The following is a 288358-nucleotide window of genomic DNA, read 5'->3' as shown; positions in this document are numbered from 1 at the left end:
CCCAGAGATATTTAACGTCAGTATTATTTTCCGGGATTCTAAGGGTTAAACAACGGAGAGATATATCTTACAGTTTTCTTTAGCAATATTTGGTCACTCGCCAATTTTTTAAACGCCATATTTTCAAAATCTATGGGGCTTAGTTCTGAAGTAGACTTCTAGTGCGAAAACAAAATAAACGTTTAATTAAGTCCCTCTATGAATAAGAATAGAAATTTTTTCTACCAGAATGGACGGCCAGCTCTTTTTTTATTATTATTATTTTTAATACAAACATGGAAACACATTGTGACAATTAAATATACTAAAAAGCTTTCGTTTAGTTATTTGACTGATAAAATCTACATTCATAATGAAATATATATATAAGAAAAATAAATCTAAAGATTGTAACTGTTTATAAACACGTTATCAAATCTGAAAACGATGATATACATCTTTGCCGTCATCAAAAAATGGTTTTGCAGAAACAATATGGTTTAATTCTGTCATCGTTCATACACATACTCTGAGTAAAATATTTATTTTTATTGTTCACTGATGTTGGATATTGAAAGTAATTATTACTAACATTATATATTATTTTGCTTTCAAACAAACCAAATCCAGGTAATACTTGAATTGTTACAGTATATTCAACTACTTCGCCTTTCAGCGTCTCTAGAGAATATAAAGGAGTTAAAATAACTACATCAATAATTTCTTTGAGACTGAGTTCTGCACATTGATTATATGGTTTCACCAAGTTGTTAATGTAATTTAGAACGAGCATAGAAGCATTTTTTACTTTCTTGTCTAGTGTCGTTGCTCCTGGTCTGTAACACAATAACGGCCATAACAACGGCTTGCACATACACCACTGTTGATCTATACTTGCATCTGAACACGTTCGGTTACCGGGTATTGGTTGAAATAAGGAAATTCCACGCCTTTGGTTTCTTGATAAGCCCAATAAGTTCGTAGATCTCTTCAGTAAAACGCTATCTTCAATTCTTCGCAATTCCATGATATCTTTCAAAGTCTCATGTAAATCAAATGGGTTGGTCAACTTACGAGCGTTTAAACGCATATTAGAAATAGCTTTATTATATAAACTATAGAACCAATCTGGAAAGACGAAAAATAATAGTGGTAAACGTTCTTCCGCATAACCTATGAATAATTCATGTATTTCATTACTTCTAGGTCCATGATCACTCATAAATATCAAAATTGTTTCATTCAAAACACCCGAGTACAACAATTCTTCTAATAGTTTCCTATAGTCTTCATCGGTAGTTTTTGGAAAATTTATAAATTGTGGAAACACATTTGGAAACCAAAATAATCCGAAAAATCGTTTTGAAAGAAAAGACATTGTGCATTTTCTAATATAATTAGCCATTAATTCAATTCGTTTCCTGGTACCTATACATAGTCCTAAATTTTTCCTCATGTCTGTTTTTATTATTTCCATGTATGTCCAGGAGTAATAATCAGTTGGTTGTTTACTAAAACCTAATTTCCCACTATAAAACATTCCTTCACCGAGTGAGTCTTCACCAAATATTGTCCTATACCCTTCCTTGCTATATTCCTTCCACAACCAAGGACAATCATCAAGTTTTGTCCAAATGTTAGGCCAACATTTTTCTTTCAACTCGTCTACCGTCATTCCAGAGAGAATAGGAACAATATTGGAAAAAGTATCCTCACCAACTATGTTATAACCAGCTATCTCAATAGCGTTTAATTCATTAGTTAAAAATTTAAGTGTTTGAACCATTTGTCTGTGGAAATTGAATCGAGAAAGTTCATTAATTCCAATAATCAGTACACTAACTTTTCGTCTTTTTTGTTCAGTCCCTTTACTTACAAATGAATTTGTTCGCTTACACCTTTCTTCTACTTCTGGTTTTAAAGGAAAGAACGTATGATAATCTTTGTAGATAATATTTTGATGTGCTTTACATTCAACTTGAACTAGCTCATGTTCAATATTCACTGATTCGTTGAAATGAATACAGGAATCACTTACACTATAATACAGATGTTCCTCGTATAAATCATGGGAGGTATTCCTAACACCATGATCGGTGATCCAATAATTCTTGTAACAACAACTTAACTCATCACGATCTATTATATTGTAGAGTTCCAAAACAGACGAATTAATCCAAAGTGATGTGATGTTTGATTCCACCATCAACGGTAATTCAATGCAGTTTTCGAGCATATTGCCATAATAATACAATTCTACATTATGATAATCGGGAATTCGGCATCCTTCCGTGTCTACTAGGTATGCTGCAGGAGTAAAATTTATTGATTCTGTTATGTCTACTATGATTTCTGGAGGAGTAGAATTTAATGATTGTGGTTTTGTTGTTTTTGGATGTAAGTTGGATTTTTCTAAGTACACTAGGAAGAAGAAAAGGTAGAAAATTGTAATTGAAACTAAAAGCAGTATTCCTAAATGTAGCCTATTTATTATCCCACTTTTTTCCTTTTTATGATTATGAAAACTTCCAAACCGCAAAATACGTTTCATGTTCAACACTAAATAAAATTCAACGTTATTTACTTATTTAGCACATTTCTGTAAAAGACTAGGCGTGAATCTTCTTCTATTCTTCTTCTTCTATAGAATAGAATATTCTTCTTCTTCAACTATTATTCCTTTCTTCAAATCAATTAAAAGTTAACAGTTTTAGGCAGCAACTTCGGACAAGTTCTCTATGACACTAAACTTGTAAGTAGAAATGTAATAATTGACGGATTAAGTATAGCCGTCTCCCCCCAGTGATTTCAAACGAATCATAGTGATTCTACCGATTCATATTAGTTCATAATGAATTGGAATCGCATGTTATAAAGATTTATGTAAATCTTGTCGTTAGGAAGCTTTAGTATAAGTAGTGGTAGTAGTAGTAGCGGTAGTAATAATAGTAGTAGTAGTAACAGTAGCAGTAGTAGTAGTAGTAGCAGTGGTAGTAGTAGTAATAGTAGTAGTAGTAGGAACGGGTTAGAAGCCCCGCAGGGGTTGGTTGGGTTCTGTTCCTGATAGAAGAAGAAGAAGTAGTAGAAGAAGAAGAAGAAGAGATAGAGATTCTGCCAGTTCCAGTATAAAGAACTGGCGGGAGCGGGCTATACACAAGCCCAAGTGACCGTAAAATTCATAATGAATGCCAATATCGTTCCGGTAATGGTAGAAATTGTTTATACAATATAGAAATTGCTTAATGTTACATTGTGCATGTTCAATTAAATAGTGAATGAGAAATTTAGTAACTTTTGAATTTTACAAACTGTTGAACTTGTACCGGATGCTATTTTCGTTTTATTTTAATGAATTCTTTAATTATTTTATACAATATGTATATAATTGATAATGGAATATTTAATGGTATTGGTTTTATATACGAATGAAACGAGCTCGAAACTGTCTTGAATAAATGCTAAGTCGATAAATTTGTAATGCATATATATACAAGTCGCAAGAATTAGGCCACATCGACTATTGCACTATTTGTCAAACTTAAACAATTGAATTAAATTATTTATACTGTATGTTCTTTAGTAACGGCACAAGTTGCGACCAAAATGGCGCGGTGATAAGCGCGAATTCGCTGCTTTAAATAATAAATTGTTAAAACGTAAATAAGTTGAAAGTGAAAAATTCAGTGGCGTCAAGTATGGACCCACGTTATAAAAATTGCATATGAATTAAAGTATATTCAAAATATAACTTGTATTAAATAAAATATTTGGATGAAATAGGAATTCGAGACAATCCGTCGAATCCTGGCATCATGTTGTCTCGAACATCGAAACTGTAAGATATAATGAAATTCTTAAGGATTATATGTTCGTAAATTGCAACTTATTTCATCCGTAACTAACGTTTGTAAAGTAACTCATTTAAAAATTTTAATTTGATTGTTCTCCTATATTAGTTATTTGTCACTTTTCATTGAATTAAAGTAGGTTTGAAAAACAACTATGAAAGTAATGTTAAGTAATCAAAATCCATTCAAACGGCACTAGCTCTCACTCAATCCTTCTTCAAACTCTCGGGGTTTAAAACGTTGATGACGTGTGGACTTCAGTCTTCGTAGGTATCCTTAAGAAAATTTCCCTCGACCGACACACGATTTTTCCATTTGTTAACATATTTTCCTTAGTTTGTTGAGTGTCTAATTCCTATGACAGAAGTCATGTAATAAGATTAATATTTAGCTATATTAAAGGGAGTGATAACCACGTTTGTTTTATTCATTTTTTGTTGCTTTTTTTACTTTTTCTCGACCTTTTTTAAAACAAAAAATACAATTACAATCAGCCAACGATGGGTGATGCTACTTTGAACAGACACGCATACAAACTATTATTATTGTATAGCTTTAGTTTTTGAAGAACAAAGAAAACTTTAAGCATTTATTTTGGTCAATCAATCAATCAGGACGAGAATTTGTCTGGATTTTCAAATTTTATCTAAAAATTCCGTTTTGAGTAAATTTACCTATGAAATTTGTCTACATTGGGGAAATTTCCCTCAAATTACGAACACTGGTGGATTTCAGTCCAAATTTCTCCTGTATTTTTTTTTTAATATTGTTCAAAATATCAGGTGTAAACACATGAATATAGCAGTTGGATTTCTTTATATTATCTCTATGATGAAGTGCACAAAAGTTATTTAAATTAAACAGAAAGGAAAGACAGTTTTATAGTGCTGGCAAAATGTCTTGATTCGTGGCATAAATGCGAACTAAAGCTCTCACCCTCAACACACCCACGCGTTGAGCCAATAACGCTTCAGCTGTTGCTAAGCGAGAGAATCTTGCAGTCGTCTGCGCTATTGCCAGTGGAATTCCTTCAGCCGATAGCAGCGCTTGGAACGGAGGACTGACAAGGATACTTACGGAAGTGTCACCCACCGATTTGAATGAAACTTTGCACACTTGCAGAACATCGAAAAATAATCGACACGTATTTTTTTATTTCGGCAATTTTGCGGGTTTAGGGTAGAAACCACCCTTTGAACGATAGGGTGGTATCCAATCATAGACAGAAAACAATCATTTAATGTAGAAGAATGCATACTGCCAGGTTTTTTTTAAAGAACACCTGATGCAAAATGTGACATCAAAATTCAAAATGGCGGATCCAATATGGTGATTACAATTACAAAAAGTCTTCTGGTTTGAAATGCTCTGTAGTTAGGCAAGAACATTTATAGTTGACAGGAATTATTGCGAGAAGGTTGCTGACTGATTTGAAACCCCTTTGTATACGTATTTTAACGGGATGCTTGATTAAAGTGCGTTTCTGCACCTCTCACTATTAGGGGTGCTTGTTTATAGTGACCCCCTTGTCTCTCATTATTCGAGGTGCTTATTGAAATTGAGTCCCTTCGCCTATCACTATAGTCCAAAAAATCCGCTTTCAATCTGTAAATGTCCTTGTGAAAGCACTAATTTAGGGAAAACTAACAACAAGTCTAATGAGATCATGGTTTCAAAGGGTTTTTCTCACAGCATCTAATGTAAAGTCTATTTTGATATTTGATTCGTGGAGTGAGCACAATTCATCAACTTTTGAACCTATTTTAAGAACAAAAGAGTACCTCAAAATAGAAGCCCTACCTAAGGAACAACTGGTACGATTCAGCCTCTTGATTTGTTCTTCTTTACGTCGTGGAAAATCTTCTTGAGACATTTTTTCTGACATTGTCCTTCTATACAAATTTACATCTCCGTAATAACAAAATAAAGATACAATCATTGATTCATAATCAGTTTTCTTCTCCCAGATTTGCAGATCTTATTAGGTATGTGTGGTGCAAAAGCGGTTATTTGGAAGAAAAACCACTTGCGTTTGAAAATCCCGTAACATTTTGCTTCGAAGATTTTGCAGTATTTTGCGATTTGTTTACAGTTATTTCCATAATAGGTATGCGTGGTGTAAACGATGTTTATACATCACATACTTTGACGCGGAATATCATTACTGTAAAACGTTTTCTCGATAAATTGATAACTATAACAATTGAGGGTATATGAAGTTCTGACGTAGTGAGAGGCGAGGGGACTCTCTTTAAATAAGCGCACAGACTAGTGAGAGACGAAAGGACTCAATTTCAATAAACACCCCGAATAATGAGAGACAAGAGGATCACTATAAATAAGCACCCCTAATAGTGAGAGGTGCAGAGACGCACTTTAATCAAGCATCCCGTTAAAATACGTATACAAAGGGGTTTCAAATCGGTCAGCAACCTTCTCGCAATAACCCCTGTCAACTATGATTGTTCTTGCCTAACTACAGAGCATTTCAAACCAGAAGACTTTTTGTAATTGTAATCACCATATTGGATCCGCCATTTTGAATTTTGTAATTTTGACGTCACATTATGCATCAGCTGTTCTAAAAAAACCTGGCAGTATGTATTCTTTTACATTAAATGGTTGTTTTCTGTCTAAAATTGGATACCACCTCTACCGTTCAAAGGATGGTTTCTACCCTTAAACCCGCAACATTGCCGAAATAAAAAAAAATACGTGTCTATTATTGTTCGATGTTCTACAAGTATGCAAAGTTTCATTCAAATCAGTGAGTGATACTTTCGTAAGTCTCCTTGTGAGTGTCAAATCAACGTGGTACACTTTGCATAAAAAATACTACAGCCAACGCCGTGCAGTTAGGCCACCCAATATACACCTTCTTATCCCATAGTCGTGTCAGGTAAAGAGAACCCATCTCTCCTCCTTTCTTCTCTCCTATACTAAAATTAATTAACAACATGAGCGCAATTCTTATTTCAAACTACACATGTATTAGTTTCGACAAAATGAAATAACAAAACCGAGGCGAAACAAGATTCATAAGTTGATGTAGGGAGAAACTGAAACACACACAATTAAAAGTTGAAGCCAGTGTATGTCTATTACACAGAGATTCAGAAATGAGGCAGAGAGAGAGAAGAGAAGAGAAGAAGAAAGAAAAAGAAAAAAATGAAATGAAATCTTTGAGTTTTACGTCCCACGATTATGCCGGTTAGGCTAAAGGAGACGGTGATGATGAGTAATGAATGAAAATGGTGGAATGAAGAAAGTGGGAGGAAACGGGAGAACCCGAGGAAACCCACGCACATGGTGTTTGTCCACCACAAAGTTCACTTGGCGGGGGCTGGGATCGAACCCGGGACCCCAAGTACCAGAGGTGAACGCTCTACCACTGAGCCACCGCGACCCCAAAAAGAAAAAGAAAAGGGAGAACGGATAAAACTATGGTATTCAAACGTAGTAAGAGAAGAACCTAACATTATAAAGTACCGTTTCCAGAAATCTAACAGTAATATAGAAATCACGTTTGTTTTTACATATTTCTTCAGAACTATTCGAATATATAGGGGATGCTTTAGACATTCATTATGTCACTTTCATAATGGATACCATACTCAACTTCAAGTAGAACTGAAGATCTCCGAGACACATATAGGATAATGTTAAAAGTTTAACACACATACTTTTAACAAAAGAGACACTGACCAAAGCTTAAAATTTTACTTTATTTTAAATTATAATTTGTAACTGTTTCGGATATCTAGCATATCCTTCTTCAGACACGATCGAAATTAATCTCTTTTTCAGTAATTCATGGCTTTGGTCAGTGTCTCTTTTGTTAAAACAATTAATCCAAAGCCATGAATAGTCTTACACATACTTTGTTTCCGCGTGGTTCGATTGCAAATTCGGTAGTGTTCATTGGACGTACTGTTCCAAAATACATTCTAATAAACCCAGTAGATAGCGTTTTTCATATCCTCCATTTCAGAATACTAATGCAAACTGAACAAAAAAGCAAAAAAAAAAAAAAAAAAAAGAAAAAAACCGAAACGAAAAGGAAAGAGATAGAAAGAAAGAGAAAATAGAAGAGTTCTATTTTACAGCCAAACTTCTATCAGAAATACCCTATATTAAAAGTCCAAAGTGTATCGTAATGAAAAGTTACAAATGTTGGAAAGGAAAAGTTTATGCTCCTCATAGATGTCGCATGTTAGAAATTTCAACGTGAAAAAAACACATTGAATTATAGGATGGGAACAAATTTTGTGTCGAACTAGTATAAATAAAAGTTTGTTTTCAAATAACCGAAGAGGTTATCTTTTTCTAGTCTTTTCCGAAGATTTATCTGTTCCGAACATCCAGCATTGATTTCATCTCTTCCGGATATAACGTAATTTGCACAGATAAAATGAACACGTTAAGAGCTCACACGGATCATCGTGTCAGTCGGAGGATGTTGATTAGGTTATAGACCACAATAGGGTCGAGGATTCAAATCCGTAGTGAACCGGTAATTCGACTGAGTCTCGGTAACCCAGAGGATAAACAAGATATTTTACTTATTCCCTTGCGTTTAAACAGTATTTTTGTCAGAGATGACCAGGACTGGAGACGTTATCCCGAGAGCACGATAAACACGACGCCGAAGTTAACTAGGTATATCGGGCTGTTGCTCCGTTTTAACTTTGGAACATGAAGTGCGTGTGTGAGAGAGAGGGAGAGAGGGTGAGAACTGAAAGATGCAAAGACAGGATAGAGAAACGTCAAGAAAGAGAGAAACAGGGACGAATATGAATATGAAACATACTTATCATTACAGTGTATGATATAGAAAGCACACACTGTTTATTCGAACTATCACTAGTGATACCTTGTCAGTTCTCCATCAGAAGACAAATCTCTGCAGCCATTATTTTATGCGAAAAAAACATAATACCTGATGGGGAATCGAGCCAAGATTTTCCAGTTGGAAGTCTGGCACGTTACCACTACACCACTGATTGCTTTAACCAAACTTTGTTTAACAAATGATGTAGTGTTTCTTTCTGAGAACGATAACACCAAAAGTGTATACTGCAGATCAATGATGTCTTTGAAATGTCCTGGTAAATCCCTTTCCCTTTTCCAACCAGCATTCGTAAATCTTTTCTATCATGATACAGGTGTTTGCTTCCACATTCTTATGTATTGCTTGTCCAGTATGATAAGTCGATTCTTCACACTGATTTTGTAAAAATTAACTTTTTCGTGAACAGGATTTGAGCCTACGTTTGACAGCTGTATTATTCATAATCCCATTATGTTACCCCTACAGTATCATGCCATCCGAAATTACAAGCCAAATATTAGTTACTTTAACCTTGATCTTTAGAACGAACCGGCTTCTTTCTGCAACGTTATTTGCTGCACAATGAAATTGATTTATTCGACGGCCTAGAGAGGAAATAGTATTCACTGGTAAAGGAAAAACAAAGAATCGAGGAAAAGATAGAGAAATAAAATATATTTTGCAGTAATTTTGCCATGCAAGTTCAAAAGTACGCAAATAATAATAATAATAATAATAATAATAATAAGAATAATAATAATAATAATAATAATAATAATAATAATAATAACCTATATTATAATATTGAAAGTAACTATGTTTGTGACTCCTAATCTCTTGAACCACCCGACCGATCTCGGTCAAATTTTCAACATTGATAAGGTTCGGACCCTGGATGCTTTTTTTTTTATCATTTCATTTTAACAGTAAAACTTAGGGTCAGGAGGAGGGGAGGATGGTTGATATATAAAAATGAATAAAACGTATTAACTCTTGAACCACTAGAGCGATCTCTATCAAACTTTCAACATAGATAAGATTCGGATCTGGGACGGCATTTATTATTTCAGTTTGACGGTGCAAGGTAGGGTCGGAGAGAGGGAGATATATGTAAAAAAATGAAAATGAAAGTGACTGTCTTTGTGCCTTCATCACTCTTGAACCACCCGACCAATCTCGATTAAATTTTCAACATGGATGAAGTTCGGGCCTAAGATGGTATTTATCTATTTACTTTGACGATATAACTTAGGGTTGAGGGGAGGGAGGGGTTGAAAAGAAGAAATTAAACTTGATAACTTGTGAAACAAAGGGCAATCACGATCAAATTTTTAACATAGGCGAGGTTCGAGCCTGAGCTGATTTTTATCGTTTCACTTTCACGGGAGAATTTGGGGAGGGGAATGGGAAAGGGAGATATATAAAACTAAATAAAACTTAATGACTCTTGAACCACCAAACCAATTTTGATCAAATTTTCAATCTAGATGAAGTTCGAACATGAGGTGGTATCTGTCATATCACTTTGACGGTGTAACTTAAGAGATGAGGGGGGAGCGACATTTATAAAACAACGAAAAATTACCGGTATAAGTGACGAATTTATAATTTTTGGAGTTGCTGAGATTAACAGTGACACATCTGATGCCGTTTAAATCCAAAGTCAGCCCCTCAACTTGGAGAAGGGGGAGACATTAAAATGATCGAAATAACCAATATCAGTGTCGAATTCATAGGTCTCCGGCTCGCGAAGATCAACAGTGACACTGCAGATGCCGTGACCCACAACATAGGGTAGGGAGGGGTTATATAAAACACATCGAAAATGACCGATATCAAAGAGCGCTTTAGTAATCCTAAACAGTAACTGAGTAACGGAACACATTACTATTTTTTTTCTCATTTTAACCCAACGAAGCAAGTCATTGATGTTAATAATAATAATAATAATAATAATAATAATAATAATAATAATAATAATAATAATAAGAAGAAGAAGAAGAAGAAGAAGAAGAATAGAGTACTGTACTGTGAATGTGAACATTTATTATTATTATTATTATTATTATTATTATTATTATTATTATTCACGTACTTTTGAACTCGCACGACAAAATTACTGCAAAATATGTTTTATTTCTGTAATTTTTCCTGGATTGTATGCTTTTCCTTTATTAGTGGTCACTAATTTCTCTCTAGGGCGTCGAGTACGTCAATTTCGTTGTGTTCTTTGGTTCGTTCCAAAGATCAGAGCTAAAGTAATATTTGGCTTTTAAATTCAGATGACATGATAGCAGTTTCGCTCTAGCCTTCAACGAGTGCAGATCGCAGCAGAGCCGGAAGTGACTATTTGCTTTATCCACATCTGTTGTGAACTGTTCATCGACGTTAGTTGAGGCCTATTTAGGCTGATTGGTGTTCTTCTACTACAGTGAAGTTCGTTTAAGTTGTGTTATTATTCTAGTGCGATGCCATATAAGAAGGAATTGCAATACAAGCTTATTTTTCATAAGCGATACCGGAGTTCTCGACCCCATTCGAGCCTTATCTACCAATGGTTCACTGATAATTTTCCAGGTATTTTTGAGAAAATTTGTGCATTACAGCTCCATGAAGAGTCTTATAGTATTTATATCAAATTTAAATCTATTACGGCTTATGATCAGTTTTCCTCGACAGTTCCGGACACAGTGCCATTTAAACATGCTGACGGTAACACAAGCCTTGTGCGCATTGTACCAGCAGAAGACCCAGTGAAAATGGTTCGTGTTTATGATTTTCCACTTGAAGTGCCCCTTACAGTGTTAGAGGACCAGTTTCGGGCCTATGCTACCGTGCGCCGAGTAGAAACGCAATATTGGACCGCCCCATTTCCTACTGGAATCGACAATGGTGTTAGAATGATACACATGGAACTGACGAAACACATCCCTTCCTGTGTCATCGTACAGGGCTATAAAGTGAGCGTCTCGTATGAGGGACAACCTATGACCTGTTCTTTTGCCAGAGTTTTTCCCAGACCGTATCTAGCTGCCCAGTAAAGAAAAAACCGATTGCACCGTTTGTGAAACCTAACGATGTATCAGTTCAGAAGACAGAAATAGGGAAAGTGCTGCGTCCTGCTCCTCCCTCAGGATTTAAGGATCGCTTTACGGGGGCCACCTCGGACCTCCCGTCCGGCCCCGCGCAGGATAACCCTATCCTTGATGATGATACTTTTCCTGAGCTACCTCGCCGATCAGATGATCCTACGTCATACAAATCATTGCAGCCCGAGATGGAAGAGCCTACACTCCTTGCGCCCCGAAGGAACCTACCGATACGCCACTGGAAGTTTCGAAGATGTCAGTGCAATTTTCAAATCAGAATATTACAACAATCTCAGCATAGTCTATGACAAGTGGAAATGAAGCTTTTATTCTTCCTACTTTCTCACAGAGTGCTAATTCCGAGGAGTCTGATTCTCTCTCACAATAAAAACGTCGCAGAGTTTCAAGGTCAGCAAATAAAAAGAATGAGCAACCTGCTTCCTAGTGTGTTCCACCTCGATCCAAACAGTCCAGTTCACGTGACCCGCCCCCGCAATGTCGTTCCACATCTGACTCTGAATTATAGTGTGTGTTGTTAGTGAATTATAGTGAGTGTTGTTAGTTTGCCTTCTTTTCATGCTACGATAACAACGGTGTTTCTGTGTCGATTTATATTCGCATGTTATGCGTATTTTTTCTTTATTTTTCCTCGTTTGTTAATATCAAGTGCGCCAGAATGATAGTTTTGCTGTGGTCTTATCTACCAATATTTCTACGGATTTTTCAAATAAGTACTGTAATGTGTGTTTTCCCCTAGTGTCTCAGAGCATGCCCATGTTAAATGCCTTCACTATTTTAACTCTTAATATTAATAGGGTTAGCTCTGCACCAAATTTAACGTCGTTAAAGCAGTTTATAGAGCGCCGCCGTCCTGATGTATGTTGTCTCACGGAATGGACTTTTCATTCCTTCGATTTTCTCCCCGATTATAACGCTATTATTAATTGTCAAAACACCACAGGAGTCGCGATACTTGTAAGAAAAGGTTTAGTTTATGATCGTGTCATGCTCTCACCTGATGGTAGAGCAATTAGATGTTATATGTCCGGCATATGTATTATCCTGTTGTATGCTTATTCTGGATTTCTTAAAATTAGAGAGAGGGATGAGTTTTTTGCAACGACTATACCATCTATGATTCCTCCTGGTATCGATCAATGTATAATGTTGGGCGACTTATGCGGTGATAGCTCCTAGAGACTCTCTCACCCCCTCACATCCCTGCCCATCACTAGTTGAGCTTGTGCGTGCCATGAAACTACATGATGCTGTTTTTGTTCCTAATTCACCGCATGTGATGACATATCGCTGTTTGTCAACGCAGAGCCGGCTAGATAGGGTTTATGTCACAGATCCTTTATGCAAGGCACTGCTTCACGTTTTAACCCTCTTGCCCCTTTGTCAAATCATGCTGCGGTTGAAGTAGCTTTTAAGCTTCCTTTTTCTCTTCCCGCTGGACGCGGTCCATCGTATTGGAAGATTAAGAATACCCTTGTGTCTCGTGTGGACGTGATAGACGAATTTGCGACGCGCTTTGAGTATTCGTGTAAGATGCAACGATATTTCCCCAATGTTGATACATGGCAGCAAGTATACGGTAAACCTAAAATTCGCAGTTTTTTCCAATGGCGCTGTAAATTGGCTCAACAACAGGACCGTACGCTCTCAGAATTTTTCTATCGCGCTCTCAGCGAGTTATGGACGTCCCCCCAACCTTGGCCAACAGGATCCAAATTCAGGAACTTAAGAGTAGATTGCGTCAACTAGATTCACATGCATCAATACAAGCATATTTGTCGGAGGATTTTTATCATTGTTTCCGGAACGAAACTGCCTCGATATACCAAATTGATCTTCTGTTTCGGAAGCGGAAAGCTACGTACATTGACTCCCTCACAACGGCGGGCGGAATGGTAGTTTCTGACTAGATACAAATACTCCAAGAATTCAAAAGGCATTACACAGCTTTTACGAGTGTGCAGCCTATGGATTTCTCTAACGCCCCGGAATTTTTGTCTGCTCTGCCACACAAGTTTACAGAGACTGACTCTCAAGACTTAATACGTCCTATCACTGCGGATGTAATTTTTTCTGTTATACGAGTAACCAAAGGTCGTAGCTCCCCTGGGATTGACGGTCTGAGCTTTGCTTTTTATAAGCGTTACTGGTCCTTTCTTAGCCGTACACTAGTTTCCCTGTTTAACGCATGGTTATCTGGGGACCCCTTTTCTCACAACACAGCTATTGTGGTTCTCCTACCAAAGTCCTCCACTGCGCGAGTCGTGACCGATTATAGGCCACTGTCCTTATTACCAGTGGATCTTAAATTATTTACAAGTTCTTGCTGCCAGACTCCGTCCTATTATTCGGGAATACATTAGCCCGTATCAAGCTGCGCTACATGACTCGCATAACATCCAATACACGCTTCGCTCCCTGCGAGATCTATTTGCGTATTATCACCTTCGCAATCTTCCTGCTGGCGCACTTGCAGTGGATTTAGCCAAAGCTTATGATTCAGTAGACCATCAGTTTCTCCATCTGACGCTTGAATCTTGGAGTTTTCCCACTGTTTTTTGCCAGGTGATTTGTAATCTATATGCTCAAGCTCAGTTCCGCTTGCAAATAAATGGACATCTATCCCCAAACATCTCTTTAAGACGCGGACTGCGCCAGGGGTGCTGTCTTAGCACCGACTCGCTTCCCCATCGTTTGGCCATATTGTCTCCGACTGGACCCTCCCTGTTCCGCAGTCAAAACATTTTTGGGTATGCTGACGATTTGACCATAACAAGAGTTGATCCTGTCTCATACAGGGCGTGTTTCCAGTTCTGACCCGTTTTTCCCTATGCTCGGGTTTGCAGTATAACGACAACAAAACACAGGTGTTGTCTTTTAATGGTTTTCAGCTCCCAGAGGATCCTTCGGTTTCTCCTACCTTACCGAATGTCACTTCACTCACTATTTTATTCATCCCCTTCACGTCTAACCCAACTCCCCACTACGATGAAGTATGGGCTCCCCTTTTAACGCAAATTCGTAAGTTGTTCTATTCACAGCGCTTCCGTAGGCTCCATTTACTTCACCGTATTCATTTTATCAATGTTTCTGTTGTGTCTAAACTGTGGTACAGAGCGCGTGTGTTTCCTTTCCCAGAAATTTATGCCAAAGGATTTGAATCCTTATTCCTTTGGCATATTTGGCGAGGTTTTTATTTTCGCATTCTCCGTCAAGCCCTTTATCTGCCTCGTTCCGTTGGCGGGTTGGGCTTAGTCAATATTCGTATCAAATGCCAAACGTTGTTTATGGCTGACACTTATGCAGCGCTCTCATCACTCAGTTCTATCACTAATCATTGGGTAAGTTGTTTTTGGAAGGATTATAGTCAACCGCAAAACCCTCCTTATATTCAATTCGTTGATCAGTGTCCGGCTTATATCAAAACGTTTATCGGATATTGGAATTTTTCCGGGATGGTTCTCCAACCTCAACAACACAATGCGCGCTCGTTATATAGGACACTTACCGCGCACTCTTTCTCTAACACTAATTTACGAGTACCTCAGATGTATCCACACGTAGATTGGCCGCAGGTGTGGTCTAATATCTCGAACCCTGTCCTACCTGAGTACATGCAGGTTTTTTTTTGTTTCAGGAAGTACATCAACTTTTCCCGACACGGGCGCGTCTCTATGAGATTCAACGAGCCCCAGATGCCTTGTGCGAACACTGCCAGCAAGAAGACACATTAGCCCATCGATATACACACTGTGTCGGCTCGCAATTAATTTGGCACACCATGCAGGAGGTGTTGGGACGCATTACCCGTCGCCCGCCTTCACACTTCACGGTGCAATTCATGTTATTTCCTGATTTTCATTTTTATCCCCCCACTAAACATCGAGCGGTGCTGTTTCTTGTTGCCAGCACTCTCGTATATTTTTAGCGCTTCACAACCTTGTTAGACGCACGCATGTATTTTGAATTTTTGAAACGTACACGCCGAAAGTTATATACCCCCGACAGGGACCTGCAGTGTTTTAGCCGGTTTTTGGAAGTGGTTTTGCAATAACGCACATCCCTCTCTTTCAGAATACCAAATGTTTTTTGTTTGTTTTTTTGTTTGTTTTTTAATATTATATTATTTTTGTGATGTATAGTATATGTGTTATTATGTAATATAGTAAACAGGCTTCAGCCTTCTTTTGTACTTACTTACGTTCGGCTCCCGTGGTTGTGTTCTCAGCTTGTAATTTATGTAAGCAAATAATAAAACTCATAGTATAGGGGTAACGTAATGGCCTTATGAATAATAGAACAATCGAACTAGGTTCAAATCCTGTTCACGAAAAAGTTAATTTTTCTAGAAAGTCATTGTGAAGAATCGACTTATCATACTGGACAAGCAATACATAAGAATGTGGAAGCAAACACCTGTATCATGATAGAAAAGATTTACGAATGCTGGTTGGGAAAGGGCAAGGGATTTACCAGGACATTCCAAAGACATCATTGATCTGCAGTATACACTTTTGGTGTTATCGTTCTCAGAAAGAAACACTACATCATTTGTTAAACAAAGTTTGGTTAAAGCAATCAGTGGTGTAGTGGTAACGTGCCAGACTTCCAACTGGAAAACCTTGGTTTGATTCCCCATCAGGTAGTATAATTTTTTCGCATAAAATAATGGCTGCAGAGATTTATCTTCTGATGGAGAACTGACAAGGTATCACTGGCGATAGTTCGAATAAACAGTGTGTGCGTTCTACATCATACACTGCTATGATAAGTATGTTTCATATTTATATTCGTCCCTGTTTCTCTCTTTCTTGACGTTTCTCTATCCTGTCTTTGCATCTTTCAGTTCTCACCCTCTCTCCCTCTCTCACACACACGCACTTCATGTTCCAAAGTTAAAACGGAGCAAGAGCCCGATATACCTGGTTAACTTCGGCGTCGTGTTCGTGCTCTGGGGATAACATCTCCAGTGGCGAAAGTCGTAAGAATCTCTGAGGCCCGGCCTACCCATTTACTTTCAGAAATTATAATTAATTCATTTTCCTTGCACAGAATGTATGATAGTTTTCTAAGTTAAAAAAATGATAAAGAAATCGTGGTTAGCACCACTGGTGGGAGGCTCATCGAGCAGTGTCTCAGGTGGCAGTAGAACAACCGCCAAGCTACTCAGAAAATCCCGCGAGAATACGTGTTGGTAATAACCTGTGAAAGAGACCGGCCTCAGCGCTTATCGACTTTCGTTTCTACATAAAGCGTTTCTCTCGAGACCTTCGATTTCGATTCCATATGTCAAACAAATAAAGAGCAAGGGAACATAGGGCTCCATTCCGTACCAACTTAGCTCAATTTTGCGGACTTTAAAGCAATGCAAAAACTGGAGAAAGCAGTTCTAAATGTGCTACGCCCATTATCGCAAACTAATGCCCCTTTATACCGTTACGTTGGCGCAAACCTGCACGAAAGCAGATTCGTTGAGTTCATTAGAATTGAGTAGAGAGTGTATGTTTTTTGAGATATTGTGAGTGACTTTTTTTCTTACATTTGCAAAAGTGAATGAGAGAAAATGTTAGTAAGTGGAGAATATGAACATAATATAATTCCTATTAAAGAATCTTCTATATCAGTGGTCTTTTTAAAATGTTACTAAGGAACGAAGAACAACGCCTGTGTTGAAAATAGGGCAACAGAGTTCCTCATTAATTGGTACAAAAGAAAATATTTGACATATAAATAGCAGCATATGAAAAAGTATTTAAGTATGACTCTGCTTTTAAAGAGGAATTAAATGGCACACAAAATGATTTGATTGAACGCTTGTCATGTGTTTTGAACAATATAATTAAAGAAGAACTTTTACAAAGTTTGAAAAAATGAAATCTTTGAGTTTTACGTCCCACGTTATGCTGGTTAGGCTAAAGGAGACAGTGATTATGAGTAATGAATAAGATGGTTGGAATGAAGAAAGTGGGAGGAAACGGGAGAACTCCGAGGAAACCCACGCACACGGTGTTTGTCCACCACAAAGTTCACTTGGCAGGGGCTCGGATCGAACCCGGGACCCCAAGCACCAGAGGTGAACGATCTACCACTGAGCCACCGCTGCAGAAGATCTGCATTAAGATGTGTCTGTGAAGCCGTTGAACGAGTATACGTTCGAATATTTTGCAGAGACAGCTTGTTAAATGGATCGGGCGATACGACTGGACGTCGGATGGTGGTTTCTTTGGCTTATAGAATAAAAGAGCTTTGGAGTACTTCCAATCGAGCGGAAAGAAGCCAGTACGAAGGATGAACGTGTAAATATGACTGAGAATCAGAATGAAAGGAGGGGGTGCATATTTGATGAGAGAACCAGTGAGTTTGGCCAGTGAGTTGATGGAACTTACGCCAATATTTGCTGGGATAAGTTTCTGTGGTAAGAGTGTTACACGTTTGAATCCACTGACTTTTCTTGTAAGCTATTATGTAGTTATGTTTATTCGGAGATATTGACGATGTAAGCGAAGTGCCTCCAAGTTGCCGCTTGTTCGGTATTCGCGACAAGCTCGACGTGAAGCAGAAATTAATGTAATATACCTTGGCGGCAACATAAGTTTATGTGGATAGAAATGAGTAGAATGAATTGAATGATCCGCTACATCTTTAACTGCGGCAGTAAGGTCTGTGATGACGTGATCAAGACTATGTTGCGAGGTAGGTACAGTGAGTGCGCTAATTGCGTCATCGATGGTGGATGGGTATAAATCCCAAATAGCCTTATGATAGATATATTTAATTAGCTGGTAATAGATTTGTTCACTGCACTGTACATTGCAGTTCCAGTTTAATAGGAACATGATCGCTGCCGATTGAGTCCAGTACAGTAATGTGTACAAGATGAGATAGAGAAGACGAGGTTATTACTACGTCTGGAGTTGTGTTGCTAGCTGATCTCGTAGGCTGTGGCAAGATGTGAAATTCGCCTGTAGTGGAAGTTTGTATAAAATCAAGGAAAAGGTGTTTGTTGCCCTGTGTTCGACTATGGAAATTTAAGTCTGCCATGATGATATAATGCCGAGATTGTATAACAATGAAACGAAAGAAATCATAACTGATAATCTTTCCTGGACGAACATAGGTTGTGGCAAATGTGACTTGCGACCTCGAAAGTAGATAATTGCTATATTGTACTCAGGAAGATTGAAAGCGTGAGGCATTATAACAGTGTGGTATGGTAGACGGACGCTAATGCCGATGGCTCTACCACCATATAGGCGCGGTCCGGATGGAGCATCATGGCGTAGTAAATTATATTTTGGTATGTAACACTGTAGTGCGAGGTAAGTTTCATTGAGCGCAAAGGCTGAAATTTGTTTTTCCTGTAATAATTGCGTGAACAGCACTTGATGTGTCAGCAAAGAGCGGATGTTCATAAATAATAAATTGTAAGTCATAACGAAATAACAGAGAAAATAGCAAATGAAAGCTGCCATATTAAACATAGACTTCGACAGGTTGGATTTGAAAATGAACTGTTGGTCCAGAATAGGTGGCATTGAGCTGAAGATTAAACAAGATTTTAGCTGCATGAATGATTTGGTTGAGAATGTGGGTGCGAAGAAATGGGTGGATGTTCTGTAAACTAATAATAAGAAAGCGGAGCAGATCTTTATCCGTAACAGGATGAAGTAAAGAATTAGCAGGTGGAGTTGGACGATCAGCAGACCTTATGGGTGCAACAAGTTCTGGTTTGGATGGCTCAGGTTGTGGCTTAGCCTTACATCTGTGGCTATAAGTCGGATGTTTCTCAGGATATGTACCGCACTGTGGCAGTGCTTTTTGATTCGGGCAATCCTTGGTAGGATGCTGCAATGAACAATAGCCACATTTAATATCGTTAATACATTCGGATGTGGGATATGCATTATACATTTGACATTTCTCGCATCGTAACGGTAGAGGAGGTGGTGTACGAGAGTGTTCGACCTTATAACGTCATCTATAAATATAAGCTTCTTTAGACAACAATTGGTCTAGACAACTGTGGCTGATCTGTGAGTACCCAAACAAGATATGTTGCACCGTTATTGTTCTTTATCCTGATACATCGTTTTACAGGGAATTCTTCCTGATGTAATCCCTCACAAATTTCCTCATCGGTGAGGTCTGGTTCCACTCCTCGTATCACGACTGATAGCATCGGTGATCGTCTAGGAGAAGGAGGGGGTTTTGCGTGTGCTGGGAGTTAGTCTGTTAATTTAGCCTTTGGCCCAAATATTTCAAAAGTGGCCTTCTTACGCACATGCGATACAAAATTGGAGTTTGTAGATTTTAAGATTATGCCTCTGCGAGTTTTGACGATTTCGTGTATCTCAGGACGAGGCACATATTTAACCAACTGTTGAAAAACTGCGCGAACAGTGTCATACTTCTGGTCATATTCGGTTAAGTGAAAATCATATACAGGCTCTGGTTGGCGGTTTGTGTTCACCATCCATAGACTGTTCACCATCTGAGAGAGACCGAGAGCGAATGTGTTGTCCTCTTGTAAGACTCAGCGTAACTAAGTGAAACAGAGGTGTTGAGTCCTGATCTTGGCGTTCCGGTAAAAATACGAGGCTGAGTTTTCTGACGACCGTCTGGGCCTATATTAAGTGGAGTTTGTTGACCGAGATGCGATGGTCCGGTAGCGTTGCTAAGATCAGTCATGATGAGAAAGAAGCCTAGGACCGAAGCGCAAACGAAGATGGAAGCGAAAAGAAAGATGACTAAACCATGTACAAAAAGCAAACTTGCCCTCCGAAAGTGAGAACTTTCGTCAATCCCCTAAATGCGTAAGTGTGCTATGCTCACAAGTACGTATTGCAATACTTGGTCCTCGCTGGCACAGTAGCTAACACAAGAGAGGCTAGGCTTCTTGGTGAAAGTACAACGCCAGCCACATCGCCTTCTGAGCATATCAGAAATACCTCGTTACTGGCTGTAAGTATTTGCATTGTTTTTTATTGTTTGGTATGTTATGAACAAAGCTTTGCGAAACATATTTCGCATTTATGGCATTTAACTAATAACATTCTATGTTTTCTGTAATCAGTCACAATAATATTGTTGTAAACCTGTGAATCATCTGATAACAGTTACACAGATAGCTGTGCTTCCATCTGTTTTCTTTATTTATTATTCTTGTGCCTTAGCATATATGAACAAAAGATGGCAGAACTGTTGCCTGTGTAACTGTTGTCAGACGATTCACAGGTTACAACAATGTTATTGTGACCGATTACAGAAAACATAGAACATTATTCGTTACTTGGCATAAGTGCCAAATATATTTCACAAAGTTTTGCTCATATTAAACGATAAATACCCATGCAAATTCTCCCAGGTAGTAACTAGTTATTTCTTATATGCTTGGAAGGCGATGTCTTGGTGCTGAATTAACACAAAAGTAACACGCTAAAGTGGTAGTCATTTTGTGTTGTTTCAACACCTCATTTCTACAGTGTAGAATACTTTCAACGAAGTTTACACATAATCATGTTAATCACCATGAAAACCTTGTACTTTTACATATACCATTATATCCATATTTAATGTTAAAGAAGATTACTTATTATGTCCCCCTTGAAACGCGTGTCGGGACCCGGAAGTGCGAATAATTCACTCTGGCGTCACCAAACGTGAAAAAAATGGAAACAGAATATTAATGTATGAAGTAAATCGTCTCTGTTCCAAGACAGCGCAATTTACCAACAACACTGTACTATTAATTTAAACTGGACACACACCCGAAAACTCCAAAACAATTATTTCCCTTCAATTATACAATTCCTGTTTATTCCTTAAAACTGACAATTCAATACTGAGTTTCGAAGTGAGATCTTGTTATAGGCAGCTGACGTAGCATATAACCGAACGACTGAGACGAAAATTCTTTGCGCTTCACAAAATATCACTAGGAAGATTAAGCTTTGGACGTTTGTATCAAAATATCAATGTGGATGAAAGATAAACTTGTATATTAATGAAAACGACGATCATTGTTTACAAAACCTGATCGGATATCACACATTTGTTATGAACTTGCAAGACATTTGGACGCAAAATATTCTTGAGGACAACTGCATTCGTAAAAGAAAAGACCAAGACTCATAACATTACACTTAAAGATACATCTAGACACTAGAGAGAACTTTTAATCTACTAACGTAAATTATTTACCACAACCAGCTGTACTTCACACAGAGAAGGAGAGAGAGACGAGAGTGCGTTAAGGGGGACGATTACGGGTCTCGGCGAAAAGCCGATAACGAAGGCGGGAAATTTCTCCCATTGGAATAGACTTCTTCAGGCATGCTGTAGCATACCTTGCGCAACGTGAAACTGGACATATTTAGAATGAATCTTGATGACATATCGTACTGCGAATATTTAAGTGACTATTTAATTTAACTAGGAAGTCAGATCTACGAATTCTTTCTAAAGTTACTCTTAATAATGTTAATTTTTAATAGTTTGATTATCCGATGATATGGCGACAATGCGAAGACAAGACATGTCCAATCCCGAAATATCTTCACAATATTATCCTTTCAGCCAACCCTCTTAGTCGATGTCCAGTTCAACATCCCAGTGGATAGATTTATGCATACTTAGGAATAATTAGGGTTACCTTAGCTACTGCTACGCTAAATTCCATCTTAAACCACAGGCACCATCAAAACCGCCAGAGATTCCCATGAGATTAGAAGTTTTTGCTGTATCTTGGCATCCTTTACTTACGTTATTCTTACAAACAGTCCAAGTATATTGTAGACCGCATTACAACACTTACATTTCCAATGACTATCACTGTCAGATCTTCATTAGTCCGATGAAAGCTGATTTCTTTAAAATCTCGTGACGAGATTCTGGAATTTCTTGTTTCTACACCATGTTTTCTTTGTTCAGTGCAACAACACAGGCTACTCCAGAAACGACGCAGACATCACAATCGAAACTGTCGATTGTTGCCCTTTCCTATCTAACGGCAATTTATTTCCATAAAGCGTTCAAACACATAAATAAAGGATGAATTATGAAACATACTTATTAATCTAACATGAAATAGGGAAGAAAAAATAACGAAGAAACAAAGATAACACGAGTATAGAGTACTACCACATTCCATACAAGATACGGCCTCATTCCGATCTCTCTCTCCTACGCATTCGAATTCTCTGAGTGTGCAACTTGATTATGATTGACAAAGTGGATAAATGAGAAATGATACTGACAACTTATGAAGAAAAGAACATCGAACAGCGAAACACATCTTGCTAATGTTAATACGCAACCAAGGTGAACCATAATAATAATAATAATAATAATAATAATAATAATAATAATAATAATAATAATAATAATAATAATAATAATAATTGACAAAGGATATATAGAAGACAAAATATATAAGTTACAATAGATCTTAAGTAAATAAGAGAATGAGACAAATATAAAATATGTAAGTTACAATAGATCTTAAGTAAAGAAGAGGTGATAAATATATAATTCGTATCTAAAACATTTCTGAACTAATCTGTAACGAACTAGTTACGTTACACAGTCTTTGCCGTCTTGACCAGAAAGAGTGGTAGGTTAATTTCTCTTTTCCTTCCTGTAATTGCTGCTGCTTTCTGATTTCCTCTTATCATTTGGAGTACTTTAATTTATTTTCCTCTGTTAGTTGCTAAAGTTCAGCTTCAATTCCTGAAGCTTTGAATTCTGCACGCAAGCTGAAGTGGTGTGGTAAAACTCAGTCCTTTTTCTCTGTGAGTTTCAGGACAATGGTTGTAAATGCTTCTTTCGCCTTTAGCTTAACATTAATAACTCGTGCTTTATGTGCGGCTAAAAAATTTCCACCCAAACTATCTCTAAATTTGAGGAATGCCGCGGACCTTGATTGTGATGGGAGGAAAGTGTCTGTATGATAATCTGATTTGGCTGTTCTATTAGACTCATTTAAGTTATCTTCTTCAATTTATCGAGCTCTTCTACTAGATCGACAGATTTTAAACTCAACAAGTCAATGTTCCCAGAGAAAGCAATCTCGTGCTCGACTCTTTTTTTTTTTTTTTTTTTTTGATCTTCAGTGCTCTCATAGTCGAAATTTTTCGCCTCCTTTAGCCTGAAGGTGTGGGTAGATTGCGTTGTGTGCTATCTACCTCTCAATATTTCATGGTGCGTGATAGTGTCTGAGTCATTGCGCTGTACACCATTACTGGAGGTACTGTCCCCGTGGAGGTCATTAATGTAGTTTCAGTGGCGATTGTAATTACTACTCGAGTGGCGGTAGAAGTAATGGGAAAGCTCTGTGGGAACTCTGAACAGCTTGAAACTGATATTTTTCTTTATTTGGCTTTCATAAGGGCCGGTATGCAAGAGCAAGAACTTTTCCCTTTAACCCCTATTCTCCTACTTTAAGGGATGCAATTCTCTAGTCGGCGATTTCCTGACGTACCTTAGTGTGCAAATATCGGCGGAACTTAACAGGATGTCAAAGAACACGGCACAGGGGCGTATGTCTCTGGCATTATCCTTCTTCAATAAGAAAGGGAACAGATGTTCCATCGCTCTTTACTCATTTACTTCCTAAGGGCGCAAAGGCCGTCTGAGAGGAGAAATGTTATATTATTAATAATCTCGCATGCTGCTGATTTAAGTTTGTGCCTTTATCACTCAGAAACAAACAAAGCTATTTTTGGATATTTTCCCGCAAATCCCGCAGCATCCGGTCCTGGAAACAGATCGTTATATATTCCCCAGGGCCTTCGTGCACTCAGTCCTCAAGGAACACGCAAGGTCATAATATGTTAGTTCCTAACGATCCTGACTCACAAGAGGCCATCTACCAGGGCTTTGGAATAAAAGATGAAGAAATGGCAAATAACAGCGGTAGTAAGTTTGGAAGGGTGTAGATGGATAAAACTCAGCAAGTTAATAAAACCATCCCATCTAGAATTTAACATTTAGAAAAACTGTGATGCCCAGCTGAAGACCAAAAAACAAAGGACAGAATCCTAACTGCTGATATTCAGGTTGGTCATGGATTGGTTCCTTTCCAGAAAAGAATAGGAATTTACATGAACAGGAAAGCACTAACAGCAGGTAAGAGCCAGTACCTGTAGTCATGAGATTGTTATCTACTATCAGAGATCAGGTAAATTGTTAGAAGTAGGAGCTACATCGCGCAATGCAAGTTTGTTAATTATACAATTGAGTCTTGTCGTTTAAGCAGCAGACTAGACCTTCGGGGTCTTCTGTTCCTTAACAGGGCCGCATTTTTCTCAATCTGGGGAGAAACCACGGCGCATAACATGAGTGTGCGAATGGTTGTGAGCTAATATTCCCCCGGACCTCCGCCATGATTAGGAACAAGTACGTAGATGCCTAACTAGCTATCAGTCAACACATTTCTACATCAATTCAGCTTCTCTTCTAGCGGCATGCCGACATCAATCACTGGTCGGTCAGCAGTCAACCACCAAGTTGATGCACTCATCGGCAGAAGCAATCACAACATCGATTACTCCTGGTCCTGGAAAAAACCAGAGATGACTTCCGGCGAGGAACTGGGGGCCCATGACACTCGGCAATATGACTGTAAGCTCTGTGAAGTCCCCAAGTAGTATGCATGAAGGCTTCTCATGAATTGTTACCATCTGCTTTAATCACATTTTCACGTCCGGTGATGCTGATTGCCTCGTCCTGAGGTCTGTTTCAGGTTACTTGAATAATTAACCTGTTAGTTGCGAACCATTAACTGAGTAATTTGTTGTCCTTGTTAAATGATTGTACACTTAGCGAATTCTACCTACAGTCCAATTAGAATTTTCCACCGTGTGCTATCGTTGCTGACCTTATTTACCATCAAGAGAGAATTTCCACATATCCTGTCATGAATAAGACCCCAACTTGCACAAAATCAACTCTTTTACACCTCCTTGTTTGCAGGGGCAACCCTCGTCCTACTGGATAATCATTTGGATAATCGACAGAACGTTAAAATTAAACCTAAATAGAAATTCACTATAAATTTTACAAAGGTAGCAATACTACTTGGAAGTGCTTAATTCAGTAACCCCGTTTTCTTTTTAGCATCATGCTACGGTGAATAATGAATACTCTATTCTTTCCAAAGAAAACGTATATTAATAATTTTTCTATCAGTCCAGTTACTTAATAATATGTGTTCTTTCATATGTAATATTAAACACAACACAAACATTTGTGGCTCGTGTAGAAAATTTCGACAGGAAGTTCATTATCCATGGAAATACTTGAAGTTGATATGTTAACAGATATCCGCTATGTGAAATATTTGCTGGGATATATGCTATGTGAAATATTTGTTCAAAAAATACATAAAAGTACAAAACTCCATTTTGAAGATTTTTTTTTAAATCGTCAGAGATGTGTTCTAATAAAGATGTTAATTTCCAATTTAATATCATCATTATCCTGCTAAAAGCAAAAACTTTCCTTTCCTTACATAACTTATGAACCCATACGTTAGGAAGAGTCTTTCAAAGAAGGGGTATTTGCTTTTTTTCTAAATTTCATTTTCAACTAATGCGTATATCGATACACATTATATATAGTGATATACATCGTAAATAATCATTTTTTATGTTGTTCTAACACGGATATTTCATCGGGACGAAGGGGTAAAAGTGAAGGAAACGTGAGGGGACGGCGTCCACGCACTTGCATAAAATATGTATGACCTCCTCCCACTTCCTAAAAAAACTACAAAAGCGTGACGTCATGCATCCCCCTACCTTTTCAGATTCACTTTTACCCCTGTCGGAACGGGTAGTTTCTTTTTCATCTTTGGCGCTTAACAGGACAAAAGATCTTGTTGTAATAACAAATTATAACTTTAAGGCAAAGTATCTTAAACGATGGAACAATATATTGTACACTCTTTTTTTTAGTAACATCTGGTCAACCAGAACCTTTTCAAAGTCCATATTTTGAGAACCTATAGAAAACTGACTCCTGAAATTAAGACTTCAAGTGGGAAACAAAATAAACATTAGATTAATTCCGTCTATGAATAAGAATAGAAAGCTTTTCTACGAGGGATTACCGGCTCTTTATTATTACTATTATTATTGTTAATATGGACATAGCAACTCATTATACCAATATACGGAAGATCTTTCGTTTGGGGACTTCATTGATAAAATATACAAGGATAATGTAATAGAGTGGCCCAAAAGTAGGTATACGCACCTGCATTGATCAAGTATAATATTCTACCTTATGGGTTTATTGGCTTCAGCTGTTCCGGGGTAACAGTATAAGTACGAAGACATTAAGAACAAATAATAAAGAAGTAACTCATATCAATAAAAAAAAAATGAAATACAGTACGCAGATCAGTATGGGACTGTATACCTACTTTTGGACCACCCTTATAAGAAAAATAAGGCAACAGATTGTATGTTTTTATAAACAACTTATCAAATCTGAAATAGATCATATACATTTTTGATGTCTTCAAAGATGTTTTTACAGAAACAATAAGGTTTAATCCTGTCATCCTTCATACACATACTCTGATTGCGATAATCATTTGTTCTGTTTACTGATCTTGGAAATTCAAAGTAATTGTTACTAACATCATATATTATTTTGCTTTCAAACAAGCCAAATCCAGGAAATGCTTGAATTGTTATACTATATTCAACTACTTCGGCTCTCAGCGTCTCTAGAGGATATACAGGAGTTAAAATGATTACATCAATAATTTCATTGAGAATCAGTTCTGCACATTGACTATATGGACTCAACAAGGTGTTAATGTAATTTAAAACGAGCATAGAAGCATTTTTTACTTTCTTTTCTAGTATCTTTGCTCCTGGTCTGTAATTCAAAAACGGCGATAAGGATGGCTTGCACATACACCACTGTTGATCTATACCTGCAACAGAACACGTTCGGTTACCGGGTATTGGTTGAAATAAAGAAATTCCACGTGTTTGGCTTCTTGATAAGCCTAATAACTTCGTAGATCTCTCCAGCAAAACGTTGTCTTCAATTCTTCGCAACTCCATTATATCTTTCAAAGTCTCGTGCAAATCAAATGGGTTTGTCAACTTACGAGCGTTTGAACGCATATTAGAAATAGCTTTATTATATAAACTATAAAACCAATCTGGAAAGACGAAAAATAATGGTGGTAAACGTTCTTCCGCATAACCTATGAATAATTCATGTATTTCATTACTTCTAGGTCCATGGTCACTCATAAATATCAAAACTGTTTCATTCAAAACACCTGAGTTCAATAATTCTTCTAATAGCTTCTTGTAGTTCTCATCTGTAGTTTTTGGAAAATTGATAAATTGTGGAAACACATTTGGAAACCAAAATAATCCGAAAAATCGTTTTGAAAGAAAAGACATTGTACATTTTCTAATATAAGTAGCCATTAATTCAATTCGTTTCCTGGTACCTATACATAGTCCTAAATTATTTATTATGTCTGTTTTTATTATTTCCATGTATGTCCAGGAGTAATAATCAGTTGGTTGTTTACTAAAACCTAATTTCCCACTATAAAACATTCCTTCACCGAGTGAGTCTTCACCAAATATTGTCCTATACCCTTCCTTGCTATATTCCTTCCACAACCAAGGACAATCATCAAGTTTTGTCCAAATGTTAGGCCAACATTTTTCTTTCAACTCGTCTACCGTCATTCCAGAGAGAATAGGAACAATATTGGAAAAAGTATCCTCACCAACTATGTTATAACCAGCTATCTCAATAGCGTTTAATTCATTAGTTAAAAATTTAAGTGTTTGAACCATTTGTCTGTGGAAATTGAATCGAGAAAGTTCATTAATTCCAATAATCAGTACACTAACTTTTCGTCTTTTTTGTTCAGTCCCTTTACTTACAAATGAATTTGTTCGCTTACACCTTTCTTCTACTTCTGGTTTTAAAGGAAGGAACGTATGAAAATCTTTGTATATAATATTTTGATGTGCTTTACATTCAACTTGAACTAGCTCATGTTCAATATTCACTGATTCATTGAAAGGAATACAGGAATCACTTACACTATAATACAGATGTCCCTCGTATAAATCATGGGAGGTATTCCTAACACCATGATCGGTGATCCAATAATTCTTGTAACAGCAACTTAACTCATCACGATTTATTATATTGTAGAGTTCCAAAACTGACCAATTAACCCAAAGTGATGTGATGTTTGATTCTACTATCAACGGTAACTGAATACAGCTTTCTAACAAAATGTCAGAAAAATGCAATTCTAAATTATCATAATCGGGTATTCGACATCCTTCCGTGTTTACCAGGTATTCTCGAGGATTATAATTTATTGATCGTGATTTTGCTATTTGTGGGTTTAATTTGGTTTTTCGTAAGTAAATTAAGTTAAATAAAATATAGATATGATTTATTAAAACCAAAAGAAGTATTCCTAAATATAACCTATATATTATCCCACTTCTTTCTTTGTTGTGATTATGAAAAACCCACAAAACACGCTTCATGCTAACACTAAACGAAAACCGACACTATTTTCTTAAATAACTTACTCATATGGAAGACTACGTCTCAATCGGTACTCAATCTTCGAACAGGACTATCTTCTTGTCACATTTCTTAATTAATTCTCTTTAGCTCTAATGTTTTGTGGCAGCAACTGCGGACTAGTTCTCTACGACACTAATCTTGTAGGTAGATTTAAAAAAAAGTAACGTAATAGTTCATAATGAATGATAATAGCGTCCCGATAATTGTAGAGTTGATTCATACAATATAAAAATCGCTTAATATTTTTTAGAATCTACGAAAAAGATTTATTATATTTTGTTATTGTATATTTTTTTAATTCTAACATTCAAATTTATTTATTTTTTCCTAATCATTGTATTATAAACAATGTGTATTTAATTTTCTAACGGTACATGCTGAACATCTTGTACACGTGTACTATTATGAGCTTCTCATGTATAATTCTTGACAATTCTCAACCAAACTTACAATACGGTAATTTTTTATTTCAAAATATTTTAGGATTTATTTTAAATAAAAAATTTCATCCATTTTGTGTGTGAATGGGAATGAATTTAAAACACTTATTGCGTTGCTTCTTTGAATGGCAAGGCTTACCCTTTGGAACAGGAAATGTTTGCTTCTAGGGTCCCCTGATTAATTAAAGCTGACCCCAAATTTGTCAAAAATTTACTTGTTTCTTTACTAAAAACACCCATGGTTTCAGTAGCAAAAGCAATGAAAAGATGATCTTCTTTTAATTTTGAATATTTCGAATGCTTTCGTTTACTAGCTGCCTCGGCTGCACTTCCTGCTTCCTAGCTGGTTAATGTTATGTATGAGGGTGCAAAAGTGTCTACGCATGTAACATCCCACACTAGACTTTGGCCTCTTTTCCAGGGAATTAAAGTAATTCCGTCTGGTCTTTTGCCATCATCCCGTAACATTCCTGTTGGTTCCAAAATGCTAGGAATGTCTATGCTGGCAAGAGTTCGCTTTACTATTTGGTTTAATTCTCCGTGGGGTGAAAATCTCCCACTGCTTCTAATGCAACTCAATGCATGAAGACCTTTAGCATCCATTGGATTCTGACATGCACACGTGAATTCATGACAAATATTTATGCCAAGGAGTAAGGCTACACTTATTTGAAAGATATTATTTTCCATAAATGTTCCTATGTTTTTTGAGGATGTAGCTTGCAACCATGCTCCGGACTCTTTCTTATGAAGCGCTTTAAGACGGGCAGTATCAATAGGATTTTCTGAAACTATCTCCCGTTCTCTTATCTGATTTAATAATATGTCATCCCATTTCCTTTGTACTCCTTTTGTCTCTGGGATTTCGTTATGTCTTTCCATATCTCTAGTGCGTCGGTCAAATGGGCAATTTTCACTTCATCAACTGTGTTATGTTGGAGACGAGTGAAACTGCTCCATGGCACGAACACAAAAAAGCAGGAAAGCTCAAATCTGATACTTTTCGTATGCTTAAACCACCTAGTCGTATGGGTAAACTTGCTTGCCTCCACTGACTTTCGTTTAATGTATAATTAATAATTGATTCTAAACCCCTTTTCAGTAAGTTGTCTAGCTGAAGGACAACATATGGCCTGGTCCACGTTGGAGTGGTACGTAGAAAATATGTCAGTTTTGGAATGCCTAAACAGTTTTTTAGAAGAAAATAAGCTATATGTGCAGGCAACTGTTTCAATTTGTTCATTATTATTTTCATACTATTTAAACGTTTTTCAAATTTATGACCATAGCCATCCTCGTGGAGTGGCGTCCCTAGTAATGACAACTCATGGGTTTGTATTGTCCGTATTCCAGGCAACAATGTCTGAAACTTGGCTTCAGTGACAGGATCAACTTTTCCCGATATGAAGAATAATTCACACTTGCATGGATTTACTTGTAAACCTATCTTTTCAGATTCACTTATTAAAGTATTTAGGTCCTGTATTACCATTTCTGGTGAACCTTCCAAAGTTCCATCATCTAGGTAAAACAAGTTTAATTCTGAAGAAAAACAGCACTCTATTGGATGGATGGCCAAACTAAAAATCATCGGACCTGTAGGATCCCCCTGTTGACATCCTACCTGCGACGTAATTGTTTTGTCTCCATAAAATAATAGGGATGGATTAGCATAGCTTTCCCACAAATATGGATATAATTCGGGTACAACCAGCTTCACTTCTTTCAATATAGAATCCCTTTCGACCGAGTTAAAAGCGTTTTTGTAATCGATTTTTAAGATCACCTTGTTTGTACTTTCGTTGGTTTTGATATATGTCCTAGTAACATGTATGATTGCCTCATTTCCTTTTTTGGTTGCGAAGCCGAGCTGATGAAATTGTAAATGAATATTGCATTTGCTATAAACTAATGATACAGCTAACTTAGAAGACAATCTTCTGAGAACACATCCTACTGCAATGGGGCTAATTCCACCATCTTTTTTTCTTAGTTCACACAAATTAGCTCCAAAAAGAAATTTGCATACATCCTGATCCACTTTTCCATTTAAAATTAGATTTACCAGTTTCGTGATCGAATTAAGTAAAATATATGCTGAATCACCAGCGGATTTAGAAGTTAAGTCCTTTAGATGTTGTGGTGTCAGTCCATCTATTCCTGACGCAGAACCACTGGGGAAACTACGAATTACCTTTAAATTATTCAAGCTGATTAAGTGACAATGAAATATTTTATAGTAACTTATATATATATATGTATCGAAAAAATCTTTTAATTTTACAGTCGCATCATCTTGGCCAAGTCAACTATTGCATTATTTTTGTTACAAAGTTAAAGAAAAGAATTAAATTATGTTGCACCAAATATTCTTTATTAACGCCACAAATTGCGACAGAAATGACGCCGAACGTCCAAATAATAAAGTATAATGAAATTGTTAAAAATTATACGTTTTACAATTTTCTTTCTTTCATCCGTAACTAATTTTCATGATTTTTGTTAAAGCAACTCATCTAAAAATTTTAATGGATTGTTCGTCTATAAGAGTTAATTGTCACTTTTAACTGAATTAAAGTAGATTTGAAAACAATTAGAAAGGTAATGTTAAGTAATCAAAATCCATTCACACGGCATTAGCCATTTTGGTTACTATCACGCCATATTTCAGTCAATCTTTCTTCAAATTCTTTCCGGTTATAAAACATCGTTGAGGTGCAGATTCCAGTCCAAATTTCACCTATATGTTGTATACAGTTAAAATACCGGTGTACATAAATGAATATAGCAGTTTGATTTCTTTATATTATCACTTAGATAATTGTGCAAAGTTGTTTAAATTAAAGAGCAAGAAGAACAGTTGGATATAGTATACGTAAGACCGTCTGAGTTCCAGAAGAAGCTGGACGCTCATACTTTTAGGGATTATTCATTGAGTATCTACGAACTTAGAAAGGGGGTAACAAACCCACTTTCATTTACTTATCCACTGATACGAAAATAAAAAAGAACGTACCTATTTGCCCTTGTACTTTATATGCTATAGCGCATTACATTATATGCAACAAGGATTTTGGTCTGCATCATGATATAAATTTAAAAATATTTAACATTTTTCGAATCGAAATCAACAAAATTTATTCTAGAAAGTAAAAATAGAATGTTAAGCACATATAATGAAGACAACGCAGTGATTTAATTTGGTAACGTATAAATATATAATATGAAGTATCCTCGCGCACGGAAGACAAGGGATTCTCATGTATACTATTACCGAACAGTTTTAGTTATATGCAGAACGCAGATAACTTTTCCCTGTTTCGGCTCGGCAGAGACAGTAACAAAGACTGAGACTCCTCAACAGAAGACATTTTGTGTTTTGCAGTTTGGTAGTTGTAAATCAGTAATTAGTGTTTAAAGTACGTTTTGTACGGAATTTAGTCGTGATTAACCAAATGCTAACAACTTTCGTCGATGACATAACCAGTTTCAAACGACCACTTATTTGTGCTAGAGTAAAAGTAGGGGACATATCCATATGCGACTCCACCACTTACAAATGTTAAAGGGTATAAATCGTACTGATACACTGTGCACTCCCACTTCACAATTAAAATATTACAGCAGGAAAATGATGACTTTTTGAACGTGTTGGGTTTAGAATGAATCAATATTGCATGTTACTGGCAAGGTCAACAAACACACAATGTCAGAATCTGGGGATCTGATAATCTCCATGAACTCTTAGAATGCAAACGGAATTCTTCAAAAGTAAATGTGTTTTATGTTGTTTCCCGATTGAAAGTTTATGGGCTGTTTTTTTTTTTTTCACTGAAGATACCGTAACTGGAATGATTTACTTGGATATGATCCAAAAATGACTCCCGAACTGCAAAATGACTGAAATAACTTTCGTTGGTAATAAGATTCGGTAATAAGCGCACCTGCACATTGGCATCACTATGTAGGAAATTAGTTAAATGATGCCAATGACCGCAGGATTGGTCGCCTTGGACCCCATGGCAGTGCTTATATCCGGCGGCCTCCAAGATCATTGGGATTATTTCTTTGGTGATTTGTGTTGACCGAGTCTACATGCCTCCACTGCCTCCTAACTTGCATGAGTTGACAGATAGGATTCGAAGTGTTGCTACCTTCGCTCCAGACATGGTGATTGAAGTATGGAGAACTAGCCTAGATGTGTATCGTATGATTAATGGCTTTCATACTTACACTTATAAGGTAAACTGGAGATATTACTTTTTCATTTAACATAAATTTTGTTATTGTTTGAGGTAAAGTGTAATTAAACTCCTTTAAAATTGTTATATCCATTTATGTACACCCTTGTACACCCTATATAGTTAGTGATCTTAGTTATATAACATTCTTGACGTTAGTTGAAGCTGAATTAACCGAGTTTTTCTGTTGTGATAGGTGTATATGTTAGAACTACTGATTTATACATTTTAAAAAAATAGTATTTGATTTAGCACATTCAATTGTAACAAGGGTGAGCGTTCGAACCATCAAACGACGATAGGAGAGAAGAAAATCGAATTCATAATTTCGTTGTATTTACACATTTCATCAGTACTGTGCCGTGAGGGGGGGGGGGGCGAGCGGCCCCAGGCGCTGAAGTAAGAGGGTTGAAAATTCGGGAGAAAAAAATAAAAAGAGGAAAAATTGCTTGGAATATATGTATGGGGGCGCCGTCTTATACTCTCGCCCCGGGCGCTGATTTTCCAAGTCACGGCACTGCATTTCATGACCCTTTTATGCCGAAAAAGTGATTTTTGAATGTGTCTGTCCGTTAGCTCTTATATGGGTACACTCTCCTAGAGGCTATTTCGTTCAACGTATCCGCACAAAATTTTAAGCTTTAAGATTTTATAATATTTTCCAGGTTTGTAATATTTGTCTTCCTACCCCAGAAAAACGTACTTTACTGAAGGGTCAAAATCAAAAACTGCAATTTTTCTCTAAAACTCCTTTAACAATTTTGTTCATTTTTTTTTCAATATTTCATTAATAAACCTAATTTCATTTCTGTTTGAAAAATCCAGGTGCGATAACTAATTCTTCAGGGTGGGTTTCTTTTCTAACCATTTTCTCCAAAATGTCTCAGGCAATTTTGTTTGTGTTTCACAAAAAAAAATGTTATTAATCACCTTATATAGTATGTGCGTATGCAAGGAGGTTGCGAATTTTAATTCCCTCCTTGTGCAAGATATGAAAACATGTATCACTGAAGATATCTGAAGAAATATCTGAAATTATATAAACTTGGCAACTTGAACTTCCTCTGACAAAATTTCTGCGTACCCTACTGCAATATGGTATAACTTATTTATTCTGAAAAAAATCCACAAGTAGTAGTTTTCATTTGGGGGCGCGGGAATTTTTGCAGACGATCTTCTCAAAAACGAGTCGAGTGATTTTATTCATAGGTTATAAATATATATTTTACTAGTAACCTAAAACATGATGTAAATTATTTTGTCGTGAAAGAATGCGCAAGGAATAATTTACTATTGGAGTTAAGTTCTTCTCGGACATTTTTTAAAAGTAAACGACGACTTACGAAACGAGTGATTTTGTTTACACTTCATAAATAAATATTTCATTTATGGCTCGGTAAAGTTCAAGTACCGAGTCAAGATTCAAAGTCAAGATTCAAGTCAAGATTGAAAGTAAATCATTTCTCATGAAAATACTTGCAACGAATAGATTGGATACATTGATAGGCTTTATATATATATATATATAAAGCAATTTTGTTCATGTAGCACGTAAATATCTCATTAACAACACTACAATACAGGATAAGTCACTTCATAAGAAGATATCCTTAAGAGATAGTTTAACTTTGAGAATCTCAGTTTTTGCTGTTTTGCTAATATTTCATCAAATGTTAATTAAATGGCACAAGTCATTTCTGATGGAAATCCCTCAAGAGGTAGTTTACTTTTAGGAGTGAGTATTTTTTTTTTAATGAAGTTTTTCGAAAACGCCTTTACACCAGGGCTGGATTAAACCATTTGGAGACCCGGAGCTAGAAAAAAAATGTGACCCCTGGTGACTTCACCTAATACATTTCTGCGAAAGTACAGTAGGAAAGTTAAGGGAATATGTTTCATATTTTTGGTCATATTTTATTTTGTGATCATGATTATTTCTTCATTATTCTTTTTAGATAGTCAGTTGAAATTTTGATCAGAGTGGAGGCCCCTGTCCACCTGGAGCCCCTGAAAAATAGCCCCCTAAGCTCCTCCCTTAATCCGGCCCTGCTTTACACAAATAAATATTTCATTAATAACTACAGTTTAACATGATTTAGTTTAAGAAATCGGAGCGAAGAAAAATTAATGTGATGGTCCGTACCTTTTATTTCTTTTTAAATTTGGGTAGTACTCTTAGCAATTACGGAATCAGTGAGATGTTTAATAATGTTTCAATTTGATGATGCTAAAATTTGTCCCATGAAAAATGATTTAAATTCCAAATGACTATCCAAAAATTCTTTGCGTTTAAATGTACCAATTTTAGTTTTCTTCCTTTAAATGATTATCTAGGTCATTCTGGATTGTTATTTTCTTGGCATGTACCCAATTAACAGCGTACAGATTAATAATACGCTTGCAAACTGATATGCCATGGAAAAAATTCTTTGCAAAAAGCACACCAATGTTATGTTATGATGGAGTAGGTAAGCAAAAGAGGATAGGTTAGGATAGATTACTAGAGTAGGTTAGATTCGATTAGATTAGTAGAGTAAGTTAGTGGAATGTGTTAGATTAGTTTAGGTTACTAGAATAGGATAGGATAGATTAAGATAGGTTAGTAGGGTGGGTTAGGGTTAGTTAGTGTTTTTATATTGCATTTACAGGTGTTTCAGTGCTGGCTCTCCAGTGATATGAGTTTTTAAGGCACTTGTAATGGTTCACATTAGTAACACTACCCTTGTAAACATTTAATACAGTTTTTGTACCCTGTGAAGAATACTGTGCCCGGCAAAAAGTTGTGTCTAACACAGTCATCTTTCACATGCACTCACTTGTTATAATCATTGTGTCAATCGCAATTATTTCAGACTAGTAACCCTAGATTGTGAACATAAAATACTGCTATGTTACAATTTGCAGAAATACTGTGTCGCGCGAAATTAAGATCGAATACAGTCCTCTTTTATATACACTCATTTTAACGGAAAAATAACTACTGTTATGAAGAAGCAAGGGCGCCGATCCTGGGTGGCCAGGCCCCCCTGTATTTGTATGAATATGTATTTTTCTTGTTATATGTATTTTTTAGGAATGCCCCCCCAAGTTACAGAGTAATCGGCACCCTTGTGAAGAAGTATTGTAAACCTGAACTAGTTTAGGTAATTTGCCTAGATATTTTATATGTAGAGTCGGAATAAATTTGGCTCCCAAAACTTTTTTAAATTGATCATTTTCAAAACATTAGTAAATAATATTGTTCCTAGCTTTATATATTTCATACTTCATTGTCATATGTTTTTTATACATTCATTTTGTGTGGTTTTGACGAAATGTTGAAAGTGGATAATACGGCAGAAGTAATTATTTTATTCATCGAAAACAAAACCTGGCATTAATGGTCGCTTTAGAAAGTTTACTTCTGAAGTTATTAAAAGGTACGAATGTTTGTAGAGATGTAATGGAGCGTATACGGGACTATACAGCGTATAACCACCTTTAACATATGCTGAACTATAAAATCTTTGTAGTTAAGCGTATATTTACCTTAAATTTCCAATATCTTTATAGTTAAGCGTATATTTACCTTAAATTTAGGATATGGTTATAATCAAGCGTATATTCACCTCAAATTTACGATATCTTTATAGTTTAGCATATATTTACTTTAAATTTACAATATCTTTATAGTCTAATACATTTTACCCTAATTTATGATATCTTCATAGTTAAGCGTATTGCCTTACCATACTGTAATATAACTGAAGCGATTTGGTAAAGGGCAAATAATATTTTATTAATTTTGACATTAATATTTTGTAAAGTTTCATATTTTAAATGCAAATAAAACTCAATTCCCAATCTGGTGCTGTTAGGTCGTTTACACGTGTAAAGAAATTAAGGGAGTCTCGTAACAATTCAAAACTATGTCTAGATAAAACATTCTTTTAATAGGAAATATAACTTATGTTATGTAGCAATGTGTCAAGGCAATAACAAACACTTCCTACTTCAATTTATTAGTTAATTCTGAAAATGCAATTGTAAGCGGAAGAAATGTCGCTACCAAAAACTAGGAAGATAAGGTAGGTGGACAAAAAAGAGTAGTGCACTAGAGAGAGTTTTGTAGTGACCATCAATAGAAGAAGTTCAACCACTCAAATCTTCACTAATCAAAATCTGGGTGAGTACATGCTGGTTACAAATTGATAACACACTTCTATTATTCGACTTCGTTACCAAATTCATTCAATTCATAACCTAACTTCTAAATTCAATATGACAGTTATTATTGATTTTGACATAAGGCCACAGCACCAGTTTGGTTAATTACCTGATCTGATATCTCTGTTTTTATTTATGCAATCATAACTATCTATCTTAATATATTAACCGCTCTACCTAAAATTAAATGGTTAAGTTTTGTTATGAGAATGCACTTTATATTGTCCCCATGTTAACATGGTTATTAATACATGAGCTATGTGTGGATATAAACTGTGTATATCGACGCCCGGATTTCGGTCCGATATTGTTGGCATATGTTATGGTGGAATAAGCGCTGGCTTTTGTGGCTAGCGCCCTTGTTAGAAACATGTTATAGGAGTGAGTGTAAAAGAAAATTAATGGCTAACGTCTTTGCACATAAATGATAGAACAGTTTTCCGTTTAAATATAGATATCGATCCCGAAGCCACATATATATGAATAAGGAGTCAAATCATGGAGATAAAAATTACATGGGATATCAGATTTGTTATTATTCAGGATGATGCTGATATATATGTTTGAACATATGCATACCATTTCCTATAGAAAATTCTGTGGTAACTTACAACAAAGAATCTGTTTGCGTTTATGATTGAGTTGCTTTTCACATATCTTCTTTCAGGCATTCTTAGGATATCTTTTTGCAGTGCATTATAACAGGAAATGCTTATGTAGACAGTAAGCGTGTGCGAAGGTTATCTTGAAACACGAAGTTAGTTCAGTATAGTAATCACGTTCAAAAAATTAAATAATTATGTTGTAAAACTTATGAGCAGACGTAGGGTGAAGTTAAGATCAGACATGGCGACCCCTCCATCTCCCTCCGAAGCAAATAATAGCCGTGGTGAAAATGTTAACCAAACGAATGTTCTTCAATCTAATTCTCAGTCAGGGGCACACACCCAAAATTCAAGACATATTGTAAATGTATATAGCAATTCCTTTTCTTTTCCCAATATGACCCGAAAGAAATGACTATTCAGCAGTTCTTTTCTGCGTTTGACGACACTATAAAGCTCAACAAATTATCCCCAGGTGAGGCTAAAGATCTAGTAATAACATGCTTTTCAGGAAAATATAAACAAAGATTACGTGTTTTTATAAATAGGAAGCAGTTACATACTAAGTCATATGAGACATTTAAGGAAGAAGTAAAAATGTGTCTCAAAGCGCCCAAAGAGAATGTAAATATTTTCGCTAAAATTCAAAATAGAGTTCAAAAGAAACATGAATCGGTACAGAGTTACATATACGATGTATTAGGATTGATAGATAAAGGAGCGCCCACATTAACGGAAACCCAGATTATTTCTATTTTGACTAACGGATTGAGGTCATACCTTTTAGAAAGAGTAGGTGTGCAGCAATTTAATTCATTGGATGAGTTTATTCAAGCCTTGAATAATCTCGAAACAAATAGGTATAGGTTGAAAAATAGGAAGAAACATGAGCTTCATACTAGGCTAAATTCATCAATGAAAAAGGAACTGCGTAAATTGCGTAAATATATACCGTCAGATTCTGAAACATCATCAGAATCAAGTGAGGCCGAATTATCCGAGTCAGATGAAGATGAAGATAATATAGTTTTGCGTCAAACTAGCAGATCGCGTAATAATATAAGATCTAGTTCGCAGGTTGCGAAAGTAACCAAACAGGACGATAATAAATTTGAAACTAGTGGGTTGGAACGGAATAACAAAGAACATGACAAAATATCGCAGGCAATGGAGAATGTCCAGAAGCAACTAGAACAATTAACGTTGAAAATGGAAAATTTTGAGGATACACGAAAACAATGTGAGGAAACTAATGTCCAAATAACACAGGAAAATAATTCTGCTAAACAAAATTTTAATCAGAGCAACATAGGTTTCCACAGAAGAAATGTTCGTGGAAATTTCATAGGAATTTCGAGAAATTATAGACAAAATAATTATCAGACACAAAATAGTTTTGGAACAGGTTCATATAGAGGCAGAGCACTTAGAGGTAAAAATCATTTTAAAAGTAGAGGTCGAAATAATTACTACCCACCAGGGGTGCCCACAAGGGGGGTTATGACGCAAACTGCGTCATTGAAATATTTGGGGGGTTAAAAACCTATATAAATATGTTTGAGGGGATGTAAAAATTAATCGAAAAGATTTTTTCATGGAAGAACACCTATGGATAGACAATTGGGGGGCGCATCATGGACATAAGGAGGGTGGGCACCACTGCTACCCACAAACGGTCATTTGTACCCCAGATGTATCAAACTTGGCAATTACCAGTAGTTAATGACCCAAATTGTATGTCATGGGGAAATTTGTGCGATACCATTACAACAAAGTTTTTCCCAATATGTAGTTCCTACTTATCAAAATACGCAGGTCTCAAACGCAAATGCATCTCAAATGTAAGGTTTAAACTGAGTTCATTCGTGCATGACGGCGGTGCATGTTCGGAAAATAACAATGTACAGCGTAATAATCAAAACCGTCAACAGAAAGATAATCTAGTCACATATAACGAATGGTGTAAAAATGTTAGAAAATCGAATAAGGAATTAATTCAAGTACCTTTAAATATAGAAAACGAAATAGCTAAGTTTCCTATAGACGTAAATTCTAAGACAGTCAATGCCATTGCTGATTCGGCTTCTACTATCAGCATCATAGAAATATTGTTGTTGCCTAGAAGTGTAAAACTTATTGAAACACAGACTAACGTGTTGGGTGTATCTCAGAACCCTGTAGTTTTGTTAGATTTTGCATTAATAGAAGGACTTTTCACCACAAATTCCGGAGCATTTTAAGCGTTTTAAACCGAAAGTGTTAATAGGAAACGAGTTCTTAATATTTCACCAAGTTAACTTGTGTCTAGGAATCTTTTAACGTTAACTAGGTTTGGATTACCACCCAAGAATGCAGAAATTGATGTAAACAACGAGCATAATGTATCGAATTTCGTATTTTTTTTAATTGAGGAAGCTTTTGCACCTAAATTTGTTGTAAAGAAGATATCTATGTTACCAGCGTGATCTAAAGTTATCGTTCCATTAACATTAAAACAATCTAGGTCACATAAAGAAATTGCTCTTGAACCGAATCAAGAGTTACCGGAAAGGTTAGGAATTTTAATTCCAAGAGCTCTTGTGTCAGATTAGTCTCCAGTTATTGAAATAATAAATCCATTAGGTATAAGGTAGTATTAAATACTAATCTTGTAGTGGGCAAGGCAGAAGACGTATATATTCAACCCACAGAATGTTATTACAGCATTAGAAGACGACGATTACATAAAGCACGAATTTTTGGAAGGTCAAAGGTTATTTGATGCTTCAAAATTGAAAATAGGAGAAAAAGCTAGTCCGGAATATAAACAAAAAGTAATAGATCTATGTTGGGAATTTGCCGATATTTTTACCTGGAATCCAAATAGATTAGGCTGTGCAAAGGATACCAATACAGGGTGCAACTTAAGTCAGAGTTACCTCTCATAAACACTATCAAATACCGAAAGCCTTACAAGCAGAAGTGCGTGAATACATGAATACTTTAATTCAGCAACGTGTTATGGAAAGGTCTAATTCTCCTTTTAATTCGCCCGTGTTATTTTTTAGAAAACCATCAGCAAAGTTGAGAAAAATAGCTGCTGATATACGACTGTTGAATTCAAAACTAGTCCATCATTCTTTGGCTTTACTACCTATTCATGATATAATTTCTTCCATGACTGGACATGTTTGATATGTAAATTTGGACTTGTCATCGGCATATTTTAATATAGAATTAACACCAGATTCTCGTCCATATTTTGCCTTTTCTCTACCGTCATTCGGGACATTTCAGTATTGCGTTACTCCCCAAGGATTTGTAAATAGTGGAGCTGTGTACAATAGATTCATGTCTATGGTGTTGGCTAACCTCCATCCAGAAAACATAGCTTGTTATATAGATGATTTGTATGTTTTTGCCAACTCACAGGAGCGAATTATTGAGATTTTAAGAGATTTATTTAAACGTCTTAGAAAATCAGGACTTAGAATTTTAGCCCTCGGTGGGTTTTGACTTCCTTCACCAGGTACCTCCATTCTTCTCTATTCTTTACTTTTCCTTTCCAGTTCTTAATATTCAATATTCTCAGATCCTTGTTTACACCTTCGTACCATCTTTGTTTGGTCTTTCTTCTTCTCGTGGAAAATATCTTTTTATGTAATATCTTCTTTGCTAGTCGTCCTTCTTCCATTCTTTCTACGTGTCCCGTCCATCGCAACCGTTGTGCTTTTATTAGAGCTCTCAAGGGTCGGGTCGGTCTTCAACCCGACCCGTGACCCGAATTGACCGACCCGACCCGTGATCCGATCCGATATGCCTGACCCGACAATCCGACCTGAGCTGACCCGATTGACCCGACCCAAGCTGGCCCGATTGACCCGACCCGACCCGAGTAACCTGACCCGACCTGACCCGTTTGAGAACACTATGGTCACGACACTGGGTGAACGCCAAAATGCACTACCATTGGGAATTGAACCCGGACCACGTGTACCGAAGTCTTACACGTTAACCACTAGCTACATCAAGCGGGGGATTAGTATATACATCTTAGGAATATTTGGCACTTTTGAGGTTTGGTTATTTCTTTTTATAACTGATACCAATGTCCGACGAGGGAGAAATTTATTATTATTTCTTGCTTTAGTTCTGTGACGAAATTTTTCTTCAAGGTCAGTGTTCTCACTTACTCGGACGCCAGGGGGTCTTCTCGGAAGGCAGTAGCAAGTCTCTTGGCGGAGACAAAAGGAAATCGTTTAACTACAATGATAAGGGTTGAGGAAACGGGAGAACACCTGTGATTTTTCCAACCCTTCAACTTTCATTCCAAAATAGGTTCTTATGATTCCGGTACCCGCGCCACTTTGATTTTTCTTTCTCGGTAATTAAAAGGTATTTTACAGTATATATAGTTGCAAGTAAGAAGATACATAATATAAATTTTGTAATTTAAAATTTAAAAATACAGTATGATAATTAATTATAAAGTACTAATTTTATTTCATCACTTTCAGCCCAACAAATGAAATTTAAACAATTCGCACCCTGGGTCTTGGTCAGCAATAATGCGTCTTATTCTTTGTCTTGCACAGTCAAGTCTTGGTCCTGCATTTCGTAGTCTTGGTGGTCTTTCATGCTATACAAGAGTCAAGAATGCTCGCCTCATCGGTACAAATGAAGACCAAGTGTGATTTTGATTATGGTCTTTCATACTGTACAGAAAGCAAGCAAATATGCTCATCGCTACTTGGTGATCACCAAAACAAGGCCAAGAGCAAGATTACTATGCATTCAGTTTAAGGTCCCTCGATTTTGCACCGAGACTAAGGGATATGGTGACCATGAGAAATGAATGCAATGGTGGAATGAAGAAAGTGGGAGAAAACAGGAGAGCCCCAAGAAAACCCAGTACAAGGGTTTTTTCCACCACAAAGCCCACTTAGCACAAGCTGGGATCGAACCATGGACACCATGCACCAGAGATGAATTCTCTACAACTGAGCCATCGCGGCCCTGCTTGGACTTGGTCGTCCATATCCAATCTTTCTTTTGGCCTTGCTTAAACAACTTCTAATTTTGTTCTAAATCCAGACTCCATATTGGCGTAGATATTAATATTAAAGTCGATTGGTAAAATCAATCTTCCACATTTAAAAATTAAAGTACACACAAGTACAAAAATAAACATTTACCATAAAAACACTAGCTGCAAGTGTTCAAAATAGATTTATGGTTTCTATAAAATCAATTGAAAATTGCTATTTTTGATTAGGCAGCTAGTGAAAAACAGCAGCTTTCTGCTCCAGCCGAGTTTAAGCTCAACCTAAACTCAGTTGACCAAAGTGAACTGACCCGACCCGATAACCCAACCCGAGTTACCCGACCCGAGCTGACCCGATTGACCCGACCCAACAACCCGACCCGAGTAGCCTGACCCGATAACCCGACCCGAGCTGACCCGACCCGATCCGTAACCCGACTGGAGCCCCGTTTGAGAGCACTAGCTTTTATAAACCGTACAATATCTTCTCCTCTTAAGATGTCTTCTATTTCTTTGTTGATTCTGCTTCTCCATTCGTTATTTTCTCTGGTTGACCCGAAAATCTTTCTAATTATTTTCCTATTCGTAATATTTCTTCGTTTTCTTTAGATAACGTCCATACTTCTGCGCTGTAAGTGACTATCGGTCTAATTGTCGTTTTGTCAATCTTGATCTTGGTTTGCCTGCCAATGCTTTTGTTTTTGAGTATTTGTGCATTAGCATAGCATTTCTAGCATTAGCATTTCTAGCCTTGTTTCCTGCTAGAATTCTTCTTTGATTGTAGTTATCATGTTATTCCTGTTATCTATTGTCATTCCTAAATATCTAAATCTGTCTACTTCTTCAAATGTTTTCTTTCCTATTACAAACCTTCCTTTCTTCTCTTATTTTTACCTGATGTTATGTGCATGTATACTCAATGTTTACTCAATGTTGTTTTCTCAATGTTTACTTGCAGCCCCAATGGATTCGTAAGTTCTTCTCGTCTGCGACAACTATTACTATGTCGTATCTGGGAATCCTGTTACACGTCTCTTCTAGTTTCTCGTAGAAGTCTTCCTTTACTGCTATGTCTTTGTTTTCTGTTGGGGCATGTGCTGCTATGATGGTGATGTTTCTGAATGTTCCTTTCATCCTTATGTTCATGGGCGGCGATTAGGGGGGGCAGTTGCCCCCGCACTTTTTTTAAGTAACCAATTAATGTATATAGTTTCGTTTGGAAATGTAACGATTTTGTATGTGTTACTGATTAATAGGAAAAAATGCTGCCATATAATATTTGCTGTTGCGTGAATACGTATTGGTTGTCTTCCCGTGGAGTAAAGAAAGCTACAGTAATTGCGTTTTAATCGCCACAGAAAATAACCCAAAAAAATAACCTATTGGAAAACAATTTCAGCATACTTTCATTTCTTCTTACAAGGGCTCGATATGTTAGTGAGCCGCTTTGAAGCTAATCGAAAGAACATTATGCAAAAAAGTAGGGCCTATTTCACAAGTTATTCTTTAATTGCACAAAAATTGACAGTTCCTAAAATGTCTTTTCTTCTTTCTAAAGTAAGGAATATCGATTAAAAAGAGCGTGATAAGAAACAACTTCTACCTTTTCCATTGTTTTGTAGTGTAATATACGAGTGAAGTGTTGTGTTTAAGGATGTACGAGTGTATATACAATAAAATTTAGTAAATTGAACATCATTCTAGGTTTTAAGTTTATTTTGTATAACTGAAGTGTGGATTGTAAGTATTGTTGTGTTTTGATGTGTTCCAAGAAAGTAAAATCTGCACCTAATGGCAACGAACATATTTCAAGAAGTTGCAAAAGCAAATATTTCTTTAAATGTCGTAATATATGCTTGTAGTATTTACTGTCTTTCATTTTCTAAGAGTAATAACATACATTTAATATCATGTTTGGAATTAAATATTAAGTTTTTCATTAATCCTCAGTTTCAATATAACTTTTGCAAAACAAGCATCATTATTCATTACTATGATTAATATTATCCTTTCTATTTATTTGTTTTGCAAATTTATTAAATAATCTGATCACACAATTTTCCAGACAGAATTTTAAGATGTTTATGAGCAAGGAATCAAATCTCTTCTTACACTTTCGTTGTTTAAGAGTACAAAGGGCTAGTATCTACTTGCGTTGTTCTTCTCAATTTACTTAATAAACTATTATATACGATATACGGTATTTTAACTGAAAATATAGTATCCTATTAGTTATACAACCTTTCGTCAAACAAAATGTTAGAAACAACCAGGAAAACTAAGATTTATATACAAATATTCAGATCATGTCTTGCCCCCTCACTTTTAACGTCCAACCGCCGCCACTGCTTATGTTAGTTTACTCATTCTCACCTTTATGGGTGTAAATTGCAGTACGTTATTTCTGACATGGTTAGCTATCATAAAGCCTATACCAAACTGTCCGGTTTTTTCTTGTGTTCCGCTGTAGTAGATAGTGTAATTTCCGTTATTAATTTTTCCCGTGTCTGCTCATCTTATCTCTCGAAGCGCTATAACATCTATGTCCTTCATGACTATTTCTCGTGCTATTTCTTCTGCTTTACCTGGTAATAACATTGATTGGACGTTCCATGTCGCTATACTCAGATCCTTCTGCCGTTTCCTAGTCCTATCTATTGAATCCTTCCCATTTTTCCGAGGCTCTGGTCTCTGTTTCTGAACGAATTATATTTTTCTGTGATTGGGTCGTTAGCCCTATGCACAACCCCCAACCTGGAGGGCCAGGAGTTTTCTGTCAGGGTTCTCTTCCCCTAGTCTTTGTAGATCTTTCCACTAACTGCAAGGCAGCAGTGCTGGTTTTGGTCCACTCCGGAAATTTCCGGTACCCACTATATGTGGTGGGTTTGCCGCTATCCGCCATCTGGGGAGGTGCCTGGTGGAAGTCCAGCAACTCCCCCAGGATAGTTAAGCGTATATTTACCTTAAATTTACGGTAGAACAAACGTGTACAGGAGTGGGGGCGAACGCTAGATTTTTGACAATAGCCGAGCAAATACCTACCAAAAATGTTTAGCATTACATCACTGAATGTATGATAAATCTAACACAATTATTAGCTAAAATAATACTGTATTCAGGAATATTATGATGGCCAGGTACACTCTTCTTGTTATACGTGAAATTGGAGAGAACAAATCACACCAGTGGCGGCTTGAGGGGTAATGATACTGTGACATGTTACTTCGTAGAGACAAAAATAAAATATATATTTGTTATTAAATAGCATAAAAATGTTAAATAGGTGAATTCAATATTTTCCTTTGCAATATTTTCCTTTTGTTGCGGGCTTCGGCATCTTCTACCCGCCGGATTTAGCGGGTAGTGGCAACACTACCTGTGTAACTATCACAGCAGCAGTTGCGTGATTTTAGGTTTTGACAGAGGGCGGCAAGACTGTGTTCCAACATAAGTTTCATGTATTTTTTAGTATACAATCTATTAAAAAGCATGTTTAGGAAACTCAAGGGGCCAACTGCCACCGGACCTCCGTCATGGTTACGCATAAGTATGTAGATGCCTAGCTAGCTATCAGTCAGCACATTCCTACGTCAATTCAGAGTCCTCTTCTAACGGCCAGCCCCCACCGGTCACTGGTCAGTCAGTATCACTCAACCATCCAGCTGATGCAGATGCATCCATCACCAGAAGCAATCACAATACCCATTACTCCTGGTCTTGGAAGAACCGGAGGTGGCTCGCGGCGAGGCAGTGGAGCCGCACTACACTAGGCAATATGATTATAAGCGCAGTGAAGCCCCTAAGTTATTTGCACGAAGCCACATGAATTGTGACTTAAATTGCTTCCAATCATATTTTCACTTTCGTGGTCCTTGTTAAATGATAGTAAACTCATGGAATTCTTGCTACACTGCACGTAAAATTTGCCACTGTGTGCTATCCTTGCAGACCTTATTTACCATGAAGAAAGAATTTCCTCATACCCTGTCGTGAATATAACACAACTCACAGAAAATTATCTCTTTTACGACTTCCTGTTCGCAGGGACAACACTCGTCCTATTGGATTATCAAGGGAACATTAAAATGAAACCTAAAGAGAAATTCGCTATAAATTTCACAAAGATAGCAGGATTACTTCTTTTAAGTGTGTAATTCAGTAATTCCGTTTTCTTTTTAGCACTTTGCTAAGGCGATAATAAATACTCTACTCTTTCCAAAGAAAACGTGTATTCATAACTTTAATCCGTTGAGTTACTTAACAACATGTGTAATATAAAACACACCACAAACATTTGTGGCCCGTGTAGAAAATTTGGACAGAAAGTTTAATATTTTATAACTTCTTGGAAATGCATGAAGTTGATATATTAAAGATATCCACTGGTATGGGAAATATTTGCTGGGATATGTGCTATGCGAAATATTAGTTCAAAAATTACATAAAGTACAGAATTCAGTCAGTTTGAAGATTTTTTAAAACCACCAGAGATATGTTTTAATAGTACTGTTAAATTCCGAGTTAACGTCATTATCCTGCTAAAAGCGAAACCTCAACTTTCCTTACTTAAATTGTGTTCCCATACGCTAGGAAGAGAGTTTCTTTTTTGTAAGTTTTATTCCCAAATAACCCATATATTGATACATTTTATACCCAGTCGTAAATATCGTAGATCCTCATTTTTAACATTGTGTTAACACCGATTTTTTTTTATTAGGTGATTTTTTTCGCAATTGACATTCAACAGCACAAAAGATCTTGTCATATTAATAAATAGCAAGTGTAAGACAAATAAACCTTAAACAATCAGCCGGTATACTGTACAGCCTTTCCTGTAGCAATATGTGGTATCCCACTAACTTTTTATAAAGACCATACTCTGAGAAACTATTGCAAACTTACCCCTGCAATGAACACTTCAATTGGGAAAAGAAGAGTTTGATAATTCAATCAGTGGATAAGAAAGGATAAAGATTTTCTACGAAAGATGAGTGACCAGTCTTTTTATTATTATTATTATTATTATTATTATTATTATTATTATTATTATTATTATTATTATTATTATTACTTTTAATACAAACATGGCAGCTCATTAAGTCTGTGCCAAAATAATATACCGGGTAAACTTTCCTTTAATGATTACATTCTTAAAATCTTAATCGACAATAAACTACGTATGAAAAATAGATCTACAACTTTTTGTAAATACTGTATTAAATCTGAGAAAGATCATAATCATTTTTGGTGGTTTCTGAAATGGTTTTACAGAAACAATAAGGTTTAATTCTCTCGTCGTTCATACACATACTCTGATTGCGATAATCATTTGTTCTGTGTACTGATCTTGGATATTGAAAGAAATTCTTACTAACATCATATATTATTTTGCTTTCAAACAAGCCAAATCCAGGAAATGCTTGAATTGTTATACTATATTCAACTACTTCGGCTTTCAGCGTCTTTAGAGGATATAAAGGAGTTAAAATGATTACATCAATAATTTCTTTCAGAGTGAGTTTTGCACATTGATTGTATGGTTTCAACACATTGTTAATATAATTTAGAACGAGCATAGAAGCACTTTTCGTTTTCTTCTCTAGCTTGTCTGCTCCTAGTCTGTAATTCAAAAACGGCGATAAGAATGGCTTGCACATACACCACTGTTGATTTATACCTGCATCTGAACACGTTCGGTCACCGGGTATTGGTTGAAATAAAGAAATTCCACGTGTTTGGCTTCTTGATAAGCCTAATAACTTCGCAGATCTCTCCAGCAAAACGTTGTCTTCAATTCTTTGCAATTCCATGATATCTTTCAAAGTCTCGTGCAAATCAAATGGGTTTGTCAACTTACGAGCGTTTGAACGCATATTAGAAACAGCTTTATTATATAAACTATAGAACCAATCTGGAAAGACGAAAAATAATAGTGGCAAACGTTCTTCCGCATAACCTATGAACAATTCCTGTATTTCATTTCTTCTAGATCCGTGATCACTCATAAATATTAAAATTGTTTCGTTCAAAGCCCCTGAGTTCAACAACTCCTCTAATAGCTTCTTGTAGTCCTCATCCGTAATTTTTGGAAAATTTATAAATTGTGGAAACAAATTTGGAAACCAAAATAATGCAAAAAATCGTTTTGAAAGAAAAGACATTGTGCATTTTCTAATATAATTTGTCATTAAATCAATTCGTTTCCTGGAACCTATACACATTCCGAATTTCTCTCCCAGATTTACTTCTACTATTTTCATGTATGTCCAGGAGTAATAATCGGTTGGTTGTCTACTGAAACCCAATTTCTCAATATAAAACATTCCTTCACCCAATGAATCTTCTCCAAATATTGTCCTATACCCTTTCTTACTGTATTCCTTCCACAACCAAGGACAGTCATCAAGTTTTGACCAAATGTTAGGCCAACATTTTTCTTTCAACTCGTCTAACGTCATTCCAGTAAGAATAGGGACGATATTAGAAAAACTGTCCTCACCAACTATGTTGTAACCAACCATTTCAATAGCATTTAATTCATTAGTTAGGAATTTAAATGTTTGAACCATTTGTCTGTGGAAATTGAATCGAGAAAGTTCATTAATTCCAATAATCATTACACTAACTTTTCGTCTTTGTTGTTCAGCTTCTTGACTTACAATTGAATTTGTTTGCTTGCACCTTTCTTCTACTTCTTTTTTTAAAGGAAAGAACGTATGATAATCTTTGTATATAATATTTTGATGTGCTTTACATTCAACTTCAACCAGCTCATGTTCAATGTCCACTGATTCTTTGAAAGGAATACAGGAATCACTAACATCATAATACTGTTGTTTTTCGTATATATCAATGGAGGTATTTCTATCATCATCATTGGTGATCCAATAATTCTTGTAACAGCAACTCAACTCGTCCCGATTTATTATATTGTAGAGTTCCAAAACAGACGAATTAATCCAAAGTGATGTAATGTTTGATTCTACTATGAACGGTAATTGAATACAGTTTTCGAGCTTAATATCAGGAAAATTCAGTTCTAAATTATCATAATCGGGAATTCGACATCCTTCCGTTTCAACTAGGTATTTTCGAGGAATAAAATATGTTGATTGTGGTTTTGGTGCTTGTGGATCTAAGTTGTGTTTTCGTAAGTGCACTAGCATGAAGAAAATAAAGAAATTTGTGATTAAAACTAAAAGTGTTAGTCCTAAATATAGCCTATATATTACCCCTGTCCTTTGCTTTTTCTTATTATGAAAGCTTCCAAACCACAAAATATCCTTCATGTTTAACACTAAACGAAATTCGATATTATTTACTTAAATAAAATGTTCATATGGAAGATTATACGTCAATCTTCGAATGGAACTATTCTTCTTCATCTTCCAACCAAATACCTATCAATTTTATAATATTTATATTATTTGTGGCAGGAACCTCGGACAAGTTCACTACGACACTAAATATGTTAGAGTAGAATTGTAATAAAGTTAACACGACACTTTTTAATTAATGCCATTAGCATCCTGTTAATGGCAGGGTTGATTTAAACAATATAGCAATCACTTAATGTTAATTGTTCAAGTTGAATTAATTAAGAATTAACAAACTCTAAAATTTGAACTGGAATATCATTTTTATATTTTAATGAATTTTTCAATACTATAGGAGATATATATTAAGTAATAATGAAATATTTAATAATTGTTTTATATATGAATCACACTAGCTGAAAGCTGTCTCGAACAAATGTTTAACTAGTATAAAATTGTAATTTTTCTTAACAAAAAGATTTTTCAGTCGCTGCTAATTGGCAAAGTCGACTATTGCACTATTTAGTCCCAAAAATGTGTTAAATTAAGTGCACCAAATATTCTTTAGTCACGGCACAAGTTGCAACTAGAATGACGTGGACATGAGTGCGAATTCGCTGCACTAAATAATAAACTGTTAAAGTAAACAAGTAAACAAGTTGAAAATGATAAATACATTGGCTTCAGGTATGGGCCAACATATTAAAAAAATTCATATAAAATAAAGTATGTTCAAAACATAAATTGTATTAAATAAAATGTTTGCACATTATTGGAGTTCAAGGTACTCCATCGAATGCTGGCGTCATGTTCCCTTGAACATCCAAATGATAAGATATGAATAAAATTGTTAAGAATTTCTTTGTAGATTTTCATTTGTTTAATCCGTAACTAATGTTCGTGATTTTCGTTAAAGTAACTAATTTTAAAAAATAAATGAGTTTTCTTCTATCAGAGTTATTTATCAGCTTTAATTGAATTAAAATAGGTCTGAAAAGAACTATGAAAGTAATGTTAAGTAATCAAAATCCATTCACACGCCACTAGCTTTTCCGGTTCCTATCACGACATCTTTCACTGAATCCTTATTCACTCTTTCGTGGTATAAATCATTGATGAGGTGCAGACTACAGTCCAAATTTTACCTGCTTTCTTCATATTGTTTAAAATTCAGGGTCTACATACATAAATATAGCAGTTCGATTTCTTTATATTATCATTTATATGAAGTATGCAAAGTTGTTTAACTTAATGAGCAAGAGAGACAGTTTTAGTTATACGCGTGTGCGTAAAAAGCTTTTCTTTGTTTCCACTTGGCAGTGACAGTAAAGTAGATCGCAATTCCTCAACAGAAGGCATTTTATGTTTTGCTGTTTCTAGTTGTGAATCAGTTATTAGTATTCAAAATATATTTTGTAGGGAGTTTGGCCAAGATCAACTAAATGCTAACAACATTCGTCGAAGACATAACCTGTTTGAAACGACCGACTGTTTGTGCAAGAGTAAAAATACGGGACGACGAAGAACATCTGAGGAGAATGTTGAGCACATCTTTGTCGACAAAGTCCTACGAAGTCTGTTAGGAAGGCCAGTTCTGAACTTGCAATGCCAGTGATGAGAGTATCTAAGGTTTTAGCAAGACGCTTACATATTCGTCCCTACCACTTACAAATGTTACAGGCTGTAACTCCTCCAGTTACGCCGTGCACCGTACTTAATAATTAAAATGTTACAGCAGGATAATGATGACTTTAGTAGCATATGCCCCTATTCTTACGATGAGGTGTTGCCAGCTCCTATAATAAATTACTTTTGTACTGATTTTTACGTGTTTTTCCTATTTCTCCTACACTTTATGGTGATATATTGTTTATGCGAATTTTATATTATTTATGGTGACTTTCTCATGTATTCCGTTTCTATAGTGATTTTTAGTTTTGCTAGCTAAATAAAATTGTGAAACATTTTTGTTAATATGCTTTGATATCTAAGAGGTTGACACTCGATGGAAGGGTATGGTTGTCTTTATACACATGACTGATTGAGAATTGAAAGTTTACTTACTGTTGTTCCTATGTCGCTAAGAGGACTTTCTTCCTCACTCATTGCTTTTCTTGTACGAGTCTTTCAACCCTGAAGTTGTATATCGTTGTGAAAAATATCTAAATAAAATTGAGGGGATGTGGAGAGTAGGTTATGTTTACTATATTTCAAAGCGTCTAGCCTGAAATAGAACTGGTTTCTCTGTATTCAAGGACATAATTGGAAATATTGGGATGAAGGAGAGAGGTGTGGGTGAAAGAATGTTAGGGTCCTAAAGCCAGGTAGACAGTGAGGAAAAGGAGCAGGGAGTGGGGTGGGAGTAGCACTTGACTGAATTTCGAAACATATAGTATCCTTATGGGTATTCCAGAGACATTGTTTCCTTTTGTGAAGAATAATAAGGTATCTTAAATCCTATTGTTAATGGACAGATGGTATCCGTTTACAGTATGTAAACAAAATGAATAGTAAAAGATGGTTGGGGTGTGAGGATGAGAACGCGTATAGAGTCCTTTTTCGGGATTATATGTAGAAGAAAGAATGTGATTACATCATTCTTTGGCGCCGATGGTTTTAGGAAATACAAAACAAAGGACGAGGTAAGGGGTAACAATTACATACACGACAATTTGTATGGGATTTGTGACAGGAAACGCTAAATATATGTACAATAATATTTTAAATAGTTGGTGGAGCGAATGTTAATTCCGTACGAGAGAAAAAGGAGATGGGGTAACAATTGTTAGTTGGAAGAACAACATATTTTTGTTGTGTTGTAAAGCTTGTTGGTATGTTTTATTTATTTGAGGTAAGTAATGGAGTAGATAAATTTTGCATTTTATCTCTAGAGAACATATTTATAGAAGATAAGAAGAAAATATAATTAATTATGGTAATTTGTTTTCATTTATGTTTAAATTTGCATGAATTATCAACAATTTTTCGTTCTTAGAATATAGTATTTCATACCATTGTTAGAGGTAGTTACTTCTCTTGTAACTTGTTTCAGCTTTTAGATAGAAGGTCGGACATCTTAACTTTTATTGAAAGAGTGCAGCTAATGAAAAGCGAGGGTTATTGCATGGGACAGAATAACTTAACTACTCAATATTTCGCTCATTAATTTGTATGGACCAATAATAATAGATAGAGAAGTGGCTGGGGTAAGCAGGAGGAACGAATCATTATTTCTTTTCTGTTACTTGAAGGAGGTGCTTGTTTGGTGAAGGAACCATTTTTAGTGCCTTGACCGCTGTCAGCCACCTTGCTTTATGACGCTTTTACCTGAGGGTTGGGTAGAGGATCAGGTAGTAGACCCTTCTTTACCTGAGTTTGGTTTTATTGGTAGGGCAATAAAGTATTTACCTGAGATTCAGTCTTTCTTCTTCCTTTCTCAGATAGTTTTTTAACAAAATGTCTTTAATATATTTTTGAATAGAATATTATTTAAAACTAAAATTAAGGATTAAATATACATGAAAAAGGTTTAATTGGCAATGAACGGGTTAGAAATACTGCTTGTTTCACGTTCATTTTCAAGAAAGAAGGGTGTCTTGTACTCTGCATAGTAGTATATATCGTACAATATATACATACATATATTTGATAATCTGGGAGGAAAAGGATATAACACTAAGGAAAGTATCTTATTCGCTTTATGTGGTGTTTGAGTGAATTACACGGGCTTAGCGTAGAGTACTATCTTCTTATTTATGTTTGGGTATAATCGTGTACGAAACCCAGTTCAATCAAATTACATATGTATATGACTACCTTTATTAATATATGTGTGCTTGCATGTTCTTATTGATATGTGGCCAGGAATATGTCTATCAAGTGGTGACATTTGTGTATGTATATGCATGCATAAGATCTTCCATATGCTTCGTGTGTTGCATAACTTCACCTTTCGTTTGTGATGATGGTCTACATATGTTCACTCTCCACGTATGTGTTTTAACCATGCCTTGATTGTTTTGTTCGATTGCCTACCTTCACTTTCCATGTATGTAAACGTTTAGCCATGTTTTGTATGTACTGATATGTCTCATAACTCAACCTTTTGTTTGTATTGTTGGATTGCATGTCTTCACTCTATGAGCATGTAAGTGTTTTAACCATCTCTTGTTTGAACTGATGCTTTGCATATCTTCACATTTTACGTATGTAGGTGTGTTAACCATGCCTTGTTTGAAATGACGGGTAGTATATCTTCACCCTTTTATTTGTATTTTTGGCTTGTACATCTTCACTTTTCAGGTATGTAACTGTTTTAACCATGTCTTGTTTGTAATGCTGGGTTGTATACCTTCATTCTCTACGTATGAATTGAGTTGATTTTAGGTTTGCGTCCCTTTCAGCAGCGATGCTATATGAGACGTGAACCTACTAATTAACCTGGAATCCTAATCACATGTGCTCCCGCCGGGAATCGAACCCGGGTCTCCCACCCCAAAGCGCGTACGCTAATTGCTTAGCCACGAGGAAGCTCTTTCCCTATGTATGTACTAAAGGGTTGCATATTTTCATTTTCTACGTTTGTAAGTGTTTGTTAGTCATGTCCTAGATATATTATAATCACATATCATATCAATGTAGTGCGATTCATTTGCTTATTTTCATCTTTTAAATTAAAATCATTAAAAAATGGAATTAATTTAGTGAAGCGTATCTTCACATATCTTAATATCGTAATATCAAGTACATTCTAATTAAATTATTCCTTCTAATTAAATTATTAATAGGATTAAATATCTAGGTAAATACATACTTACTGCATACCTATAGAGGATTCATCCTGTAGAAGATATAACGTTATTGATTTCAACATGCTTTGCAACTCTTGTTTGATTTATTGTACTAAGCTATTAAAATTTTGTAACTGTGTCACATAAAGTATTATAAATACGTATAAATAAATTTGTATAACGTTATCGGAACCCAAGGAAATTGGAGGTTTTTCATCACGACGCTGTAAAACATGATACTATCGGTGTCGCAGTAAAAAACAGGATCATGCTGTACAGCTGTTAATAACTCGTAAAGTTTTAGGCGTGACCAAGATATGATGAACGCGGCAAGAACAACATTTGAGAACTTCCATGGTTCGGTTTTGTTCTCAACGTTTTTTACGTTACAATGCCGCTCTCCAATGGGTAATACAGTTTGTACCTCATATTTTGGTGCCCATAGATAACTCAAAATTTTTTCTGGAGTATCGACAATCACAGACTGCGATAAATCCGTTCGCTGTACTCATTCTCCATATAACGAATATTTTGGAAATATACCTCCGACCAGATTTCGATTGAATGTCATCTTCCGTTAACTGTATGCCTTCATGGACATAATAGTATGCAATGTATTTTTGCTTCTCCTTTTCAGTGTTACACAAACCAGGAATCCTGAAGACTTCTGCTTTAATTGAAGAAAGGAATTCTCATAACCTTTGAACAGATTATCCTCCGATCCGGATAATTCGATTTCCCATATTTCGATAAATTGCAATATCTCGTCTCCATGCTTTAGCGCTACATGAAGTTCAGGGGAACAGTACGTACCGATGATGACAAGTTCGGAATCTCAATGCATGCAATTGTCAACACTTCCTTCCATACATTTACCGCATAAACCAAACAAAAGGCAACGGTTGCACCTATATGGTAGGCTTGGAATATATGTCTTTTGGAGGCAAGATGGTACATTGCACCAATCCTTGAATATTTTCCACTTTTGGAAAGTCTGGCACTTTATATATTTTTAGTTTACCTACAGCCAGTGATTTAAGTGACATTACCCAAAGGTATAAGATGTTACATCATAATATGCCACGAACTCTTCGCCGGTCTATTCGTACAAAGCATTAAAACATTCGGTACGTCCAGCATGAAAAATATCCTTAGGTTCCAAATGATCGACAAGGTCATTACACTCAGTTTGAATAAACTCTTGTAATTTTTTTTATCGTTTTTCACCAGTTGGTACTATCGCATTTCCACATCTCAATGATATTGAGATTTAATTTCTTAATCAATGCAATTTTTCTACTGGTTCTTTTCTACCGGTCTTGTAGCGTGGTATCTTGCTTAGAGGTGGAATCCAAGGACTCGCGTCGAAGTACAGGATAACAGTTCAGGCACACATACAAGTAACACCCATGAAATTCGTAAACTGTATTAGTTTTACTTTTATCTGTCAACCATATACCTCCTAAATCGTTTTTCCAATCCATACAATATCTCAGCCTTTGCTGTTCACGGTGGTCGAACCCATAGGGTGGAGTAATTCGAATAATCTCTTTGGGTAAATATAAGGAACGATAGGTCAGTATTGCCAAACTAGCAATAGTAGCGGATGAGATAAAACATTGGATACCATTCATTTTCTCCTCAATTAAGCTTCAAAATTTAATTACAGCCTCTGATAAAATTTGACATCATTTTAACAATATTCCCACCATCTCCTTTTGCAGGTCATACTGCTCATTTGGAGCACGTTCTTGGTCCAGGCGATAAGTTGCTATCGATCTTCAGTGCTCCGTGAGTCAGGGTCAAAGTATTTTAATGAAGGTACCTGACCAACATAATTTTGAATCTCCAAAGTATTAAACAGATATGGGAAATCTTCCTTCTAAAATTTCCACTAACGTCTAATATCTTCGGGAGTTTAGACAGCTTAACTCCAATATACAACCACTTGTCATGGAAATAAATTTTATGTCCTAAACGCGTTTCAACAATTTTTTTCCCCTGACATTATCATTGAAGGTGTAGGATGGTGGGTCATTATCAAAGTTTTAGCACAGTATTACATATCATAGTTACTCCCATTATGGGAAAGTGCAATATTTTTAAGCATTGTTCGACTTATTAATTCATGATTGACAAATCCATCAATGTCTTGGAAATCAAACAAACGGAACCAAGATTTATCTCTGTACAAAAAGCATGTATCATTCAGCTTCGTGTCTTTAACATTATAGCAGGCATTAACACAACTTAGGAAATTCACGTGATATTCTTGTTCTCCCTGTTCATTGTTTTAGAAACAACATCGTTTCTACATCAAAGATGATGTAGAAAAAGGTATCTACATGCTGCACCGTAGCAACATGAACAGAACAACTGTCTTCTTCACAATCGTATAACACGTTTTACAAAATCACTCGACATTCATGTTCAGACCTACATCTGCGCGTGTCAACCATATCACCGCAGTGGACATAGATTCTCTTTGTTTCGCATAAACTCTTTCCGTGTGAAATCACCATTTTATAATTGGCAAAGCATGCATCCGTAGAAAACAATCTATGACAAACATTGCACTCGCGTTTACTATCATCACAAACATCGTGATATTTCTCACACATTGTCTATTTGAAATTACACTTATGCTTTTCTGAATGATGATACTCTTCAAACCAATATTGACAGTAAATTTTTTGTTCAATGAAGTTGTAATATAGGTAATTAATTCATAGTGTCCTGATCGTACAAAATCAAAATTTTCTTTGATAAATGTATTCCCGGATGAATTACACTGTAGTCACGAATTAAACGATTCTTTTCGTAGATTACAATTTGATGAGTAGGAAACGGAAGTTGAAAAATTTTTTACGACTGCCCGAAGACGAGGTTTAATACAGTATGTGTTCATTTTGAGTCATTTTAGGCCAGTAAGTTATGGATTTCATTTGTTCTTTTTCGCTTGTTTGGGCGTTCTTTGTTTATTGGTCTTTTTAGGCTCTTCATAGGACTTAACATGTCTTTTTGCATTTCATCTTTCGACAATAAATTTACTGGTCATTAATTCAAATCACCAGTACTTATTAATCATCTTTTCTTTAGTAAAGACAATTCCAATATTATGACATTCTTCAATGACTAGGCTGACAAGATGAGAACTGCAACAATTAAAAATCAGATTAGGAGACGTAACAATGTCCTCCAGCAAGGGAGGGATGAGGGTTGAAAAGTTTCCTTATTTTAGTTTGTACTTCAGTTTGTGGAAGAAGGTCAGACCCTTAACCTACCAGAAGCTATTATTTCTTGAGCATTATATTTTGGAACTTTTTCACCATTAGCATTCATACCGAAATCCTATGCTTGTTTCAACAAACATTTAGGATTCTTTTTCAATTCACAGACGTAGTATAACGATGATCAGCCCTAGCCATTCCAAGGACAGTACTCTTGGGAAGACAGTACACATCCATTTCTATTGGGACAGTACACTCTTGCACGTGTGTCACAAGATCAGTATATTTCGCTGAGACCCTGGTTCGACCTCTACCTTTACGTGAATCAACAATATTAAGTTTGAAATTTACTTTCTCATCAAATAAGCAATTTTAATTACTATTTAGCACAATTTCAATATTACAAAACAGAACCTCGGAGCTCAATTGAGACTTTTGACACCACGAGATGATTATTGGTTTTTTGACCGCCGAAGGAGAACTTTCTCTTGTCATGCTAACATACATATGATCGTCACCATCTTTTAACGCATGCTCCTTTAAAAATTAAAATAATGAATGAATATATTTTTCTGGGTCTTCAATTCCATTCGGGCGCATGCATTCAAATGTAACTTCCTTGCATGTACGTCCAAAATAAGTATAATGTTTGGTTGTACTATTGACAATACGAAAATATTCTTTCGTTCTAGCACCATACATTATAGTTTCTGATGCAGAACTAGAGTTGGGCTCAGGAAAATTACCTATAAGCTCATGGGACTCATCTTTAGTTAAACCGTTAGTTTTTTTCTATACACAAGTCCCATAAATTTTTCACGGGCTAAATTCCTCATATTATCATGACGAAACAAGCTCATCAGATTCGGATCCCTCGTTAATCAGTAGGTCCACGCCTCATATAGCCTCACTGCTGAACGGGACGTTAAACTTAAATTCAACTCAACTCCATATAACGTTAAAGCTCGGATACAAAATGCTGCAAATTATTGAGATCTTGCAATTCAAACTCGTAGGTTTTGAGGAGGATAATTTGGATAATCTGTTTAAAAGTTATATGAATTCCTTTCTTCAATTGAAACAGGAGTCTTCAGGATTTCTTCCTTGCTGTACGACTAAAGAAGACAAAGTGATATGCAGACTATTATGTCCATGAGGGCTTAAAGTTAACGGAAGATAACATTCAATCGAACCCTGTTCCAATGTATATTTCCAAAATATTCCTCAATTCGTTATACGGTAAATGAGGACAGTCAACAGATTTATTGCAATCTGTGATTGTCGATTCTCCAGAAAAGTTTTTGAGTTATCTATGGGCACCAGAAAATGAGGTACTAACTTTATTACCCATTGGAGAGCGGCATCTCATTGTAACATATAAAACATTGAGAACAAAACCAAACCATGGAAGTTCTCAAATGTCCTTGCCGCGTTCATCACATCATGGGCACGCCTAAAACTTGACGAGTTAGTATCAGCTGTACAGCATGATCGTGTGTTGTACTGCGACATCGACAGTATCATGTTTCTACAGCGGCGTGATGGAAACCTCCACTTTCCTTGGATTCCGACCTGGGTGAACTAACAAATTTCCCGAGGGGTAGGAAATTAATGCTTTTATAGGATTGGCACCAAAACATTGCGCGTATCTTTTAAAGGAGTTTGGGACGTGAAAAGTAGATTGTGTATTTAAAATTAGAGGAATAACTTAAATCATCGCAAGCGACAAGAAATTAATTTTGATCATTTTTATAATCTAGTTTGGGATAAAATTGACAAATTGACAAGTTGACACCGTTGAGGATTGTACGAAAGCCAGAGTTTGTCATCGTGTCCAGGCCCGAGAATAAGACACATGAAAAAATAGTAAATAAAAGACTACTAAATCATGCAAAATAAGACATTTCCATGCGGCTATCAAAATATTAGGTGTGTCGTATGATTGGCATTGCTTGTATAAGTGGGTGAGTGAATATGTTTTATAATTTTTTTCTAAAAAACAAGAGTGTGAAATGAAACATGTGTCCTAACATATTCACATAGTAACGATATTCTTGGATATGTTCACACATTTTCACGACACCCGTCAGTCAGCACCTCTCCTACGTGTATATATTTCTAATATGTAAATAAGGCATTTAAAAATATTGAATATAGGAAATACTATAATTATGAATATATATATATATATACCGTTATGGAAAGTAAAATATTTTAAATATATAATCTACATAAATACAAAAGTGAAAATAATTGTATAATATATACTAGTCAAATATAGAAAATGAAATAATTTCAAAAATATATGTATTTAAATAAAGAACAACTCAATAAATTAGTGTCAATTTCAATAACGTGTTTTATTCCTATATCTATATACAAAGAATTATTGCTTTCATATTAATAAGTATGTGTATTCTATGTAAGATAAAGGAAGAATACTATGTTTCAAATAACATCACATCAAGTATTTAACGAAAATACGTATACCTTTATTTATGTGCCTTAACATTAGCTTAATGGTATAAGTATGTGTATTTTGTTTAAGATAAAGAAATAATACATGTGCTTCATATAACGTTATATAAATTTATTTATACGTATTTATAATACTTTATGTGACACTCTTAAAAATGTTAATCATTTTATACAATAAATCAAACGTAAGTTGTAAAGCATGTTGATCTCAATGACGTCATAAGCTGTTCTAAAGGATGAATCCTCTTCATAAGTATGCGATAAGTATTTATCAATAATTTTATTAGAATGAATAAAAGACAAAAATGTTTCATATTCTATGATACGCACCAATAATTTAATTACAATGATTAAAAATTCCAGTTAAAAAGATGTAAATAAGCAAATGGATCATTCTACGTTGATATGATATGTGATTAAGATACAACTAGTTCATGACTAACAAAAACATACGTACAAAGTGAAAATATGCAACCCTTCAATACATACGTAGAGAGTGAAGATATGAAATCCAACAATACTACCAAGATATGGTTAAAACTCTTACATACGCAGAAAGAGAAGATATGTAACCTACAATACAAGGAAAACGGTGAAGACATGCAACCCGTCGATACAAACAAGTCATGGTTAAGGTACTTACATATATAAAAAGTAAAGATATGCTACTCATCAGTACAAACAAGCCGGGATTAAAACGCATACGCATAGAGCGAAGATATGCAACCCGACAATACAAACAAAAGGTACAGTTATGCAACCCATCAGTAAATACAAGACATGGCTAAACATTTACATACATATAAAATGAAGATATGCAACCCAACAATTCAAAGGAGTGGTAAAAACACTTACAAACGTAGAGAGTGAAGATATGCAATCCATCAGTACAAATTATAGGGGAAGTTATGCAACACGCGAAGCATAAGGAAGATGTTATCCATTCATCTACATAAATACATGTCACCACTTGATACACATACCCTGCCCATCCATACAAACATCCATTGAAAAAGGGAGTCATAATATGTATTTTATGATTGAACTGAGTTTCGTACATGATTATACTCAAATATAAATGAAAACAAAGTACTCTATGCTAAAACACTTATACGCCACTTAAACAACACGTAAAATGAATAAGATTCTTTTGTTAGTTACGTCCCTTTCCTCTTACATTATCCGATATATGTATGTATGTATTATATAGTGGCGGACAGAAGTCAGTGATCAGGTAATAGCGACAGCTCTGATACAAATGGGTAGTATCAGAGTTAAATCAGTTGTATCTGTAGTTTCGTGTGGAGAAGAAACACTTGTGAACAAGATTTAAGAACTCAAGATATTAATATAAACTTTGCCGAAAATTATTCACTTATATCATCATAAAAGAAATGCGAAACAGTTTTGAAACAGAAATATAATATACAACTTGGAAGCGAAGGCAAAGAAAAATAACGTAACGAGACTAAAGACGAATCATTTACCGCATACTGATCGCGGTTCAGTGGTCAAGGTGTTCGACCAGAAATCTGGAGGATCGTGGTTCGAATCCACGTCAGCATTTTTTTACTTTAGGATTTTTAATGGCGATTGATCGGTGATGAAACATGTTTTATTATATTTAGATAGTTGGATACTCGGATGTTTCAATCCTTGAACTATCAAATCTTCGGGAATAATAATAGTAATACTAATTATTATCTAGTAGAAGATTAAAATTTAGGAGCTAATTATTGCTCAGGTCATACCATTACAAAGACAAACGTGGCATTTGGCAAGAATATTTCGATTTTGTTTAATGTTACCCAAGAGAAGAGGAATTTCTCATCTCGTTTCTAAAACAAACAAAATAACACGAGATTTAACATTTTACATTCGAGACGGGACAAGGCTAACTCAAATTATCGTCTCGCTTTGGAGATGACAACGAGACGAGACGGAAAGTATCGTAAACATTTCTCGTCTTGTCTCGATTCCCAAAATAGTGTATGTCTATTCTTTAAGTAACAATTTCTCTGTAGATTTAATCTAATAGGTTTTGTATTTCAGAGTTCATTGAATTATGGTCTGCGTAGGTATTTTTGTAGCAAAGCTTTTACAATTTCCTCTCCATATCCTAAAAATTAGTTTATTATATGCCTTACTGTTGAGTGATATTCGTTTATTTTTATTACAGTTATTTTACTTAAATCATACAGTAGAATAATTTCTACATCAATCTTTAGTGGAACGCTTTCGTTTAGGACGTGGATAGCTGTAGAGGTGTGTCTTAAAGGTACGGAGCCCCTTCCCCGAAATCTCTACTTTTAAGAAAGTTTTCCCTAATTTTATATCAACCTTAAAACTTTTAATACAATTATTAAGATTATGATTACTGAAGTGTTGTGAATTTAATGGTTCACCCTGTTCCACCCAGCTCCTGCCTAGTGGCATTATGCTGGACAAACCCCGCGTGCATAGTTTTCTCCTGGTTCCATTTCCTCCCACTTTCTTTATTCCATTATTTCTTTCATTCTCGTCATCGACGTTCTCTGTAGTTCAGCAGGCATAAACATTACTTAAAAGCAAATTTTCTTCAATAAGTTCAGCAGGTTTACCTTCTACATGAAATTTGCCTCGAAACATTCCATTTAAAATTTAGCTAGTTGTAGGCACATATGCAGAGGGTATGTCCTGTTGGATCTGACACTTCTCTCTAATCCCGACAATTTTGTGACTTTTGCCTAACGCTAGGGGCGATTTTACAGATTTATTTAACGTTTGCCTAACGTAATTTTTGAACGGAATAATCATTCCCCATGTTTTTTCTCTATATTTTTTGTGAAAACATGTAAATGAGCAATAGAAACTTCAATTCTTTTCGGTTCGGATTGGTTTGCGTTAACAACTTGAAAATGAAATCTTTACGTTTAATGTCCCATGATTATGCCTGTTAGGTTGAGGAATACTATGATTAAACCAAGTGAATTATGATGGGCTATTTCGTGGAATGAGAAAGTGGGAGTGTCCGAGAAAACCCACGAGCACAATGTTGTCCGTCTCATGCTTACTTGCCTTGGTAACGAACCACGTATCCAACCCATCACATAGTTTAGTAGGCGGGTTGTCAGTTTCGATTCCGGTTGGGAGAGCCTTTGAAATATAAAATGTTTTTTATGTATCTGTGTTCGTGTCCGTGTCGTTCAAGGTTACTGGTAATAACTGTAAAACGAGCATAACCGAATATAATAGAGATAAGTTACGGAGACACTTCCGGTGAATCAGAAAGAAAGAGTGGTCTGAGGTATCACTTTCCAGTTAAGGATTTGAATTACTCTGAAGACCACTTTCACCATCAAGTTCTTGCGTGTTTGTAAGTCTTTCTTAAATTAAATTTCAATTCTCTGGATTAGAATATTTTATCGTGAACAAAATCAGTGTTTCATCATTCATAAAATATTGGAATCGTAAACGTATATAATTTGCTACATACACGAATTTTTCTTGACTCTTACTTAACAAAGCAGTCGTAGGGTAGTAGCTTGAGCACTCGTTTCGTAATTTAGAGGTCCGCGGTTCGATTCCCTCTCAGAAAATTAAGAAAAAAATTGTCATTCACAATCTTGACATTTCTGGCTTATAATAAAGATGGAAAGTAGTTAATTTCTCTGGTTATTACAAGTTAGAGTTGAAACGACTTCCTTCACAAAGGAAATACTGACAACATGACGACACAATGTACAATCTAGATTCGTACTCTCTGAAAACTTAGCGTATTTAGCAAACAATTCATGAATTCATAATGTATGAGTCATAAATGTGTCTCAAACGTCATTGTTTCTTTTTGGAACTGTTTCTAAGTTCTTCCACTCTTAGTAGAAATAATATCGTTTACTTTCGGCATTTCCAAACACGTTCCATATATCTGCTCAACTGAAATTTGTAAATAGAAACTATTCTTTTTATATTTTTATGTATTGTTAAAATATCAATATAACGCATACATAATCCAAAGTCATTTACCTAAACAAAGTACGTTACTATGTATCGTGATGAGGACAAATCCTACTTAGTTTCTGTTAAGGCAGCCGAAGGTTCGATTTTCATATTGTCCAGGAGCTGACAGCTTTTCCCTTTTTTCCTTTCAAAGTATCTCTTATAAGGCAATTCATCCTTACAGAGCGTCCAAAAATTTCTTTTCATTTTTCTTCAGTATGCTTATTTGCATTTTAACACTTTTCCGGGTAAGATATTTTTGTAACGTAGACGGACAACTGGGCCTTACCAACTCTGTTAGCCTTACCAACTCGATATGATCATGACTTTAACTTCGACTAACGATAGAAGAATTCAGAATTTTATGTTATCGAAATATTTATGGTTATTGAGAAATTCGAAAAAATGAAGCTACTGGGCCTGAAACGCCCCGCTTGCTTGGATAAGGATTAAGAGAACGTAATATTGAGGTCTCAATTATCAGTAATAATAATAATAATAATAATAATATAAAGAAGAAATTCCGTTTGATGACAGATTGTACAAAATTCTGTAAAATCGCCCCTAGCGTTAGGCAAAAGTTACAAAATTGTCGGGATTGGAGAGAAGTGTCAGTCCCATCAGGGCATACCTTCTTCATACGTCCCTACAAATAGCTAAATGTTAAACGAAATGTTTCACGTGGAAAGTAGGGCTAGTGAACTCACAAGAGTTCTAGGAAAATTTGTTTTTAAGTAATGGTTATGTCGGCTGTGCTACAGTAGACTCGATTATGAGAATGAAAGAAATATTGGAATAAAGAAAGTGGAAGGAAGCGGAACCCGGAGAAAACCTACGCAAGCGGTGTTTGTACAGCACAATGCCAATAGGCAGGAGCTGGTGGAACAGGGTGAACCATTAAATTCACAACACTTCAGTAATCATAATCTTAATAATTGTATTAAAAGTTTTAAGGTTGATATAAAATTAGGGAAAACTTTCTTAAAAATAGAGATTTCGGGGAAGGGGTTCCGTACCTTCAAGACACACCTCTGCTGCTATCCACATTCTAAACGAAAGCGTTCCACTAAAGATTGATGTAGAAAGTATTCTACTGTATGATTTAAGTAAAATAACTGTAATAAAAATAAACGAATATCACTCAACAGTATAATAAACTAATTTTTAGGATATGGAGAGGAAATTGTAAAAGCTTTGCTACAAAAATACCTACGCAGACCATAATTCAATGAACTCTGAAATACAAAACCTATTAGATTAAATCTACATAGAAATTGTTACTTAAAGAATAGACATACACTATTTTGGGAATCGAGACAAGACGAGAAATGTTTACGATACTTTCCGTCTCTTCTCGTTGTCATCTCCAAAGCGAGACGATAATTTGAGTTAGCCTTGTCCCGTCTCGAATGTAAAATGTTAAATCTCGTGTTATTTTGTTTGTTTTAGAAATGAGATGAGAAATTCCTTTTCTCTTGGGTAACATTAAACAAAATCGAAATATTCTTGCCAAATGACACGTTTGTCTTTGTAATGGTATGACCTGAGCAATAATTAGCTCCTAAATTTTAATCTTCTACGAGATAAAAATGATTATTATTACTATTATTTTTCCTGAAGATTTGATAGTTCAAGGATTGAAACATCCGAGTATTCAACCAGTTAAATACAATAAAACATGTTTCATCACCGATCAATCGCCATTAAAAATCCTAAAGTAAAAAAATGCCGACGTGGATTCGAAGCACGGACCTCCAGATTTCTGGTCGAACGCCTTGACCACTGAACCGCGATCAGTACGCGGTAAATGATTGGTCTTTAGTCTTGTTACGTTAGTTTCCTTCGCCTCCGCTTCCAAAATTGTATGTTATATTTCTTTGCTTCAAAATGTCTTTCGTATTTCTTTTATGATCATGTAACTGAATAATCTTCGGCAAAGTTTATATTAATATCTTGAGTTGTTCTTAAGCTTGGTTCACAAGTTTGTTTCTTCTCCACACGAAACGAGATATGACAGATTCAACTCTCATACTCTGCATTTGTTTCAAAGCAGTCGCCATTATGTGATCAATTATTTCTTTCCGGCACTATACAATATATACTACTCTACAGTGTACAAGACTCTCTACCTTAGTGAATGTGATCGTGAAACAGGCAAAGTCTTTCTTTCTAATCCCTTCATTACCAATTAAACCTTTTTCATGAATATTTAATTCATTAATTTTATTTTTCAAAAATATTTTATTCAAAGATATATTAAAGAAATTTTGTTAAAAGACTATCTGAGAAAGGAAGAAGGAAAATTGAATCTCAGATAAAGACTTTATTGACCTAGCAAAAAAACCAAACTCAAGTAGAGAAGCGTCTACTACCTGACCCTCTACCCTACCCTCAGGTGAAATCGTCATAATACAAGGTGGCTGACAGCGGTCAAGGCACTAAAAATGGTTACTTCACCAAACAAGCACCTCCTTCAAGTAATAGAAAAGAAATAATGATTCGTTCCTCCTTATCCCAGCAACTTCTCTACCTATTATTATTGGTCCATACAAGTTGCAGAGCGAAATATTTAGTCGTTAAGTTATTCTCTTCCCATGCAATAACCCTCGCTTTTCATTAGCTGCACTCTTTCAATAAAAGTTAAGATGTCCGACCTTCTACCTATAAGCTGAAACAAGTTACAAGAGAAATAACTACCTCTGACAATGGTATGAAATACTATATTCTAAGAACGAAAAACTGTTTGTAATTCATGCAAATTTAAACATAAATGAATACGAATTAACGTAATTAATTATATTCTCTTCTATAAATATGTTCTCTAGAGATAAAATGCAAAATTTATCTACTCCATTACTTATCTCAAATAAATAAAAATATCAACAAGCATTAAAACAACACAACAAAAATATGTTCTTCCAACTAATAATTGTTACCCCATCTCCTTCTTTCTCTCGTATGGAATTAACTTTCGCTCCACCAACTATTTAAAATATTATTCTACATATATTTATCGTTTTCTGTCCCCAATGTCATACAAATAGTCGTGTATGTAATTGTTACACCTTACCTCGTCCTTTGTTTTGTATTTCCTAAAACCATCGGCGCCAAAGAATTGTAATCACATTCTTTCTTCTACATATAATCCCGAAAAAGGACTCTATGCGCGTTCTCATCCTCACACCCCAACCATCTTTTACTATTCATTTTGTTTACATACTGTAAAAGGATACCATCTGTCCATTAACAATAGGATTTAAGATACCTTATTATTCTTCACAAAAGGAAACAATGTCTCTGGAATGCCCATAAGGATACTATATGTTTCGAAATTCAGTCAAGTGCTACTCTCACCCCCACTCCCTGCTCATTTTCCTCACTGTCTACCTAGCTTTAGGACCCTAACATTCTTTCACCCACACCTCTCTCCTTCATCCCAATATTTCCAATTATGTCCTTGAAACCAGTTCTATTTCAGGCTAGACGCTTTGAAATATAGTAAACATAACCCACTCTCCACATCCCCTCAATTTCATTCAGCTATTCTTGACAACGAAATACCACTTCAGGGAGAAAAGACTCGTACAAGAAAAGCAATGAGTGAGGAAGAAAGTCCCCTTAGCGACGTAGGAACAACAGTAAGTAAACTCAATTCTCAACCAGTCATGTGTATAAAGACAACCATACCCCTCCATCGAGTGTCAACCTCTTAGACATCAAAGCATATTAACAAATTTTTTCACAACAATTATATTTAGCTGGCAACACTGAAAATCACTATAAAAATAATAAATGTGAGAAAATCCGCCTAAATAATATAAAATTCGCATAAACCATATAAAATCACAATAAATTGTACGGAGAGAATAAAAAAACTCGCAAAAATTAATAAAACAGTATAAAAACAAATAATTTAATTATGTGAGCTGGCAACACCTCATAGTGACAATAGGGGTCTATACTACTGACATTCTTTATCGTGTTATGTTTAGTGATGAATCAATACTTCAACTGATTGGTAAGGTCAACACGAATCTCTATGAATTCCTACAATGCGAACAAAACTCCCCAAAACTGAATGTGTTCTATGATTTTTCCCGCCGAAAAATTTTTGGACTGTTCCATTTCACTGGAGATACCGTAACTGGAATGACTTATTTGGATTCCCGGCGGGAGATCAGGTGGTTCGGATCCCACGTTAAGCTGTAGATCTACGTCTCATATAGTGTCGCTGCTGGAAGAGACCCAAAATAAAATCACATCACATCCACTATTTTATAACATGGACAACTTTCTGTACTGTTTATCAATTCAATATAAAGAAAGGCAGTGCAATATATGTAAACAGTGGTGGATCCAGAACGGTTTGGGGGGGAATTACAAAGATCCTCAGTTTTTTCTCTTATGGGTTTCGGCAATACTGTTGCCCGTGCCGCTGCGGGGGTGGGTGGGGAGCGAACGACCTTTATTTCGTCTTGATCCGCCTATGTATATAACAGGTATTAATTCGCGTACTAAGTATTATCAATAAGTATCGTATATATTGTATATTCTGCTAAAACTTTCTTTCAATCCCACCTTCACAAATTACTGTGCTCCTGAGTATTTACTTCTTTCAATCAAGACATACTAACTTTTTTTTTAAACTTTAATATCATACCTTCATTCAGTTTAGTGACGATAAAAACTAGTTAAACAAAGACTTATCAAATTCCCATTCAGAGTTTTTTTTTTAAAGAGAATTCAATAAGTATTGAAGGTTATAAGCACGAACAATAAACTAACCAAGAACGAAAAAGAAAAAAAAAACGAATGCGTTCAATTCTAAAGAGAAAAAAAAGAAGTAATGCTACGGAGAATTTTAAACACGTATACAACTGCAATAAAATGTGATTGCAATTTGTAGCCATAGTTCGTTGACCGATATAAAGTTTGCTTCTGAATGTGATACATGCACTGGAACAATATGTGACTTTCTACGTGTATGTAAAGCCTTTGAAATTGGAGGATAAATAATTAAGGAGTCCCAATGCTTGAACGAAATCTTAAAGTAAATAAATAACAACTTTAACAAAAGTGTCAAAACGTAGAGAATAATAAAAATCCTAGAAAGCAAAAAATAATAATGCTTAAAAACAAGAAATAAGTCATAAATATTATCTGCTAGCGTCAAATACCCGCTTCGCTCTGTTAAAATAAGAAAAATTAGTAATATATTCCTTTACTGTCACTTTTTACGATTATTGAAGCGCTATATGATATCGGTCATTTTTTATCATTTTTATTATCTCCCCCTCCCCTCCCCCAAGTTGCGGGGCTGAATTTGGATTTAAACGGCATCGGAACTGTCACTGTTCATCTTATCGACCCTGAAAACTATGGATACGATACTAATATCGGTAATTTTCGATCTTTCTTATGTATATCTCCCTCCTCCAGGTTGTGGGGCAGAATTTGGATTTAAACGGTATCGGAAGTGTCACTGTTCATCTCAGCGACCTCAAAAACTACTGATTCGACACTAATATAGGTCATTTTGGATTATTTTTTTTACATCTACGCCTCCCTGAAGTTGTGGGGCTGAATGTGGATTTAAACAGCATCGGAAGTGTCACTGTTCATCTCAGTCATCCCGAAAACTAGCAATTCGGCACTAATGTCGGCAATTTTTCTATCTCTCACACACACACACACACACACACACACACACACACATATATATATATATATATATATATATATATATATATATATATATATATATATATATATATATATATATATATATATATATATATATATATATATATATATATATATCCCTTCCCAGGCCCGAACTTTATCTATGATGTAAATTTGATCGAAATCGGTCGGGTGGTTCAAGAGTTATTAAGTCACTTTCATTTTAATTTATATATATAGATAGATAAAAATGTTGATCTATGCCAAGTCAAACAAATTAATGCCCAGCATAAAATTAGTTTCGATAAAATTGTATGAGGCATGAGAATAGTTTGTTTGGCATGGCATAGACTTCATTTTTTTTATAGATAATAGTAATGAATAATAATAATAATAATAAAAAAATAAAAATAATAATAATAATAATAACAATATTAATAATAATAATAATAATAATAATAATAATAATAATAATAATAATTATTATTATTATTATTATTATTATTATTATTATTATTATTATTATTATTATTATTATTATTATTATTATTATTATTATTATTATTATTATTAGAGAGCGGATTTTAAGGTGCAGCACCTTTTCTAAAAATGTAGTTGTTAAACAACCACAGTTCAAAATATGTATTTTCGGGCATAAAACGAACTGAAGTGAACACACTTTGTTGCACCTTTTTTTGCTAAATTAATAAAATTTCCTTTTTTAATAAAATTTCTTTTAGCCTTCAGTACCTTTATTGTCCCTGTTTTCTATTTTTTTTTTTAATTCGGACAGAACAATATATTTTATTTTCAATTTGGTTTACACATATTAGATATTCCATAAATTTAGATTCAATTTTACGGATTTGCCAACGTCAGAAACTAACATTCAAAAATATAGAAAAGTTGTGCATAATCAAGTATAACCAGTTTCCTAAAAACCTAGTAGAATGTAACGGTTTCTCAAGCCACAATATTGCTAAATTAATGTTCTTTTAAATCACCGAGTTGGTCTTAACCACAATTTTATTACAAGTATGTTGAATGGTGTACAAATTTGAGATTAAATAAAACAATTTTGCAATTTATGTCAAACGTTTAAAGCCAAGTTTTTAAGATTATTTGCTGGTGTAGTGAATAAAGAATGTTCACATAACTGTATACTATAGCAGTTAATAAGTATATCCTATTAGCACCTTTTTTTGCACCTTTCTGAATGATTTTTCAGCACCTTTCATTCCCTTTTTCCTGCGCCATTTTTGCACCTTAAAATCTGGTTCCTAATTATTATTATTTCTTTTACACCCTTTATTATTATTTTCTGGTTTTTAGTGCGTTTCTGAACTCCGTTATTTTTATTTCAAGTTTATGTAATTTTTTCACATTTTCGTTATCAGACTAATTTACTTAGATACCTAAACTAAAGTAAGGACAGTGGCTAAGCGGTTAGCGTCCGCGCCTTTTGCGTGGGAGATCTGGGTTCGATTTCCGGCGGGAGCTCAGGTGGTTCGGATTCCACGTTAATCAGTATGTCCACGCCTCATATAGCCTTGCTGCTGAACAGGGCGTTAAATTCAAAATGAAGTCAACTAAAGTGAGGATACGAACTCACTATAAAGTAATTCGGCCTATGGAACATGGGTGACCATAATTATATAGGGTGTTAATGAACTATACCAACAAACTGTAAGACGCGGTTCCTTACATCAAAATTAGAGAAAAGGTTCTTACGATCCTGTAGGGAAAAGTGCATAGTTTCAGAGATAGGGCTGTCCAGAATCGTCGAAAAACTAAATTTCAATACTCGCTCTTTCGGATTCGAGAAAGCGTGACCTAGCGATCCATATCAGCGTTAATGAAGTCATACATATTGTATAGCGCACTAAATTCTGGAATCATAAATTGCCGGAGAAGTGTTTACCTCGCTCCACGAAATTATTTAGTTCACGACAATTAGCTCTGCAAATTACGATGTAGAACATTGTTCTTTAAAATCTAAAACAGGAAAATATTTATATAAAGGGCATATTGAATTCAGACATTGTCATCTCAGCTCATATTCAGTAACTTCGTGATGCTTTATTTTTTCTCAGCTGAAAGACTTATTTTATTTTTCTCTGGTTCAACCCTCCCTTTCGAAAGAGGATCTCATCCAAAAAGAACCTCTCATCTCTTCCTATCTGTAGAAGACAATATTTTTGTTTTTAAGGAAAATAACTAATACTCATCTCTGATTATCGTAGATTTTAATAAATAGAAAAGACAAGAATATTTCAATTTAAATTATATTTTGTCCAAAGGTGAAAAGCTTGTATTACTTGACAGTAATATATCCCTATATGACTAAAGAAAAATCCAATTTTCTTGTAAGTGTGCCACAACTGTTCAATTATAAATTTTGTTACTCATACTGTTTTTGACAGTTTTCGTCATGAAAATTGTCACAGGTTATAAGTTACTACTTCCATAGTGCATGTTCGTAGTTAGATCTTTTAAACTGTTTCAAGTTTTATTTGGTATATAATGTACTTGGCTACCAGTGAATCAATTAAATTTGTCACACTAAATTTTCAGTTCCTGTATACAGCTGTGATCATTTTACACATGAGGTCAAGTAGCTAACCAATTAAAAATTATCATACACTGTATAAAAAATTATCAAATGTACAGGAAGCATTTAGGAAACACATATTCACTCTCTCGCGCAAACTCAGAGTTTAATTTTTGCCTTACAGATAACCAAGCTCCAATTAGATAAGCCTAAAGCTTACCCCCGAATACACCCGACACTGCTGTATTGTTTGGTTCAATTGATAAGGTTTAAACAAAACCTCTTGCACACTCTCTTGTGGGGGATTATCAACCGAAACTTCGAGGCGCAGACCTCGTGTCTGCTGCCCCTTCGGGTGAAAACTACCAAGTTGTCGACGAGGACTTACTGTCCGTCGCGGCACCGAACCACTATCGGGGAACTCTTTTAACTTTCTCTCCGGAAGAGACAGCCACCTTTCGTCACACCTGTTTACCGACAAGTGCTAACATTATTGTGTCGGTATGGACTACTTAGTTCTCAAGTTGCATCTTACGGCGTTTGAACTGATTGGCGAATAATTCAGTGCCACAGTCGCCTAAGTTAAGAAATCCATCTCTTGACTCTTTCACGTATAGTGCGTGTGTTATGATTACACTACCCATCCGTGTGATCATCAGCATTGCAATATTACTTGTGAGTATGCAGCCCAATCAAGAACTTATTCGCAGCTATTAAGATTCTTTCTGTGCTCTCCAAGAACTTGCCATTCGCGGATCCAGTACCATCCATCACTAACTCTAAATTACTTTTGGCTCCTAAAAGCTTCCTAACTATTACTTCCAGTCTGCTTACGCTATGACTGTGTTATACATATTTCGAGATCTCATGTAGGACGTATCCTGTTGTTGTATAAAGTTTACGGACTTAGTCGAGCCAAACAACAAAACTCCTTCTATCTCGAACTTGCTGTGTTACATCATTCCAAGTTCTCACAATATTACCTTATATGAATCTCTCTCGAGATCTCTATAGGCGCTTCATTCACCGGCATGCAAACGCTATAGTCTACTGGGGAAGCAGAACAACCTGTGGAGTGAAGTCTCATCGGATGCCGTTCCATTGGATGCTGTGTTTCTACGATTCGTCTCACCTTCCTTCCAAGACGTTCGGACCAGGAGAAGACCAGCCTATGCGATGTCCTAATACTAAGAAGAATTCTAATCCAGTACGAAGTCCAGTAACGATATCATCTCGTACGAAGACCTGGAAATTGTCCTTCTACCTGTTCTTGTGTTTCAACCGCTTCAAGAGCAAGTGGGTAATTATAGCATCAGCTTGTGATTTAGTGTGTGAAGTGAATCCTCGCTACCTGGTGTGTACGGAACAGCTGTAGTGACGTCGATGGTAACCCAGGAGTTTTTTTTTTTTTTCATCTCAACTTCTAGAGTGCTTGTGGTAGGATCGTGGACCTCAGATGGATTACAATAATTTCCTTTGTATTACAATGTACCTATTGCTTGCATTTCCTTTTTCATCAAGTCACTTAACTGTAAAGGGGATCACCTCCTAAGTAGTTTCAAAATTACTTTGAAACCTTTTCATTGTTTTGATATAGTTTACATATATAGTGTTATAGTGAATTCCAAGCGCTCCTCTCTATTGATCGATTGCTATTTATGTTTGATTTTAAATTATCTCTTTTATTAATGAGCGGCACTAATTTTTTTTAATAGTAGCATCAGGAGGCATTTTGATAAGATAATTGTTCAATAATATAAGCTGGCAGATAGCAGTGGTATTCCAACTCGCTGAAGCCACTACATAATTACTAGTTCCAGATGGTAATATACGAACCCGTCACCACTCATGAAATGGTGTACGAAACCATCACCGTAACATCAAAGGTGACAGTGCTGTGACATCTATTTTGGCATATTTCTTATACGTTGTTTAATACCAATTTCTCATTCTTTTGCATACTAACACCGCTTGTCCGACCCCTAACGAAACCGCCACACTCTAGTTGTTTGTATTGCTTTGGGACCTAAACTCTGTCTCCCTTGAGAAGTGGTTATTTGATAGCATTATTACGTGAGATGAACATCTGCGACTTGATTTAATTGACATTGTATTTGTGATATTAAAATCATCTACCACCCCGAGCCGCGTAGCTCATCTTAATACGGACTAATTTGAAGTCCCTATATAAACAGCCTTTTTCAAGGTTACTTAGTCTTGTGTGTGGACTTATTACAAATCCTGGTGGCAGACATCTTTTCAAGACTGCTTATTCTGATGTTGTTGTGCCCGATGGACCCCTATTTGATTTATGATGTTTAAGTGTGGTAGATTGTTACTAATCGTTCTTATGATGTGACATTTATGTGTATACGAGGTGGTAGCACCAGCACCTCGGTTCCTCGTGCTCGGAATAACACGTGCTGCAATGCTTTGTTTCACACTTTTATGTAAAACAAAGTGAAATACATTGTGAAAAAAGAAGCACGTGTTTTTCCGAACTTGAGGAACTTTCTGCCGAAACATTCCCTATCCACTGTGAAGGCTTGCCTTATGCCCAGTTTCGATCCACCTTGAAATCAGAATATATCTGAGAATTGACTTGTTAGCATATCTGGGAGCTATATCCTGTAGAAAATCCTTGCACACTCATTACACGTTGATGAAATATGCATTATTGAATTGCGTGTGTATGATTCCTTTACGCTGGTATGGACCACCGGTCCACGGTTTCTCGAATCCGAAATAGCGCATGTTGAAATTTAGCTTTTCGAAGATTTTGGACAGCCCTAGCTCTGAAACTATACACTTTTCCCACAGGTCATATGAACTTTTCCCTTATTTTGATATGAAGAATCAACTCTTCCAGTTTGTCAGTATGCTTATATATATAGACTGTCTCAAAATTTGTGTGTAAAATTCATTTTCGTGTTGCATAAAAGTGGTAACCCCCTAGGAAAATGAAACTTGCTGGAAATATAGACAAAGGATTGTCTTCTGATGAGATTTTAATGTTAAATTTTGATATGATATACAACTTTTTGAAATGTTTATTTTTAACAGCACAAATCGGCAAATCTACATAACTTTGAATGTGAAACAATGTGGTAATTAGGAATGTGTGATACTGCGGTCTTTGATCGTTAGCAGGTGCATACAACACGTCTAGGACTTAGTCATCATGGGGGCAGGTGTGCCCCTTCTGGTGTCGCCACTGGTCCAGTGCCATTATTGATATGTTGCACTTTTTTCAGGTGTTTGATTAAATTAATAATTATTTCTATAATAAATTTTGTTGAAACTGAAAAATAGCAACAACATTACGTTGCCAGCTAGTGTGCCTGTGGAAGCAAGGGCACACTATTATAGATATACCACATTGACTTGACACCTATTCTTCCGTTCCAGGCACTGCTATCGGCTGAAGGAATTCCACTCCCTTTCGCTAAGGCTCTCTCGCTTAGCAACAGCTGAATCCTTATTGGCTCAATGCGTGGGTGTGTCGAAGGTGTGAGCTTAGGTTCGCATTTTTGCCACGGCTCAAAACATTTTGGCAGCACTATAGAATGTGGTATACCTACTTAATGATCCTTTTTCTTAAAAAAAAAAAAAGAGTGATAATATATTATGTTTCGGTCTTTGTAACAGGTGCAGCAGTGAAGCGAGCGATTTTGAAACCTCACCAGCGATACAAATTTATTGACAGTGATTCACAGTTAACTTTGCATTGCGAAGTTGAGGTATTGCCATAATTATTCCACTGTCCACTCACAAAATTGCATTCTCCGACTTGGATTATCCTCAGAAAGATGTTGCTGCAGCTGCAGCTTGTAAGGATGCCACTCGTGCGTCATTAACACCCTGGAAATGGTTTGGCTGACGTAGCATTCCAGTGACAATTCGCGTGTGCTGCGCAGTAGAGACTTAACAAACGCTGTGAGCATTGCTGTGGCTGTGCCTTTGTCAGTGGTAGTTCTAGCCCTACTTGATCGTAAAATGTCCTCAACTGTACCTGTCTATTATAATTTGGTCAGTAATTGTGCCACTGCAACGTGCGAAATTAGAATATATTAAGGATGCCTTTCATTAAAATCACGAGCTACAGCACAGGCACTTCTACAATCCTCATCTTGAAGATCTCGATGGGGCCGCGGTGGCTCAGTGGTAGAGCGTTTACCTCTAGTGAATTCCCAGCCAGCGCCAAGTGAGCTTTGTGGTGGACAAAACAGCCTATGCTTGGGTTTTCTCGGGGTTCTCCCGTTTCCTCCCACTTGTTCATTCCACCATTTCATTCATTTCTCATAATAACCGTTTCCTTTAGCATAACCGTGGGACGTAAAACTTAAAGAATTCGTTTCATTTTTAAGATCTCGATGCTGTCAGGTTTGGCCAATGGTATGGTTCAGCACCTGGAAGTAAGATATAAATTTGAGTTTCATGTGATTATAACTTCAAAGTTATTACAGTTATATTAAATCTTATTATATTATTGAGTTGCTCTAAATTCTATTTTTGTTTATATATCACATAATCCCCCTTCTCATTTAAACTTTTTGAGCGAGATTTAAATTGCTGACAGTAAGATGGTGGTCGTTCACCTGACATGCACCATAAAGGTTTCCTCTCGGCCTAACGTGTGCTTACATTACTCATTCCGGCTATCTACACTCACTTTCATTTTATTAGGGATGGTAAGGGACTTTTTACTCGCTCTGTAGAATTAAAACGCAACAGATTTCTGTAATAGTTATATTTGAGCGGTGCTTTGTCCCTTTCACCACCGATGCTATATGAGACAAGAACCTATAGTTAACATGGGATCAAACTACTTGAGTTTCCACCAGGAATTGTAGTACTGTTTTATGTGTTGCAATTAAATTAAACTGAACCAGTTTTAAAGGATTACTCTACGCTACTATATAAAACCATATATGTATTTATTACTGGCTACATAAATTCTGAATGTCAATATCATCCTTTTTTCCTTAAAAACCGTAAAACTTCCCTTTTTGTTCTCCGAAAAGACTGGTAACTTTAAACAGAAGTCAATATTCTCAATTGGGTTTGATGTTACAATTCTCCTCGCATGTAACATTCTCCGTTGACGCATATATATCAATCCGTTCAACACGAGCAAACGACAGAACTGCTGTTATCAATTTTTCTTTTAAATTATTGTTATGAGTTACTTAAACTACTACAACTACATAATGTTATCATTTTTCAGTATTACGACCGGTAACACCGGTTACATGGACGCTACGCCCCTGCATTAATGGCGAACCATTCTATGATTTTAATGGTACATTGTAGAAGGTATGTATTAAAACACTGTCTAATTGGATTAGGATTGGAAATTATATTTCTGAGTTTTCGGCAGTCCGGTAGCCAGCTCAAAACTGCAGGGGAGGTCCGGCTGAAGTTAGGGGTGGTCGATCCAATCTTATTATAGTTCATTTGCAAGCCTACCGTGAAAATTTTAGGGGGGGCAGTAAATATTTAGGGGGTCGGCCCCCTGGATACGGTCCTGGTTTTCGGCATCAATGGTCATTTTAGCCCGTCACATATGAAGAAGGAGCGTCCTCGACGATTACACTATCCAGGGAAGTGGAGAAGGAAGGAAGGAAGCGGCCTAGGATCTTTGTAGGTGCCATCACGGCATTTGCTTGGCATGACTGGCTGAATGAAGAAAATCCAGGAAAAACCTCACTCAGGATAGTTAGCCTCAAAAGGTTTTTACATCTTTTTGACTGAGTATTTCTACCGGAAATCAAACTTGGGACCCCTCGGGACAAGGCGAGAAATTGTGTAATTGGGAACAATTCGATATTTTTCAAATGATACAAATACATGCTTATTTTAACAATCCATGTGCGAAGATGATTTTCAACAGATGCTTCAAGCTACCGGCATACAATGATGGCTCTAGCATGGAGCCGGCAGTCTTAGGCTCTCCAGTTTCTTGAGTGACAAAAATAATTTGAAGTATTATTTATATATATTTTTAAAAGTTTATTGTAAACTCATGATGTACTTATCATAGTGTGGGTTCTGGCTGGCCCCATTTCTAGATCCGCCACTGCCGGTATATAATTGAAACGTTGAATATATTTGTGTCGCATGGTGTAAATGAACCCTAAGAAATGTGTTTAAAAATGCGATTAATCCAACCATTTACTTTCATAAATGGTTCATTAAATAAAATTGTAATTTCGCAGTAGAGTTATAGAATATTATTTTTCTTAAATACCAAATAAGAAAAATTGTGGTTGCATGAATCATCCAACCTCTACTATTGTTTCCTGAAATAAGTACAGGCGATAATTCCATACGCAATGGTCTCGAAAGATTAATGAAATTTTGAATAAATTCTCCAACTCAATTACAACCTATTGTATTTGTTTTTGTAACCGTGCGCATGTATGTGTTTTGTTTTGGTTGAGCATTGTAATTCAGCTCCTCGCATAACTATTTTGCGCATGACAATGTTAGCCAATGAGATCCCAGAGGAAACAACAACAAAACGCTGTAAACCACCAGAGTGAATCCGCGACGCAATATCGGTGATTCTGTTCGACACGTATACTTTGATTCTTATTTCAAACTAGTCTCCACGCGACCTGCTACAGATCAGTTCTATTTTAAAATTGTTTTTCAGAGGCAAATTTCGTGATTGTTTTTTTGTAATAGGATACAAGGAAAATTCCGCTTAGGACGGGCTATATTTATAGGTTGGTATCCCTGGAAAATAAAAGTAGGTCAATGGCTACAAGTAAAGTAGTCGGAAGTAGTGAATGATCTAAAGAATTATTGTTGAATGTAAATAATATAAGTTCATTAAAATTTACCGTGCTCATAGTTTTGCACTTGTAATTGTTTAACGTTATATTGTCGACTTCACTGGAGACAGTTACGATAGTGACGGCTTTTAATATTTCCGTCTGTTTGTTTACTTGGCAGACGACATCAACAAGCAGACCCAGAACCCGTGTTTTCTGCAAGATCGCGACGAGGCAAGCGACCTCTCGGTTTCTTGCTTTGTTGACCTTCAGTGAAGGCAGTGAAAGCAAAAGCGGGCAGCGAGAAGGAGGAAGAATTCAATTGACTGCTCGCTTAACCATGACACAATTATTTTTGGACATTTATTCCACTGAATTATCATATGGTAAGTCACCTCATTATTGCAAATTATATTATATCAGAATTCAATGACAGTAATCAGTAATCACATGAAAACACGTGCAGAAGGTTTCATTGTTTTCGGCTTGCTATTACGTAATCTAAGTCGTTGACCGTATAGTATGTGCACTGATCCGTTGTAAGAGCATAAACAAGAAAGATGGTAAGATAAGCAATATATTTTTCTTTTCTTTTTTTGTAATTATTACCCACTGTTTCATGTATAGGATATGAGGAAAATTGTCAGTGTCGTATTTGCTGTACTAAAAGTTGTAAAAGAGTTGCATGAAGTACCCCTTGCACTGTGAACCACTTCCGAAATAAACACGAAAAAAAGTTTGTAAAATTAGGTCTTAATCATATTTATTTGCATTGGTAATGTGCTGGAAATTAGTCGGATGAATTTTTATTTGTCTTATTATTTAAATACTGTTCTGTGGAATAGATAGGCAATAGAAAAGTAAGTTATCGAAATAGCCAGAACTGACAGTTGCTTGGCCTTCAAATACAAGGCTAGAGATTCAATTCTTGATCATGGCAGTAAGTGACTTCAGTGTAGGTGTTCTGAAAGAGAGTTTAATTACTTGTTCACTGTAACTGATTGTATTTACCAGTATTAGCGGTAAGTAGAGATTATTAAGGTAAACTTTACAATACCCACTCGAGTTGGCGTCGTAACGCAGAACGATAAATTACACGCGATTAATTTTACCAAACTAAGTTCAAACTTCCTTAATCCTAAGATAATTACGTTGCCCTGCTGTGTACTTTTAAAGCGGCCCTACTAATAGATGTGCAGCTGGAGTGTGTATTGTAAAGTTACTGACTTTTTTTTTTTTTTTTAAATGAAGTTATTATTTAGAATTTAGTAGAGTGTATCAATTGTTTGCTACTTTTAGAGTGCCGGTAAGAGAGAGAGCCTGAATTCCTTATTCTTACCAAAACATTTGTATTAGTAGAGCGAATGTGATACCGGTAACGTCAACTGCGAAGTAGAAGGAATATTTATGAAAAACCGTACAGATAATATGTACCGGTAAGAAGATGTAGAGCTTTTAAAGTTGTGAAGCCAATTTGAAACAGACTAATAATTCAGTAATTATCTGGCAGGCCTAATGATTTAAATTAACCCTAGAACGCATATGTGAGGTCTGACAGACCCTATAAAGGTATTTAAAGTGCCTTGTGGTGTAATAAAGTGCATCAATTCTTCATCTTTTGTGATATCTAATATCTACGTGTCCTTTTGCATCTTATATAATATTAGCCTTGTGCAAACACCAATTTCCGAGATTTCTGTTATTTTGTATCAGTACTTTAAGTGTCCATACCTGGGGTCTCAGGCTGCAACAAGAAATATTTTTTGTTTGTAATTCTATACATGAACGTTGTTAGATAAATGTGTTTTATTGTCATAAATCTAAACTTAAGTTTTTACAGGTGTTCATAAATTTAATTGAATTAACTTCCATTTAGATCATAATTTTCATCCATCAAACGAAAACCCATCTATCTATTTGACTATAAAGAGAATTCGTAGTAGCAGTATTTGTTTTGTAATTTTCTCTGTGTAGCCCTTTTGCTGTAAGTTTCCCAGATTGTGAACGTGTTTATGAACGTTCTTTCTTGCTAATAATAAACCTTTTTTTATTCATAATTTTAACATCATAAAGCAAGTCCTGTCTTTCGTAGTAAGTTAGTGTTACATTATTACACGTGAGTATAATTTGGTGTTAGTTTCAAGATACGTCGACTAGCCAGTGAAAATGAGTTAAAGAAATATGAACACCGAAAGTTAAGTGAGTCCAGGAGATAGTAACTTTACAGAAATTGGGTCTGAGTGGCTTGCTAAAGATGGATTTTTATGTTCTGAGGATAGTCTTGAGAAGAGTAAGGCGGAAGAATACTTCGAAAACGCACAGAATACGTGGTCCGTAACAAATAGTTCAAGTGAAACTCAATTTTCTAGCGACCACGAAACCTGTCTTCGGATTAGAAACCAGTGCATGAAGTATTTTAACCGGAAGAAATAGTACAGTATGATTTTCCACTCCCAATCCTATTACTCAGACTTGTCAGCATAATATGCTTCATATACACCCAGACTGGCACGTGGCCTCAAATCAAGTACTCCATAGGACGCATGGGAGTATTTTATTACAAAATATATATTTGATGAAATTTTATATTGCACAAATCTTGAAAGGAAAAACATAGCTTCAGAAAAAGGAAAAACAGTAATATGTTACTAATACTGAGCCAAATGTAAATAGTTAGGTGATTTCTATGTTCCTTACAATAAAAATACCGAATATTTTTGTCTTCAAAATGAGTGCGAATATGCCAAATGAAATTAGTACTGCTAGCACATAATGTCCTTACGTTGTAGTGATCGAAACATGCAATTTTAACTACTTCCGACTGAGATACCCAGATGGGGTCTACTAGACCCCACCCATGTAAAAGTGTAAAGTTTTTTGAGTATGAGTTCTAGGGTTAAAGTCTTTAGCAAGTGATGCTGAGCACAATCCGTATACACTAACGTGGGGTCGCAAAATAATTATGAGCGCTATTCTAGTTATCTTATTTAGAAGGAATAAACCTGTCTTAAGCTTTCATTTAATAATATTAATAGCCTAATAACCTATAAATTCGCCTGTACTAATAGGCAATGTGTAAGACTAGGAAATTTGGGTGTGGTAAGTTCTGTCTTACTTCCATCGGCTCATTAACGTAAAACCTCACAGCTTCCTCATTTGTTACAGATCTCGCCATCGGTGCATGCTAAACCCAAATTCTATTTCCGATGTATTTTTTTTTAATTGTTATATATATTAAACTGTAGGTCCAAGCCTTAGTGTTAAAGACATTAACTTCCTGTCAACTTAATTTATTGGTAAGACTTTAGTGCGAATGCTTTTGGAGAGTGGAAACAAAATTAGAATCGTTTAATCTTAGTTGTCTAAAAAGCATAGTTTGGAAGGTTTTAATGCATCCACTATACAGCCCGGACTTGGCTCCATTAGGCTACAATTTGTTTCAGTCTCAGCAGGACTCCCTAAATGGTATTAAGGTAGTTTCGAAAGAAGCCTGTGAAAACAGCGTATCACTATTTTTATTTATTTATTTTAATAGGAACCACGGAAGTCCTATAGCGACTTAAATAGTATAGTGTTGTCGAACAAATGGGGTGTTATCGAGTGACATGGTATATATATGCTTTTATAATGTTATTTTCAAATCACAAAAATGTCTTATCAGTTCTGACATTCAAAAAGCTTAGTGCTTTTTATATAACCTGGTATCTGAGTTCGATCGTAATAAATACTTGACCTGCTTTAATTCAGTGTGTGACTGTATCCTTTCTTAGCCAAGTAAGTAAGAAGCGCGCTTTCTGTGCACTATGCCCCATTTGTGATATCCAGTGGGAATTTGATTTACTTTGATTTTCAGTTTACCGTCTCTTTCAGCATCGAGGGTATATGAGACGTGGACCTAGTGCTTAACATCAGATTCGAACCAGATGACCTGTCAGGAATCAAACCCGAATCTCCCACGCCAAAGGCGCGTTCGCTAACTGGTTACCTATGAGGAAGCTCTTCCCCACTGGGGGCATAGGGTCTAGGAGCATATAAATAAAAATATTAATCATTCAGTTAAGCAAAAAATCATAATGTGTTTTTTTTATCCCGAATCTCTGGTTTCTAGCAGGTTCTACAGGAACGTTGATCTAGTGTTAACCAAAAATCTTGGTATACATTATACTATTTCCTCACTTATGATGGATTTCTTTTACCACTTAGACTTTTTCCTTATAGTAACTGGAGACACTTGGTCAAGAAAGTGTTTATCCTATTTCAGGCCAGTCATCTTGTGTGATTTTCCTGGGTTTTCCTTATTCACAATAGACAAATACCGGAATAGTACCCGACATACAAGTCCCAGGCCGCTTGCTTCCTTCCCTTTCCTCGGATAGTGTGATCGCCGAGAAACGTCATACCTAATTCTTGACGAGCAAACATGGCTATAGATGCCGAAAGCCCAGAAATCTTATTCCTAATTCTTCTGGTACGTGACTGCTCATTATTTTTCATTAGATGCGGAAGAATGTTTAGGAGCACTTCTATTCATAGGACTCTAGTTACATGTTAGTGAATTTTTTATTTATTTATTTCAGGGGCGTCATTTAGGAGGGGCAGGAGGGGGCAATTGCCCCCCTAAGAGTTAGAGGAATACATATACTTTAATCAATTGTCTACTAACATACTAGTACAAAATGTGAACGTTCTATGTAGGTGGTGCTCTTGCCCCCCTCAAGCAAAGTCTGAAATGACGCCCCTGATTTATTTATTTAGTGATAGAGTGCTCACTTCCAATGTGAAAGTTTTCTGGTTCGATCCCAGCCCGCTTTTGTTTTATGGTGGACAACTTCGTGTCCATTTCCCCCCAGGGTTTTCTGTTTCCTTCAACATGCTCATTCCATCAATACTTTCACAGGTATTCAGTTTCATTAAATATCCGTCTGTTTTAGCTTAAGAAACATAAACATGGGACCTTAAGTTACAAGTTTACTCGTGATTATATGGTTAGCGTACGCGCCTTTGACGCGGGAGACCTTGGTTCGATTCCTGCTAGGAGCTCGTTAACTGTAGGCAGTGTTCGTAGTTTGAGGGAAAATTTAGCAAAGAAAGGAATTTTTCGATAAAAAATTAAAATCCAGGGATATTCTGCTCTGACTGATTTGCCAATATAAATACTAAATACCACTAATTCTAGCTTTGTAACTTCTTGTATACATTAAAAGACAAATTCTAACCAAAGCATATATTAACTAAATAGTTATTATTTGGCTACTAATAAATAATAGCTATTATTTAGCTACTAATAAATAATAGCTATTATTTATTAGTTAATATATGCTTTGGTAAGGATTTGTCTTTTAATTTATAAATACCAAAATGTTTCTTTGTTCTTCTCAAACAAACCAATGCAATAACAATATTTTGTGTGTGTATGTGTTCAAAGTAGCATAATTTGTAGCCATTGTTAACTGGATATATTTATATGTATTTTTTGACAATAAATAAATAAAAAATAAAACGAAAGCAAAAGGTAAAGAATAGAAGTAAATTCGAATAAAAGTGTGTCAAAAATGAATTGATGAGAAACAAATGGAATTAATGAAGTGTGAGGAAACGGGAGAACCCCGAGAAACCCTCGCACACGATGTTTGTCCATCACAAAACTCACTTGGCGCGAGCTGGGATCGAACCAAGGACCTCATGCATCAAAGATGAATGCTCTACCACTGAACCATCACGGCCCCCAATAAAAGTATGGTTGGCACTTCGTTTAATGTAGCTAAATTAATCTTATCACATAGCTTCTGTCATAGGAATTGGATACTCAACAAACTAGGGAAAATTTGATAAGAAAAGCGAAAGTTTTGTGTCAGTCGAGGGATATTTTCTTAAGAAAACCTACGAATACAGACTGTAGGCCCTTGTCCTATACGAACTCGGTGCTGAGCAGGAAGCTAAACTCCAATGCAACCAGTTCCTCATTTACTGTATTTGTTTATTGTAGTTGTGTCAAATTGATCATTTCCCACTATGTAATTTTACGTTCTTCTTCAGTACCAATATTAAATTGGACATGGATTTATAATTTAATGTTGGGGTTTCGTTTTTCACAGTTCCAATTTATAATTAATATTTAAAAATCGTGTAAAACCCACAAATACAGTATATAGGGTATAATACATTTCAGTTGGACCGAATCAATTAAGTTTTATTTTCACGGTGACTGTGTAATTGGCACGTAACTTACGTCAGCAAATGACAGAATTTTGGTATAATGACGTCATACTGCTCTGTCTTCGTGAACTTTTGTTTCTTTTTATAATTAAGGGGAGGGGTGAAGCGGAGAGGTGTGACGGACCTAAAGCTGTTGTTTTTTCCCACAGTATTCTCATTATTAACTTCACTGATGCTACAAGTCGTAACTGTTCCGCAGACGTTGCGATTATCGTATAAGCGAACGAGTCTTGATATCCAGAGAGCGTTAAATTGTATTTGGTTCCAAGTTTTCGTTCAGTGTATATGTATTCCAGTTCATATGTGGTATGTCATAGGCTTTTTTTTTTTTTCATTCTTTCTTTTCAACGAACTTAGAAAAAAAGTTCGTTACTAAATTCTCTGGGCCTTATGCAGAATCGTTCTGATGCGTGATTAGTGTAATACTAAAGAGTTCGACTAACATATGTTTCCTGCAGTAGTCAGGCTTTTAGTATGACGCTAACCATACATCAAAACGACTCTGCATAAGGCGGTCTATGTCTATGTGTGTGTGCATATGTGACTGTTATTTGTGATTTTTTTTTTTCGAGCTCTCCATTCGATAGAGCATCAAAAACTATCTGAGAAAGTGCTGGAATTATTTTCGTCACTCTTACCATTCCCGAGATATTGGCCAAAAAGGTTCCAATTTTGGGAGATTTAAGCAGCCATCTCTCAGGAAGCGTAAGTCATGGAAGAGATCATACTGGTCTTGATCAATACCTAAGAGGATGGTGAACATTTTGGTACCAAATAGTAACCGGTGGCGACTGACCAACTGGCGACCCTTCTCCTGATATTGGCCCAAAAAGTTCGGATTTTGGGAGATTTAAGAAGCCATATCTCGGGAAACGTAAGTCTTAGAGATATTCCGCCTTATGCACAGTCGTTTTGACGTATGATTAGTGTCATACTAAATGCCTGACTACTGTAAGAAACATGTTAGTCGAACCCTTGAGTATGGCACTAATCATGCGTCAGAATGACTCTGCATAAGGCCCATTATATATATTAGCTTTGAGCCTTTCATTTTGAGCATGTGTCTTCGTGAAACAACATATCGCAGAACGTTTTAACAGAACTCTTAAACAAAACACGTGGAAAAAATTTAGTGCTCAAGGAAATTATAGATGGATAGATATATTACAGGAATTGTTTAATGAATATAATAATAAAGTACATACATGTAGAACGATTGGTATAAATCGTGTAGAAATTAATAAGAAAAATTAATTCCTTTTAAGTTCGTTTTCGCAATGCTCTTGAAGCATTCTGAACTGGTTTAATCTTTTGTCCAGCTTTTAAAGTAAATTATAAGAAACGAAAGATATTTCATTCGACCTTTTCTAAATAGAACCCAAGATTTTTTTTTTTTTTTTTTTCAGAGTTCTGATTTCAAAATTTATGATATTGGACTGCTTTAAATAACGCTTGGTGTTACCTGAGATTGGCTTCTACTCCAGTGTTTTGTACAATTAAATCACCATTGTTTTCTGGTTTCGGAAATTTATAAGTGTACTGAATATAAATGTTACGACTTATGGGCTTCTGAAACCAAATACGTAAGATTCATACAATTTTCTTTTTTGGGTGTAGTGGTTTTTGTGGCTAGTGTATGGAAATTTCATTTATTTTTCTTATGTACCTCCTGTATAGAGTCACGAATAAGTTTTATCTAATGTTTCGTGTTTATTATTATGCTGTGGGAAGCAGACACGTGGATCCCCTACGAAAGAGCGATGTATCATAATGTTGGTGTAAAGAAGAAAATGAACTCTTTGAGTTTTACGTCCCACGATTATGCCATGTGAGCTAAAGGAGACGGTGATGATGAGAATTGAATGGAATAAAGAAAGTGAGAGGAAATGGGAGAACCCCGAGAAAACCCACGCACAGGGTGTTTGTCCATCACAAAGTCCACTTGGCGCGAGCTGGGATCGAACCAGAGACCCCATACACCAGAGTTGAACGCTCTATCACTGAGCTACCGTGGCCCCTTTGGTGTGGAGACGAACGAGGGAAAACACCAATACGGAAGTGTTGAGAATCGTACGGAAGAGAATAAAATGTTATTCGAGATAATGAGGAGAAAAAGATACTTGTTGCGGGACTGTTTAAAGGGAAATAATCTTCTCATTGATGTGGCAATAAGTAAGACTGGATTTGATGTACGATATGAAAGGGAATGATTCCTATGTAAAATGAAAAGGAAATATTTCAGTTTTATTTTCCACCATTATAGCGTGTAGGCCAAAGGAGTCGTATAATTAATGAAAGCAATGGATTATGATGGAATGATAATGTGGGAGGAAACAGAAGAATCTTAAGACACAATTTGTCCGTCACAGGCATATATGAGCGAGGATCGATCCAGGGAAAATGAAATAAAATCTTTAAATTTTACGTCTCAAGGTTGTGCCGGCTAGGCTAAAGGAGACGGTGATGATGAGAAATGAAGGAAATGGGAGAAACTCGAGAAAATCACACACACGGTATTTGTTCGTCACAAAGCTCACTTAGCGCGAACTGGAATCGAACCAAGGACCCCATGCATCAGAGATGAACGCTGTACCACTGAGTTGCCGTGGCCCTCGAATCAGGGAGTTGCTTCTGGCACGAGGGTTGAGTGCTCTAGCTCTGAGCCACCGTTTCTCCTAGAAATAGGAGAGTATCAAATTTAAGGCTTAAAAAGTGACGTTCATATCCTAATGTCGTATAATTATTGTTGTGTTATATAGGTATTGTAATTTCATATATATACGGGTGTTAATGAACTATACCGACAAACTGTAAGAGGTGATTCCTCACATCAGAATAAAAGTTCATATGGACCTACTGCAAAAAGTACATAGTTTCAGAGCTAGGGCTGTCCAAAATCTCGAAAAAGCCCAATTTCAGGAGGCCCTATTTCGAATTCGAGAGATTGTGGATTGTGGTTTTTATCAGCATAAAGGAAGCTCCGCATATTTTATCAATTATCAATAGGTGTAGAGGGTATTTCTTACAGGATGTAATTCTCAGATATGTTTTCAATAAGTTTTCAGATATACCCTGATTTCATGAAGAGTCCAAAGGAGACAGGAGGTGAACCTTGACAACAATGGACATCCAATGTTTCGGAGGGAAGTCAGAAGTGTTAGGAACCAGCAGCTCCATGTTTCTTTGTGTTCGGAATAACGTGTGATGATATGTATTTCGTCACGGTATATTTCACGATTTTTTCACATATAAGCGTGAAAGAAAATATCTCACCATTCGTTTTCCCGAGTACGAGAGACTGTGCTGGTGACGATCAGTAACACTTCCGACATCTTGCCAAAGGATTCCGTGTTCATTGCTATCAAGGCTTATCGTTTGCCTACTTTGGACCAATCATAAAGTCAGTGCATCAAAATTCGGTTGATGGTATGTCTGGGAATTTCACCCTGCAAGGAATACTCTGTACACCCATTGAACATTAATGAAAACATGCACTTTTGGTTTGCGTATGCGTGACTTCCTTTATGCTGATAAGGACCACCATTCATAGTATCCCGAATTCGAAATAGGACCTTTTGAAATTTGGCTTCTTCGAGATTTTGGACAGCCCTAGCTCTGAAACTATGCACTTTTCGCCATAGGCCCATATGAACTTTTTCTCTTATTTTGATGTGAGGAATCATCTCTTAAAGTTTGTCGGTATAGTTCATTAACACCCTATATATATATATAGGCAGATCCAGGATATAATCAAGGGAGGGGCTAAACCATAGTTTGACGCTTTGCCCAGTGTAGAGCAGGATCGAAACCCAATTTATCCAGTGTATACCTCAGCGTCAAGGGGGGGGGTATAGCCCCCTTGAATCCGCGCCTACATACACACACACACTATATATATATATATATATATATATATATATATATATATATATATATATATATATATATATATATATATATATATATATATATATATCTGCATGAAACAGAGTAGAAATATTATTTTCTTTGACACACACTAGACAACACTAGAACAAGAATAGATTTTTCTAAAGTTACAGCGAGCAAGGTTTGAGTAATAGAGCGTTCACTTCTGGTGTGAGATATCCCTGGTTTTATCCCATTGCATGTGAGTTTGTGGTGGATAATATCATGTCCGTGGGTTTTTCCATTTTCTTCCACATTTTCATTCCACCAATTCTGTCATAATTATTAATTTCTATTAATCATTGTCTCCTATAGCCTAAAGGGGACACGGTGACTTAGTGGTAGAGTGCTTACCTCTGGTGTGGGGGGACCCTGGTTCGGTCCCCGGCCAAGTAAGTTTCGTAGGTTTTCCGGGTCCTCCCACATTGGCATTCCACCAAGCTTTCCATCATCATTCACTTGCCTTAATCATCAGTTTCCTTTAGCCTAAAGGACATAACCGTGGGAGTAAGACTAGATTTCAATTCAGTTTTATAAGGAGTATGACGATAATGTTGTAAATGCATTCCAATTTAAGAGCCTGGAAGAAATCTCGATATCTTTAAAGTAAAGAAGCTGTGAAGGAAATGTGTTTTTTTTACTAAAGAATGTAGGCGAAGGATCTGTTCAAAAGAAAGTAACGAATCATGGTGCGTTAAAATTTAAAATTGTGGCCTCGGTGAAGAACAAACTAATTGATGAAAACTAAATTTTATAGTAGAGCAACTCTTAAGTTGATGCCTTTTTTATAAGTTAGGAACTTCGCTTAAATTAATTGTAACTTCTGTTATTTTGGTAAGAATCCTCTGGAAGAGTTGAGCAAATTGTTAAAATCAGACAGGTCTAAAAATTCGAGGCAGTCTACGCAAAAATAGATACGTAAAATTAGCAAATCTGTTGTAGAAGTTGGATAGTTTACATTCCTTATTCCTGACCCCTTTGCAAACCACCGAAACTTTGGTTTTTTGCTCAAATGGAAGATGATTTTGTAAGGTAGTTAGATTTTTAGAAATGTTTGTGTATTGTGCGGTAAGTCGGTTGAGCAGTATATGTATTTATTGACAGTGAGGATTCCAAAAAGAATTAAGAGAATACGCATATCATTGTTCTATGTTGTGAATTTCGAATGTTTGAAATGTATGTGTATGTCGATCGATTGTATGACCTTGTTAAATGGTCCAGGTAGAATAGTTGAAGTGTCTATTAGCTGTTGATCATCTATGTGCGATAATACCTCTGTTGTAGTTATGGAATTAAACAAATAGTTATTGGAAAATGCGGTATTTATAAGTTACCGATAACGTAATCATTGTAAGGAAGTCATCGATAGACGTATTACGTTTACTTTGAAGGCAAATTGAATTATCAGTCACAATTAGTCCGACAATACGGATCGATATTATTTTTCGAGTAGTGATGATTTCTGTAAGTAGCCTGGGAGGGGGGAAAATCCCCCTCGGAACTACGAATTTTCCTTCCGGAGCATCTTTCCGGTACTGTTCAACATATGTTACTAGTATTTTCGTAGTACTGTTTTCATCCCCTTGTATTGAAAATTCCTCCCGGAGGAAATCTGAAACCATTCCTGTTTACCAGACAACAACTCTGAAGTAATATTTATAGTGGAGGTATTCCATTCTTCACATATCTATCCATCCAGGGTCGGATCCAGAATTTTCTGATGGGGGGTACACCAATAACCAGTACATTTAAATTAAATGTTAATCGTTTAATGCATTGAGGCATTGGAGGTGTGAATGAGGGATTGCCCTGAAAATACCCAGCATGTGGTCTTAGGAATCGAACCCACGATTTTCTGAATGCAATGCAAACGCTTTAACAAGTAAGCCACGTCCGCCCTCAATCCATATAATTTTTAGTTGTTTTAGATCAAAATTTCTATAATCATGGACACTGGAATATGATGTGTTTGTATCGACAGAATCCTTATGAAAGTATTGCTATTTTTACTGCTAACTTCTCATTTTAGACAGTGTATATTCCATGTGCACCGGTGCCCCCCCCCCAATCCGGCTTTGTACCCATTACTTCATAGAGTCATGTCCGAATTTGGCATAATCCATTAAAGCTCAGAGCGTATTTTGTGCAAGCAAAGGCAGTTCTTGAACTTAATGTGTGACGGTTCTACCTTGCAGGTGCGTATCATAACCAATCGAAAATCAACTTCAGATTTTGTCCTACAAGAGAAGAGTGAGCGTCTAAAGAGTATTGTGTCGGAAGTTTGTGTAATTTTAAAATCTTCAATGTCTGTTTTGGTATTAACAATGGAGTCGGAGAGGGAACAACATGGATTCTAAAGCCAAGCAAGAGACAATGGAGGATCAGGATATGGAGGACATCATTCTAGAGCCCATCATGCTAGGAGATGTTACTAGACGAAGGAGTACGTACAGGAGGTAAGTGTTTTTGATTTATTACCAATGGAAGGTATAGGGTACGTGTTATACAGGGTGTTCCCAAACTACCGACAACGTTTGGGAGAAGATTCCTGACACTAAGATAAGACAAACAGTATAGACCAACCTGAGTGCACAAATGCTTCCTTTCGGAGTTATAAGCTGCTGAAAACTTTGAAAAAAAAAATGAACTTTAAAGGCCCATAGCTCCAATACTATGGGACCTACCGTAGTCTGTTCAAGACTTCACTTAGGAACTAGTATCCAAATATCCAAGTTTTCAGAATCCTACGGAACTTGCGCAACAATTTTTATGGAGGTAGTTGTGAGTATTTCACATTAAATGGCTGTAGCCAAACTCCCTCTATAAAAAATGTTGCTGAAGTATCTTAGGATTCTGAAACTTGGATGTTTGCATAGCGCACATAATAGTTCCTAAGTGAAGTCTTGACCCAACTACGGTAGGTCCCATAATATTGGAGTTATGGGCCTTTATATTTAATTTTTTTTCATGTTTTCGGCAGCCTATAACTCCGAAAGAAACCATTTGTGCATCCAGGTTGGTCTATACTTTTTGTCTTATCTTTGTGTCAGGAATCACCTCGTAAACGTTGTCGGTGTTGTTTTGAAATACCCTGTGTGAACAATACTCTTCTTTGTACTGATATACTTTGCTTGTCTATGCGTCAAGAAACAAATATTTCAGTCCTCCCGGGGATCTTCTTCAGGATCAATTTACTTTGTTTGTGCTGGAAACTTACTACAGTGAAACCTCTCAATAACGGACACTAATGGGACATGATTTTTTGTCCGTTACTGAGAGGTGTCCGTTACAGGGAGGTTACAGAAATTGAATTCCTCACAACGGTAATTGTATGCAGTAATATATAGTAAATACATTAAGTATGAGCGTAAATACGCAAAATTCAATATGAAAATAGTCTATTTAGGAGAGGATTGAATTACTTGGAGGGATGAAGGAGAACTTCATTCTCTTATTATTAAAAAGCCATCGACTTAACTAAATGTAACGAACAGACAAATTATACGCACAATACGGCATGACACTCTCTTTTGCACTGCATCAACTAATAAAGAATAATATGCCAAAGATGTTTGGGTATTTTCCTACATGGGAGGGAAAGCGTTTTTCATTTATTTCAAATTCTCAGAACCTTCTCAAAAGATGCATTAGGAACCAACTAATCGGCTAAACTCTTTTGCAAGTTATAGGGAGTACATATGTTTAGTGACCCAGCCCCAATCAGAAAGAATTTCTTCTTAGAGAAAGTGAAAAAGAAAGCCGGGAAAACTCCAACCCAGACTTGTTCCAGTATTATAAATAAAAGAAAAATATTGCTTTTCCAAAGAAGTAAGAGGAAACATTGCTCGTTGAAAATGTTATTGTGAAACACTGTTTGTTTTGTTATCTATCAAATTATCGGGAAAGATGAAAGGCCCAGAGGAAAAAAGACTATGTTTGTTAAGGAAGCGATCTTTCTCATAGAATTCTTGACCATACGACCGACCCTGCATGAGTGTTATTGCTTATGAAGGTTTTTTAGGATTTCAACCAGAAAGCAGTTTATTGTGGACAGAAAAAAGAATAATTTCAAGTATAGTCTGAAGCTGTTCTGTTTGACGATTACCAGATCTAGACTCATGATAGATATACTTGTGGGGAAAAGATTTTTTTGTCTACGGTAATATATAGCAGAACCGAGAATAATTCCTGTCCGTTATGAAGAAGTTATTGAAACGTTTGGGGGAAAAAACGACTGTCCGCGTCGGTATTTGAGAGTGTCCGTAAAAAGGGGGATTTTATTCCGTAAGAGAATTTATATTTTTGCCGGGACAAAAAAATCTGTCCGTATTATATAGGTGTCCGTTAAGGGAGGCTTCACTGTACTCATATTCTTTGGGTTTGCTTTTTGGATTGTCCTGTAAAGAAAATTATAAAGACATCACAGTATCCAGAGGAAAAAAAATATATCATTGTTAATAAGTTCTTATCTTGATTTGTATCTGTCCGCTAACAAGTTGAATATTTAGGATTTAAGAATTAGATTTTTGGGCTTTCGGCATCTATCACCACGTTAGCCCGGAGAGAAGAACAGTTCAGAATGAACGGTTTTCATATTTTCCCTTGTGGATCATTGAATCCGTTGTTACAATATAACGCATTTACAAGCCCTTTTTCACACTAACCTTTCTTGTTTGACTCTTGGTTTTCTAAAAGGGTTTATGTACATTTTTTCCTCTTCTTACACCACTTGAATTAAAATGTATAAAGTTGTTCGAAATTACGAACTCATAAAAATTATGTCCGGTTTCTACATGGCGAGGCTGCTAACGCTTCCTACACCTGTTGTTAAGAGGCGAGGAAAAAAAGAAAAAAGAAATTAAAAAGTAAAAGATGAAGTGTTATAATGATCGCGACAAGTCGTGAAGCGTGACCTAGATTTAGCAATTTCACCACTCAGTAGAACGCGAGGGTGTGTTCCGGTCGTCAACACCCCCATCCATGAAATTTTGCTAATGATGTCTTTCGCGGGTGCTGTGTTGTCGGATTGTCGCTAACCTTCGTTTTGTTGTTATTGTTGTAGTCGTTTTACGTATTTTTGCTTTTATTATTGTTACCGTTAGTGTTCGTGTATAGTTCTTTAAGTACTTTTTTTTTTTTGCCGTTAGTTTGCCATATCATCTAAATTTGGCAACGTTGTTGGTGCACTTGTGCTGTTTCACTTTTTCTCAAATGTCTGTTTGGAAGGCAGCTCTACGAATCGTCCCGAATTCTTCGGATGGCACCACACATGAGGGAAGGCAGTTCTATGATTGGTGTGGAACCCGGGCTTCACTAGTCGTCGTGGGCACTATATTGTGATTTCTTCTTGTAGTCTGCTGGTTATAGCCTTTACATTTAACCCGTAAGTACTCGCACGGGAGTCCAATAAACCACCAAATTGATATATTTTTTACAATAAAAAACATTTTTTTTAAATAAGACAATGTAGCATAACTCTAGACATATTTTTTAAAAGTATTTTCCGCAATTAGATTTTTTGTACTCATTTTGAGACATTTTGTTATATTTTTTCATCAAGACTTCTGGCTAGCAACACAAAATTTTACCTGTTTGGGAGTCTGTGTACACCCCGCGCGAGTACTTAACTGGTTAGACGGAGACGTCGGTGACGGGCAGACCGTGGCGAAAACAAAGCAGCCAATATTGTATCAGCTTCACAGACTCTGTCCTATCAGTAGTTCCCTTCCTCCTTGTTCTCTCTGTGCTGAAATCAATGTATAATTGGCAGTCGTTAGAACAAGTAGAACTGCTACCTAAGAACTGTTACGTTTGTTGCGAAATGACGGTCAGGTCGTGGATATTATTACTCTTTTGCTTTCATTTCCCATCGTCTCCTTTAGCTTAAAGATAAAACTGTGGAGTGTAAAACTCAAAAATGCAATATAATACAAACTTCAGAGTTCTGTAAGTAGCAATTTGAATTTATAGCGCACACTTGGCACGTATAAACTAAGCGCAGGATGGTTGTATAGGGACAACTTTATTCACGGCTACAGTGAGATGAACCTCTCGAGATTTGTGGCGGAAGAAGTACGAGATGTGCCTGCCATTCTAAGACTAGGAACTTTTGCTTGCAATCAGCCGGTCTTTTTATTGTTTTCTTTTCGATGGTGTGTTGCCCCTCGATTAAGGAAGAAAAAAAGGATCGTCTTATCGTTTTGGCTACCTGCATGTGTCAACAATGAAAATAACAGTCGAATGTGTACACTTGAAACAGAGGATAATCGTGGTTGTTCTGTTTCCAAGCTACTTCACCCCATTGTTAAATTCTAAGAACGTTGGCCAAAGAATAAACGTCATATAACAGGCGTATCAAGAGCTTTATAGACATACTGGCCATCACGTCTTTTATTCACGTGACTCCCCAGTTTACCTCATGACACTGGACGGATCCCGAAAATTGTTAAGCACCGGCCGGGCATGGAACCTGGGACCACGTGGACGTGAGTCCAATGCTCTAACCACTAGACTGTGCTCTGACGACCCTTTTCCTATCCTTATATGTCATGTAAATGCGTGTAAGTTTGGAAATTTCTTTAGAATCTACTTTGTTTCATAGACGATTGAAGTCTCTGTTTAAGCAGTAGGTTTTGCCTCATATAACGTCGATGCTGTAAAGGGCGTTAGACTTCAACCAGCTGTATGAAATAGAAAATATCAACAGCTAAATAATTTCTTTCACAGCAGGGTTGGCAAAAGCATGGTTTTTATTTAGAAAAAAAAAAAAAAAACATTTTTGGGTTTAAACCCAGTTTTTTGGTTTAAACCAGTTTTTTATTTATTTAAATAATTTGCTCTATGTATTTATATTACATATGGGCAGAAATAAATTTGTTTTACCTTGGTGTCATTATGCAGCAACAGGGTTTGCTGGAAGGGGTCACATAAGCTTAAAGCGGAATCCAAACCGTTTCTCGGCTTACATCCGAGAGAAATTGTTCTCCATTTGGACTCGAAACCGGGACTAATTTGGTCACAATTGCGATGAGTCTGCCGACTCACTCGCGGACTCCTGATAAAAATACGTTGCACTGGTTTTGATATGCTGTTAATATAATCGTTAAGAGTCATTTCAGAACGACAAAATAATAAACAATTGTACAAGTGAAATCATTATACAGAGTTACATATATAAATCGGGAAACTCCCGCCTTAGCCATTGGGAAAATACTGTTATTACTTAAAATGCAAAGCAATAACGGAAAAATTTCGTTATTGCTTAGCATGCAAAATTTTATGATAAACGTATCATAGTCAGTACGCTAAAAGTGAGGTAATAAATTACGAATTTAGTATGTAGATGTCATTCAATAAAATTAAAAGTCCAATCCAAGCTAATATTGGAAGCTACATAGGCAGTCGATAAATTTTGCCAATTTCTGTAAATATATTTAAGCAACCGTGGCTTCTTCATGAAACAACAGGCATTCAGGCATACAATTTGGTTTCGTTTCATATGTTTAGGCTTAACATTCTTATGTAATACCGAGATTATCAGGGAGAAGACTCGCTTAAAGTCACATCCGATCCGCTACTTGGTTTACACTTGAAAGAAGGGTTATGGTTCGACCGAGAATTGAACGTGGAACGCCTTGATTAAAAGGTGAAAAGGAGATAAAACTAATATAGATGATATGATCTGTGGAAACGTCACCATGAAGTTCATATGATTTTTTGTTTGCTTAAACCAGTTTTTTTGAAAAGCAGCTGGCTAAACCACCTTGGTTTAAACCAGCCAACCCTGTTTCACAGTGTACTTGAAATAAATTTCTTAAAAAAATTTGTCCTGGAGAATTGAACCCAGGATCTCCCTGTCACGAGGTGAGTACACTGTCACTTTCATACTCACATGTCAGTAAAAAAAAGTTCGTAGATACAAATAAATGTATGTATACTTACATAACATGTATTTATATTTGTCTGGTACGGAATAGCTACTGGGGAATGGTTTCCTTTTACTACGTACCTGATTTATCTTTTTATCTCTTTTCGTGTTGACGTGAGCTGAAAGGAAAGTTCCGTTTCCGTATCGATTGGCGCTCGCGTCTCAAATGAGGAAGCTACAGAAACATATGGTGCGCAATTTATTATTATTATTATTATTATTATTATTATTATTATTATTATTATTATTATTATTATTATTATTATTATTATTAAAGTAAGAGGCGGCTCTAATTATGATTGGTGGAGAATATATGCAGATTGATGTGTCCGAAGTAGTTTAAGATATGGTTAGCACCAATAATTACGCCAGCTTCTTATGGGAGTGGGGAGCACGCGGGAGAAGGGGGAAGTAGAGAACTATTTCTGGTGACAGCTATCGGTGTTAAAGATAAAAACATATCAATTTGTGACTAACGCTGATATGCAATGTAAACTTCAAAGCGTTAGAGAGTTGCAGGTTGCATAAACTTCTAGGGAGAATATTGAGATTTTTAATGCTTATTACTACAAACAGAAGACTTCTCTTGTCAGTAGCGCTAATTCGTAATAATTTACAGTTAGGCTAATAGTTGTCGCTAACTAGGCTGCCCCGTACCTGACGCCAAGAGATGAAGCTACTGTGCAGACAATTTGGAAATTAGCCGAAGGCTTGTGAAACAACTGTCGTTAGTTTCCTTTTTTATGGGGCATATCCGGAAAGTAAGTATCATTTTGAAAAAATAAATAAATAGGTTTGTTCAAGCCAAATTTATTTTTACATGAAAGAGCATATCTTAAAACTCTTTTTCGACACAGATTCCACCAATGTTCATTCACTTGTCACAGCGGGTAACCAACTTGTCCAAACCTTCCTCAGCGAAACATCCCACCAGTGTCCGGCAAACCATCGATGCAGAATGACACTGTGAGACTCTTGGAAAAACTTCGACATACAATCCAAAACGAAAGGAGAGGAATACTCAGTAAAGGAGTACTGTTGCTCCACGACAATGCTCGTTCTCATACTGCTGTGCCATCCAAACGTTAATCCGACAGTTCGGTTTGACCATTTGCCTTACGGCCCCAACTTGGCGCCTTCTGATTACCATTTGTTCCTGCGCCTAAAGCGCGGGCTCACCGGTAAGTGCTTTGAAAGTGACGACGACGAAAAAAATAAAAAAAAAACTGTGGAGTTATGGTTTTCTTCACTGGTGGAATGTTTCTTTGAAGAAGGTTTGGACAAGTTGGCTATCCGATGTGATAAGTGTTTGAACATTGGTGGTAACTGTGTCTAAAAATAGTTTAAAGTTTTCTCTTTCCTGTAAAAGTTAAATAAACATGTTTTAGTACTTTTTTTCAAAACTATTTATTTTTTGGACACGCCTCGTATATACCGAAAAGCATGCTTTATTACTTTCCTACAACATGCTTGGGGACAGTCATCGCCATCGGAGAGGGAAGCGTGTGCTTCCTTGCCCCGCTCTGACGTCATCAATGACTAGCACACATAGCGTACTTTTGTGTCGGCTTGGGTTCGATTCCCGATTAAGGCACGATTTTCAGTATTGTATCATTGTGGAAGAAATTGCGGAGGTAGTAAACCCCGATCTAAAAAGCCAAAATTTGCAATGATGCGAGCTGATGTGCAGACCATACACCTTTCAGTTTAAGCCGTCTGGCTGGCCATGCGCTGTGAGACCAGGAAGTTAAGTTTATTTTAGCGGCATTAGTAGGAGTTCCGTATAATCAAATGGTGTTTCTCACGTCTTTCTTCTTGTATGTGGTCCCAGATTCTGTTCCCGGTTGGATTGGAATTTAGAGTCCCCTCCAGCATCAAGACTATATGATACGTACACCTGCAATTTAGTGTAGAATCCGAGTCATCGTAATACTTTATAGCAGCGATCGCCAAACTATTGATCGCGATCTACTAGTAGCTCGCGAGGATTTTTTTTGGTAGATCGTGTTAACGCTCTGGTTTGCTAACCTTGATTCCACCACTGAATAGGCAATGAACAAATGTAATTTTCTTTTTTAAAGTTGGTAGTCCCTTCGGTTGGTAGGACAGGAGACGGTGATGATGAGAAATAAATGCAATAGTGGAATGAATAAAGTGGGAGAACTCAGAGAAAACCTACGCACACGGTTTGTACACCACAAAGTCCACTTGGCGTGAGCTGGGATCGAGCCAGGGATCTACATACCAGAGGTGAGCACACTACCTCAGAGCCAGCAGACCTGCAGGGAGGGTTTGAATCGATCATTTCAATTAAGTTGATCCAGAAACAGGTCATGTAACTAATTCGTTTAAGATGTGTTCAATAGTTAATAATTTTTAAAAAAGTATTTTTAAACTTAATTCTTCTCTGTTTCAGTCAGGTTTCAGAAAGAGGTGAACGAACAACTTGCATAATATTAATTTACAAACACAATGAATGATTCATTTCATTAATCAAGAATCTATGCTCTTTATTATGGATTATTGTTTGTAATAGTGGTTGTTTAGATTAGATAAGAAAAGTGGATTTCTTCTTTTATGGACGCTCTCTTTGTTTGCCTTGTGTAAGTTATGACAAGTGTAAATAATCGTGTGATAACAGCAGAGATTGCACTGGCAGTTTTCCAGTGCGCAGTTGTCACGTAGACTTTCACTTGTTCATTTAGCAGGATGACTCAGCCGCGGTATGCTTGCTGTTCAATATAGAACTGTTTCTAAATTCAAGGACATTCATTCGAATGCTATATGTATATTCCGCTAGATTCTTTTGTAGCATATTGATCTATATTGTAAAACTTTGTCCCATATAGGTATAGGGTTAATAAAAAGTGTCCGGAATCGATCTCCCACTACCAATTTTATTATAAAATTTCTCTATAAAAATATTTTCACAAATTACGATACAAATTAATCTCTCTAATATCAAGGGTTAGTTATAGGTGGTCTTTGACCGTAAGGTCGCAGACAGGATCTCAGTAGAGCTCCGAAACAGGCTAAGCGGAGTGGAATTAGGTGCCCAAAGCTTCGAAGCAAGCAGTGGGTAGGTTAATTGGCCAACAGAGCCCCGAAGCGGGCTAAGCCAGGAGGAAGGATAGGCGTAGTCCCGAAGCAGACTAGAGGCCCAGGGGTTAGGTTACTCCGAAAGTCCCGAAGCAGATAGTAGGAAGGTCACCAAAAAACTGGTACTGAATTGCCTTTGTCCATCCAATTTATAGGGTTCCTTGGGTGGCGGTGGCGCTGCTGCTCCGATGTCATCTTCTGCTCCGTGGAAGGGGCTAGAAGCCGTCGTCTGCAATTGATTGTAGATCCATCTGGTGTAAAATCTTCTTGCCGAACCACGTGGTGGTGTTTGTAAACACTGACATGTGGAATTGTTTGTTTACAACATCACATGAGATATTACAATATGCTGAATTATTTTTCTGTTTTGGGGCCACGGATGTTCAGTGGTAGAGCAATGGTGGCTCAATGGTAGAGCGTTCACCTCTGGTGCACGGGGTCCCGGGTTCGATCCCAGCCCCGCCAAGTGAACTTTGTGGTGGACAAACATTGTGCGCGTGGTTTTTCTCGGGGTTCTCCCGTTTCCTCCCACTTTCTTCAATCCACCATTTCATTCATTTCTCATCTTCACCGTCCCCTTTAGCCTTGCCGGCATAACCGTAGGACGTAAAACTCAGATTTCATTTCATTTTTTGAATTTTTATTAGATTGAATATTACGGGAGTATCATCGTTACAAACTCGGCATTAGCGGATGGAATATATTTGCCGTGGATCATGTTACAGCAAGAAGAGAAAGTAAGAATAATATGCACTGGGCTTTATTGTAAAACACTTGATATCATCTTTGCCAAATACTTCTTTTTGTTTCCGTTTAGGTCTTCACAATGTGAGATTATATTGCCACTTCCGGTGCTGCTATCTTATTGCTTTGCGTAATAAGTCACCATTATTATTAGAATATTACAAACAACGACTGTGTGTCCGTCCGTCCGCTTGTCTGCCGAGAAACATAAAACAAAAGGATAGATATCAAAAAGCTGTTTCTTGCAATCGACTCAGCGTCCTAAGAGTAGGTACCATCTCCTCCGTTAATCCTCTATTCAAACCGGGAGTGGTTCGAATTAGCCGTCTCCGGTTTCAATATTTATCACCATAGAACATAAACGGTAACATGTATAAAACGCTTTTGTTGTAAACAATTCAGCTTCTCAAGAAAATACATCATGTCTATCCGCAACATTCTACCGAAATCGAAAGTGATTCAAATTTATTATTATTTCCGGTTTGAATGCTGATTTCAATGGGGTAAAAACAGTGAAGATATCTGGAAGCGATTTTTTAATTTTTTTTTAATTTTATTTTTATTTTTTTTCAATCGATTCAGAGTTCCAAGAATAGCTTCCATCTTTTCTGTTAACACTCTGTTCAAACTAGAAGTGGTTCAAATTAACAAATTTCCGGTTTCAGTGTTTGTCGGTATAGAACGAAAACTAACAGATACCGAGAAACGGGTTTTTCGGAACGATTCAGTATCTGAAGACAACATATGAAATTCCGCAACACACCCAAAGCCGAAAGCTGTCCAAATTACTATTACCTCTGGTTGCAATATTGATTTCCATAGGTGCAAAAATGGTAAAAGATATCAAGAAGCAATTTTTTACAATCGATTCAGTGTCCCATGAGTAGATTCCATCTGTCCCGTGAACCTTTTGTTGAAAGCGGAAGTGGTCAGATTAACCATTTCCGGTTTTAACATCGCTATAGAACAAAACTGTAACATATTGTGCGATTTTTTTTTTTTTCAATCGATTCAATGTTTCAAGAAAACATAATGTTACCACCCCTCGATACTCTACGGAAGCTTACTTTTACTTTCGGTCTCACTACTGATTTCTATAGACCAAAAGCGTTAAAAGATATCAAGATCTTTTTTGCAATCGATTTAGCGTCCCAAGAGAACATACAATTACCATTCCCAATACTGTACGGAGACCGGAAGCGGTGGAAATTTATTAATACTTCCGGTTTCAATACTGTTTTCAGAGAGCAAAAATTGAAAAAAGATAGTGATAAATTCTTTTGCAATCGATTCATGATTATACCAACGTTCTATCCAAATTGGAAGCTGTTCAAACTTACTATTACTGTCCTTTTCAATACTGATTTCCGTAAAGAAAAAACGGTACAATATAGTAAGAAACGCTTCTTTGCAATCGATTCAGCGTTTCAAGAGTACGCTTTATATCGTCTGTGAACCCTCTATCCAAACCGAAATTGGTAGAAATTAACTTTCCGGTTTCAGCGTTGGTTAGCATAGAACAAAAGCAGCTATAAGATAGCGAGAAGTTTTTTTTTTTTTTTTTTTTTTTTTTTTTTTTTTTTTTTTTAATTGTTTCAGTGTCTCAAAATAATGTATTATTTCCACCCGTAATGCTTTATGAAAACCAGAAGTGGTTAAAATTTACTAGTTTTTCGGTTTCAATACCGATTTCGAATAGAGCATAAACAGAAAATATATCGTGAAGCATTGTTTCTGCGATTGGGTCCTCAGAATAGGTTCCATCTCCTCCGTTAACCCTCTGTTCAGACCTGAAGTGGTAGAAATCAGCGTTTCCGGTTTTGGTCTCTCATAGAACAAAAACTGTTAAAGGTGGTTTTTTTTTTTTTTTTTTTTTTTTTTTTTTTTTTTTAATTGGTTCAGCGTCTCATGACAACATCCTCCACCTGCAACAGTCTACCAAAACCGGAAAGGATTGAAATTTACTAGTGCTTTCGGGTTCAATTATTATTTTCGTATGTCCTCTGAATAAATAAATAAATAAATAAATAAAACACTCATCACTTATTCCCGCACAGAGTGGTACTTCTATGATGAAAGATATTATTGAGGACGACCTAGACGATTTCCTTCTTAAAGGTAAGAAGAAAAAGAGAGTACGTAGTAAGGCTTCAGTCGTTCTTAATTTTACCCCATAATGGGTCTTCTGCAATGGAATATAAATAGCTATTCCACTTCGAAGAAGTTAACACTATCTAACTGTCATTCAGCCTATTTTCTGTCTCAAGAAACTCACCTTAACTGCTACTCGATCTTATATTTTTTCCAGCTATACTGTTTGTTGCCATGACAAGGACGGCGATTGCCGTGCGGCTGGTAGAGCAGCAGTTGGAATACAGGACAGATATCATTATCATTATGTTTCCATCTAGGTGAACAGCGGTTTCCAGGCCTGAGCTGTTCAGGTTTTCTTTGGATAACTGGTTACTTTTTTGCAACATCTACATCACACAGCTTGAAGCCTGATCTAGTTGACATATATCACCAACTCGCACATCCAATTATTCTGTTGGGGACTTCAATTCTTATCATGAACTGTGGTGTTCCCCTCGTATCGAGCCTCGAAGTCGAGAATTTGCAACTTTTCTTGATATTTCATACCTTATTAAACGATGACAGTGCAACACATTTTACGACTGCCACAAGAACGTATTCACATCTGGACCTTTCTGCCTGCACCCCACGACTTGCAGGTAAGCTTAAGTGGCGTGTTACCATGATTTTTGTATCAGTGATCACTTTTTGATCATTCTCATTGGGCTATCTGCTTTACAATTTACTCAGTTGCCTCGCTATAATCTCCGCCGTGCATACTGGGGACAGTTTTGTGGCAGCTTTGACTTTATAGGAGACTCTCAGCTCTCTGTTAATGGACTCCTTGAGGCTTTTCACGTAAGTGTTGTATTTGTTGCTAATGCCTCGATTCCATTGTTAGACGGGACCGCGGTGGCTCAGTTAGAGCGTCCTTGGTTCGATCGTGCGTGGGGTCCTTGGTTCGATTCCAGCTCGCGCCAGGTGAGCTTTCTGGTAAACAAACACCGTGTGCGTGGGTTTTTCTCGAGGTTCTCCCGTTTCCTCTCACTTTCTTCATTCCACCATTTCAGTCATTTCTTATCATCACCGTCTCCTTTAACGGACTATGGATGCATTGTTTGTGGATTCATCAGACTTACCATGTTACTCCAACTGAACACTGTCCATCTTCTTAATATAGTACGTTTGGCGACTGCATTTCGTACTAGTCCTATTCCGATCTTGTTTGTCGATGCACACGAGCCATCATTAACTCAGCGTCATCAGCTGATACTGTACTATTTTATTCATCTAAAGTCAGTGCTTTACAGTCCTTCATCTTTTGCACTGGATGCTGGAGATCGTTACCAACGTTATGTGGCACAACCTAAAGCTACCAAGACCCAAACTATTCTGTATTACTTGTTGTAAGAGTTGGAAATTTTTTCCACACAGTTTTTAACATATTTTATAGAGATACTCAGTTCCTAATATGTCATGTAAATTTCTTTCCGCTTTTCATGAATAATTGACTAGAAATAGCATATTTTTGAACCAGCAATAATTATGAATTTCCTAATATTCTTAAAGTAGCCATTATGTCGCCACCTTCCCTTAATGGCATATATGCCACTGACCAAAGTTCTGAATGTTGTTTTGCAGTACTTCGTCCGAGGAGGAGGGAGAAGACCATCAGACCAACAACCCTCATGTCTTCTTTTCGGCCGCAATGAGAAAAGCTCGCTCCCGGCGGTCAGCTGACGAAGAACAGCGCCACCGGAAGAACATTATGGCGTGGAAACACGCTATCATGAAGGTAAAACATTTTATGGATATACTTTTCTTGAAAGTGTGAACAGTGTTATGTAGAGTGAGTATGAAATGGTTAGTAATAGATAAACTGTTGAAAAAACTATCATTCCACGTGCAGTCTAAGTTGATTTTTATATCGTAATAAGAACAGCAAATGCATACACTTTATTAAAACGAAACTGTCATAGTTTAACATTACATACAAGATTTTACATATATCGTTAAAGGGTCTTCACTACAGCGAAATTAAACTGCCGCTAATTTTATAATTTTTCGGTAATATCTTCAAAACATAAAAATTTTCGAAAAGCAGAAACGAAGTGAACTAGACAATACGATTTTGTTGGTGATAGCGTTATCACAACTCATCTATCTGCTTTCGATTTGCAACTATAGATAATTTAGCATTTTTTTGCGGGTTCTGTAAATAGCGGCATACCAAAAGCAGATAGGTGAATTGTGGTAAAGGAATCACATGCAAAATCGTATTGTCTAGTTCACTACGTTTCTGCTTTTCGAATATTTTTATTTGTTTTGAAGATATTACCGAAAAACTCTTAAAATTAGCGACAGTTTAATTTCGCTGTAGTGAAGACCCTTAACCAAGATACTTGACAATTAAGGTTAGCTGCTCTCTCAGAAGGACGAATACCCAATTCCAGTATGCTGAGCCTGTGGTTCTCAACCTTTTCTGACTGGCGACACACTTCACTGAACAGCCAGGACATTCCGACACACTTGTTTGTTATTTTTATTATAAATAAGTAAATAAATAAATAAATAATAATAATAATAATATGAGTGGTCCCGAGTTCCCAATGGAGGCACTCGGTCGAAAAAGTGTAAAAAGCTTTCTCAGGCCAGCCATTCTGAATGAGGTTTTCGTGGGTTTTCCTCATTCGCACCAGGCAAATGCCGGGATGATACCTAACGTATGGGTACCAGGCCGCTTCCTTCCTTCTTTCCCTTTCCCTGGACAGTGTGCTGGCCGAGAGACATCATCCCTCCATCGTGAAGAGCAAACATTTCCATAGATACTGAAAGCCCAGAAATCTAAAATCAATAATAATAATAATAATTACCGTATTATAATATTGAAACCTATTAGTTTTTATAATGACTCTATATAGCAGTGAGCATTGTTGCTACCGCTGGAGATGTTGACTGGTACAGACTGCTTCGATTTTAACTAATTATTATTAAATTCTTCATGATTTTTAAATCCTATAATTTCGCGAGGACTGTGTGACACACCAATATGTAGCGACACATTGGTTAAGAACCACTGTGCTAGACTACTAGTTCTACAATAAGTCCTGTGCTGCTTCTCTTTTTTATCCCATATTCTTGTAAACATATACGTGTATATATATAATACATAATCATGGCCTACTCGATGTTCTTGTGATTACTGAGTAACATGTTGAAGTAACGTAACCTGAGTATACCAATTTTCTTCTGTCAGTAACTCACAGACTCGACTACTTTTTATATAAATACCGGTTTATATAATATATAATATATATTAGGCCACTCACAACACTTCTTGTCCCAATAATATACTCAGTCAATCAACAGAAAAATATTAAGTACTGAAGGTTGCCTGGTAGAGTTTATCATTTCAAATAAATTAGCGTCTTGTTAATTTTTATTACTTGAGTCTTGAACTAGCCTTTTCGCCTGCATTATGAAGGGAACACGGTAACAAAGATTTCTTAGCGTGTTGTAACCAACAATAACAAGAAAATTAAGGGTTCCTGGTTCGATTCCAACTCCCTCTAAATGTGCTTTGTGGTGAACAAACAATTAGGTATGCATGGGTATTGTCAGAATTTCTACCATTTCCTCCCACTGTCGTTATTCCACCATTAGTATCCATCTCATCATTACCATCTCCCATAGCTTCGGTGCATAATCGTGGGACGTTAGATGAAAAGAAATTGCTCTCCTTCCTAGTCTGGTGCCTAAAGCATGTTCTTTAGTGCACGAGATCTCCAGCTAGATTCTCTCTGAGAGAGCATGAAACGCACTAGAATCAGCTAGAGTAGTTCAAATCCTACTTAACTATAGGTATATCCTTAGGTAGTCTCACTGTAGGTAAAGGACATAAAACACAGATGAATCAATCGAATAACTGCAATAACATCGTTGTTTTATTATTAACTAGCAGATTGCTTGTTCTTCGCACGGGGAGATTACGTTTTATTTTGGACACAAAAGGCAATGGGGGTTGAATTTTTATTTAAACGGCATCAGAAATGTCACTGTTCGTCTCAGCGTCCCCAAAAACTGGATTTGGCATTAGCATCGGTCAGTTTCGATCATTTTTACGTATTTCCCCCTTCCTCTCCCCAAGTTGTTGTGTTGAATTCGAATTTAAACAGCATCGGAAGTGTCACTGTTAATCGCAGCGCCCCCGAAAATGATGGATTCGACACCAATATCGGTCGTTTTCGATCATTTTAAAATATCTTCCCCCTTCCCTAAGTTGCACCGTCAAAGTGAAATGATAAGAACCATCCTAAGCCCGAACCTCATCTATGTTGAAAATCTGATTGAGATCGGTCGGATGTTACAAGAAGCACGAAGTCACGCATACATAGTAACTTTAATTTTTATATATATAGATAAAATGCGCATCTACATTTCTGACCTGTAACAAAATATCTGGAGTTATTAGCGTTCAAGGAATTCGCGAGATACTCAATTCTTGGCAAAATTTTTGGACCCCTTTATACCCTTAGGATAAATTTTTTGAAAATCCTTTCTGATCCCTTGCGTCCCTAACAAAAGGAGTATTCTGTCTAAATGTTAAATTTCTTACTATAATAGTGTCGTATGTCAACTAGAACTGTATGACAACTAGAGACGGCAGATTTAGTTAAATATCCAAAACTGGTCCTTGGCTATCTTTTGGGTAGTGTCTAATCATACTCAAATCAGAGTGGAATTTTAACAGAAGAAAAGATTAGCAATTATGGTCATGTATAAGCAATGCGGTTATGAAGTCATGGACCAGCTCTGTACTCACCAAATTCGTTCTCGAGGGTAACGGAATAGATCTTGCCTCTTCTTTGGTCACTAGTAGACACGGCGCACAACAACTCTTCACTTGAGTGACGTAATGCTGTTCTCGATTTGGTTCTCATCTGACCGTGATTTAGGAGGCAGAAAAGTGAACTTATCAGCGTTGCCAACTGAAATAAATATTCGCCATGAATCTAGAAATGTGAGGTATTATTCATAACTCGTACGTTGTACCTTTTCATCTATGTATATCTAGATTATTACTATTAATAATAGACGTTGTATTCCACAAATAAAAATGAAATGTCAAATATTTTTCACCTACGTGTATGCGTACATAAAGGAAACATTTCTTCTATTCCGGATAAGTCACCGTCAGTATCCTCTTCTGAATCACTGTTGCTATCACTATCGACACCACCAAGACTGATTACGACCCTCTCAGTAATTTCATCCATAATTCCTTCTGCTTCCCAATACTGAGTTTTAATTTGCTTCACGTGATTACAAACTGATATCCATTCGTTCCTCCCGATTTGCCCGAACCTAATTTCACAGAGGTTTTGAACATCATTAATTTTGAAAGTTGTGTTTCATGACGCAACCCATCCTTTCACCAAAGACCAATTTTTTTCAATTGGATTCAGTTCCGGTTGTAAGGGGGGTAAACGAAGCACAGAGTGTCCATGGCGTTTGAAAATTTCGTCAATTGCAAACTTTTTAAATCTAGATTTATGTGATTGGATTAAACTATACAGTTCCGGCTTCAGCATATTACAATCAAAAGAAATGTTTTTTTCTGTTAGCCACTGCATCATTTGTTGCTTAGTCGAACCAGAGGTAGGTGCTTTTTCCAAAATAACGTTGTGGTAGGATGCATTATCACAAACCACAACAGAATTGTGAGGGAGATTTGGTATTAATTTATCTGTAACCCACTTTCATAATTCTCTTGGTTCATTTGGTTGTGGTAGTCACCTGTAGACTGACTTGCTTTCCACATTAATAATGCATTGGGTACAAACCCATTTTCCCTCCTGCATGAATCATAATTAACCTCTGACCCCGAGAGACTGGTGCTAATAGACCGTGAGAGCTGTCGTCGGTCCAAAATTTGTTTGAAACGTGAGATGATAATATGTATGATTCGTCTACATAAACTATATTTCGCGCTTGGTTTCGATATTCCTTTATACGTCTCAAATAGGAAATTCGTTTTTCTCGAATTTCTTGAGACTCGACAAGTACGGTTCTGTTAGTTTTAGTCTTTCTCCACCGAAATCCAAGATCTTTTAGAATTTTTCTAAGGCTTGTGCACCCACTCTGAAAACCTATTGATTCTGAAAGCTTTTCCCTCACTGTTGAAACAGTAGGAACTCTGTGTTCCGTTTTATAAAAGTCGTAAATTGTTCTCCGAATAACATCACTGTCAAACTCATCTACCCCAACCACAGATTTTTGACAACGCCGGATTTTATTCGGAGTTTCAAAACAAGTTTTCTTAGCTTCAACTGTCTGCCCTTCTTTTTTTAATATTTTTGATCGTCCGTAACGATATCCCTGCAGCCTTCGCTGTTCTTTCTAAAGCTTTTCCAACAGGAATTGTGAAGGTACCTTCTCGAGCTTCCATCTCCATGAATTAAATAACATTCCAAATCACCTGTCTAGCCTGTGAATGGATCTTTTTGTGCTTCACTTCGGAGTTTATAACATTCATAGTCACGTCAATTCACTACAACACACACCGATACACCTACAAACTATTACACTAGCCTATCCACACTACACTGGACCGGAATACGATAATAACACCCTCGTAACAACAAACACCTTATTTTCAATCTACCAGCACACTACATGAAACTCAGTCAAAGAACAAACCTCCACAAGCATCGGAATTATCTTATTTCGAGGGGTGAGTGAGCCATGTCTCTTGCTTTAGACCCTAAGCGAATGGAATGCTACGATTGTCAAAATGTACCATGTGTTCTGTTGACCAACAGATGTGTGAAAGGCTTTTTTGTAACGCAAAGGTTAAAATAAGAAGGGTGAAAGAATGTTTTCCACTCAGTATTACTTAGATTGTGTTATAGTGGTGTATATAAATCTGAATTTTTGTGTTTTGTAGAGCTAAAATACTGTGTGTATCTATTCTTTTGTGTGTTAATATCTGGGATTTTGTGGATATATTTGTATGAGTTCTTTACCCTTTTTTTATGCCGGCACGTTCAGCTGTTTGATACATCCATTTATTTTTAATTTTAATAATTGATTTCAAATTCTCTTATGCTTTGGTTAATTAACGCTATGATTTGGAAGATAAAAGATCTTTTTTAAAAAATTCGAGAGCAGTACTACGATCAGAAGTATAAGTAGGGGAAATGATATATAATGTCAGAGCTTACTTTGAGAAAGAAAGAGCAAACGATGGTCTATTGTTATCAATTGTACCAATTGCAAAAATAATGGAGAGGATGTGTGATGTTTTGCAAAGAGGAAAACATTCAGTAATAAACAAACTTTTTTTTTTTTTTTTAATAAGCGATTTAGGATCTACTACTGAGAAGTTTGGATAATCGTGGTTGGCAACATATCTGGCGCATGCGTAGTATCAACCATTTCCTCTCATTTTCATCTCACTCGCTCGGGAAGTAACGGTTTCAAAGTGCAAAGTTAGCTTCGCCGCGTTTACACTATCTAGTTCTCCATTAATTCAGTCCACCTACCTTCTCTTCCTAGTTTTTTGTAGCGTCATTATTCTTCCGTTTACCTTAACATTGCAAGAATTTCCTGGTTGCTCGAAGTACGAAATGTTTATTGTCAAGTCAACACGTTGCTACATAACATAGGTCTTATTTCTTATTAGAAGGAATGTTGTTCTGCACTTAGTATTTTAAGTTACTACATGATTTCCTTAATTGTTCTGAAGATATGGGAACGACCTATACAGCACTAATCTGGAAGTTGAATTATATTTTCCATTTAAAATATTGAATAAGTTACGAAGTATTGAGATCATAGTTAATTAAATATCTTTTTTCCCTTTCACCATTTAATTTTTATCATGTTACAATAGTATTGCCTTAAATGATCCACTTTTACTATTTTACATAATAATGTAGATTAAAACCTTGCAATAGTATAGCAAGATTTAGTTTTGTCCTGCGAAGTAAAATCCTGGAAACACTACTTGTTAGGAGGGAAGGTTTTAAAAAGTTTAAAAGAAACTAAGATATCTATTGTTATTGTTATGTTTTTGGAAAAGTTGTACTGAAAAAAAAATTAGAAAAAACTGGATATGAAATCCAACAAATTTACTTGATAATTGTTTATTGCTAACGAAATGTAATGACATCGACAGTTTCTGTGTTGAAGTGGTAACATGACAACTGTTACTCTGGCAATAATTTCTACTTACGAACACAGTAGTGTTTGGAGTATAATCGTGGACATGCAGGTTTCTTAAATGTTCTTTTTAGCCGTTGGAATCGGGAATTTTTACTTTTACTTTCACGGACGTTTGTGTATGCGAGAGATGGCTTAAGGGATGGCCTAGTGAGTAACGCGCTTGGTTTTCTATCCACGTGGTTCGAGTTTTAATTTTTGGCAAGATTACTTGCCTAGATAAAAATCCGAGTGGTTCGAATTCCACTTCAAACTTTTAAGCATTAGGGTCCGTCTCATATAGGACACTACCCAAAAGAGACGTTAAATTTCAATAAATTAATGAATCAAAACTTTAGGAATATGAGTTGCTGTAGTAACTAGTAGTGGAAACTTATTTGGTTGGGAAATGTGCATGTACGTTTTCAATATATTTTTTAAAAAATCTAGTGAATGAGAACATTTCGAAAACAAAGTAAACACTACATCTGCCAATTCCGTAATGTATTAGCATATGCTATAAAGAAAAAACTATTTAGTCGATTAACATATGTTCTGTTTGCAGGCTCGCTTACTGGGAGATCCTTGGGAAAGATTCCATTTGGATGAGTATCCGACAGAGAAAGCTCGCCGGTACCGGTACAGTGCTTTACGTAAAAGTTGGGTGGTGGATGACGTGGTCGTAAAAATGGAACCGCATGCGTTTAGTCATGGTGCTATGCGGGAGTGTTACAGGCTGTAAGTTGAATATTTATTTATATATATATATGCCAAGGTTAATATGGGATGTTCTTTTTAGATATGTAGGTGTGTGAACTGGACTTTTATCGTATTAACATACGTATAATTTGTTATTTATAAAGATATTGAGTTGTTCAATCTAATACAGTTAAAATGTAATTTGCATTTTTAGTCTTAACTAATATATCTCATGTATAGGAATAGGGTAGCTACAGTGAAAGGAAGAAAAAGATGAGAGAAAATGGCAAAGATCAATATTTAATAGAAGCGGGCTTACGGGAGGAAGTCACCGTATCTTTCTCCAAAACCACGTCCATTTCGATATTTTTCAAACGTCTACACTTTCTCTTTTGTCTGTCAGCTGCAAGTTCTCGAAAATTTTAGCTCATGAGTTAGTACGATCTAGTATGTATGTAATTATCAGCATGTGAGTTAGGCTTTGTGTGAAAAGAAATTTAAAAAGTGTAATTATTATTGTGCTGTTATAAAGCTAGAGATGACAAACATATTAGCTCCAAATAGTTGTTAGGACTGAGATATAACACTATGTAGAACCTTTCTATGTTTCTTCTAGACATCTTTCATGCAGTCTTTATCTACAACAGACTTCTTAGGTCTAAATCCAATAACCACTATTTTTACTGTCGTAATAAGCACCATTTATTCGCTTCCTAAGTCATGTTCGTATTGCTAGCTCCCTGTACGGCATAACCTAATTATGCTAGTTGTTTCCGAGCCTTCGTCCCACTGTATACTGTAGGTTAGAATCGTGCTTAAATAAAAGCTCTGTACATTGTAGGTTAAAATTGTGCTTAATTAAAGGCTCTGTACACTATAGATTAAAATCATGCTTAATTAAAGGCTCTGTACAGGGTAGGTTAAAATAGTACTTAATTAAAGGCTCTGTACACTATAGATTAAAATCATGCTTAATTAAAGGCTCTGTACAGGGTAGGTTAAAATAGTAATAAAAGGCTCTGTATACTATAGATTAAAATCATGCTTAATTAAAGACCTTGTACACTATAGGAAAAAATCATGCTTAATTAAAGGCTCTGTACACTATAGATTAAAATCATGCTTAATTAAAGGCTCTGTACGGGGTAGGTTAAAATAGTACTTAATTAAAGGCTCTGTACATTATACATTAAAATCATGCTTAATTAAAGACTTTGTACACTATAGAAAAGATCATGCTTAATTAAAGGCTCTGTACACTATAGATTAAAATCATGCTTAATTAAAGGCTCTGTACAGGATAGGTTAAAATAGTACTTAATTAAAGGCTCTGTATACTATAGATTAAAATCATGCTTAATTAAAGACTTTGTACACGATAGAAAAAAATCATGTTTAATTAAAGGCTCTGTACACTATAGATTAAAATCATGCTTAATAAAAAGATCTAATTTTGTGCACATTGAGCTGTTTTTAGATTTTTAGTCAGGGTAGTGACAAACTTGTAAAACCGGGAACGGAGATAGTCAGGGAATTCTGCTAAGAGTCAGGGAATTTCAGTTTGCTAAGAATGAGATTTTAAAAAAAAAATTGACATGAACATTTTAAATTGGCTTCAGATGTGGTTGAGTGCTTGTTCTTTAGTGAGCAACTTCAAACTTAGAAACTTGCCTTAATTTTTCACTAACAATGTATAACAAACTTCCGTTCTGTAGTTGTGCATATTATCATTACTTTCGCTTGGAATGTCATGGTGAATCATCCATAAAATACAGTTGGACCAACAATCTAATGGTAAATTCAACATACACATAATTCTAACTTTTTCTCTTTTTTCCCCGCTAGTTTTGATTTTATCTGAGTTTTCTACCCTGCATTAAATGATTGTGGCGTATCACACAAATGAAAGGATTTTGGAATACTGTTACTAATATTTGAGATTTTGTGTTTCCATAGTAATGTATTTTAATTCGCTTTCCGCAAAGGCTTGTTTCGGAAGTGCTTATGAATTTACGAAAATAGCTCATAAAGTGATATATTAGCATATACATTGGGTCGATGTTCAGTGAATAGTCGGACTAATTTTATCATACTCTTGATCTTTAAATGTAGGTTACACTGATAGGTACCAACGTATACTTTCTGCGTCGTGTTTATCATCCAGTGTTTATTGTTACGCATTTATAGGTACATATTTAATAACTTTCCATCAATAATTGTGCATTTGTATTGATTTAATTAGGATGATTCGTCCTATGAGTTTAATTTAATATGCTTTTTTCTAATTTTAAATTTATTTTGAAATAAAAAATGATGTAGCGGTTTGTGAACAATACTTATGGTACATGAGTTCAAATAAAGTCTCTCGGTAGTCATTCTGTGTTCCAATTTCTGTGTAGTTTTTCAATGTCAATACGAAATGTTCAAAGTTTTATAAAAAAATTTTTAAAAAAAAAAAGTGTAAAGTTGCTCGACTCCTTGTATCAGTAATTACGTATACAGCGGGTCGAGGACGTGACACTTGAGCTGGCGTCCGTCCGATCTCAAGCTCGTATCAGTAACTAACTCCATGGCCTATAGAACCCAGAGGTTCAATGTCGCGTTCATAAAAGCTCTCCATTGACTTCTTTCTTAGCCAATTGGATTTAGTTTCGTTCTTGTATTCCTATTTTCGCGAGATCCAGTAAACCTTTGCAAATATTGCTACCTTCTTCCATTCTGGCTACATGATGTGCCTACCTGAGCCTCCTAGATTTGATGACCCTAACAATGTTTGGTAAACAGTATAAATTAATGCAGTTCCTCGTAATGAAGTTTCCGATATTCCCCATTCGCGTCCCTCTTGCGTCCCAATATTCGCCTCAGGATTTTGACTTTAAACATTTAGAGCCTTCCTTCTTCCCTCAAAGTAAGCAGTCACGTTTGGCAGCCATACAGCACAACAGTTGTAATTATCAATTTATACACTTTAAGTTTCAAATTCTTCGACAGAATTCGCGAAGTCAAAGGAGTTTGGACTATAATAACACATTTTTTTTAAATATATATACTCGATATTTAATTTCGTTGTGAATATTGTTTTGGTCCGTTAATGTTGATCTCCGGTATTTTAAAGTGTCTACTTTATCGAAAATATTACTTGATAGTTTAACATATGCATACTTTACAGTATTACGGTTACGGCGAATTTCCGTGTATTTGGTTTTTTGCTTTTACTTCTAACCCATGTTACTCCAGGTGTTTAGTAAAGCTCTGTCTTTCAATTGTCTTCATATCATTCCCTGTCAGGTTGACATCATCAGCATAAGCCATATCCTGGTGAATTCCATTCAGCTCTAGGCTTTGGCTGCTATCAGTTTTCCTTATAGCATATTCCAGAACAAAATTGAGTAACGGCGTCAGCATATCTCAGTATTTCAGGTCATTCTCGACGTGGAAACTCGTGGACAAATATTTTCTTACTCGAACTTTACTTTGGACTTTATTTAAATATATCTTTATTAATCTAACTGGCTTTTTTTTGGTATATCAGTTCGCTAAGAATATTGTACAGTGTTTCTCTGCTAACCGAGTCGTAAACCTTCTGTAAATCAATAAATAATTGATATACCATAATGTTTTATTTCCATTTCTTCTTGAGTATATTTAGTGAATGGTAAATCTCTGGTTGATAGTTGATCGATTTCACCTAAATCTGCACTGATAATCTGCAGTAATGTCATCTACTTATGAAGTCAATCTTTGTAACAAGATTGACCATTCAAAATATCAGAGGAAGTTGAAAGGAATATTAGTGGATTAGTAATTTTATGATTTAGTGGAAAATTCATTTTGTGTTAGGTAAAGCTAGAAAGTGCAATAAATCCATCGCAGGTAAAAAATCTCAGTAATGAAATAACGTGTACATTAGAGGAACACTCTTTTTTTTTTTCCCCACAATTCTTACTCTTTTGAAGAAAACGACAAGTTTTATCTGGCTTCTGTAGCCATGTACACAGTATGTCGGAAAAATAACGGAACTTTTTAAATTAAACAAAACTAATCAGGTATTTTACCAATTATAGTTCTTTTTATTCGAAATACATCCCTTCCGCGTCAATACACGTTCAACCAACGCTAGCATAGAGTTTCTAATGTCCTTTTCCGGAATCACTTTAATGACCCTCGTCACGGTAGACTGGACGTCTATAACATGGTCATAAAATGGTCTTTTCATGACCAATTTTAATTTTGAGAATAGGAAATAGTCATACGCTGATAAATCAAGCGAATACGGAGGAGGTGGAAGCACACAGATTTGTTTTTTAGCCAAAAAGTCACGAACTGTGACAGTTCTGTGATATGATGTATTGTCGTGCAATAAAGATCTCAAGCCTTACGCGAACGATTCGCTTCCACAAACGCTCCATGACACCCAGACAAAATATTTACCATTAACAGTTTCACCCTGTGGAACGAATTCCCGAAATATAATACCTTTGGAATCGTAGAAACAAATCAACATTGTCTCCTCACTTGACTTTTGAAAACTACATTTTTTCGCTTTCGAAGAACCTAGGGACTTCCACGTAGCACTTGGGCGTTTTGTTTGCGGGTCGTACTTGAAGCACCAAATCTCATCATCAGTTACAATCGAATCCAGTAATGTTCCGTTCCGTCTGGCTGTTTTAATAAGGTCCTTGCAATGTTCAATGTAAGCAAGTTTTTGGTCGTCAGTTAAATTATGCGGAAGAAATCGAGCACAAAGTATGCAGAAGAAATCGAGCTCAGACTTTCTGTTTGTTTAAATCCTTTGTCAAAATTTCGTGAATCATGTCTTTTGTCTTAATTAATTCCTCCACCATCCATGTCACAGTTCGAATTTGCATCGTGGGCGATCATTTCACGCGCTTGTTCTATCAACTCATCGCGATTTTTTGTTTCTCTATCTGCCTGGCATTGGGTCGTCTTCCAAGGATTCACGACCATCCCGGAATCGCGTATACCACTCGAACACACATGTACGAGGTAAGCTTTCTTCATCTACACTTATTTCATCATTTCCAATGTTTGTGTATATATGTTACGTAGCTTGAAACTTTTTTTTTTTTTTTTTTTTTTTGACGAGGTGACACTAGATACACTCCCGTTTCTTGCTATTTTTTAATATGTTTTCATGATCGTGGTTTCATTTTGTTAAGTAGATATCCAGCTTTCCATTAATATATTGCTTCAATAGATGGAGCTAGTGGTTGTCTGTAAAGAAAAAAAAGTACCGTTACTTTTTCGACATTCTGTTGTAATTCCTAAAATGACAACTAAAAATTTAGAAATAGCTTCTTGTATAAAATGATTGTTATGTTAACAATGTAAGTCTTTGAATTTTTGTTGCTTAGCTACTTTCACCAAAATTGCTGTAAAATAGACTATAAATATACTCAGTAACGACACTTATCGGTTCTCGATTGGATATTAATAGGAAAAAGCTGAGTAACTTCACCCATTCGGAGGACTGGAGACGAGACAGTAATAATTATGTGGCCAAGCGTTACATGGAGACTGTGGCAAGGGAAGTCTATTTCCAAGATGTTCAGTTACAGATGGACGCTAAACTCTGGGGAGAAGAGTATAATAGGCATAATCCTCCAAAGAAGGTAAGCACTTATTTATATATATATATATTAAAAAAAAGTTATCTAGAAAACTATTCCTCTACATCTTCGAGGTAGTAGAAACAAAATTAAAGATGAAAAATGTTGAGGAAAATAAAAAACAAGAACAAGTTTACGTAATTTGCATGAATATGCTTGTTTAGAGCTAACTGAAGAAACCGAATCTTCTTCAGTTCGATGGGGAACTAATTACTTATACAAGAGTTACTACAAATGATGGAGCGATTTCGTAAGTTCACTTAGCTTTATTATTAGACATATTGTCACTAAACTTTGCAGACGTATTCAAAAAAATAAAAATAGTGACATGTACGGGAATGGGGAACGGCGGAAACTTCATAACGAGGAACTACATAATTTATATGGTTTACCCAACATTGTTAGGGTCGTCAAGTCTAGGAGGCTTAGGTGGGCGGGTCATGTAGCTAGAATGGAAGAAAGTAGAAACGCTTTCAAAGTCTTGACTGGAAGACCAATCGAAAAACGACCATTAGGAAGACCTAGGCGCAGATGGGAGGACAATATTAAGATGGATCTTGCAGAGATTGGAATACAAAGTAGAAACTGGATGCAGTTAGCTAAGGATAGAAGTCAGTGGAGAGCTTTTGTGAACGCGGCATTGAACCTCCGGGTTCCATAGGCCATAGAGTTAGTTAGTTAGTGACATATGTACCCCCTCTAGCAATTCTGCAAATATCAAGTCGTGAAAAACACTGTTGATGCGAGCTCTCAGTTCTATTAGATTTGTTGGTAGAGAAGAAGTAAACACTATATTTTTCGAATAACTCCATACAAAAAATCGCATGGGGTTAAGGTCCGGAGATCGTGGAGACCACAACAGGAATTGCTGATCATCATCCTCCCTAGCACGACCGATCCATCGGTTTTTCAGTCCCTTGTTTAGTCACTGTAGGCCGACTGGTTGACTTTGCCTTACAGAGACATCCTCAAGCTGTAAAATACGCATTTAATCGTCCAATGAATTTGGCAGTTGGTGGATCTTTGAACTTCGTTAGGAAGCGTCGTTGCACTGCTACGACAGAGTGATGCGAATGAAACTCAAGCACAGCATAAGCTTTCTCTGCGCCTGCGTAGTGAATAAATGCTCATTGCTTCGCTCCCGTAGGAGAAATCAGAAGCGAACTATCAACAACAACAACAACAACAACAACAAAAAGAATCTGTTAAAGTTTTTCAGTACGTTTGCAGAATTTTGTGACAATAAATTAATGAAAGGAGGAAACAAACGATTTAAACTTATTTTTACACACCGACATCCTCTGTATATGGAGACTGGATTGTTCAAGTGCAGCAGCTAGGCTGTAGTACAAGCCATACAGTCTGAGTGAAGAGCACCGTCTACAGGGGAGAAAGAGTGTGTAGCTGTTCTGGGAATGGCGTAATGGGTGGCGTAGTGGTTAACACATCAGCACAGTTTGCCGGAGATCACCGGTTCCCGTCCCGGTCCAGTCAATCACTTTTCATTCTTTGTATGTTATTTTGTGACAATAATGAGGCTACAGTGAATTTATGAAATCAGGTCAATCATTTCCAATAACCTGTTATTTTACCTAAACCTTCCTAAGGTTAGTCACTTGGAGAGAGAAAAAGAATAAAAAATTAACGCATCTATAGAAATAAAAATGAATGGAACGATGTTTGGGGGCCAACACTTTCTAGATCACTGCACTAAGTTTGATGATTTCTGGTACCCAAGTAGACCATGGCCTAACGTAAGTTTTATCACATTAGTTTTCCCGAGAGAGAGGAAATGCCCTTAGCAACGGCATTCCAGTATTATGTGGGATACAAAGTTAACGACAATGGTTTCATTTTGTTTATTTGAATTACATTGCAGCCAGTTTTCATTTACCTTTTTTAAATACATTTAACTTTATTGGTAGGTTATTTTACCGCTATTGATTATTTTATTTCTAAAGAAGGGTGGGTTGGAATGGAAAGATCGAAGACTCATTAACAAACTTATATATGAACCAACAAATAAGATTAGAGTAGTGGTGGGCACAAAACCCGGTTTTTCGGTTTTTAGAAAAACCGGAATCGGTTTTTGAAAATTTTCAAGAAAACCAGTTTCGGTTTTTCACCGAAACTGGTTTCGGTTTTTCACCGAAACTGGTTTCGGTTTTCTTCAAAACCGGTTCGATTTTTCACCGAAACCGGTTATCGGTTTTCTCCAAAACCGGTTCGGTTTTTACCAGGTCCGGTTTCGGTTTTCTTCAAAACCGATTCCGGTTTTTTTTTTCAAAATTTGTTCTATTTCTGACCAGAATGGTGTTTCCTTGTTCTGCGGAAACCGAATCCATTTCCACAGAAATAGTTTTTTTGTGTTTTCGAAAAGTTTTCACCGAAACCAGTTTCGGTGAAAAACCGAACCGGTTTTGGAGAAAACCGAAATGTCGGTTTTTAAAGAAACCGGTTTTCGGTTTTTGTAAAAAAAAAAACGGTTTTGCCCATCCCTAGATTAGAGTAGAAGAGGAAATGACAGAAGAGTGCAGTTGGAAGGGAAGTTTGACAGGAATCCTGTCTCTCTCCAATATTATTTAATAACTATCTAGAAGGGACAGTGAAAAAGAGCCTACAAAGTAAAAACGGTATTTCAGTAGGCGGTAGAATGGTTACGTGTATACGGTTTGCAGATGATATGGCCCTTGTTTCAGAATCTGAAGAGAAAATTAATAACATGTTAGAAAACTTGAGGAAAGGATGTGAAGAATATGGGATGAAGGCAAAAGCCATGGTGATTGGAACGAAGGGGTCGGTGTCAAATATACAAGTAGGAGGGGAGAAAATAGGACAGGTTACTAGTTTTCAGTTACCTAGGTAGTATTATTGGTAATGATATGAAGTGCAAACGTAAAATAAAAGCAAGGATAGGAATGGCGAAAGAACCCTTTAGAAGGAAGAAAAGATTATTTTGTGGGAACTATATGGAAGAAAGACACATTCAGAGATATGTTTTTCCCCATTAAGGTATTATTTTTCTGGTACTTCGAGGTCAAATGAAGCTTCAATACAGTATTAAAAGAATAATTTAGAGAAAGTTAAAGTAAGACATTTTGATTGGTTGGTTGATTTAAGGATTAGCGTCCCTTTCAGTTGTGAGGTTATATGAGACATAAACCTATAGCTTAACATGTGATCTGAACCACATGAACTCTCACTGGGATTCGAAGCCGGGTCTCCGGCGCCGAAGGCACGTACGCTATCCACACAGCTACGAGGAAGCTCTGTTAGGTAATCATAGAATAAAACAAGAACATTACATTTGAATCATCCAATGACAGTGACTTTTCTATAATAACTAAACAATCCAAAATGACATTTATAATGAAAACTGTTGCTATACTACATGATACGTACTAGTGATTTAAAAGAAATAATGAACATGAAGGTTTAAAAATAACTTCATAAGATAATTTTGCCTTCCCTAGCCTCAGAGGATAAACGTGGGACGTTGAACTAAAAAAAAATTGAAATAAAATTTTTAAAATAATACAATGTGACTTTTCATATAAATGAGTTAGTAAACGCGAACTGATTTTCCCTAATTGTTCTGATGAGAACGACGTGTCATTGGTCTCTTAAATTATAGACAATAAAGTTAATATCCCGGTGAGAGCTTATGTGGTTCGGATCCTACGTTAAGTTCTAAGTTTCATATAGCCTCGGTGCTGAATGGGTCGCTAAAATCCAATTCCACGAATTAAATTAAGAGAGCATTTGGATATTGGTAAATTGTTTACATATAACTATAACAGGTTTCTTCCTTCTGATGTTATAAAGGTATTAATACATGTTTTATGTATATTACCTACTAATAGAGGCCTCTCTTTGATGTTACTCAACTTGAAGAGCGCATCCGTAGGGCATGTGATGACACCCAAATAAACTTACAAATTAGTATTCATTCCAAATATCAGTATTACCATGTAGCATTTAAAGTGTTCTGAGTAAGATATACCATAGAACTTAAGCAAAGTACAAGAATACATTTCATTGGATAACTTGAACCCAATCTGTACCGCAACTGAAAGAGAGCAGCGGCCATTACGAGTGAATTCTTGGAGTCACGAAAAAACGTTGAAAAACGTGCTTTCCTTAAAATAAGCAACTACAAAGTATTTTTCTTAATCTCTTCATTCTCTACAAAGGGAGAAACCAACAGAATTTACACGAAAGCACATTTTATGTAGTTTGATTTCTCTGATGTTATCAGAGATGTAAACATAGCAATATTGAACTGTTAGCCTTTATTTCTGTTTTAAGCAAAATAAATTTGATTTAAATAATAGATTGAAAAAAAAAAAAAAAAAAGAAAGAAAAGAAAAGAAAGAAAAGAAGACATTCGATTTAAATAATTTTGATTATGTCAGTCAGCACTGACCATCTATAAAATTCTTGAATTTCCTCAGGATAAAATGAAAGTTTGATATGTGCCTTTCTTAAAAGTAAATTTTTTAATGTACGACCTTTGCAGTTTCTGATAAAATGCTTACTTTACAAATTTAGTCTATCGATAATATACTGTGTGTTCAGAATATATATATATATATACCTCTTATAGGTAAAATAAACGTGAAATATATCGTGATACAATACATCGCAGCACACAATATTTCGAACACAAGAAACCGTGGAGCTGGAGGTTCTTAACACTTCCGACTTCCGACGAGGTATTCCGTGTTCACTTTTGTCAAGTCGCCTTTTGTCCGTTTTGAACCCACCTTGAAACGGAGTATATCTAAAAACTCTGTTGAGAGCATGTCTGTGAATTATACTATGTAGTTAATCCCCTGCACACCCATTGCACATTGATGAGATATATATATTCGGATTGTGTATGCATGATTTGCTTTACGCCGAAATGAACCGCCACTCCAGGGTTTCTCGAATTCGAAATACCACGTATTGAAAGGGCCTTTCCTATTAGATAGTGGAATTGTCCCTTGATCCAAATTGGGTCATTATTGACCCAAGATGTTAGTTTCGACCTAAAACAAGGCCAAAAAAAGTTTCGACCCCTAACCGCACCCCTTACCGAATCATCTTATCATACATGCTCGAACTTTATTTTTTATTTTTTTAAATTCTGGTTCGGGTGGGCCAAATAATTTGAAAGTTTCATAGATTATAGACACTATGTAGATGTAAATGTGAAGGGTTTTTCAAAACAATCGATTCGTATTTTTTTCTTTTTTGCGTGTTGAAAATTTCAAAAAAACACAAAAAATGGGGAGGACGCGCCCCTGATTTTTCTGTTAAAAATGTTGTAATAATCTTAGGTACAACACATTTTTTCAAGGTCTGAAAATAATGGCGACATTGTCAAAGAATTACAACTGAAAAAAGGCGTTTTTTCAGTTTTTTGACCATTTTAGGACCTTCAAGGTCAAAACTTCGAACATTTCTTAGCCAGAGTTCACGATTTTCCTTTCCCCTTCGTCACTAATTTACTTAAAACAGGCTCTATAAAGTTGAAAATATTCCAATCAACGAAGATTAAATGAATTATCTTAAATTATATGGGGTTCGGTTTTTGATTTGTTTTCATTATCAGAGAATATTTCTGTGTACTTTATTCTTTGTATGTTAAACTAAATTAATATGTGTAGTAAATAAGTTTACTCAAATGTATATACAGGGTGTCTCAAAAGTCCCCTGACAAAAGTCATTATTCATTATCAGAGTTACAATAAAATGTAAGAGGGGAAATAGTCTGTAAATATGATGTTTTCAATTTAAAATGAAGTAATTTTTTAAATCGGATGAGCCGTTTGGTCTGTACACTCTTTATGCGCCCAATGTTAAATGAAAATGCAACGTTACCGTTTACCTGGATTCACAACATAAGTGAATGAAGTTAGTCTTTTACGCTAACGTGTCGATAGCCAGTACCCATTACAAACAGTAACTTCATTTACTTATATTGTGGATCAGGGGTCGCGGTGACTCAGTGGTAGAGTGTTCACCTCTGGTGCTTGGGGTTCCGGGTTCGATCCCAGTCCCTTTGAAATGAACTTTGTGGTGGACAAACACCGTGTGCGTGGGTTTCCTCGCGGTTGTTCCGTTTCCTCCCACTTTCTTCATTCCACTATTTCATTCATTACTCATCATCACCGTCTCCTTTAGCGTAACCGGCATAACTGTGGGACGTAAAACTCAAAGATTTCATTTTTTTATGTTGTGGATGCAGCTAAATGGGAACGTTGCATTTTCATTTAACATTGGGCGCATAAAGAGTGTACAGCCCAAACGGCTCATCCGATTAAAAAAAAATCTTTCACTTTAGATTGAAAACATCATATCTAGAGACGGTTTCCCCAACTTACATATTGTAACTCTGATAATAACTGAGTTACTCTATCTCAGGGGACTTTTGAGACATCCTATATATATATAAAATGAAAACACATTGATATAGCTATCATCCAGATATAGTTTACTCTTGTTTTTCTCTTAATTAAATGACTTTTTGTTTTTCAACTCTTGAACTTTATTTTTGTACATTTAAGCTGTAATTTTTTTGGTGATGGATGACTAAACTGACATTAATATAAAGTTATTTGTATACGAAGCTCATCCATTTAATCTTTTTTAAAACTACTCTTAACAAATCAATCAAAAATGAGTAACTTGGGTTTCTCTCATTTTACAGGTCGACATCTTTCAAGTTGCTGTGTTAGAATTTACAGAGCGTCCCGGGCACCCTCTCTTTCATATTGAGCATTTCATCGAAGGCCACTATGTGAAGTACAATTCAAATTCAGGTTATGTTCAGGATGACAACCTTCGTCTCACACCACATGCATTTAGTCATTTTACGTTTGAACGGTAAATGAAATACTAATATTTAATCTAGGAAAACGTCTAACATCTCTGCATTCGTTTGTAGGCTTCCATCGATTCTAGATTAAATTTAATGTTTAGTAGTAATTGTTAAGACTAGTTGGATCTTCATTTGCTATAACGTGTAAGAGTTTCTGTCTTTATAATCATATTGGTAATATAATGTAAACTGAAATTCTGTCGGTATACTTTGGTAATTTATGTCTATTCTTACCATTGATGGTATTTTTGTCATTTATTTCTTGTACCAGAGATACTTCAGCCGTATTTGTTATTTTTCGAATTCTTATTGAATACTTTAGTCGTTAATTTTTGCTTTTTGTACCATTACACGTTGCATTTGTTTTTATTTTTCGTATAGTTAGTAGTGTCATTTCTTTTAATTTTTTGTATAGTTAGTCATGTGATTTATTTTTCGTACCATTAGTCGTTTCATTTTTAGTTTCTCGTACCAATTAGTAATTTCATTTGTTTCTTGAACAATTGTTTCATTTATTTTTCGTACAATTAGTTGTTTCATTTATTTTTGGTGCACTTAGTAGTTTCATTTATTTTTCGCATAATTAAGCGTTTTATTTATTTCTCGTACAATTAGCTGTTTTATTCATTTTCGTACAATTAGTAATTTTAGTTATTTTTCGTACAATTAGTTTCATTTATTTCTCGTACAATTAATCGTTAGATTCATTTTTACATTCCTTACAATTAGCCGTTTCATTTATTTTTCGCACACTTAGCAGTTTTACTTATTTTTCGTACAATTAGTAGTTCCATTTACCTTTCGTACAATTAAACGTTTCAATTATTTTTCGTATAATTAATAGTTTTATTTATTTTTCGTACAATTAGTAGTTCCATTTACCTTTCGTACAATTAAACGTTTCAATTATTTTTCGTATAATTAATAGTTTTATTTATTTTTCGTACAATTAGTCGCTTTATTTCTTTTCGTACAATTTGTGGTTTTAGTTATTTCTCGCACAATTAGTTTCATTTATTTTCCGTACAGTTAGTCGTTGCATTCATTTTTATTTTTCGAACAGATAGTCATTTCACTTATTTCTCATGCAGTTAGTGGTTCCATATATTTTTCCTATAATTGTTTTCTTAATTTTTGTACAATTAGTAGTTTCATTTATATTTTGTTGAATTAGCTTCATTTTTCTTCGTACAATTGTTTCATTTATTTTTCCTACAATTACCAGTTTTATTTATTTTTCCTATAATTAGTAGTTTCGCTTATTTCCGTGCAATTAGCGGTTTTATTTATTTTTCGTACAATCAGTAGTTTCACTTATTTTTCGTACACTTTGCAGTTTTATTTATTTTTCATTTATTTTTCGTACACTAAGCAGTTTTATTTGTTTTCCGTAAAATTAGCAGTTATATTTATTTTTCGTACAATTAGCAGTTATTAATTTTTCGTACAATTAGTATTGTTATTTATTTTTCGTACAATTTATGGTTTCATTTATTTCTCGTACAAATAGCAGTTTATTTTTCGTACAATTAATCGTTAGATTTATTTTTCTTTTCCGTATAGTTAGTCGTTTCATTTTTTCGTACAATAACCAGTTCTATTTATTTTTCGTACAATTAGTAGTTTCATTTCTTTTTCGTAAAATTAGCAGTTTTATTTATTTTCGTCCAATTAGTACTTCCATTTATTTTTCATACAATTAGCCGTTAGTCACTTTTACTTTTCGTAAACTTAGTTGTTTCATTTATTTTTCGTATAATTAGTGGTTTCATTTCTTTTTCGTACAATTTGCAGTTTTATTTATTTTCGTACAGTTAGTACCTCCATTTACTTTTCATAGAATTAACCGTTGGTCATTTTTATTTTTCGTAAACTTAGTCGTTTCATTTATTTTTCGTACAATTAATGGTTTTTCTTTTTCGTACAATTAGCAGTTTTATTTATTTTTTGTACATTTAGCAATCTCATTTATTTTTTGTTGAATTGGTTTCATTAATTTTTCGTACAAATAGCAGTTTTATTTAGTTTTCGTACAATCAGTAGTTTCATTTATTTTTCGTACACTTTGCAGTTTTATTTATTTTTCATTTATTTTTCGTACACTTAGCAGTTTTACTTATTTTTCGTACTGTTAGTAGTTTCATTTATTTTTCATGCAGTTAGTGGTTTCATATATTTTTCGTATAAGTAGTCGTTTCCTTTATTTTTCGAACAACTAGTAATTTCATTTATTTTTCCCGTAGTTTCATTTATTTTTCGTACAATTACTGGTTTCATTTGTTTCTTGTACAATTAGCACTTTTATTTATTTTTCGTACAATTAGTAGTTTCAATTATTTTTCGTTCAATTAATGTTATTTGTTTTTTGTAATTTTTTTTCTTTTCTTTTTTTTCTTTTGTAGAATTAGTAGTTTTATTTATTTTTCGTACAATTTTCAGTTTAATTTACCTCTCGTACAATTAGCAGTTTATTTTCCATACAATTAATCGTTAGATTCATTTTTATTTTTCATACAGTTAGTCGTTCCATTTATTTTTTTCGTACAATTACCAGTTTTATTTATTTTTCGTACAATTAGTAGTTTCATTTCTTTTTCCTAAAATTAGCAGTTTTATTTATTTTCGTCCAATTTGTACTTCCATTTATTTCCATACAATTAGCCGTTAGTAACTTTTATTTTTCGTAAACTTAGTCGTTTCATTTATTATTCGTACAATTAGTGGTTTCATTTCTTTTTCGTACAATTAGCAATTTTATTTATCTTTCGTATAATTAGCAGTTTTTTGTAGTGTTCAATTAGTTTCATTTGTTTTTTCGTACGATTGTTTCATTTATTTTTTGTACAATCAGTGGTTTCATTTCTTTTTCGTACAAGTAACAGTTTTATTTATTTTTCGTACATATAGTAGTTCGATTTTTCTCTTATTTAGTTTCATTTTTTTCGTACAATTAGTGGTTTTATTTCTTTTTCATACAATTAGCAGTTTTATTTACTTTCGTACAATTAGTAGTTTCATTTACTTTTCGTACAGTTAGCCGTTAGTCACTTTTAATTTTCGTAAAGTTAGTCGTTTCATATATTTTTATACAATTAGTGGTTTCACTTCTTTTTCGTACAATGAACAGTTTTATTTATTTTTCGTATAACTAGTTTCCATTTATTTTTCGTACAATTAGCAGTTTTATTTAGTTTTCGTACAATCAGTAGTTTCATTTATTTTTCGTACACTTTGCAGTTTTATTTATTTTTCATTTATTTTTTTGTTGAATTAGCTTCATTTTTCTTCGTACAATTGTTTCATTTATTTTTCCTACAATTAGTAGTTTTATTTATTTTTTTATAATTAGTAGTTCCGCTTATTTGTTTTATTTACTTTCGTACAATTAGTACTTTCATTTACTTTTCGTAAAGTTAATCGTTTCATTTATTTTTCATCAACTAGTGGTTTCACTTCTTTTTCGTACAATTAACAGTTTTATTTATTTTTCGTATAACTAGTTTTTATTTATTTTTCGTACAATTAGCGGTTTTATTCATTTTTCGTACAATCAGTAGTTTTATTTATTTTTCGTACACTTAGCAGTTTTACTTATTTTTCGTACACTTAGCAGTTTTTATTTTTCGTACAGTTAGTAGTTTCATTTATTTTTAATGCAGTTAGTGGTTTCGTATATTTTTCATATAATTAGACGTTTCCTTTATTTTTCGAACAACTAGTAATTTCATTTATTTTCCCTTAGTTTCATTTATTTTTCGTACAATTAGTGGTTTCATTTATTTATCGTACAATTAGCACTTTTATTTATTTTTCGTACAATTAGTAGTTTCAATTATTTTTCGTTCAATTAATGTTATTTGTTTTTTGTAAATTTATTTATTTTTTTATTTATTTATTGTAGAATTAGCAGTTTTATTTATTTTTCGTACAATTTTCAGTTTAATTTATTTCTCGTACAATTAGCAGTTTATTTTCCATACAATTAATCGTTAGATTCATTTTTATTTTTCATACAGTTAGTCGTTTCATTTAGTTTTTCGTACACTGATTTGTTTTATTTATTTTTCCTAAAATTAGTAGTTGTATTTATTTTTCGTCCAATTACCAGCTTTATTTATTTTTCGTACAATAAGTAATTCCATTCTTTTTTATTTAGTTTCATTTGTTTTTCGTACAATTGTTTCATTTATTTTTCCTTCAATTAGCAGTTACATTTATTTGCGTTCAATTGGCCTTAATCGTTTTGATTTTTCATAAAGTTAGTCGTTTCATTTATTTTTCGTACAATTAATGGTTTCATTTCTTTTTCGTACAAGTAACAGTTTTATTTATTTTTCGTACAATTAGTAATTCGATTTTTTCTCTTATTTAGTTTCATTTCTTTTTCGTACAATTAGTGGTTTCATTTCTTTTTCATACAATTAGCAGTTTTATCTACTTTCGTACAATTAGTACTTTCATTTACTTTTCGTACAGTTAGCCGTTAGTCACTTTTAATTTTTGTAAAGTTAGTTGTTTCATTTATTTTTCGTACAATAAGTGCTTTCATTTCTTTTTCGTACAATTAACAGTTTTATTTATTTTTCGTGTAATAAGTTTTCATTTATTTTTCGTACAATTAATAGTTTCATTTATTTTTCGTACAATTAGCGGTTTCATTTCTTTTTCGTACAATTAGCAGTTTTATTTACTTTCGCACAATTAGTACTTCCATTTATTTTTCGTACACTTAGCCGTTAGTCACTTTTAATTTTCGTAAAGTTAGTCGTTTTATTTATTTTTCATGCAGTTAGTGGTTTCATATATTTTTCGTATAATTAGTTGTTCCCTTTATTTTTCTAACAATTAATAATTTCATTTATTTTTCCCTTAGTTTCATTTATTTTTCGTACAATTAGTAGTTTCAATTATTTTTCTTTCAATTAATGTCATTTGTTTTTTGTTCATTTCTTTTATTTATTTTTTGTAGAATTTGCAGTTCTATTAATTTTTCGTTCAATTTATAGTTTCATTTATTTCTCGTACAATTAGCAGTTTATTTTCCATACAGTTAATCGTTAGATTCATTTTTATTTTTCGTACAGTTAGTTGTTTCATTTATTTTTCGCACAATTACCATCTTTATTTTTCGTACAATTAGTAATTCCATTTTTCTCTTATTATTTAGTTTCATTTGTTTTTCGTGCAATTGTTTCATTTATTTTTCCTTCAGTTAGCAGTTACATTTATTTTTCGTACAATTAGTATCAATAATTTTTCGTGCAATTAGTAGTTTCATTTATTTTTCGTACAATTACCAGCTTTATTTATTTTTGTACAATTAGTAATTCCATTTTTTCTCTTATTTTGTTTCATTTGTTTTTCGTACAATTGTTTCATTTATTTTTCCTTCAATTAGCAGTTACAATTAGTATGAATTAGTACAACTTTTCGTACAATTAGTATGAATTATTTTTCGTGCAGTTAGTAGTTTCATATATTTTTCGTACGATTACCAGCTTTATTTATTTTCGTACAATTAGTAATTCCATTTTTTCCCTTATTTAGTTTCATTTCTTTTTCGTACAATTGTTTCATTTATTTTTCCTTCAATTAGCAGTTACATTTATTTTTCGTACAATTTGGCTTTAGTCGTTTTGATTTTTCGTACAGCTAGTCGTTTCATTTATTTTTTGTACAATTAATTGTTTCATTTCTTTTTCGTACAATTAGCAGTTTTATTTACTTTCGTACAATTAGTATTTTCATTTATTTTTCGTACAGTTAGCCGTTAGTCACTTTTAATTTTTGTAAAGTTAGTCGTTTCATTTATTTTTCGTACAATGGTTTTATTTATTTTTCGTACAATTAGTAGTTTCATTAATTTTTTGTACAATTAGCATTTTAATTTGTTTTTCGTACAATCAGGAGTTTCAGTTATTTTTCGTACAATTAACAGTTTTATGTATTTTTCGTATAATTAGTAGTTTCAGTTATTTTTCGTACAATTAGCAGTTTGATTTATTTATCGTACATTTATTAGTTTTATTTATTTTTCGTACAGTTGGTAATTTAGTTTATTTTTCATACAATTAGTAGTCATTTTTTTTTTCGTATTTTTAGCATTTTTATTTTCCGTACAATTAATAGGTTTATTTTTTATATACAATTAGCAGTTTAGTTATTTTTCGTACAATTAGTGATTTCACTTATTTTTCGTACTATTAGCAGTTTTAGTTTTCGTACAGTTAGTAGTTTCATTTGTTTTTGGTTCATTTAGTTTCATTTATTTTTTCCATAAAATTAGCAGTTAGGTATTTCTCATACAGTTAGTGGTTTCATTTATTTTTCTTACAGTTAGTTGTTAAATTCATTTCTATTTTTCATACAGTTCGTCCTTTCATTTATTTTTCGTGTAATTAGCAGTTTTATTTATTTTATTTATTTTCGTAGAATTAGTAGTTTCATTTATTTTTCGTACAATTAGTCGTTAGATTCATATTTATTTTTCGTACAATGAACAGTTTTATTTATTTTTCTTAAAATTATTAGTTTTATTTATGTTTTCTAAAATTAATAGTTTTATTTATTTTTTCTAAAATTAGTAGTTTTATTTATTTCTGCAATTAGTACTTTCGTTTATTTTTCATACAATTAGCACTATTTATTTTTCGTGCAATTAATCATTAGGTTCATTTTTATTTTTTGCACAGTTAGTAGTTTAATTTATTTTCGTACAATTAGCAGTTTTATTTATTTTTTGTTCAATTAGTTTCATTTTTCATATTTGTTTCACTTATTTTTCGTACATTAAGGAGTGTTATTTATTTTTCGTACAATTAATAGTTCCGTTTATTTTTCGTACAATTAGTCGTTTCATTTATTTTTCGGGCAGTTTGTAGCTACATTTATTTTAGGTATAATTAATTTTTATTTTTCGTTTACTTTTTCATTCATTTTTCATACAATTAGTTGTTATTTTTGTGTTCCGTATTATATTCCTTTAATTTATTTTTGTTATTTAAACCTTAGTTACTTAATTTATTTGTATTCTTCAAGCCGCCTCAGTCATTTAAGTTATTTGTTCTTCACACGGTGGATATGATTAATATTTAGATGTTAACGAGTTGCATCAGAAGCTGCCAGAAACACTTCTAATCCCACTTAAGTGTTGGAAGTAAATTTTATTCTATTGATATAACAGTAATATTCACAATGAAAACATTTTTGTTTTTAATACTAAAACTCTCTTAGCTAAAATTGAATTATTGTTCGCTGGACTTACAATAATGTTTAACTAGATTTGTATCGAATTTCATAAATGTAAAACGATTGTTTTTAGCAGTTCAATTCTCGAAGGAATATCGTATTTTCCCAGTTAAAATACATCCTAATATTGGTGATTCTAACTAAATGATCTATTTTTACAAGAAGACATATAATATAGTTTTTCCTTCGTTTTTTTTCTGGTCTCACATTGTTGTGATAAATATTCCCTTGAAAAACCGGTGTTTTGCGTGCCTCTTTGATTCTTAGTAATGTATATGAATCCACTATGAACTATACACCATACTGGAGACTAGACATAGAATTAACGAGAAAAAAGAATGTGCACTCTGCCATTTTATAGCACATGAAAATAAAATTCCTCAATGAACTGTTGAAATGCAAGACTTCAGTTTACCTCTCCAAAGTCCTAGGACACGGGACTTGAGCAGCATTCGCTTTCTGACCTGTTGTTTCAAGCTCTGCGGTAAAAAGTTTATAAATAACACATCTGCATAGTCATTTCACAGCATCAGTCCAACTATAGTCTTTTGCGTCGTCCTCTTGTTTTTCCTTGAAATGGCAAAAGAAAAGTAATGTTCGGTTTACAGCTTTAAAGAAAAGGAAAAAATGGTCTGGATAGTGTGTGGCTGGAATATGAGTTAGGAAAATTAACACTTGTGTGAAATTAAGTTTGTGTTCTTATCATAAAAGTATAGGGTCACTTCGTGTCGTGCGTAATGCTATTGAAAAATGTTAAGTCCTAACTTAACACTTGTGTGAAGTTATTGTGTTCGACATGAAAATATAGGTGCTACCTAACACCAGTTCCCCATGTAGACGCATTCAAAAACAGATAGAAGTTAGTAAAATAAAATAACAGAACTTAGTACAAAAATATCATGTACTTTGTTTTCCATCATCGTATGTCTTTATTATACAGGGTGGTGCAAAACTCAGTTTTCAGCGCTTAGGAGAAGAATCTACACATAAAAACAAATAAGTTTATGTGACTTTTTTTTTAAATAAATTCTATGCCTACTGCCCTGCATCTGACACCATTGTGTCACCCATGCATTACTTTCTCTAAACTGTTTGGGACCGCTTGCTGTTGCACCTTTCCTTTGCCCGCAATGAGGTTTCATACTTTGTTTTGCCATCATTTGCGACAGCTTGTAACTCGGAAATGGCGCCGAATTTAACAAAATGTCACATAAAGTTACTTGTTTGTTTTCATATATAGATTCTTCTTCCAAGCGTTGTATACGGAATTTTGCACCACCCTGTATACAAACATTTTCATTTTTATTGTTTCGTGTCCACGTAAAACGGTGAAATCAGTAAATTTCCTTTGCTACCAAAAATGCCATACAAAAATTAAAAATTGCGTTCCTAGTTGAAATTCGTTTTGCAGTTTGCTACGCAAAAGAAAAAAAATAAGAAATGTTTATATGCATGAATGAGACAAGCACTAGCGACACAACATTCTTTAGAAACAGTCACAATGTGTATTTGTGATTTCGAATCAATATAAGTAACAAAAGTAGACATATTGAGGCGCATACTTACAAATGTAGAGAAAAAATATTTTTTTCTAGATACAAGGACAGTGCTTATTTTTAATTTATAAATATGTATTTTATAGTGTCCATTAACAAGTATGAATGTAGCAGTTGTTTCTGTTAAATGAAGTAACGCTTGTGTTATTGTTATTATTATAGATCTGGTCATGAGTTGATTGTCGTGGATATTCAAGGTGTTGGTGATTTATACACGGATCCTCAAATACATACGTGTACAGGTAAGTCAATGTATTTTAATTATTGTAAGAATATCGGGAAAGGCACTGTTCTGTAGTGAAATGTGGAGAAAAAGAATACGATTATCGTATTATTTAACGCGGTTAATATTTTGATGTTCATGTCCACAACAGAATTACACAGTAAGAATAAAAATGATTTGTTGTCGTTAAATATATGCTGATAAATAAAAAGTTGTAATAGATAAAATGAAATTTCACTTCCTAAGAAGAAAATAATATTCATTATCCGGCTGTTCAAAATTTCTAATACTACGTGTCACGTTCTTGCGGAACTCTTTTTCTTTTATTAGGAAAATAAGAGTTGCAGATAAAGAAAAACACACTTGATCCTGAGTGTAAGAGACCTTCGAATTATAGTGCAGTAATTACACATAAAATGCATCCAATAACTCTGCGGTATCTCAGTCCTATCATATTGCTTGAAATAAAAGAGTTGCCAATATCTCAATCACTTGAACTCGTCCTACAGTTCACAAAAACATTCATGATCACAATCCAAGTCGAGTTGCCGAAATTATTAGCTGGGCAACAATATGTGCTCTTCTCTTAGACCTACTTATAACATTTAAACAGTGTTTGCAGAAACAAGTCCAACAACAAGCTTCCTGCATTAACTTATCTGATAATGACTCTAAGGAAATTAAAGAGTATAAAAGAGACGTTCAGATAATAATTATTTCTTTCTGAGTGCGGTCCTGTATCAAGAATTTGCAGTGGGGAAGTCGGACTGTTAAGAAAAAATGGTACACATTGTGCGCGACGAATACGGTTCAGTACACAGTAGTTCTGGTAAACACCGCTAAAAGTCAGAACACCATGATGGCGTAGTACGTTCCATCATATGATGAGAGTGATAAGGGTGTGGGAGTTGAAGATTTGAATTTGGTACAACAAATCTGAAAAATGAAAAATGCAGCGGGTAGTCTTCTGCCTTGCAGGAATTCGGAGTTTCGAAGAGAATTGAATATCTCCTACTTGCAGACCATCTTATTACCATTGTAACCATCTTAAGGAAAGTGAACATTATTTGGAAGTCAGTATTTAACATATTACATTATGACGAAGGTTGATGCTTGTTCAGCCCGACACTATTCCAAATACAACACAGAAAAAGGCCAAGATCGTAATATCGCGAGGAAAGGCGATGCTGAAATATCTTTTGGGACTAGTACGATATGACCTTGCGTGATTAAGTCCACAAAGGGCAAACAATCACTAGGCGGTATTACCGGGACCTCTTAACTGAGTTACGAGGTGCAACAAAGAAAGCATGTCATGGAATGCTGATGAAAGGAGTACAGCTTTTCTATGACATCCCATCCCATTTCGGTAACAAGATTGTGAGTTACGCAGCCACTTTCGGTTTCGAAATCCCTCTTCAGCCTACTTATTCCCTAGGCCTTGACCTATTAACCTCTTTCTCTTTCAAGGAAGAACCCGTTGATTAGGAAACGTTTCACTAACATGTCATTACTATGGTAAATAACTTCCAGGACAGCCAGATACAGGACTTACACAACAACGGCATTTGTCAGACGTGACAAGTATGTTACTCTGGTGGTAGTTATGTAGGGAAAAAGTGAATCATTCATCAAGCGTGATGTGCATTATTGTACTATATCTTTGCAATATGTTCTTACTGTGATTACTATTATTCTTTCTCTATGAATATCCCTCATATAGTGTGATTACCTGTTTTCTAATGTTAGAAGTTTGTAAGTTAAGTTTTTAAGTTTATTTTCTTCTTTTCGTGACAGGAGACGAGTATGGGGACGGGAACCTCGGAACTCGTGGAATGGCTTTGTTCTTCCATACACACGTCTGCAACAAGATATGTAAGAGTCTGGGTCTGTCCCAGTTTGATTTAGCGGAGTCAGAATTGCAAGATGTGATGAGGATCAAGTTGGCGCAGGTACATTACCTATATTCTGTTTGAAAATGTAGTTATTATTTGCTAGTAATGTGTCATATATTTAAGTTCCCTAGATCTTTTAGTTATTTATTAAATATTTATTGATTTACTAAGTTTAGATACAGATTTCAATTTTAAACTGGAAAACTAACAGTTGGGCAGTATTTTATAATAGAAAAAATTATACCTAGTATAAACTGAAGGTTTCCTAATATTAGATCGTTCAAATTTAGTAAGGACGAGGCGCATCCAGAAAATAAGCTCGAAAGTGTCCCAAGATGGCACGAGTAATCAAAGTGGGATGCAGTTATGCAGAAGTAGAGTAGGAGTATGTAACCATAACTTGACGCAAGCGCATTTGTGTGGAGTCAGTGATGGGATTAACTTTGGTACAATAGACATAAACCCGGAACATGTAGTAATCAGTTTCGCAAGTTGTGTGCACGATGATTTCCAAAACAACTGACGGCGGAGCACAAGAAGCGCCTAGCATCAACTTTGACTTTCCTGCTGCGTTACCATTAGGAAGATGACTAGTTCCTCGGTCGCGTTGTCACCGGAGACAAAACAAGAGTTGCACGTGATCTTGCCCTATAGTGCCAACCTCGCGTCCAGCGACTTCTACCTGTTCAACTATCTGAAGCGATTTCTGGTCGGACAATGTTTCGACAGCGCAGCCAAACTGCAGACAGTTGTGTAATCCTGGTTTCAATCCTTGGCGGCAGAATTCTTTGACGAGATATACAAAATTAGATGCCGTGTTACGGCAAGTAGCTCAACAAGGATGGTGTTTATCTTAAGTAGTGAAGTATCACTAACTCCACAATAATAAAATAATTTTCTTCTGATAGTAGTCCTTCATTTTACAGTCCATGGATGTGCCTCATATAATCAATATGATTTTAGTAATTTTAAATCAAACTTCAAGTAATCCTAATAAGATAACCACAATCAAGCAGTCAGTCCTTCACCAAATATCTACTTTGCTCTGCATACGAAATGCCTAAACCCTCGCATTACATTTCATTATAATAAGCCACATAGGCACAACACCCATTCTCGGGTCTCATTTAAACCTTCTTGCTTACTATTATTGCCATGCAGTCTCTACATGTAATCTCCAAATCACAATTAAACTCTGTTATTTACAAATCATTCCCAGCCACATTAACATGCAGGTCACCGTAAAAGATTTATAGCCACACAGATTCCATTTCAACTTTCAGTCACCATTAAATCTGACTAACTAACTAACTAACTCTATGGCCTATGGAACCCGGAGGTTCAATACCGCGTTCACAAAAGCTCTCCACTGACTTCTGTCCTTAGCTAACTGCATCCAGTTTCTACTTTATATTCCAATCTTCGCAAGATCCATCTTAATATTGTCCTCCCGCCGAGGTCTTCCTAATGGTCGTTTTCCGATTTGTCTTCCAGTCAAGACTTTGAAAGCGTTTCTACTTTTTTCCATTCTAGCTACATGACCCGCCCACCTAAGCCTCCTAGACTTGACGACCCTAACAATGTTGGCTAAACCGTATAAATTATGTAGTTCCTCGTTATGAAGTTTCCATTCCCCATTCCCGTTCCTCTGGGGTCCGAATATTCGTCTCAGGATCTTGTTCTCAAATACTTTCAGTCTATGTTCTTCCCTCAGAGTAAGCGACCATGTTTCGCAATCATACAGAACCACAGGCATGATTACCGTTTTGTATATTTTAAGCTTCAAATTCCTCGACAGAATTCGCGACGAAAAGAGATTTTCAACCGAATAGTAACACGAATTCCCTGCTTTTAGTCGACATTTAATTTCTTCGTGAATATGATTTTCATCTGTTAATATTGATCCTAGATATTTGAAACTATCCACTTTATCAAAAGTATTATTTAATATTTTAACGTATCCATAATTTGCTGTAATACGGTCCCGACGCACTTCCATGTATTTAGTTTTCTCTGCATTTACTTCTAAACCCATGTTCCTGCAAGCGTTTAACAAGATCTCTGCATTTCTTTCTATTGTTCTCCTATCATCCCCTATTAAATTTACATCATCAGCATATGCTATAACCTGGTGAATACCGTTCAACTCTAGGCCCTGGTTGCTCTCTTTGATTTTCCTTATAGCGTATTCCAGAACAAAGTTAAATAATAATAGCGATAACGCATCTCCTTGTTTCAGGCCATTTTCGACGTGAAAGCTCGTGGACAAAAATTTTCCTACTCGGACTTTACTTTGGGATCATTTAAACTACTTTGGGATCATTTAAACTACTTTGGGATCATTTAAACATCTTAATTAATCTAATTAGCTTTCTGATTAAATCTGACTATTTCTTCTTATTTTGCGCTACAGTCCATTATGGGCTAAGGCATCGTTAACAAAGCCTCGCCATTGGATTCTGTCCCTAGCTCTGAGTACCCATTACACGCAGGTCTTCCCCGATGTCTTCTATCCATGTTATCTTGGTTCGCCCTCTTGCTCTCTTTCTTCCGATAATATTCTAGGCGATCGTCTGGTTTGGGATTCTCATATTGTTCATTCGTATGACTTGCCCTATTCACCTCATTGTTGATTAGCTGGTCTTTGTCTATAGGTATCATCATCGTTCTTAATTGGCCCGAAAATTCTTAAATATTTGTCTCAAATATTAACAGCTGGTCTTTAGATCTGTGTGAATTTCCACGCTTTGCACCGTAGATCACCACCAGTCTTAATAGTTTTGTACACTCTCACATTTGTTTCCGTAGTATTTTGGTTTTGAATGTTCTTTCGTATTTGTAATAACATTTCTTGCCAGCCTGTACTCTGTGAAATCTAACTTTACGACTCCATATTTTTACTTGTATTTCATTGCATAAAAGCAACTGAATATCAAGCTAGTAGTTGGCTCACCTAAATCTTGGGTTAGTATATCAATTACAATAATGCTCCGTCCCACAAAAATAACGTTTGTAATTTCGAACATGTATATCTAAAAGTACGATTCTGTAACTTTTCTGATGGGACTAAGGAAAACTCTTGCAAAAATTTTAAAAAAAATAAAATGAAATCTTTTAGAGTTTACGTTCCACGATTATGCCGGTTAGGCTAAAGGAGGCGGTGACGATGAGAAATGAATTAAATGGTGGAATAAAGAAAGTGGGAGGAAACGGAAGAATCCCGAGGAAACCCACGCACACGGTGTTTGTGCACCACAGAGTTTACTTGGCGCGAGCTGGGATCGAACCCGGGACCCCATGCACCAGAGGTGAGCGCTCTATCACTGAGCCACCGCGGCCCCTGCCTAAATTTGAATTTGAACGGGTAACTGTGGAACTCGTATCCGGAACCACCAGTTTATCCAACAAAAATGTTTTCCGTTCACGATAGTTAAATCGACAGCTTCCAAAAAATTTGAGTCTGTAGTGTTACTTCCATTATAATTTTTTTTAGCAAGTTATATTTCCAGGAAGCAGCAAAGAAAATTAAAATTAAAAAAAAAAAAATCTCGAAATAACAAAAATTAAAGCAAATTATACATACCCGTACACTGTCATTTTGATTTAGTCAACACATATCACGGAAAAAGGAACTAGTAGAAATTTTCTTAAAAAACGAGTCACGTAAGTATTGCTGTATTATTAATTTGGCATGTGAGCTGAAAATGCTATGGCTTTAATTAAAAGATCAAGATATTGTTGAAACAATAATGTTTATATTTTTTGTGTATATTGTTTGTATTTTTTAAGGGTGGTAATATTCGATTTTATAATTATTTAAATTCTTTATATATTTTAAATTCATTTTTTAAAATAATAATCTTAATACAATTTTGATCTCTTCAACTGTAAATATGCTAATTAATTTTATGATTTTTTCAAAAGCAAAATTGTGCAACGGTGGTTCGTGGACAGGAAGAGATTTGCATCACTCCATCAAAGTCTGAGAAGATCCATCTCCACAAGTACCTGAGAAGTCGCTCAATGTCTAGCAGTAGTCTCTCCATATCACCTCCAGACTCACCTGACAGCGGTTTCTTGACCCATGAAATCATGGTAAGTTTGGAAAAGAAGGGTTAAGTTCCAAAGTTGGTCGTCCGTTTGTAGCAAAATTTTGAAAATTTACCGGAAAGAAATGAATAATTAGCTTGTTTGTGTGCTTGATAATGTATAAGAAGAGCGAATGTTGTGTTTATTTTCTTATATAAGCGGCTCTAAACATGGAACTATTTGTCAAGCGGAGGAAACTACTTGGCGCAAGGTTACTGCATGGTATGATTCTGGGAATGTAATGAGCATTTGTTTTGTAAACATGGCTGCAGGTATACAGACACGCAGCCCTAGATATGAGGTAACATTGTTACAGTTTCTGAAACAATAAGGTGATAGTCAGGAAAATCTATTAAAAGTAGGTAAAAGTCACGTCTTAATAAATCTAAAAATAAATTATTGAAAATGTGGTAAGCAAATAACTGTAAAGAAATCTGGAGAAAGTTACAATTCAATGTAACGGTAACTAACACAACCAACATGGCGGCCAGATTCTAGAACACAGGTCCCCCTTCCCATTTAGCTGTAATAAAGACAGAAAACAACGTGCCCTGCGGGGCTCTGACCCACCTTCACTCGCTAACGCCCGCTTGGCAATAGTATTTAAATTAAATATTAAACTTTGGTACACAAAGGAACCAATTATTACCCTCTTAGCCGAAAACTTGGCGGACGACCAACTTCGGAATATTGTAAAGAGTAATAAATTTTGGTCACAAATTACGTCCGCAACCTTCTCTTGAAATTGCAACGCACTCGAAAGATAGAGATTTTCCAGTAACTTTTCAAATCTCTGCTACTCTCTATAAATAAAAAAACGAAATAATTTTATCAGTTTATCATCAAATTTATTTTAAATTGAATTAACGAAAGAACCGATTTTTTAGCACACCAAATCCTCTATAGGTGCGAATTTAATAATACATAAGGATTTGAAAAAGTGCATAACTGCACCAGGTCTGGAACCCTGGATCTTTTGCATACCTTACCGATGCATTAACCACTACGCTATCCAGTCCTCTCTCAGAACAGTCATACACTTGGTTATTCTTGGGTGTTCTTTCACTCGGACTATATGGCTTGTGCTATAAAATAGCTGTTGTGCTTGGACAATTCAGTGTCCATATTCAGAACACGCTAACGGTTGTGTTATCATTAAATTAATGAAAGGAGGAAACAGCCTATTTAAAACTTATTTTTACACACTAAATCCTCTGTATTAAAAAATGTATATTTTTGGATAATTCTGGACGAGACCCGGGACCATTCACACCGAAGGTTAGAGCGTTAGTGACTACGCTATGCGGAGCCACTATCATACTTTGTAATATATTTCCCGTATATTCTATTTCTAATCACAGCATTTTAATAAGAATGAACCTATCTCTCTTTACTCCTTCCACCCTCATTGTCTCTATAAAATTGTTTCAGCATAGTGATGTAACAAACGGAGGCCATTCTCCAAGGATCATGCTATTCCACATGGATGAAAATAACGACAATATAGAGGAAGCAGACAGTGATTTTGATTCAGGATCGAATTCTGAAACAGAATACAACCGGCGGCGTCGATTGGAATCTGAGAACAGCGGCTCCGTGAGCAGTGAAGCTGACCGATTAGCCTTCCAGCAGGCCGTTGCAAGGAGGTCTCGCCCATCATGTGTCCAGCCGGAAATTGTGAGAGAAGCTTGTAAAGTGACCAGTGGAGATTCTGTCCTTGGAAGGGTAAGTGTCAAATCGAGGCTTCATTTGAAATAAATAAAGAAAAGAAAATAGTATTAAACTAAGGTAATACAATAGAGCAAGATCTGTTATTTTTCAAGCACTAAAGGACAATTTAGTTACATTATTTAGAACAGTAAGGTAATATGAAGAAATGTCATATGAATTTGCTCGAATAGTGCTTCTGTCATATAATACGAGGGATGATCAATAACGAATGATCATAGATGAATAAAACATAATTACCTGTACTAATCGTCGAAATGTTGATGGTCGTTTTCGAAATAGTCCCTATTACATGCAGTGCACTTGTCCCAACTTTTTTGCTAGTCGTCAAAGACATACTGGAAGCCATTTTTGGACATCCTTCAAAATCGCCTCCGCAGCTTTCACCACTACCCCTGAAAATGCGAAACGCCGTCCCCGGAGGTGTTTCTTCAAATTTGAGAAAAGAAAGAAATCACAGGGGGCTAAATCAGGGCTATATGGAGGATGGGGTACACATTGATCTTTGCAATATAGTCAACAGAATTTCTGTACTGTTTTTCGCTTGTCACTTCCATGTTGCCTTACGCGAAACGGAAATTACGTGTGCTTGAAGAGCTGCCAAGGTCATATTCCTGACGTTAATGGCCTTCAAACTTGCTCGATCTATTCGTCACTTCTCCCACTACACAGACGTGTTTCGTTTTCTGTGCCTTGGTGTTGTATTCACCTCATAAACACTGATGATTAGTCTTTATCGATCAGCCTACGTAGTTTCGAATCAAGCCAAATTTAATATCAAAAGTATTCATATTTGTTTCAAATACAATAAGTTGTTGATCCCAGTTTACGCACGGCTTCATAACGCCCAATTTTCCAGTGAATTGAAGTTTTATAAAACTTTGTTTTTGGTGTGTATACTCATGTGTTGCAGTACTACAATACTCAGGTGAATACTAAGGTGAGTCATAGGTGTTGCAATAATGCACAACCCAAACAGCAGGCTCGTGTATACGTCGTGATCGACTGTAAGTACAAGACCACATTGGACCAAGAGATAGTGTGGCAAGCGGACTATTGAACACGGATGCCCCACTCTGTCAGTATCCGTTTACATACATTTTGTATGGTACAAGTCCAAAGATCCGGAACGAATAAAGGACTATATCGTGGTATCTCTGCATTATTATTTGATGTGGTACACATACATTATACATTGCAAAGAAAGCAAAGCAAAGATCTATGATAAAGAAAGCAAAAATCTATGTACCGTAATATAAATTTTAATATGTTTGTAGTAAATAAGAATGAGTACTCCTGCCTTTTACTTGAGCAAATCGATTTATCACTTCATCAAAGTTCAGTTTCATTGTTAAGTTCGTTTTTAATTGCTGCAACAGCAAAATATATTAAACATTTTTGTGTAATACCGTAATTGCTCTTAAATAGTTTTTTCACCCTTGACAGCGTAGGAAACATTCTTTCTGACGAGAAATGAATGGTGGTAGTACGCAAATTTTCATTACAATTTGTCACAATGTGAATCTTGTAGATCTTTTGACACTAAGATTATGTTAGTTCACACACTGACGGTTATCCCACTGAATATATTCTAATATCATTTGGAATAAATCTCTTGTAGATATTCTGCAGCACCGCTAATATCACCAGATTTCAGTGGTTTAAGATAAAAATATATGTTTAAAAATTCATTGTGGTTTCAAAGCTCGTTATTAAAACAAAAATTAGTGGTTTAAGATAAAAATATATGTTTAAAAATTCATTGTGGTTTCAAAGCTCGTTATTAAAACAAAAATTAAAAGTGAAAAAAAGATATTCTCGAGATTTAACTTGCTTCGCTGTGTCCGAGTCTATGTGGCCATTCCTAAAGTTGGGCATGCATATGGATGGGGCCTAGAGTTCGAAATGAAATTAAATCTTATGAAATGAATGAAATGAAGCTTTACGTCCAACGGTTATACCGGCTAGGCTAAAGGAGACGGTAATGATGAGAAATGAAGAAAATGGTGGAATGAAGAAAATGGGAGGAAACGGGAGAACCCCGAGAAACCCACGCACACGGTGTTTCTCCACCACAAAGCTCATTTGGCGCGAGCTGAGATCAAATGAAGGACCCCATGCACCAGAGGTGAACATCTACTAAGCCACCGCTGGCCCCCAAGAGTCCGGGTCGAAAAAACTATCAAGATAAGAATATAAGACGGTTGTAAGGCAGGATCATAGGGAAAGTTTGTAATAACAACCCAAAGTGTATTTGTTTGACATTGGACATAATGCAATGGAGACACTTTATTTCTGTGTCAGTGAACGTTTGTGTTTCTTAAACCATACAGCTAGACAATTAGTTCTAACCTTTATTACCGTAAAGATGAAAATTTGAAAACACAATATTCCAACTACAGAAAATAATCTTGAATAAATGAAGTATGGTGTATGTAGTCTAATAATTGAATATAATTATGAATATATCTAATATCTTAAATGTGGAGAACATTGCATGGTTTTACAAGGATTACTTTGAATGTGTTTTTCAGATCCATCTTGATTTAGCTCGCTATCATGAACTTCGTCGCTTCACATCGCCTGACAGTCCCTGGTATGATCGGGAGGCTGCTTTCTTTCATTTGGAGAAGTCGTCGGATTGTGGGATTACCGAAGCCAAGATCGCGCTCGCCCGTATGCTTTTGGGTCTTCCACACGATGTATTGCCAGATCTAGAGGTAAGTAACGCACTAACAAATACGTTTGCGTAATAAGTGAACTAAGGTAGTTGGAAATCATGGAAACAAAGAATCTGCCAAAGAATGTAATTCTGAAAGTGAATCTAAAATAACATAACACGATATTCAGAAAAATATGTTTATACTTCCAATTATTCGCGCAAACATAGTCTTATTGGATTGTAAACAAAAGATAGTGTGAAACAGATAACTTGGAAATATTTAAATTTCAGTCGTCTTAAAGTATTAATAATAATCGTAATAATACTTAGTATTGAATTGTATATCAAAACATTATAATGTACGTCGCTTGAAGACCAATCTTATCAATAAACTAAGGATGTACTCACCGAGCTCTTCTAAACTATTATCTGTTGTTCAAAAAGTCATGTTAAACGCTGATTTTTAGTGACAGCTGTCAACATTTATCAAGACAAGAAAGAAAGTGACTGTAGTACGGATAGGATGTTATGTTGCGGTACCTTCGATACCTTCACCGGTACCAACGATACCTTCACCGTTCTTACCAACCATAGAAAAAGTATCACAGCTGTATATTAACAGCTGGAGTAACAGTTTTTTAATTTAGTTGATTATTCCGTATAATATAATGGTTACAAAAGACCCAAGTATACAATTTCAGGAAAGTAAATCCCCACGTTTAGCAGTTTTTGCTGTTCAGTCTTCTAATTATGAAAATATTTACGCTTATTTTACCCCTTCATTTCACGGATTCAGTCTCTTTTGCGTAAGTTATGGCATAAAATAAATTGCGCAAAATATGTTTATACATTGCCAGAGATATAACTTCTAACTATTTGCCGCAAACTCAGTCGTATTTGACTTTAAATAAAAGCTAGTATAAAACAGAAAAGTACTTTATATAAACATTAAAAGGCAGTTTTAGATAACATAAGAAATTGTTATGCGGTTTGAGTGAATAGTTTTGCAAACTTCATGTGTTTAATTCTTTTTTTTTTTTTCTATTTTCTTCCTTTTTTCTTTTTTTTCTGAGAGTAAGAACATTTCTCTAAATACCTCTTGCATCTTTTTTCCTCAACTTTTATTAGGAAAAAATATAATCTTATACGAATTAAAAATAATATAGTTGAAAACAAACTATTAAGTATTTTCGTATTCTATTTGTATCCTCTGATCGTATCAAAATCAAGCATTAAGTTTCTCTTAACAAATAGAATATATTTTTTTCTTGTTATAGGCCTATATGTTGAAATGGCAGAATCAAACTTCTGTGTAAATAAAGGAAACAATTATATAATAGGAGTAATGTAAATATTCCGCCATTTGTTAACCGATTCTTGGTATGGGTGCTTTTTTCGGATTCAAACTTTTTGGACAGTAAAGTAAGTCTTCTCTTATATAAACCTGATCCTGGAAAGATACTATTAAGCTTCAATTAAGTAATCAATTGATCAACCTAACTCAGCAACAAATATAACACAGAACATGGTAGAAACGTAATAGTAATATCGAGTGTACATAATTATGATTTTGTAATACTTTTATTATTCAATGTTCTGTACACGTGATTTCTGTGACTACAGTGAACGTTGGCGTCTATGACAGTGGTGTATGTGTTCTATGGCTTCTATGACCGATTTTCTGATGTGCTCCTATTCCTTTCTTGACTGTTTTCTTGTCGGGGGCGTGGTGGCTCAGTGGTAGAGCGTTCACCTCTGGTGCATAGGGTCCCGAGTTCAATCTCAGCTCCGCCAAGTGAACTTTATGGTGGACAAGTACCGTGTGCATGGGTTTCCTGGAGGTTCTCCCGTTTCCTCCCATTCTTCATTCCGCCATTTCATTCATTTCTCATCATCACCGTCTCCTTTAGCCCAGCCGGCATAATCGTGGGACGTAAAACAAAGATTTCATTTCATTTCATTTCTTTTCTTGTCGCAGCCCAGATCCCAGCAATCTGAGGGAAATTTTATCCAGTTGTTGCTCAGCCCAGTGGCGTTTTCAGAGTCATCCATACTTATGCAGTGTTGCAAACTAAGGACACTTCAGTATCACAAATATCGAAAAACAACCAAATTTTGGAAGGTTCTACGATAGTGGTACGGACTTGGTAGCGTACATTCAAAGTACCTTAATGTTGAATACTGCGGTCATCGTATGAGGTAATTCGAACACGTAGAAACAAAGTTATAAGGAATTCAAAATTTGACTTCATTTCGAAAAAGTGTTTGGGTATGTCTCATATCCAATTACGTAGATGATTTTCAATAGACAAAGATCTTAATACCCTTTACTTATATCCTTGGCAAGCATAGTTGCTTACGTTATAGCAACTGCTGTCTACAGATCGTTAGTTGGGAACTCGCTCATGGCTATGTGATTAGCGTACGCACTTTTGGTGCAGGAGATCTGGGTTCAATTCGCGGGGAGCTCATGTGGTTCAGATCGCACGGCTTATCTAGTCTCGGTGCTAAACTGGACACTCCAACCAACGAACAGTCGGTACTAATCTTTTGTCTATTTTTATAGCGATGTTTCATCCCTTTAACTGTGGACTTTTTTTTTAGGTGAGTTGGCAAACAAAATATACACATTGTATGAAAATTCTTAATTGTGCAACTATTATTATGTAATTACCCAAAAATGGTGTAGTGTACACCTATTTCTCTTTTTAATATACAGTTTGATAGTCTAATGTTAGTCTTGGGGTACTATTTTGATAGAAGGCTCTATATTATATTCTAGGTTCCGCAGACGACAGAGAACATCGACAAGGGCCTTGATCTTTTAACGGAGTTAGCACATTGGGATGATCGTCCATCGATGGTCCACTTGGCCAGAGCTTATGACACAGGCTACGGGCTTGGATCTAGGTTAGTTGCTACTATTCCTGACTTACATGAAAATTCATACTTTATTTTGAAAATTAGTAGTATCCTTGTATCAAACGTTTCTTTGTGGAACGTTCAGTGTAATTGTTACAGGATACGTTTTATTTCTCATGTTAGTTTTTATTTCGTATCATTAGGCATGTGTCATAGATAAATGCATACTTTTTTGTGTAGAATCAAAATTTGGATGACTCGAACAAAGGAAAATTCTAGAACCAACGGATATTCAAATTTCAGTTGATACAGAAACTTAATTTTTGAAGGTTTTTCAGACTTTCAATGACACGCTCAAATTAATTCCCAACCAGCATACGTAATTACCCGATTTTGTAATATCGAGATGTCGTTTAATGGATGTTGGTATTAAAAATTCTTAAAACTCATAGTAAACAATGCGAATACCCTTACTTTAAAGAATTATGCCATGACGGTGTGGTGGGTACAGTGTCAGAATTCGCACCTAAGAGGTAAACTTGCAAAAGTCAGGGAATTTTAAGTTCGGAGCTTCACTTGTCAAAACCCATTTCTCTTTTTTGCTTTACCCGGGTATTTGTTAGGGGATATTTTTCAAAATAAATTAGTTTGTTTTGCAATATTTTACCTACGTACACACAATATACATGTACGTGCATAGTAAGTGAGGAATCCCGTGATCGTTTTTTTTTTTTTTTTTTTTTTTTTTTTTCATCATTGTGGAAGTTCGTAAATCTTAACCTGGAAAACCCTGCAAAATCAGAGAATTCGTACACGGCCAATAAGTTAGAACCCTGAGTGTAAACTTTTTAGTCGTTTACTACTTCCCATTCCATGGAAGAATGACATTGAATAATCGTCGAACTCAGTCACTCCTGATGACATTAAAATTACGATCTGGCCTGGAACAGTAGTAATTATTACTTCCCTTCGTCAAAGTAATCTCTGTTCAGAAACATAATATGTAAATGAAAAATAAATAAAAAATGAAAGAATACCCTAAGTAATCAAAATATTGGACATTTTCAATATTCGAAATATTTATATAAAAGAAAAGACTGTAGCTATAAATTTTAAATATAGAGAAGCTAAGATTTTCTTCTCTTCAAACTGGTTAACGTCATACATGCAACGATATAGAAGATACATGAAATGTCAACAACCGTATAAAAGAAATGTGAATACCGTACCTGGATGCTGAATACCTCCATAATATGGACAAACTTTTTGTTCTGACAAAAATATGTGTTATTATAGTAGAGAACGTTCCCTTTTATGAACATTCTCACAGTCTTGTTTTACCCCAAATGTTGTAGAAACCTCTTCATAAGGAACAGGGAATTGTTCTCTGCTCAAATGTATTTAGCACAGAAAACACTTTCTGCAGTTTGAAAATAGATCTTCAGTTGACGAAGTCAACTGTCCAGTAGTTACAAGCAAATTTGGATCCAAAACTTATGTTTGCATGATACGGCAGACAACTATTGCATATCTCTTCCTAAAAAATCCATAAACCGTCATGATTGGTTAGTATTTAATAATAATATCGGATATTCTTATTCGGTTACGTTTGATACAGTCAGTAAGCGAAATAAGGGACTTTTATAGAGATAGGGATTGTGATTGAAAAGAGAATTATCACACAAGCATTGTATTTTGCAATAACAATAGTATAAACACCTTTGATTTCTTTACCAAAGGGGATATTCTCCCTCATTCCCTCGGTAATTCGAAGGCTGAGTATGGTATTAACCCATATGTACATTTATAGCATAGATACGAGGGATAATCGAAAAAAGGTTATAAAGCCTGTGTGAGACATAGCTGGAAGATCAACACATCTGATGACAGAGGGCACTCAACAGTAGTTCTAGATGTAATTACAGTTTTTGTTCAACCGCTTATCACAACGACAGATTAAGTTTTCTGTGCCATTTGCATAGGAACCCACGTCAAGTTCTGGTAGCCACCGTGAGGCAGCGGTTTTGACATAATCATATGTAATCATATGACAAATAATGGTGACCACCATATTTTGCTTTAGAACAAGGAAAAGGTGAAAGTCACTGGGGCTAGGTCAGTTCTGTAGATGAGGTACTCTAGTCGTTCCAAGCGTAACGTCAGTGGTTTGAAGTACTGGGTCTACGTTGTGTCCAGGGTTGTCGTTAGCAATATTGGTCCACCTTTCTTTGAAGGCACGACACGACTTCCCTACATGTTGCTTTGAACTTTAACCCTCTCCATACCCTGTATAATCTGCCTATGGATGTTAGCAGGTGTAATGTTTTTGGCCCACAGGAACTGCACCCACTGACCTCACTTCTACTCGTGATCAAGTTTCCAGACGAGTCATCATTTTTAATGTCCGCTTCTCGGGTATACATGATCTGAAACCGAAGTCTTCAAACCTGTACCAAAACAGACATGTTATTAATCTACAAATACATTTTCGTTAAGTTGCATTGAATAAATAAAAGTTCTATGGTTTGTAACCTTTTTTCGATCATTCCTCGTATTTGCTCTATACTTTCCTGTGGAGCTCATCCCACGATAAGCTGTAGATCCATGTCTCATATAGCCACGATGTTGAACGGGACGGTGAACAGGTGCATGAGCTGTAACTACCTATTCTAAATTCGTAAATCCTCTTTGCAACGACACCTCTCGTTCACGGGCAGATAATCATGCCATTGGTGTCAGGTTTCAGTATATTTGTGGAAAAAGCATTGTTGAGTACCAATGAAGCTTTATAAAAACGTTAATTATGTATGATACAATTACTTATTTTCTAGGCAGAGAAGCTGGGTAGAAGCCGCTCGTTGGTATGAGAAGGCGATAGAGAACACTGAAGAAGGAACAGAAGATCCGCCGTATCTGCTACAGGCTAGGTTGGCAGAGATGTACCTGTCAGGGGGTTTTGATCTCAATAAGGATCCCAGTAAGGCAGGTGAGAAGTCGATGACATAACTAAACATTATTTTGTACGTTGGTAAAGGTTTCTAACAAAATCGAAACACTTGTGTGATCTGTCCAGAAAGAAACCGAACTTCGTGAATAAAATAGTACCGTTCGTGAAAGTTACTCAGGTTATACATCGCTCTCAGTATGTTTTCCGCTGCTGAAACGCACTTTCTGGAAGAGCCTGGAGGTCTCGTAACGAATTTGTTGTTACTATTTCTATGAAGTGGAAACAAGGACCTTTCAGGATGGGTTTCAACTTAGGAAATGGAGAGAAGTCTGTGGGTGCCAAATCAGGCGAGTAGGATGGGTGGAGTACAACAGTTGTATTGTTCTTCGTCAAATACTCAGTAATTAGAAGCGTCAAATGGGTAGGAGCATTGTCATGGTGCAGCATCTAGTTCCATTTCTCCAAACTTCCAGTCTCCTCTTTCTCATAGCCTCCCTGGAACTCTGCGTCACTTCTAAATAATACTTTTTGTTGATGGTTTGACCACATGGAACATGTTCATAATGAACACCACAAAAGCCAAGGAAAACAGTAAGCGTAATGTTTGAGCGACTTTTGACGTGCTTTTCAGAATCTCGGTGATCCCCATATTTGGGATGACAAGTACCTTTGTTTCAATGTCATAAGCATAAACCCAAGCCTCGTCATCTGTATGATGTTCTCCAGCATTCGTTTACACGATTCAAGAGATTTCCAGATATGTTTCTTTTTGTTTATTTGTTAGTAACCTTGGAACAAATTTTGCTGCAATATGATACATGTTCAGTTTTTCAAATTAGACCACATGACACAACGATTTAGTGATTCCTACTTGGAGGTCATCTTCGAAAACGATTTAGCTATTTTGCTGACGGTAAAACGACGATTTTTTCCGTAGAAATCGCGCAGTTTTTGAACATGAATATCATCATCGCACAATGTTGATGGGCATAGCATCTGTATGTTGTGCCTCGTCTTCGTTGGATGTTCTTCCTGTTTTGAAAATGCTGCACTTTTAACACTGGGTTCGGCTTATACATTCTCCCCCATATACTTCTTTGAACGTTTTCAGTGTTTCTCTAAATAAAATAAACTTTGATGAACTCACGCTGCTCTTTCAAAATCTAACGCTGCCAGTCTCATGATGACACAAGAAAGGATGATACAGTTGCCGTTAAAGTGCTTGGAAGAATTCCACTACACGTCGCTGGCAAACAAAAAGTCAATGATAATTTCACTGATCGTATTTTTTAAAGTTCGGTTTCTTTCTGGAGAGATCATGTATTCTAATTATCGTACATGTAAGACAAGAATGATGTTTGTTGTGTAACAGTTAGCAGTGACAGTCCAGGGGTTGAAAATGTAGGGGTCTGCATTTGCAATATATGTTCGCTAGCTAAATTGACAGTTGATCGTGTCAATAGGATCAATAGAAAATTTTCAGAACATGTACAATCCGCGGCAAAAAACCTGCAACATGAGGATGTAAGTTTATTGTGAAACTACGCCTAACAGCACAGGGAATGAACATAACGTCTAAGTGGAACGAATCACGCCAGGATAAACCTCGGCCTCCTCCCGTGCACACTTATTTTGGAGCAAAAAACTTCGTCATTTCACAATAAACTTATATGCTCATGTTGCAGGTTTTTTGCCGCGGATTGTACAATCTCGTACAATCTTCTGGCGTACGGAACTTTGTACAAGTTCGAATCCATTGAAGTTTTGAATTCCGCTTTCTTCCTTTTCCGTAAGTCGCCCGCAGATTTACTTACAGAAAAACCAAACGTTAACCGTTCCCTCAGAAATTTACCATTTGGTTTTACGGTGCTTTTATTTGTAGCGACAACACCAGTGCAGTAACTCTAAGCAAGATAATGGCTTCACAGTATATTAATGTTACATTGTAATTATGGATATCGACATCGTATATGGGATTACGCCCTGGGAAAACTAGAGAATTTTCCCCTTCCCTTCCCGTCCGAAACCTTACTTTTGGTGCTTCTGCGTTTAATCCTCTCGTCCTAATGGGAAAAAATGTTTCTTCCCAATTTTAGTCTGTTTTTATAAGAGCTCTTTCAACTTTCACATGATAGGAATGGTTGTTGTCATTTATTTAGGTTTCCTGCACCAAATTTCTTATCCATCGGTTCCTGATTTTAACATACAGCAACGGATTATTTTATGTACAATCCGCGGCAAAAAACCTGCAACATGAGCATATAAGTTTATTGTGAAATGAGGAAGTCTTTTGCTTCAAAATAAGTGTGCACGGGAGGAGGCCGAGGTTTATCCTGGCGTGATTCATTCCACTTAGACGTTATGTTCATTCCCTGTGCTGTTAGGCGTAGTTTCACAATAAACTTACATCCTCATGTTGCAGGTTTTTTGCCGCGGATTGTACATGTACCTTCGTACTCCTAATATGATAATGCATAGCGGTACAGTTAAAAACATGTTGTTGTAAATTAGTAGAAGTCCTGTGAAAGGGACAGTTCATAACATGGATGAAAAATTAAGATATCATAACATAAATTTTGTTTTACCACGATAATAGCATTGCTGAATCCCTCATCTAATAAAATTTACCACTTTGTGCAAATATCATAGCTTTGCAGAATCCTTTTCCGTAGGAAATTTGGTCATAAATTCCTGATTACACAAAACACACACACACACATAAAATGCATTGAGAAGTTCAAACAAGCACAGTCATGGCTATGCTCGTATGCATTTCATTTACATAGGTTCCATTATCTGTATATTAAAATACTAAATATATATGTTTGTGGTCAATAGAAGTTTATATGTTTGTGGCCAGTTTTTTGATAATATCATCTCGGAAACCACAAGCTCTAGAAAGATGCCGTTTTCACTGATCGATTGCAAATGTTGTGTAGATTGTTCAGTTCTAATTGAATATTTAAAAAAATGGGCATTATTTCTTTATTACATTTTTTTTAGGGGTACAATGGAAGTACTGAAATTTTAAAAAGTAAAGTATCATATTCTACGAGTTATACATTCCAACACCATTTATTTTTGTACTGGTTAGTATATCTCTCCGGCGTTTGTTTCGTGGCCAAATGATAATGAAAAACGAAAGATAACCATTTCTCCAGTTAAGATGAATCTTGATTGTTTGGGGTGTTTTGACCAATGACATAATTAATGACATAATTGATTGTGCGTGTAATGTATTTGTTTATTACATACTGCATGCAAGAAGAAAGAAAACACTGATCACACATTAATTAGGAACTACAACTGGAAGTAGGCTCAAATCTTGCAAACCGTGCGAGATACTGAAATAATAATTAAAAAACCTCCCCTTTATGGCACATCTTCTCGATTTTTATCAAGACAGCCTTCACTTGTGTCTGTAAAGAACATGAATAGATGTTGTGAGGAATGACAAGAAGATTCATGCTCATATGTGAATGATCCGCTGTGTAGAGAACGCAGGTTCAGCTAGTTATTAATAATAGAACAAACGATTATACCTTCTGTAGGCAGCGATATATAGGAATTAGAAGATTTGATTGGGATCTTGAGTTGGGCAAGGTGGATCTAAACCTCTACAGAGTTCGAAGACAGAAAAGTAGTCACAAGTTTCTTTGCATGTATCTAAAATGTAAAGTAATTCACTTTCTGCGTTGATCTCGCCTTCCTGTGTTGTTGAGCAGTTGAAAAGTAATATACAAATTAAAGAGATAGAAAACCTCTGTCTTGGAAACTTAAAGTAACGATGATCGTATTTTAGCAACATATTACTGAGCTCAAAACAGTCGAGTAAATCAAGAACCCATAGAGCCCGTAGTGATACTGTTGTACAGTCATCGACAAAAGTTCTTTCCGTATGGTAAAATTTATTTTGGAAATAACAGTGGTATGGCTGGAACGTACAGAAAATTATATTGTCTTTAATTTACTGAAGATCGTACTCAAAGTGTCCTTCCATTCTGAAGTATTTACGAAACTAATTTCATCGAACGGAAATAACTTTTGTCGCTGACTGTACAGGCTAGTTATAAAAAACTGGCCACCAACCTCTCTTCGAAGAGTCTTGCCCTCTTACCTAAGTTGGACTAAAACAAATGCAGATTTTCTTTGGGCAATTGGGAATTTTTGTTTAGAACGAAAATGTTAAAATTTCCTACATATGACCTTCTAAAAGGAAGATATGTGGCCAAGATTTTTTTGAACAAGACTGTACATATTATGAAAGACTTTTCTTTCTTTCTTTCTTTTTTTTTTTTCTAGCTGAATTGTACTCGTGTGCTGCGGATGATGCGATGGCCAACATGAAAGGAAGACTGGCTACCAAATACTATCAATTAGCGGAAGAAGCTGCCGCGTGTTGTGAGGAGGAGTAACATGACCTGTTTGTTACCTTTTAGCAGAAAAATCATCTTTCAGAGCCAAGAAAGAAATAGCACAAGGTGAGGGAAGGATGCTTTTCATAAAATGTAGTATTAAGTAGTCTGAAAGTAGTATTTACTAATGGAATAGTTGTTAGGTCTTATTGACGAAATTCCATTGCTTTCAATGTAAAAGTGAAGTTTCAGCTGTAAGACCGTTGCCTAAGCTTTCTTTGATCGTGAACGGACTGCACAGCAAAAGCTTGGTCTCGATAGAGCGCTTACCTCTGGTGCGTGAGGTTCCTAGTTCGATGCCCAGCCCAAGTAAATTTGTGGTGGACTACGTTGTGTCCGTGGGTTTTCTCGGGACACTCCCGTTTCCTCCCATTTTCTCATTCCACCAATTCTTCTATCATTCATTTGCCTTAATCATTGTCTCCCTTAGCCTAACGGGCATAATTGTCAGACATTGAACTGAAATATTTCATTTTTTATACTTTGCCAATAGAAGCAAAAGTATACTTATTTTTACTTTTTTTTTTTCAGTGCTGTCTGGTATTTAGCATGAGAAGCCTCAGGCTCCAAGAAAACAGTGGAGGATTTGTGTCCTCGTGCGTTTCAGTTAAAAGGAAGTAAAGAAACCTGTCTACTAACTATTAACCCTTTTTAAGTATTCTCTATGTGAGCACCTTTTTTTTTTTTCGTTTTGTTTTGTTTTGTTTAAAGTCATACATTATGCAAGCAATGTATATTGATATGTATAGTTCACAATGCATTTATTCATACTGCCATTATGATTATTTGTACAATTTTGTAATTGTTTTAGTCACATGTAAATACTTAAACACTGTCTGCCTAACGAAGTATGGACATTCCGGAATTAAAATACTCTTTGGTAATGTGAATTGTCGCGCAGGGTGAGAGGCCCAGCGGATAAAATTATCATCATATATATATATATATATATATAAGGATATTAATAGTAACTTGTACCAGATATATATATATATATATATATATATATATATATATATATATATATATATATATATATATATATATATATATATATATATATTTTTTTTTTTTTTTGATAAACTGTCAATATGTATTCTAGGTTTATATTTCGGATTTTTCAGTCAAGCATTTGCATGTATATTGATCTTATTAAGTTCTTGTTTGGTACTTTTGTGTGTGACGTATATGGTTTTGCTCCAGCGATTTTCATATTTTATACCAACTTTTTTTTCTTTTATTTATTTATGTAAAAGTGTGACTGTTAAAATATTAGTAATAGTAAAAAAAAAAAAAAAAAAAAAAAAAAAAAAAAAAAAAAAAAAAAAAAAGTATAACTTATTTCGAAAGTTATAAGTATCTCTTCTGTTAGTTTAGATCTATATTAGTGTAAGGGGGTGTGAAGTGAAGTTTTATGACAGCGTGAATAAATGTAAAGAAACAATAAGAAACTTAATGCTTGATGCTGAAAAAGTTAAGATCTGTCATTCTTCCGGACAGTTTCGACGTTCCGTCATTTTACGTTTTAAAATATAAATTTCAGAGGATTCGTCTACCATTTTTTAAAAATTATGTCATATAACTGTTTCTGATCTCACACAACGAATTTGTCATCAGAAGATAACACTTCATAAATGTTAATAATTGTATTTCACAAAATTTTGCAAGTATTAATCTATAAAAGATATTGCAACATATGAAAAAAAGAAGTGTATACAATAAAAATTTAAATCAATTTGTACAACTACTAAATTTTTCAAAAGTTATTAGGGAGAACTGAAGTATTGAAACAGTCATCTATACCAGCCTGTTGTTTGCGACCTAAAAGAGATTCGACACCATTAAATTTTTGGGTTTTGAAACTCATAGGAATAGGTCGGAATATGTTATTGATCGTGGAAATAAGAGTTGTAAATCGGACGTGTGTTAAATAGTACCTTCACGCTGATGAACTTTTAAAAATTTTTACTTAAATCCTTTCTTGCCTTCAGTATATGTGATCGTATTTACACATGTAAGAATAAACAAAATAAAAATTCTAAAAAGATACGTACATACAATCTACACAGAGTTATTTGAAGAATAAATGCTTTTTGAGAGCACACATTGTAATTGTAAAAGAGCGTTGACTTCAAAAAGTTTGCACATCATTGATTATGCAAGTAAGTGTGATACTTATTTTATCACTGGAAAAGGCATTTCTGTTGAATTTAATAACATGTTAATACATATATATAATTTTATCAATGTGTTCCCACAATATCTTAATAATTTAGTCCTAGGATTTATGGCATTTGTGAAATTGATCCTTAAGGCTTTCCAAATAAGCGTTTCATCCCGATTTTTTCTTTTTCTTTTCTTTTTTTTTCGTAAAACGTTAGGTCTTACTGAGAAGTTTTAGATTTTAATGTGTTCTGTTGCATTATGTGAAAACCCATAACACTGATATAGTACACCAAATGAAACCTAAAATAGTCATAGCTTCAAAGATGAATATACACAGATATATATATATATATAGTAGTCATTAACATGGCCTATTTCCTATTTTATTTAGAGAAAACGCCTAATATTAAAAATGTTGGTTTGTAATTGTTAAATATATATTCTATAGGTCCATAGTAACATTATAAATTTTTCAGTTTATTTTTTTATATTCAATAAAATTATTAATTTAATTTTTTTGCAAGTTTAATTTACCGTTTTCTTTTGCTCTTAAACATATTTTTTTAAAGAAACAATACATAAATTTGCTTCCGGATACGTTTCCTGTTGGAAAGTTGTTGTAAGCACTTTTTGAATAGTAATAAAATGTATTATTACATTTTCAGTTGGTCTGTCAGCATGACTTTAAGAATAACAACAATAAAGTATTTACTGGAAATAAATCTGAATAATAAGCTGGGTGAATATAATTTGCGTCATGTCATTAGTACAAGTATCTCTGCAATTTAAGTAAAAATAAGTGTAATAAAGTATGGTGCGAGAGGTAAAAGTTTTATCATATGCGGAACATGTTAAAACTTGTTCTTTTAAAGTTACAGCAATTTTTTAATGTGTAAATACTGATGTAATCCGGGCCGGATCCAGGACTTTTGACAGGGGTGCACCAATAACTACCAAAATAACCAATCACACTGAGATTTTTCGAAGTGACATGTGACAATTCTTTACCCCTGACAATGCTGATGCATTGAATGGAGGGGTATTTTAAAGAGTCGCAAGTGTCATGCAGGAAAAAAATACTCTTCTCTCCTGCTTGCTTCTGTTTTCTTCCCTGCTTGAGAAATGTTATATTGTTTTGCTTGGTGAATTCTTTTCCTTCAACCTACAAAAAAATTAATTTAAAAACTATTGCTTTTACAACATTTCGCTTTCTTTAAGTCTCAAACAGAAACATGAACGCAGAAAGTTTCGGGAAGTGTTGCTGTTTTCATTTTAGCTTCTCATTTTAGGTAGTGTATATATCAACGAATGGGGTGTAACCCCCCCCCCCCTAAATCCGGCCCTAGATGTAATTTAGCTTTTAACTTAATAGATCATATTATGTACGAAGGAATATTGTAAATAGTTTTGAGGAAACTTGGAAGTTTAGATAAGACTTCAAACATTAACTGCAAAGTCATATAACTTTTTTTTTTTTTTTTTTTTTTTTTTTTTTTAACTAATGTGACGTTACCATTAGTGTCTATAAATTGTACAGTAAGATAGCGTATTCAAATATATATATGAGTCAATATTACGACTGAGAAAGTGAATCAACAGTTTGTTGGTTTGTAATTGGCGAACACGTAAAGTATTTAAAGATAGTGATGTAGATCCTTTGGATCAGATAGTTTTTCATTACGAATAAGTGTTTTTAATTTCGTAAATAATTACGAAGAAAAAGTATTCATTGCACTGTAGATTGTGTTGTTTTTGCATTATATGCATTTTGTTAATAGAATTTCATAATGATATTAATAGTACTATGTGGTATTTGCGTAAGAGCTGCATAATTTGTAGAATTAGTTATTGTGTGTTTCACATTACTCTGTTTTCTGTTTTTTTAAAAAGTTATTTAACATTACTTTTTAAAATAAATAAATAAAAAAAATACATCGTGTGGTGTGTGGTGTGCAATTACATTCCGTTGAAATCTGTGGCCTAATGTTTTATGGTATTTCATTTTTTAAATATATAACTCGTTTATTAATACTTGAATAATTCTACTCTAGAATATTTTAATGATCATACATGGTTTAATATGTATATTTGTAAAGTGTGGAATAACGTGTTTGTAGTATTATAATGTATGTGGAATTGATTTGTTTTTGCAGGGTACAAGTAATCTAGGCTTATGCTTTAAATCAGGCTTATAGTTAGCCTAAAATTGTAAAATGTTTCGGTTAAAATTTAGGATTAGAAGACAGAAGATATTTCAGAGTTATTGTAGTTCTTCCTTGCTGAAGAATTTGGAGTACTATATTCTATATAGAACAAATATATCTTTAAAACTTAAAAAAAAATGTTGACGAAGCTGGTGTTCACATGAAATTCAGTCACGATGTTAAGTCGAGCATTCATAAATGAACCATACAGATCTGACCACAAATAACGATCTTTAGGGTAGAATAATAAAATGTAGAGCCCTCTATTTCTCTTCAGATTATTTCAAGTTAACATTGACATTTCAACTTCACCCACATCTATCACCGTCTTCCTTTTATTGGCTTCAGGAGATTGTTTCTAAAATAAACTGTAGCAGCAATTCTTAAGCTGTGGTACGCAGACCCTTAGGGAGGCCTTCAGCGTATATTCGAGAGTCCGTAAGTCAGACTAAATTTTATTTAACTTTATTATGAAAAATATGAATTTCATAATCATCAATTCATCAATCATGTGCAATATATAATGAAGCTAGTTTGGCAACATGAAAATATTTTCTTCTATTAAAGAAACGGTTAGTGGTACGATAAAATGCATATCACATCAAAGGGGTCCTGGAAATCACAAAGTTTAAGAACCGCTCTACTACAGTTTTACCGTGTTCTCAGCCTTAAGTAAACATTACTATCTCAAACTACATTCTAACATTTTTTTTTTTTTTTTTTTTTGTAACAAATTCTTTTTTTCAACACTGAACATTGACATGAACCAGTTGACAAATCATTAATATAAACAATTGTTACTGGGCCTATACACAGTGTAAACTATTTCTTGAAATGTCCAAGAAGAGATTATGCAAGTATTTGTTGTTCTAGGAAAGCATATTCTTGTAGATTCAGAGTTAAATTGAGCTCATGACACAAAATAAAAGTCTTTTTTGATCTATTTAAATATTTCGTTTTGCAAGTATTATTCAAATATCAACATGGTCGTCTTTATTCTAAATATTCTTACAATTACTAGTAAGTTACTTGTCGCAAATCTGAGGAACTTGAGTACATTAGGTTCCCCCCGTAACCAGTTCATGTTGACTTTTCACTGATTTCTCTCTTTGTTCTCTTTTGTACCACGGCCTTCATAATATTATTTCGTATCGAACAGTGTCCTAATCAGGTATTTACTTTAAACCCAAATCCAACAGTAAAATCTGCTTAAATTTAGGCTTTTGACGGATTACGCAATTAAAGATTCTGGATACTTTTGACTAATTGAATCTTAAGAAAATCGTCCTTGTATTGGAATATAGGTTTCATACACAGGTTATGGGATTGAGTAGAAAAGTGCTTTATGAACATGGTTATTGATATCTTAGAGTGTAAATGTTACAGGAGTGTGATCTTTCAAAGACTGACAAACTATTTGTTAATTTTGAAAGTAAAATAAAAATTTTCTGTGTGTAAAAAGTAATTCTGTAGTTATTAAGACTGTAGACCATTAGCAATACCATTTTATTGTAACCCATTGAAATAAATGCGAAGTCTGATTCTGCTGATATACACTAATTCTGTACATTTTTTAAATAAAAAATCTTATATTGCTTATAGTTCTATTTCTTTTAGATCAATGTTAATTTAGGTATTATTAATTGTATATTTGCGGTTTTTTTTTTTTTTTTTTTTTTTTTAAACAGAGCATATAAAAACATTTAAGAAATAAGTTAAATTCTTTCCTCATTTCAACAAAACAGTTAATTGGATCAAAAGATGCAATATATTTCAATCAAAATTTTCTTGTACGCCTTACATCTCAAGAACTACATATAGTGTAGCCAAGCCCAAACTGTCACTTTACTCAATATGATGTGTTTATTCTGTAAAACATACAAAATTCAATTTAGGGGCTGTTCAAAAATTCTGTGGCCCCTGATCCAAAAACTAATTATTGACCAAGATCGCAATCTTTTGATTTTTTTTTTTAATCATTCTTAAAATTCTTGTTTTCTCTATAAATCAGTGGGTTAGAAACCAAGATGGAATTGGTTGTTTACAGTTTTAATGTCAGTGTAAATAGATATTTTGAGAAATATTACGAATTTCTGTATTCTCTCTGTAGTTTAGAACTAAAAAACAATATAATGTTATTCAACACTTTTGAAAGTACACGTTTTTGGAAATACAGTATTATAAGATCTATTAGGGGTTGTATACTTGTTTTAATTCATGTATGACGTGTACTATAATTTAAAAAAGTTCTCGTGAAATATTTTTTATCAAGTGCCTTTGTACACACTGGACTGTTTACTGTTCTAATTCAATTATTACTCAATATATTACAGCTGCTTGTTCTGTTTGTCTGATGAATTTCTAATATCTAAATGTATTGTCACTGCTTGGAATGAGGCAGAATCACATTGGCATTTTTCTTCTATCTTCGTGTCATTTCGAGGCTGACCGTAGTAATCAATTAGTTTAATAATGTTGTCAGCTCCGAACACTTAGATACTATAATTAGTTGTGCTTAATCACATGCTTCGCTGTTAATGGCGGTATCTTAAGAGCAGGCTTGGCATTTTGATCGATTACTTAAGATCGGTATTGCAGAAGTGAAGGACGGATAAAGGTTTTGCATCGTTTCGCTGGGTACACAAGAACGACTGGGTGCTAATTTGAGAACGTGATAGGGGATAATCAGAGGTTAATCTGTAATTGTACAAATATACAGGGGAACTGAAGACCTCTGGCGCCACAGTTCAGTATGCTAGTCGTATGGCCACAGAATATGTAACTGACAATTAGCATTTTCAAAACGTTTTGGTACCCCCTTTTTGTGGGTCGATTCAAGCGCAATCCGTGAAGGGACTGTTTACAAATTCTAGGTCAAATCACTTTGCCATTTTCTGGAGAATCCAAATGTGCAATAAGAAATGGGGATTCCCATTTAAAATTTTAAAGTTATCTCCCGTACCCCCAAAAGGGGTGGGGATAGGGTGTTGCGTTTGGTATCATTGAATAGTTATCTCAAACTGTTTAACACTGTTTGTTTTGCTGATCTGTACATTTCGCGAGATATTGGATCGTTTCGGGACTTTTTCCTCACCCTTTATATCGTATGTATTACTCATAATATTCACTCGTTACAAGTATGCGTTACTTATCACAAAATAGTAAAAACATTACTATAAAAGAAGCAAGTAAATTATAAGCATCACCATTAGTGCTTCGTAAAATAGCGAAAAGGAACAAAATAGAATTTTGAGGAAGAAGATATGAGTAGCCGAGTTAGGCGCCATTTTGAAGAAATTATCGTTTCAAAACTGCATGACGCTGTACGGGAAGTTTTACATTTACTTATCTCCTTTTATTGTTTTCTGAATTCTTCGTCATCCTTATCTGATAAAGAAGTTAACGAAAGTATCTTTTAGTGTGTTAATTGCTTTGCTATCTTTTGAGAAGTAACTTATTTTTCATCTCCCCTGTGTTTATCTGAGAAAATTCAATAGGTTAATGCGTCATAAGTATTCTGTATGACATGGTCTAATTAGGATATTGTCACACAGAACAAACAAAGATTCTGACAATTTTAGTTTCATGAATTCGAGATGATCAAAAATAAAATTGTTGGCATTCTCGCCTGTCGTTGCGCCAACATAATGTTTGTGTGGTTCAGGTTCTACGTTTGAGTGTAAGGTCGCGTCTCAAGTAGTCCTAATGCTCAAAAGCGAAGTTAAAGTCCACAGAAACAAAGAATAATGGTTTATTGTAATTAGAAAAATCTTTACAATATTCTGGTTTAAGTGAAGTGCAGATTTACGAAATACCATAAAAAATGTACATTTTACTCTTAAAATAAGTGACAGCACATAAAAGAGGGATATGTAAATATTAATATCTACCGGCGCTATACCTCCACAAAATGTAAGAAGGTTAAATCGTATATTTACGAGATTAGGGTCACTAATATGAAACCATTACAAGTGCTATGAGAAGTCGTTTATCTGTTGATAATTCTGAGTACTTATAATAATGCTCATAGCAAACAATTTATTTCTGTTAGGAGAGTTATTTCTTATATGTTATACAAGTTGAAACACTGGGAAATCTACATTAAGATACCTGTAAATACAACAATCAACCACGATCAAAGATCATGGAGGTTGCACGCCAAGCACCAGGTGACAAATAGTGTTGAATAATATACACTGTCTATATAATTCTCTCAGCACCTTCCAAACATTTCGTTTTCAGTGAGGCTTACTAAAAAACTTGTATTGCGCAGAGCCAACACTAAAGAAAGAAAGTAAACGTTAGGTAAATTCTAATATGTCAGTTGTGACTATAGTTCAAAATAAAATCTTCATTTACTCCATATATCCTCCGTTGCTTCGCGTCTCCCTCCTACGGACGCAAGCAATCTGGTTCATCCTGCCTTGAACCGGAATAAATACAATTCTTGCTTATTCCATAGGTTGGTGTTGCTTTCGCATGAATAATCGCTTTCATAACATATTAGTTTGCAAACATGTCGACCTGTCCGTGTGCAATTATTTGGCATGCAAAGAAAATGACAGAATATAAAAGCAAGAAAAATTATGTAAAATATTTTTTTTTTCAACTTGACATCTCGTAAACGAGATCTTAAAAAAATAATAAATCATCATACTGGATTAATTACTAATTGTAGGTTCCAAGAAATACTAATACGTTATCTCCTAATAGCTATGTCTGACTTTGTAGGTTCAAATCAATAACTGAAGCACCTACTATTAAGTCGTGACTTCCCTAATAAATATTTTCCATGTCTGATTATCTTTGTCCGTAAATCATTCTTCAACATTCCGTTGTTTCTAATAAGAAGAAATCTCAAATGATCTGTACCCAGCTACCAAAAATTATTCAGCCACAATGTGATGTCAGAAAACTTTTAATCCATGATTATTAACAAAGCATCTAAGTTACCAGAGCTTGTAACTCAACTTTCAAGCCACAACATTATCATCTTAGGAACGTAATTACATCCCAACAGTTATACGTGAGAAGACATTACTGTATACACCATACATCATTTGGGTACAACAGTTCTCAGTTCTAGGCCAAATAGTGTCAAAACTTAGTTACTTATATTAAGACAATCATACTAAGTTTTGGAACATGAAATGGAATTATTCTTTAGGGTAAAGGAGAGTGAAAGATGGAATGAGAATCTGGAAAGAAACTGGAAAACTCCGAGAAAATCTATACATACAATATTGTCCGCCGCAAACTCATGGCCTGGCCTGGACTCGAACGGGGACTACTCGCGTCAGAGATGAGCGCTCTATTATTGAGCCACCAAGCTCGTGCTGATTTTTGGGCTCGTAACAAGCAAATACAGGTTTTACTTTCGGACTTAGCAACCAATATTTTATGAAACGCATACCAAATAATTATCAATAAAAAAAATAAATACCCGTTACATTACAGTGTTTAATATTATTTAACTGAAACAATAGATAAATGTGTTATTTTACCATTTTAAAAGTGTAATTCCATATTTTGTATATTTTCCATCTTCTATTGCATTACATGTTCTTTCGATGTTCGGGGTGCGTACGCTGTCTGCTCTTTCTGTAATTGACTCTCTACTGTCCGAAGTAAAAGGTAACGGGGAAACTATCAACTGTAATCAAACTGTAAATGGGATCAAACACTAAATCAACCAGCCAGTACGACTTCTTGTAGATTTGTCGAATAGGTGCCTTATCCTTTTAGAGGACCAGCAGCTCAGTTTAAACTTCCGTAGCTCGGCTCCTAATCAACCTAGAGAGATGATTAGGTCTCTCTCTCTTCAGGAAGAATGAAACTTTCCAACGGTGTTCATTTCATCCACATCAGGGCACCAGCAGCGGAAGGGTAGGGGGAAAAGTTGGATGTTTTTTAGTTCCCCCTCCAAAGGAGCTACAAGCATCAATAAAAAATAAAGGAACATACTATGGTCTGGCGTATGTGAGAACTGTTTTTCTTGCGTACGACAAATAACAACGTTGCCATTGTCCCACAATTGTTTTCAGTTTTTGTTTTTAGTTTTTCTTCTTTTACGGGTTGGGCACAGAAGTTAGCTCGTTGGAATCTGTGTTCCATAAACTAGGGGTATTAGGGCCGCCAATGTAAAGATCTACGATTTTCATTGAAATCTGTCGGTCTTGAAAAGGTAGGACCAGGAGGAAAGTAACGATTTGTAGTAACATGTTAGCAGAGCTCATACATGCTCTGTGATACGAAGTCCAAGCTTGCTTTCAGGAACCATTCATCTTGATTGGTGTGTCATATGGAACAAATGCGAAATGATAAAGTTAAGGAATAATTTCGTACCTTAATGGGTAGAAAAAAACAGACTTTAGATGATCTGAAGCTCCCTAAAATGTATGTTCTCTTGTATGTCACAATTAGTTTTAAATCAATAGCCTTATTTGCACCTTTTACTGATTCGCTGGCGATAAAACTAATAGTTGTAGTAACACAGTAAACATTTGATAACTTGCTTCATTTAAAGGTAAATTTGATTTTTTTTAAAAAAAAAAAAAAAAGATAATGATTCTAGTTTTCATTTCAGGCACTGTCTATAAAAAATCTGTAATTCCAAAACGAATCTGTGTACAAAACATGTAAGAAAGAACTGAGAAAAAATAAAGTTAAATGGTGTACATTTAACTTGTGTAAATGTTTTTTTGTCTTATCCGTAACAGGGTTTCTTTGGAGGTCGTTTCTATCATTAAGCTTTCAGTAGAGAATGACCTGTTTTGTAAATCTTAAAAAAAAAAAAAAAAAAAAAAAAAAAATCGTTATATAATACGGAACAATAACACTAAAAAGCAGTTGGAACTAAAGTCCTGTGTTTTATAATTTATGTGTAATGATACATACAATAATAGAAAGAAAACGTTTCTTTTACTAATACTGCATTTATTACAACACTTATACTTTTTATGAAACACATTCCTGGTTGCAATGAATAGGGATTGTCAAAGTGTGCGCCACTAAAATCCACAAATAGTTTGTTGGCATTTTAGTCATGTACTAGAAAGGGATATACATCTTAATGTTATTTGTTAACAACTCTCGGATAAGTGTGTGTAAAAAATGGCGCACAGTCAAAAATTGCATAACCTTTACAATTCATTGGAATATGTTCGTGCTTGGTTTTATGTAAATTTTCAATCTGAAAAGGAATCAACGAGAAGCATTTCGTCCACAGAGAGAAGTGTCGCACTCATTTCATGTGTTCGTCATTTTCCAAGTAGTGCTTAAGTTGATTGATTGATTGATCAGAATTTTGTCCCATTTTAGCGGCTAGCGGGCTCGCACCTTGGTTTCCAAAGCTGACGACAAGGGCTCAATGATATTGAGGTCTGGCGATTCTGGAAGCCATGGTAGATGTGACATTTCATCTTCGTGCTCGTCAAATCAGTCCTGGACGATGTGAGCTGCATGACAGGGGTTCTGACATCTGGGAACAAAGTTTGCACCAAGCGATTCAGCTGGTCACTCAAAATGATTACGTAGTCCTTGGCAGTGACACGTCCATGCAGAGTGATGATGGGTACGACAGAATACCAGGTCATGGCTGCCGAAATCATCACTAAACCACCGCCATGCTTTACTCTTGGCAGCAGACAGTCTGTATCATACGCTTGTGCTAGCGTTCTCCACACGTAAACTCAGTCAGCAGTTGGAAAAATGTAAAGAAAGACTCATCCGACCAGATGACAAGTCTTCCACTGTTCAATTGTCCAGTTTTTATGGGAGTTGCACCACTCTCCGTATAGCAGCATAGACAACAGTTATGAGTGGTTTGGGTATTGCGGATCTGACATAAATAGCGTGCTTGTAGAGTTCTTTTTGTTTTGACGCTAACATGATTTGTAAGCACTGTATTCAGCTCAGTTGTGACTTTTGGCGCCATGGTGATCTGCTTGGTCACAATCCTATCCAATGTGCGTCTGTCTCTTTCACGCAACTTGCGTCCACGCTAGTGCGTCGCTGATGAGGTTTTTCCGTGACACACGTAGGCAGTAATGATCTTCGAGACTGTGCCTCTTGATACAGTAAACATTTCTGCTACTTTCGTCACAGAAGCTCCCACCATATGCGCACCCACGATTTGCCCTCCTTGAAACTATCAGTTCAAACATGATTCACGATAACCTGCACGGACCGGTCGCTGAACTGTAACTGGCCCAGCTGTTCGATTAGCCAGGTTGTATTCCTCACAGGATATGCCGGAGACCACAGCCACACCTACCATTCAGACGTAAATCGTGTTTGATATGGCCACCTCTTTTATGCCTGGCGTTTCCATATTTTTTGTCCAACCCCTGTACAGTCCACCCAAGTCTTCTGTCTCTTTTAAGGATAGTTATTTCGTGTGCTAATTAGTAACGGCAATGGTTTGCAGGCCCAATTGTATTTATACAGACTGTGGAAAAGAAAGTATTGCAGTTTTCTTTAAACTAGACAACCCAAAGGAGGTAAAGATCGACCATTTTCCACCTATGATAGCCATAAAAGGATGTCTATAAAAGCCAGTACACCTTATGAATATGGAGTTCATTTATTAAAAGTTACATCTATGGAAGATACATATTAAAAATATCCTAGCAAGTCACATACAAAGCATGGTTGTTGATGTTCTGCCAGTGTAGACGGTTTTTCGAATTTGAAACAACAATTTCAGTATGAAGCGCTTTATGAATAATTACACTTCTCACATCAACAAACGTTCGTATAGCGTGGCTCATGGAGTGCCTCATACTAAGATTATTACTGCAAGTTCGAAAAATGTCTAAAGTGACAGAATATAAACAACCATGCTTTGTTTGCGCGGTCCTTTATGTGACTTGCTACATGTATTTTACAAGCTTCAGAGCAAAAACGGTCAACGGTAGCAAGAAGTGGTTTTTGGATGTGGTTTCAATCGTCCCAAGAATATATTTCAACTCCGCCGCAAACGCTTTATTCAAACCGGGAATTACTACCTCCGATTTCAACACATAACTACAGAGCAAACACAGTAACAGATAGCAAGAAACAGTGGTCCCGCCTTAGATTCCCGATGGGGACGCTCGGTCAAAAAAAAAAAAAAAAGTGTAACATCGTTTTCATGTTAGCTATCCTGAGTGAGCTTTTCCTCATTCACACCACACAAATGCCGGGACGATACCTAACATACAAGTCCCATCCCGCTTCCTTCCTTCCCCTGAAGGTGTGCTCGCGCCCGAAGGACGTCACGTCAGCAATGTCCGGAAACTTAACTAAATAACGAAAAGGTTTTTTTTTTTTTTTTAATTTATTTGTGAGTTTAGGTTCTATCTGTGTCCTCATCTCTCTGTTTAGATCGGAAGTGGCGGAAATTCTGGTTTAAATATTGATCCTCAAGAAGCAAAATTGATAATAGATCATGACATAATTCATCATTTCATTTGTGGCAGATTTTAACCCCAAGCTGTGGAGATGATCAGAATACCCTAAATTAACTATAGACTGTGTTTTGTCATAATCGAATAACTTTTACGTTATTTATATTGAGAAAATTTGTTACATGCGTGTGTTCAAACTTAAAATATGGAGTGGGTTCTATCCTTTACTACTGATGGATTGCAACCTCAAACAATAGAGTTATTTCTGCAAGTTGAAAAAAAAAGCCATATACCGAGTTTCATTAAAATCGAATAAGTTTTACAAGGATTATCGTGGAATAGACGGACAGAAATACCAATCAAGTTGAATGGTGGAAACTTCGTTATGCTCGCCTCAATTAATATTGTTAATTTAGTAGACATACGAGTGATATGGAGTAGTGCCATTGTTTCTACTTCGTCTACTAATCCTTCCCGTTGGTCTAGTGTTCAGCACGAAGTCACAAATTCGATTCCCAGATACCTACATGGATAACGTACGCCTGTTTGGCGTAGGAGGCTCAGGTTCGATTCCTAGCGGGAGCTTATGTGGTTCCGATCCCACGTTAAGCTGTAGGTCCACGTCTCGTAGCCTCGCTGTTGAAAAGAGCTCTAAACTTGAACCTGATTAACTATCGATTTCCAGTGAGGGAGCCTTGAATTTAAAAGCACGACGTGGTTCGGAATCAACCTTAAACTGTGGAGGTCTACGTCTCATATAACCCTAGTGCTGAAAAGGACGCTAAATTTAAATTAACTAACTAATATATTCTTCTACTACAAAACTGACTACAAACTTCTGACTTCTAGGCAATTTGCCGTCCGGTGGAATGGCATCATTTCCCGCCCTCTTTCTCCAGAAAGACAAAAATCTTAAAAGCCACGATTTTAATTATGCCACCACATCATGAAACACGAAGGGGAGGTAAGGAGCACTCACACACAGAAAGACCTAAACACTACAAATACAATCTCGTTGCATTTTTCCCTTCAAATTATAATCTATTATGTTAGTGAAAGATAAAGCAAACACACATGCAGAGGAAAGATGGTAAACCTTTTTATAGACTTCAATACGAGCTTCAATCTCAATGTATCTTTTGCAATTCCAGTGCAACTAGCTCTTTTATCTTTATTTCTTGATTTTTCTTCTACATCTGTTAAAAAAAAATTAAATAATGTTTTCACATTCAATGAAAAGGAACTTGTTTATAACAAAGACAAGACTAGTTTTCATATCAAAACTGTGATAACTAACTAAATGGAACAGGTATTCGCTACAGTTCGAGAATTGAATTCTTGTATTTGACAACAATCAAGCAATTCATGAATTCATGCTGGAATTTATTTGACTATTTGCTTTAGGATTGTCCATGTAAACTTAAACTAATACAACCTAAACATGATTTAAGATGTAGTATTCAAATAGGTCAGATTAGAAAATTTAACTACCACATCATGAAGTCTGTCTCCAACAAGATACATTTATTTTAAATAATACGAGTATAGTTACGACATATTTTGTCGCCCTTCGAAACGCGTTGCATATATGGTAGAACCGGCCCTAACTACAGATAACAAATAGTCGATTTCAAACCAACTACCATAAGAAAGCAAAGACTGAACATATATATTTTGTGCCAGCTCACATTAGTTTTTTAAAGCCTTTTTCACTTGGCACTATTGAATCCTGTTGCCACGGAATAACAAACCTAATCTCCGCATTAATTCTATATTCGCGGAGAATGTTTAGAATATGCTAAAAATAGAATAAACACGAATAAATTTTAGATCTAGCAACACTTCCCAGAAAGTTCACAGAATCTCTTTGGCATATTTTGTATACAGTAGAAATGTGTTCACCTTCTGCCATATTCCATGTATCAGTAACGTTGCCAGAAAACATCATGGAAGAGGCTGATATTACTATGCCGAAGAAGCACACACATACAGGGTGGGCCAAAAGTCACGAAGGCGATTCTATTTTTATTGTGAATAACTTTTTTGTCTTTTTAATTAGTTTCCATTGATATTTCACAGACTTAAAATTCAAGGATGAGAGATTGTTTATATTTATGTGTGGAATATAATCTCAGGTAAGTGTCCCCCATTGTGGGTCTCACACATACGGGCCCTGTGTAGCACATGAATTATAACACGGTTAACATTTCTGGCCCGAATGTCCGTATTTCTGCAACGGCATTGTCTCTGAACTGCTGTATTGTTTGTAGTTTGTTCATATACACTTGATCCTTCAGATAGCCCCAAAAGAAATAATCAACCGAAATAAGGTGAGGCGAATGGAAGTGCCAGTTCATGTCAGTGTTTTTCAACATGATGCGATGGCCGAACCTATGAGGCCCATAACCCTAACAGCACAATCACATAGCAGGCATATGCCTATCATGTTCCATCAGGTACATGAGAATGTGTCCAGTATATGCCTTATGCACCTCTGAGAGAGAAATCACATGGATGACAAGTGATAGTCACAGTCTATGTCCGCCCTAGGCACATGCCTGACATGTACCTGGGAAACGTGCCTACTACGTGCCTACAATGTGGTCTTGATCCAAGGACAATCCACTCCTTTATGAAGAGTTGGAACAGGATCCCCCGCATGTGATGATATGGGCTGGCCTGGACAGCAGACGCGTGTTTGGGCCGTTCTTTTTCAACGGTTCTGTGAATCACCAGCGATACCTGGACATGTTGCAGAACTGGTTTGTTCCTCTCTTGGAGGAACACGGAATCAAAGAGATATGTTGGTTTCAGCATGATGGGGCACCAGTCCATTATGCCCTCGCCATACGTAAATATCTTACGGAAGTCTTGAATTGGTCGTGGTAGTCTTGATCTGCCCGTATTACATGCATGGCCAGCACAAAGCTCAGACCTCACCACCTGTGATAATGTGCTATGGGTTTCATAAAGGGCATCGTCGCACAAAACCGTTACGACAACACTGCCGAACTGACAGAAGCTGTGAAATAAGCTTTCACTCAAGTTATAGGCCTATCTGCAATGATCCGCAAAATGTCGCTCAGAACCTGGCGGCGTATTACACTTTGTCATGAGAACGACGGTAGACAAACTTATCCTTTGGATACTTAATGTTTCCTATCTTAATAAAACGTCTCGAAAGCATTGATGTTCATGTCATTCAGTTCTTTCCGTGTAGTTATTTACGTACATTGAGTGGTTTATGTTATTTATTAGAATAAAATAGAATACTTTTATTGTCATTAAGTCTGTATATAGACAACAGACAACACAAGCAGTGGTAATGGGAACTCCCTAACAGCACAATCACATAGCAAGCATATGCCTATCATGTTCCATCAGGTACATGGGAATGTGTCCAGTATGTGCCTTATGTACCTCCAAGAGAGAAATTACATTGATGGCAAGTGATAGTCAGTCTATGTCTGCCCCTAGGCACATTCCTGACATGTACCTGGGGAACGTGCTTAGTATGTTCGTTATGTTCTCCATGCCGTAAGTGTCAATGAACCACAAAATTACTTCCCCAATATATGATAAATCGCCTATATGCGTAATGTGTTTACATTAAAGTGAGTCTAAAAAACACTTTAAAAAATGTACTCCAGAGGGAGCACAAACCACCATCCCTTGGATTACTAGCCGCGTGTCCTTCCGACTTGGCCACGGAGGCGATGAAGACAATCTCGCTTGTAGAGGGATAAATTAGTTTTCATGTATTTTGAATTTGACTAATTAGAGTGCTCCTTTAACCGCGTATATTCGACGATAACCGTTTGGGAACAGATAAAATCTGCTCGCCATGTAATTTTATAACAAAATGACGTGTGTCTATTTACTTTATTTCATGGTTCTTCAATATTCACTTTCAAATGATCGACGACAGTTGCCATCTAATGAAGTTGATGCGTTTGTTGCTTCTAGTGCACAATCGCTTAGAGAAAGAAGCAACAAATGCATCAAATGTGGGAGATGAATTTAGAATACCTAAATATAGCATGCCTAGCACATCTTGTGCTGTTAGAGTATCTGAAACAGTATGCATAACAGTTTGGAAACAGAATATTACAGGTAGACTATATGTCCCAAGTGACGACAGAAAAGCAAATGACTGTTAGAGTGCGAAACTGAGCCAGGTCTATAAATGCTATAATTGTGGTATATAATTGTAAATATCAATTAGGTGTAACAAGTACCTAAAAGTGTAGGTAACTGAAGTACATACTTAACACATGAATATCTTATGTGCCAAGTGTCGAGTACCTAAAAAGTAGCTAGGATACCTAAATGGCACATGCCTAGCACATCCTGTACTGTTAGGGAATGGTGGAGGGGTCGCGGTGGCTCAGTGATACAGTGTTCACCTCTTGTGCATGGGGTCCTTGGTTCGATCCCAGCTCGCACCAAGTGAAATATGTGGAGGCCAAGCACCATGTTCGTGGGTTTTATCGGGGCTCTCCCGTTTCCTCCCACTTCCTTCATTCCTCCATTTCATTCATTTCTCATCATCACCGTCTTCTTTAGCCTAACCGGCATAATCGTGGGTCGTAAAACTCAATTTCATTTAATTTCATTTCCCATAATGGCGAACACCTACTTCAGATTATATTCCACACATACGTGTAAACAATCTTCCTTGGTCTTCATGTCTGTGAAATATCAATGGAAAGTAATAATAAAAGGTTATTCACAGTTATGACGTTTCATTCGCACGAGTTCGAACGACCAGTTTCAGGATGTTGGAACCATTCGCATTCGCAACTTTTCTTTGATTTTCGAAATTCGAAGGACAAATCTACTGGAGGCACTCCCAATTAATTTATATAGTGTTGGGAAATTGGCAATCTGATCCAGTGGAGGCGTTCTAAATCTGAATTATACACTGGTGGAAATGCATTTAAGAACAGCTCGTGTACGTTGTCAGCTTCTAACAAAATTCTTATCAAGAAAACTGGATATATAGAGGACATATTCATCCTAGTTTGTTGGTCCCACCGGAGAGGGTAGAAGGCTCGTCGTGTCTGTGCATAGCATAGCAGAGAGTATCCTGAAGATTATCAGACACGACTACTGTAGCTCTATCGTGAATTTTCTGAATGAAGGGGGCACGATGACTCAGAGGTAGAGCGCTTGGGTTTTCTCCCATTTCCTTCCATCTTATCATTACACCAATTCTTCCATTATCATTCATTTAGCCTAAAAGGCCTAGGCGTGAGACGTTAAACTAAAAGATTTCATTTTATCAGTTGATGATGTATGTGGATCAACTATTACATGAAAACTGATAGCTTATTAAAATATAGTTCATTAAGACTGATTATGATATCATATTAGGAACAGGATAGTATACACCATGGTTAAAATGTAAATGTATCAAACTCATTTATTTTTATTTTACATAGGCCCTATTTTAATTAATGTTTTTAGAGTTGTGCGCATTTCTTGTAAATATAAATCTGTACGTACAGGAACAATATAAAACTAACTGAACCTGCGCTCTCTACACAGCGCATCGTCCACATATGAGCATGAATCTCCTTCTCATTAGTCACAACATCGGTACATGTCCCCACTGGCGTCTCTCGCATGTAAAATTTGGGGCGGGGACATCAAAGAAAGTGATTTAAATAGTAGTACTTGTCCAACCTATTAACTTCGATTCCATTTGTTACCTTTCTGCTTACCTTCACAGATCCCCTAAGGTATATCAAGAACTCGATTACAATCGTTTCACAGCCTGAATATTGTATTATTTCAAATAAATATAATAATAATTATTTATATGTTATTCTGTCGTTAGTAAATAAATTAAAAATATAATATTGAACATTTTGTACTTCAAAATATTGGGGAACGCGTCCCCCTCGCCCCCGCCAGCAACGCCCGTGCATGTCCCTTTACAGACATCTTGATAAAAATCGGCAAGAGGTACCATAAGGGAGAGATTTTTTCGATTATTTTTTTTCAGTATCTCAGACTGTTTACAAGTTTCGAGCCTACTTCCGGTTGGAGTTTCTAATTCATGTATGGTTATTTTTTTTTCTTGTTGCATGCAATATATAATAAGCAAATACACTACACACACAATTAATTATAATGTCAATGATATATAGTGATATATAGGCAAAACACTCTAAACAATAAAGATTTATCTTAAACTGGAGAAATGATTATCCTTCATTATTATAATTTGGCCATGAAACAAACGCCTGAGAGATATGCAAGCTCTGTATACAAACGTATGTTGTTGGAATGTATAACTCGTAGGATTTTTTTAAAAAAAATTCAACCCTTTCAGTGTACCCGAAAAAATGTAATAAAGAAATATTTATTTAAAATAATATTCAGTTAGAGCTGAACAATTTACACAAAATTTGCAATCGATCAGTGAAAACAGCATATTTCTAGAGCTTGTGGTTTCCGAGATATCATTGTGAAAAGATTTGTCCACAAACATACAAACGTCCACAAACATCTAAACCTAGCATTTTAATATATAGATATTTTACGAATAATTATTTGTCAATAGAATATTTTTAAATACCTACCAGTAAATTTTACTTAATAATTCTAACAGCTTGATGACATCAAACAATGATACTAGAACTACTTGAAATTTTTTATTTAACAAAAACACAGAACGCAACATTTTTTCAATCATAAAAAACGGAAACAAAAGAAAAACAGAAATGAGATCAGTAACATTTTGTTCCCCAAAAGTGGAAATCAATACTTCTTCAGAAACTTTAGCCATTTGAACTGAATGGAAACATTATCTGTTGGTGAAGAAGTTCTTAAAAAGAAGTTTGGCTGAATTTTAAATTTGTGTGTGGTCTCCGGTGTATGTGTGAGTGCGTAGGGGGATCAGAATCAACTTCAAAGCGACAAATAGATTGTTTCTCTTCTCTTCTTCTTCTTTCTCCAATCGGTATTTCCAAGAACACAACAACTGTTGACGGTCTGACGCAATGCTCTCTCACACACACACATACAAAACACCTCCTTCGTTCCTTACCTATGACTTCTGCGTTGGTTGGCATATTTCCCTTCGTCTTTGCGGCTGGGAATAATTTTCATTCTGCACGAGTGACGTTAAAGTCACTTGGTTCAGTTTGGCAGGTAACTGACGAAGTGCTTTCAACATAAGGGACTTCTTCCACTATTCCTGATTCCTTCTGGTTGCTTTGTCGTCTCTTCAAATCCAGGAAAAAGTTCATCACAATCATCCACATATAGGCCAATGCGATTACTCCTACAAACATCAGTGTTAATTAGAAACAGTAAATAATGGTAACTCATTAATATTTACATTAAATAGTAAACAAAGGGAAGTGTATATATAGAATTATTTTCTACTTTTACTCACTTTTTTACGTAAATTTCTTTTAGTTATTAAAAACTTCACGTTCAGAGTAAGAATACGGGCATATCTTTATTAAAATTTACAAGTAAAACTTAACTGAGAAAGGAAGAGTACTAATGATTAAGGAACTTACAGGGTGATCACAAAGTCTCGTTACCCCTTCATAAATACTAAATAAGTTTTCCCGTTACCTACTCCTGTGCAAGAATTATCGGACGCAGACATGAATCACAGAGTGAAGGCGTGTGGCACTCCTTCAGACGTTCGACACAATACCAAAACGCGGCAAAGTGATTTTTCCGACGAGTGTGCAATAGGGTGGTCCTTAGGTATATGGGAAAAAATAAATTTTTGAATTTCTCCTGCCGCACCCCCTATTTCTTTTCCTTTGGTAATAGAAACATCATACACAAAATTTCACAAAAATCCATCAACGTTAACCCGTGCCGCAAAGCAGTTGATTTCTGTAAAAAGAAATCCATTTGAATTTCAATGGCACTCGATTTACTGTTTGTCAATAAACGTATAATAATTATCACAAATGTAAACAGAACAATATAAACCTTTGCTCTGTAATTCAGAATTGACTGAGTTTCAAATACAGTAGGTTGGGCATCAATCAGCAAGCTACAAGCATCATGATCATCGTCCGTACATATAGTACTTATAGTAATGCACAGTTCTATGAACCACTGTGGAAAAGATATCTGGATCTATTTCTCATGCCATTTGCTTTGTTAGTAAAATTTACGTGAGTTAGGAATCAATCAGCTAATAAATACAAGTAAGACTGATTAAAAATGATAGTGGCTGATATTCCAAAAAATGGACAAAAAATATATTTGAATTGTAGATGGACTTAACGACAACTTTTACTTTTTACGCAAGGTAGCTTTTCCACATCCAGGAAACAGGTTTCTATAGTATTTCACCACTTACAAAAGGAATTGTTTCTGTCCTTCATTTTTAGTTAGAATTGCATTGTGATCTTTCATTATTTTTCCGCTCTTTCCGCTGCATCATTTGTAATATGCAGCTTATCAACTACTTTTTTCGCGAAAAGAAATTCATCATTTGTTGACCAACAAACCGGATCAAGGTCTAGAAAACCTGTAGAAATCCGAAATCTTTCGAAGAACTTCTTCGTGTTTCCTATCACAAAATCAGCAATTTCTTTTTCTTCAATATCATCTATTTCGCTAGCATGCAGTTCAAATCGCTTCATCGTTTCATATGAACTGTCACTATTTTTAATTTTTTCTGCTAGTTTGTGTTTTGTTCATTATTGATATTCTCGTCAAAAAATAAGTGCTCACACTCCTCTGAGAGGTATCAAAGATGTTAGGAAAACTTCAATAAAGCCACTCTCGAGACATCAGAGTTTATGAGTTTGTACGTTTGAAGGCTCTTTAAAAATTGTAAATTTTCATATGGTGAACGAGATACACTGGGACAAGTAAACCGAGCTTTTACATACAACATAAACCAAGCATTTTAGAACAGGAAAAGTTCACACTACGCAGTTCTTCTTCTTCCCACTCATTTAATTTAAACTGATTACTAAAGATAAATATTTTTAAACATCATAAGGCTTTTCCCATCCACCTTGCCTGATGTACAGCTCCAGGGAAACGGAAAGAAATACCTCCAGGAGGCATACTTTCTACAAAAATTACTGTAAGCTCCAAAAGTTCTCTGCAATGCTTCTCTGCATTTCCAAATTTTGAACAGCAAAAACTAGCGTATCTTTCTTCATATTGCAAAGAACTTAATTAACACTTCGATCAGAAATTCATGTAACAAAATTGTTATGTTGAAATCTCGGCCACTCTTTCTGGAAACGCTTAAAATTGGCACCTCTGGACCGGAAGAATCTGAAATACATTCTTCGAATACACCTTTAATATCAATTCAAAAATGTGATGCGTGCACGGAAGATATAACAGATATTTTTTCAATTTCTGTTCAAGAAGAATACAAGCTCCATTGATACGTCCAGTATTAGAAGAAGTAGTGTCCCAATGCCTCTGCTGTTGCGATTAATATGTGCATGGAGCTCTATCAATCAATTTATAGCGATCAAAAGCAGCAACGAGTCGTGGAGTAATAAACCGTACTTTCCCTCTTCTTCTCGAAGATCCTGTCACTATCTCATCAGAATCTACTCCTTCCATTGGAATTGTACACTGTTTGGCATACATCTTCGTCTTCACCATTTGAATTGATAATCGACTATTCACCCGTTTCGCTCACTTCACAAGTTGTCCTTTTCGCCTTTCAGATATAAGGAATTCCTTGTCCTCTCCTGAATTTGTGTTAAGTCTATAGAATTTGCATACGCTGTATCAAATAAATCGTCTAACATTTCTAAGAAATATGTCTTGTCTCCTCTTCCCTTCACTATTTCCTATACTTGACTTTTGAAACCGATGTCACATTTCATACAATCCAATGAGTTTGTCGATGCTGTGGTGAGTATCCTTGATCGATATTCTTGCTTTATACCAAAACATTTCTGTCTCACTAATTCCTAACCTGGCATTCTCTCTTAAACGTAATTTTACATTCGTATGTTAGAAAAGAATGCACCAAGTACTTGTCTGTTGGACAGTAACTTACAACCCAATATCTGTTCAATCATATTACCAACGAGGTAAATACCACTACAATAACTGATTTCACTACACACTGAACACATAATGATCACTTTGTTCATTTAATTACATATGATACAAAACCCATAACGAAACTTCAATACCCTAAAAATAACAATCATATCAAAAGATCACAAACACAAAACACAAAAGCTCCCATACATGTTACAAATAGTCCAAAATTAATTTATTTATAATAACCGTTTGGGAAGGTTCTAGATTACTGGTCCCCCTAACCGTTTTAATTAAAAACAAAGCTGAGAACGATTTAATTGTAAATGGTCGTAAAAGATAATTGTTTGACATTTATTTATTATTTCCAATTTAATTTTGTTCATAAATCTGCTTTAAATTACACAAAAGTGGGATTAAATAGAAGAATTTAAATCTGTGAAAGTATTGCCATCTACTGAGCAACATAGGAAACTACTATTTTCTAAATCTTAGCCCTATAAAGATTAAAATGTCTTTGCGGCACCATTTATTGTCGTCATAACGAACTCAAATTTACAGAGAACACATTTTTCATTAAAAGGAAAAAGATTAAGGGGTGCGGTCTCAGATATACACAACTTGAGAAGTAAGGACCACCCTAGTGTGCAATTTACAGGAGTACAGGCACACGCAATGTGGTCTTTTGATCCAAGGACAATCCACTTCTTTATGAAGAGTTGGAACAGGATCCCCCGCATGTGATGACATGGGCTGGCCTGGACAGCAGACGCGTGTTTGGGCCGTTCTTTTTCAACGGTTCTGTGAATCACCAGCGATACCTGGACATATTGCAGAACTGATTTGTTCTTCTCTTGGAGGAACACGGAATCAAAGAGATATGTTGGTTTCAGCATGATGGGGCACCTGTCCATTATGCCCTCGCCGTACCCGAATATATTACGGAAGTCTTGGATTGGTCGTGGTAGTCTTGATCTGCCCGTATTACATGCATGGCCAGCACAAAGCTCAGACCTCACCACCTGTGATAATGCGCTATGGGTTTCATAAAGGGCATCGTCGCACAAAACCGTTACGATAACACTGCCGAACTGACAGAAGCTGTGAAACAAGCTTTCACTCAAGTTATAGGCCTATCTGCAATGATCCGCAAAATGTCGCTCAGAACCTGGCGGCGTATTACACTTTGTCATGAGAACGACGGTAGACAGACTCATCCTTTTGACACTTAATGTTTCCTATCTTAATAAAACTTTTCGAAAGCATTGATGTTCATGTCATTCAGTTCTTTTCGTGTAGTTATTTACGTACATTTAGTGATTTATGTTATTTATTAGAATACTTTTATTGTCATTAAGTCTGTATATAGACAACAGACAACGTCAAATGAAAATATACAAGCAGTGGTAATGGGAACTCCCTAACAGCACAATTACATAGCAGGCATGCATATCATGTTCCATCAGGTACTCCCATGCGCAAAAAAATTGCGCGTATACTGTAACTCAAGATTTTTCGCATTTATTCCATTTTCCTTACGTTTATGGGTAAAATTCAGTTATTAGTATGTGGAGATAATAGAAAGCAATCCATCTAAGGAGATATTTCCAAAAAATATAATAAAATAATAAAAATATAAGCAAAAAACAAAATTATGCTCGGTTTTGTGTATACTGGCAACGATGATTTCTAGGGATTTTTTCAGTAGCATATCACAATTGCGGAGGGAATTCAGTAGGGGAATCGAGAAGTTGGATCAAGGAACTGGATAGTGGACTAAAATGTTGCATTTATTGGTTAAAACCTAGTGTGTAGATTGCCTGCCAAATATAAATTAGCTTCTGTAACTAAGATGTCGTACGAAAATATAGAATTAAACAGAAAAACTTTTATCTTAAGGTTCGAAACGATACGCACCATGGTTATGAAGATTATTTCTTTAAAAAAAAAAAGCCAACACAACGTAGCCTCCGTGGTTCGGTGGATAGAGTGGCGGAGTCGTAGTTATTTTATTATTTTGACACCACATCGAATCCCATCCCATCCCATCCCTTTTTATTTTTTTTTTTTTACAAAACATTATAGGAAGTGTATAATTTTGATGTTAATAAGAACCGAAACAATATAATAAGGAAATAATTTATTGGTAGTATCCTTTAATCGACGTATTTATTCAGTATTAGAATACGTGTACTATTGGAAACAGTTATTGTTTTCAGTTTATAGTCTTGCATGTTACTTCCCGTTCTTGAACAGCAGACTTTGGGTTTGTGTGTCAGGAAGAACATACGCGACCTTGACAGTCTGTCCAGTCTTACCCCTTGTTACATCCACCTGATGTTAAATGATCGTTTATGTGTGTGTGTGTGTGTGCTTGTTTTTTGCTTTTTAGAGTATTGACTTTCTCTCTCTTTTTTTTCATATCCACAAGTGCAAGAATGCTTTCGTTGAACGTAACTAAATTATACAGATCTATGTATACGGAACACGAATATTTCCAAATATAGAATGAATATGAACGATAATCATACCATATTTCTACATTATATAGTAGCGTGAAAAACTGATATTAAAATGATATAACAAACAGGCATAAGCTTTTTTTCTAGCATGGCAACACATTAAACGTAACTCATTAAATTTTGGGAATTACAAATTATCACCTTACGTGTCGTTGTATTCCTATTCTTTTTCACGTTCAAGCGACGAAAGATGAAATTGTAGTAATAGTGATAAAAATCGAATTCGAGATTTCAACGAATTCAAGTTTCACGCCCCCATATATCGAAAAAGTGATTTTGATGTCTGTCCATCTGTTCGTTTGTTGGTTCGTCACGCTTTTATATGCATTCAAATAGAGGCCATACTGTTCGACGTATCTGGACCTAAGTCTAGACATGAAGTTTTTATAACACTTTATCGTTTCGAATTCTATATTCTCCGACACATAAAAATAAGGGTAGTTTACTGAAGGATGAAAATTTAAAATAATTAAATTGTTTCAAAAATAGCTGTAAAGATTTTGCTTATTTTTTTTACAAATATAGTTTTAATCATTCCTCTGAAAAAATACGTAAGGTGTAATTTACTGTATGGGATGCGTTTTTTCGAACAATTTTCTCAATCACATTTTATAAATAAATGTATCATTATTAACCTAACAATATAACACAAGTCGTTCGTCCTGTAAACATTCAAAAGGGTAGTTTAGCCTACTCTTCGACGATTTTCCCATTAACGCCTGACCCAATTTTGTTCATATTTCATAAATAAATGTTACATAAATAACCTAACGATATGGTATAATTCCATCATCCTAAAAAGCTAGAAGTGGTATATTACTTTTCGGAGTAAGTTTTACCTTACGATTTTGTGGAGAACGACTCAGGCGATTTTGTTCGTATTTCATAAATAGCATAACTTGTTTGTCCTGAAAAGATACACAAGGGATATTTTATTCTTGGGGATGACTTTTTTGACGATTTCTCAGAAAGTACTCAGACGCTTTTGCTCATAGTTCTTATACAATTATTTCCTTAATAATTCTAATATATGGCATAAGTTATTTCTAACAGAAATATGACCAATGGGTACTTTCCTTTTGGACATAAGTTGCTTCGAACAAAGTTTTCCAAAAACACATGATTTTATTCGCATTTCCCAAATAAATGTTTCAGTAATAGCTGCAGCCTAACACGAGTCAGTTTAAGAAATTCGAGCGAGAAAATTCAGTGCGTTTCATCCGTACCCATTCTTAAATATATTTTTAAATGTTACACCTAATCACAATTTTCCTAACAAAATCGAAACTTCTATTTAAATGTGCCTTGTTGTTGCCAAATGGTTCAAGTCCATTTGTTCTGGATTTGATTCCCGGTGAGAGCTAGTGTATTTTTATCCACCGTTAAGGTATAAGAAATAAGTAGGTGCAAAGAGAAAAGTGTTGAAGCAAGCCTAACCAACCTAATAAATAATACAAAGAAATAATACAACATTACGAAATTATAGAAGAAACGTTGTTAATATTAGATATTTGCGTGTGAGATTGTCCAACCGATGACTGTCAACTCCGAAGGTAAGAAAGTGAAACATCCAATACCAGGTTAATCAGTGGTCTCTAGGTAAACCTATCCTACTAGGAAGTGATTGAGATACCAAAAAATGTTGTAATCGCTGGGAGACATGTTAGGAGAATACATTGGGTGAGAGACTTTAATTCATGAATAGTCTGCACCTTCGTTGGTGTATTGAAGTGCGTAGGTGGTGTGTGTTTAGCACATCGGGTTCCTTTGTTGTTAGTCCCGAGCTTTCTAGACTGGATGCAGTTATTCCCGGTAGAAAATACAAAAACATATACATTTCTATTACTATTAAAGTAAATGATTACACTCATTCCCTCAATGTGATACTTGTTTGTTTAATTGTATACAGAGAGCTGATCCGTGGAAGAATCGTTCATAATAATAAATAAAATAAACTCGACAAATATTCTTGTAAATAATAGGTAAAAGTTTGCGTCACACTGTTCATTTTGCTGGGCACGCCAGTGTGCCACGTTATCCGGTTGTGGCACACTGGAATATAGGGTATGGCTTTCTAATTTTTCCCAACTATTTTAACTGCTTCAATTGAAATGAATTTATAATAATAAGAGAGAGAATTTAGTCTTCTTACCCTTCGATTTAGAAATAAGGTCCGCTAGAATTGTATATATAAAAAATAATAATACTCAGAATTTTATAGAGTGGTTTGTTTTATTCGAAATGACATACTTCCTGCAACTGTTTGGGTTGGATTTATTTGAAATCAAATCTTTAAGTTTTACGACCCACGGTTATACCGGCTAGGCTAAAGGACACGGTGATGATGAGAAATGAATGCAATGGTGGAATGAAAAAAGTGGGAGAAAACGGAAGAACCCCGAGAAAACCTATGCACATGGTGTTTCTCCACCACAAAATTCACTTGGTGCGAGCTGGGGTCGAACCAAGGATCCCATGCACCAAAGGTGAACGCTTTATCACTGAGCCACCGCGGCCCCTCTGAAATTATTTATAGGAGAGAGTGACTACTTTTATGAAAACTTGATATCGAACACATTTGTTTAAAAATACCAGCTTTTTGTGAAATATTGTGTGCTTAATATTCAGGAAAACCTAAGTCAATAAAATAATAATAATAATAATAATAATAATAATAATAATAATAATAATAATAATAATAATAATAACTATTATTATTATTACTGTATTATTATTATTATTATTATTATTATTATTATTATTATTATTATTATTATTATTATCTTAAATTAATAACTCTCTGGACCTAGTGCATTCGCACAATTCCACGAATCAAAAAGAGTGTGTTTATTATCATATAAGTGTAGAAGGACTTAATCCCTGTTGCTTTCAATATAAAAAGAAAGTGTCCAACTGTCAAATGATATGCTACTTAAAATGCCCTATGCAACATAATGTAGTATAGAGTCATCATTCCAGGTTGTCTAAAGAACACTTTCGTTTTAGCAAGAAAGGAAGAAAATAGAAAATACTGAGTTTTAACCTAGTAGAAAATTTGCAGATTTAAGGGAAAATGCACAGAGTTGTTGGATATAAAATGTAGTTCGGATTAATGGAGTAAGACACCTTAAATATTTTATTGTTTGAAATATACTGGGAGTGACCAAGCCATTACATATGGAAATATCGAAAGAGATACGTTAATGGTGTTAGTTGCAAACTTTTTTAGAAATGAAAAAAATTAAGGAAATCTCTAAAACTCTGATATCACAGATCCAAATTGACTGACTGTTAGGTAAAACTGCTAAATCTGAGTAAAGCAAAAAAAAAAAAAAAAGGTATTAATGACCTGTGTTAGTTTCAGACATATCATTCTCATATCAAAACTACGATAGAAGTAAATTATGAATAAAGGTGAATTCACAGTTCTGGAATACCAACAAATGATTTTGCTAGATGTAACTTTTCAGAAAACTTTTTTATAAGGCTTTAGATTTATTATTATTATTATTTTTGTTTGTTTGTTTATTAGCTTCCCCATGCCGTAAACGTCGCCAACTCCTAGTGGCTCACTTGCCGGTAAATGGCGATCGTCGATATAGCGACGCGTCGAAGGATTGCCGCTAGCGTGCCACTAATGGCAGGGATTCGTCGAGTCGAAGCAGATATCTAGAATCGGGGGTATTGAAGTTACCACAACGTAAGAAAGAGGAGTTCATTTTGGTCCGCGCTCGTTTGATTTGTCACGGAGAATCGTAAAGGGGCCAACATGAACTATCGCCAGTCATGTGCATGCGGTTATTATTATATATTATTTTTCCCTGACGAATTGTTATTATAAGGACAATATTTGAGCTCCAGGGGTCAAGAGTAACTCCTGCCTTTACATCATGAAGTGAAAAATCTTGAGGTGGGTGCGTATAATTGTATGAATTTAGTTGGCAACTGTCGCCGATCACTAGCAAGTGAATATGGGAGAACTATGAAAAAAGTAAATAGACGCTTGCCATTTTGTTATAAAATTACATGATGAGTGCATTTGATTTGATTCCGAACAGTTGTTTTCAAATATACACGGTTAAAGAAGCACTCTGATTAGAAATATTAAAAAGACTTCAACGATTTATCACTTTACAAGCTGTGTCTTCATAATCGCCTCCGTGACGAATTCGGAAGAACACGCAATTAGTAACCCTAAGGTTGATGGTTCACGCCCAGCTCAGGGCACTTTCGTTTCATTTTTTTAAAAATGTTTTTAGACTCATCTTGATGCAAAGAAATTACGCATATAGGCGATTTAACGTATTTTAGGGGAATAATTTTGTGGTTCGTTGACGTTCCGTCGCTTCTCTGCCGGAGGTGGTATTATTTTCAAATCGGAAGTGGGACCAATTTTTGGCTGCGGGACCGCCAATTTTTGGGGACATGTCACTAGTTGTCTATCGGTGGTCAACCGACGCTTACGGCATGGGATTGTCCCCTCACGAGTGAGGCAGATTGTAATCGACCAAGAATGTTTTGGAAAAATGGGAAACATCTTCCGACTTCGACTTCTGAATAATCCGTTTAGGATCAAGTCGAATCAAGGCTGTGCCACGGGAAGGTAGAACAAGTGAGGCAATCGTTCCAAGCACTACGCTCGACAGCTTCCGTCTCATTCACGACTTAGACTCTTCAGGAAAAGTAACAAGTTTATTACTTGTAATTTATTCTTTGAGTCAAAGTATTTTGCAATAAACCATCGTTTTGTAAGATATTTTTACGATTGTATACTATTAATTTCGAAAATTGTACTCATAATATAATTTCCCATCATGGATTTGAAAAAATCAAAGTTGGAACAAAGAAAGATCTCCGATCCACATGTCTCTTCATGTTTGATATGGAAGTCTCATCTTCATTATTGACCCTTAATTTATTTTAGTCCTAGGCAACGCGAATCGACTGGATGGCTCTAAATGAAAACATTCATTTAGATGGTTAAGTAATCAGGAAATTCGTGCTGTTATTTCACGAAACACAACAGATCTTGAGGAAAAAAAAAAACAATTTTGCTTACCAGGGGGAGGGAGTAAATCATTTGCTTACGTTTGCTTAACTAGGAAGAAGGCAAGGGCGCCGATCCTGGGGGGCCGGGCCCGCTCAAAGCTCATGTAGGCCTCCTTTGTATTTATGAATATACAATATTTGGCATGATTTGAGTGTAATTGGTCTTAAAATCCTCATATATATACCTTCTGCATTTGAATGCCCCCCCCCCAATTTAAAGAGAAATTGGCGTCCTTGGAAGATCTAGTGAAATGAATAAAAATGTGATAACGTAATACTTGAACAACTCTATCTAATGGAGGAAAGTAAATTAGTATTCAACACTTCTTTCAGTTTTAAGCATTTCAAAGATTCTCGTAATTTAGTAGCGTCCCGGATTTGCATTTTTGAAGTACGGGAACTTTATCTATACCTTAACGTGGGAATCGGTTTCGGAGCATGCACTTACGCCGCTTTGCCATAAGAGGCACAAGGAGTTTTTCTTTCGATTTCCTTAGGAATATTGCGAATGGTATAACTTTTAAAACTATGTTTAAAAAAGAATACACATCGACATAATAAGATGATAATCTAATACCTAGGAAATATATTGAATTGTTTTTAATTTGTTCTCACGCTTCCAAATCAGTACTTATGCTTTTTTTTATTCCAGCCTTTTAATATAAGCATTTCAGACTATTGTCTGTTCTAGGACGATACAATTCTAGTTCATGTATATGCTAGCTTTGGAAATACAGTAGAGTTTCGCTTATCCGACATAAACAGGCAGGCAGAACGCTGGATAATATGGATGTGTTAAGAAAAGACCTATTAAAAGGAAAATTTATGATATAATTTTACATATTACGCATCTAATAATAATGTTTTATAACAAATAACTGCACTGCACTGAATCAGGGACGTATCCAACGTGAGGGCCTGAGAGCTGTCTCTCTCCGAAACTCAAGCACTTTTTAATAAACTTGCCTTTACCCTTTTGAGGTTCTTTTATATCAGTTTACTAGTAGTCAGTGTCCAAACTTTGGGCAATGTGCTGTTGTCTTGTTATAATTCTAAGAACATACCATAATGCCATTATACCAGGCAGGTGGAATTAAAGAACAGTTTTAAATAGGATTAACATTTCGTTTCCGATCTGTTTTTAACTTTAATATATTAGAACGATACACTCCATGTCTTCTTGCTATTTTTGTTATGTGATATAGCAGACAGTTTTCTTTAGTTACATTTCTCTCGAAAATATGTTTCATTTTGTTTGTGCTATAATGCAGTTTCCAAAATAAACCGGTTTATAAATGAAAAGTAAGAAAAAGTTTAAGAGAGGTAGAGAACTGTTGCATTATTATTATTATTATTATTATTATTATTATTATTATTATTATTATTATTATTATTATTATTATTATTATTATTATTATTATTATTATTGACATTCAAAAACATTAGAATTACGTGCTTACGAGGATTCGTGTTGGGCCCCCTCCGAATAGAAAACCTGGATACGTGTCTGCACTGAATGATAGACGTATGAGTCAAGGTGTAGACGAACGCGCTAGGCGATAGACTCCACAGCATGAAAAATAGATTAAGACCACAACTTGCAGATCTTCTTGCCGATTGGTGCTATTTGCAATGATATATCGGATCATATGGTATGTGGAACAAAGGATGGTCGGATAAGCGAGACCATGGTGTATTGGTGTTTCACGCACCTAAACCTGTAAAATGTTTGTATAAACAATTATCTTTCACTCCCTAGCTAAATTTGTGGGTATGATCACACACCTTGCCTCATAAAGTATAGTCTTATAAAGAAAAAAATATTTTTTTTAGCTAAAACCTAAAGAAAAGCCAACTTCATTTTTTTTTTTTAATAATGGCAAACTAGTCCACTTCATCACGATAAATCACGTTTGGTACTAAGATGTCTTTTTCTGTCCGTATATATCCTTCACACTTCGTTGGAGACAAAATTGTTTTTTTCCCCAAGAAAACAGGATGAGAGAAACTATACAACAGCATGAACAGAAAACAATAGCTATTAACAATAGTTCTCTAATTCTGGATAAATACGTCATTACAGCAAAATGTCAATAAGTTGTTCTTATTATATTGCTTCGGTTCTTATTAACATGAAAATTATAATGTTTTGTAAAAAAAAAAAGAAAGAAAAAAAGAAAAGAAAGAAAAGAAAAAGAAATGGGATGGGATGGGATGGGATTCGATGTGGTGTCAAAATTATATAATAACTACGACTCCGCCACTCTACCCACCGAACCACGGAGGCTACATGGTGTTAGCTCCTTTTTTTAAAGAAATAATCTTCATAACCATGGTCCGTATCGCTTCGAACCTTAAGATAAGAGTTTTTCTGTTTAATTCTATATTTTCGTACGACATCTTAGTTACAGAAGCTAATTTATATTTGGCAGGCAATCTACACACTAGGTTTTAACCAATAAATGCAACATTTTAGTCCACTATCCAGTTCCTTGATCCAACTTCTCGACTCCCCTACTGAATTCCCTCCGCAATTGTGATCTGCTACTGAAAACACCCCTAGAAATCATCGTTGCCAGTATACACAAAACCGAGCATAATTTTGATTTTTGCTTATATTTTTATTATTTTATTATATTTTTTGGAAATATCTCCTTAGATGGATTGCTTTCTATTATCTCCACATACTAATAACTGAATTTTACCCATAAACGTAAGGAAAATGGAATAAATGCGAAAAATCTTGAGTTACAGTATACGCGCAATTTTTTTTGCGCATGGAAGTACATAGGAATGTGTCCAGTATGTGTCTTATATACCTCCAAGAGAGAAATCACATGGATGGCAAGTGATAGTCACAGTCTATGTCTGTCCCTAGGCACATGCCTGACATGTAGCTGGGGAACGTGCCTACTATGTTCTAGGTATGTTCCCCATGCTGTAAGCGCCAATGAACTACAAAATTACTCCCCTAAAATATGTTAAATCGCCTATATGCATAATGTGTTTACATTAAGGTGAGTCTAGAAACACTTTCAACAATTAAAAAAAATACCTCATGGTGGGCGCGAACCACCAACCTTTGGATTACTAGTCGCGTCTCCTTCCGACTTGGCCACGGAGGTGATGAAGAGAACATCGCTTGTAGAGGAATAAATTATTGAGGTCTTTTGAATTTGGCTAATCAGAGTGCTCCTTTAACCGCGTATATTCGACTATAACCGTTTGGGATCAGATAAAATCTGCTCGCCATATAATTTTATAACAAAATGACGAATGTCTATATTTACTTTATTTCATGGTTCTTCCATATTCACTTTCAAATGATCTACGACAGTTGTAATCTAATAGTTGATGCGTTTGTTGCTTCTAGTACACAATCACTTGGAAAAAGAAGCAACAAATGCATCAAATGTGGGAGATGAATTTAGAACATCTAAATTTCGAATACCTAGTACTTCTTGTGCTGTTAGGGTATCTGAAACAGTGTGTACCTAGTGGACGTATCTAGAATATGACTGATATATGTCCCAAGTGACGACATAAAAACAAATGACTGTTAGAGTGCGAAACAGTGCCAGGTATATAAATGCTATATTTGTGGTACATAATTGCAAATATCAATTAGGTGTAACAAGTACCTAAAACTGTAGGTAGCTGAAGTATGTACTTAGAACATGAATATCATATGTGCCAAGTGTTGGGTACCTAAAAAGTACCTGGGACACCTAATTAGCACATGCCTAGTACATCTTGTGATGTTAGGTTTCGTGGCCACCCTCTATCTATGTAAACGGAAAACATACAAGTTATCTGTGAATGAACATAATAATAACATTAAAAAGTGTGATTCATTCCTATGCGAGTGTATTGAAAAGCCATCTTGTAGTGCCCACCTAACACATGTTTATGCGTCTCTTTCGCAATTATTTTCCATTTCCGTATACCTACCTTTGCCAACGCGTTAGGATGTAACCCTGCGTGGAACACTCCAGCTTAGCTCTATCCTGAACATGCTATAGCTGGTAATGGCACCTAGCACAAACTAGTGCATGTTTTTCTAAGGAGCAAGTGTTTTAATAGTGTGTAAGTTTCCAAGAAAATTGTTTATGGTATGTAAGTGCATATACATGTTGTTTATTGCATATAATGCAGGTATATTGTAAATGATGGAGAAAAGACTGCAATATTTGAAAATATAAAGCAACCACCAAACAACTATAATAACAAACTTCTTGATAATAATTACACTCTTTATCAAAATACACAAGATTTTAGTACAAATAAACAACTTCATTTAGTAGTACAGTTAAATGATTGTTACAAAGATGTTGATATTATATGCATAACAGAACATTGGCATAGAAATGACAAGATTCAATATATTGCAATTCCAAACTTTACTTGCGCAGAAAACACAACAAATTTGCGAAAAAATGTATTTATTTCTCAACATAGTCTTCTTTTAGCTCGATATACTTTCTCAGCGATATTCAACAGCTTCGATACCCTGTTTATAATGAAAACCGTCGAGCTCCTTAAAATAGCCATTAACCGCAGACTCCACCTCTTCATTGGTGGCAAATCTTTTACTGAGACATTTTTTTAAAGTTTGGAAAGAAAAAATAATCCGAGGGGGCTAAATCTGACGAATAGGGTGCGTGAGGAAGCAATTTAAACTTTAATTAATTGATTTTGCCATCGCCATAACGGATGTGTGAACTTGTTCCATATTTTCATGACACAATATTTTCTTTTTCGCCAAATGCAAACTTTTTTTTTCTTGATTTAATTACTCAAACGTTGCAATAAGTTTGCATAATACTCTCCGTTGGTTGTTATTCCTTTCTAAAGATAATGAAATTTATCCCACGCGCATCATCCAAAAATGATGTCATGACTTTGCTAGCAGATGGAACTGTCTTCTCCTTCTTGGACCTCATTCTCCCCTTTCAGTCTTTTTTTTTTTTTTTTTTTGACTGTTCCTTCATCTGAATTGTAAAGTGATGGATCCATGCTTCATCCAGTTATGTATCGACGCAAAAACACGGCTTTATTGCTGTGAAACATCGCCGTACACTCGATTGAAACATCTTCACGACATTGTTTTTGTTCCGTTGTGAGTAAATATGGCACCTGTCTCGCGTACAGCTCTCTTATGTCCAAATATTGCGCCAATATATGATGTATAGCACTTTTTGAAATGAACGCTAACTCGCACTTTTCAATGAACGGTCATCCAATCCTGTTTTGTGGATTTTGCTCACCATATTTGGCGTGGTCACCTCACTTGCCGATCACTGCGATGTTTGTCTTTGCAACTCGTACGACCTCATTTAAACTCTGCCATTCAATATTTTTACTATTGTAAACGAAGGAGCAGACTCGCCCAGAGTAGAATCTTGCTCGGCTTTGATATTGTTGCATGTTTACAAATTCACTGAGAGCATTTACCATTGATGGCTGCCAAATAAATATTAACGAAAGTGGCGTCTTCAAACTTAAGCTTTATAAGATTGGCACTTTCAACCATTGTAATGTTTTCAAACAACCACCATCATCTATACGTCAGGCCGAGTACTTCTGAGATTACCCTCGTACAAGTACCTACAATTCCATCGCAAATTTTTACACTCAAAATGATTTTTACACTCAAAATGATATCTTAATCTAACCTGGCCTCTAAAAATCAAGACAAACAGCAAAATCGTGTCATATAACACACGTCGCTCCAACACGCGTTGCAAGAAACTGAAATTGTGGACTCAGAAGAAACGTACGAAGGAAAGTATTATATGTACACGAGATTTAGAAAAAAAAGCGAAATATTAATGCCTGACTCTTCGTTGGTGCATACAGTCCTAGGTTTTATCCAATGGACGAAAATGCTCGTCCACACAAAGCGCAAGTGCAGAAGGAACACCTGGAACACGAGGGTATCATGCGTTTAGAGTGGCCTCGACAATCTCCGGCTCTTAATTCGATTGAACATGACTGGAATTCTCTTGGATGTCTAATTGCAATAAAAAAAATCCACCACTCTGGACTCTAGACAATCTCCAAACAGGCATTTGAGCACGAGTAGGGTGTAATACCATAATAACTGCTGAATGGTTTGATCCACAGTACAATAACACGCTGTGCAAGTTCGTTCGGGGTGATCACACCCCATGCTGTATGTTTGTGATCTTGTTAAATGGTACCGATATGCAAGTTGCAGGATGAACCCACTCGATGTAGAAACCTTACAGACGCCATTTGCTGTGTTTGTATGATTTAACCTTCTGTGTCTCTGAGTATATTTCCCGGTTCCGTAGGTCGGCATTGGTCTCTCGTTTTAATTAATGTCTTTCCCATAGTGTTCCTTAACATCTGGACACGAGTGTATAATAGATAAAGGGAGGATCAGAAATTAAGGTTGCAAGGCCGATATTTCTGGAGTGGTAATTTTAATACATGGAGTTGGCAACTGTGAAGAGTTTCAGCCACCCGCCACCTGTGGCGCTAGCTGTATGTAAACACAAATGGCGACTCGTTTGGAAAACTGGTCTCGCGAAGAAGAAGTCCGCTCAGTTATTTGATCTCTGTAGGCGAAATATGTACCCGAGGCTGAAATTCACGGGTAGCGGTTAGAAGTTTACGGAGACACTATAATGTCTCATCAGCATGTCGTAGAATGGTGTCGAAAGTGTGCGGGTGGCAGAGAAAATATCACTGACGAAGAGCACAGTAGCCGATCCAGAAAGGCATCAACAGATTTGAACATAGCTCGCGTCGAGGAGCTAATTCACGCCAACAGGAGGATAACGTTATGGCATCTGATGGCAGAATTCGAAATGTCATACGGGAGGCCGTTACCTCGGTGTTTCAGATGAGGAGGTGAAACACACACTTCGTGACAACGTGTTTGAACACGCAAAGAGACTATTCAAACTCATCCCAAGATGCGACAAGTCCCTCAACCGATATGGAAACTATGCCGAAGAATAACTTAATGTATTGATTATATGAAACAATATATCCACGTTTCACTGCAGACTTTGTAGACTTAGTTTGTGATCACCCCTCGTACAAAAAATCGACTTCTTCTGGTATGAACCATATTGAGTGCATGTACACAATAGCTATACTTCAGTGAATATCATACGAATAATCAAGCCGAGAAATCAAAGATGGAATGGTCTTTGGAATACGCGTTGGGTGTGTAGAGTTATATTCGAAAAGCTTACGGAAAACATACCTTTGGGTACATCAAATAAAAAAGTGGGAGGATATTAGAATTCTAGGATCTCAGGGAGGGGATTAAAGAATTCAGAGTATATTACCTTTCTACAGGACAGAATCCAAAGGAGAAATTTCCTTTCTACGGCAATGAACATTCAAGTTACTTAGGGCATACCGTAAGACGGGGTTACTTTGCACAAATATGGAAAGAGTTTCACAGTCCTCTGTCGGTACAACTGCCACCGTAAAGATAGAACATCTAACTGTATTTTGGCTATAATGTTGGCGGTTACCATCAGTTCTAATTACCCTGAGAGTTTGTTGTTGTAGAGGTATGGAAAGCAGTCACTGTAAAGGCCGACAAGATTTGAAAGATATCACCTACAAGAGTTTCAGTCAAAGTTAAGTCAGTTTCGTAGAATACTACTGTGTATAATGGGACTTTGATGCAATAGTTGAAATTGAAATATGAAACGTTTTAAAAGTCATAAAAAAAATAAAACTGGGAGATGGCGGTTTCAGTCTCTTATCGAGGTTACTTTGCACCGGTCCAAAAATACTGCTTAGATAGGAAATTATTACTACTGGGACCTCCTGCATTTTAAATTTAGCTACATTTGCTATTTAGGTAGATGCCACAATGAATTTCTTGTTGGAAAATAAATTATGAACAGTGGCGGATCCAGAAAAATAGTTTGAGAGGGGCTTCACTCACAAAGGCTTCGTTTTTTTTTAGAAATCACTAGACTTTTTGGGGGGAGGGGGCTTGAAGCTTATACGCATAGAATGACTAACATTAGATTTTTTAAAAAAACAACAGAAATTACGCAATTTCAGTGGGCTTCAGCCTGAAAGTTCCAAACCTCGTAAATATTCCATTGATTACGATTGAGATGATATTCATGGCCATAAGGAATAACCAAGGCAAATCAGTTCACGGATATTTTTTTTCTGTTCCTGAGTTGGCGTTTTTGTGGGACATATGCTAAACTATTATGTGGTTCCTGTGCCGGTACCAGAAAATACATAATTTTCTTTACAAATATTGGTAATTCATACTAAGTATCGATACCGGTATTCTCATTCTAATATCAATATTTGTAGACTGCATGCAGTTTTGTGTAGAAAGTAAAATGTGTAAATACTGAAGGGAAAACATTGCACAGACACGTAATCGGTTCGTATGTTAATATACTTTTTTGTATGTTGTGCAAAGTAACATCTATGGGGTTACTTTGCACCAAAGTTTATATTTCATTAACTATGGTCATACTGAATGTTTACTAATGAACTTGCACCAATGTTTTCCTTATATATGTTTAAAATATAGTATTCTAAATCATTACGTTTGTAAGTTACATTCAATTTTGTTTAAAATTCCTTAAACCTTGTGCAAAGTAACCCCGTTTTACTGTATGTTCAAGATGTAAGACAGAATTAGATTAAAATAATTATTTATTTTTAAAAATACTACTTTATACCGACCTACTGAACAAACTGCACGACGTAGCTCCATAACCTGTGACAAACACCGTGCTTCGTGCAACTTTAGAAGTTTAGCTATCCTGAACAGCAGCACGGGGATTCAAGATGAAACTAGCTAGTTTGACGTTTAAAAAGAACTGTCGTATATGCACACACATATACACGGACAATGCTATTTTTCTCTTCTGTGTATGTGTGTGTATTCGCTGAATGAATGTAAGAACCATGTACCTGGCAAAACTTGGAGACAGTGAGCCAAACGAGTGAAAGGAAAGGCCGATAGGTCCATTGGGGGTAATCTTTGCCCCGCTGCATGCAAGTTGTAAGCTACAAAGTTTCTCTTTGTAGGCAATCACAAGCAAAGGTTGTTTCACTCCAAAACTCCCGACTTACAGCCACGGTAGTTTTTTTTTTTTTTTTTTTTTTTAGTATGGATTCTTTTTTATTCTTGTTTTTCGTCTTCATTCTTAGTTTTCTTTTCCTATTTTTCTTTTTTAAAAGGACACGTTAAACATGGCTTGTTTCGTTCACAAGCACGTAACAACTTGTTTCGCAACAAAATATCGTAATTTCCCGTCCCGTGATATTTGACTATTTGCTGTCTCTGCCATAGACTATATAGAAGATAACTATAAAAGCAAATTCAGTTTTCGAACTAGTGTACTTCAGTTCTACATACCTTCACAGTTTATTAATGGGTTTAATTGCGAAAAGTGGGTTAGCTCTTTTAGCTGACAAGAGTAATAATGATTTATGTCTATCTGTATAATTAGTGTCTATTTGGTTGAAATGTAACATCTTCAAATTTGAATTTTAACTAGCTAAGAATTTTGTCCCATTTTTGTCCAACCGAAAAAAAATTGTGTCATTCAAATTAACCAGGGAAGGTCATTTCAAAATTTGGACATTGTACAAAAATTGGACAGAATTTTAAGCATGTCAAAATTCGAATTTGAAAATGTCGTACTGTGATTGATGTGGCCAAAATTTCAAATGGCCCTGCCTCGTTTATTTCACTCCAATGTTTCTTGATGGTACAAAAATGTACAAAAATCAGACAAAATTATGAGGCCATTAAAATTCGAATTCGAAGATGTCGCACTACAGGTGATCGATGTGATCAAATTTAGAAGTGCACCCCTATCCCCTTTGTTAATTTGAATGGTACAAATTTTTTTCTTGGTTGGACAAGAATGAACAAAATTATGAGCTAGTTAGAATTCAAATTTAAAGATATCGCACTACAGGTGATCGAAGTTGCCCAAATTTTGAAATAGGTCTGGTTTATTAATTTGAATAGCACAAATTTTTTCTTGGTTGGGCAAAAATAGACAAAAATTGGACAAAATTCTTAGCTAGTTAAAATTCAAATTTGAAGATGTCGCAGCACAACTAAATGAACCCGTATGATTAGCTTACAGCTTGTCATCTGATTAAGGAAAAATAAGAAGAAAAAGAACGTATTTGCTTCTACGAATCATTTCCTTTAAGGCACATTGTCAATCTACGTACATGAATTTTGTAGGTCATTAAAAAAAAATCTTGCAATCTGATCTTTCTATTTACTGTTTCTATGACAGCTACAAGATTCATGTAGCGTGACAACATGCCTTTAGTTGTTGTTTTCAATGCAGTTACTCGCAGTTGTCAAGACTTATTAGATATTTTTTTTCCATCCATTTGTGGGAACAATTTACTAAAATGTGGAGGCTGTGCGAATCAAATTCTGACCCAGACTGGAGTTATGGGGAAGCATCTGTTCTGAAGCAACTTTTAATAAATGTAAAAGATAGGGTTACCACCTTTTATCTGGAGAAATCCCGGACATATCGAGAATTGAAGTTAAAAGATAGATATGCAAAACTAGTCATAATGTATCCCTTTTACCTGCAAAATGCAAGGGTAGACTCAATATTAAAAATCTATTTTTATTTGTCATTAGCGTAACAAGGTAAAAGAGAATAAGTGATAAATTTAACTTTTAAAGAGGGCAATACTGAAGGTGCATTGCAAAAGGGAAAAAGTCAAAAATGCTTCTTTTGGAGAGAGCAAATATTTATGCCTTGAAAAGATATGTTTTTAAAATTATTATAACAGATACAGATACAGATACAGATACGAAATGCAGATTTATAAATTTTCATATTCCCGGACATTAACGTCTGGAGTGGATGTTGCTCCGGACTCCGAATGAATTCTTTAACTCCCGGAATGTCCGGGTCAAACCCGGACGGGTGGTAATCCTAGTAAAAAAATTCTTTCAATAGAAACTTGGAAACATTGTGCTATAAGTTCTTGTTTGCAGGTACTGACCAATGTTCCCAATTTGGGGGCAAAAGTCGTTAAATCTAGAGCATTCAACTTCCAAAAAATAGCGACAAAAAATAATTTTTCCGATTGGCTTTTTTTTTGTAATTTTTAAATAGTTTTAATGTGTTGGTTTATTTGAATCAGCGCAAGCATCGACGAGTTCACCAAGTATCTCCCTAGAACCCAGTTTTGTTTCCTATTACCCCCTTGCCGTCTAGTGAAGAGTATTTCCAATCCTCAATGCCCTTTAGTTTGCAGAACTTCCGTTTAGAAGAACAAACCATACAGCATTACAAATTGGAAGCCGATTAGCAATAGAAGCGTGAAGTAAAGTGAAGTGGATGTAGTTTATTTATTTATTAAGATTTTAGGTTTCGTGTATTCTTTCGACTCACCCTTATTTACATTCAAGTAAAATTGATTATAAAGTAAATAAACTAGTAAAAATAAAATTATTGTTAAGATACTCTAATCTAAATGCTATATTATTGTTAGTAGCATATAATTCAATCGATTGCGTTTTTACGTGTGCTTTTCTCTAGCTAACAGAGTACTGTGACTTGAAACTGACAACAAATATACTCTCTCTCTCTCCCCCCTGATATATATCAGGGCGCAAAATTTCCGGTCACCAGACCGCCATTGACGACTAGAAATTTAAAGCTGGCGACCAGTGATCAATGAAAAAGTGGACTTTATCTTAGCAGAGTGGGTTGAATATAAACTTTTGTTTTCTTCATTGACGCTAAATCAGACACTGACGAAGATTTACACTGAAAACTTCATTAAGAGATTCCCAAATTTGCTTCCGATTGTCACATTTTATGCAGGTTTACCTGTGAGCACTGCTTCATGTGAGAGAGGCTTCAGCAGTCTCAACAGACTTAAGATTACCTACAGGAATTCACTGAAGACGGACACACTGGATGATTTACTGACAATTTCCATCAAAGGTCCTTCATTTATTGTACTTTGATCCGAAAACTGCAATAGACAACTGGTAGTTCAGCACAGAGAAAGAGAGCGTTACCCAAACATGAAGAATTGAATGCATTTTTTTTTTTTTACATGTATATGAATTGTCCATTTCAAAATTGATTATCCTGAATCTACTTGTCTGGTTTTGAAATTTTATGCCCTGATGTAAACTCTTTCTTTGTCAAACCAAAGGTCGAGAGGGGCGGGGACCTCTCATAATTTGTACGTCAGAGATACTGGCGACTATCATTTTTTGAATTGCGACTGCCTATGACTTAAATTTTGCGCTCTGATATATATATATATATATATATATATATATATATATATATATATATATATATATATATATATATATATATATATATATATATAGAGAGAGAGAGAGAGAGAGAGAGAGAGAGAGAGAAAGAAAGAAAGAATTTTACGAATTACTTTTATTGATTTTTTAACCGAGGTTTCCATCTCACATTTTAGCGATTTGTGTCAACTTTTTAGGAATACTAGTGCTGACAGAAAGGAAGGTGCGGAAGAGAAGTCAAAAAAAAAAAAAAAAAAAAAGGCTGGTGGGTTTTGATTTATATTATCTACGATAAGTACTTCTTTCAACCAGCAACAAGAGACAAGAAATGCAAAACAACTGTATTTTGTAAATAGTGAATTTTTAGATCATAAGCTACGTTGCCAATGTTAACAGAAATATGAATATTTTCATGAGGTTTTCAACTTCAAATTTCTCTCGTGAAAAATTGAAGAAAATTTTAGACCCAATTTTAGAGTCGGAGCAGCACTTGGTATCCAAGTATTTTATACAAATATTTGTCTGATAAGGAGAAGGCAGACGGTGGTAAGTGAACTTCGGGGCCATTTTTTGCGAGGTGGTAGTGCACATTTAAAGAGTTAATACTACAAACTGGGAGAGCGCAATGGCCAAAAATAACGGAGAAAACCCGTCCTAAAGTTTTCTACTCGCCGAATATATCGTACGACGCGCAAGTTTACCAAATGAGGGCGTGGCAGAGTGAGAAAAGTCTGCGACTCGTGTGCAAAGGGTCCGTGGTTCGATTCCCGTTCGAGTAAGGCATTTTTCTTGTTTTTTGCTTGCACCAATAAAGTAGCTATTTGTAACTATAAGTAAAATACCATATTACTTCACCATATGTTTATAATGAATAAAACAATAGAAATTTTAAAATCACGTAAAGTCTTTTAATGTTCTATGTTAACTAGGAACAAAATTTAATCTATTCCGTAAATATTATTGTTACCGCTGTCTCTGTGTAAAAATGTTTTTGATGCTTCGTGTCTATATCTGTTGACAGTGTGAGAATTACAAGGGGGATGAGGGTGAAATCTCCTTTGATTATAGCAACATCCAGTATTAGCAAAGGGGATTTTCCCCTCAACTCCTTTGTAATTCGCACAACAGATGTAGACACGAAGTGCCAAGAATATTTATTACACAACGACTGTCGTAATCATAATATAACTCGTGATATCAGTATAAATTAAATTTTGTTTGCTAGTTATCATGGAACATTGAAAGATCTTACAAGTGATTTGAAAATTTCTATTGCTTTATTCATTATAAACATATGGTAAATTAATATTTTACTTATAGTTACAAATGGCTACTTTATTGGCTGAAGCAAAAAATAAGAAAAATGCCTGACTAGCACGGGAATTGAACCCAGGACCCTTTGCTCATGATCCACAGATTCTTCTCACTCTGCCACGCCCTCACTTGATAAATTGCGCGTCGTACGATATATGCGTCGAGTAGAAAACTTTTTTCCGTTATTTTTGGCCATTGCGCTCTCCCAGTTTGTAATATTAACTCTTTAAATGTGCACTACCAGCTCGCAAAAAATGGCCCCGAAGCTCATTTATCAAAGTCTGCCTTCTCCTTGTGAGTTTAAAGCTTGTAATTAGTGCATTGGAAATTACGGAAGACAAGCTGAGCACTTCGATATAAATAATCTAACTTAATGTTATGACACAACTTGTAACAATTTCATACTTTCGTAGTTGACACTTAATTCATTTCAAAAGCAGTTTTTGTCATGTGACTTACGACCAACCCTGTATAGCTTTCGATCATAGCCCATCACCAAATCTTTTCGAGAACAATAGGAATTCTTAGCTTTTTCACCCTCTTCCTTCACGATAATCACATCATAGGATTTGACACGTATTATCGAATGGCAACTAAGTAGGCCTAATAAAATTAATTACATTTATACGAATATTCAATAACATTAACATATACACATATTTAATCATTTAACTTCGATTCCTAACAAAAGCAATTTTAGCATTAGTATTTCACATCTCTCCCATATTACATTTTATAATACAACTATACGTATTACTATAAATAATTAATTAGCGCGAAAGAAATGGTGATGTCCAAGAATTAATATATGAGAAAACCCTGGAATATTTTCAATTATACATATGAGCTCAGACAATGTGAATGAAAATGTAATTGATTATAATTAGGAGAATTAATTCTTACAAGTTTCCAGAAAGCTTAACTAAATTTCATTCTCATATTTAAATTGGTTTTGAGCTATAGAAAATTTTCCTTGATACCGAATAATAATATTACGTTGAAATTAAATATTTTGTTTTTCTTATCTGCAATTATATACAGACAGTCCTCGACTTATCGCAAATAAATCGTTCCAGAGTTCTTTGGTTAAGTCGAAATTTGCTTGAGTCGAATTTTTAGTATAATTTAAGGTTTGTCGGAAATAAGTAGGAAAATAAACGAAAAAATATGCAAACACTGAATTGTATAATATGCTTTATAAATGGGGGGACAGGACGATTAGGGGGCAAGAGGGGGCAGTTGCTCCCACTTTTATGAAGTGGCTCCTTAATGTACATAGTTTCATTTGGAAATGTAAAGTTTTTTTTTTTTTTGTATGTATTACTGGTTCATAGGAAAAATGGTGCCATATAATATTTGCCGTTGGCTGACGTTCTATGACGGCTGTATGTCGCTGTTCTCATTGTGTATTCCCATATTTTCCCATTTTTCGTAATTATGCTATCTTTTTGGACACCAGTGCATAAACTTTGCTAGTGAAGAGAAAATATTTATGTACTTGATAAAAGGACGATGTAAGTTTTTTTTCCTTATTTTGAAGACCGTATAATAACGTGGAAACTAAACTATAATAATAATAATAATAATAATAATAATAATAATAATAATAATAATAATAATAATAATAATAATAATAATAATAATAATAATAATAATAATGTGCAGGTGTTGCAAAGGTTAGTAGTAGCCCAAGCAATCAAACCAGTATACGCCACTGCTGCAAGAGTACTCTCTTAGTACAAGTATATTTTAAGCACACACTAACTTCCCTCCCACCTCGAAGAGCTTTAATTACCACACTGGGGAAGAGTGTGAACACAGACCCAACCTTTGTTTGAAATAATACAATATTCATTTCCGAATATTTCAGTTTCGGGTCAGATTTCTTAAACATTACTTAAGAAAAGAGCATTTAGAATAACAGTTACCCTACCTATTACACTGGATATCAGAATAAGTTTTCCATTCTTCAGCCTCCCATCCCTTGTTGCTTCTTTTATGTCCGAATAAAGCGATGCCAGAAGACAAACGGACAACACCATCACAATAAACATCCATCCCAGCCACATACCAACCATCAGCGAACTGTCCTGAAATTAAATTGGTGTAATATTAAGGTTAGTGTAAAGGAACAAATTTTGCCGATAGATGTCACTACAGTCTTCGTATCTCTCCCATGTATTTTTTACCTTTCACGAAAATTTACAATTTCTTTTATAAATTTCAACCTAGAGACTTCAAATTTCTAGAGAAGGAACTTCATAACCTATTAAAGGGACAATCGTGCCGATTTTTTATTTAGAATTTTTCTTCATTGTTGAAACAGTTCCATTGTTAAAGGTTTGGATATCCATTTCAACAATCAAGCCATTTCAACAATGAAGAAAATTCTAAATGAAAAATCGGCACGGACTATTGCCTTCGATAGATTATGAAGTTCCTTTTCTAAAAATTTGAAGTCTGTAAGTTGAAATTTGTAAGAGAAATCGTGAAAGACAAAAAATACTTGGGAGAGATACGAAGACTGTAGTGTCATCTATCGGCAGAACTTGTTCCTTTAAACCAACCTTAATCTCCAGAGTTAAAGTTTCATACACAGTTATATTGACACTTTTCACACCGGATAGCAAGCAATAACGTATATCTAAGCTTAATTATATCAAAACAATCGATCGTTTCTTGTACTCACCTGATTTGACTGTACGTTTCTTTTATTAACTTTAAAATAAACTTTAGGGGACGGTGAAATTGAAACGAATACATTATTTTTTTAATACTACATTTATTACAACAATACACCTTTTCAACAGCATCGCCTACTAAAATGGCGCCTGGGTATGTAGTCTGACTTGTGAAAAGAAAGACTACATAAGTGGATCACTGCTCAAGACAATTTGAATATGATTAGAAGTTAGAAGGAGTATCCGTAAATCATATCTTTTATGAGTATTTGTACTTACTTTTTCAATGGAAATGTAATTACAAGAGATGCAAGATCTCGGGATTTTTTTTTTTATTATAGGGGAAACTATACAGTCGTGGGTACCTTAAGGCATTTTTTTAAGTAATTAATTTATAACTTTTATACATTTGGCCATATATATCTAATATTTGTTAAATAATATTGTTACAGTATGGGCTTTAAAATAAATATGATATCGGACTGAAATGTAATGATAGGTACGTGTAATATATTTTTTAAAAAAGTACTATAACTTTTATAGTGATGGGCCCTACAGAGACTGAGTTGGGCACTTTTGATTACAGTTATGGGCACCTGTGTAGAAATTTCTAAAATTACTTAATAATGTCAAGATACATTCCTTTGTTACATAAATGCATAATGCAGCATGTCGTTTTGATGTTTTGTAGTTTTATAGTAACAATTTTAATAAAAAATTAAGAACTTATGAAATTAGGCACTCTGTTTGCCTAATCGCTGTCACTCTCACTTTCGTCTAAGATCTGCAAACACTGGATACAATAACATACATCATAATCGTAGGCTTCTCCACAGCAAGAAGGCAAGCTTTTTGAAAAGCCTGTTCACAGCGTTTGCAGTCATTCCTGGTAAACGAGATCCTACACTCTCACCACACTGGTTACACAGTCCAGAAAGTAAAAATGTACGGTTTTCTAATTGTTCCGTACTGTTTTCCAACACCCTCACTTTCAATATGTTTGAATCTTCTTTGGATGCTGAAGAAGAATGAACTCCCTCATTTTTGTTCTCTTGCAGTTTGCCAAAAAGCACTCGTTTAGCCGGAGGGCCAGAAGGTAATTTCTCCACATCAGCTCCAGTTATACCTGTACGTTCAGAAGAAAATAGATTAACACTGGGAGTATATTCGTGTCTTTTTTCTACTTTCCCAGCTGGACCTGACTATTTAACTTCTCTTTTCCTCTTTCTCTCTTTTTCCCTCTCTTGTTTTTCTTCTGTAATTCTTTCCTCTTTGTGCAGTTCTTTGCATTTATCTGATGTTATTACAAATAAGAATCTTTGAATATTGCGACCTTTCCGCTTTGGCGTTTCTGGCCATACCAAACAGTCCTTAAAAAGCGGCATATCTGATTTCTTGATTGGATACATTTTACTACGGTCAGTAGTTCTGTTTTGCTCTTCTGGTGTCACCTCAACTTGTAGAGAAGTGCTTGCTTCCTCAAGTTGTTCTGCTAAAGCACTTTCAGTCTATTGTAATCGTGGTGAGTTTGAGGCTTCATCTGACGGCAATTCATCATTTGTGTGGATTTTTATGAGCGTTTCATCTTTAGAAAATTCTTCAAATATCTTACAAAGGCAAAAATCTTCACATTTTCCTTCATGACTATTTGGAGCTTTATCTGTAAACTGTTTTATTTGGTTACACTTCTCGGGCCCAAGTAATTCACAAAACTTCTCATGAGTCAAATTACGAAAACTTGATTGCATTTAAATTGTATTTAAATAATCTTGGAAATAATTCAGTCCTCACTCAGCGCCGCAAACTAACTTGGGTAGCTACCTGAGGGATTAGTTTCTTAAAAGCCGGTATTAACAGCAGTGGCAAATGATGTGCTGAGTAATCACATCCGAGGCATCAATGCAAAAATCACCGATAGACACTGGCCATTACATCACAGAATTCAGCTTAAAAAGCAACTAGGCCTATTTCATACTCCATAACTTCACGTGTAAATACTGTACATGGCCACAACGTAAGTAACTGGCGTTTCTCCTAGCGCGAGGACTGTAGGCCTTGTTATTAATTTTCAAGGAAAAAACTGTACACTTAACAATATGAAAAAAGAGGCTTTGGACTTCCAACGCACACTGACGTTTGTGCAGTGCGTTTCCTTCTTGTTCTATTTTGGGATTATGATCTAGGTCTAGCTGAGTCGAAGCGTCGAAACCTTCCTTTCATATTGGTAATAGTGCAGATTTCCTCCTTTTCCCTAAAATTAAATGTAATCAGATACATGAGAAACTTAAATCTACTTAAGTAACCTGATTATAATGGGCCCTATACCGAGATCGTAGTTATACACTCCCTTGTACATGTTTTCTCTTTAAAATAAGCCTAGTTCTATTGTTATGCTTAATCACGGCCGCCTTTATTGTTATACAGGCCAGTCTTGAAATGGCAACTGCGCCTTTTTGCCTTCCACAGACTATCCACCCAGCACAGCCGGCTGCCCAAATTCTCTGCATTAATGTCTAGAGAAAGGGAGGATCCTCGCTAAAATGGTAGAGAAATAGTCTGTGAACTGCCAACTGTTGAAGGTGGATAGTCTGTGGCAGGCCGATTTGCGCAGTTACGACATTCAAGGTTCTGGCTTGTATAACAAAGGAGGCCTTGGCTTAATCCAATATAAACATACAGTGATGGGCATAGTGAGTTTACAGTAATGGGCACTGGGCCCATCACTGTTAAATAACCTTTAAATTTCATGAAATTTTCGAGCAAGAAACACAACAGCCTGAAATGCACTTTAGGCTTAAAATAACGACAAAAAAATTCGTATAGTAAAATATAGTTATGGGCACTAGGTGCCCATCACTGTCATGTTCCATTAAATTAAAATACAGTGGTGAACACCTCATGATTTAAGAGCAAAACTCATTTAGACTTACATCTCATTAGCATGAAGTGCTCCTATCATTTAATAATCACTCCAAACACAAAATTTTAATTTCCAATTGATTTATAATGAAACGAAACCTTAATCAGTACACCTATCTGATTAAAAGAATTCTTTAGAAATGAACAACAACCATCACAAAGTTTCACATCGTGCACCTTTCTACACCCTACCACACACACGAAAGAAGGAAGACAGTTGACAAACTGTGAGCGTAAAGAAGAAAGGCGTAACAACATTTGAAAGTCGTCAATAGCTCGTTACAGGCGCTCAGACTCTTATTATTTGAAAATAATTGGCATAGGTGCCCATCACTATCAGAGTGCCCACGACTGTATAGTTTCCCCTATTTAAAAAGCGAAGATGTTTTCACGCTTTTTCTGACTTAGAACTTTTGAATTTAAAAAAATCAATTCTAATGGAGAGATTTCCATAGCCTAGAGTCTTTTGTACGCTAATGTTCAATCTGAGAGAGCCACAAAGATAATCTCGAGAACCACTTGTGTTCCGCAGACCTCAGTTTTTGGAACGCTGCTATATACGATAAAAGCACACTACTGATATCAATATTACAGTAAATTTAAAAATAAAATTTAAATATATACTGAATATTTTTTGGTCAACCATTTTGATGGATGGATGGTTTAGAGTTTTGCGTTACTTTCAGCAGCAAGGCTAAACAAGACGTAGACCTACACTTTAACATGAAACCTGAACCGCACGAGTTACACCTGGGAATCAATTCTTTCTTGAGTAGTAGTGTTCAGGTAAATATGAACTAACAAACAAGTGAAAAATTGGGCTACGTATTACCTATATGCATATTCATAAGTAAAGATTTTCTTTTTGAAAAAAGAAACTGGTAGGGTGTTAAAGATAACAATCCAAAAAGAATAAAGGTACTATGGCATTATTATGCGAAAGAGGATGAAAGAGAGAGAGAGAGAAAGAGAGAATAAGTAAAATAAACATTGGAGAGATTAAAATGGAGAGATGAGCAGTAGTGAATGCCGTAAGACATGAAGAATCTGCAAATCCAGGAGAGAGTGGAGGCCGGAAAAACAATAATAATGAATATAGCTACCAGCGACTGATGCAAAATTGAACTGAGCTACTGTTAACAGCCATCGGGAGGAATTTATGTCCCTCAAAGTCATTGTAAATAATCAAACGAGCGAATTCATCAATCAATTGCATTTAGATCTATGTAAAATCCCACACCTATTTGTTGTTATATACTCGTGTATTGCGTGGTTGCCTACAAACGTAGGTAATCACAGATAAACAACAAATATCTGTACAGTGATATAAAGAATAAGGTAACAGAATTCTCCAATAGATGGTAGGAGTGTAAATTAGCTTTGTAGTAATAACCGGTGGTGTTATTCAGCCGGTTCGCTAGAACCGGTTGTTTAAATATTTCGAGATCGCAGAACTGATTGTTATACCCAGACATAAACACATACACGCATGACCTAACCAAGAACAAAAGAAAGAAGCCAAACAAATTAGTGAAAACACCTCTGTACTTTTCCCGCTTGCTTGTATTGTTGTGAAAACAAACAATTTTCAAGTGTTTCAATTCAATGTGCAGACAGAAATTTCAATGGGCAGATAGAAATTTGAATATGGGTTCCGGGATTTTGTCTAGGACACTGGGATCTGTGAGTGTAATGAATGTGATACGTATCTAAGGAATCGTTTACATATTATATAACGCAACAAAGGGGGAGAGGGGGTTCGGCCTTGCGTTATGAAGTGACATTAGGGAGGAGGTGATTAACGCCTTTGTTACATAACGTGTTTCTTTTCTGTAATCTTTATTTTTATTCTCAGATTTATATGCAATCTTTTAAACAGATAATTTTATTCAGTTCTTTTCATTTTTATAAAGAAATATTTATATTGTTTTGGAAACTTGAGAATATACAGCCTGCATAAATTGAATCATACAGAAGGGATTTGAAGACGCTCCTGGACATCAGCATGACTGGTGACGAACCCTGCGTGTATTACATTACAATATGGTTGTTTTGTGGCTATCGGCCGCAATGCATTTATGGTACACGCTTTTCTGGAGTAAGTTGTTAGCGATCATAAATACCGCTTGAAAATGCCCTCGCGTTTCCACCCGTATCGCTATTTCTAAGAATAGATTTAAAGCTTTTGATTTGAATCATTAACCACTCTATTCTTCCAAGGAGTTTCTCATGTGGAACAGAAGAAACTCTTTTTCGTGAAATAATATTTTCCGGAACAGAACGATCCAAGCAAAATAAGATAATTAAAACCGAATTCGTCGGGTATTCATCTCGTACTGAATTTTTTTACCTTTAGATTTGAATTTTCCAAGAGAAATCTAGTTTATTCGCATTCTGGCACTGATTTATGACAAGAAGAATTTGAAAAGGGGTAAACTGAAGTCCAAAGACGATGGCCAAAAGATTGTTCACAAACGAGATGTCCCTGCTCTTTCACGTGTGCAGCTACTTCGAATCTGTTATTTATAGGGAACAGAACTTCTTTGTATCGTCGATACTGGGAAACTTCAAATATAGAGGAAGCATCCTGGATTCCAGGAAAAAGAGGTCAATGCCAATTCTCTACATCTTGTTTCACCTGCATCTTCCTACAGCACTTCCTCCTTGCCAATCATCGGTGACCTAAGGGGTTAGGTGAGATCTCCTCGGGAAAACGACAATATGGAATTTCGAAGAACTGAGACTGGTTAATTAAACAACTTTATGGGGTTAAAATATTATTACGGTACTACCATTTTATAGTACTTTGATTTGTTGACGAAAAAATACTACAAATATATTCAAAATAAAAGCATTTTGCAATGAAAAGTTCTGCCATTAAAATTATTATTTTTTTATTATGATAACCCCCAAATAAGCAAAATAGGAGAGAAAACATAAATTAAAAAGCGTTATAACAAAGAGGGAGGGGTTCAGCCTTGCATTACGAAGTGTGACAAGGGAGAGAGAGGGGGTAAAATATTATCAAAAACAGCGTTATGTAATATGTGAACGGCCTCTAATGCCTATTACGTGTGCTATCTATCTGCAACACGTTTTTGAATGACCTCAATGTCTTCATTAATTCTCGAGATATGTGCCTTCGAAGCAATGTGTACAAAATAGTGGTATTGCCATCGATATCTCAACCGAGAGAGAGAGAGAGAGAGAGAGAAACCGGTTGTTAAAAGATTAGAATAGCATCACTGGTAATAACTACAGGGGTTTGAAGCTTATGACCTAAAAATATAGATATATGATGTATAAAATTCGCTAAAAACATGAAAAAATGACCTAAAAATTGTGAAAATGACGATTAAATTTGTAACTTTAAAAAAATACTGAATGTTGGGCATCGTGCCCTTCTCACTTTATCATACTACCTATAGTACGAGGACCGTCTAGAAATTAAAGTACGATTGCGCATCGCGCGTGGCGCCGACCTCCCATCACTGCGATCGTGTGCGCGGCAGTTAGCTCCTTCCTTCACCTCAGTGTGAGCCGAGTCTCAATGCTGTTTGGTTACGCTACTTGTTTTTGCAGCGATTCAAAATGGCGGCACCAATCGAAAATCTCACCAAGTGTGAAGTACGGAAAAAATGAAATGAAATGAAATGAAATTTTTGAGTTTTACGTCCCACGGTTATGCCGGTTAGGCTAAAGGAGACGGTGATGATGAGTAATGAATGAAATGGTGGAATGAAGAAAGTGGGAGGAAACGGGAGAACCCCGAGAAAACCCACGCACACGGTGTTTGTCCACCACAAAGTTCACTTGGCGGGAGCAGGGTTTGAACCCGAGACCCCTAGCACCAGAGGTGAACGCTCTACCACTGAGCCACCGCGGCCCCCCTGTGAAGTACGGAGTGTCATCCGTTTTCTGAACGTGCAAAACGTTGCGTCTATTGAACTTTATAGGCAAATAAAGAATGTTTATGGTGACAGTGCAAAGAACGATCATCAGGGATGAAATGGTGCATTATGTTTAATCAAGGAAGGACCAGCATGCATGATGAAGATCGGAATGGGAGGCCATCACTTGTTACGGAAGAACTGAAGGAAAAATTCGAAGAAAAAAATAAGGAAAACCGACGTTTCACTTTGAGCACATTACATGAATCTTTGGATGGGAAACAGTTCGCAAACGATGAGGAACTCAAGCAAACAGTGAGAGTCTGGCTCAAATCTTTGGCGGCAAATGAGTATAACATCGGCATTGAAAAACTGGTCCCACGTTATACCAAGTGTCTTGGCAACTATGGCGATTACATAGAAAAGTAGAATAAGGTCCTGTGGCTTTGTAAATAAAGTTTTGTGCTGATATCTTTTGTTTTTATTTAACCATGGCAAAACTTTACTTTTGCCATGGTTCTTTACTTTTTGGACGACCCTCGTATTTAATATAAATATGTTAAGTACTATAGTATGTGAGAGCAAATTAGTATGTTTTGAAATGCATTTCCAAGAACTTAACTTCCTTCGAAATACCTAGGTAGGTTGTTGCCCTCTTGCCCCCCGCTTTGGGCGGTCATAGCGACAGGTTATCGTACATCAAATTCTAGGTTTACAAAAAATTCATTTCTCTTTGAAATTTTTCGAGATTTATGCATGAAAATTTACACTCACCCGTATCTTGTGTTCAGCTCAATAAGAACTATCCCTATTCTATCAGGACTTGTTTTCATATTGTTAAACAACAACACACTGAGCAAGGCTATGTAGTTCTTTTTTTAAAAAAATGTGATTTTATCACATAGTCTTGCTCAATATGTTACTGTGTTTAGTTTGACAAGATTTACCAATCTGAGAACATATATTGCCTGTTACTCTTTAATAAAATTGTAAAAAATAATTTCCAATCAGCCTAAATGGCATCCTGTAGTGAATTAAGAGTATTCGGTGGAGAGGGACGCAGGAATGGATTAATCCTATTCGTGTTTATCTCTGACTCACTATCAGCTTGCAGCGATGTAGAATATATCAGCAGGAAATACGTATCAATGACATAATTCATTTTTCCAACTGAACATTTGCAATTAACTTGACAAGTTTAATTAGCCACTTCTGCATCGAATACAGAAAAGAAAGTGCTGTTGTAAGGTGTTCAGGATTTTGTGATTCAATAGGTAAGACACAGATAGGCATGTTTTACATACTAAAATATTCAATGAAGGGAAACTCACCTTCTTGACGCCTGCTATTAGCAGCAAATTTGTCAGCAGGCAGAGAGCAAAGAAAATGGCCGTTAAGGAAATAAAGTCACTTGCAGCACCTGAAAAGCAAAATGAAAGCGTTATATTTAATTTTATTTATGATTTATTTCAGCGTTTCCCAACCGGTGTGCCCAGTGCCGCGAGGAAATGAAAACAATAGTTATATAGGAACCAAATTGCAAGACAGGAAATATGTGTATTTACTATGAACCTCTACAATGGAAAAAATACTGTAATTGTAATATATTATCGTACATACATTACTACTACATAGATTGTATTTCGAAAACAGAATTTTATTAATGTTTAAAAATTGTGACGTATATTAACCATGTTAATAAATTACAAGTTTTACACTGTGTTACTTATCTGCACATTTTTAATGTTGATAAAAAGTATTTATTATCATTGTTATGACCATTATTGCTTCTTTGTTGTTACAGGTTATTTCGTAGCTTGAAATTTTAAAATCTCATTCTATCCTTTCGACAAAGCAAACACTCATACAAATTACCGCCATTCTGTTTTAAAAGTACAAGAGATTTGTTTGTTCGTTTGTTATTTAGTGATCCTCCTTAGTGAAAGGTTGGATACAGTCTTCGAAAAAGAAAGTTTATTTTTAAAAGACTGAGTCCTATTTTTCACTGGAATTGTTTTCTATTTTTGGATTTGAATGAAAAATAAGCATAATGATTTACGATGGAGGAAAACCAGTGATCGAGCTATATTCTCTGTGAGGAGGAGGTCAGTAATCACAGAAAAAAAATACAACGGTATTTTCTATTTACAAATAATAATAATAATAATAATAATAATAATAATAATAATAATAATAATAATAATATCTATGAGTGTGCCGCGAGAATTCAAGTTAGACCCTTAGTGTGCCCCAAGTTGAAAAAGGTTGGGAAACGCTGATTTATATTATAATTATGTATTATCTAAAGCAGATTGCAACTTCCTTTATTTTAAAACTAGGGTCAATTACCCGCTTCGCTGGATTAAAATAATAATAATTAATAATATGTTCCATTAGTCAGTCAATTTTTACCATTATTGAAGTGCTCTCTGATATCTAATTGGTCATCTCCGATCATTTTTATATATCTTCTCTCTTCCCTCCCTCAAGTTGCACCATCAAAATGAAATAATAAATACCATCCAAGGCCCGAACCTTATCTATGTTAAAAATTTGATCGAGATCGCTCGGGTAGTTCAAGAGATATGTATAGATTTACAATTTGTGTATCTGTCAATAATTATTTTTATCAATTAGTGAGATTTCCGGGGATGGATTAACCATTAAGTAAAATAAACAAATACTTAGGGCATCAAGGGAAGGGAGCCTCACAGAAAATTTCCATAGGCGAATTTTCCATAGTTCATGGACCATACAGTACCATACTATAAATGATGTAGCCGAACCAGGATCCGCGCAATGAGACCCCACATTAAATGATTAATGCAGATAGAAATATGCAGGATGGTTTGATATTAAAAAAAAAAAAAAATCAGTTTTCTCATTGTAGTTTATTTTTCAATGTAGTTCCTTCGAAGTTCAATGCACTTGCCCCGACATTTTTCCAGCTTCGTAATTCCTCCGCGAAAATGAATTTCTTTGAGGGTTTCAAAAAACTCATCTACTCCTGTACGATCCCTTGATTTGATTCAACTTTATGTCCTCACAGGAAAGTTTTGAGTTTCGGGAACAGACGGTAATTGAGGGAGCTAGATCTGGTGCATAAGCAGGCTACGGAAGCAATTTAAATCGCAGATGGGGCAATTTTTGCTCAGTGACACGACTTTATCTTTGCTCTGGAGTGAGTAAACTATGTGAACGTACTCAGTTCAATGAAATGAAATGAAATTTTTGAGTTTTACGTCTCACGGTTTTGTCGGTTAGGCTAAAGGAGACGGTGATGATGAGTAATGAATGAAATAGTGGAATGAAGAAAGTGGGAGGAAACGGGAGAACCCCGAGAAAACCCACGCACACGGCGTTTGTCCACCACAAAGTTCACTTGGCGGGGGCTGGGATCGAACCCGGGTCCCCAAGCACCAGAGGTGAACGCTCTACCACTGAGCCACCGCGGCCCATGTACTCAGTTCAGATGCTTGTGGTTTCTGCTAACTCGCGCAATTATCCTCGCGTGTCGGCAAAAACAAAACCATGGATTTTATCGACGATTTCGAGTATCATAGCTGATTTCAGGGCTCTATGATGTGATGCATCTTCAATGCTTGTTCTGGCACACTTAAATACATTTATTCAAAGTTGAACAATTTGATTGGAGGGGCACGAATCATCCAATGGATGTATTGTAAAACTCTTTCATGAATTTCTTTCGCTGTTTTCCCTTCTAGAAAAAAAAATGAAACACACTACGAATTCCAATTTTACTCGTTTTTTACATTACTCGAAACACTCCTTTTTTTTAACACTTAGACTTCCGCCATAAGAAAAAATTTTGATCCTCCTAGGGCATGGACAATGCAATATGTATCATGGTAAGCTGTTTAAACAATATGCATTACTCATCTGACCAAAAAAAAAAAAAAAAATTATATTTTCCTTTTAAACCAATTTTTCCTCAGGCTGACAGTATTTCCTATACCAGCAGGCCGGTTAAATGAAGCTACCATAAGAAAATGGCGATTGGTATGCACACAACGTAGGCAACTCGGCCTGAGGAACAACATGTTACCCGGCGTCCTGGTATAATACAGCGGTAGACCACAGTGTCAGAATGACTTGAGATCAAAGATTATTTATTCATGGAAAGGAAATTTCATGACTATCTATACAGATGATGTTAGCACCATCTATTAGTATGCGAAACAAATTACTTATCAATTTGCTTTCGTATCGTGACCACTCAGAGTGTCCAGAACTCCTACAAGGATAATGAAATAGTAGGAGAAAAGACTTTTCACACACCGGTAACCTAAATAAAAACAAGGGAAACCAGGGCGCGGTGGCTCAGTGGTCGAGCGTTTACCTCTGGGGCATGGGGTCCCGGGTTCAACCCCCTGCTCTCGCCAAGTGAACTTTGTGGTAGACAAACAACGTGTGCGTGGGTTTTCTCAGGGTTCACCCGTTTCCTCACACTTTCTTCATTTCATCCGTTTCTCATCTTTACCGTCGCCTTTAGCCTAGCCGGCATAACCGTGGGACGTAAAACTCAAAGATTTCATTTTTTAAGAAGGGAAACTTTCTATGGAGTCTGTTGAATTTGTATGCTTTCTGTACAATATCAGTGGAAAAACACACACATAAACATAGTCCATCAGAAACATAACGTGATTGGTGGAAGCAAAAATAATAATAATATTAATGATAAATGTAATTATTGATAATAGTATTAATTCAGGATCTGTTCAAACACTTTACATTTTTTTTTAAGAAAATAGAAGAAAACTTTTTAAATATAAACCAATGCAAGTATACAAAAATAAATAAATTACCGAGCGAAGTAGCTCAAGTGGTAGAGCGTTGGCTTCGCATTCGGGAGGTCATGGGTTCGATTCCCGCTGCCGACCATTCTGACTGGGGTTTTCCATGGTTCTCCTCACTCCTAGCAGGCAAATGCCGGGATGGTGCCTACTAATCAGGCCCTGGCCGATACCTTCCCAAATCCTTTCCATTGTTGTTGTTGTTAGATATCCAGTATAAAATGGCCTCTGAGCTGTATTTGGTGATTGTTAAATAAATAAATAAATAAATTATATGTACGTGTACTCTGGACAGTTTTTTCAAAAATATAACGAGCCTTCCCGCTAGTCTAGTGGTTAGCACGCGTGTCCTTGGTGTACGTAGTTCTGTGTTCGATTCACGGTGGGAAAGAATTTAATTTTATAATCATTCACTTTAACTAATCATGCGTTTACTGTAAATGAAATATTTCAGTTTAACATCCCACGATTATACCCGTTAGGTTAAGGGAGACGATGATTAAGGCAAGTGAACGACGATGGAAAAATTGGTGGGATGAGTATGTAGGAGGAAGCGGGAGTACCGGAGAAAATCTACGGACATAATGTTGTGCAACACAAACTTCCTTGATCGGGAATCGTACAGGGACCTCACGCACTAGAGGTAAGATTTCTACCACCGAGCCACCGTGACCTCCTGTTTCAATATTGAATTATTTATAGTTTGGAAGTCTATCGTAGTTTCAAAACTGCCAAACGAAACTCGCTTGTTGAATCCGTGTGCGTGGGTTTTCTCGGGGTTCTCCCGTTTTCTCCCACTTTCTTCATTCCACCATTTCATTCATTACTCATGATCACCGTCTCCATTAGCCTAACCGGCATAATCGTGGGACGTATAACTCAAAGATTTCATTTCATTTTTCGCTTGTTGAATTGGAATTTAAGCTGTCTTTTGACTAACGAAACTTATCCGATGTAGACCCACGGTTTAACATGCAATCTGAACACCATGTGATCCCACAGCGAATCTTACCTAAATCACGCTTCTTGTTGGACACAGACTTCATTATGATGGTAGTTAAATTATCTAAGCTGACCTTCTATTTGAATACTACATTGATAAATCACGTTTAGGTAGCATTAGTTTAAGGTCACATGGACAGTTCTAAAGCAAATTGTCAAACAAATCCCAGAATGAATTGCTTGATTGTTGTCAAATATAAAGACTCAATTCTCGAATAGTAGCGAACATCTGTTCCATTTAGTTAGTTATCACAGTTTTGATATGAAAACTAGTTTTGTCTTTGTCACAAACAAGTTCCTTATCAGTGAAGGTAGAAACAAGTATCTTTTATCAGATGTGGAAGGAAAGTCAAGAAATAAAGATAAAAGAGCTAGTTGCACTGGAATTGCAAACAGATATATGGATAATGAAGCTCGATATTAAATTCTATAAAAAGTATTACCATCTTTCTTGTGCAGGTATGTTTGATTTATCTTTCACTAACATAATAGAGTATCATTTAAGGAAAGAAAAAAAAAGAAAAAAAACAGACACAACGAGATTGCATTTGTAGTGTTTAGATCATTCTGAAGCATACTTAAGATCATGGCTTTTAAGATTTGTTCTTTCTTTAGAAATGGGGGGAGGCGGCAAATAATACCATTGCACGGGGCAGCAAATTGCCTAGGGTCGGCCCTGCACGCGCATGTAAAACACATCTGCTTCGATATTCGCTAGCCACTTAACTGTATATACAACTGTTACATACTTTACTTCTGCATCAGTGCATTCTGGGCTTGTAGACATTATGAAGCTCTAAGACGCATATAGCATTACGTAAGTAGATAAATTTAAAATTCCTTCGCAATAACATGCCTTCACGAGTTTATTAAAGGCGTGTTTATCACCGTGTGTATTCCACCAACACACACTTCCATCCCCGCCTGTTTTCACTATGATACACCTCGCATTACACAAGGAATAAAGAAGCAAATTACAGTCATTATCAAACGTTCGCGATTCCACCACAACAGAATGCTAATCAACCAAGCCTTTTATACAATCCTACACGCCCTTTAAAGTGTTCGAGAAAAAGATTTCATCCACATGCATAACAGCGGTCCAAAATATCTAACACATGTTGTTCAAATTCTAGAAGAGGTTTACTATTCATAGTAAATACTTCAAAGTGAATGTTCAATGCAAAGTGAGTTGTGATACGGGAATCGTGCGCTGATGTTTAGTATTATTACCCCATAGAAGCATACTGTATGTGAAGCAAGGCCATCTGCACTCGCTTTCAGCAGCAAAGCAGAATTTCAGAAGCTATTCTGTCAAGGGTGGCATTGTAATAGACAAGGTAAGTTTTCAAGTATTACTTCTTAAAACTAAGGTAGCCGCACGTAGCGTAGTAGCTAACGCTATTGCTTTTAGTACGAGCAGTCCCGTGCTCGATTTCCAGTGGGGACATTCGGTCGAAAAGATGTGAAAGGCCATTCTTTCTACGTGAGGGTTTTCTTGGGTTTTGCTCGTTTACACCCGAAAAATGCCGGAATAGTACTTGGTTCGTTCTCAGGCCATTTCATTCCTTCCCCACTCCTTTTTTTCCTTCTCCATTTTCCCGGGATGTGTGATCTACGTTCTCGGGGAACGTCATCTCTCAAACATAACTGTCTTCTTAGGACTCCCGCCAAGTGAACTTTGTGGTGCACAAACACCGTGTACGTAGGTTTCCTCGGAGTTCTCCCGTTTCCTCCCACTTATTCTTCATTCCACCATTTCATTCATTTCTCATAATCACCGTCTCCTTTAGCCTAACCGGCATAACCGTGGGAAGTACAATTCAAAGATTTCATTTCATTTTCATTTTGTCTTCTTAGAACATAGATGTCAATACTCAGAAATACATGAAATTTCTAACCTTCTTTTTTAAGACTCTGGCTTCACAAAACAAGCAGCCAAAATGCTGAATATGGAGTGTTGTGCAACTAATGTGCTAAGCTATAAAATTTTCAAACTATGCTGTCTTACAGAACGACTATATCCTTCCCTTTGCCTATCTGTTAGGCAAATCAATTTTACAAAGTGTTAGGGGAATAAACCGACAAACTTCATATACGTATTTAGAACCTCAATACAAGAAAAAAAAAATCTTCGACTTGGGTCGGAAATCCCTAATTATGGAGGTAGGTCTAATTTAAGAAAATTAATGGAATTCGTCATGGGATCGCTATACTGAATAAAACAACGAACAGATTTCGCATGTGTGTCTATAGTAATACTTTCTCAATTTCTAACAGATAGTCCTACAGTAAAGTCTACTATGGCAAGTTTGTTGGTTCAGTGTAGTCAGCCTTTCATTAATTTCATTAAATTGGCTCCTTCTCCGTAATTAGACGTTTCCGAACAAAGTTGCACAAAAGCTCTTCTATTCTATTGAGGTCCTGAACACGAATGTGAAATTTGTCTATTTCAGGAACATTCTAAGATGACCCAAGTTAGTTACCCTAGGAGAGAATAAAGTTATGATACTTCTAGTAATAAAATATATATTTATTGATAAAGAAAGCTAAAAGAACCACAATCTACGTTCGATATGTTTCCCGTTATTTGCAATACATTCTATGCAATGATGAATATAGGCGCATTCAAGAGTGTGAAGGAACATTCTCCCCCTCCCAACAGCACTGGTACCAATACTGTAAAAGCCTCGTGAGAGAAAACAGGTACCAAAAACTGAACATATTTTACAGCCCCCCCCCCACCCAAGAGTGCGTTCTGAATCCGCCCCTCGATTATATACTGATTCGCATGTCTTTGATCATAAACTTTCATTTGTGTTAAGTTCATCGAAATCATTTTCAATGTCTTGTCGCAAAACATTCAAATGTTGTTGTTTTACGGTGTAGATGGCGTCCTTTATTATACCCCATAAGGGGAAATTCGAAGGTATAACATTCCATGAGCGAGTAGTGTCCGATCCATTCAGGGAAGTGTTGCGTTATTGCTACCAGGAACTAGTAGTGTGGTGAGGCACCGTCTTGTTGCTAGATGATGGACGGGATGCTAGATGTTGGGGGGTACAGTACATGGAGTTCTTTTCCAAATCTGGCATTAGAATATCCTGTAACATCTCGAGATATAACTCTTTATGGTGAACAAACACCGTGCTCGTGGGTTTTGCGGGGTTCTCCCGTTTCCTTCCACTTTCTTCATTCCACCATTTCACTCATCTCTCATCATCACCGTCTCCTTTAGTCTAACTGGCATAACCGTGGGACGTAAAACTTAAAGATTTCATTTCATTTTTTTCATTTCGAGATATAACTCTTCTTTTATAGTTCCTGAGAAAAAGTACGTCCCGATCAAAAGTTCTCTGTGAACATCAATATTTTCAAATTTCCACTAGAATTGTTGCACTCAGATTCTCTGTTTTTGCCCTAAACTTCCGCCTCATGCCACACATAAGATCAAGGACGCCTACGTAGCGCGTACATACTCGACAGCAGTCTTCTGTTTACTTATTTCCGATAGTTCTTACTGCGACCACCAGATGCCTGCAATTCAGCAGTCTCTTGACAGATGGCGCTAATGCTTAATATACAATTTGCTCGGAATAATTCTGAGCAATATTTTAATTTTAATTCTTAGAATTACATATGCAGTTTCACTCAGGGCCACTCTGTACATCAACTGAAATGCACGCTATTTCAAATTATATTTAAACCTTCCTTCCTCCTTTTAGGATAAAATTTCCCTTCTCAATTAGAATACATTTTCCATCAATGTGAAATGATAAGAACTTAAATGGAAATGAAATTAAATGAAGTCTTTTAGTTTCACGTCCTACGGTTATGTCGGCCAGGTTAGAGGAGAGGGTCATGACGAGAAATGAATGCTATGGCGGAATAAAGTGGGAGGAAACGGGATAACCACTAGAAAACCCACGAACACGGTGTTTGTCCACCACAAAGCTCACTTGGTGCGAGCTGCGATCGAACCAGGAACCCAACGCACCAGAAGTGAACGCTCTACCACTGAGACACCGTGCTCAGCTCACCGCCGTAAAATGAAGTAATTCACTTTAACGTCCCACAGTAACGCCCTTTAAGGCTAAAGAAAACGGGCGATTAAGGCAAATGAATTATGGTGGTCAGAATATTATATTAATGTTACGTACGTAAAAAAAAAATGTAGGTAAATGTTTAGCAGAAGGGGTCCAGAAGTACGTAAAAAAAAAAAATACAAAATTTACGGGAGAAAGGGAAGATGTAAGTACTTAGACTTAACATAACCTAACCAAATCTAACCTAACCTAAACTAAACTAACTTAAACTAACCTGAACTAACCTAATATTAATAGAAATAAGCGAAATTCTATCATTTCTTTTCGAAAATTATGCTGGACACCTATATTAATATAATCTAACCTAACCTAACCTAAACGAAACGAAACTAACCTACCGTAACGTAAACTAACCTAATGTGAACAGAAACTACCAAAATTGTAACATTTTTTGTTGTTGTTTTAGAAAAAAATAGCTGGACCCCTTCTGCTAAACATTGTCCAAAATGTATATACTATGCATACTTTCGGTAAAGGAACAAGAAATAATTCTACTCAATTTTCTTCAATACCGTACATTTCAATACCTTACCCGGACTGTACGTCCGAACAGAACGTGGACTTACCGTACATGTAGCTATAGTTCGGACCGTACAATTGACAATCCTGCTTACAAGGATATTATTGTTAATAAAGAGCTTCCAGGTGAGGACACTCAAATATTTTGGCTTTCTCCACATCACAATTTAAAACATTATTAACAATAGTAGTTATTCTTGCATTGTTTTGATTACACTAAGCCATCTGTCACAGAAGTAAGATGACACTGATGAAAGAACCATAGAAATGCTGTTAACTTCAAGTTTATCAACAACACTGTAGCAGCAGGGAATGGAATCTATACACACCGACATTAAACAGGACTTGACGCCTTTTCCTATAGGTCACGGTGTCTTTTAGATCCAGTTCTTTGTGTTGGGGTTGAAAAACAAATATTTTGCACAGTAATCAGTGCCACAACCCTATCTTCAAACACTACACAAACTGATAACTGAAATCATATCTCTAGCCAGTTCTCAAATGTTTACAAACTATACGTGTACAGCAGCGTTATCTACACACCCATCAGATAGCATTTACAGCGGATTTTTTTTTTCTTTATTACCTTAAACAAGATAATTTTACTTTCGATATCGCAACAACTTTGAATATTGCTGTACTACCAGTGTCTACTTTCATGTTTTTATAATAAAACAAAATATTTAAATTTTTGTCCCATAAACCGTTTAGGCTAAAGGAGATGGATAATTAATGAAGACAAATTATTATAGTGGGCAACACTGGTTTTGTTATAGAGAAAGTACGAAGGATGATCAGAAAGTAAGGTACAAAGCCTGCAACGAAACGTATTAATTCATACAGCCAGTGGCGTATTTACGATTTTGTTTCGGGAGGGGCTTTGCTAACTTTCGGGGGGGGCTTTGCCTGGAAATGTGAACATTCTGCAAGATATTTCATTTACTTTACTATACTAAGTGATTTCGGGGGGGGCTTAAGCCCCGGAAGCCACCCCCTAAATACGCCACTGCATACAGCCAATACAGCCAACAGATAGTACATACGTTAGGTTATTTTTGGACACAGTCTCCATATCATGAGATGACTTTGAAGATTCTCTCCTAGTAAAAATCCTATCCTTGCGTGTTCAGCCACGTTGCCACGAAGCGACGGCCTCCTAGATGCTCCTTCAAGTGCGGGAACAGGTGAAAGTCGCTTGGAGCGAGGTCTGGCCTGTAGGGAGAGTGGTCGATGATGTCCCAGCGAATCTACTTGAACAGCGTGGTGGTCTTCTGGACTATATGGAAACTCGCTATAAAGGTATATCATAACAGGTATTCTGCTATTATTGGCAGGATACTTGCCGTAACTGAGAAGCTTCCATGCTTCACGCTCTTCATCTAACCTCTTCATCTTCATGGATATCGTCCGTCAACTGTGGCCTCCTTCGCCCCCTTTCTCTTCTCAATAATATCTAAAATTGTTCTCTTCTCCCCGTTTCTTTTCTAATACCTTCTCATTCGTCTTCCGCTCCACCCAACGAATTCTTTCTATTCTTCTCCATACCCACATGAGGAGACCTTCCAGTCAGCTTTCATCACTTTTACGTAATATCCATATTTCTACCACACAGCACAATACTCCACACTTAGCATTTTGTAATTCTTTTTTCTTAACTCTTTATTCAAGGACCCACAAAATAGTATTTTCTTCCTCCTAAAGGCTTCTTTCACCATTTCTATCCTTCATTTTATTTCACATTTTACTTCATATCTTCACTAATAACTACCTAGGTATCGGGAACTAGTTACCTGTTCTATTTCCTCTTCTTCTTTTTCTATATTTGACACTGACCACTGAAACACTAAAATATGAAATGGCCCTTGCTTGCTTTTTAAGTGGGAAAGATCTACATCCGATGGGAGAGAGACAAATTCAAAAAGACCACTATTCCATCATCCAGTAAATGAAATGAAATGAAATGAAATCTTCGAGTTTTACGTCCCACGGTTATGCCGGTTACGCTCAAGGAGACGGTAATGATGAGTAATGAATGAAATGGTGGAATGAAGAAAGTGGGAGGAAACGGGAGAACCCCGAGAAAACCCACGCACACGGCGTTTGTCATCCAGTAAATGAATGTTAGGTATGTTATCCTATAAACCAATGTTAGGCCACAATAGTGCTATTATCAGGATCGGTCATAGGCAATTTTCAGCCCTGTGCAATTGCATCATTTGCCGCCTCCCTTTCTCCAGAAAGAACAAATCTTAAAAGCCACGATTTTAAGTATGCTACACCATGATGCACAACGAAGGGAAGGAAAGCGCACTCACACTCAGAAAGGCCCAAACACTGCAAATACAATCTTGTTGTGCCTGTTTTTTTAAAAATAATAAGCTTTACGTCCGTAAAATATAAAGCAAACACGCCAGCAGAGGAAATATAGTAATCTTATATATATATATATATATATATATATATATATATATATATATATATATATATATATATATATATATAGAATTCAATCTCGATAAATCAGTTTGCAATAGCTCTTTTATCTTGATTTCTTGATTTTCCTTCTACATCTGTTAAAGATTTTTTTTTTTAAAAAAAACTTGTTTCCATCTTCAATGATAAAGAACTTGTTTGTAGTAAAAACAAGATTGGTTTTCATATCAAAACTGTGATAACTAACTAAATGAAACAGGTGTTCGCTACTGTTCAAGAATTGAGTTCTTGTATTTGACAACAATCAAGCAATTCATACTGGGATTTGTTTGACGATTTGCTTTAGTATTGTCCATGTGACCTTCAATTAATGCGACCTAAAGATGATTTATAAATGTAATATTCAAATATAAGGTTAGTTTAGTAAATTTAACTACCATCAACATGAAGTCTGTTTCCAACAAGAAATATTTATTTTATATAATATAGTTAGAGCAAATTTTACCGGCCCCAGTGCAAATGCATTTATTGCACATATGGTAGAGCCTACCCTGGCTGTTTTGGCGTGAAATAAGTTGTAATTATAAGAGCTTAGTGTAGGAATATGTACTGCACACTTTGTTTTCACATATGTGTATTCTAGAAATGCTGTAACTTAGAATGGAAGTTAAGGGTGATTGGGAAAAATTAATTAGATTTTCACAATCAGTGACCCCGAATTAGTAAGAATCACCATGTTTTATCTCTGTACCGGACAAAAAAAATATTGTGTAGTGTTATAAAAAAAAACTGGAGGGTTGGGAATGTGGAGGGAACGGGAAAATCTCGAGAAAACCCACTGACATCACAAACTTGTTTCGCCCGGGATCGAACCAGATCAGGGGAGTGCTCTATAATTGAGTCACTGTGACCCCTGCTAGTACTATGATGACTATTACTACAATAATAGAATAGTTTCTGCTGGTGTAATGGGCAGTGCGCGACTGTGATGCACGTGCTCTTTGGATTGATTACAAATGGGGAGGGGGCACGGTGGCTCAGTGGTAGAGCGTTCACCTCCGGTACTTGCGGTCCCTAGTTCGATCCCAGCTCGTGCCGTGTGGACCTTGTGGTAGACAAACACCGTGCTCGTAGATTTTCTCGGGGTTCTCCCGTTTCCTCCCACTTTTTCATTCCATCATTTCACTCATCTTTCATCATCACCGTCTCCTTTAGCCTAACCGGCATAACTGTGGGACGTAAAACTTAAAGATTTCATTTCATTTTTTCGATTACCAATGGGAGAGCTTTGATTCAGATTCTACCTTAAACTGTAGATCCACACCTAATGGGCTCCTTGCTGAAAAAGGACCTTTCAGTTTAAAAAATATTTACACTGAAGATTTATTAAAAAAAAAAAAAACAAAAAAAAAAACAATGTATCCTATTGTTCATGCAACAATGCCCTACCTGAGTTTAGATCTTGTATCATTAACAGGATATCCTATATTTTTTAACACTTGATTAGTTAGTTCTGTGAAAGTGTTGCCAATTTGAAACTTTAGCAATATTTTTTAAATACTATTGCATTTCATGATATGTTACTGTGAAATATTGTTCCATCTTTCATTATTTTCCTTTTTCAGACACATGTAAAAATTTTCTAATCGATCACGAACCAATTTCTTGTAGAAGCAAATTATCCTGTTGCGTTACTACATTTATATGAAAATACTTGGTTTGCATGATCAGTTTTTGATAGTGGTTACAAAAGGCTGCATCCAATCATGGCGTTCTACAAAGCATGCGACAATATCGTTAATACTTCGATTAGCATCATATTTTTTTGGAAGTTATTTCTTGCTTATTAGAAAGAAGAAAAAAAGTAACAAACACAAGCCATACAATAGATCACGCCAACGCTTGGATTTGTACTGTTCCTAGTTCAGAAACTTTTCTCATATATTTGTGGTTGTACAGTAGAATCTCGAAAACTCGGCCTAATGTAGACCGAAGGGTGGCCGAGTTTGTGAAAATGCCGGGTTATCGGGATCGGGGTTAAAAAAAAGAATAATTACGAGTATTTCCTCAATAAAATACAGTACTGTACTTGTAACGTAATGTACTGTACTTTATGTATTGGTTCCTTAAGAATACAACAGAAAATAAACTGACCAAATACCCTTAAGAAATCGACTACCCTGGCAAAGGTTGTAGGTAGACTGAACGACTGAGGGCACGTCGGCGTGAGACACGTGGCGGAGTTGTGAAAGTGTGACGTGAGAAAAAGGAATGCGGAAAGGGAGGACACACAACGCGGGAAATGACCTTGAACGGGTCTGCACGCAGGGTTTTTTCGTCCTCCAGGGTGTGGCCGAATTATCCGCACTGTCGGGTTATCGAGTGCCGAATTTTGGGAACTCTACAGGAGCGTCATTTAGGGGGGCAGGAGGGGGCAATTGCCCCCCCAAGAGTTTGAGGAATACATATACTTTTAATAGATTGCCTACTAATATACTAGTACAAAGTCTTATGTCGGTGGTGCTCTTTCCCTTCCCCCCACCCAAGAGAAGTCTGAAATGACGCCCCTGGAACTCTACTGCACCTTGTTTTATCTCTCTTATTTTATAGGAAAGAATGAAAATATTAAATCCAGAACACTTTCTGATTTAATTCAACGAAATGGATAAACGAGAGAGAGAGAGAGAGAGAGAAGAGAGAGAGAGAGAGAGAAAATTTATAAGTGCATTCTGAAATCGAAGTGTTAATGGCGGTCTGCTCGTCGTTAGGATAACCAATATCCATGCTGGAGCTTGTGTATTTGGAAACCCGAGGCTGATATTGTGTAGCCCCTATTGAGTGAACAGAACACGGAAAATGAAATTAAAATCAAATCTTTAAGTTTTACGCTCCACGGTTATGTCGTGTATTCTAAAGGGGACGGTGACGACTAGAAATCAATGAAATAGTGAAATGAAGAAATTGGGAGGAAACGGGAGAACCCCGAGAAAACCCACGCAGACAGTGTTTGTCCACCACAAAGTTCACTTGGCGTGAGCTGGGATCGAACCAGGAACCTCACGGACCAGAAGTGAACGCTCTACCATTGAGCCACTGCATTCTTTTCGCGTTTCCTTCTACATCCTCATTCCATACACTTTTTCATAACCACTTACTTTCATAATAATCTGTCTCCTCTAGTCTAAAAAACATAGTCTAAACGTGGGACTTCAATTAAGAATTTCATTTCATTTTTATTAAATAATTAAAAATACCTTGCAACTCAGTACGCAATCATATGTTAGATTCTTAAATTGAACGGAATAGAGTTAATCATCAGCAGCTCCCAGGAGTAGTCGAGTAGTCAACGTTGTTGTGATTGAGAGCAGTAGATTAAGTATGACAACCAGCATTCATTACTAACAATCTCAGCCGAACACATACTAAGATCCTGAAATTCACATCTAATTCTCAATAAAAAAATATTCTCAGAAATATCATTAGCTCATATAAGGGCAATGTTATCAGAGAAAAATATATGTTAACATATTTGAGAGCATCAAGTTGCTTTGGTCTCAAATATGCTCTTAACTAAAACCTGAGTATATCCTGTAATTAGAGATCTTACAATAGACCTTACATTCCGAGCAGGATCGTTTTCAGGCAATTTGCAGCCCCGTACAATGATATCATTTGCCGTTCCCTTTCTCCAGAAAGAACAAATCTTAAAAGCCACAATTATCTTAAGAAAGCCAAATCTTAAGTATGCTACCCCAACATGAACAACGAAGGGGAGGGAAAAAGCACTCACACTCAGAAGGTAAAGCAGACACACCTGCAGAGGAAAGATGGTAATCCTCTTCAAAATCGAGCTAGAATTTAAATATATCAGTTTGCAATTTGAAAATGAAATGAAATGAAATCTTTAAGTTTAACGTCCCACGGTTATGCCGGTTAGGCTAAAGGAGACGGTGATAATGAGAAATGAGTTAAATGGTGGAATGAAGAAAGTGGGAGGAAACGGGAGAACCCCGAGAAAACCCACGAGCACGGTGTTTGTCCACCACAAAGTCCACACGGCGAGAGCTGGGATCGAACCAGGGACCCCAAGCACCGGAGGTGAACGCTCTACCACTGAGCCACCGCGCCCCCCAGTTTGCAATTTGAGTGCAACTAGCTCTTTTATCTTTATTTCTTGATTTTCCTTACACATCTGTTAAAAAATTTTCAAAAATATTGTTTCCACCTTCAGTGATAAGGAAATTGTTTGTGTCAAAGACAAGACTAGTTTTCATATCAAAACGTAGCAACTAACGAAATGGAACAAGTGTTCGCTCGAAGAATTGAGTTCTTGTATTTGACAACAACCAAGCAATTTATGCTGGAATTTCTTTGACCATTTACTTTAGCATTGTGTATGTGACCTAATACGACTTAAACATGATTTATGAATATAATATTCGAGCTTAGTAAATTTAATTACCATCATCATGAAGTCTGTTTCCAGCAAAAAAATATTTTAAATAATATAATTATAACAGATTTTGCCGCCCCGTGGAAACGCACGTGTTGTACTGTACATATGGTAGAACCGACCCTGGTTCCGAGTAATCTATTAGAGAATAGTTTGCAATATAGAAAGTAAAGTTTCGGCATAAACCGGTGCTATACATACTTATCACAAAAAAAAAAAAAAGTTATTATAATACGTCTACGGAAGGTAAATCTCATTAGCTTACCATATGAAAGGTTGAGAACTATAGCCCATCTCCAACTTCTACCAGAATTAACATGTCTACAGCAATGAGAAATCATTTTTTCTACCAGAATTAACATGTCTACAGCAATGAGAAATCATTTCTTAACTTGATACCGAGTAATATGATCGTTTCCTTCTCTCATTTGTCACAAAGCAGACAACAGAAACAAGAATCAGATCTAGTAGCAACATAGCGTTTACTTGATTAGAGTTCCCTATGAGAAGATACGAGACGAGACATGATTTTCAATATTTGTTTTCGAGACGAGACAGTCTCAACTCTTCGTCCAACCCTATATATAAGAATAGCGGTGAAAAGCAAACAAGAAACATCAGTGGCGGCACAGTCGATGGTTTGGCAGGTGCTCATAATTGCTGGTACCTGGCAACACTTCTCTATATTTACCGCCTCACTTTATTCTCTCTTTGGCCTTTTTGTTTTCTCTGTGTCGTTACTTTGGCGTCATACACCGACTATTTGAGAACGATTTGCCTACAATTTCGTAACACGTCTGTCATATGTAAAGGTATTGTTTCCTGTTACAAAGGGTGTCCCATAAAGGATGCAACTTTTGACATCTCTGCCATTTCTGTTCTAGTAAGTTGGCAGCACTGAACGTTACACAATTTTCACCTGTCTTTCAGAATTCGTTGCATGCTGATTCTGGAAATATTCAATTGTTGTGAACGTCGGCGAATTGATTTGCATCGGACTTACAGCAACATTATCACTCACGATGATGATGTTTTCATCAGAACGATTAACACGAGGACGGTGGCGTGTTGTTTGCCGCGATTTTGCCATAATCTTTGCATTCTGATCTTATTAGATCTGATTATCGTGAAGATACATACACACTTGGAGTGAAAGGAAGGGTTGCCAGGCACATTCGTTTTTGATTCCCTGAGACAAGTAGTAAGTGTTCTCGCCATTGGAACGAGACAGGTCTCATTAGACTCGCTGCTGAAAGAGAACATTTAGCTCGAAACAAATGAACACAAAACATCATTAATATCACAATAGCTTAGTAAATTGATAGCCCTATACTTGCATTTTGTCTTTTAACGGATTTCTTAATATCATCTCGTGTTACATAATGTTCGGTTTTTCGTTATGCAAAGCGACTAAAGAACTGGATGTTATATCCTTAAGAAAAATGAAATGAAATATTTCCCTTTTACGTCCCACGATTATGCCGTGTAAGCTAAAGGATATGATGATGATGATGATGAGAATGAATAAACAATAGTGTATTGAAGAAAGTGAGAGGAAACAAAAGAATCCCGAGAAAACTCACGCACACGGTTTTTGCCCACCACAAAGCCCACTTCGCGCGAGCTGAAATCTGACCAGAGATAGTATGTAACAACAACAAGCAAATATATGTAGAAAATCTCAATAAAAACAAATATAAACGGAAGATCACACTTCAAACTGATGAAATAGAGATATTTCCTGGCATGACTATAAACGTGTAACAGTATTCTTCTGAATTTTTTTCAAAATATGCTTAAATATAAATATGTCTCTATAGAATCAGCCTATACAAACTCATTGAAACATAAATTAATAAGCAATCGAATGTTGTCTAATGTCAAACGACAAAAAATCCACTAAAATGGCTTATAGTCAAAGTCAGAAATGGAAAATGCAGATATAATTTAAATTTTGAGAATAAACTAAAAAAATGTTTAATGAATACTCAAAACTAGGGTTAGGAATAAGAGCAGTAACCCAATAACGTGTTTGGGACCGTTTCTATTGTATGTATTCTGTTTATAGTCATCTGGCAACCCTCAACTTCTGAGTCGATTTTCTATAAATCTTCACGATTATGATATAAGATAAATCGGAGAGAACAATACCGTGACAAACAACACCAAAATCGAGTCGTGGCAAACTACACCGTGGCAAACAACATAATCTAATCTACAAGGACGTCCCGAGGGTTTAATGTCCATAACCAAACCAATTTTCTCAAATTTAACGGTCAGTGTCATCACAGCAGTCGACTTATTCGGTGTATAACGTTGGCCAAACATTCCACGAATTTTGCGAACAGTCTTTGTACAATATTCACCAGTTACTACATTTGTAATAAGTTTTCACTATGACAAAATGCTATCCTGTCGTGAAGCACTCCATTCCTACTCGTACAGAAAACAGATGACGATCACGCTCTATTCAGCGCTACTAACCACAAAGATAACAGAAGAAAATCGTGTAACGTTCAGGGTTGCCAACTTACTAAAACAGAAATGGCGGACATATGAAAAGTTGCATTTTTTATGAAACACCCTATTTTTTTTCCATGAAGGTACGAAAATTCCAATTGGAATACGGAGTGAAACTTTAGTCTACACTTTCTCAGCCCTCACACAAGTGGAGATGACCCACTCTGACTTTCAGTTCTTCAGATACAAATATTTTTGCCTTTCCTTACCTCCACGATTTACATAATCCAGAAACATACTGCCAACGACTACTGTTGTAATCTGCAATAAATGAATAAAAACAAACTTAGAAATAATTTCCAAATAAGAAAATACTACACAAAAGATTCAATAAGTAAGGAAATAAAATTTCACATTGTGGTTTAATATTGTCTATACATACTAGATACAGTGGCGGATCTAGAGGGTGAAAAGTGGTGAGGGCAGCCAGAACCCACACTATGATATAATAAGTTTACTATAAACTTTCAAAAATATATAAATAATAGCTTCATTTTTAACACTTAAAAAATACTCGAAGGAGGCTAGCCCCCCAGCCCCTTGCTAGATCCACCACTGACTAGATACCAAAAAAAAGTCGGATTGAGACTACTTGAGACGCAATGAATAGTCCCATCAACAGCAATAGCATGTCTCCAATGCTCGAGTTGACTGTGGATCCCAAATTGCTAGAACGTGAACCAAGAAGCCCAGTGTGTGTGTTACCTCGTCGAAGGATGGGAACCGCCATCCCAGCCAAAGTTGCCAGGTCTATATGTTTATTTCCACATCTGCAGATTTTTCAAAGTAATATAGAAAACTTTTATTGAATAATCTAGATTTTTTCTATATTATTTTCTAGTTTTGTTTGTTATATACAGTGAGACTTCGGTATCTCGAAGCTGAAGGGAATAGATAAAAATTCGAGTTATCGAGTTTTTCGAATAATCAATTTTCAAGTTATCAAGGTGGCCACAATAAAAATTCGAGATACTGAGGTTCCGCATTCCTAATGAAAAGTGACTATATAACCTCTATAATTCGAAATTTTATTAATTTTACCTCTAGAACTCGAAGTTGTGAAATTTCTTAAATTTAATCAGATGATTGGTAAAAAACAATATACTAGACATGAATAAAACACGATTACAGTACTAATTAGCAACAATGAATTATGTAAAAGCATAGAGCTATAACTTCGAGTTGTTGAGATCACATCAAGTTCAAATTACAGAGGTAAACTTCGACTTGTAGAGCCTCGCAGATATGAAAGTTCGAGTTAGCAAGGTTCTTAAATATGATTATGCAACCTTTTAAATTCGACTTGTCGAGGTTGTAATTTTTAAACATTCGATTTGCAGAGGTTATTTTAACATTGAGTGTTACGGAGAGTTCAACGGAATGTGAAAAAATTCGAGTTTTCAAGGAATCCGAGTTATTGAGGTCCAAGTGTATAATGAGTAGTCAGATTAATTTAAACAGTCAGATATATATAAAATATCGATTTTTGAGTATGTTAGTGAGATTTGTGATGCATCTGAACTTTTCGAAAAGGAATTATATCACTTGCTCTGAGGTAAATGCAAATAATAATCATTACATATGTTTTTTTCAGATATTTCAACAATATATATATATTTTTTACAGATATTTCAGGTAGATCTATAGATAATTTGATTTTACAACCTGGCAACGCTGATCTCAGCAGATGATTGTTGTCTGACGGACGTAATAATCCAAAGGCCCAATGCGCAAGGAATATGAAGGATGATTAGCATTTCCAACCAACTTAGACAATGATGTAAGAAGACCTATCAACACGTAGCTTCGCGTTATTCTGAAACAGAATAACTTATCTGCTATTCACAAGCGCTGGCTTCATAGTTTCCAGTTTTCATGCTTATGTTTCATTTCCTGCAACTACATAATTGCATTGATCGTCTTGTCAGTTAACAACGGTTCGTGACGCGCAACATCCCTGGCAATTCACCAACATGGGATATCAGGACATAACCTTTTGTTGATGCAGTAGTAGTGTTGGTTGGTATTAGTGTTTTACGTGCCGTCCACTGAGGATAACCCCATCGTGGAACATTATAAAGAAGTGAATTTTCATCCACTCAGCACTCTGTTTAGAAACGGACGCCACTGACGGAATACCAAAGAAATACATACATTTGCTCGTATAGCATAAGCTCATGTGGGAACCATACGAGGATATTTCCAAAATATTTCGGCCTAAAGTTGAAATATCGCGCCACTGCTAATAAAATGTTCATGGTATAGTGCCATCTATCGAAGAAATAATATATCAGTTTCAACTGTCTAGCTGCGGCTGAGTCAGTTCGTTGGAACCAGTCAATTGAATCACATGCTCTGCGTTGAACTTCCACGCTGCATAGTAATGCTTCACTCCACACGAATGTTGTTACAGAACTGTAGCGAAAGCCTGTCGCATTCTGGAGATTCAGCTCCCAACATGCAGTCCAGGGATTTAGCACTGTAGCCTTAGAAACAACAGTCATGTGAACTAGAGCATCATGCAGTTATGTTCTCGTTTAACTGTAGCGAACACGACCAGCAGGCTACAAGATAAAACACTCACTAACACGTTACCTTCCTGTCTCTTTCTTAGTTTTAAAAGGATGTAGTACAGTGCCATCTCCTGGAAATCCAACTTTTTTTTTTTTTGGGGGGGGGGGTCTCATAATCATAATTTCCTACAAGTTGGTTTAGGCTATGCTGTATGTCCATTAGATAATGCTACATGACATACTTTTCGAGGCGAGACAAGAAATATTTCGTGTCGTGGGCAACATGAAGTCTCAACCAAGGAGTCCATTAGACTAAGTAGAGCCTTCCGAGTATGCTGCTGGAACGAAAATCAAATATTTCAGTTTTACGTCCCACACTTATGCACTGTAGGCTAAAAGTGACGGATGGTTGATAGAAGGGAAGATTGTGAATATTTGGTGGAATGAGAATGTAGAAGGAAACGGGAAAATCCTGAGAAATCTCACGGACATGCTGTTGTTCGCCACAAACTCAACATCGTCTGGGTTCGAACCAGGAACTTCTTGCACCAAAGATGTGCACTTTACCACATGTGACAATAAAGAATATGCCCTGGCGTTTTGTAGTACAGTGTGCAAATAGCAAGCTTAAATATTTATTACATATGATGTTTTATATTTATTATACTAAACATTAGAAATGCATAAAAGGATTCCAAATTAATGTATACACTCTTTAGAACAAACATATCTTTAATTCAATTTTTGCAGCGTTGTATAGGCTATTTTAAGGACATTTCTTTTACAGCAAAGATTGGTACTACTTGTTGGGTGTAGTGATTACTTGCGGATGTAATATGTTGCGGAGAAAGTGTTATGTGAAATAGACACATGCTATAGTGTTTTAGAGTTGTAAGCAATTTTGAAGCATGGATATTCGCTTATGGAGTATTAAAGAAGGACAGTGACGATCCATGAGATAAGGAAAGAAAATACAGTTTGCTGTCAGAAGATTACTGTCTCTTGTCAATCTGATACCCGATGCGAGTTGTGACTAGTTTCTTGGTTGTGCCTGCATATCCATTCAGTAAATAGAATGCGCCATCATCTTCTCAGCCCTATTTAGCTTTGGTATTTTTTTTAACACTACCTTCTACACGATGAGGTACTATCGCACTTTCCTGTCAGTATGAGGGAATTTGTCGATTGCACATGCTCTGAGGAAATAAAGTGCTGCGGATTGTCCACCTCGATCTTCAGATTTAACCTTCCTTGACTTCTTTCTTTAGGGACCTCTAAAGAACATAACATATGCCAAAACACCCGAACACTGGAAAATCTGAGGGAGTAAATTGAGTAGGGTTGTAATGCTATACCACTAGAAACAAATATAATCAGTATGTCGCTGTCAACGAAGAATTGCAGCGGAAGGTGGTTATTTTGAATATTTGGGGCGTTCAGAACACAAGGAATTCAAGTCCAATTAAATACATAGAAAAGCGAACATTTTTTTCTTATATATATTATAAGAGTTATTTTAAATATCTGGAGATGAACCTTTTAAGGACTGACGGGAACTTCAAGTAGAGATCTTAAATACGAAATATGTCTAAAATGACCAAAAACTTGACTTTAATCCTTTCTGCACTCAGCACTCAATTTAGTCGTTAAGGTGCACAACCAGAGATGGCGTTGGTCAATGAAAACTTGACCATGACCTACCGTGACCCACAACCCACCATGACCCATTCTGACCCACTACCCATTAAAATCCGTCATCAACTCTGACCCATCATTTACGTACTCCCTTCTATCCACTGACTAAAGAGTTTATGTGTACTTGTAATAAAACAAGGCTGTGAAATTACCACTAATCGGAGTTTGAATTTCTATGGTCAATCGCTCATGCACCGCTCTGTTACAATACCGGTGGATCTGACCTTTACGATATAAAATGGTAAAGTGTTTGTCATGGGTCATATTACGATAAATTTCAATTTAATCATTTTATATAATTATTTCCTAGTTGAATTACAGACACTTTTCAGTGGAAAATAGGATGAAATATGAAAGTCTCAATACGAGGTAAAGTGGTCCAACGTAAAGGAGAAAACAATGTAAAATTCGACTGTGTCTCAAAAGCCAAGTAGTAAATTCTATTACTATTATTACGATTACAAATATCAATATGCAAATGTCCCTGAACTTCTTTTTTCACTTAGATATGCTCATCTCAGATAAGTAAATAGAAACAAATGAAAAAGAAAGAAAAATGGAGGCCTTGAAAACGTAGTGGCTGTGATAGTGGGTGCCTCGTGTCTGGTGGTGCTCCGTGAGGAAGAGAGTTAATGGGCCTCGCTATACACCTACACTACACTTACACTTTCTGTTACATTTACATGTGCATACATCCCCTTTTTTTATACGCTTTCCTTTTTCATTTTATACTTCCCACTTACCCTTACTTTTTGCCCTGTTCATCTTGGCTTTTCGCCCTCTTTCCTTGTCTGAACTTCTTCCCCGATTTTGACCTTTCCCTGACTTGACTATTTTCCTGACTTGTGTCCATTCTTCCCGATTGTGTCCTGTATTTTATTCTATTTTGTTTTTGAATCATAAATCCTCTTTTGAGGTACACATTTGACCATTTAGCATTTGTAGCACATATGGCTAGTGAGCTGGTGCACCTACCTGTTTGACTAATAATAGCGATAAGTAGAGACCGGATGTTTAGGCACTAAAAACCTGGAAAATAGGCAGGCAAATAGGCACTTAAAATTTAAAAAATAGGCAGTAAAATAGGCACTAAAATGTAACTCGAAATCATGAAGGTAAATACTCAATACCATTAAAAAATAGATTCAAGTCATGGATAATGTTCAAAGAATATAGAAACATACTTGTTTGTTAAATAATATCTTCTTTTACTGTATATGCAAAAACGAGGTATGTTATGCATTGCACATACTGGGTGAATCTGAAAGATGTGCACATACTTCGGGAGGTGATTCGTGACATGAAAAGAAGACAAAAAGTGCTGTTGCATGTTGTCGAATTCTGCGTCGTGTTCGAGTGACAGGGGTGCCAAATTGGAATCGAAATCGAATCCTGACAATTGGAACGGGGCATAAAGGTGCGCACATACTTCAGATGATGATTTGTGAAATTCAAGAGGACTTTAATCTTCTTTTCATGTCACGAATCACCTCCCGAAGTATGTAAACATCTTTGAAGTTCATCCTGTATATATATTGTAATGTACCACGAGCTTGTGTTTACAAACACATAATATAAGTAAATATGTGTGTATTATGTTACGTAAATTATATATTTTCCCAATGAAGTCTTATTTTGAAGAAAATGCATTGAATAGGCAATATTAGACACTAACGCAATTATTTAGGCAGTAAAGGTCGAAATAGGCAAAATAGGCAAAATAAAATTGGCTTAAATCGAAACTACAACCCCCCATATAAACTTTAAAACGTCATTTCTGATCATATCTTTAATATTAAAGAATAGGCATTTTGCCTAACATCCGGTCTCTAGTGATAAGACAAGACAAGATGCTGTCTACAATGCACTCAGCAGAGTGAGTCAGTGGGTGGTAAAGTGGGTCGGTAGATCAGAGTGGGTCACAGTGGATGATGGGTTGTAGTGGGCATGTGTGTTGACCCACAATCCACTCACAAATTTCGACCCAGTCCATTTCTGTGCACAAATTGTACATCATCTGCTTTAATTACTGAGATAGTCTGTTTAAACAAGTGTGTACATTAATTTGAAATAGAGGGTATCCTGTATACTGCTACCCACAATAGTTTTTACCTCAAAATAAAGCTGATCACCTGTTTATGTTCGTCAATTTTCAAACAAACAAGTTTCCTTTATTTGGTATCTACAACCGTGTATTTACTCTTTGGGAATTCGTAGAAACTATCTACAACATGCTGTTGCTAATATAATTAGAGTCCACTAATACAGTCATTAGCCATACATTGTGTAAAGACTTACCAGTCCCAGTACACTGATTATATATGAGCCACTGCGTAAGTTAAAGGCAAAGCAACATCTTCTAATCCGAAGGTCAACCATCTTGAGGTATCCTCTGTTTCAAATCCTTAGAACATTAATTTGCTCAGCTGTAAAAATGAAATAAATAAATGTTATTCACATAAAATCAAACCAATAGCTAATTATTTTATTAGAAACAGTTATGGGCGTCCATAAAGGTTGTAAGAGGAGGCGATCACAAACTTATTTTAGTACTGCCAAACAGTTTACTTAGGTAAAATAATAATAATAATAATAATAATAATAATAATAATAATAATAATAATAATAATAATAATAATAATAATAATACTTGAGCATAATACTGAAATAAGGTTAAAAGGGAGTTACCGTGGCCCCGTATTTTAAAATTTTTTGGGCCTTATGCAGAGTCGTTCTAACGCGTGATTAGTGCCATACTAAAGAGTTCGACTAACATATGTTTCCTGCAGTAGTCAGGTCTTTAGTATGACGCTAATGATACATCAAAATGACTCTGCACAAGGCGGTTTGGGTTTAAAAAGTAGATTTCGATGCGCTGTGTCCAATGGCATCACTTTTGATTTCTGGAACCGACCGCTTTAAGGTCAAATTAGGAGTCACAAAAATTAAAAGTGGGACCATTTGAGCAATGCGAACCAGTGACCGACTACGACGAAATGATGTTATTCGATTCGTATTCACACGTACATGAATAATTTATATACCTTTTCCCCGAAAATTTAATTTTAGATCCGGAAAATCACCGAAAATCCAAGATCTAAAATTCCGGGAAAATGGGAAATTAGTTCTTCATGTGTCGTGTGAATACGAATTGACTGACACCCATTTTGTCCCAGGCGGTCACTGGTTCGCATTGCCCATAATCTAGGATTTTCGTTAATTTTCGGGGTTAAAGTAGAATTTTCGGGAAAATGGCATATCAAGTATTCATGTACGTGTGAATACGAATCGAATAACATCCATTTCGTCCCAGTTGGACGCTGATCCGCATCGTCCAAACGGTCCTACTTCTTATTTCTGACTCCTAATTTGACCTTGAAGCGGTCGGTTCCAGGAATCAAAAATGGTGTCATTGAACACAGTTCATTGAAATCTACAGTTTAAACCAAAAAAACGTTTAAAAACATGGGGCCATGGTAACTCTCTTTTAACCCTAAAATAACATGCTACTTTCTTCCTTACTGCTATTTATATGTGTAATCTGTCATAGTATTTTGGGAGTCATATACTTCTCTCTTTTTTCCTCGGAACCTTTAAGAAAACTAAAAATACAGTTTAAGCAATAAAACTTAAACGCTAAAGAAAAATGATTTAAATAAAAAACGGAGCGAGAGATTGGTTTACAATATTAAGTTTGGAGGTCTGATAAGTCTGGGAGTCTGTTGAGAAAGTGAGGACATGACCACATTTGGAATTGAGTCCGAGGTCTGCACAGGCCGGAATTTTTGGTTCCGGCCCGGCCCGTGAATTTATAACGTGAGGCCCGACCCGGGTCCGAAATATGTTTTAGCATTTAGGCCCGAGCTCGTGTGATAATCAAATGAGCCCGAAATAAGCCAGAATTACAGAAACTTAATAATTAACGAAAGTTGTATTTTTATTTACTACAGTAATAAGATTTTTAATTGTATACACGACTCCAAAAGTGCATTACCACCTGCAATTCTCGTTTTCCTGCAATAGCAGGCAACCCAAAAAGCTCGGCGGTTCGGTTGGTTCCGAATTCGAAAGGCGCTGGACCAAACCTCAAATCTGTAATAAATATATCAGTGTGGCAAACTGCAAATAAGGGAATAAAACAAATTGTTAAAAATGACAATAATATTATCGTGACGGAGATGGATGACATCAAAAGTTACAAAATGATCTTACTTAAGCAGTTCAAACAAGATGAATGGCAAGAAACATATATAAGAGGAAAGCATTTCTCTCCTCACCTCCCAAAAAAAGAATCTCATAAAAAAGAAAAAGTTACATAAAGTTACATAAGTTTTAATATAAAAGTCCCACTCTATATTGTGAAAGTTGACACCCAAAACGCAAGAACAACTGAACCAAAGTCAATGAAATTGTGCACAGATATTGTAGACGTAAAAGGAGGGAATACGAGTTTCGTATTTTCCTGGAAAAAACGGCTGGGTGGGGCACGGACCCCTCCAAACCTTTGATCACGAAATATCATAACTGCTAGTAACAGTATGTCAGAAGTGTGTAAAAGACATGAAGAATTGCAACGGAACTTTTTGTATTGAAAATACGCAAAAACTAAAGGAATACGGGCTTTTTAAATTTTCTGCGGAAAAACGGATTTAGGGGCAAAAGGTCCCACCCAAAATTTTGAAACTTAACGTCCGAAAGGCAAGGGGTAGTGAACCGAAGTGAACGAAATTAAGGCAGATGTTGCAAACGTAACATGAGGATACGAGTTTTGTATTTTTCTCGAAAAAACGGTTGGGTGGGGCGCGGACCCCTCCAAACCTTTGATCACGGAAAATCAAACCTGCTGGTAACAGCATGTCAGATGTGTGTAAAGGACATGAAGAATTTAATCAAACTGCGTGTATGGACAATACGCAAAAAATAAAAGAAAACATTTATTTAAATTTTCTGTGAAAAAACGGTTTTAAGGGGAAAAAGCTCAAACCCAAAATTTTGAAAGTTGACGCCCGAAATGCAAAAGGAAGCGAACCGAAGCGAATGAAATTGTGCACAGATATTGTAGACAAAACGGGGAATCCGCGTTTCGTATTTTCCTGGAAAGAACGGTTGAGTGGGGCGCCGATCCCTCCAAATATTTGATCACGAAAAGTGAAAAGGCTAGTAACAGTATGTCAGTCAGATGTGTGTAAAAAACATGAAATATTGAAACGAAACTTCTTGTATGAATAATACACAAAAAATAAAGGAACACAGGATTTTCTATGTTCTTCGCAAAGACGGTTTTAGGGGGCAACCTCAAAATTTTGAAATTTGACGCCCGAAAGGTAAGAAGAAGTGAACCGAAGGGAAAAAAATTTTTCTCAGGTATTGTAGATATAAAATGTAGGAATACGGGTTTAGTATTTTTCTGGAAGAAACGATTAGGTGGGGCACTAACCCCTCCAAACCTTTGATCACAAAATATCAAAAGTGCTAGTAACCGTATCTGAGATGTGTATAAAGGACATCAAGACATGAAGAATTGCAACGAAACTTTATGTATGGACAAAAAAAATAAATGAATATTGTTTTTTTTTCATTTCCCGCGGAAAAACGGTTTTAGAGGGAAAAAGCTCCCACCCAAAATTTTGGAAGTTGACGCCCGAAAGGCAGAAGAAAAAATGAAATCTTTGAGTTTTAAGTCCCACGGTTATGCCGGTTAGAATAAAGGAGACGGTGATGATGAGTAATGAATGAAGTGGTGGAATGAAGAAAGTGGGAGGAAACGGAGAACCCCGAGAAAACCCACGCACACGGTGTTTGTTCACCACAAGGTTCACTTGGCGGGGGCTTGGATCGAACCCGGGACCCAGGTACCAGAGGTGAACTCTACCACTGAGCCACCGCGGCCCCTGAAAGGCAGAAGTAAACCGAATAAAAATTTTCACAGATATTGCATACGTAAAATGAGGATACGAGTTTCGTATTTCCTTGGAAAAAACGGCCGCGTGGGGCACGGACCCCTCCAAACATTTGACCACGAAAAAAAAATTCTAGTAACAATATGTCAAATGTGTGTAAAGGACATGAAGAATTGCAACGAAACTTTGTGTATGAACAAAACGCAAAAAATAATGAATACGTTTTTTAATGTTCTGCAGGAAGACGGTTTAAGGGGACAAAAGAACCCACCCCAAAAGTTTGAAATTTGACGCCGGGAAAGCAAGAAGAAATGAACCGAAGTAAATGAAATTTTGCACACATATTGTGAAAATAAAATGTGGGAATACTGGTTCCGTATTTCCTGAAAAAAAAACTGTTAGGTGGGGCACGGACCCCTCCAAACATTTGCACAGGAAATATCAAAAGTGCTAGTAACTGTATATCAGATTTGTGTAAAGGACATGAAGAATTCCAATGAAACTTTATGTACGGGCAATACGCAAAAAATGTAGAAGGGTTTTTTCTGCGGCAAAACGGTTTTAGGGGCAAAAGCTCTGACAAAATTATGAAAGTTGGCGCCGGAAAGCCAAAAAGAAGTAAACCGAAGTGAATCAAATTGTGCACGGACGTTGTAGACATAAAATGAGGGAATATGAGTTTGCTATTTTCCTGGAGAAAAGGGGTGGTGGGGCCAGGGCCGGACTTAGCATTTTGGCGCCCCTAGGCCCAATAATTTTTTCCGCCCCCTAGTCTGGTTAAAGTTACTTTCTTAAAAACCTTCATTTAAAAATATATCAGGCCTATATGTTAATTGCTTAAACACCACTCCACGATGCAATTTTATCTTTAACTTTACCAACAATTATTTGTTCCAATGAACTTCAAATTCAGAATGCTTTATTAGCCTGATTTTTTTTAATCAATTCAAAAAATATGTTAAGTTATGGCTATTTATTTTTATTGCTAGATATTTTTTAATTTTTTTCTCTCGGCCGTGCGCCCCCTGGGAGCTTGCGCCCATAGGCCCGGGCCTACCGGGCCTATTGGGAAATCCGGCCCTGGGTGGGGCACGGACCCTTCCTAACGTTTGATCACAAAATATCAAAAATGCTAGTATGTCAGATGCGTGTCAAAGACATGAAGAATTGCAACATAACTTTGTGTATGGACAATACGCAAAAAGTAAACGAATACAGGTTTTTCTAAGTTCTGCGGGAAAACGGTTTTAGGGGCAAAAGCTCCCACCCTAAAGTTTGAAAGTTGAGCTCGAAAGGCAAAAAGAAGTGAACCGAAGTGAATGCAAATGTGCACATATATTGTAGACATAAAATGAGGATACGAGTTTTATATTTTCCTGGAGAAAATGGACGTGTGGGGCACGGACCGCTCCTAACCTTTGATAACAAAAAATTAAAATGCTAATAACAGTATGTAGAAAGTGTATAAAGGACATGAAGAATTGCAATGAAATTTATGTATGGATAATACGCCAGAAATAAAGCAATACGGGTTCTTTTATGTTCTGCTGAAAAATGGTATTAGGGGGCAAATGCTCCCACACAAAATTTTGAAAATTGACGTCCGAAAAGCAAAAAGAAATGAACCGAAGTGAATGAATTTCTACGTAAAATGAGGGAATACGGTTTCCTATTTTCCTGGAAAAAAGGGTTGGGTGCTGCATGGACACCTCAAAACCTGTGATCACGAAATATTAAAAGTGCTACACAGGGGCGGATCCAGAGGGGGCCGATCGGGGCGATCGCCATCCCCAGAAAACTTTCTTATTTTATATATATAAATAAAACCCATCCCAAAGTTTGGAGTCCTTAAAAGTAGCAGTATGACAACCCACCGCCCCCCCCCCCAGAAGTCGGTCATGGATCCGCCCCTGGTGCTACCAACAGTGTGTCAGATGTGTGCAAACAACATGAAGAATTCTAACATAACTTTGTGTATTAACAATACACAAAAAAATAATACTTTTTTTGGTCTGCGGAAAAACGGCTTCAGGGGCAAAAGCCACCACCCGAAATTTTGAAAGTTGACGTCCGAAACGCAAGAAGGAGTGAGCCGAAGTGAATGAAATCGTGTACAGATATTGCAGACGTGAAATGAGAATACGAGTTTTGTACTTTCCTGGGAAAAAAAGTAGGGTGGTGCACAGACCCCTCCAGACCTGGACAATACGCAGAAAGTAAATGAATACGGTTTTTTTATGTTCTGCGGGAAAACGGTTTTTGGGGGGCAAAACCTCCCAAACAAAATTTTGAATGTTGACTCCCGAAAGGCAAAAAGAAGCGAACCGAAAGGAGTGAAATTGTGCACAGATATTGTAGACATAAAGTGAGTGAATACGGGTTTCGTATTTTCCTGGAGAAATCGGTTGGGTGGGGCACCTACCCCTCCAAACCTTTGATCACAAAAAATGGAAAATGCTAGTAACAATATGTCAGATGTGTGTAAAAGACATGAAGAATTGCAACAAAACTTTTTGTATGGACAAAAAATAAAGGAATATGTTTTTTCTTTTTTGCGGAAAGACGGTTTTAGGGGCAAAAGAACACAAAACCAAAATTTTGAAAGTTGACGCGCGAAAGGTAAGAAGAAGTGAACTGAAGTGAATGAAATTTATACAGATATTGTAGACACAAAATTAGGGAATATGGTTTTCGTATTTTCCTGGAAAAAACGGTTAGGTGGGGCACAGACCCCTCCAAACTCTTCATCACTGAATATCAAAATATCTAGTAACAGTATATTAGATGTGTGTAACGGACATGAGGAATTGCATCAAACTGCGTGTGTGGACAATACGGAAAAAATAAACGAATACATTTTTAAATTTTGGTTAAAAACGGTTTTGGTTGGCAAAAGCCCCCGTCTACAATTTTGGAATTTGACCCCAAAAGACAAGAAGGAGTGGACCGAAGTGAATGAAATGTGCATTAATATTGTAGAGGTAAGGTGAGAGAATACGTGTTTCGTATTTTCCTGAAAGAAAAAAAAAAATGTGAGTGAACCGAGGCGTTGAGTTGCGGGAGAAGTGGACCGAAGTGAAAGCAATTGTATGTAGATATTGGATATGTAAAATATGGCCTTCCGTGTTTCACAAGTGTCGTGTCTCCATCCGATTTTTTCAAATTTGGCAGATCAAGTAACAGCAAACACAAACAGTAAAGCGTCTTTTATAGTATTTCAGGAGGCACCTTTAATCCTTGCAATGTTTTTTCAGCATAAAGAAAAACACGTGTCGATTCATTTTCAGTTTGCTATTGATATGCCAAATTTGAAGCAAAACGGATAGGAACACTTGAGAAACACGAGAGCCCTTATTTTACATATAATATCTACACACAATTTGATTTGCTTGGGTCCACTCCTTTCTGAGCTATTACGGTAATATTTTCTTTTTTTTCGGATGGGACCTAGGCCCCAACACTGTTTTTCCGCAAAAATTAAAACATGTTTCATATACTGTTTTGCAAATAGTCCCTTTACGAAGTTTCGTTGCAATTCTAAATATTCTTTAGGAACTTTTGCGTATGCTTATTTGCACTTTTGATATTCCGTAATCAACGGTTAGAAGGACCGTGCTCACTCAACCGCTTTTCTCAAGAAAATACGAAACCCAATTATCTCATTTTTCGTCTACAACATCTGCGCACAATTTCATTTAATTCGGTGCACTCCTTCTTGCATTTTGGGCCTCAAATTTCAAAATTTGGGGTGGGGGCTTTTGCCCCCTAAAACCGTTTTTTTCCGCAGAAAAAAAGAAAAACCGTATTCGTTTATTTTTTGCGTATTGTACACAATGTGTCGTTCCAATTCGTCATGTCCTTCAAACACTTCTGTTATTAGCAGTTTTGATTTTTCACGATCAAAGTTCTGGAGGTGTATGTGTCCCACTAAATGGTTTTCTTTTTTTCTGGAAAATAAGAAAAACGTATTCCCTCATTTTATGTCTACAATATCTGTGCACAATTTCATTCACTTCTGTTCACTTCCTCTGGCCTTCGGGCCTTAACTTTCAAAATTTTGGGTGATAGCTTTTGCCCCCTGAAACCGTTTTTCAGCACAAAATAAAAAAAACCGTGTTCCTTTATTTTTGGTATGTTCTTCATACACAAAGTTTCGTTGCATTTCTTTGTGTCCTTTACACACATTTGTCATATTGTTATTATCACTTTCAATATTTCGTGATGAAAGTTTTGGAGGGGTCCGATCCCCACCTAACCGTTTTTTCCAGGAAAATACGAAACAGGTGTTCCCTCATTTTATGTCTGCAATATGTGTGTAAAATTTCGTTTACTTCGGTTTCCTTGGTTTTTGCCTTTGGGGCGTCAACTTTCAAAATTGTGGGTGGGGTCTTTTGCGCTTTAAAACCGTTTTTCCGCAGAAAATAAGAAACACGTATTCGTTTATTTCATGTGTAGTATCTACCTTCCAAATTTTTCCAAAATCGGAGTGTTACATTTCAGAAGTGTTGCTTGTTAATAATAATATTTCTTTAAATTTGTATGAACAAATAGAGGGAATTAAAGCGAAAAATTGGGATCAATTGAAACTTTCGGCTCTTACCAACATTGAAAGAAATGACAGCACAAGTATTTGGATGCAAGGTAGACATGAAAATTAAAACAGAGATTTAACTATATTTCTGTCATGATTTTAATGCACACTGCGAAGTTTTTAAATGCTAATTTAGTAAGGATTTCACATCCAAATTAAGTTGGAACATAATAATTTTTGTTAGAAAACCCGAGTCGGCAATGCGAATTTAAGATTAGCCAATACTTTAGATAGCATGGGAAAAAGGTGAAAACCGTAACCTAAGTGTGCGGCCAAGTGGGTTGCGAGGCGATTTAAAAAATTGGATGTCTTCTACTCGGCAGAGTCCACCTCAACCGTTTCATTTTGTTTTAAAACGAAACATTTTTGTCATGAGTTACATTTAGGGATGCGCACGAGACGAATCGAGACAGGATTTTCCTGACAAAATTCGAGTCGAGACACGGCACTTCCAATAGTGAATATACATTTTTCAAGTCGAGACATCACTTTTACAGCGCATTTTCGAGACGAGACAGCCACAAATCTTGTCTCGTGCGCATCCCTAGTTACATTAGCACACACTACATGAGTGACAATTTATGTTATGATAGAATATACTATGAGCTTTAATAGAAAAAGTGTAGACACTCGATAATTATTTTACATAGTAAGATTTCAATAGATTCAGTGCTTGATTGTGCCGTGTATGAAGTTATGAAATATGAATTGGTTTCAACAGGCGCGGATCCAAGAGGAATTTTATAGGGTCTACAGACCCCCCCCCCATGACGCTCAGGTATACACTGGATAGAGTGGGTTTCAATCCTACTTTATTTACACTGGGTAAAGTTGGAAACTATGGTTTAGTCCATCCCTTGATCATATCCTGGTTCTGCGGTGTTAATATCTGGTCAGAACTTGCTGTTCTAGAAGCCTCAAGTTCATACGCGATAAAATAGTATTTCTGCATTATGCACCTTCTTAAACTATTTTCAATATTTGTATGTATCTTCAGATAAACCCTCCTCGAAAAGTTTGATTTATTGGATACTGTATTTCTGACAATGCTTCCATTATCAAATAATGTATGTAGTTTTATTTAACATAGAATTGCATACGCCAAAACAGTAGAAAACATTCTCATTGTTATAACTTTTCTTGAGTTGATTTTGAGCTTAACGTCCCTTTCAGCAGCGAAGCTATATGAAACGTGGACCTACTAATTAACGTCGAATCCGAATCACATGAACTCCCACCGGGAATCGAACCTAGGTCTTCCATGTGTTAACTTTATTGAATTTGGACTCGAGCGCTCTCAAGCGGATTTGAAAAAAAAATGAAAAAATGAAATGAAATCTTTGAGTTTTACGTCCCACGGTTATGCCGGTTAGGCTAAAGGAGACGGTGATGATGAGTAATGAATGAAATGGTGGAATGAAGAAAGTTTTTTTTTTCATTCGCTCAGCCGCGTTACTGTCAGCCAGTGCCTTGAGCATTCAAAACCGGCGAAGTATCATCATTGCGAATGATTTCTCTTTTGGGTTTATTTATTTCATAATTTTGAAGAAGGAAAGGGAAGGGGAAAAGGACGTGAAACCAAAACAAGGGATTGGACAAAACATAAAGATAAAACGAACAAAAAACAAAAAAAATAACTAAACTTAATGTTTGCTTAACTCTACTCCTGGAGAAAAGACTCCTGGAATGAAGAAAGTGGGAGGAAACGGGAGAACCCCGAGAAAACCCACGCACACGGCGTTTGCCCACCACAAAGTTCACTTGGCGGGGGCTGAGATCGAACCCGGGACTCCGAGCACCAGAGGTGAACGCTCTACCACTGAGCCGCCGCGGTCCCTCAAGCGGATTTGAGACGGTGGACTTCCCACCTCTGAGTTTTTCAATGAATGTATTTCTTAGTAATTATTTTAATTTTACTTTTGAAAAGGTGTAAGCATTTTGCTTTTTTTTAAAAAAAATCCTTAATTATACGTAGTCAGTGTTGAATACAGGTTTCATTTTTGTACGTGGCAATAGTAACTTCCATGGTCCCCTCTCTTCTACCTCTAGACACAGAAATATTGTTTTTAATAACCTCCAAATTACGATTTTTATCAATAAAGAGTAGCTGTTCTACTAACTCTTGTATCGATTTCCTGCTAAGCAAAGATAAAATGAATCTGAAAAGGTAGGGGAACGGTAGGTAGCGGCATGACGTCACGCCGTCCCCCATGCCTATCTTTGCCCATTGTAATTTCTTAGGAACTGGGGGACGCCGTACACATTTTTTGGAGATGGGGGACAGCGTCCCCTGCATTCCCAAGCACTTTTACCTCTGCTGCTAAGTATTAATTGCTGTAAGGACTAACGAAAAATATTATGTGGTACTACTACTACTACTACTACTACTACTACTACTACTACTACTACTACTACTACTACTACTAATAATAATAATAATAATAATAATAATAATAATAAAGGATCTGAATGATAAATATATTTTTTTAACTTTCTAATACAATCCCTATGGGCTTTCGCGAATCTGGATGTATTGTTTTTTGAGGAATAAAGAGGCTTCAAATAACAACGATTTGTATAAAAGTATTATTAGGTGTTTTAGAAAGAAGGAACTCACAACTGACCCTCTGTCTGTTTTTTTTAGCACAATGTTACAAGGCACAGAAGCCTGCGGGCATTTTGCTCTTTTTGCCTGAGTGTACTAAAGTACTAAAATCAAGACTTTTGTTCTGTCGTTGGCACGTGTCGAATCAGCTTGTTTGCTGTACGATGTTTTGCCTTAAGGCGATCGACTAGAGGAGTCAAGAAAGAAATAAACAAACAAAGCGATATGCTTGTTTCATGGAGATATGCTTGCTTCTTGGTATTAAGTGTTTGAAAACCAAAACTGTTCTGAGTATCCATTTTGTTATTTCCATAATAAGTATAAAGGGAAATGTTAATTCTCATATATAGTAGGGGCAGGCACGTAGCCAAGAGTTCGTAACGGGGGGGAGTCCGTGACATGAAATACTGTGGTCATCACAAAAGGGGCTCGATCACTCTAAACTATTTTACTGGAACATATATTGGTTCGTTTAGCCAGGATTTCGTAACGGGGGGGAGGGGGAATGGCATGAAATTCTGAAGGCCCAGGAGCTCGATCAATCTAAACTACTTTACTATCAACATATATTGTTTTGTTAGGACAATAAAATGAGGATATGTTGGCAAGTATTTTAATAACAAACTATGAAGAAATTTCGAGCAAAATAATAATAAAAAAAAGGATTGAAAAAGATTTTGCAATATTTACGACCTTCTTCTGTTTATTCAAATATAACAATTTTCTTTTTGTTATGACCTCAATTAGTATAAAAAGTACACACTGAATACTGTCTTGTAAACTATCTTCTAATATAAATAAAAAAAGAGTTTGTTTGTGTGTTTGTCTGTCCGTTTGTCTGTGTTCGACCTGGGGACCAGGCGAGTGGACCGAGAGCTACCAAATTTTGGTCAGGGGTACCTTGGCCCAGGCCCCAGATCAAGACGAAGCTTTTTTTAAAATTTCGAAAAACTGGGGTATCAGGGGCAGCGTTTACCGGAACCGGCTTGGGAACCAGACAAATTGTCCGAGAGTTACCAAATTTTAGTCACGAATACCTTGGTCCAGGCTCCAGACCAGAGTTAAACGTTTTTGTCCAAATTCAAACCAGGGGGGTCTCAGGGGGACGTTTACCGGGACATGTAAAAGTAGTAGAAAATGACCGATATTTATTTATTTATTTATTTATTTAACAATCACCAGATACAGCTCAGAGGCCATTTTACATTGAATATCCAACAACAATCACAATGGAAAGGATTTGGGAAGGTATCGACCAGGGCCTGTTTAGTAGGTGCCATCCCGGCATTTACCTGGTAGGACTGAGGGAAACTCTGGAAAACCTGTCAGGATGGTAGGCAGCGGGATTCGAAGCCACGACCTCCCGAATGCGAAGCCAACGCTCTACCACTTGAGCTATTAGTGTCGAATTCATATTTTCGCGGTCGCTGAAATCAATGGTGAAACTCCAGTCGCATTAACTTCTAAATTCACGCTATGCGGCTCCGGGCCGGGGGTCACCGGAGGGGGGTGAGATACCAAGACATGTAAAAGTAATCCAAAATGACCGATATTAGTGTCAAACCCATAGTTTTTGCGGTCGCTGAAATCAATGGTGACACTTCCATTAGCAATGACTTGCAAGTATGCGGGCCGGGAGTCAGCGGGGGGTGGATACCGACACATGTAAAGAAATAGTCCAAAATGACCGATATTAGTATCAAATACATAGTTTTCGCGGTCGCTGAGATCAATGGTGATACTCCCACAGGCGTTGACTTCCAAATACAGCCCCTGTGCGAAGCATGTGTATATTCAACTAGTTTTACAATATATGCGTTCCTTTCTCTGTTGAATCAAATGCTAACAAAACTTTCTTTCAACATATTTTTTTGTTTTTATTATTCCGTCAACTACTGTCGGTTCCAAATGACAGGTTAAAGGATCAACAGAAAATTGTCCTTGAAATAACATGTTTGATACTGCAAGGATGCGATGACGAAAAGTTATGATTTAAAATGTCCACGCTGTTACACAACGGCACTTATGCTTTCGAAAGCTTGAACTCTCCCTGACTAGTAGCAGGAATTCTGAGAATTCTATAACTTTTCTTGAAATTTCAAATTCCCTGACTCCTCCAGAATACCTCGCTTACCTCGCCACCATATTGCAAGTAATACAAAGGTCCTCATAAGAAAGAGTAAGCAAAAGATTCCTGTAGTTTTCTTTTTAATTTTTAACGCTGATCCTTCTTTTTGTCATTTCATTTTGTTTTATCCTTCCTTAATTTTTTCATTTCTGGTCTCGAAGGGGGGGGTCCGGACCCCCAGACCCCCCCTTGGCTACGTGCCTGGTAGGGTTAAAACTGAGGGGGAACGCGAGGGGAACATTATATATATAATAACATAGCATATTTCTTTCCAAAATTTTATAAAAACTACGTAAACATCTCCGCGAATAATTACCTGTACAAGAATATTGCAGCTAACAAGGTACGACAGTTTCAGAAAATCTGTCTATGTTGTTTTCAAGTGAGGGAAGTCGATTCATCTTATAAAATGAGTTTCGAACTGTAGAGCGTAGAGCAAACTGGCTTATTTGTTGCATCAACTGACAAAAGTTTACATACAGATCAAAGAGAAGTCTTAGGAAAAACGGACGACATACTAAATGCTGGTACTTACTGTCTGTTAGGTATATTTATATCAAAATTGTCTAATAAATCTAGAAATGAGTAAAAATAAAGAACGGCCCGTACGATTCTTTTACTATATATATTTTATTTACATATCTGCGTTTTGAATGACATCGAGAACCCAATTCTTTTCCTTTTTTAAAAATCAAACTTGAGACTACAGGGGCCTCAAAACTACTAGTCTTGTAATGCTAGTGAAACTTCTCAAAATCAAATATTTTACACTTGTATATACTGTAAAAAAGCGGCAAATTAAAATTGTCAGCAATAGTACTTAGAAATGAATTTTACTATTATTCTAGTATTTCTGCGTCATGATATTTGATGGATTCTCAAAAAACATTACAAGACGAGTAGTTTTGAGAAATAGACCGCTGCTGTGTTAGACACACACACAACCGGGGAGTAAATTTAAATGCATTAATTAATATTTATTTTAGAAAACGAAATGTCAAATGGAGCCGAAAGGCCATTTTATGCCGAAACATTAATAACAAAGGCAAAGAAATATAGAAATCAGGCAGAGCATATGTGCGGAGTACATCATCCTGGGGGCCGCGGTGGCTCAGTGGTAGAGCGCTCACCTCTTGTGCTTGGGGTCCCGGGTTCGATCCCAGCCCCCTCCAAGTGAACTTTGTGGTGGACAAACACCGTGTGCGTGGGTTTTCTCGGGGTTCTCCCGTTTCCTCCCACTATCTTCACTTCACCATTTCACTCATTACTCATCATCACCGTCTCCTTTAGCCTAATCAGCATATCCGTGGGACGTAAAACTCAAAGATTTCATTTACATCATCCTGGTGATATTCGCCTGGTGGGACAGAAGAAAATTGTGGGTGAACTTTAATAATAATAAAAAAATTGCTTCTTGATATCACTTATTGATTTTGCTTTATGGATCTATGGATTTGATTTTAGTTTGATTTCAGCTTCGAGTACCGTTCAGCAGGGAGGCTATATAAGACATGGACCTCCAGCGAGGGAATACGAACCCACCGGAAATCGAACCCGGGTTTTCCGCGCCAAAGACGCGTATGCTACCCACATAGGCCTGAGGGAGCTCAGTGGAGCTATAGGGATCAATATTGAAACTGGAAGAGTAAAATTGTTTTACGATTTCCGGTTTCAGTAGAGAGAAATAGGTGAAGATGGTATTTTTCTTGAGATGCTCAATCGATTTTCGAAAACTGTCGCTATCTACTACCAATTTATTTTTATGGCGATCAATGTTAAAAACGAAATCGGTTTATTCCTACCACTTCTGATTTCAATGCAGGATTAACGGAAGAAAGAAAGCTTATTCTTGAGACGTTGTTTGAATTCCCGAACACTTCTCGGCCTCTCTGACAGTTTTTACTCTATGAAACTGAATATTGAGACCGGAAATAGTAGTAAATTTCTACCACTTCCGGTTTTAATAATGAGATACGGTATAGGTGGTAAATTTTCTTGACGTTTGATCGATTTCCGAAATCCTCTCGTCCCTAGTTATTTCCGTCTTTGATTTATGGCCATTAATGTTGAAACTGGTTGTATTCGATTTTTACCACTTACGGTTTAAATATAAGGTTGTTGGAGGAGACGGACACGGAACCTATTCTTGGGGTGCTGAATGGATTCCAGAAAACTGCTTCTCGATATATCTTATCGTCTTTGCTCTATGAAAATCAATATTGAAACTGGAAGCAGTAGTAAATTTCTACCAGTTCCAGTTTTGATAGAAAGATAGGGGTAGAAATGGCACATTTTTGAGGGACATTGAATCAATTCCCTAAACTTGCTTGTCGCTGGCTATTATGACCCGCAAGTAGTCGATCTCTATAACTTCCGATTTATATAGAAAATTGACGGAGGAGATAGAACCTATTCTTATGACGCTAAATCTATTCCGGAAAATCCTTCTCAATATTTTTTTACCGCTTTTGGTCTGATACCTGTCAACAGGCAGAGCCGTTCTATTAGACTTCCAATACTTATGCATAACATCGTTTGGAAGCATAATAAACACAGAAAGAAGAAATATTATTCATTAAATCTATTTTCGTGCAGATTAAGGATATGGGAATTTCAAGAATTCTTTTTGCATCAGTTATTATGCCCTGAATAATAACGGGGACCATAGTGGCTCAGTCGTAGAGTGCTCACCTCTGGTGTATGAGGCTTCAGGTTCGATTTCAGCTCGCGCCAAGAAAGGTTTGTGGTGGACAAACGCCATGTGTGTGGGTTTTCTTGGGGTCCTCACGTTTCTCTCACTTTCTTCATTACAGCATTTCGTGTTCATTCTCATCATCAGAGTCTCCTTTAGTGTATCCGGTATAAGAGTGGGATGTAAAACTAAAAGACTTCATTTCATTTCTAAATAATAACCTAATGCATTCTACAGCGTTCTATTCTTGGCTAATAACCAATAATAGCGTACAGATTGATGATATGCTTGGAAATTGATATGCCATAAAATCGACTATTCATGCAAAAAAATGCACCAACATCTCTCAGCTAGTCACTACAAGCAAGAATGATATCTGCTTCGTTCAGATAATGTTCCTCATGAGACGAGACGAGAAGTAAGGTTTTCTCGTCTCGTCTCCTATGTTTAATAGGCCTAGACTAGTCTCGATCATTGAAGACTTTTTTCGCTCTTGTCTCGAAATTTTATTGCTGAGTTTTGTTAATTTATGTTTAAAAAATTTATGTCTTATTTTTTCTTAATTTCAATTAGGAGTTTTCACAACCGTTCCGCGTCACGATTGCTCCACGAATAGTGTGATATAAGAACATTTAAACCACATTTATTATTGGAGTAAATTGTGTAATGACTAGGATATTTTAAACGTAGGTAAATGCTCTTCATATTGCTTTTATATCATCATTTGTGTTGTACGTATGATGCGAAAACGTAATAATGAAATTATTTCTGTGGGTATTAGCCCGATAGCCCCTAAATACGCCACTAATCAAAAGATTTTTTCATAATTTTTAGTCCATAAATACAAGTTACACTTCATAATTTTACTAAATACGTATGTTTATTGCATTGTTCATATAGAACAATATCATGGTGATGGAACAAACTTTCTAGTGCTGTATCTCAGTTACATGAGTTACAAGTTATCCGCCTACATAAATAAGTTCTTCGTTTTTGAGTTGACGGGTTTTATCCGTAAATTTTCCAATACAAGTGACCACCGAATTCTTGTTCTGTCTCTCTATTTAATTAAATTATTTGGTGAGCGTGAAATGTAAAGATCTATTTTCGACGCAAGTGTTAATAAACCGGGAAGTAACTACTTATCTATCTTTCTTTTCCTCTTTTAAAAATTAATAAAATCACTTATGTTCTGTCTTGTAGTTTATTTATAATAATTATTATTATTTTCAAAGTGTACAGTGAATATTTTAAATATATATTTTAAACATTCTATACAGAAGAAATCGCTACTGCAAGGTTTGGTCCCGCGAGAGTTTAGATGGCTAAGTTTTATCCCTCGAGGATCTAGCCAGGCTAGATTTCGTCTGGCAAGATTTTTTTATGTGAGATTTTCGCCAGGCAAGATTCTGGGCCGTGAGATTTTGCTTGCGATGTTTCGTTCGCAAATCATCAACAAATTTGGGTGGATATACGGACCAATATAGCTTTCTGTGGATATACTTTTATTGATTTCATGCAATTTGTGATCATTCCTCTGCGACAAGGCCATTACTTTTCATGTGTCGGCCAAATGTGATTGAGAGTTTGATAACATTCCTCAGCGGAAAATAATAATCCCAGTTTGCGACCAACCGATAATTGGTTCCTTATGTAAATCAGCAGAGTAGAAGTGATACACATTACAGGTATTTTTCTCTAAAATTATGAAGTGTTATGAACTACATAGGGAAAACAAGAATAAACGTCTCTTTGTTCAAAAGTGACGCAATTGTAGATTCCTAAGAAGTAACGTAACGTTGATCAGAAAACTGAGTCAAAATACTATAATACACACACACACACACATATATATATATATATATATATATATATATATATATATATATATGTATATATATATATATATATGCCATACTATTCCATAATTCGTGTAATTTTCTACAGCACTGGGAGAGGATGAAGTTTTCACACCATTAGTATAAAATTTGGCACTCTTATTGAGAAATATCTGAATTTTTCGAATTTTTAAAGGAAATAGGAGAAAATTGCTGTTTACCCCTCCTTTTGGGGGTGTAAACACAAAAGTTCATTTTTCCTTATGGGAGATGCAATGTTAAATTTTGGAAGCAGTTTTCTCCAATAATTATTCGTAAAGATTTTGGGGCAAATGAGTTGTATTTGTTACGAAATGCAAAAACACTCATTCACAAAGCTAGTGAAGCCGTCTCAAACATTATTTTGGGAAGCCCCCCTTTTGGGGGGCAAGGGGCGTAAAAAGATGGTGGGTGATGTGTTACCAAAATCCCAAAATGTATTTTCGGAGTGCCAGTAAACGTCAGATTAATCACGAATGTCACAGAATCAATGCTCCAATGCTCCTTACATGTAAGAGTGACTGATAATGGGGCTACAGTCCCCTTTCAAAAGTAAGAAAATCAACATAAAAATCCTTAGTAGAGACATAAGGGAAGAAGTTATTTTTTGTTAATTAATGAGAAATTTGGCGTCATTGTAGCAAAAGAGTATGCGTTTTTGAAATCTGGAATGCTATTTTGGTAACGCACCGCCTTAGGGGGCACAGGGGACGAAGCATTAGACGATGTATCTTTATAAAAATTCAAAATTTTGTTCCGGAAATGCCAGTGAGCGTCAGATTTTTCACAAATGTCACAGAATTAATATTCTAATGCTCCTTGCATGTGCCAGTAACTTATGTGGGGCTATAGCCCCCTTTCAAAAATAAAAAAATCACCATTTATATCCCTAGTAGAGACATACGAGAAGAATGATTTTTCTCAATTAATGTGAAACTCGGCGTCGGGTTAACAAAGAGTTATGTATTTATCAAATCTGTAATATTTGTTTTGGTAATGTACCGGCTTAGGGGGCACAGGAGGTGAAGCATAAGTTATTGGATCTTTTTAAAGTTTCAAATTTTATTTTCTCCTATTTCCTTTAAAAATTCGAAAAATTCAGATATTTCTCAATAAGAGTGCCAAATTTTATATTAATGGTGTGAAAACTTCATCTTCTCCCAGTGCTGTAGAATATTACACGAATTATGGAACAGTCTATCTATCTATCTATCTATCTATCTATATATATATATATATATATATATATATATATATATATATATATATATATAATTCAAATCACGTTTTCAGTCAAAAGTAAAAAAAAAAAATCATTTTATTTGTTTACCTTTGAAATACCAATATATAATCTAAATGATCTAGACCCTCAAAAGTATTGGAATATTTATTTATTTATTTTGTATATTACTGTTACGCACACGCCTAAAATGCCATGATTTGTTCTTTCATTTTAGAAGACATTTCTTTTAAAGTTGTTTTTTTAAGAAACATTTCGTATTTTGGAATGCAAAATATTGATGATAATGCTTTTACAATAATGTTGTTTTCCTTCTGTCGTATCTTCCTTTTTCACCTCGCAAAAGTCGATGTATGGTCAAAAATGGTTGGAAAATGAAAATAGGGATATTTCACCCTGTTTGAAACGTCTTGTTATAAAATATTGAACTTAGAAGGTAAATTCTGTACCACCAGACATGTCAACTCTGACGCGAAATCGTAGCAGTTATAGTAGTATTAACTGTGGTCGTAGTAGTAATAATAGAAGTAGTAGTAATAGAAGTAGTGATATTAGTAGTATTAAAGTACTTTGCAGTCTTGAATAAAGAGTCAGTTTCCCAAACACACTACGATTAACATAGACTGACAGTAAGACCGTACGAACACGGCAAAGGCAGGGGTAGTGGAGGACATTTAAGGAAAAAAATGACAACATTAGTTTCCAACCCGTCTTTGTGTGCCCGGGCCGAGCCGGGCCGGCGTGGATCGGCCCGGAAATACATGCACCCGGTTCGGCCCTATAGCATTTGTGTCCGGGCCGAACAGGACACGGCCAGCCTGTGCAGGCCTCTGATTCATATCCACTGCAAACGCTGTTTTCGTTCTATTTTGACTTTTATTTTAGTACTCAGGCCAGAATTGTGTTCTATGTCTTAATTTTCTGCATTCTTTCACATATGGAAATATTCGTTTACGTATCTAAATGTTTCATTACGTATGGAGAGATAAATGACAAACAAGCATGTGCTTATATTAATACAAAGTTTCGAAATATTGTATTATTAAGTATTTGAATCAATGTTGCTTTTTTATACAATTAATAACAAGTCTTATTATATTTAAAAGAAGAAAAACACATCTACAAAATTTCTCCCGATTACAAAGATTGGCTTCGAGGTTCGAATCTGGTTTACTTTTCTCCGAAGCTACCCGAAGCTGGACTGAAAATTTTTGCCTCAAATTAGCAATAAAGAATGCCCTCGACCTTTGAGACAACATGTACCTTTCGGGAGTCAACTTCCAAAAATTTGGGGTGGGTTCTTTTGCCCCATAAAACCGTCTTTCCGCAGAAAAGAAGAAAAAGTATTCCATTATTTTTTGTGTATTTGTCCATACAAAAAGTTTCGTTGGAATTCGTCGTGGCCTTTACACACATATGACATACTGTTACCAGCATTTTTTATATTTCGTGATCAAAGATTTGGAGGGGTCCGTGCCCCCTAACCGTTTTTCTCTGGAAAATACGAAACCTGTATGCCTTCAATTTAAACCTACAATATCTGTGCAATATTTGATTCACTTCTTCTTACCTTTCGGGCGTCAACTTTCAAAACTTTGGTGTGGGTTCTTTTGCCCCCTAAAACTGGTTTTCTGCAGAAAATAAAAAAGTATTCCTTTATTTATTTATTTATTTATTTTTGCGTATTTGTCCATACAAAAAGTTTCATTGGAATTCTTCGTGGTCTTTATACACATATGACATACTGTTACCAGCATTTTTTATATTTCGTGATCAAAGGTTTGGAAGGGTCCCTGCCCCCTAACCGTTTTTCTCAGGAAAATACGAAACCTGTATGCCCTCAATTTAAACCTACAATATCTGTGCAATATTTGATTCAATTTGGTTCACTTCTTGCCATCTTTCGGGCGTCAACTTTTAAAATTTTGGGTGGGTCTCTTGCCGCCTAAAACCGTTTTCCCGCAGACCATAAAAAACCCGTATTCCTTTATTTTTTGCGTATTGTCCATACAAAAGGTTGTGTTGCAATTCTTCATGTCCTTTACACACATCTGACATACTAGCACTTTTCATATTTCGTGATCAAAGGTTTGGAGGGGTCGGCGCCCCACGCTTCCGTTTTCCCCAGGAAAATACGAAACTCGTATTCCCTCATTTTATGTCTACAATATCTGTGCACAATTTAATTCACTTCGGCTCACTTCTTCTTGCCTTTCGGGCATCAACTTTCAAAACTTTGGGTGGGCTCTTTTGCCCCCTACAACTGTTTCTCCGCAGAAAATAAAAAAAACGCATTCCTTTATTTTTTGCGTATTGTCCATACAGAAAGTTTCTTTGGAATTCTTGTTGGTCTTCACACACACCTGACAATCTGTTAATAGAACTCTTGATATTTCGTGATCAAAGGTTCAGAAGAGTCCGGGCCCCAACTAACCGGTTTTTTAAGGTAAATACGAAACTCGTATTCCCTCGTTTTATGTCTACAATATTTGTGCAAAATTTCATTCACTTCCGTTTACTTTTTCTTACTTTTTGGCGTCAAATTTCAAAATTTTGGGATGGGGTCTTTTGCCCCATAAAACCGTTTTTCCGCAAAAATAAAAAACCCGTATTCCTTTGTTTTCAGCGCATTGTCCATACAAAAGTTTCGGTGCAGTTCTTCATGTCCTATACACACATCTGACATACTGTTAGTAGCACTTTTGATTTTTCGTTATCAAACGTTTGGAGGGGTCGGCACTCCACCCGACTGTTTTCTCTAGGAAAATACGAAACGCGTATCCTCATTTTACGTCTGCAATATCTGTTCAAATTTCATTCACTTCGGCTCATTTCTTCTTTTCTTTCGGGTGTCAACTTCAAAATTTTGGGTGGGAGATTTTGACCCCTAAAACAGTTTTCCGCAGAAAATAAGAAACCAGTATTCATTTATTTTTTTGGTTATTTTCCATACACAATGTTTCGTTGCAATTCTTCATGTTCTTTACACACATCTGACATACTGTTACTAGCGCTTTTGATATTTCGTGATCAAAGGTTTGGAGGGGTCGGCGCCTCACCCAACCTTTTTCTTCAGAAAAATACGAAACTCATATCCTCATTTTACGTCTGTAATATCTGTGCAGAATTTCATTCACTTCGGCTAATGTCTTTTTACCTTTCGGGCGTCAACTTTCAAAATTTTGGATAGGGTCTTTTGTCCCCTAAAACCGTTTTTTCGCAGAACATTTGAAACTCATATTCCTTTATTTTTTGCGTATTGTCCATACAAAAAGTTACGTTGCAATTCTTCGCGTCCTTTACATACATCTCAAATACTGTTACTAGTAGTGTTGCCACGAGACGAGACAGAACCTTTTAGACGAGACACGAGACGAGACAGACTATTTGTCCCGTCTCGAAAACGAGACGAGACACGAGACGAGACGGGACGTCTCTTGAAATGTCTCGTGTCTCGAAAATGAAAACGCTGGCGGAAATGGCCAATATTGAAATTGCCAGTAGTCATATAGATTGCAAAAGGAGAAGACATGTTTGTGTGAAAACATGTTGAAAGCCTTCATAGAAAAGTGTCCTCTGTCTATTGAATGAAACAATCGTGATACATGAGCTTCCAGGAATATCATCCTTAATGTCTTGTCCCCAATTCCCCTTGCTGTAAACTGAGGAATTCTCATTTTTTTTTATTTCTGGCTAGGATAATGACAAACAAAATCAAAGACAGGGAAGATTTTTACAAGGTCAAGAAACCGAACTACCACGACCATCTATTCAATTTGAAAACTGGATAAGGTCTACACTCATTACAGGCTGTAGTTGAAAGTTCTGGCTGGGATGGCGGAAGAGAACAGAGCACACTACACTTGTCTTTATTCTCTGGTGGCGGTATTCTTTTTGGTATATGAACCGAAAACGGCAGTTGAAGTATGTCATCTTGCAACTAAAATTTTGTCTTCTCTCTCTCTCTCTCTCTCTCTCTCTCACACACACACACACACACACACACACATAAAAACACACTTTTACCGTTTTACCAATCGCTCGCTTATTATACAGCAGTCATGTTGTAAAATTCACCTCTTTGTTTGGAAGGCGGTCGAAGGACAAAAAAGCAAAGATATTATCGACGAACTCTTCAAATTGTTTGCTTTCAGCAAATTTATGATACTAACAATAACACTTTAGGTGAAGAGGTTTTACAGCGGGACCTTCGTTTTGTTACGCGGAAATGTTTGATCTGGCCAGAGTGCGAAATTGCCCTCTGCTTTCATGTTGAGAGGAGAGGAATATTTCCCTTTCCTAGTGAATAATATTCATTAGGGCCTAAATTATCTTCAGAAATGGTTTCTTACAGAGTGTAAAGAACATTTGGTATAATATTCACGGAACTCCGTTGAAAGCAGAAAATATCATGAGAATGATCAAAATGCGAACATTGAAGAACATAATTAACAGAAAAGAAATAAGATACCCATAATTTTAAACCTGCTATAAAAGGTATATCCTATATTTTTACTAATTTCTTACTCCCATGAAAGTATCCTGGGGAGGATATTCTCTCCAATTTTTTCAGACTGAAATCCTTTTATCCCGTACGATTTCGCCCCCTGACACAATACGAAAAAACAAATGCTGTTAAAATCCATACACATGACCCTTCCGGGACTCAACCCGGGGCCTTCAAGCCGATGGTCTATCGCCGCAGACCACTCGGCTTGATATGAAGATGTACGTTGTATGATTGCGAATAGATCACGACAATATAAGAAACTTTAATCCAAAATGGCCACCCAAAAATCAACTACTTTTTTAGACTACTAGCTAATCTGGGTGTTGGCCACCCAAAAATCAACTACTTTTTTAGACTACTAGCTAATCTGGGTGTACTGTCATAAGTTTGTTACACAAACGGGGCAACCACCATATAGTGGCACACACCCCGCGGTTATGGGAACAGATTTGTACCATGGAGGTGAAGACTGGCCCCAAGCATTCTTTGGTCCGATGTGTCTTTCAGCTCCCATTGCTATGGCACTTTAAGTAGAGCTTACTGTGCAGTAACATATAACATTTCAATCAAATACTTTCCATTACTCAATAAAATTATTTGGTTCCGAGCTTTTTTTTTTTAAAAAAAAAGAAGAATTGCAACAAATCTAAATATGCTAAAATGGAAAGTAGTTTTTGGATTGGTATGGAAACCTAAAGGCTGGAATATATGAAATCAAAGTGTACACACATATCTATCTCTCTATTTATCTATATATCTTTCCATCTCTCTCTCTCTCTCTCTCTCTCTCTCTCTCTCTCTCTCTATATATATATATATATATATATATATATATATATATATATATATATATATATATATATATATATATATATATACAGACACTATAAAGCAAGTGGGCTGATAGTGTCGGGGATGGTGACACCTTTACATCGAACTTTGCTTGTCATGTAAACATTATTATTTGACATTAGTGTCTTCATCTTCGACGTACCTATGAGCAATTTACTGTATATTCGTGTATTGAAACTGGTGAAACAAATTACAATGTTTCAGAATGTAAAAAAAAAAAAGCCAGGGTCGAGATGCCTCAGACAACTAACAGCAGAGATATATTATCTTGTAAACTATTTTTCCTTGCCTCGTGAGCTTATTTGAATTTATTTTTAAGACCTTTAGGCAACTTTGGCCCACCCCGAATGGATGTTGATGGGAAAATTAGTGGAATGAAGAAAGTGGTAGGATACTAGACAACTTCGAGAAACACACACATACGAAAAATGAAATGAAATGAAATGAAATCTTTGAGTTTTACGTCCCACGGTTATGCCGGTTAGGCTAAAGGAGACGGTGATGATGAGTAATGAATGAAATGCTGGAATGAAGAAAGTGGGAAGAAACGAGAGCACCCCAAGAAAACCCACGCACACGGTGTTTGTCCATCACAAAGTTCACTTGGCGGGGGCTGGGATCGAACCCGAGACCCCAAGCACCAGAGGTGAACGATCTACCACTGACCTACCGCGGCCCCCACACACATTCGACGTTTGTCCACCACAAAGCTCATATGGCACTAACCGAAATCGAACCGATGACAACATACACCAGAGGTGAAGGCTTCACGGTGTAGCTACCGTGACATTTCTTGTCTTGTGTGTTCTGGGTAATACTTGTAACTTAGTTGTATTTTGATTAGCATGGTGCTGTGTGCTACATTTTACTTTCGTTCCCATGGTATGCTGCTATATTTTTTACGAGACAAGACGAGACAAACGAGACGAGACGAGACGGGACGGGACAGAACCTCTCGAGACGAGACACGAGACGGGACGAGCACATTTTTTCGAGACGAGACAAGCTTTACACGAGACGAGACGAGACAGCCTAAAGTCTCGTCTCGTCTCGTCTCGTGGCAACACTAGTTACTAGTACTTTTGATATTTCGTGATCAAAATGTTTGAAGGAGTCCGTGCCTCACCCAAGCCATTTTTCCAGGAAAATACGTAACCCCTATTCCCTCGTTTTAAGCCTTCAATATCTGTGCAATATTTCACTCACTTCGGTTCACTTGTTCTGACCTTTTCAGCTTCAAATTTAAATTTTTGGGGTGGGTTCTTTTGCCCCATAAAACAGTCTTTCCGCAGAAAACAAAAAACTCGTATTCCTTTATTTTTTGCGTATTGTCCATACAAAAAGATATGTTGCAATTCTTCATGTCCTTTACACACATCTCAGATACTGTTACTTGCACTTTTGATATTTGGTGATCAAAGGTTTGGAGGGGTCGGCGCCTCACGCTTCCGTTTTCTCAAGGAAAATACGAAACCCGTACTCCCTCATTTTATGTCTACAGTATATGTGCACAATTTCGTTCACTTCGGCTCAATTCTTCTTACCTTTTGGGCGCCAACTTTCAAAATTTTGGGGTGGGTTCTTTTGCCCGCAAAATAATTTTTCCGCATAAAATGAGAAACAAGTATTCATTTTCTTTTTGCGTATTCTCGATACACAATGTTTCATTGCAATTCTTCATGTCCTTTACAGACATCTGACATACTGTTACTAGCGCTTATGAAATTTCGTGATCAAAGATTCGGAGGAGTCCGTGCCACACTTAACCGTTTTTTTTAGGTAAATGCAAAACCCGTATAACCTCATTTTATGTCTACAATATTTGTGCAAAATTTTATTCACTTCGGTTCACTTTTTCTTCCCTTTTGGCGTCAAATTTCAAAATTTTGGGATGGGGTCTTTTGCCCTATAAAACCGTTTTTCCGCAAAAATGAAAAACCCGTATTTTTTGTTTTCAGCGCATTTCCCATTAAAAATTTCGTTGAAAGTCTTCATTTCCTTTAGACACATCTCACATACTATTAATAGTATTTTTGATTTTTCGTTATCAAACGTTTGGGGGTAGGCGCCCCACCCAACCGTTTTCTCTAGGAAAATACGAAACCCTTATTCTCATTTTACGTCTACAGTACTTATGCAAATTTCATTCACTTCGGCTCATTTCTTCTTGTCTTTCGGGTGTCAACTTTCAAAATTTTGGGTGGGAGCTTTTGACCCCTAAAACAGTTTTTCCGCAGGAAATAAGAAACTCGTGTTGATTTATTTTATGGTTATTTTCCATACAAAATGTTTCGTTGCAATTCTTCATTTCCTTTACACACACACCTCACATATTGTTATTAGTACATTTGATATTTCGTGATCAAAACTTTGGAGGGTTCCGTGCCCTTTCCAACAGTTTTTTTTTTTCAGAAAAATACGAAACCCGTATTCACTCATTTTACGCCTACAATATGTGTGCACAAGTTCATTCATTTCGATTCACTTGACTTTGCTTTTCGTTCGTCAACTTTCAAAATTTTGGGTGGGTGCTATTCCCCGTAAAACCATTTTTACGCAGAAAATAAAAAAAACAGTATTCGTATGTCTTTTGCATATTATCCATACACTAAGTTTTGTTGCAATTCTTCATGTTCTTTACACACATCTCACATACTGTTACTAGCATTTTGATATTTCGTGATCAAATGTTTGGAGGGGTCCGTGCCCTACCCAGCCGTTTTTTAAAGGAAAATAAGAAACCCGTATTCCCTCATTTTTTGTTTATAATATCTGTGCAGAATTTCATTCAGTTCGGTTCACTTATTCTTACCTTTCGGGCGTCAAAGTTCAAAATTTTTCGTGGGGGCTTTTGCCCCCTAAAACTGTTTTCCGCAGAACATTAAAAACTCGTATTCCTTTATTTTTTGCGAGTTGTCCATAGAAAAAGTTTTGTTACAATTCTTCATGTCCTTTACACACATCTCACATACTGTTACTACCATTTTTTATATCTCGTGATCAAGGGTTTGGAGGAGTCCGTGCCCCAACCTACCGTTTTTTTTTTCAGGAAAATATGAAGCCTGTATTCCCACATTTTACGTCTGCAATATCTGTGCACAATTTTATTCACTTCGGTTCAGTTATTCTTGCCTTTCGAGTGTCAATTTTCAAAATTTTGGGTGAGGCTTTTATATTAAACCTTTACTTTATGTAACTTTTTCTTTTTTAAAATTCTTTTTTTTTGGGGGGGGAGAAGGAGAGAAATGTTTTTTCTGATATGTGTCTTTTGCCATTCATCTTTTTTGAGGTGCTTAAGTAAGATCATTTTGTAACTTTTTACGTCATCCAACTCCGTCACAATAATAAAATTGTCATTCTTAACAATTTATTTTATTTCTTTATTTTTCAATTTGCCACACTGATATATTTTTAACAGAATTGAGGTTTGGTCCAACGCCTTTCGAATTCGGAACCAACCCAACCGCCGAGCTTTTTGGGTTGCCTGCTATTGCAGGAAAACGAGAATTGCAGGTGGTAATGCACTTTTGGAGTTGTGTATACAGTTGTGCTTTAAAAGTTCTTCCGAACACATGGTTCAATAAATATCGTTGTATAGTACATTTACAAAGTTAGGCCCGAGAAATATGGTTGTATATTTAAAAAATTATGGCACGAGCCTGGCCCGGGCTCGAAGTGATATATGCTTTGTAGGCCCGAGTCCGTGCAGACCTCTACTAAGAGTCTTGCTCATATTGTATGAATCTCTTTCATTAAAAAATATGAACTCAAGATGGCGACAATGCTTCGCATACCCATATCAAGTTTCCAGTATTTTCATTTTTCAAAGTTTTTAATTTTTATTTAATGAGGAGTTTCAAAACCACGGTTTCTCTAGGAAAGTAAGAAATAAAACTGGATGTATTGAGGTAATGAAAACCCTAATTAGATATATCCTTCGAAAATGCGGAAAGGGGATTAAGATTATGCGGTGTAGTTCTGAGGACACTGAGCAGTGATGCCAACCCGTGGGAAAAATTCTCATTTTGTGGGATTTTTGACATTAATTTTTGAGAATGGGATAAAGGGAATTTTCGTAAAAAATTGGACACATATAGGGAATTTTTACTATATGTATAATTCATGCCAACAAAACTCTACGAGCGGGAAGTACACACTACGAGTCATCAATAAGCGTATCAGTGTTGTCAACTTTTAGTATGAAGTCTTTTCTTTGTTATTGGCAAAATGCATGCTACTAAGGAGTGATTTAGTCATATGTCGTTCTTAAAATCAAGTACCAAGAAACGAAATTTGTGCTCTAGTATTTAAACTATGAAGAAAACAAAACAATGAACGAATGAAGTAAAGAGTGTACAAAATACTTTGTATCAAACGAGAAACAATCAATTTTAAAACGTTGCACACGAAGTGTATGGAGAATAAACCTTTCATAGAATCATTTTGTTTTAGTGTAAGGAGATGGCAAAAAGGTGTAATGGAGTCACTGCAATTGTGACATAACAAAATATACCAGTTCTCTATTAAGGAAAATATTTATTCAAATCTATTTTAAAAACATGAAAGATCGAAATTTATTGATAATTCATCCAGAAATTGAAAAAAAAAGTTACATACGATACACATAAGTATCATTTTGACATTTTATTAAAATGAATATTAATATAATAATGCAACGTGGAAAATTCAGATGCGAAATGGGATTTTCTACCTCTCAAGATAGAATTTTATAGCGTTTAAGGTTGGCGTCACTGACGCAGAGTAATCAACCCACTTTTCATCGAAGGTACTCTTAGTTCGGACCGTTACAATCATCTTGTTTGTTTGTTTATTAAGAGCCCCTTTTCAGCAGCAAGGCTATGTGAGATGTGGACCTACAGTTAAAGTTGGAATCCAAATCACCGTAATGAGTTCAAAATTTTCCAAGGCTCTACCAACCGGATCCTGTGCATCAAAGGCGGACATTAGCCAATAGACCAGTGGGAGAGGGCCTAAAGACCTGTCCTAGGGGGTGTTAAATGAAACTGGTGATTTACAGAGTGGCTATTTGAGAAATCGTTTTTAATGCGTTACCCCCTGTAGCGAACGCGGCCAAGGTGGCTATTCAGTAATCTTACTTTTGCCAGAGTTCTAAATCATACTGTGAGCCAGTCAGGGTGTCCGAGTCTTTTTGCCAGGTCCAGGTATATACTAGCAGAGTTCCAATACTCTGCACAAACCATCTTCCAAGCAGTTGTTTCTTGCTACAATCCCCTTGCCTGGCAACACGTCTTTCCTTTTTGTCCTTCCTTTTGAAATCTTTTAAACAGCAGGCGGTCTATTGTTCCGAAACGCACCAAATACGCTCGAGCTGACGTTTTCTCCGCGTTTTTATTGCTTTCGCGTTTGAGATTAGCCGCCTACATTTAAATACATGGTCAGCGTATTCCAAGCGCACGCATGAGCGATAAATACGCTTTGCGATCGCCTCAAGTAGCCGGATACTTACTCGCAGTGTTTCAATAGTTTGAGGTTTTTTATGTTTTGTATCCTTATGCATCTCCGAGGTTATGAAGAGCTATTAAGGCCGGTTCCAAACCACGATCGGGGCTTGAGTTCGGTCCCTTTGACAGGTGCAGAGACCATTACGCAAAATCAATCATCACAGTAGAATAAAGCGAGTTCCCAACCACACTATCTCGCCCTTACGATAGCTGGATAATAGAAGTACGGCACGCTACTGATCCCAGCAAAATGTTTCAACAGAACGGTGCCCCTCTTCATTACAGGTTAGTTATCCGTCAGCGATTGGATGTCCAGTTTCCTGAAGCATACACCGGACGCTGTGATCTCACTTCCTATCCATCACAGTTAGGGATGCGCTCGAGTCGAGACATGTCTCGAATCTCGACTCGACTCGACTCGAATTCGAGTCGAGATTCGAGTCGAGACACCCTTTGTAAAATTCGAGACGAGTCGAGACAAACGTATTTCTCGACTCGAATTTTCGAGTCGAGTCGAGACGGCTCTTAAAAATCTCGACTCGACTCGAATGTCTCGAAAATCTTTCTATAATTTTTAATATTATTTTGAAGAAAGTATTCACTCAGAAACAGCCTTGAAACCAATTCCAGCTTTTATTCCTTCAGAAAGGTACAGAACGCATAAAATTAATAGTTAATATTTAAAGATCAAGATTTAATTTTCAGCTCAATTCAGTTAATTAGAACTAATAGTTAATGTCGTTGTATTTGGTTGTACTGCAAATATAATGATAATAATAATAATAATTGATTATCTAGTTTGTATAAAACTATTATCCGTAGTCTAAATCTAGTTTGTATAAAACTATTGCGATAAAGTGAACTTCATAAATTCTCTGAATGAGCAGTTGGTAGTCTATAGTAATTTAGCTTAGTTATAATTATTGTGTTTTCGTTCCCATGAACACAATAGGGTTACGTAACTTCTGGATTATTCGCTTGCCCAACTATTCTGAGGCTTTAATATGTTGCAGCATATCACGAGCTACGGATAATATATAATGTAACATTTGTTGTACATCACATATTATGATACGAGACTATTTTACATAGTATATCTTATCTAATATAAATAAAATAAAGAGTTTGTTTGTGTGTTTGTCTGTCTGTCTGTGTGCGACCTGGGGATCAGACGAGTGGACCGAGAGTTCCCAAAATTTGGTCACGGGTACCTTAGTCCAGGCCCCAGATCAAGACGAAGCGTTTTTTTTTAATTTCGAACCAGGAGGGTCTCGGGGGGGACGTTTACTGGGACCGACCTGGGGACCAGACAAGTTGATCGAGAGTTACCAAATTTTGATCACGGATACCTTGGTCCAGGTCCCAGTCTAAGGCGAAGCGTTTTTGTCAAAATTGGAACCAGGGGGTCTCAGGGGGGCGTTTAGCGAGACATGTAGTAAAAGTAATCGAAATTGATCGACATTAGTGTCAAATCCATAGTTTTCGCGGTCAGTGAAATGAATGGTGATACTTCCACAGGTGTTGACTTCCAAATACAGCCCCCATGCGAAGAATGGGTATATTAAGCTAGTATTACAATAAATGGACTGCTTGGATGCCAAGAACTAGTACAGATAAGTACCATTCACTTCTATGAATAGGTATTTTTTAAAAGGATTTTTGTAAACACTAAATTATAAAACAATGAACTACATACAGTAGTTATGCTTTTGGTTCCCAACATAAAAGAAATATGGATTGTTCATGAGATATTGAACTTCAACTTTCACTCCTGGAAAATTTCAATTTTGGAGTTAGGCCACTTGGCATCAAAGCAGTTCACTGTAAGATAAATACATTCCGCACATTAGTAACATAGTTGTTCAGGGGCCTTCGATTTCCATCCTCTCAAATGAAAGCTGAACGATTGCTTGATACATGCTGACTATATAGGAGAAATAGTGTATTAAGTTTTCGAGCTTTGGTGCGTATCCGTATTTACACTCTGATATAACTTTAAGTTCACACTCAAATCAAGCTAATTGTTTAATGCATTTCGAAAGCTTTTGTTTTTATGCAGCTCATTAAGGAAAATCTATTTCATAATCGTAACATTTATGTACTAAGAAACTATGAACGTAAAGTGGACTCGACCTAGCCCCGTGGCCGCTGTGACTCAGTGGCACAGCTCTCACCCTTGGTGTGTGAGGACTCTGATTCTGTGTGTGTGTGTGAACTCCGCGGCTAGTGTATGCGTCTTTGCCGTGAAAGACTCGGGTTCAATTCCCGACGCGAGCTCATGTAGTTCGGATTATACGTTAATCAGTAGGTCTACATTTCATATATCCTCGCTGCTGAAAGAGACGGTAAAGTCAAAATCAACTCAACAATATATATGTGTGTGTGCTTATGTGAATTTCCTCGTGGCTGTATGGTTAACACATACGCCTTGATCGCGGGAGACTCTTGTTCGATTTACGGTGGAAGCTCATGAAGTTGTTACCGGTATCCCACTTTAAACTGTAGATCCATGCCTCATATAACCATAGATATAATATATATGCCTTTGATACACTTATTTTCCGACTTGGAAGCCATCGAAAATTTCCGGACACAGAGTCCCGTAGACCGAAAATGAGAAACATGGGTACAGAGTAAAACAGCCATAGAAATTTAAGCTTTTTAGGCTAACTTAATCCTTACATATAATGCAACTAGCTTGGCCAAGTTATAATGGAGGAAATGCTATCATTGCAACACTCTGAGAATAGAAAATGTTCGTCAGGTATTACTATCCCCCCTCTCCTGCAGAATGAAAACCCTGACTAAAACTCAATATATATATATATAACTATTTTGTGTAATGTAAAACTATTTTGTGAAACATAGTATTCATGTTTCCTTGCAGAGGTCCTTACGAGGGTTCGCTTCCATCTTTCTCTCCCCAAGAACTAAAATAAATTAAAAAATTGCTATCACTTGTTAATCTTGTACAAAGGACGCAATTAAAGTCCCAGTGTAACACCCCTTCACATTTAGATTTTTCCCCTGGAAGAAAACCAGTTATTATTGTTTCTTGATTTCTCAGTCTCACCTACATAAACATACGAATAGAATTACAGGATAGGACATGTTTAGAGTGCTTGCACGTGACATCTAACTATATTTCTCATCAAATGTGTCACAGATGAAAATTTCCGTTTGTACTGCCTCTATTTTCTGGTACATATGTTTCATTTATGTTATGTTGCTAAAATTCGTTAGGAAACAAGTACAGACTGCGCCTGTGTGCCTGACAGAACGTAAATGTACTGGATAATTATTTCTTCACTTTCTTCCAGAAAAAAAAGTAACCCATCTCATGTCGGCTAACAAAAGGAGGTAGCGGACCAAAGATAGGCGTTGTTTACCTAAGGTCGTTACACAACAGGGATTTCATTCAGTCAGAGGGAAAAAAAAATAATTTAAGGTTTCTACATTTGTTTTGAACTGCAATATACTTCTTCCTTTTATTTTAAGAACCATTTCCTTCCCATTTGTCTGCATCAGAAAACAAATGCAAAAAAAATCACTAGAATGTGCCTATTTACCCAAAGTACGTACTAGATCACTAGTTCAATAGTAAAATCACTAAATCTAGTACGAAATCATAAATGTGGCATCCCTGGGTTGGAGCGAAAGCAATGGTTGGAGTAAAAACTAGTCCGTATTTCTACTGCGTTCTGTTGTTGAATTCACAGAAATGTTCAAAAATAAATTCAAGAAGTAAAACACGATCCTACAAAAGACTGCTTACTTGCTCGCTGGTTTTAGTATTGTGAACTGAAACTCAAGTACGCAGTCATGTTGAATACTTGTCCCTTTCTACTTTACAACTTGAGGTGGGATGATAGTCAGGATAGATCTAGTGATATACCGCTAAAGGAAGTGCTTCAGTACAGAGTCGGAAGCGGTATGTATACTACTTACAACGTTACCCCCCACATAAAATATAAATTCACCCTTTCTCCCTTCCCTTTTTCGAATACAATGAACCGACTCTTTTGCTAAAGAAAGATGCTAAAAGAAAATTGAAACATCTGTGTCTAAACTTTCTTTGAAGCGCAGTCTTTTGTATTTGTAAGGTTTTGCGAGTGTTTTCGAGATAGCCAAATCTTTTACCATGGACTCCTGCTGCGAACTGACCGTGAGTAAACACCCGATCTTGCTGTGCTCAATTTCTCTCGCACACGTGAAATGGGTTTGTTGTTTCCAAAACAAATAGGAAGTTACCTTGTGCTTTTGCATTTCTGCACGCACAGAGGTACCATTGTTGTTTTAATGATCAGAAGAAATATCAAAAACATCCGATATATATGATACAAAACAGCTAACAGAGGGAGGCAAAGATAAAAGTAGGCCTATACCAAGGTTTCCGCGTGGTACCATTATGGAGAATATATATTTGATAAAGTCATGTAGATGCGCTTAAACCTATTCCATCTGTCCTTATAATTTTTCTGGTCTCATCAATTTCTCAGGAGAATACGTACAACATATGTCCAAATTCCATATATACTCTTTCTAAACTAATGAGTAAACTCATTAAGAACACCAACTGATATCAATAAACAGGAAAGAAAACAATACTTTATACTTCTATCATTTGGTACACATCTCTATGAAGCACAGCTTGTTTCTTTTCGAAATAGCTCCTTCGTGTCACAGCTGTGGTTAGTTTTGTTTTGTGTTAGGATGAAAGAGAGAAATGCAACATTTGCTTCGCGGTGAAGTTATATATATTATTAAGATGAGCGGTGATAAGCGAGGTTTAACAAAGAGTGCCTTTCGGATGCACAATTTAACGGGTAGTTGCAGTCCGTGTTGAGAATCGAACCAAAGCTATGTAAGACATGTTAATATTGAGCTCTTTTGTGGTAAAAGTGACCTTCAGAAACACACAAAAGACTTGAAACATCAAGCTAATGTAAAGCAATTGAAAAATAGCCTACTATCGCTGCATCTTTTCTGTGGCTAGGAACATGCAGTGTGTAGCAACAAGAATCGTGTTAAGGACTTTTTTTCGAACATAACATTCCCTTCCACACCATAAAAGACAATATAATGTTTGTTAAAAGAAAGTGCACATAATATTTTTAAATTTTGTTTGTGATCCTATCATGCATAATTATAAATAATGCCTTTCATACTACGAGAATGAGTTCAACTATACGTCATGGCCCCTCTAAAGCGGGGCCGCGGTGGCTCAGTGGTAGATCGTTCACCTCTGGTGCTTGGGGACCCTGGTTCGATCCCAGCTCGCACCAAGTGAACTTTGTGGTGGACAAACACCGTGTGCGTGGGTTTCCTCGGGGTTCTTCCGTTCCTCCCACTTTCTTCATTCCACGATTTCACTAATTTCTCATCATCACCCCTCTCCTTTAGCCTAACCGGCATAACCGTGGGACGTAAAACTCAAAGATTTCACTTCATTTTTTCCCTCGAAAGCGATATCTTTCAAAATTATTTATTGTTAGATATTGTAAATTTACGGTATCTATTTTAGTGGAAGGGAAATTTTTCATCTAATCGGATAATTTCATGGCTTCTAACAGGAATTCGCAGTTACGAAATTTGCATCACTGTCTTTTGAAAGGATGCCTAGAAAAAATACTACTAGAAAATAACTGAAAACACAAAATTGATTTGATAGCCAAATTCACGTCATCTTGGTGCGTCATCATTTTTCTTTAAATATTTGTATTTAGTATTAGATTAGAGTTTAGGGTCCCTTTCAGCATCAAGGCTGTATGAGACGTGAACTTACAAATTAACGTGGGTTCAGAACCACAGGAGTTCCCATCACCAAAGACGCGTACGCTAATCATATGCACAAGGGTGTTCGATATTTAGTAATGTGTACATAAAGTTGTGAAATTGCGCTTGTATAATGGAATGCAATTCCTTCTACTGACATAAACCTTCACAATACTTAGCTGAAGAAAGTATCTTTAAAAAGAAAATGTCACTCTTTATGTTTCAGTTCCTGGTTCGACTGAAGGATGGAACAAATTGCAATGAGCGTTTTTGGATCCTACTTTGTGTAGTTGATTCATCATAAACTTGATACGGATATGAACTATTACACTTATTTGGTGTTTATTTCTAAATAATAAGTCCTAATACAATTTCATAAAGTTGTAATTCTTCTTTAGTTTGTATCACTTTACACAATGACAAATCCAAAAGGTGTGTTGTATCGGTGCAGTACCAGTTTTTCACGTTTTTCAAAATGTTCCAAAACCCAAAGAATAATCTTTAATTTCTGATATTTTAGTCGTCACAAATTACAATTTTATAATGTAATCAATGTTTATAATTACTGGGCAGTTGGGCGTTTAAACTAATGACATCATAATAAAGTCAAAACCATAATTTTGAGTTGAATTGATTCTGAGTTTAACGTCCCGTTCAGCAGCGAGGCTATATGAGACGTGGACCTACTGCTTAACGTGGAATCCGAATTACATGAACTCCCACCGGGAATCAAGCCCAGGTTTCCCACGCCAAAGGCAAGTATGCTAACCGTTAGCCACGAAGGAGCTCCACCATAATTTTAGTGGGCGATAAGAAATATCTCGCCAGTGCTTTTACAATAAATAAAATTTTATAAGTATTAAAGAATAGTGGTAAGAGATTTTATAATAGCTCTTTTATTTATGAGATATGAGTATTTTGAAAAAAAAAACAACTAAAGAATAGGTTGGCGGAACCACAAAAGACTCGTAAAATAAACTTTCTTATAAATACATACGGACCTTACTCACCTTTTATAATTGCTATGCTTACGTTCTCCATAAAAACAGAAATTCTCTTTTAGTGATACTTTACACAAGATCATGAAGTGGGTTCAAATTTAATTAAAGGCAAAATACAATACAATAATCCACAAATATTGCCTCAAGTGAGTTTAAAGATTTCTAAACACTAGTGCAAGACCGGGCTCTGCCGTTGCGATCGATTTACAGGTCTTGAGACGAAAGTAAGAAGGGACTTACGCACACAGTAAGTAAAAACAATTAATATGCCTGTAACTTTCCCCCAAATACGTGTATCTTAAAACTAACCTCACCATTATTTTTCTAATTAAATTCTAGCCCGAAATTATGTATCATATTACCCTATTCCCATTTTGAAAACTTGACCTTAATTCAAAATGGCGGATTTCAAGATGGCTGCCATCAAGGTCATATCTACCATACGACTTCCCCCCAGGACTTATATGTATCCACATGGTTTTTCTTCACTTTTCTTCATTAACGCTCCGTTTACAAAGGGTAGTAAGGGACTTCTGTAGTAATCTCTAATAACCACATCACAACTCTTAAAAGTTATTAAAAAAAAATAGAAAACATGCACCATGGCAAAAATTTGTCATCACAAGTAATGGTGCATACATGCCTTCTATCAGCAAAAAAAGTTTCGTTGAAATTGGAGCCGGACATTTGAGTGATGTCCCTTGTGGGATGTGATTGAACGTGACGTCAGAACACATCTCCCCCCTTCCCGGAATTTACGGGAATTAGGTGACCTGAGTGAGCACATGTGGTGCCAGCTGTCTCCAGCGACCTATCAAGGATCATTGCGTGTATGCCAAGACGTGTCGCCGTTTTTATCCATGCCAAAAGTCGACATACTGACAATTAGGTAGGTAGTCATGATGGTCTGGCTGATGTGTGGGTATATTTTAACTCGTACATTTTGTCTCGACTCGAATTTCGAGACGTCTCGACTCGAATTCGAGTCGAGTCGAGACAGAGACTGTCGAGTCGAGACAGAAACATATTTTCGAGTCGAGACAACATTTTCTCGAGACGAGTCGAGACAGGCTTAAATCTCGACTCGACTCGACTCGAATGCATCCCTAATCACAGTCTCCAAGGTGGTATTTTTCTTTTGTGTGTGTGTGTCATATAAAGGCAGCAGGCTACTCAACTAAAATTCAGAGTATTCACTATCTGAAAGAAATTATTTCGCGACCTGTAGATATAATTATGCCTGAGGTTTTGTCAAAGGTTCTGGAGAACTGGAAACATCGCTTACACACATGTATTGACATGAAAAATTACACATTGAACATATATTACAAATCTGAACTGACTTTTGATTTACCTTGCATTTTAACATATGAACACTTATTTCGTTAGGTTTAGTTGCAATTTTACGAGCTGTAAACAAACAATGATTATTTTATAGTTAAAGTGGAAAAGTGCACACGAAATACAGAGATTGAAACTTCTACTGGCGCTTTACGTCGACACAAAATAAGAGCATTGAAAACTTTTTTTTTAAGTTTAAGGTCCCATGCTAGTCCCCTTTGGGCTAAAGAACACGGGTACAAAAGGTGTGTATATTCTATGTTTACAGGATTAGGGACGTTAGTATGAAACCATTGTAAATACTATAGGAAGTCGTTTGCATCACATGATTAGGTTTATGTCGCGAAAGTTATTTTCTATGTCATACACGTTCAAGAACTGCGAAAAACACATTAAAATAACAATAAATACAACATATAACCACGATCAAAGTGCATGCAACTTGCATGCCGAACACTGATTGCAATACTGTTGCACAATACACACTGTTAAAACTCTCTCTGATTCTGTTGGTATTTCCAAATATTTCGTTGTGAATGTGGTGTACTAACAGAGTAGTCAGGTATTAAGCCAAATGATCGGGAGATGAAGAATAAATACTAAGTGAGTTCTAATGTAAGCAGTAACTGTAGTTTCTAAGAAAACTTTCTTTTACGAGAATGCTCAACACATTTTCGCGCCTACTTCGTACGGATGTATACTAACTTAATCTTGCTCTGAACCAGAGTAAGTTAAGGCTAAGTTCCGGAGAATAGGTCTAGAAATATGAAACCTAATCTAAGCTTAACTAACCTAACCCAACATTAACATCTTAGACCTACTCTGCGGCACAAACGTCTAAGTCAGATAACAATTCTTGCTTCTAGTGACTACTTAGCACATATTGGTGCGTGTTTTTCGCACAAATAATCTTTTTCTTATGGCATGTCAGTTTCAGGCAAATTACCCATCTCTACGCAATTGAATCGGTCATTGCAGAAAGGGCACATGTTCTATGCCCTTTCTGCAATGACCGATTCAATTGTTTGGGCATGCGCCAAGAGTTAATATTTGAGAATGTATTAGGGTATAATTAAAGCAAGAAAATTATTGTAAAACAGTTCAATAAAGTGGACGTTGTAAAACTTCATATTTGTATGGACATATTATACATTTTTATATGCATAGTAACTTATCACACAAACTTTATAGTTTGTACTGTAACTATCAGAAATATACTCAGCAGTTTTTCTTGAAAAGCTTTTTTTTATTCTTATGAATTACTACATTAGAATGACGCAAAATACAATCTATCATGTAATTTCTCGTTATTGTCATGAAAATATTGTTTTCTGCTACTCAAGGTTTAAAAATACTAATTTTAATATTAGAAATATAATATGAAAAACTTACATACGTGACTAGTACCACATCACTTAAAATTAAATACGATGAAACCTGTTTCTCTTCTTTCTTAACCTCAGATAAGGTTTGTATCTTTAGATGCAGTTCTACGTATCGGTCACCTATGACACTAAGTTTTCTTTTAATAATCATTTTCTAAAATGCTAATTTTAATGTAAAAATTAATGAGAGATGAATCTCGAACTGAGCTGTTTCATTGTTTTTCTCAATCTGATTCTTGGGAGAATGTATATATAGGATGTAATATAGCCGGTTAATGCTAATATTTCTAATATTTCGTTATTGATTAGGGTTGATAGGCTTCAAGTTTCCCCGTAAGTTTTACGTTTTTGTGTCACTCGATATACCGGGTTATTCAAAAAGAAGGATCATGTTTAAAGTATTTATTTCTAATGAAAGATAATAGTTAGAGACACATACAATACATCACTGGCTAGAGGAAAGTTTAAAGTCTAATCTTAAAGCAAGAAAATATCCATTCAAACTTTTATGATATTGTGCCTTCAATATCTGCTACAGACGGTGGTTCGAATAAATCATGTGACATTCCAGATACTGCAGACAAAGACAGTGGAAGAAAACATACATCAAAATCCTGATCACCCTGTGCCTTCAAAATCTACAGGACTCTTTGCTCAGACTACAATACATACAGACGGGCAACTTCCTATATGAGCTATTGAAATCAGTTTCGATCGTCTACACAGCGAAAGAACCAATCAACGTTCTAGGTGGGCGGGATCAGCGTCGTTGTGTGGATGGCGCTGCCATCGGTCTTGGAACGTGACGTCATGAGTTGTCATAGTAACCGGCGAATTGTCGTCTGCTTCGTATCTCAGTGTTCGATGTAGTGTAGAAAGATCAAATAAGCTAATGTCCACTTTTTCTTGTACTGTCTCTGGACTAGATGTTCCATTCCAGCTTTTTTTCCTATATTAATAGATTTTTCTTTCTTTTCAAGAGTTCAATTTGAAAATATCTAAGTTCCGCGAAGTACGTCAACATAAAAAGGTGTTCTCCAAATGCACCTAAAGGAGCGAAAATCTAGTCTATGGTTACTTTCGAAATTTCCACGTAGGTGACATCAAATCGATTGGTTAATTCCGTCGTCGCGTGTTAGAGGTGCTGCTGTCGCCAAGTTTCCAGTTTTTCGCTGAGTTTGCGCTCTGTTTATTCCAATCTGTATAAGGGAAAGGGAATACAAAAACTGTAAAGAATTCTCGGCGAGCAAGACAACATTCAAAAATTTTGATCAGTACGCCCATCAAACTCAAGTTAGAAGAGGCCCGCAAGAAGAAACAGGAAATAAATAAGCAGTGGCGAAGCGTACTAGAGGCTCTAAGACCGGGTCTACCCTGTTTTCTACTGTTATATTTTCTTTATCTTTGGTTTCTTATAAAATAAAAGTAATTCAACATTTCGTTTTTTTTTCGGTAACAAAATAGTAAGTTGGAAATTCTTGGAGACCCTTCCATCTGAGCCTCACCAGCTCTCTCGCTAGACAGGCTTACGGGCTGTGCTGCTCAGGGAGCGAAAGTATTATCGTTGGGGATTGCACGCTTTGTTGGGAGGGTGTAAAGAGTCGTCTCTGGAAGTTTAGTTTTAGCGTTGAGGACATATTTCAATGCTAATATGTTATGACACGATTTCCTTAACACAGAGTAAGAAGTTTCTGTGTACAATTGTGTGTTTCTATTAGTGATAATTTGTTTAATTTAAGTATATTCTCTCAGAAGTCACTCAGAGTAGGTCTTTTTCCCCTACATGGGTCCCAGACCATAATAGTTTGTAGAATATGTCTGATACATTAAACATATATATAAATTTAACAAATGCTACAATACAGGATAAAATAATAATATTTCTGTATGATTTTAGTTGAGTTTTCCATTTCATAGAATCATTGGGGCATTTACGATTTTGTTTCGTGAGACTTTGCTTCTTTCGGGAGGGCTTTGCCAACTTTATTCCTGGAAATGTGAAAATTCTTCAATATGTATAAAGTTGCGATAAAATTTCTGTGAGTTCTTAAGCCCGGAAACCATCCCTTAAATATGCCACTGCATAGAATACAATACTAAATATTTTGCGTTGATTCAAATAAAGTTCCTTCTGAGAATTAACATTTCTAGTGAAGTCATTATCACACGATGCATTAATTAAATGCAGTATTGTACTTACTTTAAAGTGGAAGATGCAAGTAACAAACGCTTATCCAAGAAATTTGACAGCTAGCTGTAAGAATGTACGTTCTTTTTCTCTCCCTGCATTTTCAAATATGCAAGAAATGAAAACAGCAAGTGAGGAGGAAATTCCCCTCATCTTCCCCTGCAAATCCCAGACAGAAGAAAATATGAACTGCACTTCAAAATATTTGTAGTGGAGCAAAATGCGAATATTCCGTTAATACACATTACGTGTTTTCCTCAGGTAAATATTTGCTGAATAATAATAATAATAATAATAATAATAATAATAATAATAATATAATTTCTGTCTACTTTTGCTATGTAAATATTCATTCTTTCTTGTTAAATTAAACAACAACAAAAAGAAAATTTTTATGTATACATGCACATAAATCTAACTCTAAATAGTGTTAGAAATACAGCTAAGAAAGTTCTCTAAAATAAATAGATTTGGTAGTTTCTTTTGTTTAACTCAATACGGAAAATAGAATTCTGACTATAATTTTAAATATTTTATGATACATTAAATGTTATTTGTGTTATTAGTTTATCGGGCCTACCCTATTTGATGGATTACGCTTCGCCACTGGAAATGAGAAGTTGGACAAAATAATCGGATACCATAAATAGTGTGGGCAAATTAGACGAAAATAATGAAGATGGCAGAAAAATTCATAAAGAGATAAAAATTGACAGAGATGTGCGGAAGTGTGGTCCAATCAACATACTAAAAGTCCCGGGAAATCCGAGTGGAGCTTCAGCCGCCATATTAGGAAATGGCTCCCGCCGATGCCGTAAAACTACGTTTTTCGTTATCCTACACACAAAATGCCAGAAAATCGTCAGAGAGAGATAGAAGTCGGTGCAGTTGTGTGGGATAGTGGTATTAATCAACATACTAAAAGTCCTAGGAAATTTGAGTGGAGCTTCGGCCACCATGTTGAAAAAATGGCCACCGCTGATGCCATTCCGCACACACAACAGTTTTCGTTATTCCGCACACAAAATGTCAGAAAATTGTCAGAGAGAGAGGGAGAAAATTAGTACAGATGCGTGAAACATGGTCTAATCAACATACTAAAAGTCCTGGGAAATGCGATTAGAGCTCAGGCAACCATTTTGGAGAATGGCCGCCGCCACTACCGTGAAACGATCTTTTTTTGAAACGCCACTGCAGCGGGGCAGAAGATGTGCCAAGCCTTTGGTGAGGGTGTACGGACAGTGCACCGGTGGTTTAACAAGTTTAAGGACGGTGACGAAACACTCGAAGACGCACCATGTGCCAGAAGACAACACATGTACAAAATGAACATCTTTAAGCAACAATTGAGGCAAATCTTCAGACATGTGAGGAACTGGAACTACAATTCAGTGTGAGTGGAGGAACCATTCGGCAGAACCTCCATCAACTTGGGAAGCACTACAAGTTGGATCGATGGGTATCAAATTATTTGACTCCGAGCCAGAAGGCAACGCGAGCAGATACCTATGTTTCTTTGCTGTCTCGTCTGAGTAAGAAGCTATTTCTGGACAGGGTGTTGACATGTGATGAAAAGTGGATCCAGTATGAACCTCCACGGCGCCGTCATCATTAGTTAGCATCCCATGAACCGATTCCAAACCAGTCGAAACTAGTACTGCACCAGAAGAAGATCGTGCCGAAAGACAACATATGCACAAAATGAACATCTTCAGGCAGCAATTGAGGCGAACAGTGGCCAGACCAGATTTTAATCCAGTTCAGATAATAAAGACCTAGTCAATTATCCTTAAATCCATGCCCCCGACAGTGACACTTGTTCGGGATGATTGTTACTTCCTGGTTTTGCCTCATCGATGAAATCCAAAACTCCAAACAATACCGACTTCTTCATTTTCCTTAAAGAAATATCATCAGAGACAATGGTCTTGGTACCAAGTCGTAGCAGAAGCACTCTTGCTATTCTTCGTCACATTTAACGACTCCAACTATTCGATGAAACAGTAGTGTAGTGTTTACAGGTACAGTCACATCATGTATACCTTCACCAATTGTTACTACTACCAAGGGACGTGCCTTATCGCATCACATTAGTTTTACATCTTTGAAATTGTTTCCAATATTACTTCGTAGTGCTATCATCTCAATCTCGAAAGCCGCAATACAGGTGATTGTATCATCATCTGTGATGCCGGTATCAATCGACATATAAAGGTAACCAAGATAGTTTTATCGCTTTCTGTGGACGCCTGTGTTCCAGTAACCCTCACACCGTGAGTTGAATGCGAATGGAGGTAAGGCGAAGGTAAGTTGTTCGTGTTGGTATGTCAAACATACTACCTCGTTCTAGCAGATCAGTTACAGCGTGAAATTGCGCAAGGACAGAGTGAACATGGGACCTTCATAGAGCGTCATAAGGGCATGTAAGCTGTACGAGTTCAAACTGGGGTCAAACGCCGCTGCAGCGAGACGGAAGATATGCCAAGCCTTTGGTGAGGGTGTCGTGACTACACGAACAGTGTACCGGTGGTTTAACAAGTTTAAGGACGGTGACGAAACACTCGAAGACGCACCATGTGCCAGAAGACAACACATGTACAAAATGAACATCTTCAAGCAACAATTGAGGCAAATCTTCAGACATGTGAGGAACTGGAACTACAATTCAGTGTGAGTGGAGGAACCATTCGGCAGTACCTCCATCAACTTGGGAAGCACTACAAGTTGGATCGATGGGTCTCAAATTATTTGACTCCGAGCCAGAAGGCAACGCGAGCAGACACCTATGTTTCTTTGCTGTCTCGTCTGAGTAAGAAGCCATTTCTGGACAGGGTGTTGACATGTGATGAAAAGTGGGTCCAGTATGAACCTCCACGGCGCCGTCATCATTAGTTAGCATCCTATGAACAGGTTCCAAACCAGTCGAAACCAGCACTGCAGCAGAAGAAGATCGCCCTGTGTGTATGGTGCACTGCTCGCGGCATCGTGCATCTAAAACTGCTACCAGCTGGTCAGATCATCAATGCAAGTGTGTACTGTCAGCAGTTGAGTCGTGTTCAAGAAAAACTCAAAACTCTGGAGTCCTTCTGAATCGCAAAGGGGTCCTCCTGTTACAGGACAACGCTAGTCCCCAGGTAGTTAGGATGACCCAGGACACCATTCTACGCGTTGAATGGGAAGCATTTTGCATCTGTCATACTCCCCAAACATTGCATCGTCCGATTACCAGCTGTTCCATTCTTTGAACAATCACCTTAGAGGACGCCAGTTCAAATCCCTAGTAGAGGTGTAAAATGCACTGGATACCTTCTTCGCTTCGCGGACCACTAAGTTCTACAGCGATGGAATCCATAGCCTTCCAAAACGTTGGCAGAAGGTCATCTATGCTGATGGGGACTATTTTTGATCTTCCAGATACGTCTTATGTGACGTATAGATGTTCGAAGGGGTGAAAAAGGGACAGACCTTTCTTGGTTACCTTTATAAATTCATTGTGTTTACGAAAAGGGTTGTAGCATCGAAGCCAGTCGACCAACCTCTTAACATCGGCATCGTCACGAGCTTTCCTTGGATGTCTAGGAGAAGTTCTACGTGTTCCTCACCCGATTTCTATTTGACATCACAAAACTTTTCGATGATGTTGCTAATTCCAGTTGTGGCTGGGATATTCAAAGTCGATTTAGTCACAACACGGTCTGACATTCTGCGACCGTGAGACAGAGCTCCAATACTCTTAACTGACCGCATGAGGATTGTTCTATAGTCAAGTCGGTCCACAAACCACTCCAGAATTTATCAGTACTTCTTATGGTAAAATATTAACTATCACACATATGTAGACTAATTTTGCTTTCGAGAGCACACATTTCCTGAAGGTGCAAGTGGCATGACTTCACATAATTTAAATGTCTTGCCGCGTGGGAAGCATGCCATTAATACCTGAAGATGTAATGCCCAGTTTGCACTTCTTTCAGCATGTATAAATGCTCCAAGAGTTGAACATGACGAAAATGCTGAATCCATAAGTAGGCCGTTTGCTTGTCCTTCTGTACTGAATCTAGAAAATGAATGAATCTCTTGTACAGCGTATCAGGTGAGCTTTAAGCCGATTCTGAGTAGTTCGTCTTGAAGTTTGGTGATCGCTGAGTCCGAGTCCATGTCCAACAACGTGAACTGGTTTTGCTCTTGAGAGATGTGAATGGATAATGATAGATGAGTCAGTAAATGAGCCCAGACTGCTCATAGTACGGCATCGGCAGCGGCCATTTTCCAATATGGCGGTTGAAGCTCCACTCGAATTTACCGGGACTTTTAGAATGTTGATTGGACCATTATTCCACACACGCCTGTACTGACTTTTATCTCTCTCTGATGATTTTCTGGCGTTTTGTGGGCAGAATAACGAAAAACGTAGTTTTACGGCATCGGCGGCGGCCATTTTCCAATATGGCGGCTGAAGCTCCACTCGGATTTCCCGGGACTCTTGATATGATGATTGGACCACTATTCCACACATTTCTGCCAATTTTTATCTCTTTATAAATTTTTCCCACCATTTTGTCTATTTTGCCTACACTGAAACGCCCGTTTGAAAGAAAAAAAAAATAGCACTACGAACCTGATATGGAAAAGGCAACTTTCGGAGTCGTCTCAGTCAGACAATGATCAAGAAATTGTTTTTGATGACGATGAATTGGATTATACAAACTTAGAACCGGAACAAGACATTGCTTTGATTTGTAGAAGACACTAATGAACGCTGCAAAATTTGTGATGATTTGGGGAAAGACAATGAATTATGCTATGGGTGTGTTTTTTGCTGTGAATGGAGCCATGCAGAATGAACTGATGTCGATACAATCAACAATTGCGTGTGTGGACATTGTAAACGAAAATAACAGTTTTCCCATGCATTCTCTTTCAATTTTAAATATTGAAACAGAAATTCAATTGCCTTCTACATATGTAAGGCAACCACTTTGAACACATTCAATTTACATGTTTTTAATCTAATATATAACTATAAACATTTTTTAATTTGCTGACTTGCACAACATTGAACTATCCTCCATAGGTTCGGGAATTGTGCGCAAGTGCAAGTTTTACTTTAGATGTTGCAATATTCACATTCACATGGTTTTCTTTCAGTTTTAATTCTTTTCATTCAATAGGAGAAAGAGTGAAAAAGTACTGACATGGGAAGGTCCCTCAAGTTGTCCGTGAAATCTGATTGCCACATAGCACATCTGATCAGCGGCACAAATCTGTCTTCAACATTGGGGGGGGGGGGGTTTACGGGTAAGACGATTCCCACACATCCACACACACACACACACACACACACACATATATATATATATATATATATATATATATATATATATATATATATATATATATATATATATATATATATATATATATATATATATATATATATATATATATATATATATATATATATATATATATATGCTATGTTCATGAACAATGCTGTGGAGGATCAGGGGAGCAGAGTTGCCTTCAACATTGGGAGGCGGGCAGATTTGAGGCTTAATGTAGGAGGATTTCAATTTTATGTTTCTTTTGTGGCAATCGGACACAAATCATCACATTTCTCCCCCCCCAAAAAAAAAACACATTTGAAATCGGATTATTGGGGGAACAGTCCCCCCAGTTCCAAGATTGGAGGGGACATATTCCCCTCATCTCCCCGGGATTTGCCCCAGTGCATCTGATAGAGCATCACGAGAAATGAAAACGAGCAAAATATAAGGTCCTATAGACCAGAAGGATAGGAGCTATGGGGCTCCAAAATTTGAATATCCAAAATATTATATAATGGACTCATGTAGGTTTAAAGTAAATATCTTGAAAACCGTTAAAGCAATCAAAACAAAAGTTGCACATTTATAATGAGAACAAAATGCCCTACAGAAAACCACAAAGAATGTTGACATAGGTGAAGCAGTGTTGCCAATAGGGATGCGCACGGGACAAGATTTGTGGCTGTCTCGTCTCGAAAATGTGCTGTAAAAGTGATGTCTCAACTCGAAAAATGTATATTTCTCTATTGGAAGAGCCGTGTCTCGACTCGAATTTTGTCAGGAAAATCCTATATCGAATTGTCTCGTGCGCATCCCTGGTTGCCAACTCAGCATAAAAATAGTTTGTTTGAAATAGCATCACATACAAATGTGCACAGATTTAAAATGCACTTTTGTCATAACAGTGAAGTGTAGTGGTACACTGCTGCACACTGTCGGAGCTATGGGTGCTGACTGAAAATGTACAATGAAGAAGTCTGATATGTAGCAACAATAACATAACAACAATGTAACATAACAAAATGTCAGCAGTGTCACAAAATATTGATGCATTTGAAAAACGAAATTGAGTGATGCCATTTTTACATCCTGTGTCAGTTCCGAAGCTATATAGGACGGGACCTATAGTGTAAAGTGGGATCGGAACCACTATGAAAAAGAAAGATAAAGAAATGTAAGGTGAAAACTACAACAAAACATGTCCGAGGCGGGATTGGAACTCGGGATCCCTAATATGTCGGTTTTCTAGCCTTCTATCTAGTGGGTTTTCTCGAGGTTCTCCCGTTTCCTCCCACTTTCTTAATTCCACCATTTCATTCATTTCTCATAATCACCGTCTCCTTGAGCTTAACCGGCATAAACGTGGGAGGTAAAACTTAAAGATTTCATTTCAATTCACCTTCCTATGTGTGCCTACCCTAACAGCACAATTACATAGCAGGCATAAACCTATCATGTTCCATCAGGTACGGTACATGGGAATGTGTCCAGTATGTGCCTTATGTACGGTACCTCTGAGAAAGTTGAGAAAGAAATCACATGGATTGCAAGTGATAGTCACAGTCTATGTCCGCCCCTAGGCACATGCCTGACATGTACCTGGGGAACGTGCCTAGTATGTTCTAGTTATGTTCCCAATGCCGTAAGGGTCAATGAACTCAAAATTACTCCCCCAAAATATATTAAATCGGCTATATGCGTAATATGTTTACATTAAGGTGAGTCTAAAAAGCACTTCAAACAAGTAAAAAGAAATGTACCCTAGGGTGGGCGCGAACCATCAACCTTCGGATAAATGGCCACGGAGGCGATGAAGAGAACGTCGCTTATAGAGAGATAAATTATTGAGGTCTTTTGAATTTGGCTAATCAGAGTGCTCCTTTAACCGCGTATATTTGACTATAACCGTTTGAGATCAGATAAAATCTGCTCGCCACGTAATTTTATAACAAAATGACGAGTGTCTATTTACTTTAATTCATGGTTCTTCCATATTCACTTTCAAATGATCGTTGACAGTTGCCATCTAATAAAGTTGATGCGTTTGTTGCTTCTAGTACACAATCGCTTAGAAAAAGAAGCAACAAATGCATCAAATGAGGGAGATGAATGTAGAACACTTAAATGGCGCATGCCTAGCACATCTTGTGCTGTTAGGGTATCTGAAACAGTATGTACCTAAAGGACGCATCTAGAACATGACAGTTATATGTCCCCAGTGACGACATAAAAACAAATGACTGTTATAGTGCGAAACTGAGCCAGGTATATAAATGCTATATTTGTGGTACATGGTTGCAAATATCAATTAGGTGTAACAATTACATAAAAGTGTAGGTAGCTGAAGTACGTACTTAGCACATGAATATCATATGTGCCAAGTGTTGGGTACCTAAAAAGTAGCTGGGACATCTAAATGCCACATGCCTAGCACATCTTGTGCTGTTAGGGTAGTTGTGTGTGAATTAGTGTAATGTGCAGTTGGCGTGAAGATAATGTTATTCACAACAGAGGAGAAGGTGTTCATTGTCGAACACTACTTCTGCTCATATAGAGTAGGGGAGCATCTCTCTGTAGGAAATCAGCGCGCACATCTACTGTATTGCTCTGCAGCTATGGCATGTGAAGATGAAGATTTCATCAGTAACATGGTTCAGTGATGAAAGACTAAATCAATCAACAGTTGATTATTGATCCTTTCTTGCATGATTTACGCAGTTTGTGCCGCAGCAAAAATCTGTTGATACAAGAACAGATTTGCAGCAAGAAGCTACTGCCCACACTGCAAGTGAGTCACCCTTCTGCAACGAGAGTTTGGATATCGCTTGATTTCCGGTGGAACGGATGTTGCACATCCTTCTCACTCCGCTGACCTCATGGCTCCAGACAGTTTAATATACTGAAGGAAACAATTTTCCGAACAGATAACTCCGTACCCCTATACCAGAGTTAAGAGGGAAGATTCGGTAACTAGTTTTGTCGTTGCAGCAGCCCGTGATCACTAACATGTTCATCAATATACGGGACCCCTATGAAGAATGTGTGCGAAGTAATGGTCAACATTTTGAACACTTGATGTACAGTACAGGCGCGATTCCTCTTAAATTTACAATCTGTTGAGTAACATTTAGTTGACATCCATTTGACAACATTTATTACATTTCATTATGTTGTACAATAAATAAATACATGTCAACGATGTGATTTCAGTGCTGTTTGTTTGACGCATACTGTTTCCCCTGGAAATGGTTGTTTATTTATTTATGAATGTACTTTATATTGGAGTATTTTGTGTAGGTAGAGTCAATAATGAACCGAGAATCTATCTCTTCACCCATTTATTTATAAAATACAAAATAATCTTTGTGTTTTACGAAGTTACTGAGAATCTCTCTCTTCACCCATTTATTTATAAAATACAAAATAATCTTTGTGTTTTACGAAGTTAATACATCAGAATCTCCTTTATGACCAAGGGTGAAGAAAGTAACGTTTCATACGGAAATCCCTTCGCTCATAGCAGCCACCGGGGAGTCTTGTAGCCAGTTCAGGTTACAATCCTAGGGAACCTCCTCGGTTCATGGCAGCCTCGTGAGGTGTGTTTTATGTTGAGGAATATCCTTCGCTTCAGAGCAGCCTCCAGGGATGTTAGGATGGGTTGAGTCCCTTGTCCAGTGCGACCTCCAGACTTGTGGGTACACGATCAGTGGTTAACTGATGCCTTCTTTCTCTGCAGTTCCTCTTTTATAGGCCCTCTTCAGGTGGTTCGTCCTCTTTCGGTTCCCATCGTGTTGATATTCGTGTCTTCCTGTTCAGTGTATCATCTGCTTGTTTATAAACGTTAGGACGTGTCGCACATAACATGTGCTCATGTTGTGATGTGAAGATCCTTACAATATGTTTAAAAAAAACTGTTAAATAACAGATTAAAAAATCTCCAAACAGTAATACACACACTCCTAACCAATATGGAAATTAGGTTATTGAGATTGGGGATGGAGTAGGGGTAAAATGAGACTGAAAGGACACAAAGGTCTGAAGGTACATTAATTCCAAATGACATAATGGCGCCCCTTCCCACTCTTTTAAATCACACGAATATGATTATCTGATCACAGTAATAACAATAAATTTAATAAATCGATAAACATAAGCAATAACTAAATTACTATATATTGCCTGAGATAGTTGTGCGAACCTAACTATTTTCTAACGTGCTTGAGTTTGGAATTAAGAGTTTCATTTATTCATTTACCAACATCTTTATTTGTGATAAAGAGTAAGTACACCAGATGTGACGTTCCTATATGCTACAAATATGTAATTGTTTTGTGTTAATACATTTTTTTACACATACTAGTTTTGAGAAATTATAACAATATAATATAATGGGGCGTTTACACTTGGTCGATTTAGTCGCACGACTAAATCGACTCGCTGCATTTGCCACTAAATCGAAGCAACTAGGCCGAATCAGATCGATGGATGTGTTCAATTATTTCAACCACAGAAAATAGAACGTCTTTTAATTCAGTTGCCAGTCGATTAGTCGCTTTCGATCAACAAGCGATTAAGTTGAATTCCCGTTTACACGGTCGATTAAGTTGAAAGTGACGTCAATTCAACTGAATCGAACGCAAATCGACTAAGTGTAAACGCCCCATAACGGTGATGATCATAGTTCTTGAATTGACCTTACAAGTGTTAGGTTTAAATTGTTATAAACGATAATTATCTTGTTTTACATGCTAATCTTTTATTAATGTATAATGTAGTCCGCCGCAATTTGTATTGTATCTTCTAGGGATGAATCTTGAAATTGAATTAGCATATTATTACATTATTTTGTAAATCGGATGTTGGAACGAGCAAACTGACGTATTGCCTGAAATGTTAACAAGTATGTAATTCATAATAAGTTAGAATAATAAATAGATAATTAATTACGTGTAGTCGCTAAATAATATGATTGTCATTTGTTCATTGAAGTATATTATTTTGATTTTGATCATGCTGTGGTATGGCCACGTTTTTACTTCGGTGTAAACTATCTCATGTTTAATACAATTTCACATCTAACCATTTTTCAGTGTAATAGAGGACATGGCTATTAGGACTGCCTCTTACTTTAAACCCTTTACGGGTTCCAACTAACAAGTATATTATTTTGGTTATTATTTTCGTATTTCACACTGTTCACTTTGTCCTAGAATATTTTGTCTTTGTCAAAATTGTATTAAGATGAGAACTGGACCGAATGAAACCTTAAAGAGCTA

General features: G+C 36.1%; 4 protein-coding genes across 5 annotated transcripts; 1 reads left to right on the top strand and 3 right to left on the bottom strand.

Annotated features, from left to right (window-relative positions):
• Positions 1–27080: 27080 nt before the first annotated feature.
• Positions 27081–29203, bottom strand: LOC145663800 (uncharacterized). The gene has a single exon (XM_081729889.1). The coding sequence runs from the start codon at positions 28601–28603 to the stop codon at positions 27251–27253; it is 1353 nt and encodes a 450-aa protein (XP_081586015.1). The 5' UTR covers positions 28604–29203; the 3' UTR covers positions 27081–27250.
• Positions 29204–49091: 19888 nt separating this feature from the next.
• Positions 49092–50396, bottom strand: LOC145665524 (uncharacterized). Its single transcript, XM_081732830.1, has one exon. It carries the CDS (start codon positions 50394–50396, stop codon positions 49092–49094), a length of 1305 nt encoding a protein of 434 aa, XP_081588956.1.
• Positions 50397–80426: 30030 nt separating this feature from the next.
• On the top strand, positions 80427–156666 carry LOC145664924 (eukaryotic elongation factor 2 kinase-like). 2 transcript variants are annotated; one of them, XM_081732030.1, is made up of 17 exons: positions 80427–80631; positions 80861–81065; positions 88302–88478; positions 93018–93278; positions 106307–106460; positions 113433–113605; positions 119025–119199; positions 125894–126069; positions 135031–135110; positions 136889–137043; positions 140911–141081; positions 142507–142800; positions 145338–145523; positions 148248–148375; positions 151159–151313; positions 155577–155755; positions 156221–156666. In XM_081732030.1, exons 4-16 carry the CDS (start codon positions 93169–93171, stop codon positions 155687–155689), a joined length of 2070 nt encoding a protein of 689 aa, XP_081588156.1. In that variant the 5' UTR covers positions 80427–80631; positions 80861–81065; positions 88302–88478; positions 93018–93168; the 3' UTR covers positions 155690–155755; positions 156221–156666. The 2 variants fall into 2 exon arrangements, with proteins under 2 accessions (XP_081588156.1, XP_081588155.1); XM_081732029.1 differs by lacking the exon at positions 88302–88478.
• Positions 156667–176091: 19425 nt separating this feature from the next.
• On the bottom strand, positions 176092–275678 carry LOC145664923 (uncharacterized). Its single transcript, XM_081732027.1, has 6 exons — positions 275575–275678; positions 236486–236613; positions 230189–230240; positions 211464–211552; positions 202576–202732; positions 176092–176742 (listed from the first exon to the last, which is right to left on the bottom strand). The coding sequence occupies exons 2-6, from the start codon at positions 236564–236566 to the stop codon at positions 176564–176566; spliced, it is 558 nt and encodes a 185-aa protein (XP_081588153.1). The 5' UTR covers positions 236567–236613; positions 275575–275678; the 3' UTR covers positions 176092–176563.
• Positions 275679–288358: the final 12680 nt, after the last annotated feature.

This window comes from Thermobia domestica, chromosome 11 (assembly GCF_964235325.1).
Source record: "Thermobia domestica chromosome 11, izTheDome1.hap1.1, whole genome shotgun sequence".
NCBI classification, from domain to species: domain Eukaryota; kingdom Metazoa; phylum Arthropoda; class Insecta; order Zygentoma; family Lepismatidae; genus Thermobia; species Thermobia domestica.
The sequence above is the reverse complement of the archived record's forward strand: the minus strand, read 5'-3'. Positions and strand labels throughout refer to the sequence as shown.

Bases quoted from the DNA above. Each gene is read 5' to 3' on its own strand.
- LOC145665524 (XM_081732830.1), bottom strand. From the start codon at position 50,396: ATGGTTGGTTACAACATAGTTGGTGAGGACAGTTTTTCTAATATCGTC.
- LOC145664924 (XM_081732029.1), top strand. From the start codon at position 93,169: ATGGATTCTAAAGCCAAGCAAGAGACAATGGAGGATCAGGATATGGAG. The intron at 126,070-135,030 runs GTAAATGAAATA...TTATTATTATAG, and splicing joins AGTCATTTTACGTTTGAACG to ATCTGGTCATGAGTTGATTG. The intron at 137,044-140,910 runs GTACATTACCTA...TTTTTTCAAAAG, and splicing joins TGAGGATCAAGTTGGCGCAG to CAAAATTGTGCAACGGTGGT.
- LOC145663800 (XM_081729889.1), bottom strand. From the start codon at position 28,603: ATGGTTCAAACACTTAAATTTTTAACTAATGAATTAAACGCTATTGAG.
- LOC145664923 (XM_081732027.1), bottom strand. From the start codon at position 236,566: ATGGTTGACCTTCGGATTAGAAGATGTTGCTTTGCCTTTAACTTACGC. The intron at 230,241-236,485 runs GTAAGTCTTTAC...CATTTATTGCAG, and splicing joins TAATCAGTGTACTGGGACTG to ATTACAACAGTAGTCGTTGG. The intron at 202,733-211,463 runs GTGAGTTTCCCT...ATTTAATTTCAG, and splicing joins TAATAGCAGGCGTCAAGAAG to GACAGTTCGCTGATGGTTGG.